Source organism: Saccoglossus kowalevskii, chromosome 15 (genome assembly GCF_978046115.1).
Source record: "Saccoglossus kowalevskii chromosome 15, keSacKowa6.1, whole genome shotgun sequence".
Classification (NCBI taxonomy): domain Eukaryota; kingdom Metazoa; phylum Hemichordata; class Enteropneusta; family Harrimaniidae; genus Saccoglossus; species Saccoglossus kowalevskii.
The window spans coordinates 26,844,108-27,094,996 of record NC_140655.1 but is presented as its reverse complement, the minus strand read 5'-3'; the positions used below and the strand labels follow the sequence as shown (position 1 = coordinate 27,094,996).

At 37.0% G+C, this 250,889-nt stretch overlaps 10 protein-coding genes and 1 non-coding gene across 17 annotated transcripts in view; 5 read left to right on the top strand and 6 right to left on the bottom strand.

Moving 5' to 3' along the window:
• The window catches only part of LOC102801853 (transcription factor A, mitochondrial-like), an 8,827-nt gene extending 5,549 nt beyond the window's left edge, over positions 1-3,278 (top strand). Inside the window, exons 4-7 of the mRNA XM_078007270.2 lie at positions 302-433; positions 1,212-1,307; positions 1,835-2,021; positions 3,180-3,278. Coding sequence (XP_077863396.1) covers positions 302-433; positions 1,212-1,307; positions 1,835-2,021; positions 3,180-3,193 — 429 coding nt within the window. The 3' untranslated portion in view covers positions 3,194-3,278. The remainder of the gene's footprint in view (positions 1-301; positions 434-1,211; positions 1,308-1,834; positions 2,022-3,179) is intronic.
• A 6,596-nt stretch (positions 3,279-9,874) lies between these two features.
• LOC100369506 (splicing factor 3B subunit 4-like) lies at positions 9,875-39,553 on the top strand. Its single transcript, XM_002732384.4, has 9 exons — positions 9,875-10,138; positions 19,285-19,368; positions 24,688-24,833; positions 25,805-25,933; positions 29,949-30,129; positions 30,761-30,904; positions 31,817-32,062; positions 37,224-37,328; positions 38,533-39,553. The coding sequence occupies exons 1-9, from the start codon at positions 10,105-10,107 to the stop codon at positions 38,628-38,630; spliced, it is 1,167 nt and encodes a 388-aa protein (XP_002732430.1). The 5' UTR covers positions 9,875-10,104; the 3' UTR covers positions 38,631-39,553.
• A 3,312-nt stretch (positions 39,554-42,865) lies between these two features.
• LOC100370096 (uncharacterized) lies at positions 42,866-81,919 on the bottom strand. 3 transcript variants are annotated; one of them, XM_006813577.3, is made up of 13 exons: positions 80,734-80,983; positions 79,522-79,809; positions 75,840-76,364; positions 74,177-74,274; positions 66,129-66,329; positions 61,344-61,498; positions 60,504-60,629; positions 60,018-60,245; positions 58,406-58,521; positions 57,710-57,985; positions 47,564-55,409; positions 46,583-46,792; positions 42,866-46,143 (listed from the first exon to the last, which is right to left on the bottom strand). In XM_006813577.3, the coding sequence occupies exons 1-13, from the start codon at positions 80,814-80,816 to the stop codon at positions 45,850-45,852; spliced, it is 10,446 nt and encodes a 3,481-aa protein (XP_006813640.2). In that variant the 5' UTR covers positions 80,817-80,983; the 3' UTR covers positions 42,866-45,849. The 3 variants fall into 3 exon arrangements, with proteins under 3 accessions (XP_006813640.2, XP_085346770.1, XP_085346772.1); XM_085490644.1 differs by lacking the exons at positions 79,522-79,809; positions 80,734-80,983 and adding an exon at positions 81,392-81,919; XM_085490646.1 differs by lacking the exons at positions 79,522-79,809; positions 80,734-80,983 and adding an exon at positions 78,141-78,781.
• A 1,919-nt stretch (positions 81,920-83,838) lies between these two features.
• On the bottom strand, positions 83,839-129,385 carry LOC102801963 (lisH domain-containing protein ARMC9-like). 4 transcript variants are annotated; one of them, XM_085490647.1, is made up of 29 exons: positions 129,256-129,385; positions 127,631-127,766; positions 125,458-125,580; positions 124,307-124,483; positions 123,928-124,179; positions 119,396-119,411; positions 118,645-118,736; positions 118,226-118,300; positions 117,140-117,226; positions 116,634-116,671; positions 114,935-114,955; positions 114,431-114,545; positions 113,951-114,049; positions 110,066-110,156; positions 106,777-106,900; positions 106,094-106,233; positions 105,139-105,215; positions 104,712-104,786; positions 104,095-104,185; positions 102,765-102,820; positions 100,667-100,771; positions 99,447-99,482; positions 97,917-98,011; positions 97,771-97,798; positions 95,447-95,582; positions 94,420-94,454; positions 92,598-92,668; positions 88,924-89,078; positions 83,839-88,206 (listed from the first exon to the last, which is right to left on the bottom strand). In XM_085490647.1, exons 2-29 carry the CDS (start codon positions 127,703-127,705, stop codon positions 88,007-88,009), a joined length of 2,685 nt encoding a protein of 894 aa, XP_085346773.1. In that variant the 5' UTR covers positions 127,706-127,766; positions 129,256-129,385; the 3' UTR covers positions 83,839-88,006. The 4 variants fall into 4 exon arrangements, with proteins under 4 accessions (XP_085346773.1, XP_077863397.1, XP_085346775.1 ...); XM_078007271.2 differs by having other exon boundaries at positions 129,297-129,385; XM_085490649.1 differs by lacking the exon at positions 99,447-99,482.
• On the bottom strand, positions 117,805-118,118 carry LOC146734289 (Nuclear RNase P). Its single transcript, XR_014926600.1, has one exon.
• Positions 129,386-129,657: 272 nt separating the features above from the next.
• Positions 129,658-141,847, top strand: LOC102802090 (peptidyl-prolyl cis-trans isomerase H-like). The gene is made up of 6 exons (XM_085490650.1): positions 129,658-129,742; positions 131,609-131,697; positions 134,340-134,427; positions 136,660-136,752; positions 138,197-138,325; positions 141,192-141,847. The coding sequence occupies exons 1-6, from the start codon at positions 129,674-129,676 to the stop codon at positions 141,258-141,260; spliced, it is 537 nt and encodes a 178-aa protein (XP_085346776.1). The 5' UTR covers positions 129,658-129,673; the 3' UTR covers positions 141,261-141,847.
• A 6,592-nt stretch (positions 141,848-148,439) lies between these two features.
• Positions 148,440-151,863, bottom strand: LOC100370246 (uncharacterized). The gene is made up of 7 exons (XM_002732389.4): positions 151,694-151,863; positions 151,356-151,419; positions 151,002-151,035; positions 149,912-150,346; positions 149,668-149,762; positions 149,347-149,428; positions 148,440-148,865 (listed from the first exon to the last, which is right to left on the bottom strand). The coding sequence occupies exons 1-7, from the start codon at positions 151,752-151,754 to the stop codon at positions 148,785-148,787; spliced, it is 852 nt and encodes a 283-aa protein (XP_002732435.1). The 5' UTR covers positions 151,755-151,863; the 3' UTR covers positions 148,440-148,784.
• A 3,921-nt stretch (positions 151,864-155,784) lies between these two features.
• On the top strand, positions 155,785-173,352 carry LOC102801393 (eukaryotic translation initiation factor 5A-1-like). Of its 2 annotated transcripts, none has more exons than XM_006813578.2 (5): positions 155,785-155,872; positions 162,181-162,365; positions 166,673-166,777; positions 169,609-169,740; positions 172,701-173,352. In XM_006813578.2, exons 2-5 carry the CDS (start codon positions 162,201-162,203, stop codon positions 172,761-172,763), a joined length of 465 nt encoding a protein of 154 aa, XP_006813641.1. In that variant the 5' UTR covers positions 155,785-155,872; positions 162,181-162,200; the 3' UTR covers positions 172,764-173,352. The 2 variants fall into 2 exon arrangements, with proteins under 2 accessions (XP_006813641.1, XP_077863398.1); XM_078007272.1 differs by lacking the exon at positions 155,785-155,872 and adding an exon at positions 155,881-155,909.
• Positions 173,353-199,457: 26,105 nt separating this feature from the next.
• LOC144361817 (EF-hand domain-containing protein D2-like) lies at positions 199,458-202,301 on the top strand. The gene is made up of 4 exons (XM_085508370.1): positions 199,458-200,719; positions 200,953-201,100; positions 201,613-201,765; positions 202,072-202,301. Exons 1-4 carry the CDS (start codon positions 200,544-200,546, stop codon positions 202,222-202,224), a joined length of 630 nt encoding a protein of 209 aa, XP_085364496.1. The 5' UTR covers positions 199,458-200,543; the 3' UTR covers positions 202,225-202,301.
• Positions 202,302-215,206: 12,905 nt separating this feature from the next.
• Positions 215,207-216,865, bottom strand: LOC146734288 (EF-hand domain-containing protein D2-like). Its single transcript, XM_085508555.1, has 4 exons — positions 216,690-216,865; positions 216,309-216,456; positions 215,646-215,798; positions 215,207-215,359 (listed from the first exon to the last, which is right to left on the bottom strand). The coding sequence occupies exons 1-4, from the start codon at positions 216,863-216,865 to the stop codon at positions 215,207-215,209; spliced, it is 630 nt and encodes a 209-aa protein (XP_085364681.1).
• A 4,079-nt stretch (positions 216,866-220,944) lies between these two features.
• Positions 220,945-231,714, bottom strand: LOC144361816 (uncharacterized). Its single transcript, XM_078013629.2, has 2 exons — positions 231,238-231,714; positions 220,945-223,179 (listed from the first exon to the last, which is right to left on the bottom strand). The coding sequence occupies exons 1-2, from the start codon at positions 231,502-231,504 to the stop codon at positions 223,096-223,098; spliced, it is 351 nt and encodes a 116-aa protein (XP_077869755.1). The 5' UTR covers positions 231,505-231,714; the 3' UTR covers positions 220,945-223,095.
• Between the last annotated feature and the right edge of the window lie 19,175 nt (positions 231,715-250,889).

The following is a 250,889-nucleotide window of genomic DNA, read 5'->3' as shown; positions in this document are numbered from 1 at the left end:
CATGCATTGTGACACCAAAATGAAGTGACACTACAGCAAAGTGACACTACAGCAAAGTCACACCATGCATTGTGACACCAAAATGAAGTGACACTACAGCAAAGTCACACCAAGCATTGTGACACCAAAATGAAGTGACATCACAGCAAAGTGACTCTGCTGGGGGTTAATGATCTTCATCGTCAGCGCATGTTGTCTATATTTGATCTATCACATGCACTGAACAATGCACTGTGGTTATGTCAGTTCTATTTATAATAAGGTCATGACGTTATAATATTACATTTTGTTTTTATTATAGCAATATTATGATACATATAAAGAAAGGTTTGCAAAATACAAAGAAGAAATGAAAACCTATCAACCAACAGAAGAGGAGACTGAGGCTCAAAGGAAAAAGAAAGCAAGAGAACAGCGACGATTAACATTAAAGGTAAGCGCATCAACATTGGTTACCTGTGACATAGTTATGCTATACCCACAATCACTGTTCACTAGATTCATTCACTATAAAATATAAGTGGTTCATATGCAAGTGTAATTATATCTAGATCCTTAGAATATATTTGTCCTGACATATTGAATATCATTGTCATCTCTCCTGACTCCTGACTGTGCATTTTATTACTTCAGAAAATCATGTTTGATTCTATGTAACAGTGCTGTATGACCATCTTCCCATCATAATTGCAATGGAATACATTATCTGCGGTCCACTAGCCCCAATTGAATGAATCTTTGCTAGTAGTGTTGGCCTCCCCATTGAGTCTGTAGCACACTCACCCAGGGTACAGTGGCATTGAACTCCCCATTGAGTCAGTGACACACTCACCCAGGGTACAGTGGCATTGAACTCCCCATTGAGTTTGTGGCACACTCACCCAGGGTACAGAGACATTGACCTCCCCCACTGAGTCTGTGGCACACTCACCCAGGGTACAGTGAAAGTCTGTTACATATTCATTCTGGGTAAAGTGGCTGTGGCTTCTCCATTGAATCTGTAGCACATTCACACAGGACCCAGGATATAGTGGAGTTGACCTTCCTATTGTGCTTGTAGCATGGCTGTGATCAATATCTTTTCAACCAAAAGTGAGATTTGATCACAGTCTGGCAGATAATTGGTCACCATAGTGCATTGCACATATACTCAGTTGGTGCCAAAATTACTTTTGACTGAATCTTAAGACAGTGATTTGTTTTGATTGCAGAAGCTTGCTAAGCTTGGTAAGCCCAAGCTACCTGGATCATCCTACAGTATGTATGTAAGAGAAAAGATGAAAAGTGCAGATTCCAAAGGGAGGCAGGTGAGTGTAATGTTCTTAAAAAATCATTATGGGATGGTTTATCTGAGGGAAAGAACTTGTTTGTTTATTTAACCAAAATGATGACTGAACTCCTGGTTGCTAGGCGCTACTGAGCATGCCTGCATAATTAATTACAAGACAAGACTAGACGCATGGAGGGGGAACAGCCACTGGTGGCGCTGTATACAATCAAGAGCTATTTCGCCCTCTGCAGCTCATTCAGATTGTATTGTAAAACGAGAAAGCAGTTGTTAAATTTGGTGACCAGTTTAGTATGAAAGAAAGAATTTACAGTTTCAAATAACCACAATAGACATAGTTGGGGTCAAGACCGAGTATACGTGATTCCGGCGTTTCATACTAAATGCTTTCTATTAATAATTTCACTTTCAAATAATATTCATGAGATATGTCTACGTCATAACTTCAGTAAAATTTATTAGCATATTGTGTACGCAGTGTACGTATTGTGTACTAGTTTAGCATACCGGGGGATTATATATAATTATATATTCAAATATTTTCAGAAAGAGGTTATGATTGAAGCTAGTACAGACTGGAAATTTCTAACTGAAGAAGAAAAGCAACCGTACAAAGACATCTTCCTCCAAGAGAAGAAAAGATATATGAACGAGATGGAAGTATGGGAAAAAAAGATGATAAAACTTGGCAACAATGACTTGGTTAGACGGAAAACAAAGCAGCCTGTCCAAGGTATCGATGTAATTAATGTAAATGTTTTCACCATGAAGAGTAAATAAAATTTGTATCTGTGTCCGTAGTCTGGAATTTTCCGAAACATTGCTAACTTATTTTTTATGATTTTCTGTTGTAACGCTGAAACAGCTATCAATATTTTTTTTTCACATTTTCTGTGTCATTAGCGTCAAGTTGTGCCAGTTGTGTCATTTTCCATAATAGTATTTATCATGCATCCTATCTTTCTACAGTGACTATCATGTGACTGATTCCAACGAAATTACGACTACTTGACCCTTGATTTTTACATCACATTTTGCTTTGTGTAGGGTCACTTTTTCCATACTATTGTGTGTAAAACAAAAAAAAATTGGCCATCTTTATGTGGTTATATTTGAAGTGAGGGAGTCGTCACCTGTGCATGCGTCAGATGGCCATAGCGTTTCAATGTTTACAAAGAATCGTCCACCCATGAGCCTTTGCATTTTCAGCGTGTATTGTTATCGTCGCTTGGGACTCGATTCCCACACGTGTGCAGGTGACAACCCTCCTGTTTTAAACCCAAATATGTTCAAAGTCACAGCTATTGTCATTTTGTATTCTGAGAAATTATGCAGTTATATTTTGTGAAAGGTGTTAGGAGTTGACTTTGGCATGCATGTTAAGGGACGACGTCAAAAGATCGATGTCGGATAAAAAACTTATTTCCTTTAGTTTGGGGGTAGGGGGTTTTGACCTCAAAAAGTTTCCATCCTTCAAAAGCAATTTTATTTTTCAATAAAGTCAAAAAAATCTTGGAGTATTTGTAGTTTGTTTTTTTTTCTATCCAATCATGGACAGAAATATCCGAAAAGGAAAAAAACATCCAAGACGAGAAAATACTTTGGTTCGAGTGTAAATCTGTGCGTCAAATGAGGTGCATTTGTAAAATCTTTTTACACCCACCCGACAACCAACTGCTACGCAATACTACTGTCCGATTATCAATTTGTATTTAATGGTGAATGTAGTCTGACGCCATGACCAATATTTATCAATTAAAGTTTCAGTGGGGGTAGGGAGGTTTGGAAAAAAAATAAAGGAATTAAGTTTTTTATCCGACATCGATCTTTTGACGTCGTCCCTAAGTAGGTGTTGTTAATCTATATCCGTTCTGTTTTTGTTTTTTTTCAGTGCTGGGAAATTGAAATTAACAAACAAGAAAGACTGAAGATGGGTCAACCAATTTGATTTAATTAGTAACAATAAAAAATTCTACGTTCATACTCATAATTGTAGATGACATATTTTTTTTACATTCTGTGAACTATTTTAATTTTAAGAGAGACAGATTTTTGAAAATTTGAAAGTCAAAGAAATTTTATGACAGTAAACTTTTCATTTGGGATCTTTAAGACAGCAAGGTGCAGTGACTTTCACTGTTGTCCCAGGGAGTCAGTGACTTTCACTGTTGTCCCAGGGAGTCAGTGACTTTCACTGTTGTCCCAGGGAGTCAGTGACTTTCACTGTTGTCCCAGGGTGTCAGTGACTTTCACTGTTGTCCCAGGGAGTCTGTGACTTTCACTGTTGTCCCAGAGAGTCAGTGATTTTCACTGGTGTCCCAGGGAGTCAGTGACTTTCACTGGTGTCCCAGGGAGTCAGTGACTTTCACTTGTGTCCCAGGGTGTCAGTGATATTCACTGGTGTCCCAGGGAGTCAGTGACTTTCACTGGTGTCCCAGTGAGTCAGTGACTTTCACTGTTATCCCAGGGAGTCAGTGACTATTACTGTTATCCCAGGGAGTTGGTGACTTTCACTGGTGTCCCTCCAGGAAGCCACCTTAATTTTTTTGTGGAGTCTTGGGAGTTACTTTGACTTTCACATGAGCTCTAGAGAGTCACAGTGATGTTCAACCATGGTCATGGATAGTCACAGTGACTCACTGTGACTTTAACTTCACAGAATCACAGTTAATCAAAATAAAACGGTTAACTGTAAGTAACAAGAACGGGATAGTGTAATCAAATTATAAAATCATGGTACTGAGCGAAAATTTAAGCAGAATATCAATTGAGAAGTGTGGGTTTCAGGTCATTTTTATATTGCCATCGTTACCTATGATCAGGTAACATCTCAAAATAGTTCTCAGTTACATTAGGTAACAAAATTATATATATCAGTAGTCTTCATATATTACTTTACAAGGTATTTGTTGATATCAAGCAGTATTTAAACATTATTTTTAAAGATAAAGTGTGTTTTCATGGTCTTCAGAAACTGCCGTTAAATTCTAATATAACGATTTACCATGAACGAAAAAAAAGAAACTTCATACTGTGCTCACATAATTAACTATACTCACACTTTGACATTAAAGATTGACACTTACTGCTATATAATGCTGTAATATGTGTACATGTCAAAAACATACAGGGTACCTCTTTGTGTGCATTCTAAATTTATGTAAACCATCAATGCATTCTACATGTGTTGTATACATCGCATGGGACTCATATCAAACCATAATATTTTACAGTGTTTGACTCAACAGTGTATTTACCCATCATATTGCTATGTGTATGAAATAGTGGTACTTTACCGGTATAACTTGTGATACTTTAAAATACTTGATTTTCGCTTGGAATTAATTTTTGCTATTTTCGCTGAAGGAATAATTCAGTGAAAATAAAATCCAGCAAATATACTGTTTTTCCTATATTTTACATTCAACTTGTTAAAAAACAGTGAAAACAAAATGTTTATTTAGCAAAAATTAATTCCAGCTAAAATAAAGTATTTTACAGTATAAGGTTTGAACATGTTGATTCTATGATATCATTTCTTGTAACTTTCTTGTATTTTCAGTGAATCATTCCTTCAGCAAAAATAGCGAAAATTAATTCCACGCGAAAATAAAGTGTTTGACAGTAGTTCATACAAGGAACCTTCACAGGTTTGCATCCACAGATCTCAACACATGTGACCATTACATTATTTGTATCGTATACCATTGATCTATGAAATTCAAGTGCACCTGAGAATGGAACACACATGTAACTAAAATTACCACATTCCTCTCACTACATCAGATTGATACTGGTCACATGTGATCTATACAATGTGTGTAACATCCATTGTGTGTTTACTTAAAATTACGACGCACACTGCTTGATAACTGATGCTTTAACTTATATAGCTCATATTGTTGTGTAGATGTTTCATGCAGTACAAATGTACACAGCATATCATGGGGCAAGTTACTTTGGTACTAGCCTGGTTACCTTCCTGTTTGGTGGACCCACAAATAAAACTTCTTAGATACATATCTAACAGTTGTATAAGAAACCAAGAGGTATTATTGAAATAAAGTTATTTTTTTGATATATTAGCTTGTGTTTTCAGTCTGTTTTTAACATGGAACTTCTTTGAATTGATTCCTTCTCCCCCCTAAGTTGTGTCCCGGGGGGTACATAGAACTTACCTAATTGGGACGTGCCCCTAAAACGGATGTGTTTTTTTGATTTAAGGTATAAGTATCTGTCTTATTCCTGGTCAAGATTTGGTATACTTGTTCAACCCCCAGTTTCTGATAGCGGACCCCTAAGGAGATCAAAGAGAAAGCGAACTGTTGTTTCTCATTTAACAACCTAAATAACCTGAACATTGTGTTAATAGTATGCTCATATGTAAGTGACAGAGGTGTTTCTATGGTCAAAATGTATATTTTAATAAATAAATATACAATGCAATTGTTGGTTTACATGTGCTTCTATTGGAGATGCTCTTCTAATAGAGCAAATACGGTAACGGTTTTATTTGGAATAAACAGTGATGACAGAAATGGTACTTCGGTATAAACACAGGGAGCCCAGGAACTACCGGTATAATCAACTGTAGTACGCAGACTCACAAGACTGGTTACGAACCACATCGAGGTCACGACTCGGTTAGCTTTGCTCAACTGGTTAGTAACCAGTCTTGTGATTGGTTGTTGACAAAATGCTGAACAGGCCACGCCTCCAACTGTGCCGTGCGTTCGGGCAAACCGTAAGGAATTCCTAAATGGAGTCAATTTGTGTAGTTTTCTTGATTTATTCTGCAGATATTGGTAAAATGTAGGTAAGGCTTTGGCGAAATTTGAAGGAGCAACTAATATTCTTCAACCTGGTATTTTTTTTAGATTTTATTTTTCATTCTTTTCGTCTGTTTTTTCAAGTTTAAAAAATGTGAGCTGGCTGGAGCCTTCATCCCTTGTCTATTTCTTACACAAGGTACCGGCCGATACCCACCCCCCACCCCCCCGCTCATAAGGAGTACGTACAGTTGATCATAGTTCCTGGGCTCCCTGTGGTATAAATATGGGTATAGATTTTGCCACTATCCAGGTATAAAAATTGTCACACTTTTGAGCACTCATTGGTTGAATCAGAGTCACATGACTACATCACAGTCCATGGCAACATGTAACAACTTTGACCTAATGATTGTCTTGAACAGCAGCAAAGCATTCAGTGCAAGAGAACCTGTTCAAAAACTAGTGTTTCTCCGATATCTTAAAGAGTGGTTGTGCTTGTTCTGTTCGATATATCGATGTATACAACTTGCGTAAAATACATTGTTTGTTTACATGAAACCTGAACAGGCACTGCGTGACGACCACCGCCCTTTAAAATAAAATGTCTGCTAAGCATGGGAGTTCTCACATGGTTTTCTAAACCAAACACAGATAAAATTTGTAAAGAACTGGACAATATCTATGAAATATTGAGTATAAAACTGAGATAAATATTTAAAAAGTAGTCTCAAACCATTGGTGAAAATTGAGTTGGGAAGGCAAGTAACCAATGCACAGGAAGCTGAACAATATATTTTTCAAGTTCTATTATTTTTAGCAGATTTTGGATTTCAAGAACATGCAAAAGATTGGTTATGCACCTTTTATGAAGGTGAACATAGTTGTATTGTCGGGAACATGCATCAAAAATCAAATTTATTGGATTTATTTCTTTACAGTGAAGATTTTAGTGTGTTGGACAGCTGATTGTAAGTCCCATAAATGTCCATATGTGGGGGTGCACTGGGGACCATATGTTTTAGTATTGATCACTGGAACCAATCTTCCACTGGCCTCTGAAGTCTGTTTCTGGAGAGGACAGATCATGATGACATAACCTGACTGCTTCAAACTAATTGGTGTGAACTGATATTAAAAGTTGTAATAGTAGGTTTTACATGGGTCAGGAAGTTCAACAATTATGACACCAGCTGTTCTACACCTGATGCAAAATACATACAGTTGCTATTTAGTAAACTCAGTTTCTGTTGAAAACTGAAGTCAGTGACACAAGGAAAAAACTGATTATTTAGAATTTAGTTTTAATGAGGGGCTTATAATTTACCCGTACATCAGGGTCATAGTATTTGCTGACAATAAACACTTTTCATATGACTGGCGCCCTCACAGTTTCCTGAACGAGAGCCTTTGAGTAGCCCAGCCTGTAGAGACATAGAATTGCTTTTAGAAGGTGGACATACTTTATTTTTATATTTTTTTTAAAATTAAACCTGTGTGTTCAATTATGATGTTGTCAGTTCGACTTGTACTTGTAGCTAATTTTCAGAAATGGAAACCACTTTAATAACAACTGATGAGTTACTTCACATTTATTGTTTAATTATTTCAAATTGAATTTAAACTATGCATGTTTTTATTGCGATTGACCAAGATGTCACTCTAGTTAACTATAATAGTAACTATATGGGTAATATTTGCAATGTCATGATTAAGTTATAATTGTCCCTTACATCCATCACTGCATAATTTCAGACTAGTGTTTCAATAACAGTTTTTACCACTATAAACTATGGGGTATAGATTATAAAAAAAATGAAAGGAGAAAATTTAAAAAGAAAATCATCTCCCCTCCCAGGGTTTATATTGGCCAATATTGATCTAAAAAACAATATTGTCCACCTATTCCCACAATCACATATGCTTGTACCAAACTGTCCTATCCTTTTCATTCACACTGACTTCGGGGTTGCAGTCACAAGTTTGGATGATTGATGATTTTTAGGGTCTATGTTTGGATACATGGTTTGGATATGCGTGTTTGTGATTGCGCCCTCGCCGACGGGTTCACTGCGCAATACGTCTAATTGTTGGTGAGGGCGTAACTCACATCGATCTTCTCTTGTCATCATGATTGATCGAATGTAGTTTCGAAGTTGCTAATTTAGTGGTTTGAGATACAAACTATCAGCAAGATAACAAATACTTTATGCTAATTAGCCATTCTTTTTGACTAATTCTGAACAACTTCAAAGGTTTTGCAAGGAATACAACGTCCTCTGGGAACGTACTATGCGCCCGTCTTAACCGTGATTTATCGCTGGTCTTCACTATACTCTCATTCCATTAAATAAATTCTATTACACTTCATTCATTCAATAATAATAATGATGTATGAAATGAGTCAGCTTTTTTTACAGACGTGGACAGAAAAAAAATGTTACATTGCACGTTCTACCAGGGTGGGCTGTTACTATTTGCGATATCCTTGTTATCCTATGTCCGCCACCCAGGACAAACCAGAGGTACAAACCCAAACCCTATACTTTTGCTGTTGTTGCTGACTAGACTGACTAACTTCCTACTGCTTCCCGCTATTCCATATCTGAATGCCCCACCCATCTCATCAATTACTGTCACCGTAACATTGAAGACCGTGATTTCCCTCTATACAATCGAACCGCGGGAACAGATATTTCTGTAGTTGCCCTATTGCAAAAAACATTACATGTGTCATAAGACTAATAGTGTTTTTAGATCTGTCACAGAGAAAGGCAAGATCTCTTAATATTATAAAATACATTTGTACATGTAAACTATTGTTCAGAACTTGTCGGATCCAATGTATTGGCCCATATATTGTTTGGTGTTTTTTGAGACTTGTGCAAATTAAACATTGCGGAGAAAACAGGCGGAGGCCGTGTGATATTGCAAATTCAAGAATGCTATTTGAAGGGAACATAAAGCGATGTAAAGTTTTGCAATAAATCTAATCTACAATGTCGTCCCTCTTTAATAAATTAATTACAACATTACTAGTATACGACAGTGATATTTGGGGAGACGACGGTTCTTGCAAGTCTGACGTGTTCAACTACACTTTTTACGATTCATCCAAGTGTGAGAAAAACATTCCTATAATTGGAATATACGGAGAATTGACTCAATTTTCAATAGATGTATTTATCAAACGACAAATGTCTTGATTAAATATTATACCCGAGCAACGAACACATCTTATGAACTTGTGAAATAACATATGACAATAAAAACTTTGCAATGAACATTGTCGTGACAAAATGTATAAACGAAAAAAACTTCTTTTTCTTACCACAGACAGATGTGTAAGCTCGCATTCTGTTATGATGTAGAATAGTACTTTATTGACACCGTAAAGAAAATATTACAATTTTTTATGAACATCAATGAAGTTGAAATATTGAAAACATTAGTAATGTATTAAGTAAAAATGTATAATAAAAATAGCAACATTAGACTAAACTACTAGTATTTTGATTGTGAAATTAGTCCTTTCACACGTACTTTGATAATACATTTTGACATTGTTAGTCAGTGTTTGACTCTTTACATTGAAACATATAGTTAGTTGTCTTTGTTTCTTAAAGGGCGGCAGACGTCGTGTCGCGTCCTGTTCGATATGGGACTCATAGTGACGTATACGTATACAACGCGTGTAAAATACTAGTACGCAGCTCATTCACATTTAATTCAAAACTCATTAGGTTAGGAGGTCTCAAATAAAAAACGTACACCACGCGTATTAGGTCCCTCTAGGTTAGTGCTTTTGTGTTCCAGTTCGGTATAGATTCACAGTGATTCGATTTCCCCCCCACAATAACGTATTTACATGTATAATTCTACCAACGGCGAATACCGATGTGATGGCATATTTGTACTATTCTTTTTACATATACTAGCAAAGGAAAGCCGATAAACATAGAATTTCATTCAGTCACACGAACGTACAAACGAATCCGAATCCACATTCGAAAGCGAGACTAACATCGGCGTCAGCGTTGTTTGAAAATGGCGGCTGGTCCGATATCCGAAAGAAACCAAGGTAAATATCCACTCACATTTTAACGAAGTCGTCCACATCTTTGAATTTTCCAGTGTTGAATGTTTGATCGTTAACCATGTGTAATTCGTCTAATTATCAGAAGTGTGTACACCGGGTCGAACGCTCCCGAACTCTCGACCCGGTCTTCAATGCTTTGCGATTTGCACATGTGTACACGACGAAAACCAACCATATCCCTTATGTATGAACTTTATAGAAATCGTATCCTCGTTTGCAACTGCTATAAACTGTATTTGTATTACTGGAATGTGAATTGGGATTAGGTGTGAATCTTGTAGCGACCCTTCCCAAGCTCACTGATGATGTGGTGGGCTTTGGGTTATTTTTAAACGTGTTTAAATACGAAATGTTATTGTCACTAGACTAATAATAAGGCACAGATCTAGAAGCAGTACCTACACACGAATTGGTGACGTCATAAAATACATGACCTTCAATCGGGGTCGTTTCCTCGGTATATACGAATTGGTATATACAAATTACAATAAAGATACTTAAGACATTACACATAAGGTAAAACAAATCACGTGACAATATAATGATAATAACGGTAATAAATCCTAGCTTAACAGTTGAACAGAACGCTCATATAGTCAGTCGGGTGACGCCGAGGGTCACGAACTGTGTTGCAAAATGGCCGTGTGGTTGAAACTGGGTCATGGCGTGACGGGTGAGGAAGACATCATTAAACACTCAAAATCACAATAAAACGGGGAACTGGTTGCATATTACGGCGTAGCCAACATGGGAAATAAAAAAACGCCCAATACAAACGACATGGGTTCGAATCACACTAGATACACACTCACCAGAACCGAAGCAATCAGAAACCAGCAATCGTTTTGGCTTTTCCGTTCAACTCATCGGAACACTGGAGTAGTTAGAAAAATGAACACCACTTAACGACCAACGTCGTGGCGTGGTACACAAGCGTGCCATCAAAATAAAACAAAATTAGCTTGAAAAGACAGTGGGTTCGAGTCCCGCTCAGAGCTACCGTAAAAACGTAAATCAAATAAACTGAAATCTCTCAAACCGTAAACAAGTAAACAAAGAACGTCGCAAAAAAATAATAAACCTCACAAAGCTCCACCATACAAAACTGAATGAATAAATAATAAAATAACTAACGTCTTAAACTGGACGACGCGCAATTTGTTCAACAGTTTCCAGATTGTGACAAGAGATAAACAAGACCCAAGTCAAGGTAAGTTTTGTTAAAGTGTCGATGGCGTTCCCTATATTACGAAAACAATTCAGGCAACAGACGAATATCTTCTGTGGTGTTGTGGAATTTATACCGTGTCTGCGGAATTGTTGATTGAGGGTTCGAAGCCAGCAGTTAACATTTTGTTAGAAAGTTTCACAATTAAATCAAATATCCAATGATACCAGTATATTTATTTCATTATTTTAACAACTTGCAATGGTGGAAGTTGGTCAAACACGAGTTCTTACACCTAAATAAGTATCAAATATTTGTCGACACATTTATTCTCTCAACCTTGTAGAGGTGGAAATTAATTAAACAACAGGTATTTACTCACAAATATAATGGTCAATATTTGTCCATACATTCATTCTGTCAATTTAAGAACTTGTAATTGTTGGAATTAATCAAATGAGAGTTGTCTACACCAAAATAAGTTTCAAATACTTGTCCATACATTTATTCTCTCAATTTAACAACTTGTAATGGTGTAAAATTATTAAACGAGAGTTGTCTACACCAAAATAAGTCTAAAATATTTGTCCGCACATTTATTCTCTCAATTTAACAACTTGTAATGGTGTAAAATAATTAAACGAGAGCTGTAGACACCAAAATAAGTCTAAAATATTTGTCCATACATTTATTCTCTCACGTTAACAACTTGTAATGGTGTAAAATAATTAAACGAGAGTTGTCTACACCAAAATAAGTCTAAAATATTTGTCCGCACATTTATTCTCTCATTTTAACAACTTGTAATGGTGTAAAATAATTAAACGATAGCTGTCTACACCAAAATAAGTCTAAAATATTTGTCCATACATTTATTCTCTCAATTTAACAACTTGGAATTGTGTAAAATAATTAAACGAGAGCTGTCTACACCAAAATAAGTCTAAAATATTTGTCCGCACATTTATTCTTTCAATTTAACAACCTGAAATTGTGGGAATTAATCAAACGTGAGTTGTTTACATCAAACTAAGTATTTAATATTTGTTGAGACATTTATTCTCTCAATTTAACAACTTGTAATGGTGTAAAATAATTAAACGAGAGTTGTCTACACCAAAATTAATCTCAAATATTTGTCCACACATTTATTGTCACAATTTAACCACTTGTTAATAGTGGAAATTACTTAAATGCGACTTGTTTAATCAGTTGACATCAATGCAACTTACTGTAAATGGGGTAATTATTCACTGGGTTTTAATTTAGCTTATTTCGCTGACTGGAAAATGCGCTAAATTAAAACACAGTGAATATGTACAATTTAGCATAGAACACATTATCTAAATGACGAAACCGTGAATTTAAAACCCACTTAATATGCCTGAAATGGTAAATCAGTGAAAATTAAACCCAATGAAAATTAGTCATTTTACAGTACCCGCAGACAGTGCACAACAGAGTATCATTATTGAGCAATTATAAACAGGAACGTGTCTTGGCATTAGGGTTAGGGTCGGGTCAGGTATGGGCAACGGAATTATTAACAGGAACGTGTCTTGACATTAGGGTTAGGGTCGGGTCAGGTATGGGCAACGCAAATGGCAAACACCCAATTGGCAAGATGTACACTAACGGGTTATGGCATGCATATAGTTTACACAAGTAAAAACACAAAATTGGCAATTTTTTTGGACAATTGTAACTCAATAATAGAAATATGTTGTATTTCTATATATATACACACTATATAGTCTTATCAAATGCAAACACATCCAGTTAATCCATTGTGGTCTTGTGGGTCAGTTCTTTACATAGTGATCAGGAGGACCTGGGTTCAATTCCCTTGCCTGCCCATCTTTTTCTCGCAAACACCATTTGGCAATAAAGCTAAATATGACAACAAATTATTTAATTTGCATGACTACCCACATAGCTCAGTTGATTTGTACTATGTCAGCAATGTGAGCGATCGCTGGTTCGAATCCAGTATGTTTAGTTAGATTTTTGAATGCTAGTGAAGACAGTGCTCCTATGAGTAGGACTTAAATCCAAACTCCTGTGTGAAGACACTCGTGGTACAGTGGACAAGACAGTGCGCTGGGAACTCAAAGATCGCAAGTTCGAATCACGGATTGGACGCTCCTACAAAAGACATGAAAGACGTTAAAAACATAAACAGCGGTTTCAAAAACTCAAGTCAGGAAAACAGAACACAAGAATACTACCCCACATGGAAGCCAGTCGAAGTCGTCGAAGAACGAACACAGTCGAAGAACGAACACTGTTGACAGCTGTAGGTCACGTGCAACAACAGACACGAGGAGCATGGCTGCTCTCCAAATGGGTCCCTTCTTTTGTATTGACCCCCTAAGGATTGCTAATCCCTCTTTCTAACTCTTCCCCCCAAAATAATATATCGCCCCTTTTAAAATGTATTGAGCCACAAATTAATGAATATTCATGAGCACAGAAACTGCTACGTCATGAATAAATTAGCATAATTTTAAAAAATTTGCATAAAGTGTAGGTACTCCTTCTGGAGCTCTGCCAATAATAATAATAATACAGGGCACAGATCTAGAAGCAGTACCTACACACGAATTGGTGACGTCATAAAATACATGACCTTCAATCGGGGTCGTTTCCTCGGTATATACGAATTGGTATATACAAATTACAATAAAGATACTTAAGACATTACACATAAGGTAAAACAAATCACGTGACAATATAATGATAATAACGGTAATAAATCCTAGCTTAACAGTTGAACAGAACGCTCATATAGTCAGTCGGGTGACGCCGAGGGTCACGAACTGTGTTGCAAAATGGCCGTGTGGTTGAAACTGGGTCATGGCGTGACGGGTGAGGAAGACATCATTAAACACTCAAAATCACAATAAAACGGGGAAGTGGTTGCATATTACGGCGTAGCTAACATGGGAAATAAAAAAACGCCCAATACAAACGACATGGGTTCGAATCACACTAGATACACACTCACCAGAACCGAAGCAATCAGAAACCAGCAATCGTTTTGGCTTTTCCGTTCAACTCATCGGAACACTGGAGTAGTTAGAAAAATGAACACCACTTAACGACCAACGTCGTGGCGTGGTACACAAGCGTGCCATCAAAATAAAACAAAATTAGCTTGAAAAGACAGTGGGTTCGAGTCCCGCTCAGAGCTACCGTAAAAACGTAAATCAAATAAACTGAAATCTCTCAAACCGTAAACAAGTAAACAAAGAACGTCGCAAAAAAATAATAAACCTCACAAAACTCCATCATACAAAACTGAATGAATAAATAATAAAATAACTAACGTCTTAAACTGGACGACGCGCAATTTGTTCAACAGTTTCCAGATTGTGACAAGAGATAAACAAGACCCAAGTCAAGGTAAGTTTTGTTAAAGTGTCGATGGCGTTCCCTATATTACGAAAACAATTCAGTCAACAGACGAATATCTTCTGTGGTGTTGTTGAATTTATACCGTGTCTGCGGAATTGTTGATTGAGAGTTCGAAGCCAGCAGTTAACATTTTGTTAGAAAGTTTCACAATTAAATCAAATATCCAATGATACCAGTATATTTATTTCATTATTTTAACAACTTGCAATGGTGGAAGTTGGTCAAACACGAGTTCTTACACCTAAATAAGTATCAAATATTTGTCGACACATTTATTCTCTCAACCTTGTAGAGGTGGAAATTAATTAAACAACAGGTATTTACTCACAAATATAATGGTCAATATTTGTCCATACATTCATTCTGTCAATTTAAGAACTTGTAATTGTTGGAATTAATCAAATGAGAGTTGTCTACACCAAAATAAGTTTCAAATACTTGTCCATACATTTATTCTCTCAATTTAACAACTTGTAATGGTGTAAAATTATTAAATGAGAGTTGTCTACACCAAAATAAGTCTAAAATATTTGTCCGCACATTTATTCTCTCAATTTAACAACTTGTAATTGTGTAAAATAATTAAACGAGAGCTGTCTACACCAAAATAAGTCTCAAATATTTGTCTATACATTTATTCTCTCAATTTAACAACTTGTAATGGTGTAAAATAATTAAACGAGAGCTGTCTACACCAAAATAAGTCTCAAATATTTGTCCGCACATTTATTCTCTCAATTTAACAACTTGTAATGGTGTAAAATAATTAAACGAGAGCTGTCTACACCAAAATAAGTCTAAAATATTTGTCCGCACATTTATTCTCTCAATTTAACAACTTGTAATGGTGTAAAATAATTAAACGAGAGCTGTCTACACCAAAATAAGTCTAAAATATTTGTCCGCACATTTATTCTCTCAATTTAACAACTTGTAATTGTGGGAATTAATCAAACGAGAGCTGTCTACACCAAAATAAGTCTAAAATATTTGTCCGCACACTTATTCTCTCAATTTAACAACTTGTAATGGTGTAAAATAATTAAACGAGAGCTGTCTACACCAAAATAAGTCTAAAATATTTGTCCATACATTTATTCTCTCAATTTAACAACATGGAATGGTGTAAAATAATTAAACGAGAGCTGTCTACACCAAAATAAGTCTAAAATATTTGTCCGCACATTTATTCTTTCAATTTAACAACTTGTAATGGTGTAAAATAATTAAACGAGAGTTGTCTACACCAAAATTAATCTCAAATATTTGTCCACACATTTATTGTCACAATTTAACCACTTGTTAATAGTGGAAATTACTTACCAGTAAATGCGACTTGTTTAATCAGTTGACATCAATGCAACTTACCCGCAGACAGTGCACAACAGAGTATCATTATTGAGCAATTATAAACAGGAACGTGTCTTGGCATTAGGTTTAGGGTCGGGTCAGGTATGGGCAACGGAATTATTAACAGGAACGTGTCTTGGCATTAGGGTTAGGGTCGGGTCAGGTATGGGCAACGCAAATGGCAAACACCCAATTGGCAAGATGTACACTAACGGGCTATGGCATGCATATAGTTTACACAAGTAAAAACACAAAATTGGCAATTTTTTGGACAATTGTAACTCAATAATAGAAATATGTTGTATTTCTATATATATACACACTATATAGTCTTATCAAATGCAAACACATCCAATCAATCCATTGTGGTCTTGTGGGTCAGTTCTCTACATAGTGATCCGGAGGACCTGGGTTCAATTCCCTTGCCTGCCCATCTTTTTCTCGCAAACACCATTTGACAATAAAGCTAAATATGACAACAAAATATTTAATTTGCATGACTATCCACATAGCTCAGTTGATTTGTACTATGTCAGCAATGTGAGCGATCGCTGGTTCGAATCCAGTATGTTTAGTTAGATTTTTGAATGCTAGTGAAGACAGTGCTCCTATGAATAGGACTTAAATCCTAACTCCTGTGTGAAGACACTCGTGGTACAGTGGACAAGACAGTGCGCTGGGAACTCAAAGATCGCAAGTTCAAATCACGGATTGGACACTCCTACAAAAGACATGAAAGACGTTAAAAACATAAACAGCGGATTCAAAAACTCAAGTCAGGAAAACAGAACGCAAAAATACTACCCCACATGGAAGCCAGTCGAAGGCGTTCGAAGAACAAACACAGTTGACAGCTGTAGGTCACGTGCAACAACAGACACGAGGAGCATGGCTGCTCTCCAAATGGGTCCCTTCTTTTGTATTGACCCCCTAAGAATTGCTAATCCCCCTTTCTAACTCTTCCCCCCAAAATAATATATCGCCCCTTTTAAAATGTATTGACCCACAAATTAATGAATATTCATGAGCACAGAAACTGCTACGTCATGAATAAATTAGCATAATTTTAAAAAAATTTGCATAGAGTGTAGGTACTCCTTCTGGAGCTCTGCCTAATACAGTGGCCCCTCGCTAAGTCGCGGGTGTTGGGATCCAAGCAAAAACCGCGACTTATCGGGGGCCGCGACTTACCGAGGGACGTCGTGAAAGAGGGAGGTCGTGCATTTAAAAACATATAAAAAGCACATATAAACCCTCGGTTTAGTTAATTGATGTATCATCACATGTGTCAGGCAGTATTCGAATAAAATCATGATTATGTTTGCTGTAAACATTGCGTTGATTATTTTGTTTGGGTCTGATATTATGTGGGCCGCTTGCTGTTGCTTGCGACTTCGACGGTAACAGCTTCCAAAATAAACCAGTTTCATCGCAATTATAAACATGTTCGTCAAAATAACCACCTTCATAGATAATTTCTCTCAGTTTTTCGGGAAAAGTTCCGACAGCGTCAATGTTCCCAGATCGAGCTTCGTCTTGGATTGAGACTGCGTGCGTCGATAGCGTGTCTTCTTTGCCATCGCAAGAACCACCCTGAACTGGCCTTAAATTCAAAGTCGTCATATCTGAGTTGTATGCTTTGCATTGGGTGATGGGACCAGATAGTGGAGTTCCGGCAGACCGTTCTTAAAGAAACGTAAACAGCTTTATCGGTGTCATCATTGTCGGACACTTTCGCTTGTTTTTCTGTTCAGTCCCGCCTCTTGGTCAACTTTGAAAACAAATTTACTTTTCATTTTTTACCCACCCACGAATAGTGGGCTCAACCACGTGCAACCCTTAACTTGGTTTGACACGGTCGATCGCCGTGAGTTTATGGCGTACGAACAGGCTGTATACATGTAGCTTTCGCTTTGACATGCTGCTCAATTGAGAAATAGAGATCAGAATTCTATGAATTCAACTCATTGTAGCGAGTTTTTGTAAAGGTATACCAAAATGGGACCGGCCAAGAAGTACGTACGGTCACTACTCGACACCCCTGTTGACACCTTGAGTAAGGCTGCCGTCACCCATTGCGTCTCAGCAATTGACGGACAGTAGGTGTTAAGTTGTCTCTTTAACGGTTAGTTAAAAATACTATGCCACGAAACATTAGTCTTTGTACTTCAAAACTGCTGTCAAAACACAATAGAAATTTTGGGAGCCATCCAAGTACCCGCGACTTAGCCGAATCGCGACTTACCGAGGCGCGACTTAGCGAGGGGCCACTGTAACTTTATTACACTACTATGCCATCAGAGGGCGCAGTATGGTAAATAAAATACAAATCTTAAGAAAAAATACAGAAGCTAGACTATAAGATAAAATTAAAAATAAAAGATGTTAAAAGCTTAATAGGAAAAACAAATTAAGGATAGTTACAGGATTCTACAGACTGTTATTTATTGTCAATCAATGACGAAACTCTTGGTTCTAATTAAATTTCATAAAAAGCAGAAAGAACAGTAGTCTCAATTAGTGACAGCCATCAAAGATTTTATTTCTGCCCAGTGCATGAAGGCGTGAACTTTGCGAATTCGCAAATCTTGCCGACGAGACATACTAGTACACTATTCTGTCAGGCATTAGTGAGGTCTGATGCCGTTTGGCCGGCGAGGGCCTACTCACACCTACATGTCAGACTATAATCTCAATGCGTATTATGAATGGCTAGAATGATTTTTTCTGATGAGTTGACAAACTAAAGCCATAAAGCAAACATACTGGACTGTCACAACACTGGCTACATCTGAACAGTGTTTTCCCCATGGAAAATGGGAGAGCATAATTTTGGAATATTTGGGCAGATTTGGCCACTTTTCGTGTTACCTGTGTACCTTGCATAAATAGTGAGGCGTTTTTGCTTGTGATCAATCAGTGAACAACTTTAAAAGACATGCGACATCACTGGTTGCCTTGAGAAGCTTCATTATTCCAGTAATTACTTTATAGGCAGAGCACTGATTGTTCCGAGTTGAAATACACCCCAAATTTCTGTGAGTTGTTATAGTTGTTGATCAGTGAGCTTGTGTTATTACTTTTAAATTTTGTGTCGAAATTTTTTCTCATCAGGCAATCATATATCGTATATGTCATATATTCATATAAATTTTCATCAATAACAAACTTCTTGATTTCTTTATTTTCTCAGATGCTACCGTTTATGTTGGTGGTTTAGATGAAAAAGTCTCTGAAGCACTATTATGGGAGCTGTTTTTACAGTCAGGTCCCGTCGGTGAGTCCACTTATCAATAGAAATATATTCACGTAAAACAAGGCACAAAATTTTAAAAAGTTTGCTGGGCTATCAATTTTAAAATCTGGTAGTGCCATAATAATATTGGTTGGTTCACTAAAATTAGTAGTCACTTTGAGCCATACAGAGAAGTGTTAATGAAAATAAATACTGTAAAATATTTTATTTTTGCTTGGAATGAATTTTCACTGAAGGAAAGATTCTGTGAAAATAAAATCCAGTGAATATACCTTTTTCTTTATATTTTACATTCAACTCGCCAAAAATCAGTGAAAATAAATTCCATACAAAACATCCAAAAAGCCTTTTCAGTGAAAATTAAATCCAGCTAAAATAAAGTATTTTACAGTACATTTAATTTGTGTACACCCATATTTTTGAAGATAAATTGGTTAATTTAAAAATTGAATTTCTAGTAGTTTGGTTGGGCTACCGATTTTGGAAAATAGTTGCTCTAGGACAAGATTTAGTAGTGTAGGGCTACTGCATTCTCCTTCCCAGAGTTCCTTGCAGCTAGAACACCAAACACATACTGCCATTTTGTGGTGAAATGCTACAAGACTTGGAGTGATTTCGTTGTTAGAGGACTCCCTTGTTGATTTATTCCAACCGGAAAACAAGTTTTAAAATATTTTATCAATAATTGATAATGATTTTTGTATAAACACACGTTAAAGAGTGAAATAGTTATAATTTACAAAAGAAAGTAATTTCATTGTATAATAGCGGTTACTAAGGTGTTACTTGGTTCATATAGCTGCTCATCCTGTCGATTGCCAGGTGATGAAATATAAACAAATAAAAGCTCTTTGTGGTATTGACAACTACATAATCCTACTGCCACACTGTTTGTGCTAAGGTAAAAAACGAGCTTCAAGCTTTGAAAACAGACAGATTCTACAAACAGCACGCACCCTTTCATCAGGTTCGAAAATCGAACGCCTACAGTGCAAAGTTTTGGTTGGCGTCTTTGAAAGTAGTACCACTGTGACAAATCGATCAATCAACGATGAGCATACGATCTCGTGGTGGCAGAGATATATTCGTAGAAATAGAACTCTGCCTGGGAGATTGAGGCTACTGTTAATATAGAGCACTATCCAGCACACTGAAAATGGGTAAATGTTTATTATTAGAACTTTTTGAGGTCACAGAGGTCACAGCTTAGCCTTGCTGATAACTTATCCTATGAAGCTTGTAATCCATATTGTTTTATCAGATGTGAACTTGAACCAAAATGCCCTCGTTTTGTCACCATGAGGCCACAATTGTATCATGACTCTGAACTGTCAAAAATAATGGGATTTGAAAATATAATTATTATAAACATGCTATATGTTGTTGTAATATAATTGTAAAACATGTGATTTTGGCTAATCTGTGAAATGTATCTACCGGTAATTTGAAAGAAAGTATATTCTCACTCTAAGACTTTAGCTAAATCAAGATTCTGTATTTCATGCATGGAATAAAATTCACTAAAATAACGTGTAGCTATTTCAAAGTTTTTAACATTATATCTACCCGTGCCTTTTTTTCTAAAATACAAAACATTTTGGTATCTTGTTTTTTTACCATTTGGTCCCAAAAGTAGGAATTTATTAGTTGTTATCTGGGTTAGTCAACTAATTTGAGATAATTATGTATGTATATTTCTTGTACATGAATGCATGTCATTAAGTTACTGCATTAATGTCATCCTGTGTGCGAGTTTTTTTATAATGGAAGTACTGTAGAATAGTTTATTTTTGCTTGGAATTTATTTTCGCTATTTTCAATGAAAAAAAATTCCATACAAAACGCCCAAAAAGCCTTTTCAGCAAAAATAAAGTATTCCACAGTACATAATTCAAATAATTGTTGAATCGTGGAAATATATTGTTGCATTAAAAGAGTTGCTGGCTGCCATAAATGCTGCGATATCCAATATAGAAAGTGTTTTACATGTAACTAAATTTTTAGTCCTTTGGACCAACGGTCCAACGGACTAATGCTATCACAATCTGTAAGCGTAGTCCGTGTGCTGTAGACAAAGATATCTCAAAAACCCTTCAGTCTATTTTTCTGAAACTTGGCATCATGATAGCTTGTGTGAATATCTCCAGGGCATTTTTTTTTTTATTTGGCTTGAATCATTTTAAAATTACTTTTTGGCCCAAAACCCCCCTAAAATCAGGCTTTTCTAGTGTAGGTAATCTCTGTCCAATTACCATACATGGTGAGTGGCACAATTTGCATAGTAAACATTTTGTGTTATTTTTCCTGATACACACTTCTCTTATCAAATTGTAGTTTCATAATAAAGAATGTATATTATTTGATGTGTTCATGTATGTTGTGATAGTTTATCACATAAATTATTCGTTTAATGATTAAATTAGATTAAATAGTACTAATTTGAATTTATCACGCATGCGCAGTTACGCATAAAACGACCATTCGACGATATGGCAGTGTGATTCGATGTTTCAAATTTCGCACTGAAAATTACAGTATAACAATTGTTTTGATAGAATACAATGCCTGATGTGTATTTGTGATTACATGGGCGCTGTCTTAATAAAGTAGTGTGTGTTATTGGACGAATTGAACACTTGCTGCGCTGTTTTATTGCACGAACTAGGCACTGACAGGCAACAACCAGTGGCTATATTCATAGCTGCGGTTCCATAGCTCTTTTGTACGACTGACAACTGATTTTTACATTTTTATTTATATTCGTAGTATGGTTTTGTATCTTGTCAGTCGCCTCTGCGGCCGACTAATACCGTCGAGCAATAAAAAAAGTCGGGCGGGGACAAGAGAGCTATGAATCACATACGGCTATTCATCGAATCATGATGGAATAAATACACGAGGTACAGGAACGTGTGTTCAAGGTTAACCTCGATACAATGCTAGTAATAACTCCTAGCGTATCCCGGGTGTCTTGCATCATGGAGTGCATTTAGAAGATAAGTATGTTTTACGGCGTGTCACTGAGAAAATATTAAACCGGTGCTGATAGTGCGACATTGCACTGATTACCGTCGCATCGCTTGAGCGTGGATGGTCTGTGCGAATGCACATGAAATCGTGTGAAATCGCGGTCAATCATGTTAGTCGTGTCTGAACGCAAACCTATTATTCAACATCATCGGAAGGTACTGACATGTTTTACGGAGTTTCACTGAGAGAATATTAAACCTGTACTAACAGTATGACATTTCACAGCCCTGTGTAAATGTTCCGGCCGCTAAAAACTGTAGGGTAGCGTACACATGGCTAGGCATATATTTCAACGAGTACCGTTCGCTTCACCTGAGCGTGGGTGGTCTGTGCCTGGAGTTTTTTTTTAGCTTCATGGTCTGTGCGAAGCACACGAAATCCTAATGCGGTCAATCATGTCAGTGGGTAAACACAACAATATTATTCAACATCATCGGTAGGTACTGACATTGTTTCCTTGGCCCTGTGAATCCTAAAAACCGGTCGAAACGCGACTCGATGTTGTCAACTTGTCGTTTTCAAATTAAACATTTTGAAGAAAAAAATGAACTCGAGCGTCGACGATAGCATTATGTTGATATATATCCAAAAGTTGTAAAGACTAATGTACTTTATTAAATACAGCCAAATCAAAGTCAGCTTGGACATTCAGTTGTGAGACATCACAAAATAAACGGTGCCAGCGATAGATTTCGCGAACGAAAGAACAAAATAAACGCAATCAAAGGCGCCGACCACGCGCGTTGGAAATAAATAGTACGCGTTGCGACGAGAAATCTCACCTGCATCTTTCACTCACGCAAACGCACACACATGCTATTTCCGTATATTGAATACGTTGACAACGGAAAGGACAAGTTTAAATCATCTTTGCATTAACACAACTTGAAAGCAACAGTCTCACACTGAATATATGTTTATCAATTATCAAACTAAACATTCAATGAAGCGGACTACGACGTTTAAGAGGAAAAGACAAGGCTAAGACAAAAAATGAATTGAATATCCATCTTTTGAAAAATCAGCTAAACAGTTTACCACCACGATTATGGTGAATTGGCGAATTATCAACGAAGACGACCGGACGTCTCTGGCCATGAGCTGGCTGGTTTGAATTTATCCACTTTTACAGTGATGACTATTGCGTTCGAGTTGAGTTACTAGTAATTACAAGCCTGATTTACATTTTTTTGGTGGTGTTTTTCGTCAATATAAATGCGTTGGGAAATAGCATAAGTATATTGCGTGAGTGAAAGAGGCTGGGGAGACTTTGTCACAACGCGTTCTATTTATTTGCAACGCGCGTGGTCGGCCCCTCTGATTGCGTTTATTTTGTATTTTTATTTTCGAAATGTATCACTGGCTGCGTTTTTGTATACGTCTCGCAACTGAACGTCCAAGCTGACCTTGTTTTGGCTGTAATGCCAGGGAGGGGGAAATTTCATTTCTTTTCGGAAAAACAGCTCCATCCAGCCACCTTTCATCGCATGTGATGTCATGACAGACTACTCACTGAACTCTTGAAGTACACGAAACGTGATTGTCGACAAGTTAAAATAGTCTATTTTGTGTGTAGCCGTCTTACCACCTACTTTATCAAAAAAAAGTTAGTTGAATAAATGTTAGCAGCCTTGCCTTCTATTTTGTTAAAAAAGTTGGTTGAATAAATGTTAGCTGCATTGCCTTCTACTTTGTTAAAAAAGTTTAGTTGAATAAATGTTTTAAGAGAAAAATAAAGCATTGCTATAAAAAAGGTTAAGTCAACTGTTATTTAAAAAAAAAACAGACTTTTGTTAAAATACCTGTAGCCATCCTGCCTTGTACTTTGTTAAAAAAGTTGAGTTGAATAAATGTATTGTAATTCTGACAAAAGAAAGGTTAATAAATATTTTAATGTTTAAATCAGTTGTCATTTTTGGCTCCAGTTGTGCTCTGCACAAAGGGGAGCTTATGTCAGCAATGTGCACAAAATGAGCGCTCGGTCTGTCTGTGTGGGAAACTTGTTCAAATGATATCTCAAGAAGCGATCATTATATTCAGATGAAACAAGTCTGATAATATGGAACATGCAAATTCTGGTAAGATTTTGGTCAAACCATGCATAACTAATTTGTATCAATTACCAGACCAAAGTTCTACTTAATTCCAAAGGACTCCGGTGCCCCTGGGCCCCATGTTAATAAATTTGCAGAGAATTCGGCAGTAAACAGGCAGGGGAGAGCCTTTTTGCGAAATCAAATTTGCAATCAAATCACTATCGACACATAAGCTTTCTCTTTTAATATTATATTTGTGTTTTCTTTCATATAGTTAATACCCATATGCCTAAAGACAGGGTAACACAACAGCACCAAGGCTATGGTTTTGTGGAGTTTTTAGGTGAAGAAGATGCCGACTATGCAATCAAAATTATGAATATGATAAAAATATATGGTAAACCGATACGAGTGAATAAGGTAGGAATAGCTTTTTATAATAATGAATTTCTTTTGTTGGTCATGGCAATGCACTGTGTTCAAGGGTGGTAGTCGTCGCGCCACACATGCGCGAGATATATGGGTCTCATATAAACAGAGATGACGACTTTGACTGTTGCGCAGACCAACGAGTACAAACTGAGACGTTACCAAGCTTCAATTGGCGAATTTTTACGTGATTGGAAGGTGTTGAAGGAGTCACCGGTGGTAATTAGTGAAAGTCACGTCCAGATCAAACCTCATACTTGTGATTTCCATTTGAAGAGTGCATTGGATTGTGGAAATGTTTTTCAACATAAATGTCGAACATGCAGCGCAACAACTACCGTGCTTTAAGATTGAAATTGTTGATGTCCACATAGGGTTATAATGCACATGGCTGGTTTTGTGACGCCGCAGTTTTGATCGTCAGTATATGCACTTTTGAAAATTAGTAAAACATTTACAAAAAATCTGACACCTGTTTTACCTAGATTAATGAAAATTTTGCTTTGACTATCGGTGGGAAATTCTCAATTATTTACTCCTAAATAAATGTGCAAGCAGTTATTGAAGTTCAAAACTATAAGAACATGTCAAAAATGGAAATAAATATTTATTTGATAATATTTGATAGAACGCAATAAAAAACTTGTTGTCATCAAAGTAAACTTTTGTCACCTTCCATGAGAGTTATAGACAAAAGTATGACATGAAAAATTATGATGCAAAATTTTACTTCAAAGGAACAATACACTGTTGAATTTGAGCTTTTCTTTTCTTTAACAGTAATCACTTTAATTAAGTAAAGTAAAAATTGTAATTGTAAAAATAAGTAATTCATTGTTTCCTTGCTATGTCTGTTAAGTTAAAACAAGTTAACTAGTGCAATTCCTCAACGCATTAAAATAACAAAATTAAATTGTATTACAGTAGATTGCTTACAAATATTGTTGATTCTTATTTTACAGGCATCAGCACATCAAAAGAATTTAGATGTTGGAGCGAATATATTTATTGGAAATTTAGACCCAGAAATAGACGAGAAGTTGTTGTACGATACATTTAGTGCATTTGGTGTAATATTACAGACGCCTAAGGTAGGTCAATTTGTATGGGCAGAAGTAAATGAAGAGATTAATAAGACCCCAAAAAAGTGCTGCTTTTCATCCTAGGGTATATTAAAAAAAAGTTATGCAATGACATAGTCCTTGTTCAGATGTAGTCCTAGTCCACAACAGGGACTTGCGTTTTGACCACTGTGTTGTTCGTCAACAATTGCATTTTTGACTTGACACCAGTCCATTGCTTTGATACTTGGTTGTGTAGGTATTTTGAATTTTTCTTGAACATTACCAGCCCGATTGTTTGATATTTGAGGTGTACATAATTTTTGACTCCCGTGTGCGAAGCACAAAAAGGAGTCTTTGCAGTTACCCTGTCTGTATGTCTGTATGTATGTATGTATGTCACTTTTTTTGTTCCACCATTATCTCAAGAACCACTAATCAAATTTTAGTGAAACTTGGTACATAGATGCTCTGGGATAATGCGCAGAGTTGATTAGGTTTTGGTAAAAATCCATGAATATTAATTACCTAATTTGCATGATAATTAGCTGATTTGTAGCTGTACCATGACTGTTCCACTGATATCTGAAGAACCACTCATTGGATTTTGATGAAACTTGGCACATGGATGCTCTAAACTAGTGCGCAGATTTGATAAGTTTGGGGTAAAAATTTATGAATAATAATTACCTAATTTGCATGATAATTAACTGATTTTAAGCTGTTCTATGACTTTTCCACTGATATTTGAAGAATCACTCATTGGATTTTGATGAAACTTGGCACATGGATGCTCTGAACTAATGCGCAGATTTGATTAATTTGGGGTAAAAATCTGTTTATATTAATTACCTAATTTGCATAATGATTAATCAATTTTCGGCTTTTCTCGAGTACTAATCATAACATTTCATTAAAAACTTGGTACATAGATGTCATATGACACTGCACAGACCTGATAGTTTTTAGGGTAATATCGGTACATATTAATTACCTAATTTGCATAATTAATTAATTGTCAGCTTTTGATCACGTTTCAATGAAACTTGGTATATAGTTACTTGAGGACTGTGCAGAGACTTAATTAGTTTTTGGGTAAATATTTGTGCATATTAATCACCTTATTAGCATAATTAGTTAATTTTCAGCTTTTCACCTGATATCTCAAGTACTAATCATCACATTTCAAAGAGACTTGCGACATAGATTTTCTAGGACTATGTAGAAACCTGATTAATTTTGGGATAAATAATTGTGCATATTAATTACCTAATTTGCACAATTAGGTATTTTTTTGCTGTTCTATGGCTGTTTGCACTGATTTCTAAAGAACCACTCACTGTATTTTAATGACACTTTTAAAGAGTACCCATCACATTTCAATGAACCTAGGACTATACACCATATTAGTTTTTGGTAAATATTTATGCTTCTTAATCACCTAATTAACATAATTAATTAATACTGATATCTCAAGTATTGATCATCACATTTGAATAAAACTTGGTACATAAATGCTCTAGGACAATAGACTGTCTTAATATTAAGGGACAACATGAAAAGTTCAATGTAGGATAAAAACATAATTCCTTTAGTTTTTTTCCAAACCCCCCACAGAAACGTAATTGATAATTATTTACCATGGCGTCAGACTACATTTACCATTAAATACAATCTGACAGTAGTATGGCATAGCAGTTGGTTGTCTGGTGGGTGTAAAAAGACTTTACACTCGGACCAAACCATTTTCTCGTCTTGGATGTGTTTTTTTTTCATTTTTGTCCATGATTGGATAGAGAAAAAAACGAATTACAAAATTAAAAAATAATAAAATCGTTTTTGTAGGATAGAAACTTTTTGAGGTCAAAACCCCCCACCCCTAAACTAAAGCAAATAAGTTTCGATCTTTTGACGTCGTCCCTAATTTTGGGTTAAAATCTGTTCATATTAATTTTCTAATTAGCATAATAATTAATATTTTTTTGGTTCTAATCATATTTCAATGAAACTTGGTACATTGTGCAGACCTTATTATTTTTACACTTAAATCTGTTCATATTAGTTACCTTATTTGCATAATTAGTTTTCTGCGTTTTCATCAATATCTCAAGTTCAAGTAATTTTGTGTCTCCAATACTCTCAGCACACGGAAGTTCTTTCTAAGCTATCTTTGATTTTGAACAATATGTTTGATGAAGTTAAGTTGACTTGTTCTCAACACCCAGAACCAAATAACTCTTTTTGGATTTAACAGCGTTTTGTTTTATAGGTGTTCATTTTTTTACTTGGCTACCGCAATGTTCTTGAGGGCAGTGGAGCTATTTCAACTGTCAGGTCACTTGTATTAAATAATGTTTCCATATACATGCATTAGAGAGAAAGAGGAAAGATAATATTCCCTCATTCTACCATATATGGTGCACTTTATAGGTACACAGAATTGAAAAAAAAAAAACGTATAAAGCACTGCTTTCGAACGTATGAGAAACAAAACGCATTGGGGGGGGGGGGGTGTACCATTTCATTCACAGATTTGCTTATCATTGCTTTAGTATTGTTAGATTTGTCTTGTGGTCAGTATGCTACCCAGCATATATTTAGTCCTCGTTCAGACGCGGTCCAAAAACGAGGACTTATGTTTTGACCTCCGTGTGTCCGTCCGTCCGTGCGTGCGTGTGTGTGTGTGTGTGTGTGTGTGTGCGTGCATCTGTGTGTGCGTTCGGACCTGTATCTTAGAAATGCCTTGACCAATCACAATCAAACTTCACACATACATCATACATGATATTATACATATGCACATCATTTTGTTTTACGATCTGATTCAAGATTGCCGAATGGCCGCCATTTTTGTGCTAAAAAATCCTAAAAATCAACCATTTCTCGGCTGTTTACAGATGGATTTTGTTCAAACTTGGTATATACATTAGACATTATGGGACCTTGATGCAAATAATTTTGTTTTTCAGATAAGAATCAAAATGGCCGACTGGCGGCCATTTTGTATTAATGAATGTGGTTCTTGTGCCATATCTCTGACTTGCTTTCACTGATTATGTTCAAATTTTAAATATTCATTATACATCATGTCATAGATAGACAGATATATTGGTTTGACGATCCTATTCAAAATGGCCAAATGGTGGCCTTTTTTGTGCTAAACAATCATCAAATATCAAGCATTTCTGGCATTTATGAATGGATTTCGTTCAAACTTGGTACATATCTTAGACATTACAGGTTCCTGATGCACATCTTTTATTTTTCAGATCAGATTCAAAATGGCTGTCTGGCGGCCATTTTGTTTTAATGATTGGGCTTCTAGAGCCATATCTCTTAAATGCTTTGACTTATTATATTTAAATTTTATATATTCATTATACATCATGTTATATATATACATGTATTCAAAATGGCTGATTTTGAATGCTGTTCCAGAGCAATTTCTCTCAATATGGACAAGTACTTGTTTGACGATCAGATACAAATGTCAATCATTTTAATGTTAAAAATATCATGTTCCTGACATGGTTATATTCCAGCTATATTACTATAAACAAAACTATATATCTTAAATTTGATTACTAATGGGGACTGTGCCATGCATGGCTTGTTTGCATATAACTTATCAGCAAATTACAATTACTGTAAAAACTTAACTAATTAATTAATTTAGTTTGCAGTTTCTATTAATTTGTGCACCCAATTCATTTTTATGTGCTCATTATTAGTTCCTGCTTGGACATAGTCCAAAAACAAGGACTTGTATTTTCATTCCTGTGTCCATCCCTGTATCTCAGACATGCCTGCACATGTGCACCTTAACCAAGCTTCCCCCGAAGACTCTGCTCTGGCCTAACCTTTGAGTATGAGGCCCCCTAACTCAATTAAATTAATCCCAGAGTGGAACTTACCGGTACTGTTCCAGTGCACCAACCATTATCAATGATAGGTACAGCCAAGCGTGCTTCGATTGACAACAAAGTGTCATGTCACTTGTTACAAAGTACACTGAATACATTTGTTTTACATGTATGTTTCTTAGATTATGAGAGACCCTGAGTCCGGTAACTCAAAGGGATATGCCTTTATTAATTTTGCAAGTTTTGATGCGTCTGACGCCGCCATTGAAGCCATGAATGGACAGTACTTGTGTAATCGACCAATCACAATCTCTTATGCTTTTAAAAAAGATTCCAAAGGAGAAAGACATGGCTCTGCTGCTGGTATGTATTAAATACGATATGGTTTTATTATGTTTATGTACTCAGTGATGGATTTAATGTTAAGATTAAAATGGGAATGCTATCTTTGATTATAGACCTTACAGTCTACTGGAGGGTCTAGGGTTTGATTAAACTGCTTTGTAGACAAGGTTACATAGGAATGGACACTGAGGGCGCTATACAACATATCCATATTGCTATTACCTTTTTGCATACTAGTTTGTATATGCATTGTCTATATGCTACAAACAACTTTCCAATTTGCATACTAACACGCCTCTCACTAAGCGTTCTAATCTTGCATGGATGATATGTAAATGTATTCATTTAGCAATGCGCCTATATTTAGGCCAAAATATTAATCTCAGCTGAACTAAGTAATGTTCCCTGTATAATGCAGGATCAGCTTTTAGAACAAACTTCACATTTTAGAATTTTTTTCATGATGTCACTCTCAATATGATTAAAATGAATAAATATTGGTGATATCAAATGGTATATGATTATCCCTACCCAATAATTCAGTCATAAAGCTGTCAAAATCAGTTCTCTAGAAACATTGAATGCAGTCTGCTCAGTAATGTCTTGATTTGTGATTGTTGAATTGATAATTATTTTTTTTTTTTGTCAGAGAGACTCCTGGCTGCACAGAATCCACTTTCACAAATGGATCGTCCTCATCAACTTTTTGCCGATGCACCACCATCGTCTCAACCAGACTCAGACTCTGTGCCGAGTACAACAACATCAATGCTGTCGCAACCCCCTCCTCCAGGTACTGGGCAATGTGAGATAGATGCCAAATAGTTGGCTAAAATCCACCATTTTTTTTTCTTAATGCTTTGTTGAATATCACCTATCTTTTCATCACCAGACGCACAAATTATTCTGTACTTTTTTCTTGTATTCTTCAACATTTCTGGAAATGAACCATTATTTTGGAGCCAACAGACAAAATTTAAGTCAACTCTCCATTTTTCTCAAAAAAATTTGCTATTTTGTGAAAAGGTTAATTGAGGCAAAAGTGTTAGTTTCATGTATCCTCAGTATACACCTACAATCCATACATTTTTTTGTGGTCATTAGCAATGAACTTTACACACTGACTCACAAAATGCAGCACAATTTCAGGCAAAATCAAAGATGGCCGCCATCAAAATATAACAAAGTGAATTGCATGCATGTCATATCACAAACAACAGTTTGAATAAGTTTGACAATTTATTGGCTTGAACACATTCAAAAAATCACATTAATTTAATCTGAGTGCATTTCACTCATCCAAAGGGACATATAAAAACTATCCCCAATTTCCCAGAACTATTTTTGAGGGTGATGAAATCCAAAATTTGATCTTCCATGTCATTCTGTCATTCTCTCTCTATATATATATATATATAGGTACAATATACTACATGTGGACCTCACTCATTTTTATTTTGTGATTATATCTTCAATATTTTTCAATGCTAACAGCGGAGCTATCTCAGCCGACAGGCTGCTTGTGTTCCTATATTTTACATTCAACTCATCAAAAATCAGTGAAAATATATTCCATACAAAACACCCAAGTCTTTTCAGCGAAAATTAATTATTTTACAGTAATTTATATGTAAATAAGGCACTACACAAAGGTGTGATATTGCTGCTTTGAACTGTATTGTAATTTTTTTATTTCTCCAAATAGGAATGCCTCATCGTCCAAGTGGACCACCAACCTCTATGCCACCAATGGGGATGCCCCCTCCACCTCCAGGTCATGGTGGTTTACCACCTCCTCCAGTACCCCCACCAGGTATGCCTCCTCCGGGTATGCCTCCACCACCCATGGGTCTTCCTCCTCTACCTCCGGCATTGATGCCGCCGGGCACCACCTCAGGATCAGACTTACAGACATCACAGGAACAAAGGATGATGTTTCCACCTCCAATGGGTAGGTACACTTTATTAGTGATAACGCCACATTTGGTCAGTCTTTGTGACGACAAACGTCGCGTGGGATTCCACAATCACAAAATTATTTTGGGGGATATTTCCATGCTTAATGATGATGGTCAATTTCAATGAAGTAAGAGTATTCAAATGTAATATTCCCCTGTCAAAGATCGGCCTTTCAAGTTCAAAATCAAATCGTTTCATCTTGCGACAGATGTTCGATGCAATAACATGTATTGATCGAAAGGTAATCCCGCCTTTGTACATGATTAGCCTTACAAAAACAGCGATAAAAACGGAAGTCTACAAGAAGTTACCAAGACTATCAAGGGTGCGGAGCTGACAAACCCAAAATACTAGGGTAGTAATAATTTGCCCATTGCGTCGAGACGGTCTATCCCGAGTTGCTGCACTGCGGTTAATTGCGTTTTTTACTACTCTATCGCCAGTGACACTAATTACCAAGAATTAAAAAAACAAGTGAAATTATGTCGCATTAGAAAGAAAACTGTAAATAAATCGAAGCAAAAATTATTCAACTGCAGACGAGACGGTCAAGGAAAAAACCCTGAGCTCTAGAAATACCTCTTTCATAGAGTGCCTCATTATCGAGGAATGCCACTGAAGCGACGTAATGCATGGTGTGACATCACAACCGATGCATGCTGGGTTACAATGGGAATTTTGATTGAGGTAACAAAGATGGCGGCGCAGAGTGCATGTTTTTCTGCGATGTTTAAAAACAACGATTCGTTGGCGATTTTGATATAATTTCTAAGATAATCGTCAATGAATCGTTTTAATTAACCAAACATCCTAAGTTTGTGTATTTTTAAACAAAAAAGTCAGGGACCGATGATCGCAACAGCAGCAGTGAATACCCGTTCAACGCAATGCCGTCAGCTGACAATGTTACGGTGATCGTAGCATTATGCATAGATCAATGAAAAATCGCTGATTTTAGTTTTGAAATGCTGTTGTAGAAAAAAAATGTCATTATTGATTTATTAATTTCTTCACATTTTGATAACCCGCAATCTTGCAGACTTTACATATTTAACAAAAAAATGTCTTTCCCCCAATATGAACTGACAGTAACATTAGCACTAAAACTGACTGTACTTGTTGTACACAAAATAATGATGAACCAGTTACCTCCATGGATAACATTATATTCACTGACTGGCTATAAGTATTTCCATTTCTTTCCTGTTCTATTTCAAAATTTATTTGACTTAATGCATGCATAAAATACAATGAATTTAAATGATATAATATACAAGATATGTATAAAACTATCTCTTCTTTATTGCAGTTATGTTTGTTGGGGAATTATTATGCAAATAAAATTATGCAAATAAAATTATGCAAATAAGATGTATTGTTATGTAAACTAGCTGTGATGCTTGGCTTGAAGTCTGGGGAGAACACTGGCCGATAACAATAATGTGAACAGTGCTACTTAAAAACAGTACACCACATTTGCTCTATTTGAAGTTCATACATGTATAAACCAAAAATGTTATTCATTGACTCCCATGTGCGAAGCACAAAATGGGAGTCTTTGCAGTTAGTGTGTCTGTATGTGTGTATGTGTGTATGTGTGTATGTGTGTGTGTATGTGTGTCCGACTGTTCCACTGCTATCTCAAGAATCATACATCGGTTTTTGATGAAACTTAGTGCATAGATGCTCTGGGCCAATGCGCAGATTTGATTAGGTTTTGGTAAAAATCCATGCTCGTTAATTACCTAATTTGCATGATAATTAGCTAATTTTTAGCTGTTCTATGACTGTTCCACTGATATCTAAAGAACCACTCATTGGATTTTGATGAAACTTGGTACATAGATGCTCTGAACATATGCGCAGATTTGATTAATTTTTGGTAAAAATCCGTGCATATTAATTACCTAATTTGCATGATAATTAGCTGTTTTTTAGTGGTTCCATGACTGTTCCACTGATATCTAAACAACCACTCATTGGATTTTGATGAAACTTGGTACATAGATGCTCTGAACTAATGCTAGGTTTTGATTAGTTTTTGGTAATAATCTGTGGATACTAATTACCTAATTTGCATAATGATTAGTCAATTTTCGGTTTTTCCACTGATATCTCAAGTACTAATCATCACATTTCAATGAAACTTGGTACATAGATGTCATACGACACTGCACAGACCTGATAGTTTTTATGGTAATATCAGTACATATTAATTACCTAATTTGCATAATTTTCAGCATTTGATATAAGTAGTTAGCATTACATTTCAATGAAACTTGGTACTTACATACTCGAAGGACTATGCAGAGATTGATTGTTTTCGATAAATATTTGTGCATATTAATCACCTAATTTGCATAATTAGTTAATTTTCAGCTTTTCCACGGGTATCTCAAGTACTAATCATCGCATTTCAATGAAACTTGGTACATAGATCCTTTAGGACTATGCAGAGAGACCTGATTAGTTTTAGGGTAAATAATTGTGCATATTAATTACCTAATTTGCATAATTATTTTTCAGCTTTTCTACTGATATCTAAAGTACTAACCATCACATATCAATGAATCTAGAATTATGCAGACCCAATTAGTTTCCGGTAAATATTTGTGCATATTAATCACCTAATTTGCATAATTAACCAACTTTCACACTGATATCTCAGGGTACTATACATCACATATCAATGAATGAACGTGGATGCTGTAGGACAATAGACAGACCTGAATAATTGTGGGTTAAAATCTGTACATATTAATTACCTAATTAGCATAATTAACCAATTTCAAGCTTTCACACTGATATCTAAAGTACCGTAAAAACTCCAAAATTTCGACCGGTTTTAAATAATTGGTGTTAGAAATGTGACGTGTTTTTAGAGTCAAAATTAAGGTGCATTTTCGGACGGTCGAATTTTTCAGAATAGAAATCAGCAAATGAAAAAATGGGGATGATAGACAGTGTGCTTCATTAGTTTTTAAAAAATGCAATGTCCGTCAATTGACGTAAACTTCCTCATGTTTCACGGTAAAAGCAAAGGTCGTGGCCGAGTTGTAACTCAAAATCTAAACAAAGTCATCAATCAGTGAGTATTATGACAAGCAAAACAAAACATCAAGACGCGGAGAAGAGGTCAGCACAAAACTAATAGGTCAAAAGACAAAGCTGTCTCGCACTACCTAGGAAAACTTGCGAATGTTCGAAGTACAGGTACCCATTGGACAAAAGATACATGGAAGTTTAGCAAACTATCTCCCCGACCCGGTGCAATGTATCCGGCTAGAATCAAAGCTCATGTGTCCCTTATTTGAGGGACCAAATTCTGCCGTAAATTCGCCCTTGGATTAAAAAATAAAATGGGATTTAAGAAAATAAAATGGGACTTTTAAGGTGTATTTTGGCGTCATTTTTCGGACATTTCAATCAATCCTGTCGGCTAAAATAGAGTAAGTTTTACCGTAGTCATTGACGTCTGTCTATTCAAGAGTACACGTGTATGATTTTTATCGTGACTAGCGTGAGCGGGTAAGCTTCCTTTCGAGAATGAGCTGTTATCACTGTGAACAATGTTAAATTATTCTTCAGATGACCAGTTTATTTTTTAAAAACAACTAATTTTTTTATTTAAAAAAAATCATGCCGTTTTCGCATCAAAATCCAAGCCAAAATATCGTACTACAACATCAATCTCTTCCGCATTGCGTTCAATAACATTAACATATTTAAATAAGCTATGGTAATTTGAACACGTTGGCATCATCCAGCTTTTTGATTGGTTAATTAGCGATTTGACCTATTTGACCTAAGAGAACATGGCGGATATCCTACAGCATCAAACGTTTATACGAGACCGGAATCATTCGCTTACGATGAAACTAAGTTGACTTTTATTTGTATTTCATAACCATTCAACAAATTTATTTTGTGTACATTATTATAATCACTACTGAGTACAGTAATAATCAACAATTCAGAAACGCAGCATGCCGAGATTTTTGTGTTCGTTTTTATTTGAAACTTCGTTTATTTAGAATATATTTTCGTTACCAATAAAATAAAAATCTCTCGGTCAATCAGAAACCCGGATTCATGCCTTCGAGGAAGGTCCCGTTTGAACGCTCACATCGTTTTTTTTTTCGTTTGGGGGAAAACTAAAACTGGTCGCAATTTTCGAATAAGAATGAGTCGGCAATTTTTAGTGGAGTCGAAAATTTGGAGGTAAATAAAACACCGAAACCCGGCAAATAAATAGGCGTACGAATTTTTAGAGGGGTCGAAATTTTGGAGTTTTCACGGTAGTAATTATTCCATTTCAATGAAACTTAGTACAAAGATGCTCTAGGACAATGTACAAACCTAATTAGTTTGGGGTAAAAATCTGTTCATATTAATTCCCTAATAAGCATAATAATTCATAATTTTTTGGTTCTAATCACATTTCAATTAAACTTGGAGACATAGATTTTCTGTTACATTACGCAGACCTCATTAGTTTTACACTCAAATCTGGTCATATTAATTTTCTGATTTGCATAATTAGTTTTCAGCTAAGTAATTTCGAATTATATTTAATGTGTCTCCAATACTCTCAGCACATGGGAGTTCTTTCTAAGCTTTCTTTGATTTTAAACTGTGTAATTAAAATATTGGTCATTTTGATACCTGTAATATACGCAAGTACCCCGGTATATATACGTTAATATACTAATAGAGCAAATACGGAAAAATGAAAGAAATTATTGTAATCATGTTCTACAGCTTTGTTAATTCATATCATGACATGATATGACATATAAATCAACTTGTTTTTGAGCAACAACAAACCCAGGCTAGGAGAATGACTCAATAGTTATAGATATATCGGCACAGATAGCACACTCAAGATTGTTACAGTGTTTTAAAATTCCTCAATATTTTGTACATGTACCGGTACCGTGGCAGGTAACTTTCAATTTTTCACCAGCACTTTAGTAGAAAGTGTTATTAGCCACTATTGCTATTGTATCTCAAGTGCATTCCTAGCTGTATCATTTAGAGAAAAAATGAATCTCCCACTTTCAGATCAGGTGACAATTTGTTTGTGGATGAAATAAGGAAAACTGGTGTTGTTGAATATCTCTTAAAAATAACCTTGACACTTGTTATTTCAGGACCACCACCTCCAGGTATGCCACCCCCGGGCATGTTTCCCCCTCCTCCTCACATGAGAGGACCGTTTGATGGATCAATGCCACCAAGACCTCCTCAATTCAATGGTGAGTATGTAAACATTGTCTTAGCACTTTACTGTATTGATACCATTATTAACCTGGCCAACAAGCGAGAATTGTTAGTGGTAGTCGCTGTCCCTACCACATTGTGTTTGATGCATGTAACGCATGTAAAACTGTTTATTTACACAAAAATCGAACACTCTGCATGATGAACACCACCCATTAGGTGTATTTATAAAGTATCCGCGATACCTTTTGATATTGTTGTGCTACAGAAGTATAGTTTATGATGTGATAGTTATGCAATAGCGTACAATGCGCAGGACAGTATTTTTAGTGAAACCGGTTGCCACACAGTGTGCGTTAGAATTTTGTGTAAACAATGTATTTTGTACCTTGTGACATGGGACTTGCATCCAACATGATACACAGCATGCTGACCGGCATACAGCTTTGGTGAGGAAAAAACACAAAAATCGGGGTATAATCACAGGTGCCATTGCCCTGAATGATAAAAGGCACTGTTTCTTTATACTTTCGTCAGAACAGTATTTGATTTATTTGTCGTTAATTCACTGGTGACGGATCACGTTTTATTTAAAAACTGACAGTACACAGTACCTTCGTAGGTACTTCTCAATTCGATGGAAAACTTTTGTTCAGTTTATCTGTGTAGTAGATCTTGGAATTCAAATGTGACCGTTGCAGAGAAACCCAATGTAGTGTAGTGTCCTTCATTGACGTTATTTACAAAACTTCAACAGACACGCAAAACCCTTCTGTAATTTGGTTTTATTGTGATTTTACAATTCTATTTGTGTTTTTGTATTTATACCCATCAAATGATTAGTTAAGCAGTATATATAGTAACATATAGGATGATTTTATATTGTTCAAGAAGCTCGGAAAGCGTAATTTCTTTATTTGGTAGGAGAGGGTCTTAGCTGATTTAATTTACTGAAATTCATGCTTGGTCGAAAATGTTCGAAAAGAAATTACAAAGCAACATGGATGAACATCAAAGAAAATACACAGCACGAACATTTCAGTTGAACACACATTAGTTACAATTAACAATGTTGTAATATCCATCAAGTCGCATATCAAATATGCAACATTGTGAGATTGTCCCCTGTCACTGGTCGAATGGAATACAATATTAAAAATTGTCGTACATGATGCACATTAAATGTATGATGTAATGTTTATGCTATGTACAACTTTTTTACCTTATTGCATTTTGCAGGACCTCCGCGTGGTGGAATGCGTCCAGGAATGAGACCCCCACCTCCACCTAGATCATTCCGACCAGCAGCGCCACCACCACCACCGCCAAGACAATGAAGATGACCATCAAGACAGGAGCCTTTCGCCACAAGAAAATCTGGATCCATGATATTTTACTGCCACCTACGTAAATCATATTTGGATGCGCTGACCTGTCACATGTAAACAATACCTAGACAGACACATGGAAATCATTTCTGGCAATATCAATATCCTTAAGCACTGTATCTATACTAATTCAAGCATTGGACTAAAGTGAAAGGCCAACATTTAGTTTTACTGTGGCTGTAAGAAAGAATGGATTGGCAATATTGCAGTATGAGACACTGTTTTTGGTAATGGTGTAGCTGTATTGCTTACAATGTAGCCATTGCGTCCTGGGGCGATACTTTGTGTAACCCAGCTATTTTGTTAGGAAAACAATTTCTCACACTGCGATGTTGGCGATCTTTCTTGCGGTCACAGTAAAATTGACGTCTCTAGCAGTTTAGCGATATTTCACCATGGTAACAAAAAATATACTTGGTAATGTGCTTTAGTTTTAATTTTGTAGAATTTTAAAGTTTATATATTAAACAGACTGGGAAATTCCATTTTTTTTGTTCTCACAACCAGGAAATTAATAATTTTGAAAAGTATGAAATACTTTTCATGGTGATAACAGGTTTTTCCCATTCACGCTTGTCACTATATGAACATAGTATTTTTATCAGCGCCAGCAACTAAAAAAAAATGTTTTAAAAATGACGCCTAAATACCAATCTTCACTGTATGCCATGTGATCTCACTTATTATTCCATGTTTACTTGGGTTGGTTTGTTTACTCGATATTCATTTTTGTCAGAAAATAATATGGCTTATGGCCCTTTAACTTTGAGTGAACTTTGGAAACGAAAACAGATTTCATTACTATTAAGAATATGTCAAGTTATTTAGTTTAAGTACAAATGTATTTAATAAATTTCACAATAAAAGAGTAACTTTGTTTATTCTGTGTTATTTCATGGCACTGCATACAACAATTGACCAAACTTCATGAAAACATGTGATATCTCACTGATATAATTGTGATTCCAGTTTTTCAATTCAATCGCTATAAATATACAAAGATATCACAGATTTTCCAGTCTTGATGTTGATTACCTCTCAACAGCGTGCCATCATTTTTACTGTATCTGCTTCCAACGATGTAAGGAAATGTGAATTTTTTTTTTAACCTCGCAACCCAGTGCACCATGTTGGGTTGCAAAATACTGTAAAATTACAAATTTTCACTGGGTTTAAATTTCACTGATTTCGCATTTCAGGCATATTCAGTGGGTTTTAAATTCACAAAATTCATTTAGATAATGCGTTCTATGCTCAGTTTTACATATTCACTAGGTTTTAATTTAGCGTTTTCCAAGTCAGCGAAATAAGCAAAATTAAAACCCAGTGAATGATAACCTTTTTACAGTAATATTACAGTGCCAGCAAGAAACCTTCGCTTTACCTTTAGAAAAACATTTATAAATAATTGCCCTCAGTTTTTATTAGCTCTCGTGAAACGGAGCTTATGTGTTACCGGTGTCTATGATGCTGTGATGCTGTGACTAAAATTTGTACCACTGATAACTCAAGATCTACAATTTCAATACAAATGAAATTTAGCACGCAGCTAATATATGATGAGTAGATATGCTGATTAGATTTTGGTGCAATTCCCATGCATATTAATTAGTTAATTATTGCATTAATTAACTTATAACTTAGTGGTCTTTGAAATTTCTGAACAAATATGGGTGAGTAGCCTAATTTGCACCCTGCTATAACATATTCTGTTGCAAAAATACTGGTAATATTTCATTGGAAGGTCTGAAAATTTGTGAGTTTTAGTATATAATGATTTAATATGTCATGATGGATGTTATTTGAGCAGATACAGCGACTAAAAACATCAAATGTATGCGAGTATGGGAGTACACATGCGCAGTTACAAGAATGACGCAGCCATTTCTTTAGTTTGAAGAAAAAGCAGGACCCTTTCTGATTTTCATAAACGCAAGTTTAATTTCACTTTGTGCGTCATATTCAACACCGGGACGAATGGTCTGGGGTATCATTAAACAAAATCAAAGTCAGAATCCCGTACAACTTTCTGCCTATGTTGATTTCGCAAATGTGCTCACTGTTAGCAAAAGCTAACACATACGTGACAACTGCTGCGATAAAAAACAACCAGGTGGTGTCACAAATATCACAAAATACTAGATGTAGCCCAAACCTCTGGAAAAATTAACTTGAAATGAATAAATTGTATGTTTTTCCGTAAAGAAAATGAGAGTATGGTATCTCTATACAAGCAGCTGTTTTTACAGTGATAGTGCCCTCACATGTTTATTTCAGATTTTGTCTATTACAGTTAACTTTCAGTGTCCTTTGTTTACAAGTATAGTGTCCTCACATGTTTTTCAAAATGCCCATATCAAAATCTAGTGTTTTCATATATGTCATAGTTTCTCTGACATCTTGATCAATTTTATTGATATTTGGTAAAAGTATCGACCTACATGCAATTCCATTCACTTATTATGCAAAGCCTATACTACCTATACTTGTTCTGATCACACAGAAGCTATTTACAGTTCAACTTTGATTAAAATATGTAATTATTCAAATTAAAGTGTTAGCTGATTGGATGATGTTTAAATTGCTCATTAATATTAATATTATGGTTCACCGAAACCTGAAATGTTTTGTCGTTCAATGACCCATGCATTGATGAAATTAGTCAATGCATGGTTTCACATTCTGCTTTGGGTACACGACCAAGTTACAATGTATGTTAGACTAAAAATAAATGTTTCAGCCTTCGCACCACCCTCAACAAATTGTAGGTTAATCTATTTTTCTACTTATTTCGCCACGGAACAGTGCCCTCTGTTAACGAATTGATGAAAACTGCAAAATTTATGTTCTATAAAATATTGTAGCAAAAAAAAAAAAAAAAAAATCCCCTCAACAACCAGAAACACCCCCCTATGCAGGAAACAAAAAAGAAACTGGTGTATTGTCAACTTCAAATCGCCATGTGTTTGAAGGATACCCAGATGCTGAAAACTCAATCTTTATATAGGTTTCTTAAATGCTGCATTTCAAATGCTAGAATTCAAATGGTATTGTGCCATCATTGGTTCTAATTATTTTTTTTTTTTGGTACCAGGTGACAGTTCCGGACATTGAATGTCACTGTTGTCTCTCCTGACTTTTATTTTTGTATGTGCAAATTTCAAGTGCTAGTGCTGACACATTCATGTTTGGGACTACATGACAGGGCTGCGTGGCCATCTTTCGATCAAATGGCAATTTTAATGCGCTATCCTGACATCAACCAGGCTTAGTTGAACACAAGCACCTGCAGACCTTAACCAAGGTTCCCCCAATGTCGTTAGTGAATGATGTTCAGCCCAAGGTAGGAATTGAACTTAGATCTACTGATCACAAGTTTTATGCAACAACCACTATGCTACCAAGTGACCAGTAGTTCTGATTATTCTACATTATTCAATCAACTCATTTTGAATTAATGGGCACATTATGGGTGTAGACGGTGTTTATCACTTTTGAGGCCAATGTTGAATTTTTCAAGAACGTGTTCAAGCTGTGCAATTCACTGTATGAAAAATCTTTCTTTCTGTGCAGTCTGTCTCTGATCATTAGCAACCCATTAAGACACATCAGTGGTCTGTTATGACCCTTGGCTATTGGATAATCAGATGGTGCTGCCTCAATTCGATCCCAATCAACATGTTGTGTACTTCACACAGGGGAGTCAAAAACTGAACTGTTGTATTCATACATATCAAATGAATAGTTAGTATGGCAGGCAGTCCTCTGTCAAACAGAAATCCTCAAGTCAATTTTTGATAAGACGCGTGTGAAACATGTAGATATCACTCTGTTAAAGCTGTCTAATCCTAGTAAAACATTAATAAATTTTATATTTAAATGCAGAGCGAGTGTTTTGGTCTTTATATTTGTTCTCATTAAATTCATAACTGAATGTTTATTAGAATCTGAAAAGCTCCACATGCAATATTTAAATTATCCATATTATACCTGCATTTCGAAGGAGTCATCCACATTCAAATAGATTTCCGCATTAACAGATAACAATGATAGTCCGAGAATTGTGCAACTAATCATAATCCCCAGATGAACAGATGTCATCTTGGAGAGTATTGAATAGTCTTGGGTTGGGTTGGGTTGGCGTGGCGTGGCGTGGTGTGGTGTGGCTGAAAGGAAAATCACTCTTTTTCTTTTTACAATTCACTTCATGTTTTATTTCCTATCAAAATATCAAGGTATTTTTTGTTGACAGAATGAAACCAAGTATCAGATTTTGTCTATTAAAGTATTTACAATCCCAGTTGACAAAAAAAAAAGATGTACAAAAAATCTGTTGTAAACATACACATTATTATTAACACATTGAGGGGGGAGTGAAATGTGAAAACTCTGTATTTTACAAGTTAAAAATAAAGACTATGTACTCAACATATAGTGTCTCATAAATATTTCCAATTTTGAGTCTGGCCATTTATGTTTCGGAAAAAGATGAGGGCATATAAACGTAACATTCAAAAAATACAGTGTTATCTTTCCACTGTTGTTGGTCAATGTGAATAAATATTGTCACAAACTGATGCCACGTTTCAGCAATGATTTATATACTATTTACACAACATTATACAAGCTCAAAAACACCACACTATGTCACACTGTTTGGCCAGACGTTTCATCACAAAAAAGAAAATACACCTTTTGTTTTCCCCCCTACCCTATATTCCTGTAACAAACTGCATCACAACTGTTTCTAGGAATGAGTTCACTTTTTAAAAAAAAAAGTTCTCAAAATGAAATCGCTTTTGATTTCATTGTTAACGTCATACACTGCATTAGCAGAATAAAAAGTCTACAATCAGTAGTTACATAACTGATGTGGCTGGTTAAAACCAAAACAAAGATGGCAGCCTTTTTTTAAAGCTGCATTTCCACTCTCTGTGGCAGCCACAATGCATGTAGGGTTTAAACCAACCAAGAAAATTGTATTTTTTTTTCAATATAGCAGTGTTTAAATCACTAGTGCTACATAGCAAAGTACACTCTCTCCAAAATTTGAAAATTTGTCTTCGAGAAAACGATACCTTGAAATTATTATTACACACGTTATATACGTCATTAGGGGCCCCATATGGACCATGACGTGGTGAGACAGATGCTATACACAATGATGTTACCTTTATAAAAGTTTTTGAAGCTTTTGACGAGCAGGTTAATTTGCGTCTAGAATATTGACAGCCGTAACACAACAATTCAACAAGACAGCAGACATGGCAGGTTTTGAACGACCAAATAACAGAAAATTAGAAGAGCTTTCAACCAATTGTTGTCGACAATACAACTTCAAAATGTGCTTCATTTCAGTATCACATGACCAGTTGTGATATCGCAGTTGATATAGCATGTTGAATATCACTTGATATAGGGTTCAGAACTGTAAACACATCATCCAACAGTGCTTTTTATTATTTAAATTTATCTCATTAACCAGATTTTGCCAAGATTGGGCAATAATTATGCCAATGATCAAAAAACAACGGCGGCAACTGCATGAATATATACAAGTATCGCAAATAAAGCACAATTTCAAATTGAATCGTTTTTGCAATTGGCCATGTGATTAAAAGCAGACATTCGGATATCACTTAATCATATTTATGACAGCTATATAAATAAGGCGAAAGCTTCGGCGGTGGTACCATCATTGACTCGCGTTGCTATTATCTGGGTATCTGCCCACAAATTTCCCCCACCCATAACATTGATTGCAGAGACAGAGAAATGCGTGGTTTTGCACCCATCCCAATTTTCCAGATATTTGAGGCAATCGTAAATATTAATTGTCTCCATGTGTGTAAAAAAGTGTGACTTACTTCAGAATGGTTTCAAAATTGTTATGAACAGAATATGGATAATGAATTCCTAAAATACACAGCACAGAGACATAAAAGCTAGAAATGCGTGCATTGGCATGTGATGTTCTGGCAAGTGTAATACCATATTTGCTCTATTAGAAGCGCATTTTCAATAAAAGCGAATTAGCCTGTACTGGATTTTTGAAATACGACTTTTTATGACAATAGACACACCTCTGTCATTTATGTAAGCACATGCACTATTAAAAAAACAAATATGATATTTCAGAAAAGAAGTTCATGTTCATTCCCCTGGATAGTTACCCAGATAAATATGGGTGAAAACAAAGTAATGCAAGTACAATGGATACTTGGGATTGACCACAATAAATATGTTATTCTTTGCAAGGTACAATTCTTAATAATAAACAATATGAACAGTAGAGACTGGCAAATAATACCAGAGATACTTTCACTTCAATAAGGTCACTTATTTTCAAATGTAAATTAAGTAGTGTCAGTGTACAGTTACAGTCGAGTTGTATCCCTCAGTAAGTGCAGCAAATTATATTCTATTTTAGACAGTGGACATGTGGATTTGCTGCCAAGGCTAACATCCTGAATATCCACTGCTTCCTTGTCTCTCTACATTGGATTATTCTATAGATTTTCCCAACAGAAGGTATTCCCAGGTTCATAGTGTCGGTATTCCCTGGTGTGTCAGGGTTATCCATAGTGGCGGCATTCCCAGGTATTCCAGGGATAACCAGTGTTGGTATTCCCAGGCATTCCAGGGTTATCCACAGCGTTGGCATTTCCAGGTATTCCAGGGTTTATCCACAGTGTTGATATTCCCTGGTATTCCAGGGTTTCCCATAGTGTAGCTACTCCCTAGTATTCCATATTTGTGATATTCCCTGGTATACAATTTTGGCAATACTCTTGGGTTATACACAATGTCAGTATTTCCTGCAATTCCAAAGTGGTGGTACTTCACGTTGGTGACATTCCCATTAGTCCATACAGGCATATTCCAAGGTCATCCCTAACTTCAATATTTCATGGCATTCCACGTCCGTGATATTCTCCCAAAGTCATACTGGCAGTATTCCAGAACCATCCATAACATCGCTATTTTGTGGTATTCCAAGTTGGCGATATTCTCCAATTGCCATACATACAGATATTCCTGAGTATTCAATATTCCTGAGTCACCATTATTCCCCGATGCCAGCGATATTCCTGATATCTACATGCGATACATGCATATCCAGGACGCACGTCTCCAAATAATCCTCACTTTCATATCTTTTTATTACTCATACAGTTGCTATGACAATCATAAGATGTGCTATGTCCTGTACACTTTCCAGCAGATCAGGGGCAACTCTTCTCAACTTATCTTGGGTAAAATCACACGGTGGAAATATATGTAGAACGTAGGCAGCCTGATTTGATCCTGGACCTGGACCAGGAATATTTATGATGCCAGCAGCATGCTTCTCTTGAAGATATTGTATTAATCCAGTCTGGAGTGTTTTTGTCTGTGCCATAACATCATACTGATCCCGACCACATGGAAGTGCAAGTAACAAACAATAAGTACCGTCAACCTGAAATACATAAACAATATATTCAATTCATTTTTAATTCAAGGTTTAGCAAGTTGTTTAAACACTGATAATAATTTTTTTTGTGCAGAGTTGCTGCACATTTTCACATTCTGTGAACAAGGTATTTATTTAAGAGTTGTACATGTCTGCATGGGGGACCCCCACCCCCAATATAAATCAGCACATCTAGTGTTGCTTTAACCTCAACCGAGTAAAAATAGCAGTGGCCAAAACTATGTTAAAGAGCAGTAGTCATGTAAACAAATGATGTATTTTACACATGCTGTGTACGTCGCTATGAGGACCACATCGAACAGGATGCAGCGTGATGACCACTGCGCTTAAATTATCTATTGCATGATTCAGCATTGGCAAGCTAAGACATGTTTAGCTCAACTCACAAATTGTAATCGATTTACATAGTTTGCATAATACTGACCTGCATATGTCTGGATACTCCATCTAACTGTGACGGTTCTAATCGCATTCTTTGTGCTATTCGTAGCAATGGTAATGGCAGTGTCCCTCCTGGCAGTAGTGATGGCAATGACTGCTGTGCTAAGTCCTTATTGCCAGATACATAATGCATCTCAACGGAACTGAATTCATTCTTCAATACTAACTGGCCCCACCACATAACTGGATACCGCTGTTGTGAATGAAATTGACAATTGGTAAATAAACATTATGCAAAATATTTCTGTGCATATTCACACTAATAAATGGTGCACAGTAACAGTACCAAAAACTTATATGACATCAGAGGGGAACTTTTTTTCACCTAGTTTTTTTACTATAACCCCAAAAATTGCATGTTGCCAAACCTTAACATGTAACTCAGGGAACAATACCTCAAATTTGCTTATAATGGCCATCCAGTGAATAGGTAGTTTGTCTATAAAGATCACACATGGTACAGTGAACTTGCATATAACGGTCACTCCAGAGACTGGGATCTTCCCTATAATGGTCACACCACCCCAACCACCAAAACGAAGATCTTGCGTATTACGGTCACCCATAATATGGCCACTCAAGTGAACAGCTTCTATCTCGTCTGAAACTTAAAGGCAAAGCTATCCAAACAAGCCACTATCTTAGAACTCAACCACATATAATTATGAGAAAGTTGTGTTCCCACTAAGGAGTTTGGATGTCATATGATTTACAAGAAATCTTATCCAAAAGAATACTGAAATCAAATTTAGAAGCCTCTCCTAAAATAAAGTAGCCTTGAGTGATTACAACTAAGAAAATTAAGTTTGATTTGTTGGGTAAAAGCAATGTTCTTGCAGGCTAGCTTCAGTGCTACAATATTTCAAGATTTGTTGCCATACCAACTGATTTAATAATTTGTCATGGTGATCACAATAATCAGTGGGGAGGTAAAACAATATCAAAAGCAATAATTGACACTGACCTGAAGTAATCTAGTTAAACTATCTGGTGTTTTAGATGCTGCTTGTTGATGTGTGCTTGGCTGCTGTACTGAAGACATTGTAGATATTGTACCCTGTATTGGACTTGTATGTTGCTGTGGCTGTGTCCCCATAGCTGCTACACCATGCACTGCAGCTACTGTGAGTGACTGGGATGACGACGTTGGCATCAACCCTTGAATACCAGACACTGAAATTGCCTGTGGAGCAGGAGTTACCACACGAATATCTCTCCCGTGGGCCTGCATCTGATGCATTGCGGGATCCATATTGACACTACGGAATGACTGCATAATTTCCCCTCCTGCATTTCTCTCTGCTGCATATCCCTGAAGATGTTGCATAGGGGTCTGCTTTCTAGCTGCATGTTTACTAAGTGCATCACCAGTACTGGGATCTTCTTGGTGAATTACAGCATGAGGTAAGGCATACGCAACACCAGTTATAGGAGTAACCTTGCTGCCAGCAGGTAAGTTGAGGCTGGTTGCAACTGACGCTTCCTTCAGTCGACTTTGATCAGTCAGGGCAGCATGTGAATATTCATTTAGTGTGAGCATAGGATATGCACCAACAGGCTGTTGTGAAACTACCGGATGAACTACATCTCGTAGATGGGCCTGAGGTGTTGGTGCCTGCATAAATGGAAAAGGTTGTATTATATCTTGTCTTCCAACAGATTGGTTCAGTATATATGCAGCTGGAACAGTTTCGGCAACAGATGTTGTGAATACATGTTGAGCCATACTAGATTGTGTGGATACAGTTGGTTGCGCCACTGACACGCCTTCTTTGCCTAGCTGAACTTCTTGTTTTTGTTGAGAATATAGCCAGGGTTGTTGCTGTTGATGAGGTGACAACAATCGCTGTGGATTTTGATACATTCGAGGACCCATGTTCCAAGAACCCTGCGGTGACTGCACTGAGAACATGCGTTCACTGTGAGAAGATTGAAGTTGGGGACTCCGACTTGGGGGTTGGAGTTGAGGACTTCGACTCGGGGGTTGGAGTTGGGGACTTTTACTTGGAGGTTGGAGTTGGGGACTTTTACTTGGAGGTTGTAGTTGAGGACTTCTACTTGGAGGCTGTAGTTGAGGACTCCTACTTGGTTGGTCAGATATGGTTGCTGGTGTCCTATGCTCTGTTGCAGCTACATGAGATGGTGAAGTAATTATTGGATGTCTTGGACTACTTCCTGGGAAATTGCCTGTTTGTGACGTGAGCGGATGTGGCAACACACGTTCCATTAATGGTGAAGTAATGGCTCTTGGCAATGGTACAACAGTAGCAGTTGATGTATGTGTTACAGATTCTGTTGCAGAAACGCTGATAGATGGTTTGGTAGTAACCTCGCTTTCCTTTGGCTGTTCTTGTGGATGATGTGCTTTTGAATATGGACGAGATACATGACTTTGCGTTTGGTGAGGTGGATTTGAAGACAATTGAGCTTGCTGTTGCTGGTGATGATGATGTTGTTGTTGTTGTTGTTGCATCTTCTGTAGCTGAAACTGTTGTTGAATTTCCTGTTGATGTTGAATTTGTTGCTGGTGAAGCTGCTGTTGCTGTTGCTGCTGTTGATGAAGTTGATGTAGTTTTTGTTGCTGTTGAAGCTGATGCTGTTGAATGTGCTGCTGTCGTTGTTGATGTGATTGCACTTGTGCTTGCTGTTGGAATTGTTTCAGAAGATGTTGCTGCTGTGGCGGTGGCGGCGGCTGCTGCTGCTGCTGTTGCTGCTTATGTTGTTGGAGAACAGGAGAAGGTAGCTGCTGTTGAAGTAGTAATGATGGAATTATTGGGGAGAGCTGCTGATTTTTTTGTTGTTGTTGTTGTTGTTGTGAGGGTGAATGTTCCTGTTGATGCTGTTGCTCCTGTTGTTGAGGGGTCAAAAGCCTCTGTTGGACCCGAGATGGTTGAACTTGAGAATTCTTCAGCACTATACTTGTATCAACATTCAATGGTGCAAGATGTACCTCTGGTTGTTGAATTTTAGCAGGAGTTTTATGCTGATCAGGTTGCACTGCAATTTCTTTTTCAACATCCCTTTGTGCAGATGCATGTAGTGCAGCTATTGTTGGTGTTCGTTTTGTGGGAGAAAGATGACTTCTAGCAACTGGTGAAGTATCTTGTCGGCTTGGGGAAGTTCGATTATGTTGTCTGCCCATTCTTCCACTGCCACTTACATTTCTGGTTCTACGCCCTCGCCTGGAAGGAGAAGGTTTTTGCAAAGATATCTCAGTTTCTGGAGAGTCTTCGAAATCATAGACATCTTTTGCAGGTGACTTTTGCGAGTCTTTATTTTCTGATGTCTCAGACTGTGTTTGTGAAAGCAGAGAAGTTGGAGAGATTTCAACAGCTGCTTGTTCTTGTTTATCAACACTAACTCTTCTATCACTAAATCTTCTACCAGATGACCGGGGCCGTCCACGGCCACGCCGTCCACGCTTGGATTTATCAGTATCTTTTGTTTCTGTTGGGACATGTCCACCTGGGAAGTTTGTTTCATGCTCTGTTTTGATTGTATCTTGAGTACAATTACTAACATCTTCAACTGGTTTGATTTCAACTGGTATAATAGGATAGGTAATACAAATCTTCTCTGCTTTCTCAACTTTCACAATGTCAACTTTTTGCTCTGTTTCATTTTTCTCACTTTTGGGCATTTCTGCTAATTTCTTCTCTTCAATTTCTGTTGCAGCATTTTGAGCAGATGCAACTGGTGGAGGAGACAATACGACTGGTGGTGCTGCATCCTCAGCTGGGGGAGTATCAAAATCTTCAGATAGCTCCTGAATTTTTTCAAGCTCCATTGCTGCCTCTCTTGCCTCCTCAACATTTTTTGCTTCTTCTGCCAACCTTTTTTCTTCAAGTACTAGTCTCTCTTCAGCTAGACGTCTTTCTTCAAGAGCCTCTGCAATCTTGAGTGCCTTTGGTTTTCTACCTCGTCTTTTTCCTTTAGTTACTGCACTGGGTGATTCAGGAGTTTCTGCAGGGGGTGTTGAAGGAACAGAAGGGATTACCTTCTCTGGACTGTCTTTCACTTTTTGTACATCTGTTTTGGGGTCTTTTCGCTTTCTGCCTCTTCGTTTTGGGGACTTCAGTGGTTCTGATATTTCTGGATTGGCAGGAGTTGCTGTTAATGCTAAAAGAAGTTGAGCATTTTCATTGTCTTCTGTTGTATCTTCTAACTTCTGTGCTGGTCCCTGATCACTGCCTGCACATTCCTTTTTAGCTGCAGAAGATTCATCCTCCTTTGGTACATCAGTTTCTAAACTGACTTCTTTGACAGCTCCAATACACTTGTTGGATTCTAAAGGCTTTTCAGGAATCTCTTCCAACTTTGTATGCTTTTCGTTTTGACTTTCCAAATCAAATGTAGAAGACTCATTGGCTTTTTCAGGTTCTCTTTTTTCCTTGTCAACATCCAGACTTTCACCCAACTCAATAACGAGTGGTCGACTCAGATCATCCATATCATTATCAATATGAATTTCCTCAGGTTTACGAGGGACAGGTGGCACTAACTGTTCCTCCTCATCATCGTCATCATCAGAATCATAAATCACAGCATATTTAGATCTAACCTTCCGACCTCTCTTGGGTGATTTTCTTTGACTTCTAACAAAACTCTCTAGTGTATCTCCTTTTTCAGTTTCATCTTCCTGGCTTTGCTTCTTTTTGGATTTCGATTGTTTGCGTTCAGGTTTGGATTTTGATTTGTCTTGTTTTTTGGACACTTTGACAGGTTCTTCAATAGGTACGTCCACACTTACTGTAGTTTCAGGGTTTTCATTTTCCTCCAGGGCTGATTTCTCTTCTAAAAATTCAACCAGTTCTCGTTCTTCTTTTTCTTTCTTTGTCTCTTTTTTAGTCTTCTCTTTTCCCTTCTTTGCTTTCTTCACTTTTTCTTCCGTTTTAGGAGGAAGCTTTTCCTCGAGTGAAGACTTGTCTAATTTCAAAGGGTTTTCTTTCTCAATTTTCTGAACGCTTTCAGACTCGGTAGTTTCAGAATTCTTGTTCTTTGTTTCTTTCTTGCTAGCCTTCTGTTTCATATTTTTTTCTTTTTTCAGTTGCTCCTTGCCAGCAGATTTACCCTTTTTAACCTTTTCCTGTTCTTTACCACCTGGTAATTCTTCTTCTGTGCTTTTCCTGGCACTAACTTCTTTTTTCACTGCTTTCTTTTTATCCTCTTCTTGTTTCTGACTAATATTTTTTGCATCTTTTCCTTCTTTGTCACTATCAGAAACATCTACACTTGGTAATTTTGATTTCCTTTTCCCGTCTTTATCATCTTTAACTTTTTTAACCTTCCCAGTGTCTTTTAACTTCTTACTTTTTGTTTCTTTTCCTTTCCCAGCATCCTCATTCTGAAAATTAGATGAAATACTCCCGTCTTGACTAGGTTCCCTTGACTTGGTCTTCCTTGCTTTTTTGTTATCAGTTTCCGCAAGATGGGCTCCAGTTTTAAGTTCTTCTGATTTGGGACTAGGTTTGTCAGTTGGTTCTACTACTTCTGCAGCTGTGTTTTTCTTATCAGATTCTGATTTTGCTGTACTGTTAAAATTTGGAGCAGAGACTATGACAGGATCTTTCGGTAAGTTAAGTTCAAGTGTAGGCTTTAACCCATTTTCAGATGCATTAACACATTCAGAATCCTTCTGCGACACATTTACATTGATATTTGAAACATTGTCCTCAACTGGTTTTGATTTTTCTTCTGATTTTTCAGTTTTGTCATCAGTGGAATGACTTTCATTTTTCCTCCTAACCTTATACATTGTCTTATAATATTCTCTCCTAGAAGCTAAAGATGTTCCTAGAGGCTGAATTTCTGTAACAGCCTCTGACTTTGATTTGTTTTCAGGTTTTTCCTTTTCCATTGTATGAGGATTAGATAGAGCTTTACTAATTGCTAGAATCCTACCAGAAGGTTCCTCAGTTTGACCAGGAGACTCCACTTTTTGAGGAGACAATTCTGGTGGGCTTGGTGAACGTTTTCGCTGGCTTGATGTGTCATTATCAGCCCCAGTATTTTCATTATCTAATGACATTGAAGTTCCACCTTGACTGACAAGAGCATAAGTGTCACAAGTGCTACTCAGTGATTCTCTCAATACAGACGAATTAAGTGGGATATGTGTACTGTTATTTGGAGACAATGAAGGTGGTTTAGTAGTGTCATCAGATTTTTCTGAAGGGGACACATCAACACTCAGAGAGTCTAACAACCTTGTTTGAGGATGTAATGAAGGCATTGTCCTTGCCACTAGTGAAGGATAATCCTTCGCTGCAGCTTTAGTCCTTATTTTTGAATCTGCTAATTTAGATTGTGAATCAAGTTCTGCACTAAAATGAAAATTGGCTTCATGATCTGGTTCAAATATTTTTGCAGTTTTTTCCAGTCTAGCAAGGTCTTGGTCAAAGATACTGCTCCGTATAACTCTAGGTTTAGGAATATCTTTCACTTCCTCTTCAGATTCACTTGGTTGTGTCTCTGAAGCACTTGATATCTGTTCAGTTTCAACACTGGATTTCTTTTTGATACGCCCAATTTTCTTTCTTTCCACAATCTCAATAGTTCTTGGTAAAAGAGCAATAGATGAGAGCCCAGATGTTGTTCCAACACCAGTTACTGAAACACATGTCCTATCAAAATCTGGACCCTCAGCACTACTATCTAAGGGTGTTGAGAGTTGTCGGAGCGAAGGCATCGGTGTTTCCTGAGCATGTTTTACTGGCTGTACTGGAGTGGTTACTTGCAAATGACATTTCTTTATTTCACTATTTTCCACCTTTTCTTCATCTTGACTATTGTGTACTTGCTGTAATCCAGCTTTTACACACGAGATTAGTTCCCAGTCGTCCATAGTTTCATATTTTTGTACAAAAGAAAGCAGTTTGCGTTCTTTAGGTCTTTCCGATGGTTTCTGTGGAATGCTTTTTGAATGTTCAGTAGACTCAGACATCCTATTATGGCTTTTAGAGTCTGATAAAGAAATGCGATCCACCTTTGTTTTCAGATCTGTAGTTTCTGAACTAAGCGGCTGTAGCTTCCAAGTTTTATCAGGGCTTCTCTCTACTTTCTTTGTTGAATTGGTCAATGAATGTGACACCTTCTCCTGTATCACTTGCTTTGGACTGTTTGATGAATTCTCTGGCGTAACCCTGAATTTTTCTTTTGTGACTTTTTCATCTTTAGGACTAGCAAGTTCATCACTAACTTGCCTTGTTCTATAACTTCTCTTCATAAATTCTTTTTCATTCCCTTGTGACATGTCTATTGTTCTGTATTTTCGCTTATGCGGAAAATTCTGTGGAAATTCAGGCCGGGTGTTGCCTTCCGGTGATTCAAATTCTGAAAACTTGGGTGTTTCTGAAGGTGTTTCATTTTCTGCCACTTTTTCCTTCTGCTGCTGCTTTTGTTGTTGCTGCTGCTGTTGCTGCTGTTGTTGTTGTTGTTGTTGTTGTTGTTGTTGCTGCTGTTGTTGTTGTTGCAGCTTTCTTCTTTGCTCCATCTGCTTTCTAAAACTCAAGCTTGTATCAATAAATCCAGCTCCCAACTTATCCTCAGGTTTCATGCTAATCTTTTTTCCGGTGCTTTCATCAGAACGTTTGTCAGCCGGACTGGCCAGACAGTTACCCGTTTCAAATAAATGTCCTATTCTCACTTTCTCCTGATGACTCACTGCTGTTTTACTATTGTTTTTTGTTTTAGTTTCCACTTCTGTTTTTTCACCTACATGAGTTGTTTCCACTGGTTCTACTTTAACATCATTATTAGTTTCTAAAATTCTTTTGTTAGACAATTCACCAGATATTTTAGACTCAGGTGGACTGGGTTCTCGCACATTTTCTTTTGACGTTGTTACCTCTCTTTTTCGTAGATGTTCAGGATCCATTTTAATAGGCTTTACTTGTATCAGTGTTCTTTCTGCCTTTTCTTTTTTAATTACTGACTCAATTAAACTGTATTTTCTTTCTGGTTTCTTCACAGGCTTGAAATCAGACGTTTCCAATGCCTGCCCAAGTTCATCATCTAATTTCCTCCTCTTGATGTGCTTGTCAACATCCTCCCCTTTATCCTTATCAGGGTCATGCCTGACTTTCAGTTTCTTATGTTCAGATTCAAATTCATGCCTGTCTATTGGCAAAACCCTTTCCCGTGGCGACATTTCATCATGTTTTTTCAACCGCGAGGGTCCTTGTCCTTTAACAGAAAACTCTTTCTGTTTTTTTATTTTTCCACCAAGTTTTTGGTCTCCTTTCTTTTTAGCATTAATGTCATTATCCATCCTTGTAGCAGGATCAATATCTACACATTTTGTGGGACTCACAGCCTCTTTCACTCTGGCTGGACTAACAGTTTGTTCTGGAGTAAGCCTGTGTAAGGGAAGCTCATTTTGGACACTATACAGAGGACTTGGAGGTTCTTTCTTTATACTGCGTGCAGGACTTCTAGTTGGGCTTATAAGCTCATTTTTTGCTGACACTTTCAAATCTTCTTCAATGACACTTTTCACTTTACTTCCATGTTTCTTAGACTTCTTTCTGACTTCATCCTTCCCGAGCAATTTCAACTTCTTCCTTTCTTTCTTTTTTTTACTTTTTGATACTGGTTCTTCAGGCTCTGACAACAAGCATGGAGTTACAGATCTACTACGTGAACAAATCTGCCGTGATGGACTATGTGCTTTTTCGGCTTTCAGCTTTTTGTGTGCCTTTGACTTTCGTTTGATATGCGGGCTAACACTTCTGCTTTGACACATCGGACTGGGACTTCGCCTTTTCATCTCTTGACTTTCAATACTATTCCGCCTACTCAGAGTAATTCCCCTGCAAAAAAACAAAAACAAAGCGTAACTATTACAACAAATAACAAATGAGAATTTGATTCTGAATGAATACAAACTAACTTGAAGGGTAAAAGTTAAAATAGAAGTCTTAAAACAATACAATAATACTTTATTAATTTTTTTCCTCAGAAAAATAATGGCTAAAATTTAGGTGGGAAATAATCCTGATGAAAAATTGACAAAAACGATGAGGTCATCATTATAACATGTAATATTCATTGTCGTCAATTAATACCACTGCAACAGTAAAAACTCTTTCACAACTAAAATTCTAACTTATTGGACACTAAATTCTGCATTGTGCTTTTTGGGGGGTTTCTCCAAAATTTCATCCATCTATAAACTATAAACATCAAATGAAACAAGTCATTGAAAATGACACAGTCCCTGTTAAATGTTTGAAAGTTCTCTTTGTGCTCATCATATTAAAGCGGAGGGGTTGTCGTGAGCGTGTTCTTGAAACTTGAGTTCCAAGTGGCGTATACAACAGATTGTTTATTTTCATCAAAACACGTGTTCTGTGTAGTAGTAATATGGCAAAAAATTAAAACAGCCGTAATTCGGCCATCTTTGATCTGATTATGAAACAAACTGATATGTATGATGTATGTGCCAAATATGAATGAAAATGGTACATAAATTGTGGAAATATAGTAGTAAGGCCAAAAAGTCAGATGGCTGTCAATCAGCCAGCTTTGACCAGATTTTGAAACAAATTGTCATGGACATGCATCCTAACATGTATAAACATGCATGTGCCAAATTTGAATGAAAACTGACAGAGCACGTCCAAGATACCGCATAAAAAAAAAAAAGATGCCTGCCAGTCAACTATCTTTGATCCAATTGCAAAATAAATCATCATGAACATGTATCCTAACATGTATAATCTATGTACCAAGTTTGAATGAAAACTGACAAAGCATGTCCAAAATACAACATTTTCAAAAAACAAGATGGCTGCCAGTCGGCCATTTTGAATCGAATCGCTCAACCACTGCATATGCATATGTCCCACATAAGGTGCTCGACACATGCAAAGAATGAAGGGAATTGGTCAACAGGATTCTGAAATATGACTCTGGACAGACAGACTGACGCATGGACATACGGACACACGGATGGACGGACAGACAGACTCAGGAACTCAGGGACGGTCAGGACATGTATGCTGACATGTATGATCTATGTACTAAATTTGAATGAAAACTGACAAAGCATGTCCAAAATATGAAATTTTCAAAAAACAAGATGGCTGCTAGTCGGCCATCTTTGATCCAATTGTGAAATAAATCGTCATGGACATGTATCCTAACATGTATAATCTATGTACCAAGTTTGAATGAAAATGGACAAAGCATGTCCAAAATACAACATTTTCAAAAAACAAGATGGCTGCCAGTCGGCCATTTTGAATCGAATCGCTGAACCATTGCATGTGCATATGTCCCACATAAAGTACTAGGCACATGCAAAGAATGAACAGAATCGGTCCAAGGGATTCTGAGATATGACTCCGGACGGACGCACGGACGCACAGACAGACGCACGGACACACGGACGGAGACCGAATTATAAGTCCCCGTTTTCGGACTTCGTCCGAACGGGGACTAATAATTAACACTCAGTTAAAACAGACAGTGAAAGAAACTTCTTATATTTGATAACTTTCTTCACACACACTATGGCTACATTACAAGTAAATTCAAGTGATTTTTTGCCAGCAGTACTAACTACATTTTTAACATAAAGTAGAAATTAACTATATCATAGATGCACATTGGCAGGGAAAACCTCCATTTTGCAATATATAACAAATTAAAGTAATTTGTGTATCAGTATGACTTCTCTGAGTACCAACTTTGAATAAAAAAAAAAATAATTTATTCAGACAAAATCTAAATCCTTGTCAAATAAAATTTACCAGTCTAAGAACACAAAACAAACAACCACCAACAGGGACAAAAACTGACAAATACATCACAATCTTAGTAAGAGAATCATATCTGAATGTCATGCTATACATAAAATGATGTCTGATAACATTCAGAGTCGTGATCAAATGGTTTTGGGTGAAAAGCTACGGTTCAACACCAGACACCAAGAAAAACAAAACAAGTTCTGAATGAATAAGACATGCACCAGTAACCTACTGGTACTATGCAAGTATGATCTTTATGTACAAATTGAAATTAGCCCAATCATGTACCAGAATGGTTTGATTTATTTTCGCTACCAGCGAAATAGGAAGACATTCTAAATATCAAAATACGGTCATACCTTTCTCGTGATGATACTGGACTTTGTTCTCGATGTAACTGCTCCCGCCTTTCCCTCTGCCGATATCCATATTCTCTAAGTTCTTGTTCATATGAATCTTCTACATCACGATAACTTGCGGCACTTCCTGTACTATATTCGTCTTCATAGTTCCTCCTCTGATTCCAATCATCGTAGTCGTAATCCTCAGGATATGGTGGTCTACTACTTGTCTGGTATTGATGGTAGTTTACATCTCTATTATAGTAATTATTATACTGTGCTGGAGGTGGATCTCTGTTAAACGAGCAAAAAATTGATTACTTTCACAAATATACTTGGTAAAACTGTGGAATTTTAATTGCTGTTGGACAACATCATTAACCAAAGTCAGAAAATACTGTAAACTATTTAATTTTCATTTTTAGAAATTGTTCATGAATTTAGGATTTCATGGAATTTGTGAAAACAAAATTTCGCAAAAGTCATCAACATTCACTGCTGCAGGATTTTCCAATTTTCAGTGACTTGTGAAATTTACGAAAAAGACAGCAGAAATTGAATCATAATGTTAGACAGAAACAAAGAAAGTTGGCATATGGTAAACAATTTCAATTTTTCTTTCAGTTTTCTCAAGTATTTAGAACAGATTTATCCTTCAATACGCTTAAACTAAACAGCAGTAACTTCATTTAATATTTGAATTTTTTTTCTTACCGAACTTCTCTGTACTTTGGATATGGTGTGACATCTCTTCTATCGACGAAAGTTTGACCAGTTTTTTTAAGATTTTCATAAAAGTTATTCTGTAATTCAACACTGGCAAAGTCGACCTGAAAAGAAGTAAACCTAGAATGAAGCATCTATTTGTAAAAGTGAAAAAAATATGACAATTTGCCTTTTTATACCATGGTACGGGAACTGGAGGGGATAAGGGGATAATGTTATAGTTATCTACAATGACCACCACAAAAATATCATTTCACATCTGATTCAATAGAAACTGTATGTTACTATTTTCAAATGTATGTGAATTTCCCATCCTGTGACATTCTAGTATTACGGGGTGTTCTAAAATTGTCAGAGATTGGCAGAAAATGAAATGTATTGGGGGTGGTGGTGTACCGTCTTGAAGTGAATAATAATTTTCAATTTTGGTGGTTTGGGGGGGAGGGGACTATTTTGTCTCGGTGTTAAACATTAAATTTGTATTTGAAAAAGATGTACTTATATACCACTTTCATGTACGGGAGAGGATGAAAACATGTAATTCCACATTATTTGCCTTTTGTTTTTTGGCAAACTGCCAAATTGCAAGCCTTCCCCCCTTAGTTAAAGGTTAGTTAGTTATTTTTAAGTCATTACTGCCAAAACCACAGAGAAGCGAGTTTTATTTGAAATAACATCACCTGTTACTGTATATTCATGTAAAACAGTTTTAAAAAACACAAAGTCATTGCAACTACCCCGGTAACCTAGTTCTGTACAGACACGACATAAATGAATGAACTTTGATAAACATGTGTAATTTGCCTTATTTATGCAAAAATATGTCTAATCTGCCAGGTTTATTCGTGTTCATACATGATTATCATATCAATAAAAACGTACTAGCAGGTCAACCAATGCATTTATTTGTCCGAGTTCACAGCGTTATAATTCTCTATGTGACACACACCATTAACCTTTACAACAACAGTTTCCTTTTTTCATCACAAATTCACAAAATAGTCCTGTTTATAGTTTCCTTCAGAAGATTGTGATAAAAATAGCCAAATTTTTTGAGTAAAAATTGAAAATTTACTTAAATTTTGTCTGTTGGCTCCAAAATAAGGGTTCATTTCCAGTAATATTGTTGAATATGCAGAAAAAAATGCTGAAAAATTTTGGCGAGAAAATCTGGTGGTGAAAAGGTTGATCGTATTGGTATCTAGTCCTAGGCCCTTTACTTCTGTGGAATACTTTATTTTCGCTGGAATTAATTTTCGCTGAATAGGCTTCTTGGGCGTTTTGTATGGAATTTATTTTCACTAGATTTTATTTTCACGGAATCATCCCATCAGCAAAAATAAATTCCAAGCAAAAATAAAGTATTCTACAGTATTTTAGTTCTACATTACTCATGTGATTCTTGGATTTATGAAACCTACAAACATATATTCTGATAACTAATGTGTGTGTGAAGTTTACCACTATTATTGCATGACTTACATCAGGTTTTAATAAAGACTTATTATTATTATTATTATTATTATTATTAAAACAATGTTGCCCTCAAGAACAAATAAGTGGCACATTCTATATGGAGAAATTAAAAGTAGACGATTACCTGCAACCTTTTCTTCGATAGTTTTCTTCCTTTTGTTTCATTCAAGGCAAACTGTGCACTTTCCACCTTATCAAAATATGCCAAAGCTAGTTCACTTTTCCTGTCAATATCGCAGTGCGTCACAGCGCCGTATCGACTAAAGAATCTACCCAGTGTACTTTCTGTTACAGTTGCCGCTATGCCTTCAATCCAAAGACAATTGTTTGCCATACTCTTTCCAAACCCAAGCTGAAATTAGAAAACACTGTAGCTATTACACATTTCCACAACGTTGAAAGATACTGGAGAAATAAATGTTACACCAATTGATGATAACTTTTTTTTTAACCAACAAGAAAGAAATTTACGACAGAGACGAAGGCAGACATTTTGCCTTTTACTATATCTTTGATGCAGACATAAACCCTTGAGTCATCGAAAAAATAATATTTCTCCCGAAACAGTTTATGCTGCAATAAAATCAGAATAACAGCGCATCCTTCTAACCTTAAATCTATTCTTGCCGATCGGTTCACCGTCCATCTTCTTCAGAGACTTGACGACACTCTTAATATTTGCGAACTGCATAAATGCATACGCTGGAACACCACCCTGCTTCTTGATGTCAATATCCTGCAGGAGATGATAAAAATCAAATTAGCATTTTCAAACCTGGAAAGGAAATTACACTTCTAGGATATTTTCTGAAAACTAAGCCGTGTTTATCACAGCGTGAGATGACAAAGGTCATTCTGTCAGTTTCAGATAAAAGACAATGCGTTATTTTGTTGGGCTGTCAGTGCGTATATAAAGTATTTTAAGCAATATATTTGTGTTTTGTAACAGATGCTCTGACAGAGGCAACAATGGACATTATTGATTTTACAGTAGATTGCATTGAACAGCAGATGCTAAATGATACCATTATTCATTCCACATAAACTACACATACAACCTTCAGATCATATTAGTTTTGCAATGATGAATCGAGAAAAGGTCACAAATCATGCAGCAGTGAATATTTCACATAGTTCATACAGCAGGAGCAAACAAGCTTCGTACGGCTAACTTGCAACTTCCCTGAGATAGTTAGTCTTCGCAAATAAGATTCGCACAGATAATTTATAACTTCCTTTGTATAATCACGCAATGTTGCAATATGAAAACAGACAATAACATAGTCACAGTATGTACCTAGAAAAAAATTAATTTGTGCCCGCTGTAAGACAGGGATTAAAAGTGAGCACAGCGAACATCCAAAATAACACAAATATCCCAGCAACATCAAGACTGCTACAATAAAATTAAATATTTTCTCCTACTACATAACATTTCAGTGCAACTTACCACAATTTCACCAAAAGCTTTAAATTTTTCTCTTAAGTCGCTGTACGTTGTATTTTTCTCCAGGTTTCCAATAAATAATGTCCTAGATGCTTTGGAATGGTATTCACTGATTGGTTCTTCATGTAATCGCAGATCGCCATCTACCTCCGTATCAACTATAAGAAGAAAAGAAGGTTCTAGTAATTCATTTTCATAAATAGATTTCCTTAGATATTCACATATACCGGTAAACTAAAAATGACTCTAAAAACACTGTAATTTATGTGGTGAGCGCATGCGCTACTACCACAATTGACCAAATATGGTATTTTTTTGTTGCCAATTTTTGTATTAGATATATCAGATCATTGGCAGCACAAACTAAAATTTAATAGAAAGATTTTTCCTGTTTGGATTCATTTCAAAGATTCAATATTAAAAATTTATATTTTCTGATAATATACACTAATAAAACAATAATTAAACTCATTAGATTATTTCCAAACGTAATATTAACACAGAAATAAAATTGACTCAACCCTTAGAATGTTCTAATTTTTTCCGCCAAATTTTAGTAAACATTTTACACATTATTTAAAAATTGTTTTGTTAATTTTGCACAGAGTAAACATAATTTTTTACTGTCAACAAGTCTTGATTAAAATTTTTGAACTTTTATGGAAAAAAATATGTGGGATATTTTGTAAAAGGTTGCAAGAGTTGAAAACGATATCTGAAATTTGGAACTACACGTCTTTAAATTATCAGATAGTGAAAACGACCTCTGAACTGGCAATATGGTGATGTCTGTAGTCTTTACACAATTTTTTTTGTTTTTCAACGTGAGGCCAAGCTTTTCAAGGTCTGGAAATCTGATTTTTGGAATTCCAGTACATTTTAGGAAGCATAGGAACCCAGCTTTTTCGTTGTGTGTACTAAGAACATGACTTGTCTACATAGTAGATGTTGAATATTACCATTTGAAAGACATCTGGCAAAGCCTTCTCCAGAACTACATTGACTTTCACCATATTGAATAGGTAAAGGTCAGCCTCAGTGTGGTCTTAATACAGTACAAAAGAATCAATACTGTACTAGTAAATCACTTTATTTTGACTTATTTTCACAATTTTAGCTTGAGTGATGAATCAGTGAAAATATCTTTTTTTCCCAATATTTTACATTCAACTCAAAAAACAGTGTAAACCTCATACCAAAATGTCTTTTAAGCAAAAATTGATTCCAACTAAAATGAAGTATTTTACAGTAATTGGACAGCTGTAGTTTCTCACTGAACATAGGTGTTCACACAGAAACACGTACAGGTATTCTAAAACATAGTAGTAGTGGCAATGAAAGCATCTTTCAGCTGTATTGTGTCTGTCAGGTTAGAAAAAAACACAAAGATCTAATTTCAACTGAATAAAAGAACCAACAGAACTGTCAAATTTGAATATCAATGCTGTCTCAAGTTAAAAGAAAATCAAGAGGTCTTTTTGAGATAGAAATGGTATTGAAACAGAATTATAGAAGACTACTGCGACCCATAACCTCGGCATACTTCAATACTCCCCTTAGAGGCCCCTACTGTACTAGAATAACCTTGAGACGAAAATCATAATCTGACATTTGACATCACACTCAGTTTTTATCATAGACTACCCCCCCCCTCGTACATACAAATTTATTACCCTTTTTAACATAACATTAGATTCTAGAAAGTTCTTCTGAATCACTGATTACAATAGTTTGTTGATTTTTACTACCAATACATTTAAAGTGATACCAATTGCATACTAAATTTAAATGTCATTTGGTACACAGTGCACAGTACAAGGGGGGGGGGGGGTTCATAGAAATATAATAATGTCGGAAGGACGTTTTTTTGAATAGAAAACGAGACAGATTGACAGTTACTCGATATTTTTAGATTAGATTTGAAATGTCATTGGCATTGGTGTTGTCATTGTAACTCTAGGGTAATGAAAATTGCACAAGACACAAGTGATGATCAGTTTTGAGAAAGAACTTATGGTTAGGGTGGGAGGTAGGTTAGGTGCAAAGCTTTCAGTTTCGACTTGGTTTGGGAATTGAAAATTGTTAAAATAATAATTATTTACGAGTCAAATAGTGACATATACCATAGTCCACACCCCTGTTGTACATCGATGCCCATGAACAACATTTGTTAAGACCATTTAAGTATCAGGAAGGTTATTTTTTCTTGCAGTTTATCTTATTCCATACAATGCGTTTTCAAATTAATGATAGCTGTATATACCGTACTCAACCGCGTTAGCGCCCAGGGGCCTCAACTCAGAAAATCATGATTTTTTTAGGGGTGGGCGCTTACCCGAGCACCCCCCTCGAAAAAGAGTGCAAATGAAAAATTTGATTCATCAAGTGACAGATTACGTCTTTGAGGGAAATCAAATTACGAAATTAGTTGAGTCGTCATTGATTTTCACAATGAAGAAACAGAAATGATCACAACAAATATGCACATTTTATTAAAATATTAATTACGTACCACCAGAATTTACGAAATTAAAAACATTTGAGTCTGTTGGAACACAGTCGAAGTCAAAATTGTCATATTATCTCCACTGACGAAGGTGTTGGATCGTACGCAAACTCTCGATGAAAATCACTTTCCGCCATGATGCATTTGCAGATTTCACCTGCAGCGGCGTCCTTTGACCTAATGGGTCAAAGTGGTTATTAACCAATCACAATGCTGTGTTGTACTGACGCAATTCTTCGGAAATTCTCGAAGACGTTCCGGTAACGCAATGCGGAAGTGAATTATCGATGTCGAAGTATGATCTGTTGGAATTGATTTCAGCGAATAAACGACATAGTTTTTCCAAAAAACTAGTAACTAGCCATTTTTGAGAGGTAAACTGTATATGGCATGAAATATTTACCGCATTTTACTTGTATTAACAGGTCATTGTCGAAGCGTAGTTTACGCTCGGTTACCGTGTTCTACGCATTCACAACATGTTCACAACGGTCGATATCCACGCTGTATCATATAAAAAACGATTACCAAGATTCGTTACGCAAGACCAAGTTTTAAATTAGTTGCATTTTGAAGGGGTGGGCGTTTTGCCGAATGTGACCCCAAATATAAAAATTGCGCAAAAGTGGGGGGTGGGCGCTTGCCCGGGCATGGGCGCTAACGCGGTCGAGTACGGTACATATATTTGCTCACCCTAATTTTGCTATATTACAAACAATGTTTAATTATCGACAAGCCCCCCCCCCTCCCTCTGACTGTTTTACCAGGAATTTTACCTACCTTCAGTGACTTTTTTCCTACATTCTGGTAAAAAGCAACAGAATCCCAAAGATTGTTTTCCGAGCTTACACTTTTAATACATGTTTGTTTTCTTTCCATTGTAATTTTAAATGGTTGAGTTCTCGTAAAATCTGTATCAAAAGTTGCACCACACCCATTTTTTTTTATCAATTGAGAAATAAAAACTAGATGCTATAAAAGCTGAATTCCCTCTGTTGCATTGTACAATTTAAACCGCAGCTTCTAATACAAATTTTACTGTATACATAGACTATCATTGGTATTCCCAATATTCATTGACTTCCCACCTAATTTAGATTTTTAAATTATAAAGCCACCTAAACATATTAAATTCTCATTTACACATCCCCTCCACAGAATACCAAAATCAATGGCAAGAAGGGGCAGGCGATGTGTAAATGATTTTAGGTGAAAAAACTTAGCGTAACTCAGTTCAATATTACATAGGATGGGGTCAGCATCAGTGTAAACTCAAATGTACATGCGTATCTTTTTATATGCTAGAGCTGAACCCAGTGTGCAAAGTACAAGGTACGCCATTTGTGTACAACCCCACTCAGTCATGTATTAACTGCCACCTGCCTCACTGTCTGCAAATATTGTAATTAATTATTGTTCATAGGTTATAAACTATATACATTGACTGTCAATAGAATATAAAACATACCATAAATTTAACCTTGACCTTGTTATGCAGAATATACATGTACTAATACTAATAGTACTAATAGGTTTCTTGATTAATAAATATTGATTTTACAAAAAGATATCAAAAGCAGGCTTTGTTTTATTGCTACAAACTAGATAATTAATTATAGTAATTGATTATTAAATTTGAAACATAAATTGACAACACAAATACAACTACTATTGAATCTGCATCAAGGATAAGTACCAATTTGCGGGAATAAAAAAATACTATTGGCATAACTACTTATGGAAATATTAATAAATGCCGCCCAATGTGATGTCATACATAGCTTTGACACCACTGATACATTGAATACAAGTCGGCAAGTTTGCCTTAAGGTAGAAGCCTGTTCATGAATTCAAAATTTATTTATTTTCCAATAAATTGTACTTATTGGCAGTATAAGGATATCAACATAAAAAAATGGGGGTCACCAGCTTAATTTTTACGAGAAAATGATGGTTGTATTTTAGTAGATAGTGGCCATTTTGGCAGTATTACAGTGCTTTTAACATAGGTTTGTATGGCACAGATATGCCACGTCTGAAATTGTAGGATATTGACATTTGCTGAAAAAATCTTATATTGTGAATGTCAAAAAAACTCAATTTTTCTTAACCATTGTATATAGCGATTTTAAAAAATATTAGGACAATTTTACAAAATCTGTCTCAAGCTCTGATAATGCCATTTTCGGTGTCTATCATGTTATAATATTACTACAAAAATATTACAGTACATATTTGTTCATGTTAACGATCCAACCACATCAGTGCATACGCAAACTTACCAGGACCAGTCCATATTGATACATCAATCTCTGATCCAAAGAACAATTTTCCTTTGGATTTATCAATCGCTTTATCAACATCCTCTGCTCGCTTGAAAAATATTAATCCAAATCGGTCAGCTGCAGCTCCTTGTACACGAACAGCAAGGATAGTACCGTGTTTTTTAAATTCATGAAATAAACCATCTTTGAGGCTGGTATCTGTGAGGGAAAAATTGGACTTTATTATTACATTTATATTATCCATACTACATTTATATTAAAAGCACATGTCTAATAGAATTACATTTATTGTACCATTCAAACATGACTTATGACCATGGACAAACTTCCATTATTTACCTAAGCACATATTCTATTAATAGAACAAATACAGTAGCTTTTTATTTAATGTATACGTACAAACACAAATTACTGGTAGCTTTCAAAAATTTATAATTAATAAGGGAATGCTATACAGTCAAACCTGCATACAATGACTACCCAGGGTGGTCTTAATTTTGAGGTAAGTTTATAATGAAAGAACATTTTATAATCATGTTTTCGGCTACGTAAGATTTCTTTATTTTATAATAGATTGTGATTCTGTATTATCATGTCACCTTTACTATTATTGATTGCTAAAAATCAAAACAATACCATCAAACCAAGTTTCAAAATATGATCATATTGTGTCTTCAAACTGTTTTTTTAAAATTAACAGTAAGTTTATATTCAGAGCTACAACTAAATTCAACACACAATGGACACACTTTAAAGCCTTGCGGTTTTTTATTTAAAAAAAAAGATAATAAAACCTTCAAGCTTATTGAACACTAACTAGTTGTCAGAGTATGGTTTTATAAGCACACAATTTAATTGGCAGAGAATGTCATTTTATTTTAAACTTGGCATTCAGCCATCTCATTAACATACATATTACCTGGCACTCATCCAATCTACAACCTATTGGTCATACCATTTTCTCTCACGCAATTGAATCTAAATTAGATCAACTACAGGAAAGTACTGTAACACAATTTTAAGATACAAGAAACCAATCGTGATATTTTTCAAGATGACAAGTTAGGCAAGGTGACAGTGAATTAATAAAAATTATTGAATCATAAAATCAAAATTGAAGCTTTTACAGCATAAAAACAAACATAGGAAAGGATGTATTATATCGAACAATATGGCTGCAAACATAACAATATAATCGAATAATGATGATGACAGATTGCAGCCAGCCAACTAAAATGAGTCGCGTACTATTAATAGTTACTACATAGAAGCCTGCCATTATTGAGTTGGAAGCTTCCAGAACCATTCAGTAACCAGCAGTGACGCCCTCTCAAATTACCAAATATTAATTTTTGTTTGTACTGCACAAATTTTTGTTGACTGTTATAATTTTTTTATTCATATAATCTTTAAAAAAATTACACTACTCCAACATAATCTTACATGACACAAACTTTACCAATGGTCGAAGCCAGCTTCTTTTTTCCTTCCAAAAAAAAAAAATTAACCAAGATCAGGCCACCAATGGAGAATTAAGTCCATTTGATATAAACAATATAAATATATAAAAATGAGTAAAATGTTATAACCAAATATTTACCATCATAAATTATGGTATTCAAATGAGTAACACTAACCTCTATAGCTATCCTTTACCCAACCCCATTTATTTGTTTAATAGTCTCTTATTTCACACTACTGACCTAGACAACTTGGCACCCATCCAACACCGATTTATAAATCCCTCTTTCACATTTCCCTGTGTGCTTAGACCAGTCTACTTGTACAGTGTTTACAGCCGGCTGGAACTGGTTCATTATATTATAATGTAACAGTTGTATTTGCAAGGTCGCCAGTGTTATGAATGTGAAAACAAACAAGTACTGCATCACATGCTCATTTGACAAAATATACACAAATTGACAACTATCGGGTAACCAAGAAGAAATGTTCTGTTTCTGTTTGACTGTCATTACAGTTTACTTTCCTAAAGATGGAGCTAAAAAAAGATCTTTTTTTTTCAGTGCCATGGCCTCCAAATGAACCTCAAAGGGCGGGGCGTAGGTTTTCAAATTTGAAGGCATACAATTTTGATGTAGCTAAAATTTCTCAAAATGCCTGATTTTAATTGTGAAGAAAATATTTAATTATTTTCAAAGGTGGGTATATCAACAATTGCTTCTCTTGCGAATTTTGAGCCTTGCCTTTGCTGTATTGTGCTGACGGTTTTAAAGGGTGTGGTTGCCACATAGCGCATGTTCAAATTTTGGTAACAAACAACGTAATATGCTCATATTGTGTATGTCACTATGGGTCCCATATGACCACCGTCCTTTACAGATCTACCAATGGTGAAAATACATACTGATTTTTCAATCAAAAATGAATTGGCTTCACACATCAATGTCTGGTAATATACAAAAAAACAATAGCTAACTACTAAGGATAGATTCACCCAAGAAAAACACAGCAATTTGGAGAACAGTGAACTGCATTAATTTCGAGAATTTTTGTAAATTTCACAGGACTTCAGAAAATGATAATATACTGTAGAAGGATTAATTATTCAATGGGTTTTAAATTTGCTTATTTTGCTGACTGGAAAATGCGCTAAATTAAAACCCAGTGAATATGTAAAATTTAGCATAGAACACATTATCTAAATGATAAAACCGTGACTTTAAAACCCACTGAATATGTCTGAAATGGTAAATCAGTGAAATATAAACCCAGTGAAAATTAGTCATTTTACAGTAGCAAACATTTTTAGTTGCAACAAATTTAACATTTCATAGTTAGACATGTTTCTACATGTAGACTTATTAATGCATTTATACAAGATGAGTACTGTAAAATGACTAATTTTCACGGGGTTTAAATTTCACTGATTTACCATTTCAGGCATATTCAGTGGGTTTTAAATTCACGGTTTCGTCATTTAGATAATGTGTTCTATGCTAAATTTTACATATTCACTGTGTTTTAATTTAGCGCATTTTTCCAGTCAGCGAAATAAGCTAAATTAAAACCCAGTGAATAATTACCCCCTTTACAGTATATTGCATTGAAATTCAATCCTTTCTATGACTCCTGAATAAATGCAGCTGCCAACAACCTTTACCAACCACAAGAAATTTGATTCGTTGATAGTTTTTTTTTTAACCAAGGTGCGAGAAGACAAAGTACATACTGAAAACATTTACGCGATAATTTGTATTGAAGCCCATGCTTGCAGTCTGTTATTCACTAATACATATTGCATAAACTGACATGATGTATGCCTTATCGCTTTAACAGATATTTAAGATACAGAAATTTTCATTTAAATTGAGTTATGAAGTGAAAAAGACATGAATGTTACATAACAAGAGCATAACCTTTGTGACAATTGATTGTGAATTTTCTTGACAGCCAGCATAATAAATATCAGAAATAGAAATTGCAGAAAATGCAGTGTAAGTCTTGTTAACTATGGTACACCCCCATAGATGGTCAACATCTAAGTTGACCTCTTAAATCTTGAAGTAAACAACTAGTGGACAGACCATGATAACAAATTGAGCACAAGAGGTTTTGTATTGTTATTGGATATAATTTTTAATTTCAAATCTGAAATCTAATCTCAAAATACTTCCCAAATTTTATATTTTTTAAAAAGGTCTGACTTTGATAAGACCTTTCGACATTCAAGACATTGCACAGAGCCAGAAATTATTTGTAAATGGAAGTGTTAAGTCTCTTTCATAGAACACATAAGTGGCTGTAAGTTAAAAGGCAGCCCTCCTTGCATGCAAGTTTGATTTTAACTAATGGATGTGATGTATGGGACCTGTAGTGAACATAGCATGTCACTTTGACCTCGCCCTTTGAAAAACATGAACTATGAGCTCAGGATTGTTTAATCCATGTCGTAACATTGTTGCAAAAAAACAAGCAAACTCCTCCACATACACCAGATCACCTCCAAGTCTTATGGCATCAACACCGAATTATAGCTGGTACAAATTCCAAAACAATGGCAAAATTTACAAGGTGACCATGAACATTGCCAGGATGCCCAATCTGATGCCTTGTTGAAAATCAAAATAGTCAAATATTATTTTCTTTCACACTTTTAGAAGTTTTAGCGTTACATTTATGTGTCCTCAGAAATCCAATCCTTATCTAGACTATGCATAGAGATAAATATACTAAAAAACAATGACAAACAAATGACTTATGTACATGTAACTATGTACATAACAGAAACAATAAGGTATCAGGTGTTATGGGTTGGAACTAATCAATTGTCTGAATAGTAATAAAACCTTTATTTGCACTCCGATTGAGCTTGAACAATAGAGAAACATTTGCAAACACATCAGTGGGATCATAAGGAGAACAATGGAATTACATTTGCATACACATCAGTAGGGTTAAGAGGACAAAGGGAAAAAAGACTTTCTGTGCTACGGAATACTGGAATTTATTTTTTCAGCATTAATAAAAGCCTGCTACATACATAATTAAGGGCAAATTAGCATGTGCTTACGTAAATAGACAACTTTCAGTACCTTGTAAGATCTGGTGTAATCCGAGTGAGTCATAGATCCTATTCTACAATCTAAACCAGGGTCATGTATCGCAGAGTGACCGTCTATTTACCTATATTAATATGCTTTCAGATGCAGGTCTCTAATAGAAGTATTTAGTGTGTGCTGACTGAATTAAATTATGACTTATTTTGATCCCAGATGCACCTCTACCATAAACAGAGCACACACTTCTAGCATAGTCAATACTTATGATTGAAACACAAAGCCAGGCACCACAGGCATCGTTTTACGTTTTCAGGCTTCAAGTAAAGCTTACTGAGAAAACAAATCTAGCTTGTATTGTATTACATTTATATACTCAGTTTTATCACAATAGCCCTCCATCCTCCTCCCTCCCATGCATTTCTACTAATCAAGTGCAACAATTCAATAGGGTACGCTGTTTGATCATGCTTGGGTCGATTTAGTGAAAACAGAAACAGTAACCACAGAACATTGCTCATCAAATGTGAAAAACATTAACAATAAAAGGATATTTTTAACAATACTACCATTATAAAAAAAATTGATTGCTTTTCTAGTTTTAACAAGAAATTACCTCATGAATATTTAATGATGTGCTAAATGACACAACTGAAATTAACTACTACCGCATTATTAATTCATAATTAATTAAGTTGTATTCCCACTTTGTATGATCTGCCAAACATATCTTAATGACCCTATTAAGCATCATAAGGGCATTGGCTTTTGTCCAATTTGTGAGAAATCTTATTCCAATTGGAACCTGAACTTGAATTTAGAACTCCCTGCTCGAATAAAGTATGAATGTATGCAAATGGCCAAGAGTAATTACAACAATGAAAATTATGTCAGACTTAATAATTGGACACTATGACCTATAATACAGGCTAGCTTCAGCACTCCTAAATTCAGGATTTGTTGCTGTGTCAACTGATTTTATCATTTCTCATGGTGACCACAATAGTCAATAGGAGGTGATCTACATTTAAGGTAGCGGGACTATTATTTGCATACTTGTTTTCATCTTCTAATTGTGACTAAATGACTACAAATAGACCCGGGAAAGTACATATTTTTAGAATCGCCAGACTTCAAGCTTTTCACAAGTGTATTTTGCATGCCCGTATCTGCAATCTACGACGCGTTACTCAATCAAAGGTGAAAAATTACTTTTTCTGTAAAAAGAATAATTACACATTTATGCTGGCGATAAGAAGTATTTTTTTCACTTTTCCTAGTTGTTCAATAGTCTGGTAAATTGAATGTGTCTGGTCAGTTTTATTCAAACAAGCGTTTTAAAAAATAGTGTCCTGAATTTCAATTACTGTTTTAGTCGCATTGCCCCCAACTCAAACCACAACTCGTTGGTAAATAATCGATGAAATAGTTTGTCTGGACACATTCAAGTTCCTCTCATTGTCACCTTAAAGCTGTAAAAATTTGGTGTTAATCCGACGACAATAAATATACGTTATTTTTTGTTAAAGACCTTGTATTTTGAAAAACATAAACTCCTAGAAAACGTCCATAAAGTAACAGCAAAGATTTTCAAGCTTGTTTATCGGCACAATCAATTTGTTTTCCCATCAAGGTCTGTTTTACCATGTGTAGGGACATCCAAATGTGTAAGGCTATTGGAAACCAAAAAATAAAGGAATGGGATAGCTATAATTGGATAAATTCGGCATATGAAAAGACCAAAATCAATGATTTTTTTTCAGTGGCTGTGTGACCTTATGTCTGACACATTCATATGCAAATGACTAATCTGTGAAACAAACAGGGGCGGAGACAAACCACTCAAATGTTTGGAAACACTCATTGTGTGTCAGATAGCTACTGATAACACATCCTAACATTGCTTTGTCTTGAGTTTATCTTTGAAACTTATAGGCACACAGATTAAACCTGTGTTGTTGATTTTGGAAAACACTACTGAGGCTGCCTTGCTTCCCTTCAGAAAATCTATATTTTAACCAACTTACATGACATTCTATGTTATATTGACTTTATCATATGAAAGTTTATGGTGCATTTCATCAATTAATAAATAAATGTGAAAATCGTAATTTTCAACACAAATAATACCTTAATACAGGCAGGAATGCAACTTAAAAAGAACAAAAAACAGATCATGTTACATTCGGGATTAATTACAGTGTGTTTGGATAAAAAGCTTGAAACTGCACATTGCTAGGAGGGGAGTTAGCAAACTAGAACAGTTCTTTTGTTACAATGAATGTCTGGGCAAACATCGAAGTAAACAAAAGGGGAACAAACGAACAGGGTGACTCCAATGATCATCCAGGTGTGGTGTGGTGTGAAGTATGAACAGCACTAGTAATTTATTACCACACACAAGTAGCACTAAATTCAATACTAGTAACCTACAAAAACAACTGCAGGAAGTACATGTGCAAACATGTTTCCATTTTTATTTTTGGACAAGCATCAAATTGGCTGGCTACACATTGACACAATCAAACAATGGAGTTTCCTAACAATCCTAGCAACTGTGACACAACCACCTACAATTTTAAAAAGTTCAATGCAAGCAATACAATATACAAGGTCATACTTAAATCACAACAAAGGATATTGCATTTATATAGTCAGTATAGTTTACATACAGACTGCCATGTGAGGTTTCAAAGAAAAAAACTTTGGCCACCAATATTAGCCACAGACCCACTTTTTTTATTTCTATAGTTACCATATTTGCTTTATTAGAGCCAAATCTCCAATGGAAATGCATATTAAAAAAAACACAATTATTTATTTTGACCATAGAGATACCTTTAATTTATGCAAGCATTACTAATAGAGAAAATATGGTACACCTAATTTAATTTCTTTATTAAATTCATTCAGTAATTATAGTAATTACTGTAAAAGAGAGATCACTTTGATCAAACAAAATAAAGAAAATTATCAACGTTGTAAGCGATTTAAAAAGTGAAGGCAATTCAGCAGAAAGGTAAAATTTTAAAATATTAGCTACAAAAAAACCAGGTTCTACTTTTAAAACTGGATTGACTGACAGCATTTTCACAGACCTTGAGGCAAAATTAGCTCTACAACTTTGGTAGCCATGGGAACTAGATTTTATATTTAAATGGCCATTGATAGATTGTATAGCTTGGTGTGTGTAATTCAGCTTCCAGTAGAATTGTATGCAAGTGTTTAATTGCGTCGACGGCTGCAATGCTATTGCGGTTGGTTAACATATTCAAGTCGGCTACCAAAGGGCTCTGGCTATGAAAGGAAGCTCCTTTCAATTCCAGAGACTGAAGAATTTAAGCAAAAGGCATAAAAAATGAGCCCATTTTAATTGTTTGTGACACGACGAAATTAGCCAGAATCGATGAGCGATAACATAACTACTGTCGACTTTATTCAGTTTGAGAGAGATGAAAATAAAAAGAACCTCTAGCCTGAATACCAGAGTTGTAGGACCAGTTAACTGGCTCATGATAAACAACTCACCTGTTGACCTGCTCGGCAAGTTTTTAACACACAGTGCCGTAGACCGCTTACATCCAGAATCAGTGTTTCTACTATCCCTGCTACTCCGACTACTGCCACTGTAACATATAAAATAAACATTTGCATTACCAACCCTGCAAGGAATAGAGACTACTAGAGGGTATTCGGTCTTTTGAAAAAGTGGAGGAGATTCATTTGACCAAGTATGCAACTATATCAGTAAATAAATCAAAAGCTAATTCCTATTTGGAAACTAAATATTGATTGATATGATAACTGTGGACATTGCTATGACTACCAACCAAAAAGACGATAAAAATGAGTCATTATTACACATAATTTTGAAATCTTAAGTTCAGTTGAATTCTGTTGGTAGTTACCAACTTGATCTTTTGTTGCACAATATGAATTAGTAACAGCCATAGTTTTAGTTGTCGTCTCTCACTTTGAATATGCAGATTAATAAATAGCTGAACTAGTTGTGGTATAAGCTGTGGTGTTTACAGTGCAACATCAATATGATGATTACCATCTTGAAAACTACACCATTGGTGTCATTTACAAGAAGGGTGTTACATTGAAACACCATGGCTACTGGCATGACTAAATATACCTTCCTGGCTCTATTGGTAATGCACACACAGCTTACGCAAGGTAAAACTCCCATGCAGGTAGGGTAGAGTCAGATTTACAATTCGTCTTCTTCATTTGACATAATTTTTCACACACACACTAGCTTGCTGATTACTGGTAGTTTGAAAAACACATGTTTGATGAAGATTACAGTAACTTATTTCAAATTATTTAAGTCTCATTGAAATATTGCGTGTTTATGCACTATTTTTTCGTAGTTGGGGAAAAAAAGTTAAGGGTAGGCATTAAATTTGAGGTATTGTAGAGTTATCGGAATCACATATTTTTTTTCATTATGCCTAATAGACATGTACTTCTCATAGAATAAATATGATACTAACTAATACAAAATCTAGCCAGGCAATCAGACATCTCAAAGACTATCAACTCTAGCCTTAAGCTACAGTAAACTCTTATTTTCTCTTAGTATTTATTTTCGCTCAAGGATGAATCAGTGAAAATAAAATCCAGTGAAAATTTCTCCCTATAATATACATTCAACTCGCCAAAAAAAGTGAAAATAAACTTCATGAAATATCATCAGCAAAAATTAGTTCCAGTTAAAAATTAAAATATTTGACAGTACATAATGTATATACAAACTATTTCTGTGAGTGCTTGTAATTTTTACACTAATGTGAAGAGCTATATGCAAATAAAAAATAGCGATGTAAAAACTTTAGGCGAGAAATACTGTAGAATACTTTATTTTCGCTTGGAATTTATTTTCGCTGAAGGGATGATTCCGTGAAAATAAAATCCAGCGAATATACTTTTTTTCCTATATTTCACATTAATCTCATCAAAAACTTAGTGAAAATAAATTCCAAGCAAAACGCCCAAAAAGCCTTTTCAGCGAAAATTAATTCCAGCGAAAATAAAGTATTCCACAGTAGTAGGTTTTTTTGTTTATTTTTTAATTTTCAGTTAATTAGCCAAATAAAGGAATCATGATAATAATGTATGCCTCAATCAAACTGCAGACAACTAGACAGTTATTAATTAATTAATTAATGATGGGAGTTCTCACCTGGGTGACTGACGTGAGGCACTGTCTCTGCTCGAACAACTGCTACTCCTAGAAACACTGCTATCAGAGCTCCGCGAACGGCTTCGTGACTCACTGCAACTCCGAGATCTTGACTGGGAATGTGATTTAGACGGCGATCGAGATCTCGACGCTGATGGTGACTGAGAACGCGAACCAGACCCTGAAAGTCCTTTACAATGCGACTGTTTATGCATTTTTTTATGCTTACGTCGTCCCCTAGTTTCCACATTTTGATCTAACTCTCCTGTCCGTCGTCGGTTCTCATATTTATTAAATTTAGAATATCCTTGCACGTTATAAGCACTGGGAGTCCTTTTCTGTTGCTGTGCATACGCTGTACGTCCGTAAGATTTTCGGCGACTATGAACAGGATAGTACATAGCGGCTGCAATGTCTTCATTTTCATAATATGATGCAGCTGGGTGTTGTTCATAGTGTCTGTCGTATAGACTCCTATCATAGGCAGCATATGCAGAGTGTTCGTAATTCCTATCATCAGCATACCTATCAAAGGAAAATAAAATTATTTTACAAAAAATAACCTATCTGTAAAGGTGAAGAGAGCATTAATAACAAATATGCATAGTCCTTGATGGGTGAGGATAAATTAATTTATTACAAAAAATAAAATAAAACTCCTGCACTAATTCATGTAGTTTCATTTAGAGACTGGAAAAGTAGCATATTATGGGATTGGGAAAAGGTCAACTCACTAATGCTAGGTGATTTCCATCTAGTGACATTTTACTGCACTGCAAGGCAGGGCCTCATTACAGGGAATTCAATGCCCACTCCACAATGAGGCCCAGGTAACCATTAATTTTATTAAAACTCCCCATTTACAGACAAACGTTATTAACAAAAAAATCATATTTCAGTTGTTTATTGACCAAGTATTTATTTGCTAATTTTCAGATTAAAAAAAAACAGTTATTTTAAAATTTTTATTTAATTTGAAAAAGTCTTGAGAAAATCACAGCTATCAAAAAGCCACTAATAAATTATACTCAACCCTGGGAAACTGTTTGGATCAATACTGAGAAATCAACCAATTAATGAGTACAGATTATTTCAAACTACATTTTGAATATAAACTATCCCAATTGTAGATTTTTAAAAGTAAGATTCGGTTTAATATAATGTTGCTAATTGGAGGAGTATTTGATCAGAAGAGGTCAAAGCACATCCTATTGGCCAAGAATTTAATTAATGGTTGCCAGAGATTAAATAAAACCAAGATAAAATTGATCAATATTACTTTAAAAAGAAATTCTATGAACAAGATAAATAAAAGAAAATCAAAATTCTGACAACCACAAATAAATTAGGTTTTTAAGATAATGTTTATTCATCACGTTTTTCTTTACAATAACACAGACGTTTCAATTATGATTTAAATACAAGGCAACAAAAGGACTGGCTACAAATTTTAAATTCGTTAATTACTATCATCTTCCAATGAATCAATTATAAAAATTAATTAGTAATATACATTTTCGAGCAGCTGAATACACTATATTACCATGAAGGTGGGGGGGGGGGGGGGGTACACATTAAAGCCATTATACGGTAATACCCAATATGCAAATTAGTAGAAGAATTATTCCCTATTCTTGGTGTCCACGGAGACCGGTCACTTGTTGTATTCACTACTAGCTATCACTACTTATTATCTATTAAGACACTTGCCATACACGTCAGTCAGTATCCATTATTATGAAAAATAACAATCCCCAGGGTTATTTTCTATGACAACTCTTCATTTGATGGGGCAGACGAGTTCCACTGTACCTACTTTATGCGCCAATGAATGTGTGTGAGGGTAGTGTTTTTGCTTTATTAGTCATCTTGATTTTATATATCTTTATTTTATTATTTGTCTTCAGAATAGTGTAACAGCAGCGAGCGGATGGAATGAGAAGCAAGATATACTCAGGGCTGCGACCAATATGATGCACATACGTGATACATTAAAATAATCAATTGTTTTCTCTACTGGAAATGGAACAAATTCAGCTTCCGTACTTGCCCCAGTATATGTGTGATCCAATAATAGCACATTGTGGGGACTAACGTACAACTCGCAGAATAACCAGATTGATTTTACACAATACAATGTTACATGGCAAATACTGTAGAAAAAACATGGCACAATGACAATTGCATGCTGTTAGTGAAAAAAATGCATGGTTTAGTTAACTGTAATGAAATGGAACTGGACGGAGAGAGAGAGAGAGCTAAAGTTCTTGACACACAACACAAAATTAATGAAATACCAACCTTTTCAAGGCTTTGAATCTAATAGTAATACTCCTGGCTGTTAAATATCCAGGGGTATGCATAAATAAGCCAAGGTCTGACATTCACCCAATATTCACAATTATTTTTATTTCAACAGAACCAAAACGCATGGAAAAATAGGAGTGCATATTAGATCCAGGGAATATAAGAAAGAGATACCCCAAGATAGAACTCGGCAATTACAAAATCCTACAATAGGTATTGCATAGATAAATTAAGTTATCCAGGAGGCGCGACTGTATCCATCAGGGTGTGAATTGTCTATATGTGTCCGTGTCCGAAAAATAGCTAGAAATAAAATCCAACCTCTCAGTAATAAAGTTCCAACGATTTGAACTGCCGGCAGTTCCTTCAGAGCAGCAAGTACCATATATTTCTTTGTCCGATTGTGATATAATAGCTAAGAATATTACTGTTAATCACACAGCAAGTGAGTCTACGATAGTGTGACCTGCAACTCCAGCTAAATTTATTCCAACATTGGATTAACATAGTTCGCCAAGTCTCAAATAATCTGCTAAAAGTAGTTCAGTCCTGGATGATAAACGGCTGCTGTGTAATACTCCTATAACACTGCTATGTACATCCAAAATGGCTTCTCTGCTGGGAATACATTGGAACAGCTAGCTGGTATGTTAAGTCAATTTCCTGGCATCAGAGCCTCCAATATGCTGCATACATTCATCATGTTACTACATCCAAGTTGGACCTGGATTTATATCGTATATAGACTCCATAGAAATAAAAGTAAATCCAGTTTAACGAGACTGTAGACAGCTGGAGAAGGGAGTTGTAATTGATGAAGCTTGACAAGTCGTTAATCCACCATAGGTACCATGGTAGGTCAGCCTTAGGACATTAAATATTTCCAAGTGCTTATCCAAGTGTCAACTAAAAGTCAGATACTGCCAAATAGTTCCCAGCGTCTGGCACCAACAGTGTTGTATTGGTACAACATATTGAGTATTCCAAATTCAGGGTAGCGCAAAGTCACGGACGGCCACAGATATTACCATACTGAAAATAACTAACTGTTTCTTAAGTCCATTATTAAATCCTAGATAGTTTCCAGCTCCATTACGGCATATCTGATAAATTCAACCTTTATATTATATCCCAATGGTTGAATTGACAGGCGCGGATAAGCTTCCTTTTTTTTGGCGATGACAACAGGAAAATAAACATTTGTACGGGGATCTTTACCCTGCATTAATTCCATATGGGGCTACCACGGATATGAATGGGCTACAAACACGAGACAAACGGAGCACATCATGCATCCCAGTGTGCAGGCAGACAATGTGTAGCACATTTTTACTAAGACAGACATAACCTACCCTTGTTTTGTAATAGAACTTACCCTTCCCTGACATATCGCGACTGGCGAGCATATGTACCACCAAAGTCCCTGGCAGACATCATAGACATGTGTTGTGTTGGAGAATCCTCACATTCGTGTATATGCACAACCGTGCCTGGTGGCCGATCCGGTTCGTTGTAGTCGGTCCTCAGTTCATGATCTCCGAGTTTATTCACAGATTCGTGAGCTTTTGTTGCACATTTTATATCAACAAAATCCACAAATGCTGAGAGTGTACCATCCGATGATCTTTTGGATAAAATTTTAACGTTTTCAACACGCCCAAATCTGTGGAAGAGAATAGAAATGAGGTTGAGTCAGACAATTTCACAAGCACAAATTAATAATAAATAGCAATAAAGCCAAGCTGTATAAATTTCAGGTTTGCTAAACCATCCCCACTCATGATGGAATAGTTTTCTTCAAGTGTCATTGGAATAAGCTTGATACTGCACAAGAACTGTATTTAATGATTACTCTAGTATTAGGTTACTGGTATGGGAACTCGTTTATCAAACGACGTCACGTCATGAATTGTTTCTAATTTCAGTCAGTTTTTATGTATATTTTTAACTAAGCAAAAAATTTATCTCATATCGATTAATGGCCGTAATTTGATGGAAATCAATAAAGATACGGCCGATGCCGGCGATCAATTCATCGGGCCTACTGACATGGTAAAAATCAGCTTCAAAGCTAGCGTGGCCCATCTTCAACCACGCGAATTCCCACGAAAAACTGTCGATTGTCATTCTCAAAAAAAACAAAAAAAAAAAACATGTTCAGCTGGATCCTGGTTTCTGTTTTCCACGAGGTGTTCATGTGATAACGAGGACTAAAGGTCTATTTTACCAGAAATTTCTTTTTACTAAGGATCCAGATGTAGAGGTACGCGTACAAAACCTCCAGATATAGCATAAAGCAGTCATGTTTTGTTGACCGTTTTGTTTAACAGTGCGACTGGGACATGTTTAATTCAAATCAGGACACACACCGTACTATTAATAAATTGTATTTTAACAAAATACAGCAACCTTTACGGGCCAAGTGCGTGCTTTCATATGCTATTCTACTTGAGGTTCCAGGCACCTATTAACGTACCAATAACAACACGTGCAGTAAGACGTTTTTTTACTACATACTTTTTAGCGTTGTCAGAAATGGCGGAGTAGACTCGCTCAAACCTCTCCTGCCAAAACTACGCATACTCACCGCTTAAAATGCTCCACCAGTTTTTCCTCGCGTATATTTTCCGGAAGATTTCCCACCCACAGATGTCTAGTTTCCCGCGCCATGGCAATGCGTGGTAACTGTCCGAAGGAGATTCAAAATTGTTAGTATTTTCCGTTTTAAAAAAATCCCAGGGTCAACACTGCAACATGATTATTGTCCACCAGCAGCTCGTAATAGCTTCCCTCTCTCTCATGACGTCATCAGTTACAAAGCACACTGGGATATAATCATGTGATACTTATCACGTGACTACAATCCACAAACAACACCGTGACGAGCTGCTGAAAAAAAAGCTGATTTACTCTTGTCTTCAGGAAAGAATGGAACGGCAGTATGTGACAATGTTTTCCTAACAAAATAGCTACATTATACAAAGGGTTGCCACGGGAAGCAATATAGCTTATCATTAGCAAAACAGTGGACTATACTGCAATATTTCCGTTCCCTTATTTCTTGCGGTCACAGTAAAACTGCCACGTCACTTGATGTTTTTTTTAGCAAGGAAGTAAACAACCGAGTTATATTTATAATCTAAAATGACTGAGCTCAACGAATGTATTGGATGGCGAAATTTTGCTACAAGCTAACAATGTTAGTATATCATGCAACTGTGGTATAATCATAAACGGTCCCGTACAGACTAGCCCTGAGTACAGTCCTGTAGGTTGGCCTCCTTCCGTTGATCATTCGGCCCTCACAGTCCTGAGAAGTCGCATAGACCGGGGATTCGACACTATTGTGAAAGAGTGTATCGGGCGATTTAAGAGGCATTCAGCTTTGCAGTTAAAAAATAAGCAGGTCGATACGTCTAACTATTCTAAATACCTTAACTGGAAGCGAAATTACATAAGATTTCCCACTAGGGTCGATAGAATCGACATTTTCCAACGTCAACCGAAAATATACGCCGCCATCTTGTTCTTGACGCATTCATAAACAAAACGTTGTTTCGTTGCGTAAAACTTGCTTTCGCCAACGTTCCAGTGCTGTAGGTTCATTTTTCGGCCACAAAAAAGGTATTTGTAATCGCTAGATTAGTCGATAGATGTTTTAGCTGGTTACAATCATGAAAACTGCAGAACGGTTCTCCGCCATAAATTTGTAGGCGGGTGTCGAATCCCCGGTCTATGCGACTTCTCAGGACTGTGGGGGCCGAATGATCAACGGAAGGAGGCCAACCTACAGGACTGTACTCAGGGCTACGTACAGACCAAAGAGGTTCACGTGCAAACCACGGAGCAAAAAAAAAATCCCACCAGCGATTGTTTTCAGTGATTGTTAGGAAACCATTTAGTATACGTTATATTATATATAAGGGTAATGACGTAGACTTTATTTCATTTCTTTCCTCCATTTCTGACGTAATACGCGTTTGGTCACAGACCATATGGTACAAATCGCTTCACTTTTATTACGTGGGCGTATAGCCTGCAAGACATTGCACATGTATCTGTTCAGTCTAATTGAAATCGTAATTTGGGCGTGTTCTTTTATTTATTCGTTATTTATATATTAGTCGCTTGTACTAATATTCTTACTGCATATTTGTTAAATATTAAAACTAATTAATGTAACAAAATAATTATTTAATTAATATTTGAATAATTATATTTTTTGATTATTTGTACAATATTTTGGCAGAATTCAGAAAATAAGTTGCGAGTTTTTATTTGAACTAATGATTACGCTGACAAAACCAATTGCTTTTGTTTTATATTAAAATGTGTGTTGGTGCAATACCATGCTATTTTGTATTACGTATTGTAAAAATTAAAGAATTGATTTTTTTTTAGATACCCATACATTGTTAGTATAATATATTGTGAAATGTCTATTAAGCCTGTGGTACAAAGGTAGGATTTGTATGATGGAAATATCTAATCAGGGTGTTACTATCATTGTATAAGCTAATATAAAATTTTATCTATTGGACCATTCAACATTGTTTATACAGGCAGTTTCCGGGGGGGGGGGGGGGCAGTTGATACATAGCTGGGTAGGGAGGTGCCCCTGAGTGTTCAAAACTGTAACCATTTTTATACCTGGATAGTGGCAAAATCTATACTCATATTTATACCATTTCTGTCATCACTGTTTGTTCCAAATATAACAAATCGGAAAAATATTACTGATATTTATACCTAACCTAAAATCCAAAAAACACGACCCATTTCAGGACACGTCCCCATTAGGGCAGTTGTCATCTCTCAAAACGAATGATTAAGTTTCCTTGAAGTTCTTATCAACCTATCACTGGGGTTGGTAGGGGGTGTAGTATGCAGCAACGAGAAAATGACTACAAAATGCTACAAATAGTCACACAGTGGGAATTTAGATAGAGGTTGTGTCGCTGTATACAAGAAAAATTTGATGGCAGGGATTGCTATAATGTCGTCAGTTTATCCCCCAAACTGTGATTATTGGCATTTTGTCATGTCCCTTGAATGAGTGAGGAGTTTGATAAGCTAAGCCAAAAAAAAATATCTCAAATTCACCTATTCAGCCCACACACCTCCCTACTAATGGAAAACATTGATAGGAGCGTTATGCTGTTGTTCATAGAAGGTAAATGAAAAAAATAATGATCATCAAACTTCCTTACGCACAAGACTCAAGTAAATACCCATTAAAATGAAGATTTTGAGCCAATGAGTTCAGGTATAAAATTCTCACAATATCTTAAAACATGGGGGGGGGGGGGGGGGCGCTTGTATTGCATATTTCAGTGTCATTACATTACTTTTATGTATATCATGTTTTGGACAGAGCTCTGCGACAATTTTCTTTGCATTAACAGCTATTTGATGTGATACATCTCAGCACAACCACTCCCGGTTGAACATGCGCAGATGTGAATCTTAATTAATCAATTTTCTCCCACAATCACATCCGTTAGTGAATGAATCTCTACATGTGGCTTTGGCTTCCCCAGTAGGATTTGACTCTGGTCTATCGATATGAGGATGCAACAATCACTTATACCTACCGTTGATCATTCCACACACAAACCCTTTGATGAATGAAAACAGATTACATTGCATGTGTTAACCCTTACACTCGCCACAAATAATTTTAGAGAAAGCCTTATTTTTCTTTTAAATGTATACCAATATTTTTAATTCATATTTTAATAAAAAGGAAGATTCTCGACAAACAGTACTGTACATTACACCATATACATATCACTGGAAATTAATCAAATTAATAAAATGTATGATAGAAAAACTGTGAGTGAGACAATATGGTCATGTTCATTATTTGTTTATGAAATACAGACAGACTGAGGCATTCTAAAATAATTCCATATACCGACCTCTCATGACTCATACTCTCGTCATTTGTCGTTAGTGAACAACAAATCTGATGCAACAATGTCATTAAAAATCACAAATATTATAAAACCACTTTAATTTCGCAAGTGACATATTTTCGCAGATTTGCAACATACATCCATTGTTTGGATTGATTTTCGCGAACTAGGATCTCATGAACACCCTCATACTGTAATAATTTCAGGCATTGAAAACGCAGCAGTTTACATTATTAACATAAATGCTAGTGTATATTTCACTCAATAGAATACAGAGTCTATGATTTCCATGAATTCATGTTGCTGGAGTCACTCATTTGCATACAATAAATGCAAAACCCACGTACAATATTCTTGAATTTACTTATTTTCACGTAATTGACACTCAGTCAGGAATTCAAAAACAGATCAAATATTTCTTACACACTCCATATCTTGCTGATTATCAGTGAACGTCATCAAAGGTCAAAGTGCACCAAGGGCGGAATAACATATGCAAATCATTTTATTCAGTTGATCAAGCTATTCCAAATTTAATATTATGATAAAAAATGTTTGTTTTTTTTCCCCTACAAATTTTCTATTGCAAAATAATTTAAACATAAATAATTCTGAGACTAACAACAACTGTGTTCACAGATTCAAATATAAGTATGACACATGTAAATGAGAAAGGAAAATTATAATACGTATGTTTTACAGACTGCGTTATTTACAAATATTAATGACACATTACATATAATATACATCTCTGTAAATAAAACCAAATATGAAGTTGACTTTCAGTTTGTATGTTTGTGATGATGGAAATTAAGTACACAATAACAACTGAATCTAATCAGTGGAAATACCCCGAGTACTCGTACTTGTTCAATCCTTTGAACACCATTAATTTCGAGCCAGAATTTGGGTACACTGTTTTGCAAATTATTATGTGTTTTTCTACTATTTCTTTGTTGATTTGGAACCAAATAAATATACCATATTTTCTTCAATAGAAGCGCATCTCCAAAAAAGTGCACATAATATCAAAATTGCATTCATTGTATACTGGATTTTTAAAAAGTGACTTTTTTTTTTTAACCATGGATATCTCTGTCACATATGTGCACTGCTATTAACAGAGAAAATACGATAATAATTTCCCATCATTTCTTTACATCTTGATCAATATATTTGAAATAATATTGAAAAAAATAATGCTGGCATAATTTGTCAAAAGCTGAGTTTGGCGACAAAGGTTATTATTAAATTGTGACAAAAATGTGTGAGCCTTTTAGAAAATCAATATTAAGTTAAAAATTATCCCACATATGGAAATGTATATCTTCTTAACCAGCATGCAACTACCACAGATCAATTTAAAATATATCAATATATTCCAGAGATTGTATTAAAACTAATTTATATACATATGTGTATTTACATCACTGCCATGGAGAAAATCGGCTAAGGTGCATCAGAAAAATGTCCGACCAAATAAACATTTTTCTAAGTATTATTGTCTCATAGTTGTATCAGGTCTGACCAAAATACATAGATACCTTTTGTGCATTGCTATCTTTTAATGAAATTAATAACAATAATAATAATGCATAATCATTATTTTTCCCGCAATGTAATTTTTTTTATAATTTCTTTGTTAATTTCCCAATGGCTACAAACAGTCTTGATAACCTTTGTTGAGAAAATTTGAATATTTTTTTGATTTCTCAGATTTATTCAGAATTATTCTATAAAAGGTAATAAGATTTAAAGTTGGCATTCAAAGGGTTTAATATTACTACATGCTATCACTTTCACAACATCAGAAAAGCAACATCAGTGGTTTTTAGCTCCAGTAAAGATAGTACTGACCATTGCTACCTGTACAGGCCATGCTACACAGAGTACAAGATGGCGGCATTCACAAAAGTTTGAGTGGATTTTGTTAACCGGTGATGTATGTGATTGTTCTAGAAATTAAAATGTATGTTTATCTTCCGAGAGACATGTATTACAAAATATTACAGCCCTAATATGGGTGTTTGTGTCCTTGCGTTGTATCAATTTTTAACAGAGATATGATCCAAATGATTTTAGAAAGATGAACAAGGACGGAAATCAAATTAATATTCGCTGAATGAAATTATAAGTATGAATATATAAAAAAACAATTTGTAACAAAAAGAAGCATTCATAAAAAAAAATAAAATAATTTTTGAATTACTCCACTACACCTGTTGTATGTGATATCTGTAGCTTACACTGACTCCAGTGTGCTTGCTATTCAATTGACCTTCTACCCACAATAGATTCAATGTACTAAGAATGATACCCGAATGTCATGTTTTATGTTTTCATGAAGGACGCTCCCATATCTACAGACACAGCGAACTATCTTTTCTTTGGAATTCACTTTTCAATTCACTTTTTTTTTTTAACCATGGATATCTCTGTCACATATGTGCACTGCTATTAACAGAGAAAATACGATAATAATTTCCCATCATTTCTTTACATCTTGATCAATATATTTGAAATAATATGGAAAAAAATAATGCTGGCATAATTTGTCAAAAGCTGAGTTTGGCGACAAAGGTTATTATTAAATTGTGACAAAAATGTGTGAGCCTTTTAGAAAATCAATATTAAGTTAAAAATTATCCCACATATGGAAATGTATATCTTCTTAGCCAGCATGCAACTACCACAGATCAATTTAAAATATATCAATATATTCCAAAGATTGTATTAAAACTAATTTATATACATATGTGTATTTACATCACTGCCATGGAGAAAATCGGCTAAGGTGCATCAGAAAAATGTCCGACCAAATAAACATTTTTCTAAGTATTATTGTCTCATAGTTGTATCAGGTCTGACCAAAATACATAGATACCTTTTGTGCATTGCTATCTTTTAATGAAATTAATAACAATAATAATAATGCATAATCATTATTTTTCCCGCAATGTAATTTTTTTTATAATTTCTTTGTTAATTTCCCAATGGCTACAAACAGTCTTGATAACCTTTGTTGAGAAAATTTGAATATTTTTTTGATTTCTCAGATTTATTCAGAATTATTCTATAAAAGGTAATAAGATTTAAAGTTGGCATTCAAAGGGTTTAATATTACTACATGCTATCACTTTCACAACATCAGAAAAGCAACATCAGTGGTTTTTAGCTCCAGTAAAGATAGTACTGACCATTGCTACCTGTACAGGCCATGCTACACAGAGTACAAGATGCGGCATTCACAAAAGTTTGAGTGGATTTTGTTAACCGGTGATGTATGTGATTGTTCTAGAAATTAAAATGTATGTTTATCTTCCGAGAGACATGTATTACAAAATATTACAGCCCTAATATGGGTGTTTGTGTCCTTGCGTTGTATCAATTTTTAACAGAGATATGATCCAAATGATTTTAGAAAGATGAACAGAACGGAAATCAAATTAATATTCGCTGAATGAAATTATAAGTATGAATATATAAAAAAACAATTTGTAACAAAAAGAAGCATTCATAAAAAAAAAAAAAATAATTTTTGAATTACTCCACTACACCTGTTGTATGTGATATCTGTAGCTTACACTGACTCCAGTGTGCTTGCTATTCAATTGACCTTCTACCCACAATAGATTCAATGTACTAAGAATGATACCTGAATGTCATGTTTTATGTTTTCATGAAGGACGCTCCCATATCTACAGACACAGCGAACTATCTTTTCTTTGGAATTCACTTTTCAATTAAGTTACAAGGCAAGAGGCTTAACAAATTTAAGTAGTTTACATCATATGGCCAAAAATCAGGGAAGCATCGTCCATGTCAAAATCTCAAGATGGCGCAGATTTGAAAACTACCCCCATCCGAATTGCTCACGTCAGAGCGTCAGCTAAGTAAATACATAAGAAAACATCCTATTATTAAAAACTGCAAGTATAAAACTTATTTTGTTTTAGATGAGCCTCTTCTAGATGGTGGTTGAGAAGAAGATGATTTTTTACTCGTTGCTGAGGAAGGTGGCTTCATTCCGGGTTGACTGACTGGACGACTTCCAACTTGACCTCGACTTGAAGGTCTATTACTGCCTTGACTTGAAGGACGAATACTACCATGACTGGTTGGCCTACCATCACCATTACCACCTGAATAAAGACATTACATTTATTTAGATTTGGATTGTAAAGAAATTAATCAGGACACAGTTGTTTAGTTGAACAAATTAATCACTAGCATTCTTTCTAAGCAATTTCAGCACTTAGAAATGTTGTGACTTCATATCAAAAACACCTCGCAGCAGACGTATTTGAATACAAACGCACAAACATAAAAGAAATTGTTTCTCAGATTGCCTCATTCACCGAAAACTGGGCCTTCTCACTGAGAATATTTCATGAAAGTATCTTGGCTTCATCACTGGAAATGTTCTGATGCATTTCATCGAACAAACAAATATAAAACGTTTTTACAATTACGCTTTTCTAACCTTGTTCTTAGAACCTCGCTTTTGATTCTAAATTGATTCTATGTTGAGTTGCATTTATACCGAATAAAGTAGCCATCTTTTAGCTCTCAAGAATCCTGTACCCCACACTTCTCCTCCCCAAATAATAAAAATAACAATCGACGTGTTTGTAAGTGATCATGTATCCCTACATGCACCTCTGACGAAATGAAGCGAATGAATAAACCAAAGGTCACAACTATATTCATTATCATCAATATTAGACCAATAAATCAGTAGAGAACATGGACTAAAACAATACAAAAAAATAAGTAATACAATATCTTTTCACTTTTATTCAGTACTAACATAAGTCAAGATCAAAGACACTGGTGTGTGAAGAATGACAAATACATACTTTGCCTGCCAGCACTGGTGGGTCTCGATAGTGGTGGAGAGGCTGATACTCTCGGTTGGGGTGGTGGGGTTTTTAGGCCACCTCTGCTAGTTGGTCGACTGCTCACATCTGGAGTACGAGGTAGTTTAGGTTTCGATACGAATGCCTCGGCCGCGCTATATGGAAGAAAGAATATGTCGATATTGAGTGCAACACATCTGATTATGTCATCACTTTTTCACCACTGTGCATGCTACTGTAATTTATTAATTTTGGAGCAATAACAAATAATTCACCAGATTTGTACAGTTATTTTGTCATCACATGTAGTATACAATTATTTAGTGTCTATGTAACATGTTATTTATTTACGTGTTATCTGTGATTCTCATTATCTGAAGTCAGCTTGTCATCTGCAATTCATATTACTAAACCAGTCAGTCTCCACAGGGTTAACTGTGGCAACCAAGCAAATATTTCAAACATGTTTCCCACAATTTGTGCACATTCAGAGTATTTGAAAACATGTCACATAATTGGACCTAAACAACAACAACTCTAAGAGTATCATCTCAAAGTGATGTGCAGCAGCATTGTGTTCTAAATATTTTTCTGCCAGGTGACAGTTCTGGACATTCATCCTTTTTTTTTGAGAGCAAATATATTTTGCCACAGGAACTACATCCCTTTATTGAGAGTTAATACTCTATCCCAGCATCAACCATGTAATACAAACCAGTACACCACACTTTTAGTGAATGGAATCAAGTAGACTTTGGTCTCCCCATTGAGCATGTGAAACACCCACGCAAGATATGTATGTGGCTTTTACCTCCCCGCAAAGTCTGTGATACACAGTGGCTTTGGCCTCCCAACCGAGTCTGTGACACACTAATCTAGGGTACAGTGTATTGGCCTTCCCATTGAGTCTGTGACACAGTTATCCAGGGTATAGTGGTATTAGCCTCCCCACTGAGTCTGTGACACAGTCATCCAGGGTACAGTCACTCTGGCCTCTCCTCCAAGTCCGTGATACATTTACAGTGATGTTGGCCTCCCCATTGAGTCTGTGACACACTCATCCAGGGTACAGTGATGTTGGTTTTCCCACTGAGTTTGTGATATGCTCATCTAGGGTACAGTGGTATTGACCTCTCCATTGAGTCTGCAACACAGTCATCCAGGGTAAAGTCGCTTTGGCCTCTCCACCAAGTCTGTGATACACTTACAGTGGCTTGGCCTTCCCACTGAGTCTGTGACACGCTCATCCTGGGTTCAGTAGTATTGGCCTCCCCATTGAGTCTGTGACATGCTCATCCTGGATATAATGGCTTTCTCGATGAGTTTTTGGCACACCCATCCAGTGTCCAGTGGCTTTGACCTCTCCATTGATTCTGTGACACACTCACCCAGGGTACAGTGGCAATAACATCCCCATTGAGTTTGTGGCACACACAAACGGGATATAGTGACTTTGGCCTTCCCATTGAGTCTGTGGCACACTAACCAAGGGTACAGTGGCCTTGGCCTTCTCATTTAGTCTGTTGCACACTCACCCAGTGTATAAGGGCTTTGACCTCCCCATTGCGTCTGTTGCACACTCACCCAAGAGACAGTGGCTTTGGCCTCCCCATTGAGTCAGGGAAACACTCACCCAGGGTACAGTGGCTTTGGCCTCCCCATTGAGTCAGTGGCACACTCACCCAAGAGACAGTGGCTTTGGCCTCCCCATTGAGTCAGTGACACACTCACCCAGGGTACAGTAGCTTTGGCCTCCCCATTGAGTCAGTGACACACTCACCCAGGGTACAGTGGCTTTGGCCTCCCCATTGAGTCTGTGACACACTCACCCAGGGTACAGTGGCTTTGGCCTCCCCATTGAGTCAGTGACACACTCACCCAGGGTACAGTGGCTTTGGCCTCCCCATTGAGTCAGTGACACACTCACCCAGGGTACAGTGGCTTTGGCCTCCCCATTGAGTCAGTGACACACTCACCCAGGGTACAGTGGCTTTGGCCTCCCCATTGAGTCAGTGACACACTCACCCAGGGTACAGTGGCTTTGGCCTCCCCATTGAGTCTGTGAAACACTCACCCAGGGTACAGTGGCTTTGGCCTCCCCATTGAGTCAGTGACACACTCACCCAGGGTACAGTGGCTTTGGCCTCCCCATTGAGTCTGTGACACACTCACCCAGGGTACAGTGGCTTTGGCCTCCCCATTGAGTCAGTGACACACTCACCCAGGGTACAGTGGCTTTGACCTCCCCATTGAGTCTGTTGCACACTCACCCAAGAGACAGTGGCTTTGGCCTCCCCATTGAGTCAGTGACACACTCACCCAGGGTACAGTGGCTTTGGCCTCCCCACTGAGTCAGTGACACACTCACCCAGGGTACAGTGGCTTTGGCCTCCCCATTGAGTCAGTGACACACTCACCCAGGGTACAGTGGCTTTGGCCTCCCCATTGAGTCTGTGACACACTCACCCAGGGTACAGTGGCTTTGGCCTCCCCATTGAGTCAGTGACACACTCACCCAGGGTACAGTGGCTTTGACCTCCCCATTGAGTCTGTTGCACACTCACCCAAGAGACAGTGGCTTTGGCCTCCCCATTGAGTCAGTGACACACTCACCCAGGGTACAGTGGCTTTGGCCTCCCCATTGAGTCAGTGACACACTCACCCAGGGTACAGTGGCTTTGGCCTCCCCATTGAGTCTGTGACACACTCACCCAGGGTACAGTGGCTTTGGCCTCCCCATTGAGTCAGTGACACACTCACCCAGGGTACAGTGGCTTTGGCCTCCCCATTGAGTCAGTGACACACTCACCCAGGGTACAGTGGCTTTGGCCTCCCCATTGAGTCAGTGACACACTCACCCAGGGTACAGTGGCTTTGGCCTCCCCATTGAGTCAGTGACACACTCACCCAGGGTACAGTGGCTTTGGCCTCCCCATTGAGTCAGTGACACACTCACCCAGGGTACAGTGGCTTTGGCCTCCCCATTGAGTCTGTGACACACTCACCCAGGGTACAGTGGCTTTGGCCTCCCCATTGAGTCAGTGACACACTCACCCAGGGTACAGTGGCTTTGGCCTCCCCATTGAGTCAGTGACACACTCACCCAGGGTACAGTGGCTTTGACCTCCCCATTGAGTCTGTTGCACACTCACCCAAGAGACAGTGGCTTTGGCCTCCCCATTGAGTCAGTGACACACTCACCCAGGGTACAGTGGCTTTGGCCTCCCCATTGAGTCAGTGACACACTCACCCAGGGTACAGTGGCTTTGGCCTCCCCATTGAGTCTGTGACACACTCACCCAGGGTACAGTGGCTTTGGCCTCCCCATTGAGTCAGTGACACACTCACCCAGGGTACAGTGGCTTTGGCCTCCCCATTGAGTCTGTGACACACTCACCCAGGGTACAGTGGCTTTGGCCTCCCCATTGAGTCAGTGACACACTCACCCAGGGTACAGTGGCTTTGGCCTCCCCATTGAGTCAGTGACACACTCACCCAGGGTACAGTGGCTTTGGCCTCCCCATTGAGTCAGTGACACACTCACCCAGGGTACAGTGGCTTTGGCCTCCCCATTGAGTCTGTGACACACTCACCCAGGGTACAGTGGCTTTGGCCTCCCCATTGAGTCAGTGACACACTCACCCAAGGTATAATGGCATTGAGTAGTAACTTACCTCACAGGTCGACTACCATTCACATTTGATAACGATTTGTTAGAAGCTCTCATTTTACCCTCCTCAGATTGCTGTGAAATGAAATCACAATATTTGTATTAGGTTGCTTAACCAATTAGACTTCTAGACATATAAGGTAACAGTAGACAACTTTACTTCACTTCATTTCTCTATTCTGTTGTAATCAGTGCCTTGTTCATAGTAAAATACTCATCCTTCATATATCAATCTATCAAACAACTGCATGACAAGTGATTTAAGTCTCAGAAGTCGTGGAGCAGCAGCAAACTCACCAAATCTCTGACAACTTTGATTTTGACTAAAGCAGTTTTGGCCAACATAAACTTATATTTAAAATACTGTTTCTTTAGATATTACTAGCATTTGATGGTGACCGAATGAAGGGTAATATTGACTATTTTTAGTCAAAACCAAAGTAGTTGGTGGATTAGTGAACATATTAGCTAACTTGCTGCCTAAAGAATTGCTGCAAACACCACAAAATTTACCATTGTCCATTCACTGCGAGAATCACGCGTTATGCGTGAAACCGAATGTAAAAACAGGACAAACAAAGGTCATAGCGTTGTAGTGGCGTCAAACGTCGCGTGGGATTCGACAAACGCGAAAATATTTTGGGGGCATTCCCATGCTTAATAATGTGCTGTACAAATTTGATGATAAGCAATTTTGATTAAGTAAGGGTATTCGGAAGCAATATTCCTCTGTCGAAGATCGGCCGGTCGATGTGTGCTACAAAATTAAGAAATTCGAGTTCAAAATCAAATCGTTCGTTTTTTGCGGCAGATGTTCGACGCACGTCTTTCATGCTTCTCACGAGATCTCACAATTGTACGGAAAATCACCTATTATAAAGAATTTGTTTAGCTCATTCTATATGTATGTATATTGAGACGTTGTCCGTGCACGTCATGAAGCAACTTCGAATGAGTCTACATGTTGCTGACGTACACAATCATACACAATATCTAACACACCAGAAACCCATAAAATTATACAATATCATGTGTTATCACAAATAATCAATGTCTAGCCATACTTCATGTATGTTCAGAAAGTAAAAAGAGAAAAATTGTAGAGGAGGTGCTTATCATATCAATACATTTTAGACCAAGTAACAACATCATGTAATGACACTATATTAAAATTATTGTATCAAACCAGCTCTGATATCTGGCAATAACATCATAGTATTTTTTATGACCAATACTATGACAAAAACATAAACTGTCATAACACCTGTCAATTGAAAAAGCTCCACTATCTTTGAGGCTGATACATTCACACATAAGAAATGGATGTACTAATACAACTAACAATTGACTAGTTTTAGAAAAGAAATGGTTACAAAACGCAACCACCTTGCTTTGTGTTTTGAAACATGCCACTCTTTATAACAAATATATTTCTTCAATTCGGTTAGAATGTTAGTAAAAATGATGTCATTATGGTGATAAAATAAATGCCTTTTCTGTTCATATTTAAGTCCAGTAGATGTGAAGATCAATGTGCATGGATCACAGAATCTGGATATTGATACTAAAATGTACGTAAAAGCATCCCACGAGAAGACCACACCAGGTGTTCTACAGGTTACAATCTGAGCGATGGTTTTAGAGAAGATGTTGAAAACTTGTTTGAATGGAGCTGTGCATTAACTGTCATAGGATTAGTGCAACAATTATAGGCCTATCGCGAAACATCCAATTGTTTGTGTCATACGTTTGGTAAAAATGAAAACAGTGTCACAATAGGTGAATACATTGAGGTATATAGTAAACAATTGATATTATCAACTTACCACTGCAGACATTTTGTCAGCTTCAGAGTCACCTCCTAAAATAGAAATAACAAGTCATTTTTATACCCGTTTGTGACACCTTGTATGAATGTGTTCGAAAGTGTCACTGACACACTGGAATGTGTTTGGGATGTCTTCCTTATTTGAAAAATGTGCGTCATATTTCATCACATTTGGACGATTTCTTTTGTTCACATCGGACACAAAGTAATGCGTGACAGAAAGAGTCACATTCTTACTGCAAAGTATGAACTCAAGCGCAGTATGGAATCGAATCAACCTCTGCTACACGACGGTCGATACAATATGAAAACATTTCTATTTAAAAAATGAGCATATAAACCTTAAAATGTGTTTGGTGGGATATACACATCAAACACTAAATAAATTGTTCACACTGATTTACGTTTGCACATAAATGTGCTGTAATAGAGAAAATATGATACTGTAACCCATGAACATGTCAGAGCCAGAAATATATTTCTATATATGTATATTGGTATATATCTCCTGTTTTATAATCACAGAGCCAATTCATATGGCATTACAAAGTGCCATGCATAAATCATAAATGAGCATAACAATTTGTTCAACTATATTGTATGCGAGTTGAGACGAAAGCAAATTGCATTAAAATGATATTTTCAAGATCAATAATGGCTAACAGTTTATCTCAACCTTTTCACCACCAGTTCCATCTTTTCATCACAAATTCACAAAATAGTCCTGTTTATAGTTTCCACTATCCTTCAGAAGATTGAGACAAAAAATAGCCACATTTTTTGTGTAAAAACTGAAAATTTACTAAATTTTCAAATATAATTTACATAATATAAATATAATTTACAAATTTGAGCGAGAAAGTCTAGCGGTGAAGAAGTTAAATTAGATTATAAAACAAAATGCACACTGGCAATACTAATTGGTAACGATGATTTTTTATGACAGCAGAGCCAACAAATATTGTCACAAATAAATTACAAAAACTTGAAGTACCGGTACAGTGAGGACTCTATAGTTCACTTACTAATAGGTGGAGGAAGAGGTTGCTGTGAAGATGGCCGACTTCGAATTGATGGTGAATATCGCTGACTGTCCCTTGACCTTGGCCGTGATTCTTGTGTGACAGGGCGACTACCAGTACTAGTAGCAGGTCTTGATAACTAATATAATTCAGGATAGATTATATTATTTTGGCGATAGACACAATCAACTATAACATCAAATGATTAACTTCATGTACAAAACAGAACTTTGAAAGACAGTATGTTGATAGAAAACTCCAGACATATGAATGTGAGCAATGATACAAACAAACTGTCTTTGTTGAGGTGCCATGTTTTTATTGGTCTTTCTTTACCACCAGTTCCTCTTTTCATCACAAAATCACAAATCTTCAGAAGATTGGGACAAAAGTAGCCATTTTTTTTAACAATAAACTGAAAATTTACTCAAATTTCGTCTGTTGGCTCCAAAATTAGGGTTTATTTCCAGAAATATTCAAGAATATAAGAAAAAAGTGCAGATAAATTTGGGCGAGTAATTCTGGTGGTGAAAAAGCTAAACCATGTGTAATTCATTTCCGACGTACCGACGTAATTCATTTCCGACGTAACTTTACAAAAATGATTCATACTTGTTCATTTATAACACAATAAAGATGATTCTCAGAAATTTGATCATTTTTAATTTGATCTGAAAAACATTATGGTCCCATTATGTACCAAGATCCAAGTCTGGAATGGCAGAATGGTTGATTTTTATGGATTCTTAAGTCCCAGTTATGACGTTGTTCAAACTTGAAGTAATAATATCTGAGTGATCAAAGCCCTGGCATGTCACCCTAACAAGGAGATCAGCCATGTATAAACTTGAAGCCTGCTATTGGATTTTTACTGAAGGCGATCCAATTTATTGGGACCAGGCAGTGTGTGGAAAGTGATGATTTGACACCGGTCGGCAATTTAGAATCAGATCGTCAACCAATACATCTGTATATCTATGACATGACGTATAATGAATATATAAAATTTGAACATCAGTCAAAGCATGTCAGAGATATGGCTCTTAAACCTCATTCATTAAAACAAAGTCGCAACCAGTCAGCCCTTTAGAATCCGACCTTGAAAACAAAATGACGTGCATCAGAAACTCATGATGTCTTATGTATGTACCAAATCGAAATCCATCCATAGAAAAACAAGATCCAGTTTCGAAATGCCAGAAATGCTTGATTTTTAATGTTTTTTTTAGCATAAAAATTACCACCATTCAGCCATTTTGAATCTGATCACCAAACCAATATATCTGTATATCTATGAGATCATGTACATTTAATATTTGAACATAATCAGTCAAAGCATGTCGGAGATATGGTTCTAGAAATGCATTCATTTTGAATTTGATCTGAAAAACAAAATGATGTGCATCAAAGTCCTATAATATCCAATGTATGTACCAAGTTTGAAAAAAAATTCATCTGTGAACAGCTAAGAAATGCTTGATTTCAATGGTTTTTCAGCACAAAAATGGCCACCATTCGGCCATCTTGACTGAGAACGTGAAACAAATTGATTTGCATATGTATAATATTTTGTATGAAGTTTGAATGTAATCGTGTAAAATGTAATGTAAAATGTGAATGTAACACAGGCCTGCCTCAGATCTTCATAGGTCCAGATGCACACACACATACACAGAGGTGTTCGAATGGGAACTAATTACAATGTACTACAATTAGAAATATGATAACAAGACACAGATAATTTGTATCAATGTTTACATCAACATGTCTGAAGTTGTCAAAAAAAAGTTCGCCAATGTGTTTCTTGCTTGTATCGCATGAAATTAATCATTTTATGCTACAGTGGATTGATTGAAATCAGCATAGAAGTTAACTTCTGTCGCATTGATCATTGTTGCTAAGATATATAGCGACCATCATGAAATCTAACGCAGAATTTATGTGTGTTACGCCTCGTGCCAGAGGCAATGTAAATTAACATTTTACACCTCTATTAAAATTACACCTCTATTGTATTGAAGTTAATCTGAGCCTTCCTTTTGTCACTGCCAGCGTAACACTGGCTATCCATCTCACAGTTATTACTACTACAGGTAGAAGTCAAATTGTCATTCCCAAACTATCAAATATTATCTGGTAAAGATGTTTTTCTGGTCCAAATATGTTTTATTGATTTCCCTTTTACAATATTTTGGCAGAATACGCCCTCAAAAAAACCTGCACTTTTCAAACTGACATGCTGAACAGAAACGATCTTTTTGGCTCAATCAATCATGTATGAAAAACTCTTTCTTGTACAGCGCCCTCTGTTGGTCTTATTTACTCACCATTCCATTAACATGGCTGTGAGGCGTACTGCAATGAAAACATAGTATACAGAAATTATTTTATTTGAAACATACCAAAGCATGAACATTAATTCTGAATTTCACTGCACACATTATTATCAGTTCTACGGAGGTGAAAAACTGACCTTATTCTTGATGTGTTATCGACTACAGCTATCTTTCTTACTCCAGGTGTAACAGGCCTCTGCAATGGTTCATCTAATAGGGCAGCATCTAACTGCTACAATCAGAAAAAAAAAATATCGATTTCAATGTCAAAGCTACAATTCTAGACATGAAAACAATTCTCAATCTTTCTTATCCAAATGTAGTCTGTATTCGTGACTTTGGAACGTTCTGACTTCCTTTCGTGTACTGCATCGAAGAAGAAGATCGAACAGATATAACTTTGATAATGTATAATTTTAGAATGGTAGAAAAAACTCCACTTGTATTATGGTCTATGATTATCTTTTCTGCATTTTCTCTTACACAACACCTTGAATCTGTTGAATTCAGAAGTTTGATCACACCGAACAGAACAGACGAGCTGTATTCAAGGTGCTGAGATTTCAAATAGTCCTAATATGTTGTTGACTTTAAATCACAGCAAGATATAAAACTTCTACTTGCTCATTCCAGTATATGGATGTGTTTTATCACAGTATACCGGAAAATACACAGTGCCTTCCTTAGCCTTCACATGCCATGCATTTTACTAACATTATAAGGTCATGGCAGCACTGGATGATTCAATGTCAGTGAGGACTGTCTCAACTTGTTCACAAGTGGACAATACACTTCAACACAAGAAATATAATTCTTAATTTAATAATTTTACACAAAACTTTGAATCAGATCAGACTGTTCATAATATAATGTTCATAAGTTCATAAATATTGATCAACATAAATTCAGGAATGGTGCTAGACCATGATTTTTATCATAATAAACAAATTTCATAATTGGTTTATCATTTAAGTATGTGCATGTCAAACTTTATAACTTCAATGCTTAGATTTTTAGGGCCAAAACCTTCCCCACACCCAAACTAAAGAAATTAAGTTTTTTATGAGACATCATTCAACGTTGTTCCTACGTATGAGTGAAATGAATGGTGACAATCTATTTGATTGGCTGCTGTGATCAGGTGAGAGAAATAAATAAATAAATAAATACAGCACTCAAACACACAGAGAGATGAACTACAAACAGTGTGGAACAGAAGACTTGATATAGTCAATGAATCTTACTGAGGTGAAACAAACATCACACCACTTAAAGTAATGAAATGAACACAGAGGCAACATGCACACGTGGATCAAACAATAATTTCATTAGTGGTTAGTGTATAATGACTAAGTGAGAGGAAGTCTATATGTGGAACAACTCACAAAAATGAAATATTACAATTTTGCAGATATATTCATAGATTCAAAAGATCAAATTATAAACAATTTTAATATACAAATGAAATTTAAATAAGTGAGTGAGTGGATGGATGGATGGATAAATGGATAAATGGATAAATAAATAAATAAATAAATAAATAAATAAATAAATAAATAAATAAATAAATAAATAAATAAATAAATAAATAAACTTTGAGTTTTTTCATAGACTATTAGCTATTAGCTATTGCTAAAACATAGGTGTGTACTTTTCAAGCCATGTACCTTGTTTTTCTTTGGCTTTCCATTGTGTGTCAGTATCTGTAACATAAATAAGCCAAAATAACATACATGCAAGTATCATGCATTATACATCATAGACACTGGATATGGGAGGAAAAGAACACAATCACTGAAAAACGATTACTGGTACATCATTGTTTGTAGACATTTTATGAGGAGCTAATTTATTGTCACTGTCACATAAAACATCCCCAGTACAATTTTTTTTCAAATTTCCATGAATGAAATTAGAAAAAATTACAGTTGTATTGTTTCTAAAATTTCCACAAGTTTTCCATTGGTGAAGTTAGAACAATTCACAGTTGTTGTGTTCCTATATATAAAGCATACAATTAGAAATGATGGTATAATAAGAAACAATAACAATGTGCTGTCCTTGGTACTGACATTTCATGCTTGACACACAATGTTAACATAAAAATAAATACAATGACAATGTTGGGAAGAGGACATTTCACGCTAACACATAATACAATGACAAAATTGGGAAACTGACATTTCACGCGAACACATAATCTAGTATGTTTTGAGTGAGTCATTGCTAACATAATACAATGACAATGTTGGGGAGCTGACATTTAACGCTAACACATAATCTAGTATGTTTTGAGTAAGTCATTGCTAACATAAATACATTGACGAAGTTGGAAAGTTGACATTTCATGCTACCGGTAACACATAATCTAGTACGTTTTAAGTGAGTCATTGCTAACATAATACAATGACAATGTTGAAGAACTGACATTTCAGGCATTGCTAACAAAAATACAATGACAAAGTTGGGGAGCTGACATTTAACGCTAACACATAATCCAGTATGTTTTGAGTAAGTCATTGCTAACATAAATACATTGACGAAGTTGGAAAGTTGACATTTCATGCTACCGGTAACACATAATCTAGTACGTTTTAAGTGAGTCATTGCTAACATAATACAATGACAATGTTGAAGAACTGACATTTCAGGCATTGCTAACAAAAATACAATGACAAAGTTGGGGAGCTGATATTTCACGCTAACACATAATCTAGTATGTTTTGAGGGATATTCAATGCTAAATTAATACAATGACAAAGTTGGGGAGCTGACAATTCATGCTAAAACATAATCTAGCATGTTTTGAGTGAGTCATTGCTAACATAAATACAATTGAGGAACTGACATTTAACCTGAAATTCAAGCTATTGCAGCGTAAACTTACCCCCAGATACTCTGTTTGCAACAACTGTTCACCAACAATTTCTCCGCGTTCAGGTTTTACAACTTCAGCCTTATCAAGATCAGCTTCCATGGCATCTTGTTCTTCCTGAAAAACAACAAATAATAACACTTTCATTACAACCTCCCGTAAAATCTGTATTAGAAACCAAGTGTCGGAAAATGTGTTATTCCTTTGACGGCATAGATGAGAAGAACAGATGCCTTCATAGAGAGAAATACTCAGCAGAGATCGATACCTGAAGCAAGCTCAACGCATGATACCTCCATGACATCGTCTACAACAAGACAGACGGTCAAACTCCCTAAATCGCAGTTGCCGTAACATTCTAAAAAGGACTACGTTCATGGACACTTTCACATCGTCAGTAGATAAGGACCTTAAGCTGGAAGAGGTCCAGAAATTCTAATACTTGACTGCTCAACTAGGCGGTGAAGCAACGCGAACGATCGAGGGCCTCCAGTTAACCAATGCAACTATCCAGAAGCGATAGCCACCTTGAAACAATGGTATGATCAGCCCCACGAAATTATTTCAAGCTACACGAAGGCACCGCCACCAGTTAATTTGTTATCCAGCATGACAAACTCGTACGACAATCTCAAAACGCACATCGGTAAAAGTAAGGATTCGTATGGTGATTTACTTGCGCCAATCATTTTTGATAAATTTCCGGCAAACGTCAAAACCAAGATTTCCCGCGAGCACGGCAACACAGCGTGGTCACTACACGAGTTAAAGGAAGCGGTCCATAAGGAAATTCAAGCCAGACAAGCAGGTACCTCCATAGAGTACTTCAATGATAATTTCTCCAGTGAAAGGTGTCTACCCTCTATAACATCCTTTCATGTTGGACACAAATCTTCTCGATCTACGGTCGCTAAACCCACAAGATCCTTCAAGTGCACCTACTGCAAAGGGCCACACTCTACACACGTCTGTGAAACCGTTGTCGGACATAATGCACGTAATGCATTTGTGAAAAGATACAGATTGTGTTTCAACTGCTTAGGACATCATACGTTATATGACCGCAAATCCAAATTTCATTGTAGAATAACCTGATATGTAATCATAGACTTATATCATGTTCATGTTTTATAGTATTGTGTTTATAATATTCGTAATTGTATGTAATATTCAAATTGCAATTCGTTCAAGTTGTGCTATTCGTTTAATTAGAGTGTTCACGCCGCGTCACAGTTTTCGTTAATTCATATTGTATCAATATATTTTTATATTTCTGTTTATAACCTTATTTGTTAAACTATTATTTTCGATTATCTATCTGCTCAACCGGCCGGCCGGCCCGGAGTGTCGGAAAATGTGTTATTTCTTTGACGGCATAGATGAGAAGAACAGATGCCTAACCATATGTAGTCTCTACGACTTAAGTATTATGCAACATCTTGCTACCCTACAATTTCTGTTTACACAAATATTGACATGTAACAGTATATAGATGCTTAGTTTTAACGATTAAATCAGTTGTTACTTTGTGTTCTAACTAGACACACACCTCGTCTTAGTCTCCCCTACTCCACGACCCGAACCTTTCCCTACACCAAGACCAAGGTACAATGCAGCAAAGGAGATGCAGCTTCTGTTAGAGCATCTATACATAAGACAATTGGTGAATTTTTGGTTCTCAGTTTTTCAAAGAGAATGGGTAAGGCTTTTATTAAGGACGAGGCTTCTAAGGTACTCCACTTTACTTTACCATATTTCCAATGTTAGAATAGCATTCAAATGCCAAAAAGCTCATTAAAAGTATATCAACTTGAAACCCATTTTTATTTTGTTCAAACTCTCTTGCTCAAAAACTCATTACAACAAATGAAGCTGATCAAACCTGTGAATAATTATTCCTGCACATGTTTATGAATATTTCTATTTCTTGTGTTGAACCAAATTTAATTACCCATTGTGTAAAGTGAAAGAATAGGACCTAAGCTCACACATGTGAAGTATTGTCAGAAAATACAAAATATTTTTATAAAACATTTTAATAAAACAACAAAACCTCTTCATTTCTATGTAATTAGTGCTAATCAAATGTGATTGATTGCCTCTATGTTACCTCATCATCATCTTCATCCTCATCATCGGATTCTGCATCTTCATCTGGAATATCAGCTATGAAGATAACGACAAAGGTGTCAAGGTTAAAATAGACCCTAATTATTCGAATATATCGTCTTTGCTCTATTAGTAGCACATGTGCTACAGATGTGTTAAAAAAAGTCACATTTCAACGATTCAGTAAACAGCATATGTTTTTTTGGTTTATTTTATTGCTTTTAAAAGAGACAATATGGTAGAGAGATAATCGAGATTAAATAGATAATTGGTACCCTAATTAGAAATACAAAATACAAAAGTCAGTCAGTCGCCCTCCCTCCATGCACCAATTTGCAGATGAAGTGGATGGCAGGACAATTTGAAAAAGAATTACTTTTTCAACATAAAATATATCTGATATATGTATACAATGGCTAATTTCTGGTCAGTTGTCTGTTAAAACACAATGTATGTTTTGTCTTTTTAGACAGGATGTTTAGGGACAATAACCAATCCCCATCTTCAATAATAACTTTACCAAGATGTTTAGGTTTGGAACTATTTCAATAGATACATGGCCTCTAGTCAGCCATACTGAATGTAAATATATAGACAAAACATTACAGACAATGGAGTTTAAAAGTTACCATCAAGGCCTGCACACACATACACACAGTTAGACTGGGCATCAAAGTCATCCCCAATTCCAGTCTACATGTGTAACAATATATACAAAGACAGAGGAGAATGTGTTCAGTTCTCTAAACTAAATTAAGTGCTTATGTGTCCCATTAGTATACTGTCAAGGAGTTTATGTGCACCTGCACACAGTGCAATTCTTGATTCCCTGAATTACTGAGAGATGCAATGTAATTATTTTTGCACATATGTAACCTATTTAGCAACAGGCAAGGGTAGGATAGAAATATAAAAAGTCAAAAAAGAACAATGTACAGACAACCCTGGAAGAAGACAGCAGCATATTTGAAACATTTTTTAAAAGACCATGGAGTGGGCGGGTTTAAAAATGGTCAGCTAGGACTATATAAGACAGATGAAGAAACTAATTTTTGTTATTTAGACTGAAACGAGTTAGTTAAAATATGATGGCACCTTTATTTTATTATTGTCTATTATAGTTTTTTTGAGCTGTGAGTTGGAAACACGGACGAACTATGTACCTTTGACTCTGCACATTTAGAATGTTGGTGAAATCTATCCTACTTCAGGTTCGATGATCCTAGGTCACACACTATACTCAAGTACACAAATACACAAATGCTATCAATTCAAGAAGCAGGAATTTAACATGAACTTGAGCCCTCCTAATAAAATCTCCTAAGACTTACTTGAGTTGAGTTGTTTGATAATGAATTGGATTTGGCGACTCATATCAGGATTATCATCTTTCAAGAAACATCTTAAAATTTCTTCTAAGCCCTAGAAATTATAAAGTAAACAAATAAGTAAGTAAATATGTTTTTAAATGAATAAATAAATAAATAAATTAATTAATTTTAAAATATGAAATGACATGGTAGTCTAGAGTGAACTACTTGGTTACATTCAACAGTTAGGCCAGACTTTTTTATTTCTTGTTTCTTGAGTTTTTATAAGGCAATTTGTTTGAGGAGGGCAGAAAATAAATAAAATTAATACTTTTTTTCCATTAGATTTGTGTGATTCTCAAAGAATTGTAAGTGAGATCATTGATCAGAGAGAAGAAATGAAATCAAATTTTATTCCATGTATAACCTTGTTTCTCATCTGCGCGAGACATTGGTACTTTGATCATGCTACTCCCACGAAAATGCAACTTGGATTTGTTATGCGGCGGGCTTTAAAAAAATGAAGATAAAAATAATATTTTTTTAGCAATTTTTGTGCTACAATTTAATTTTTATTTCATTTTCGGGTTCGCGAAACAAGGGATAATAAAAGTCTGGCCTTACAAAGTACAACATACCATTGCTTTTGCTTCCTCTCTGATTACTGGAATAGATAATATACTGTACAGTGCTCCATTCACGTAAGGTCGAATCTGTTAAACAAATAAGTTACTACTACATGTATTCACAATCTCTTTTTAATTGATACATATAAAAATTTACAAAGACTCCAGTAGCATTCATCAACAGCTCCTTAGCGTGACATAAAACGTTAAAAACGTTAGCCCATACTAAGAAAGACTTGCAAAAATGCTTAGTACGAGTCAGTAATTACGAGCTACATCTGACCTGTTTTTAAAACCAGATACAGTAAATTAGTATGGGCTGTCGAATACGAAGCTTAGGGCATGTTGGCTAGCAACTAAATACCATTGTAATTGTTGCACTTTGTGTATGGTAGAACTCACACAACACTCTGTACAATACTGCTGTTACACAACTCACCTCCTGGTTTTCATGTCCTAGTAAATCACTTAATACTTTCAATATGTGAGCAGCATCTTCACAGCATTTATGCTTACCTGGTATAATATATAAAGGAAATATTTTTTGAGGAAAAAAAAATCATGAAACAGTTTTTTAACAGGATGAACTACTTCTGGTCTGCACCAAATTCTGTGTTTGCTTTCTTACATTCACTTGAGCAACTTAAGACATGAAATATGATTAGTGTTGTATCCTCTTATGTTGCTATAGTCACACGATAAATTGCATTAACTACATGGAAATTATTTATGAATTATAGATTTTTAATTTTCATGAATTGTAACTGAGATCTCATTGAGAACGAGAAAGCCACGGGAATGTTTTTTGTCCTTCAAATAGAGCTTTACTCGCTTCTGTCATCAAGTGACCATACGCGACTATGATCTATTCTCGATTTGATAATGATCACATAATTTTATAACTTTGAGGTTCAAATGATTTGGTGTTCTGCAAAACGCACAAAGGGTACAAAACAAATGGTATTCTCTGGCGCTTACATCCAGGCATTTTCATCCCCTGGCAACCGCCACAGTGGAAACAAAGGCCGAAAACTCATAGGAAACTCACAGACTAGTTGTTGAGACTCTCCTGAAAAGACTGTCCCTACACATGTGCAACATATGTAAATTTGGTTGGTCAGGATTACTTCAAACTTGAATATGTTTTCATCGGCTCTTTGAGGTGTTCCACAGCAGCTTGTGCATAGAAATACAATGTACAGTGGTGCACATGTCAGCAACATAGAATGTTATGTGGCGTAGCCCTGCCCCCTGAGAATTTTTTTTTTTTTTAGCAAATCGAAAATGAACCCGAGATATTTTTCAAGTTTGCTGTCAAATGTGTCATCCATATGTTCAACCTTCTCCCAGGATGCAATGCAATGTGTTTGTATCAGAGTGTCACTAGATATTACCTGTTGTTCTAAGACATAAATTCATAAGTAGTGCTACTGAATACTCCAATGTGTAATCTGACAAGGCATCGCTGTCCACAAGCACCGATACCAACCATGATATCATACCACCTTCTATCATCTGAGATTGGAGTGGTCGCCTAGATAAAATAAAAATAAAGACTCACAATTATAATAAGCTGCTTTAATTTCGCGACATAAACTAAGAAAAAAAGCCTAATTTTGTAGCAGTGAATATTTTAATAAATACATGTACATAAAACATAACTCTCAGAACAAGCTGTAAATATAAAATGTGTTCAAATGATGTTGTTATTCCTCAGCCATATATATCTACAAGCTAACTGACCTTCAGACAAAACAAAGTATCCTAACTCGGTGAGTGACACTGTCTATTGTTTCAAAATCTAACTTAATTTAAGAGGGCAGCTTAAATTCCTATTCAGCAGTTATTTTTAAATTACAAATACACAATCTCTAGGTATGGTATCTCATAAATTTGCCAAGTGGGAATGCAACCCTGAGGCAGTTCACAGCAAATTAAAATTTCACAATTCTGAATATGTTACTGTGCATAATATGCCAAACAACTTCAAATTGTGTGTAATGAAAATCTGTTATGACACTGGAAACACACACAATGTTAGGATGCATAATATCAATAATAATATAAGTGTAGTTACTTTAAACTCAGTTTTTGTAGAGCTCCTAGAATATTTTCTCTTGTAATGGAATCTTTGTCTTCTGACTGTAAAGTTTCTTGTAATACAGGTAACAACTGTGAGTTTTTTGCAAGGTATGTACGACCTAAAATATTATCAGAATGAGAAAAAATCACAATTATATCACAAATATGTCTAAGATATTTATTTGGATGACTCAGTTCAATTGTGAGACTAATGTTTTAAACAGTATTACTAAGATCCAACTACATGCATATTTGAGAGCTACAATGCTATAAGAGTCCTTTTAGTATTTGACATAACACCAAGGGTTTGCAGGTGAACGTTTGACTCTTGGGAATGTGTAGTTGCTGTGTACAAATTCAGTTAAACACAAGTCGTTGACAGTGCCGGGCACGCACGAACTTCGAATAAGGCTGGAGCATTACTGATGCAATCAAACAACATATCACATGTACTTGAAACTTAAAATCAAAGAAAGCTTAGAAAGAACTCCCATGTGCTGAGAGTATTGGAGACACATTAAATATAATTTGAAATTACTTAGCTGAAAACTAATTATGCAAATCAGAAAATTAACATGAACAGATTTGATTGTAAAACTAATAAGGTCTGCGCAATGTAACAAAAACTCTATGTACCAAGTTTAATTGAAATGTGACTAGAACCAAAAAATCATGAATTATTATGCTAATTGGGGAAATAATATGAACAGAGTTTTACCCCAAACTAATTAGGTTTGTACATTGTCCTAGAGCATCTTTGTACTAAGTTTCATTAAAATGGAAATTAGTACTTCAGATATCAGTGTGAAAGCTTAAAATTGGTTAATTATGCAAATTGGGTAATTAATATGTACAGATTTTAACCCACAATTATCCAGGTCTGTCTCTTGTCCTACAGCATCCATGTATGAACATTCATTGATATGTGATGATTACCGTAGTACCTGAGATATCAGTGTGAAAGTTGGAAATTGGTTAATTATGCAAATTAGGTGATTAATATGCACAAATATTTACCAAAAACTAATTGGGTCTCTGCATAATTTTAGATTCATTGAAATGTGATGATTAGTACTTTAGATATCAGTAGAAAAGCTGAAAAATAATTATGCAAATTAGGTAATTAATATGCACAATTATTTACCCTGAAACTAATCAGGTCTCTGCATAGTCCTAAAGGATCTATGTACCAAGTTTCATTGGAATGCGATGATTAGTACTTGAGATACCCGTGGAAAAGCTGAAAATTAACTAATTATGCAAATTAGGTGATTAATATGCACAAATATTTATCCGAAACAATCAATCTCTGCATAGTCCTTGAGTATGTAAGTACCAAGTTTCATTGAAATGTAATGCTCACTACTTATATCAAAAGCTGAAAATTAATTAATTATGCATGTACTGATATTACCATAAAAACTATCAGGTCTGTGCAGTGTCATATGACATCTATGTACCAAGTTTCATTGAAATGTGATGATTAGTACTTGAGATATCAGTGGAAAAACCGAAAATTGACTAATCATTATGCAAATTAGGTAATTAGTGTCCACGGATTATTACCAAAAACTAATCAAAACCTAGCATTAGTTCAGAAAATCTATGTACCAAGTTTCATCAAAATCCAATGAGTGGTTGTTTAGATATCAGTGGAACAGTCATGGAACCACTAAAAAATAGCTAATTATCATGCAAATTAGGTAATTAATATGCACGGATTTTTACCAAAAACTAATCAAATCTGCGCCTATGTTCAGAGCATCTATGTACCAAGTTTCATCAAAATCCAATGAGTGATTCTTTAGATATCAGTGGAACAGTCATAGAACAGCTAAAAATTAGCTAATTATCATGCAAATTAGGTAATTAACGAGCATGGATTTTAACCAAAACCTAATCAAAACCTAGCATTAGTTCAGAGCATCTATGTACCAAGTTTCATCAAAATCCAATGAGTGGTTCTTTAGATATCAGTGGAACAGTCATAGAACAGCTAAAAATTAGCTAATTATCATGCAAATTAGGTAATTAACGAGCATGGATTTTTACCAAAACCTAATCAAATCTGCGCATTGGCCCAGAGCATCTATGCACCAAGTTTCATCAAAAACCGATGTATGGTTCTTGAGATAGCAGTGGAACAGTCGGACACACATACACACATACACACACACACACACACACACACACACACACACACACACACACACACACACACACACACACATACAGACACACTAACAGCAAAGACTCCCATTTTGTGCTTCCCACATGGGAGTCAAAAATCATCTATTATTACAGTTAAACTTGAGCTTGGTAAGAAAATAACTTGACACATTTACCATTTTATATTTAACCAAAATTTTAAATATTAACATATTGCCTACTGATGTCATTTTATACCATTCATATCGACTATCTGTGGAGGATTCCAGCAGGTGATGTAACTGTTATCGCCATGTTGTAACCGCCATATTGTCCCGAACACCAAAACAGCAAATAGGTGATTTTCCGAACAATTGCGAGATCTCGCGAGATGCATGAAAGACGCGCGTTGAACGACTGCCGCAAAAATCGAACGATTTGATTTTGAACTAGAATTTCTTTATTTCGCAGCTTACATTGACCGGCCGATCTTCGACAGAGGAATATTGCTTCCGAATACCCTTACTTAATCGAAATTGCCTATCATCAAATGTGGACAGCACATTATTAAGCATGGAAATGTCCCCGAAATACTTTCGCGTTTGTCGAATCCCACGCGATGTTTGACGCGACTACGAAGCTATGACCTTTGTTTGTCCTGTTTTTATGTTCGATTTCACGCATAACGCGCGATTCTCGCAGTGAACGGAAAATGGTCTATTGATAGCTAAGTTTCTGTATGTGCATGCCTGGAAATCGGTACGTGACTAGAACCAACCTCAACAGGATATGTCAAACTAATAGTGGGGGACTCGGACATGTTGAATATAAATGGACGATCACAATTCGATTGCGTTTCTATTTATTTCATTCAATCGTATAAATTCCTATATAATAAATGGCAAAGTTATCCAAACAAAATGTATGTACTGACACAGTATGAAACGTCAGGACACAGTCGCTGGAGTGTCTGGTGCGTGTCACAACACTCATGAATGAGTGCATGTAGCCAAACGTCACACCCTTCGTAAACGTGGTTTGAATAACCAGTTCTAATCATTTTGAGACATGCTTAACAAACCATTCAGCAACTTAACAGAACAATATAGCAATGACAGTGATATTAACTACTGTACCTTCAGCTAGAGATGCAAATGCATTAAACAATCTTGCAGTATACTGTCTTACCACTTCTACATCTGAACCCAACAATCCTAAAACATTCGTCTGTAATAGCAAAACAAGTAGAAAGTATGTGAATAATATTTAAATATTTGATGAGATTAACAAGAACGGCACATAATTACAATTCTGGAAGCCACAACTCTCATGAGGAATGACATGAAGATAGAAGCCTATCAAACAGCAAAAATCTTTGTTACGCAGATGCCTGAAATACATTCCCACTTCCCACACCGACCCTTGTAAGCATCTTAAGGACTTGGGATTTTGTACAGTTTAGGAGAACTCTTATGCAACAGAAACCTGAAACCAAATTTAGAAGTACCTACTAAAAAAGGAAACCACGCAAACATCAAAATGCACAAATACAAATGGCCTTTAGTGATTAGAGGAAAGGGATGTTTGATTTGGAGGTGAGACACAACAACCTTGTTCAAATATAGGCCAGCCCCAGTGCTCCAATATGACAGGAATTGTCATCAAACCAACTCATTTTATTTTTTCAAATGGATCACGATAATCAATGAGAGGTGTCTGTTCTGCATATAGTATCAATACAAAGATGGAATGCAACTTTAAGGTATAGATCGTATCGTTCCCACACACTAACCACAACTTATCTAAACCAAAGTGAACAAACTAACCACAACTTATCTAAACCAAAGTGAACACACTAACCACAACTTATCTAAACCAAAGTGAACACACTAACCACAACTTATCTAAACCAAAGTGAACACACTAACCACAACTTATCTAAACCAAAGTGAACACACTAACCACAACTTATCTAAACCAAAGTGAACACACTAACCACAACTTATCTAAACCAAAGTGAACACACTAACCACAACTTATCTAAACCGAAGTGAACACACTAACCACAACTTATCTAAACCAAAGTGAACACACTAACCACAACTTATCTAAATCGAAGTGAACACACTAACCACAACTTATCTAAACCAAAGTGAACACACTAACCACAACTTATCTAAACAAAAGTGAACACACGAACCACAACTTATCTAAAGCAAAGTGAACACACTAACCACAACTTATCTAAACCAAAGTGAACACACTAACCACAACTTATCTAAATCGAAGTGAACACACTAACCACAACTTATCTAAACCAAAGTGAACACACTAACCACAACTTATCTAAACAAAAGTGAACACACGAACCACAACTTATCTAAAGCAAAGTGAACACACTAACCACAACTTATCTAAACAAAAGTGAACACACTAACCACAACTTATCTAAACAAAAGTGAACACACTAACCACAACTTATCTAAACAAAAGGGAACACACTAACCACAACTTATCTAAACCGAAGTGAACACACTAACCACAACTTATATAAACCGAAGTGAACACACTAACCACAACTTATATAAACCGAAGTGAACACACTAACCACAACTTATCTAAACCGAAGTGAACACACTAACCACAACTTATATAAACCGAAGTGAACACACTAACCACAACTTATCTAAACCAAAGTGAACAAACTAACCACAACTTATTTAAACCGAAATGAACACACTAACCACAACTTATCTAAACCAAAGTGAACACACTAACCACAACTTATATAAACCAAAGTGAACACACTAACCACAACTTATCCAAACCGAAGTGAACACACTAACTACAACTTATCTAAACCGAAGTGAACACACTAACCACAACTTATCCAAACTGAAGTGAACACACTAACTACAACTTATCTAAACCGAAGTGAACACACTAACCACAACTTATATAAACCGAAGTGAACACACTAACCACAACTTATCTAAACCAAAGTGAACACACTAACCACAACTTATATAAACCGAAGTGAACACACTAACCACAACTTATCTAAACCAAAGTGAACACACTAACCACAACTTATATAAACTGAAGTGAACACACTAACTACAACTTATCTAAACCGAAGTGGACACACTAACCACAACTTATCTAAACCGAAGTGAACACACTAACCACAACTTATCTAAAGCAAAGTGAACACACTAACCACAACTTATCTAAACCGAAGTGAACACACTAACCACAACTTATATAAGCCGAAGTGAACACACTAACCACAACGTATCTAAACCGAAGTGAACACACTAACCACAACTTATCTAAAGCAAAGTGAACAAACTAACCACAACTTATCTAAACCAAAGTGAACAAACTAACCACAACTTATCTAAACCGAAGTGGACACACTAACCACAACTTATCTAAACCAAAGTGAACACACTAACCACAACTTATCTAAACAAAAGTGAACACACTAACCACAACTTATCTAAACAAAAGTGAACACACTAACCACAACTTATCTAAACCAAAGTGAACAAACTAACCACAACTTATCTAAATCGAAATGAACACACTAACCACAACTTATCTAAACCAAAGTGAACACACTAACCACAACTTATATAAACTAAAGTGAACACACTAACCACAACTTATCCAAACCGAAGTGAACACACTAACTACAACTTATCTAAACCGAAGTGAACACACTAACCACAACTTATCCAAACCGAAGTGAACACACTAACTACAACTTATCTAAACCGAAGTGAACACACTAACCACAACTTATATAAACCGAAGTGAACACACTAACCACAACTTATCTAAACCAAAGTGAACACACTAACCACAACTTATATAAACCGAAGTGAACACACTAACCACAACTTATCTAAACCAAAGTGAACACACTAACCACAACTTATATAAACTGAAGTGAACACACTAACTACAACTTATCTAAACCGAAGTGGACACACTAACCACAACTTATCTAAACCGAAGTGGACACACTAACCACAACTTATCTAAACCAAAGTGAACACACTAACCACAACTTATATAAACTGAAGTGAACACACTAACTACAACTTATCTAAACCGAAGTGGACACACTAACCACAACTTATCTAAACCGAAGTGAACACACTAACCACAACTTATCTAAAGCAAAGTGAACACACTAACCACAACTTATCTAAACCGAAGTGAACACACTAACCACAACTTATATAAACCGAAGTGAACACACTAACCACAACTTATCTAAACCGAAGTGAACACACTAACCACAACTTATCTAAAGCAAAGTGAACAAACTAACCACAACTTATCTAAACCAAAGTGAACAAACTAACCACAACTTATCTAAACCGAAGTGAACACACTAACCACAACTTATCTAAACCAAAGTGAACAAACCACTGTACTGTGTGTCCAGGTAAACAAATCACAGTGAAAATCATGATAAGAGTTATTATTATACATCTGTCACCATAACAGCGTAAGTTACAGTGTACCATAATTTTGCGGTATTTTCATGCTACCATATGGAAATGCGAATTCCAAAGAAGGAATGATTATGTGCATAAACATACACTAATAATAAAAACAAACATGGCTGCCACCAGGGTTTGACCGGACTCCACACAAAGAAGTTCGCTGATACGGTTCTAAACTTTTTGGATTTCAGCATTCTCATGATGTATACATGGAAGGAAAAGATGTATAATAATAAGGTTATTACGAGGATACTTCAAAGTGTGCACTCAGACAGTATGCTGTCGCATCGACCTCAGCTGCACGTCGGTCAATACACCCGCTGTACTGTCTTCGTGCATACTTTGAGATATCCTCGTAATAATCTCATAGTATCATATCAAGTATAGGAATGGAAGGTGAAAAAACACTTGGGTGTATGATCCGGTATATGCGAGACATGCGGACGTACGAGGCAGGATAGATGGACTGCCCCACCACACTTGTCACCATACAGTTCTTACCTGATACTCTCCAGAACGATTACAACCCAGTAAATCATTAGAACAATAGGATGACAGTATTGCAGTGCGTTGTTCACCAGCTTGACACCGTGTTAGTCGCTGCAAAGAAAAAACACTGTCTTAAATACATGTATGTATATATATATATATATATATATATATATATATAAATAATGTAATATGAATCAATTACTTATATTATATTTACACATGTACTATAGATAATCAGGTGTGTATCTTTTTCTCTCACTTTGCCATAACTCCCGGCTATAAGGTATATTGATGACTTGAACAATTATGCAACACACTTGATGCTCGCTGCCTTTTTGGGATACAAAATACGAAGCAATGTTAAATTTTGTTTCTTTGGTCCAAAATCGAAATTAAATTAAGTGAAAATTATAGAATATGTGAAAAAATTTACTCAAATTTAAGCAGGAAAGAATAAGCACTCAAAGGGTTGAGTAATGCGTTACTTACCCATCTTAATGCTTGTAAGAGAAATATTTGTCTTCTATCATCAGCATGTATCAAATCATTTTTAACTTTGATATAGTCTAATGGTGGCAATGCATTACTTGCCTCACTGGGTTCCCTGACAACATAATACAACAGCAGGGTGAGATCATATGTGAATACTTTTTCAACAAACAGTATTTCTAGCCAATGAATTGTTGCCTCATGCAAAACACATAGAACTTTTTTCCAAATAGAAAATGTCAGCCTATGGGGTAAAAGTCGGCAATGCATTATGGGTTTATGGGTGTCAGATGTTGGCGGCAAATAGTGTTTTTTTGGAAGGTTTATCTCTCATTACACAAGAATTTGGTATTGCAATGCATAACATTTTTTAACTAATGCATTTGAAAGCTGATTATTTTATTTCCAACAAAGATTAATAAGAGAAACTTAGATTTATTCATATTATCTGTTATATTGGCAATGTTTAGCTAATTTCAAAATGGAGAAAAAAGCACACGCTACCTTGATTCCTCCACTATTGGGCTGAAAATGGAAATGGATTATTTATGTTAGTAGAAAAATAAAGCACTACAATGGATGAGGCACCACAACAAAGCGTTAATTTATAATACAGAGTTGATAGAGTAATAGTACTGAAAGAAAGTTATAGCTCTACAACCACACTGTGATAAGATTCCTAATCCCAGGGCAGAATTATTTGATATACATGTAATAAGAACGTATATTTTAACCTGCTTTACATTTTATGAGTAAAAGAAAATCATAAAAAATTGTGGCGATAAACAACTACTTTTGACAAATTTTATTAACTTAAAACTGGTGAATCCTACTTGTATGTTTTTGGCATATACGAGTATTTCATAAACCATGACACATTTCATCATTAAAATCCCACTAAAAATAACAAAAGTTTAACAATACTTTTAGACATGAACAAGTACATTCTGAACATTTATTTAAATTATGTAAATAACATGTTAAATTTACCAAAAAACAGAGTATTTTAGCCTTGGGTGTGCTTCTATTGGAGAGCAAACAAAGCAAATATATCTATAATATCCATCGTTTTTTTTTAACATATGTCATTGACTCAAATTTTGAGATATTCAAATATATTCATGCCATAGGAAATAATGGTAAATATACCCTAAAACAGAAAAAAATTACAATTTTACTCCATTTTGGAAATCAATATTCTGCGAACTAATTACGATGACCCCTTAATTTTTTTTTTGTAACATGAATTAAAAAAAATAATAAATCTAAGGTTTACATTCATAGAAATGAAAATGACTAAGGTTTCAGAAACAGAAAAGGCAGAAAATACGGAGAAAAAAACAACCATCCACACTTTTAACTAATTAACATAATAACTAAAAGAGAGCTAATTAGTGTCAATTCCTAATTATCACAGAGGTTCTACCTGAGTTCTACTGGTGATGGTGAGAGACTGTGAAAAAATCATTGTAGTTGTGTTAATTGCAGTATACCATGTAAATGATGACATTTTCAAACTCAACCGACTGAATGCTATAATTTTTCTCACCAAAATGCGTTCCTTAATAATAACCTTAATAAAATTTGAAGAAAAAAAATTTACAAGATACTGCTTCTTACAAAACAGCAAAATAATCCTCAACTTTCCCAGCAAAATTAAATTCCGAGTTGAATAAATTCAGCCAAAAAACAAGTTATTCTCCAATAAACATAAAAAAATTTCGGATGTATTTGGAATTAAAATCAACATCCAACTGCAGAGGAATCACCAACAGAACCTATACATGTTTTTTATCAAGATATTTTCCACATAAATAAAAAAAATGGCTGATATTTTCTGAACATTACTACCAGAGTTTATTTTCCATAAACAAACTATAAATTATTCATACAAATAAGGAACAGTAAAGTCACACAATAAACAGGTCAGATGGATATCAAACTGTCTCAATAAGGACCAGATTTTGAAAAAGAAGCCAAAAAGATAATACTTGTTACTGAAGGCAGTCAATATGAATAGAAGCAGAGCTAACAACATGGTTAGAGAAAATACACTGTAAGGCAAATTAAGGTAGGGTAGGAATTAGTGGTTAGTTCAGAGTAATCCCTCATTTGGATTACACACCCTTCAATCTCACAAGGGTAGATTTGTACAATAAAGCAAATATGTGAGTGTTTTCAAAACATGTTAAATATATCATACCTGTGTGGAAGAACTGATGCTCGGAGTAACGAACCAGCCTGCAAGATGTTAGGAAATGGAATTATGTGAATAATTAAAATGAAACAGGTTTACCATAACAACACAAATATCAGACGTACCAGTCAGTGTACCATGATTGACTCTCTAGTGCAACCCCAGTGGTTGAGAGGACCAGACACTCTTCGTAAGTCTGGTGCCCTCACAGTTTCCTGGGGGAGAGGTCTGTCAGAAAGAGGCTCCTGGGGGGAAGCCATGTTTTTGCTGCATGTACAGACATAGGAGGCCACTATTCCAAACACTATAAATTTCTTGTTTCTTTTTAATTTAACCCATCAATATTTCATAATACTTTTCAATAAGATATTTAATTGCAATTTACCAATTTGCTGCATGATAGGCATGGTGTTTTAACAGGCCACTCACAATAAATGTTTAATACAGCCATGGGACAATTAATAAAACATTACAGCAAATTGAGAAGAACTTAGATGAAGAATTTGACTCACAGTTCCTGGTCTGCTGATGTCCATTGATTCCCGTACTTGACTACTGAATAATTTTATACACACAGTTTGGAGATATTCTGGAGTAACCTGAAAATTCAGAGATGAGTTGTTAGTTAATAATTATTAATTTTTCTATAATTTTATTATTACTTGTGAACCCATTATGTTCAATGTATATACAAAGCTTTAATGAAATATGATCTGGTTCCAGAACAACCAAAATTTTTGTTTTTGATGCATTTTTAATGTTAAATTGGACACCAATCGGCCATTTTGAATTTGGATCATGAAACAAATGCATGTGCACATGTATGACATGATGTGTGATTTGTGTATGAAGTTTGAAGGTACTCAGACCAGGCATGTCTGAGATACAGGGATTGACGCACTGACGCACAGCAATGAAAATACAAGTTCTTGTTTTTGGACTATGTCCAAGCAGGAACTAATAATGAGCGCATAAAAATGAATCAGGTGCACAAATTAATAGAAACTGCAAACTAAATTAATTAATTAGTTAAGTTTTTACAGTAATTGTAATTTAATAGTAAGTATACCAGTAAATATAAATATAAAAATAGAAACCATTTTTTTTTTAGTTTTACAGAATTTAATATATTTTACAATATATTGCAAAGCAAATTTTTCCCTGATTCCAAAAGATGGTTGTTGAGAGAGTAGTCTGAATTGAGTTATAGCATATCTGCTACCTCACAAATCGGACTCAAAGTTGCTAGCAATGGGACTACTTTCAACTATAGCACAATTACATGATGTCCACCTCCAGCCAGTAATGACTGAGGGTTTCTTGCATCGAATCTGCAATTTGCCAAGACCAGTTGCTGGGGTCCCACCTATCCAAGCTAGGACAGTTTCCATCTCAGAAATTTGCTGCTTGTGTCTCAGACCTTCCCAAGGGTAGGTTTTAAAGGCAACTGCATGCCTGTGTGTAACCCCTAGAGTGAGCATTCTCAACAACACATGCTTAAAAGAAACACTGAGTGGTAGATATACACAAGAAGACATGACAAAAAATTAACCCTGGTGAGAGATATTCAAATTTTTACAAGATTTGGTATAAATTACCATGTTTCCATTAATACAGCTTTCAAGGGAGTCAACAAGTTCAGCAGTAATTCCAATCAAATTATGGTAGTCACCCTGAAACAAAAAAAAACATGCAACACATAGATAAGCTCAAGAAAACTAGTTTTTGAATATATAATTACCAAAACGTGATGCATTCTGGGTATTTTCAAAAAACAAATTTCTTAGACGTATGCAAATTTTATTACATCATATTGCACAGTCACTATACCAATAAACGCATTTATTTTTTATTTCCACTATGTAATTGTGCAATAAAAACAATGTACTGTAAAATACTTGCCATTTTTGCTGAAGGGATGATTTAGTGAAAATATAATCCATCGAGTATACATTTTTGTCATTATATTTTACAATGTCCTTCTGAACATGTAGATGAAATGAGGATTGTGATTTACCTGTAATTTATTATATCTTTTCATATATGTCATGGTCCTCTTTTCTGCGTCTACTATACTTTGCTGAAATCCCTGGATTTGTTGTGCACTCACTACAAATAAAGAAAAACAATTGTTACCTCACATGATAGTAGATATACATATAAATGATATATATATTAATAAATTTTAATAGATACGCTGACAATGGTTGTCAGCCACGTGACACAGGTCATGCTTTGGTTCAAAATGGCGTCCTAGTTTAACGTTGCGAGTTGTTTGTTGCCCCAATTTCCACTCTTGCGTTTCGTTTGTTTTATCGTCCTTTTTACTTTTATATGATGGATGATGTCGACAAACACACGACTCAACAGCCTTTTACATGAATTTGGTGTTTCAACATCAAATTCTACACCCTAACAGGTAAACCACAGCAACTGTATTTAAAGTAGGTCACTGAGGTTTAATCTTTGCACAGATCTATGACTGACAGAGAGCATGATATGAACGCTCCCAAAGGAAGCTATTGAGAATGTTTGGAAGGTTTTTAGCATTGGTGAAGACTCCTATCACAAATACAATAAATATAAAAACTTTGTTGCCTTAAATTATTCTTAATATTTGTTTTTATCATTGTCTTCAAAATATGAAATTTTGTAAAATATTTGGCCCATTTTGGCCCAAAATCTTGTTTAGTCATACACTAATCTATCCACAAATCAGATTATCTAAACGACTGTACAGGATAATTAAAAAAACAGGTAGATCTTACCTGAATTCATGTCTTGCTGTAAGTTTAAATACCATCTTAAAGAAAATAACTGCATTTATTAAACATTACTATTCATAGTAAACAGAATTTTTTTTTGCACTGTGAAATACTTTATTTTTGCTTGGAATTAACTTTCGCTATTTTCGCTGAAAGAGTGATTCCGTGAAAATAAAATCCAGCGAATATATTCTTTTTCCCATATTTTATATTTAACTCATCAAAAATTAGTGAAAATAAATTCCATACAAAACACCCAAAAAGTCATTTTCAGCGAAAATTAATTCCAGCTAAAATAAAGTTTGGTTTGGCTGATTTTATTGGTAATGAATTAAAAATAGTCCCAGTATGGTAGTCAGATTTATGATATGAATCATACTACAGATTGTTACATGTATAAAATGAATGACTCAGCAGTGATGAATGAAACAGTAGATGATTTCCAATCAATGCAATCCAGATCAACATACAAACCAAACTTTTGTCAATGTATAGGGCCTGAGCATCAAAACTCTTAGACAAGCCACTCGTTTCTGCTGATGTCAAATTAAGAGAAGCCAGTGATACAAATAATGAAATTAGGCGAGGGTTCTCCGAACCCGCCTATTCACATAGTTCATACCCACCATAGACTCCGGTCAGTCAAAATGACTATTTTGAACTGTAGGCATTAATCAGCGATTCTGCCAGTGACGGAGAGATAGAATCTAGGTCAGGGGAAGCCCCATGACCTCAAGATTCTTTTACCTCTTACGTCACGAACCCACGTGACCGAGGCCACATGGCAACGCCATAGGTAGCCGTCCATCACTCTGGTTCCTTTCTCTCCGCCTTGAGGACTTAGACCAACGTGACGGAAAGAGTGGGGAGGTTGGGGGGGACCCGGAGTCTATGGTGGGTATGAACTATGTGAATAGGTGGGTTCGGAGAACCCTCGCCTAAATTCACTACGTTCAATTACCCACCATAGACTCCGGTCAGTCAAAATGACTATTTTGAACTGTAGGCAGAGTCAGACACCGATAGGTGGCGGGTTTTTCCGAGCAAACAGAAAAAAAAGGATGATGAAAGTCTTTTCCCAGTACGGGATGAAAACAAACTCAAAAACCTAAGTTAAGACCCAAGAAGGGTGGTGTCTTACCTTGCCTGTGCTGTCCCCGAAGCAAGAAAACCAATGCTGCTGTGGTGACAGGGTTCGCCCGAGAAAGCTAGACCCAAGCCGAATTCGGGGGTGATAAGCTTGAAGTAGGACCGAAACAGTTCGCATGAGGGCGTAGGTCGAAAGAAGCAAAACCTGGGAGCTTCCAGGAAGTGCTAGTGGAACCGACAATCTGCCTGCAAAAATGCGGAGACTGACTTATCGCCTATGCGCAGAGGCCCCTGCAGTCGTTCGGGCTAGGTCAGCAAAGAAGGCCTGACCCGCTACGACGGGGCCTAACCTGAAGAGACCCTGCTCAATACCCCGGCTCAGCTTGTCGGCGAAAACACGTGCGTCTAAGGCCGCGTCTAGTAGCACGGTAGTGGCCCTGGCCAAGAGAGCCAGGCGACACTAGGGGGTGTCGCATGTAGATGTGTGGTGGCCCACCAGTAAAAATGTCGCCTGGTCTAGGAGGCTGGTGCGTTCTGCCTCCAAGGTCTCCAGAGCATAATAATGTGCTCAAGCAACTCTGCCCTCAGGGCTGGATGGGTCGTCTTCAATTGGCAAAGACACCCATGGAACGCGGCTATCCCCCTTTGCCCGGTTTGCCAAATTCGTGGTACTGGGGTCTGGGGAAGGAGCCTTGGAATCCGGTTGGGGGTGTTTTGGTCTCATCCCACGCTATGGGGTCTGATCCCGAAACCACACCGACCGGGTAGCGTTTGGTCCAGTGGGAAGCGTTGCCTAATGTTATCCCCACCCGGGGGCCTTAAGCATTACATCCTCCACGGCTGACCAATGCCGCCCATCAACACCATTTGCGTGCTCTGCGCCCCACTCCGCACTTAGGCGGACAGGGAGAGACTTGCCGACGGGGTTGCTTTGGATCCCGACGCCTGTGATCCCACAAGCGTTGAAGCAACCTTGGGTGGTCGCTTTAGGATCAAGAGTGGGGGTATATACATCGTACCACTGGGATCGATGATACTCCGCCTCACCCCAAAAGCGTGGCTCACCGAGTCATACAGATGGAAGACTCTGAGGGACCGCCCGGTGTACCGGCTGTATCCGACGCGAGCGAACTGCATCTCCTTTCACTTTAAATATGTGAGAGGGAGCGTGTTTGACTGTGCGTCTCATGACAGGGTCGGTTCCCTCTGGGAACGCCCGTGGGTCGGTAAGGAAGGAGTCAAAACCCACAGCGGAGACCGGACACAAGGAAAAATTCGTTACCATTGTACCGTTACTGCGTGACGAACCCTAGCTGGCTGAAAGTAGGGGGGGTCAACGTGTGCCCTGCCCTGAAAGCCCTGCCCCGAGATCGGAGACTTGGCTGCCAGCACCCCGTTGGCATTCAGTGCCCGAGGATCCAGAGAAGGACCGGTGCAATTAGCCTGAGCCTCGGCCACCCCCCAAAATAGTGGGAGAGCCGTGCCTGGGAACGGGAGTTCCCCCGGAAGGGACGTGTTTGAATGCAAACATGCTTTCGTGTCTCTTCCTGCTTGCCCACCGAGGGACACAGTGGAGACAGCTCGCTCCGACTGCGTCTGATCTACCCGGCCTGCCAGGGACGCAATTGCCCCGACAGTCCTTCGACCAAAGCCCTCAACTCATAGGCAAACCCGGCGCCGTGCGAGGAAGGGTCCACAAAGAGACCCGCAACGAGCCCCATAGGAGGAAAGCCTCCAGGGGCACAGCCTCGCTGCAGCCGGTGAAATCGGGTAAAAACACCGCCTGAAAAAACAGACTGTGAGGATGCCCTCCAATCAGCGGGGGAGACCGAGAAAAATATCGGTACCTCTGCCGTCGGGCCCTTTACTCGACGTCCCGGTACATGAAGTACCGGTAGCCGAGCGTGAGGACTTTCCACTCATGCAAAACACGCAACTCACTTTAACCGATTTGTTTACTGGACGCGCGACCTTGCTGTGACACGGTCAGTCTCAGCGATCTTGATGGCTCTGAAAGAAAATCTCAGGCCTCAGAACTCCAGTGAAACAACACGCTTTCACGCAAAAACCACGAAACCCGCACGTAGCTACGACAAAGTATCTCGGATGCGGGTTCTATGCTGGTAAATTCTGAATATAACCACTGCATGGTCGACTTGAAACACGAGGAGACCGGAAAGAAAACTGCAGCGAGCCCTGGTGCTGTCATTACATCTATATACTGCTAAATACATTGAAAATAAAAGACGACATGCATGAGGGAAACGAATTACAGTTGTAAAAGGTGCCGCCATGAAAACCAACTGGTTACGTAGTGGCGCCGGATTTTGATTTCTTTGCTGTGAAAAATACTACACACAAAGGGGAAAACGACACGAGGGTAAAAAAGACAAGGAAAACTTATCCTACCAGCTACAATGTCGGATGCCGAGCAGCGGCAACAACCTAAGCTATAAATCCGGACAGGAAAAAAAGCAGGCGATCCAGCAGAGCTCGCTAAATTTCATCTCCACTCAGGGCGGAGAGAAGTTAAGAGTGATGGACGGCTACCTATGGCGTTGCCATGTGGCCTCAGTCACGTGGGTTCGTGACGTAAGGGGTAAAAGAATCTTGAGGTCATGGGGCTTTCCCTGACCTAGATTCTATCTCTCCGTCACCGGCAGAATCGCTGATTAATGCCTACAGTTCAAAATAGTCATTTTGACTGACCGGAGTCTATGGTGGGTAATTGAACGTAGTGAATTGACATAGTCCCTGTACGTTGTCACTGTAAGATGATTGCTATAGAAATATGTACACTTTAAAAGTTGCATTCCTACTTTGTATAACATGTAGACCACCTACTTTTATACCAATGAGGAACATGGGAAATGATATAATGAATTTGTTTGGCAACAAATCCTGAAATATTGGAACACTGGGGATAGATTTAGATTCACAGAAACATCACGTTTAATTGGTAACAGTGTCTAGGTATTCCTTAAAGGGCGGTAGTCGTCGCACCACGCATGGGCCAGATATGGGTCTGATATAAACGAAGATGGCGACTTTGACTGTTGCGCAGACCAACGAGTACAAACTAAGAGGTTACCAAGCTTTAATTTGATTTTATAGGAATCAAAGGAGTCGTCAGTGGTAATTAGTGCAAGTGGCGCCCATGGCAAAGTGTGGGAAAATCAATGTTTATCAACACAAATGTCGCACATGCACGATGACTATCGCCCTTTAAATTAAACATACGTTTTATTATTGTAATCACTCTAGATTATTTGCATGTAGACATTTTGATGTATTCAGAACTTACTCTATTGTAGGAGTGCAACCCAAATTAATCTGTTGGATATGATTTCTCAAGAATTGTACAAAACCAAAAACACAGAGGTATTCTGCAGATCATACAAAGTGGGAGCGCAACTTTGAAATACAATGTTTTTTTCAAAGGATACATAAATTTCAAATAACTTTGGCTGTGGATGAGATTTCAATGCCAAGGTGAGAAATTTCTCCAATCTCATCTGTAAATCTGGCACCCAGCTGTCTTGAAATAGCTCTTTGAATGACGGATGATGAGCAGGATTTGGTACAAACGGTAATGCATAAAAAGGAAGAAATTCTGTAGTTTGGCTCAAAGACGCTCCTCTTGTTTCTAAAAATGTCTTGAATTCCTGCATGGCCTCTTCTGTCTTTGTTTTATTTGGCTGTAACACAACGAAGACATCGAAAAACAATGATTCAGAAACAATAACAAATAGTTCAGATGTCAGGAATTGGGGTTTCACAGCAATTTTTACATAATATTATCCTTTTTTTAACTTGTACACTCACCTCATTTCCAGTAATTAATGAATATTTGATGGGATATATAGCAAAGTATATACTAATATAAAACTCTAGTTTCTTGCAAACAGGGTCATTATTCCGGATCTTCTCAGGCACATTGTCATCCCAAAGTTTGAAGAATTCCCTCCTCGCACCAAGTTGAAACATATTGAGGATATCAGACTAGAAAATAAAATTAATCAAAGTTAAACATACAATATTTAGGTCACCAATGTAATGAGTATTAAAAGTAATCACCCTCTAGACGTTATTGTATCCAGTGAAAATGACACAAAAGGGAAAAAGGACATCAGCACACCAACAAACCACTGATTTTCACATTAAGATAGAAGCCTAGTCAAAATTTTTGATAAAATTGGTCATAAATCGCATGACAATGTTCATTAGTTTATTATGTACAATCATGAAAGTAATATCCCATGGTACAATAAAATAGCATTATTTTGTGTGTTACAGTTAAGCTTTTTGAGAAATGTGTCCTATATCTTGAAAATTGCTATATTTAGAACAATTCCATAGAACACAATGTTGAAGAAAAATTGCATTTTTTGACACTTTTTAAAACCCAGATTTTTTAAATAATTCAGAATAACAAAACATACTCCATCATTAACAATATATGATTTTTTTCAGCCTATGTCACCAGGCTAGATTTTGAGATATTTCTCTGCCATAGAAACATGTGGTAAAAGTGTTATAATAGTGTCAAAATGGAGACTTTCTACTAAAATACAACCATCAATTTCTCGAAAAAAAGGCTCGTGACCCCAAACTTTTTTTAGGTCAATATTCTTATATTGCCTTGGAGTACAGTTTATTGAAAAATGAATAAATTCTGGGTATTATAATTCATGAGTGGGCTTCTACCTTAACAAACTGTCTAAGGTTGACTTCTTTTCCCATTTATTTTGTTTATCTACAGAATTTTTCAGCAGGCATAAAAGATGAAGCATTAATACCATGAATTCTCTTATTTTAACTGAAAATCATTATGCTAAAAACAGCAATTCGGGTAGACTAAAGTAATTTATTTTCATAAAATGACCTGGAAACAAGTGGGGAATATGTATTTTTCGCTGACTTTCCCCTTCAGCAAAAATAAATTCCATCAAAAAGTAATTCTAAATCTATTATACCTGAATGTCAAGTTTCTGTTTGTTCCATTGTGGTCTTGGGCGACTTTTCACTATCTTTCCTCTTTCCTTGGTTTCAGTATCAAATGAGTTAACAGTTCTACCATAATTACAAAATTCAAGATACTGCAAGAAAACATTATTAGTATTGTTAACTATAAACATGTAAATGTTGTGATGAAATGAGTCAAATGTTGTTTCAGTTCTTGAATCAATTTTTCACTTTATCATCATTACGCCATTCATACAAATGTTGAATAATAGTCATACAGTCTGCTGCATTGTAGGAGTTCCTTCTAAAAAGAGAATCGTTTAAAAAAAATTAAAAATTTGAAACAAAACAACTTAATGACTATGTAATTGCACCAAACCTTGATCAAATATTCAGTTGACTGAAAAGATTCTCCATGCCAAGTTTCATCAACATTGGTCAAAGGATTTTTAAGATGTAACCAAAAGAAATAAGTACAATGCACATAGGAGCAAGAACCATTTCTCAATGGATCGCTGTGATGCCCCAAAAACCTGCGAAATATAATTTTCTTCACTGTGATGCTTCGAGAAGCAAACCAACAAACCAACGTGAGAGCAATAGCTATCTTGGTGTGCTAGAAATCTAAATGATTAAAGTGGAGAAATTCTCATTATGACATATCTTTATTGTTTGAGCATTTAATCATGATTCATGCACAGAGCATTTTTCTATGTCAGTTCTATATTTAAACAAGCAGCCTGTCGGCTGAAATAGCTCCGCTGTTAGCAATGCACATTTCAATTAGAACTGAAGATATCATTAAAAAATGAACAATAGGTATAGGTAGTACCGAAGCAATCAGACTTGCTGTTTTAAACAAGAATTCGAAAATATCTCTTTTTACCAAAAATGACAAAAGTATTCATCAAAATTAGAGAATTGAAGATATCATCACAAAATGAACAGATCAGAGAGAGGTCCATCTGAGGTACCTATATGTATAGTATCAAAGCAATCAGACTTGCAGATTTTTACATCAAATAGAAAATATCACTTTTTACCAAAAATGACAAAAATATTCATGAAATTAGAGAATTGAAAATATCACAAAATGAACAAATCTGAGAGAGGTCTACCTGAGGTACTTATATATGTAATATCAAAGCAATTGGACAATCTACCCAAGGTACAAATATACATTTGTACCAAGTTTTCAAGAAGAAGTCAAAGGAGTAAAAAGTTGACAACAATTTTTTTCAACCCTGATACATGTATTATGATTGTTGACATATAAATCATAAGCTTTGACTCAATTCCAGATACCTTTGGTGTCCAGTGAGCCACTTGCAGTGAGGGACAAGACAAACTTGGGCAAGAAGTGAAGATCAACGATATTACTGCAAATAACTTTTAGCAGTGTTTTGTTGGCTACACAGATGCATCAACTATTTATATATTATTTGACACTGGAAGTTCAAATTTCTCCAGCACATGTCCAGTGTATATTTCAAACAAATACCATTGAGGGCAATATTCATAAACTGGACAATGAACAGTACAGCAAAAGTGAAAACACAGACTGGAAACCAAGCCTATCATAACATGCATGTATGGACACATTTCTTAAATTTGCATTCCTACTGTAGAAAATCTCTCACTAACCCCTGTAATTATCATAAGGACTTTGGATTTTGAACGATTGGTGATAAATCTTATCAAACAGAACTTAGAATGCCATGTACCGGTAATTGTTAAACACCACAACTTTCAGTGCAGACCAGCTTTAGTGCTCCATAATTTTAGGATTCAGTGGGAGGTGTTCTGTATATAACACAAAGGGGAAATGCAAGTTTAAGTTTAATATCGTTGTGTATTAAGGAAGATCAAAATTTGGTTAATGATTATTTTTCCTGCCTAATTGTTATATATCTACAGCATAACAAGTTTGGACACATTTCTTTTAATTACGTTTATCGGATGGGATGAAATTAGATTTGTGGCTATTAACTAGATTCACACTAGGAAAAGAGTCGTGATTCAAATTCTGCCCCTCCCATTCAAAATGACTAAATGTAACTTAAAAAAGTGTGAAACTCCGATTCAACAACTTTTGAGTCAAACAAAACATGTGCATTCAACTGACTTAGACGACACATTGGTGTAAATAAAATGATAGTGTTTTCACAAACTGAAACTACTTACTTCTTTAACAATGCTATTCAATTCATCTTCAAATGCAACAACAGAATCCGTCACTCCTGTCTTTTTAGAAGCCATATTCAGATTCCTCAACAACAACAACAACAGCACAGCATTATATGGACAATTAGATACAAAACTGAAATATAAATGAAAGACAAATACAATAGAACTAAAAACAAAGATAGACAATGTCACAAATCATTCGTCTATTACATGCACTGAAATGAGACATCCATGTGTATAAAGTGTGTTGAAATACTAATGTTATATGAAACCCCAAAATACTGTGTGATTCATTAATAACAAGTTTAGCTTTCACTCAAAGATTATACTTTAAGAGTGATTGGCATTTTAGAACAGAAAAGTACATGTAATGTTATATTCAGGGCTTGAAATAAACTTTAAATTCACTTGTCCAAAATACATGTAGATTTTATATTTACTATAGTCTGTTAAGGCAAGTGAGTTACTATTTGTCAGAATGGCTATTTTTTCACGTCCCGGGCTATTGGACTACCCTTACCGGTAGTGTCAAGCCTTGAATATTATGACGTTATTACAAGGATACTGCAAATAATGCACAAAGACAGTACAGCGAGAGTATTGACTGAAACATAGCGAAAGTTGAGGCAATCACTTCTTGAAAGAAAGCTCTGAATTGACTGACCAAAATAGTGAAAACTTTCTCGATATGAACTTTATGTTTTTCATATGGAAATACTGCATAAACTTTCATTATTTAGGGTTAGTATTTCCTAATTAAGTAGGATCAAGATACCCTGTGCTATACTCAAAAAAAATTATGACATTTTGTAATTAATGGAGATACAGCAACAGATGTGTAATAATAGATGATATAAAAAGGTGTGATAATATTTAAAGAATCACACTGACTTGACTTTTGATTCAATTTACGAGTACGCTGAAACAAACAATTCACAAGCGTAGGAAAGACAGCTGATCTAACAAAAATACTCATCTCTACTGACAAAATCTTTACTTCAACTGCAAGATTGAGAAAGTAGTGACAGTTGTTGTTACCGGTATATATATATTCGTATTCAGGACCCCAGCCCATATACTAAATATTAACATTTACACAGTATACTATGTATTCAAAGTCATTGGTCCAATAACGAAGAATACCATATAAGATATGACCTATCTTTGATTTTGAATGTAATAAAACAAAATAAAACTATACTTTCAATATCTATTTTTATATGTTTATATTTTATTTGATGACATGACTCTATGGAAATCATCTTTGATGTGTTTTTATTTTCGTTTTTTTTTAAGCGATTGTAAATGAAACTTAAGTGCTGTTGTGAATTCAAATATATAATATTAATTTTTTTCACTCGAAACTTGCGCTCAATAGGAAAATCAGACATCTAGCTAGAAGGTAAAATTGTGGTGAAACAGTAACTTTACAGTTAAGAACAAGTATATGATTCGTGTTTATCCGTGATTCGCCTGTCTATTTCGCCTGTACGACAGGGTCCCGGTATGTTGTATGGAACTTACGAAAACAACAAAAATATTTAAAGTACATGTACATTATTCACTCGATCGTCCTTCAATTAGAAATTATTAATCAAAAATATAAATTCTTGGCTACTCACACAGCTATTAATTTCCGGTGGATCTAAGATTATGAACTTACTGGGCTACTTTTAACGACCACCTTCCCTCTCAGGAGTAAACAGTTTCCGCTACCAAAAACAACGTCGACCTTTCGGCAAATAAAATATGTTGTTATGGTCAATGAAAGCTTGATGCTGAATGGCCAATGGCTGTAGCCGTTATGTGAGCTTACTGTTAAGTTAGTATATGTTTAAGCAAGTTTTGCTACTTAAAAATACAATTGTCATCTGTTATAAGCAATGCATCGATATGTGTCTGTGTTCATACTGCTATTTTGAGAGATATGTACAACGGGTAAGACAAACTCTCTGAACACTATCAATTCGTAATCATCCAATCAAATTACTCGTTTTTTAGCTACAGTGAGTACCGACTGCGCATGTCACGACATTTAAAATGGCAGCGCCCGGTCATACGAATCCTGATAACCCAGTCATATTTTTTGACGTGTCTGTTGGTGGTCAGGTATGTATACCGTAACTCTGATAACTTCCGTGAATTGGTCACTATTCGTGACATCAATTGCGACCTCTGAGTACGTATCGCTGTTTCGAAAGCTTATAATAACAAGCACGTGTGTGTGTCGATCGACTCGACGAGTGGCTTGGCTTTGTGATAGTTACCGCCAGCTATAGACTTATTTGGGAAAACGGATTTGATGCCTTGGTACAGTGTTAGAGGCTCCCAATAGCTGACAAAGGTTATTATACTGCAGCAATTTTGATGGCGTATATAAGAGAAAGCGTGACCATGCCGAAGTATTTAACCACTACAAGTTGTCATTTCAAGGCATCTCAATCCAAAATCATCGGTCCACGTTCTGTGTACACTCCCCGGCCCGGTTATCAGACGCTTATGTGAAATTCACAAATTATGGGTAAATAGCGACGGGCATTATGGCAAATACGGTATCAAACAAAAGCAAAAACACTCTTCTTTCGAATTTTTACTAAGTGTCTAACGGTGGGAGGTCGGGTGAGCTATGACCATGACGTTATACTTGCCTAGTATTCCGACAGCTTGCCTAAAATTCGAAGTTGATTTTATTCGCCAGTAATTGCTACATTTCTGCCATTTTGAACAAGTGCACGCTCAAATATAATTCTGAGACCCAAAATCTCACAAAGTCGCACGCAATTTGCATCTACCGTCATTACAACCTCGTTCTAGGGCTCTAGTTTTTAGGACGAAAATACCACTTTTAAATACATCGTTCAGCTAACAAAAAAAATTATTTATTTCTCCCAGTGTTAAGTGTCGGACTACATTTATATAATATGTACATATTCACATGTACATCAGCTCATGGTACAGAAAAAAGATTTTTGCAACCTTGTTCAAGAACAGTTATTTCAGACTGACTCTTTAGCACCCATTGACACCTGGCAAACATTTATCATTTCGGTTGTTATTCAAATTTATCAATATTATTTTGGGCAAGGATGAAGTCAGATATTCACCAGTTCGAAAAAAAAAACCTTTCTATCAACAGTTTTATCAACTACAGACAATCCACAACAAGATAAGAATGCATTTTTTATTAGCAATGGAATTTGAGATACAGATTTTTCATCCAATTGTTGCTCATTTATATCATTTTAGGAAGTGTCCTTGTGTATGTATTTGATAATTCAATGTGTTTAGTACTTGCCATTTAAAACCAATCTGACCAAAATGTAATGCCTTTGTTTCAAGTTATGACAAACATTTAAATGGGCATACACATTGTTTTTTGACTGGGCAGGAGTAAATAATAGTGAAAAGGTTGATGTTCCATACTGGGTTGCACTCACAAACTTTCACTTGCACATGCTAAAACACTTTATTTATTTGTATTTTCAATGAACATTAATTGACACAATACTACATCAGGTTGAAGAATAGTCACTGACAGATTCTTTAACCTCCTGTAGTAGTGTGTCAATTGATGGTCAATGTCTATGGATATTCTATACCGGAGTAATTTTTCTTCTATCATTTGAAATGGGCACACAGGCATTGTTTTTGAACAGGGAAGAAGTCCATAATAGTGGGAGGGTTATGTTCCATACTGGGGTGACTCACACACTTTCACTTACACATACAAGACTCGTACCTCGACCGGCGCCAATGATGACCCTGATCTGACATCCTGATCTCACTGACCTGGTTATCAGTGTGCCATCGAACAGCATTGATTTATGTAGTCACAATGGAATTCCAAAAATCAAACTGGTTCACCTTGGTGAGACTTCTCCCAAAGAGAAACTGAAATTAAGGTGTTGGTTCACAATTCCTTGTCGCACTTGCTTTTTATATAATGATTGCACTGACAATATTTTTTATTCACAGGAAATAGGAAGAATAAAAATTGAACTGTTTGCTGATTTAGTGCCGAGAACAGCTGAAAATTTTAGACAGTTCTGCACAGGAGAGTATAGGTCAGTATTTGCTCATACATTCAATGATCACTAACATGATGGTTGAGTGAACTGAGGGTTGGGGATCAGAAAGCAATAAACCTCTTGTCAGAAGATTTAAGTATCACTGCCAGTCAGTGCAAGTCTTCGAGGATGAAATACCGTACTCGACCGCGTTAGCGCCCAGGGGCCTCAACTCAGAAAATCACGATTTTGTAGGGGTGGGCGCTTACCCGAGCACCCCCCTCGAAAAAGAGTGCAAATGAAAATTTTGATTCATCAAGTGACAGATTGCGTCTTTGAGGGAAAATCAAATTCCTAAATTAGTTGCGTCGTCATTGATTTTCACAATAAAGAAACAGAAATGATCACAAAAAATACGCACATTTTGTTACAATATTAATTACGTACCACCATAATTTCCGGAATTAAAAACATTTGAGTCTGTTGGAACACAGTCGAAGTCAAAATTGTCATATTATTTCCACTGACGAAGTTGTTGGATCGTACGCAAACTCTCGATGAAAATCACTTTCCGGCATGATGCAATTGCAGATTTGACCTACAGCAGCGTCCTTTGACCTAATGGGTCAAGTTGGTTATTAACTAATCAGAATGATTCCCGAAGACTTTCCGGTAACGCAATGCGGAAGTGAATTATCGATGTCGAAGTACGATCTGTTGAAATTGATTTCAGCGAATAAACGACATGGTTTTTCCAAAAAACTAGTAACTAGCCATTTTTGAGAGGTAAACTGAATATGGCATGAAATATTTATCGCATTTTACTTGTATTAACTGGTCATTGTCGAAGCGTAGTTTACGCACGGTTACTGTGTTCTACGCATTCATAACATGTTCACAGCGATCGATATCCATGCTGTATCATATAAAAACGATTACCAAGATTCGTTATGCAAGACCAAGTTTTAAATTAGTTTCATTTTGCCGAATGTGACCCCCAAATATAAAAATTGCGCAAAAGTGGGGGGTGGGCGCTTGCCCGGGCATGGGCGCTAACGCGGTCGAGTACGGTATGTAGGTATAAAATTAAAAGTGTTCTGCGATCTATTGCGATCTTGAACAAAGTCCAAGAAACTGGCATACACACACACACAAAATATGTTTTGTCTGGTTGCCAACGTCTATGAAAAGAATCTGTCGATGTCTGTATCTCTTTTTGCTACAGTCTATCAACTGTTTTTAGTCCCCGTACAGATGTAGTCCGAAAACGGGGACTTATGTTTTGCCCTGTGTGCGTCCGTGATCACCTGTATCTCGAACATGTATGGACCGATTAAGTTCAAACTTTACTCATACATCACACATTATATGGGACATATGCACATGCATTTTTTTCATGATCCGATTAACGATAGCCGAATAGCGGCCATTTTAAGGCCGAAAATGCATCAAAATTGCACATTTTCACCATTCCGGACCCGGATTTCAGTTATGCATGAACGGATTTTGTTCAAATTTGGTACATACATTAAACATAATAGGACCTTGATGCACGTCTTTTTTTGGGGGGGGGGCATCGGGTTTGAAATGGCCGACTGGCGGCCATTTTGTTTTAAAAAATTCAGTTCTGGATCCATATCTCGAGTTCAAACTTCACACACACAAGGTACATCATGTCACAAATTTGTATGTGCATTTGTTTCATGATCTCATTAACGATAGCCAAATGGCGGTCACTTTAAAGCCGAAAATGCATTGAAATCGCACATTTTCACCATTCCGGACCCGGATCTCAGTTATGCATGGACGGATTTTGTTCAAATTTGGTACATACATTAAACATAATAGGACCTTGATGCACGTCATTTTTTTATTCGGATCAAGTTCGAAATGGCCGACTGGCGTTCATTTTGTTTTAAAAATTTCAATTCTGGATCCGTATCTGAGACATGCCTGGATTGATCGAGTTCAAACTTCACACACACAAGGTACATCATGTCACAAATTTGTATGTGCATTTGTTTCATGATCTCATTAACGATGGCCAAATGGCGGTCGCTTTAAGGCCGAAAATGCATTGAAATCGCACATTTTCACCATTCCAGACCCGGATCTCAGTTATGCATGGACGGATTTTGTTGAAATTTGGTACATACATTAAACATAATAAGACCTTGATGCACGTCATTTTTTTTGGGCATCTAGTTCGAAATGGTCAACTGGCGGCCATTTTGTTTTAAAGAATTCAGTTCTGGATCTGTATCCGAGACATGTCTGGATTGATCAAGTTCAAACTTCACACACACATGGTACATCATGTCACAAATAGATATGTGCATTTGTTTCATGATCTGCTTAACAATAGCTGAATGATGGCCATTTTAAGGCCGAAAATGCATCAAAATCGCGTATTTTCACAATTCCGGAACCGGATCTCAGTCATGAATGGATGGATTTTGTTCAGATTTAGTACAATGTGTTGTACATATGCAGGTGCATTTCGGATCAGACCACTGAAAGTGGTTTCAGATTTCGGTCATGATCTGCTTTGAATGTATATGTCACTCAAATATGAACTGAATGGGGACGTGTCATTGACAATGACTTGTTTTCTTCAAACTTGCTCATGAAATGTAGTTTTTAATAACATACTTAATGTTCTGATCTGATTGTCTGTTGTGTTATATAATTTTTTACAGGAAAGATGGAGTTCCTATAGGGTATAAAAAATCGTTTTTTCATCGTGTTATAAAAGATTTTATGATTCAAGGTGGTGATTTTGTTAACGTGAGTACGAGAACTTTATACAAAGTAATTCTCACACTATATCGTTAATATTTATTGGGTACAATAGGGTTGACTTCACTGTCCATATAAACTATAACTCTTTTACATGATATACTTTGAATGATTCATTCAAACCTATTGTAAACGAATAACATGGTTTACATACACACACTACTTTGGTAAGTCAATAAAATCCCACTATATACAGCAAGTCTCGGAAGTATTGGGGCAGCCAATTTGCAAACTCGCTAGCGAATTGACTAACTGCTTGGGTTTTGACTAAACGGTTGGCTTTCGAATCTCGCTGGCGTTGTCTTGTGGTCACGCCCACTTAAAGTGAATCTATATAACAGTAGGGGACGATTTTGCTTTCAAATATACCAGGGAAATTGTTCTATGTTCTTCATGTCCACACAAAAACGACGAATGAGGTCGATTTTTCAGTGGTTGGCTTAGTGTTACCCCAACAGATCGTTTGGATGTGAAAGTTTGTTATTTTTCCCTGGTTTGTAGGAAACTGTTTCTCAACAACTTGTCTATTTAGTTTCAAGCAGTGTTCAAGACGGTTACCCTCATATAGTAAATATCGGTGGATTAATCGCATTTATCATAATATCACTTGTACGCCAGCTGACTGTGGCCATTTTCGAGCTCAAATCATTCAGGGGAATCCAGACATATACCAGGCTACGTAAAAACAGTCTGAGTGGACGTGATCCATGCCGGCGCCAGCGAGATTCAAAAGCCAATTGTTTAGTCAAAACCAAAGCAGTTGGCCAAATTCGCAAGCCAGTTTGCAAATTGGCTGCCCCAATACTTCAAAGACTTGCTGTAAATCTTTCGATGTACGTTTCAAACTTTATTGCATAGTTATTAATGGCTATCGGTGTCTTGCCAAAAGTTCCTCTATTATATACTACATCTCATTATCATAACATTCCATACAAAGAATATATTTCTGTAGTTCTAGAACTGAGTCCTCATGAATCAATTTCATTCTAACTTGTCAAATTGACAAGACTTGCTGAGTACCACACTGTTGACTTAGTACTAAGTAGTTGTGTCGGCTCATAATAATTTTTTTTCAGTTCGGTCTGAATTGCCTCATTCATTATGACTTAATTAATCTTTTTACCACCGGACTTTCTCTCCAAAGTTTTCTGTACTTTTTTTCTTAATAATTTCTTCAATATTTCCAAAAATGAACCCTAATTTTGGAGCCAACAGTAAAAATTTGAGTCAATTATCAGTTTTTACTCAAAAAATTTGGCTATTTTTGTCTCAATCTTCTGAAAAATAGTGCAGACTACAAGTCTTGACTATTTTGTGAATTTGTGATGAAAGAGGGAACTGGTGGTGAAAAAGATAAAAACATTCTCCAAGGCTTCACTGATGATGCATCCTGAATCAGTCATGGTCACATTTCAAACCCAAATCCAAAGGATTGTGCATTTTATGACCAAATATGCTATATTCATAATTTAGTATTTTTTGAACATATATTGATATAGAAAAAATAATATGAAGTAAAAAGTCAGCAAATGTCATAAATAGCCACAGAAATTTTGCCAAATACTAAAAATTAGGTCCACTTGAGTACAATGGCGTACTGGTGCCATAGCAACTCTTTTTGTGGAATGTTCAGTGTGAAAAATGTGATTAGAAATGCAATTTTCGTTAACAAAGTACAGAAAATAAAGCCAAATAAACATTTTCTGGATCAGTGAGGTCATAAATGATTTGTTAGTCTTTCTAGTGTTTTGAGTAGCACTGTAGATGTTCACACATACACTGTATGCATGCATGCATAAAAAATATTTGAATATTCACCTGTGGCAGAAACTGATTAGGTACTCTCAGCTGCTTGAACAATGGACTTGAAAAGTCCCCTTACTCTAGGAATGTGGAACTTGCTGATTACCATGGGATGAGTAGAATGAAATAAGAACATGTTTGAAACATGTTATTTATGGTTAATTCCCATAGGCGTGTCTGGGCATCTGTTTTGAGCTGCATCTCAGAATTTACCTTGACTGATTCTCTTCAAACTTAGTAATGCATATTCGCATGCGATGATCAAGTCAATGCCTACTAGCATGTGATGAGTAGAATCAAACAAAAATATGGAGACTTGAAACACCTTGACAATAATATGAATACTGTACATATCATGTGCTGTGGCTTCATTTGATTTGATTTTCAGTTCAAACTTTCATTTCTATTTTATACTAGGGTGATGGTACGGGGTTGATGAGTATATATGGAGGAGCGTACGGTGATGAGAACTTTCAAATGAAACACATAGGTCCTGGTATGATGTCAATGGTAAGTACATCAAAGTTTGTAACTTCAGTTTGGTCTATGATTATAATGCACCAGTAATTTTCAACCCTGGTTCCCCCAAGCAACTGCTTTGTTCAACCGTCATTTAATACCTGCTCCCCAGGGATAGGAAATATGTATTTGGATGTAACATGGGTGCCAGGGATGAAGAAATTTATCAAGATGAGGTACTTTGCAAAAGAAGCAAAATTTCTTGGAAATCCCCCAGTGTTATGAACGTTCAGAACTAAAGTTTTAATAGTGTGCATAGAGTATCCACGACACTACATAATTTTATAACTTAATAATGCATGCATGGTATCTTGATACATTTTCAAATCAGATGAATAAATAAAGCCCTGGTAACAAAATAGCTAACTATAAACAAAGACGACATGTTCTCATGCTATGCATATGTATACACTGGGCTAGGTAAATATTGCATTGACAAATATCATAGTAGTGAAGCAAAGTCATGAATACCATAGTGGTGGAATGGAGACACCAAGCATTGTCTTCGAAGAACTCCAAGATGGAATTATTCTTATTCTCGTGTGAAAAGTATGCTGTATTTGCTGTAAGGGGCGTCAATTCTTCCCCACAGCCACCCTCTGAGTCAAAACTGCACCAATAAGTGCTACCACACACACTCAGTTCTACCAGTCCTAGAATTATCCACCATGTAGTTAGAAGGTAAAAATATGTTGCCACGCCTACTTCTAATTATTAGGGTAGGCAAGTACAAAAATACACTTTGTGACAAATCTCCCATTGAACAAAGATGGTTGAATGGCAACCATTGTAATATTATAATTCATTAAAATCAAGCATTTCTGCCATTTTTGGACCCAGATCTTGGTTATACAGGATATATATTGTTTATCTTAATACATACATTAAACATATATATATATATATATATATACATATACATATACAACGTTTTTTTCAGATTGCATTGAAATTGTTGAATGCAAATGCTGTTCTGTTCTGGAAATGCCTTGTCTCTGAAATACATTGACTGATTGTTATAAAACTTTACATTCATTTCATTTTTGTTTACTATTGAACCAACAGGATGTTATGACACACATTGTTTTTTGTCAATTTCTAAACGAAACGAAAATGGGCAGTCTTGCGCCTTTGGCTACTATTAATTTTGAGCCATGATTTGCAATGTTTATATCCCATGATCTGACCCAAGACAATTGAGAAACCCAATTTTGCTCCTTCTGTATTTATGCAGGATCAACTCAACGTTGTCATGCCTGCTATGCTGGACAACATTTCTTATTACATCCACAAAACACCTTGCCATATTTAGGTCAGTGCAAAATTATGTGTTTGGGTGCCAAGTTTCAAATGCTTGAAACATTTGACCAATACACACTTTGACATTGGACGTATGACAAATACATAGCATTGACAGTAACATGTTGTCTTGCAGGCTAACAGTGGTCCAAATACAAATGGTTGCCAGTTTTTTATCACATGTGCCAAATGTGATTTTTTAGATGGAAAACATGTTGTTTTTGGTAGAGTTGTAGATGGTATGCTGGTTGTAAGGAAAATAGAGGCAAGTAAATGTGTTCATGCCATTGTCTTTTATTTTCTTTTGTTATTCACACAGTCTGTACCAATATCTACACACAGACTGTACCAAGATCTACACACAGACTGTACCAATATCTACACACAGACTGTAGCAATATCTACTCACACAGATTGTACCAATATCTACTCACACAGACTGTAGCAATATCTACTCGCACAGACTGTAGCAATATCTACTCGCACAGACTGTACCAATATCTACTCACACAGACTGTAGCAATATCTACTTACACAGACTGTACCAATATCTACTCACACAGACTGTGCCAATATCTACTCACACAGACTGTAGCAATATCTACTCACACAGACTGTAGCAATATCTACTCACACAGACTGTAGCAATATCTACTCACACAGACTGTTGCAATATCTACTCACACAGACTGTAGCAATATCTACACACACAGACTGTACCAATATCTACACTCACAGACTGTACCAATATCTACACTCACACAGACTGTACCAATATCTACACTCACACAGACTGTACCAATATCTACACTCACACAGACTGTACCAATATCTACACTCACACAGACTGTACCAATATCTACACTCACACAGACTGTACCAATATCTACACTCACAGACTGTACCAATATCTACTCACACAGACTGTACCAATATCTACACACACAGACTGTACTAATATCTACACACACACAGACTGTACCAATATCTACACACACACAGACTGTACCAATATCTACACACACAGTCTGTACCAATATCTACACTCACACAGACTGTACCAATATCTACACTCACACAGACTGTACCAATATCTACACTCACACAGACTGTACCAATATCTACACTCACACAGACTGTACCAATATCTACACTCACACAGACTGTACCAATATCTACACTCACACAGACTGTACCAATATCTACACTCACACAGACTGTACCAATATCTACATGCACAGACTGTACCAATATCTACACACAGACTGTACCAATATCTACATGCACAGACTGTACCAATATCTACACACACACACACACACACAGACTGTACCAATATCTACACACACAGACTGTACCAATATCTACACACACAGACTGTACCAATATCTACATGCACAGACTGTACCAATATCTACTCACACAGACTGTACCAATATCTACACACACAGACTGTACCAATATCTACACACACAGACTGTACCAATATCTACTCACACAGACTGTACCAATATCTACACACACAGACTGTACCAATATCTACACACACAGACTGTACCAATATCTACACACACAGACTGTACCAATATCTACACACACAGACTGTACCAATATCTACACACACAGACTGTACCAATATCTACACACACAGACTGTACCAATATCTACATGCACAGACTGTACCAATATCTACTCACACAGACTGTACCAATATCTACACACACAGACTGTACCAATATCTACTCACACAGACTGTACCAATATCTACACACACAGACTGTACCAATATCTACACACACAGACTGTACCAATATCTACTCACACAGACTGTACCAATATCTGCACACACAGACTGTACCAATATCTACTCACACAGACTGTACCAATATCTACACACACAGACTGTACCAATATCTACATGCACAGACTGTACCAATATCTACTCACACAGACTGTACCAATATCTACACACACAGACTGTACCAATATCTACTCACACAGACTGTACCAATATCTACACACACAGACTGTACCAATATCTACACACACAGACTGTACCAATATCTACACACACAGACTGTACCAATATCTACACACACAGACTGTACCAATATCTACACACACAGACTGTACCAATATCTACATGCACAGACTGTACCAATATCTACTCACACAGACTGTACCAATATCTACTCACACAGACTGTACCAATATCTACTCAGACTGTACCAATATCTACATGCAGACTGTACCAATATCTACACACACACACACACACACACACAGACTGTACCAATATCTACTCACACAGACTGTACCAATATCTACACACACAGACTGTACCAATATCTACACACACAGACTGTACCAATATCTACACACACAGACTGTACCAATATCTACACACACAGACTGTACCAATATCTACACACACAGACTGTACCAATATCTACTCACACAGACTGTACCAATATCTACTCACACAGACTGTACCAATATCTACTCACACAGACTGTACCAATATCTACACACACAGACTGTACCAATATCTACTCACACAGACTGTACCAATATCTACTCACACAGACTGTACCAATATCTACTCACACAGACTGTACCAATATCTACACACACAGACTGTACCAATATCTACTCACACAGACTGTACCAATATCTACTCACACAGACTGTACCAATATCTGCACACACAGACTGTACCAATATCTACTCACACAGACTGTACCAATATCTACTCACACAGACTGTACCAATATCTACACACACAGACTGTACCAATATCTACACACACAGACTGTACCAATATCTACTCACACAGACTGTACCAATATCTGCACACACAGACTGTACCAATATCTGCACACACAGACTGTACCAATATCTACTCACACAGACTGTACCAATATCTACTCACACAGACTGTACCAATATCTACACACACAGACTGTACCAATATCTACTCACACAGACTGTACCAATATCTACTCACACAGACTGTACCAATATCTACTCACACAGACTGTACCAATATCTACTCACACAGACTATACCTGATTGGTTTGGTCATTCACCTGATTATTCACCTCATATTCTTCTTTGATTTGTCTTTATAGAACGTTCCAACAGGACCCAATAATAAACCAAAGATACCTGTGGTGATATCTCAATGTGGAGAAATGTGATAGACATGCAAACAAAACTGTATTACCTGTAGCATACAAGTCTTAAGTCAGAGAAAATAAACATGGAGAAAATGACATATTTTAAATACATGATACGACACAAATGTGGATGGCCTTGCCTGAACCTTTGAATTTGAACCTGCTATCCTGGATTACCCTGGAAGACTATGTATTCAAGAGGAAAAAGCTGTTTTTGAGATAAACACACTACAACAGGCAATTGTGGTCTTACAATGTATGAAACACAGTCCCTCCGTTGATGTGGTGGGACGGTACTAAGACCAGTACTCACCAAAGTGGAAATTGTCTGTGGGTCAGTTTTCTGTAGTGGCTGAGACAGAACATCAATCACTGACAATGAATGAATTCAAAATTGGTGGTGAATGTGACATTCACTGCTTTATGGGTAAAAATGTTTCCACCTAAATTTCTTAGATTACTTGACCATGCATTTTCTGTCAACAGTGAATGTGAAACGAGGATGGCAGCAGTGGTCATTCTCACTGCTTCGTTGGGTATGTGTCGCAAATTAAATTTATTTTGTTTATAATAAATAAATAACAGGAAAAAAATATTATCTAAATCTATATTAAGTTGAAGAGAAAGTCATTGATGCAATGGATTAGCGCGTGTGTGTGCGTGTGCACATACGCATACGTGCGTGCGTGGTGATTACACCCTGGAGTCAGTACTGCAATTGCATGCAGAGATTGTTTTAAAAAGGGAACAGGGACGCAGCGCACTCTTGGGAGCAGATCCTCTGGCAACCATCAAATTTGGATTGACCAGGAATCATATGTGGAGACAGTCTTCAACTGTGACCTGTCTGATAGTAATTTTGGTCCCAGGGAAGCCATAGAATGCTCAATTTTAATTATCAAAAACTCCACACCCTGGTAGGGAGAACCCTATCTCCCCCACTTGGTGGCGCCGCTGAATTGCAGTGCTCCCTCTTGCAGTTTTTTTTTCTAGAAAAACCCCTGGTATGTGTAAGTAATTAACACTGAATTCAGTGCCTAATTGTGTGTGCAGGTGATTGCACCTATAACTGCATGTGTAAAATAATAAAAAAAAAACAATATTTCAATAAATTCTCAGATGCATTGTTTACTTCCATGGTGCATCTCACTTGGAAGGTGTATAACATTCGCTGTGGTCTATAATCTCATGTCCGAATTTTCTGTGTTGGTGGTTCATCCCACTACAACTTGCAACAACATTACAAAATCGGGTACACATAATTGATCTAGTTCTTGAATAGTTACAGGATTGGGGGGGGAGATAAATGTAAATGAGATTATGTAGATTATGTAGATTTTGTTCGAGCGCCTGCAAGTAATATAAATTGCAGTCTAAATATATGCAAGTTTACTAACCCCCAACCGTTTTCATTTTAAATCAATGTCTTTCAAATTTTGTTCATTTTTTAGCTCCGTTGTCGACAAAGTCGAGCGGAGCTTATAGTATTACTGATTGTCCGTCGCTGGCGTCGTCAACTTTACATTTTCGACTTCTTCTTAAAAACAACAAACTGTATAGCTGTGAAACTTTCTAGGAAGGTACCTTGGGTGCTTCTCTCTCAGATTTGTTCATTTCGTGATAACTTTAATTCTCTAATTTTGGTGAATATTTTTGGTAAAAAGTGATATTTTCGACTTCTTGTTAAAAACCGCAAGTCCGATTGCTTAGATATTACATACCGTTGTAAGTACTACATGTGGACCGGTCTCAGATTTGTTCATTTCGTGATGATACCTTTAATTCTCTAATTTTCATGAATATTTTTGTCATTTTTGGTAAAAAGTGATATTTTCGTCTTTTTGTTAAAAACCGCAAGTCTGATTGCTTTGATATTACATATATAGGTACTACATGTGGACCTCTCTCAGATTTGTTCATTTTGTGATGATTTTGTTCTTCAATTATCTAATTTTAAGTCTGATTGCTTTAATACTATACATACTGTTCATTTTCTATCATGTTCTTTAATTGCAATGTGCATTGATAACAGCGGAGCTATCTCAGCCGACAGGCTGCTAGTTTTTTAAAATCGCTCATGCATAAATTAAAGCATGTTAGAAAAACCTGACTTGGGAACCTACATCACTGCACGCACTCGTACAGTGTGAATAGTTTATAATGAACCCGCCTTAATTGACTCCACTGTTTTTAGTAGTCACTCAACAGAATATTCAATACAAATACTGTACACATGTACTTTTAAATTGTCTGCGGCATTTTTACTCGTTATTCGCCATGGCAACTGTGTGCAGGAGAGACAAATGCAGCTGTTTTCTACAAGTGGTGAACGAAGACGTTGACCAGAATATTTGACTTTGTAAACAACACAACTGAATCAACAGTTTACATCCCAATGTTGGGAACTCTGTATTGAATCGAGCAAATAATCTATGAATCCTAGAAATTCTAATTGGTGCAAAATCAGACCAACTATGAATCGTGTTCTCAAAATATAAACCATAGAATAATATGTGAACCACATAAAACTGTAGGTTAAATTAAAAATTTAAAAAGTTTGCCCATTTGAAAACTGGGAAGTTGTTTACAAATGTTTTATTCATTCCTCTGTGGCAACAATTACCCCCCCCCCCCCCGAGTTTGTGCACTCTTTTTACTCTTCACCCCAGTCAATTTTATCTCGCAAAATAAACCCTGCACTTCCTACTCTCTTTTTAAGCTGGGAACCTTTAATCGACAATTTTCAAAGGCCAAGGAATGTCTAGAAATTAAAAAATATGTCTGAACAAATATCCAGTTTAATTTGTATTCAAATGAGATGTCATGACCCATTTTATTATTTCCTGAGATATATACCCACTCACAGATTTTTAATTAAGTACACTCCACCAGGTTGTAACTGTAATTGGGCAATAGCTAGTTTCTTCAAGAAATAAATAAAATATGGAAATGTCTCATTTTTGTCAATTTACCATGCAGGTTGGTAACCTTCTTAAATGCAGACCAACTATTTGTTATCGAACATGTATTTTTAATTCGTGTGTTTAAATGTAAGACCTGCATACAACTCTTCTTATAAAATCACTTGTGATGTCGCACTTTTGTCCCTCGCAGTGTGCATTTCCCATAACTCCCTCCACTGCAGTTCTTCCATGAGAACCAACAGGTGATTTTAACAGCCCCTCTCTATTACAACTATTTTCATGGTTCATCAGGTGCTCTCGTAATCAAAACGTGCAATTTCCTCTTCAATTGTGCAAGAGCTGGTTTTCTCCAGTGGCAAGACTTGGAAATGTGAGCCTGATTCTTCCAATCAGCCAATAGTGGTTACTCTACTGGCTGCGCGAAGCAGGTGATTGGTGAAGGAATTCAATCCAAAAAGTTACTCGGGGTTATACACATGTATCCGATGTAATGTACATTTTATCAGTTACATAATAGGTATATCGCAATGACCACTTTGGGCAATATGTAGAATAGTTTTAAACAAAGAGCTTACAGTTGTGACAATCATTGTCTGTTTGACAGGTGAATTGGCAATGATGGTCGATTGAGAGTCATGGTTGAAGTCGGGTGTTCCCCCTTAGTGATTCTAAGATAGAAACGCTGTTTATTACATAACCTCAGAATTAAAATTTGCATACACTCTGTGAAAATTCTTTGAAAATGTAACTGCAAAATAGTGCATCACATTGGAAATTTTTTTCATAATTATGTACCCATGTTTATCCCGCCATTCCATTTTCTGTATACACCATGAATAGGGCTCAAGGTTGTTTTTTTAGCCTATTCTAATGACACCTGAATGCACTAAATTAAAACTGCAAATATGTAAATTCAACAGTGGAATGTATTTTTTCCTTCACAATAATCTGGCGAGTTTTCCTACATCAAATTCTTTAAATTATCGAAGGGAATATTTTCCCATTCTTCAGTATCAAACGGGTATAAATATCCAAACTATAATGGTGACCATTGTTCAGACCAGTTACCTATTTTATCATTGAATTTAAATTGAAGTTGTACAGTATTACAAAAGGTTCCAAAATAAATTGATCACGTAAACTATCTTTCTGTTGGATATTTCTTTGAAGATTCTTAGCAACATTTGGTACTTCTAATCCTAAAAGCAGGCATCCCTGGAAACAAACATTTGTAGTGAAAATCCTGTACAGAACACACTGGGCTTTTTTTTTAACGTTACCCATGTGGGTAACTCGAGTGGTGAGGATGAAAATTAAAATTGTGGTTGTAAATATGGCTGAATATCATTGGATGTTGTCATCCGTATCTAAATTACAACTGTTGACTAGCACTGTTTTTGAATCGCATTACAGATGGTGCTTGTGGACGATTGATTTTGCGGGGGATATTTTTTGTGAAAACCATTTTCAATCAGATTTCGAACAAAGGATTTGGGTATTTGAAATATTACTAAAATGAAAAACATATTTGCAGAAGAGTTTTACACTTTCATAACCAATTATTATGGGATATCAATTGGAGAATTTATTTTCTAATTCAAACACACCAATCAAATACTACCGGTAGTATAGTTTGTACTTTCAATATGCAAGTTTCCAACAGTTGAATGCTAAAGTCAAGATTTTTACAAGGGATATTTCAATCTTCCAAGAGAGATTGACAGAGAGGTGAAAAATTTCATTATCAATTTATTGGGGCACCCACTGTATTAGAGTTGCAAACCTCAGAGACTGTGTGTGAGAATTATTTATAATGTGCAGTCATAATTTCCCACACTAGATACTGTAAAATATTTTATTTTCACTGAAAAGACTTGTTGGGTGTTTTGTATGGAATTTTATTTTCACTAGTTGTTGAATATAAAATAACTGTATAGGAAGAAAAAGGTAAATTTACTGGATTGTATTTTCACTGAATCAGCCCTTCAGTGAAAATAGCGAAAAATAAAATCCAAGTGAAAATAACGTATTTTACAATAGGGGATTTGTGCAAATTATTAAAAGTAAACCATGTGGTCTTGATCTTTTCACTAAGATGCAACATTTATATGAATGTTGAGGCAAGTATTTGGTAGCACACCATATGAAAGTTTGATTGGATTTGGAGTATGAATTATTCGGAACTATAAGCAGGGTTTTTACCAGGATTAATCATACGTACCATGAAATGGATTGTGGCAGTATTCACAATGGATTAGCATTTATATCACATGCAATAAAATTACATTTCCCAGCATGTGTATTTGTTTCTTTAATCTATAATCATTATGGGTGATAATTTCTAATTTAATTTATTGGGTTTGATATTTCAGGAATATTCACTAGGTTTTAATTTGAGCACATTTATCGGCAAGATAAACCCAAGCAAATAATCAAGTCCTATTCTCGGGGGGGGGGGGGGGGGTCGCTGACATCCGGGCATTTTCACTACCTGGCAACCATCATGGTGAAAACAAAGGCCAAAAACTCCTACATGTACACAACACATATAAATTTGGTTGATCAAGGTTACTTCAAAGTTGAGTTTGTGCTGTTTTCACCTGCATTCCACAGCAGCTTGTGCAGTGTTCATTGAAATGCATGGTACAGTGGTGCGCGTCTTAGCAACATAAAACATTTTGTAACGAAGCTCCATTCCCGCAATTACAGTAGCTAGGCACACAACAAAACGGAATGTTACTAAGGTTTTGATACATGTGCAAAGCCTGTTTTAGCTAAATTAAGAATCTGCTAACTTGTGCATTGAGCCAAATTTGCTTTAATGGCTGGAATGCAATCTATTAACCAAAATGAACCAGTTACTGCATGCGACAAAATATATTGATTAAAAACATTATATACATGCAATGCAGGAAATTGAATATTTCCCCCCATCGATTCATAAACATTATGAATGGTATTTGGGCATCTGTACAACCACAGCAAGATTTCATACTTTTCGCGTTGCACACTTTTCCAATTTTTTTACAATAACATATTAAAACCAAACTGAAAGCAACTCAGAACTGTGGTGCATGAAAATATCACATCACTATAAATTACCCAGAACTCTCAAACATTTGTACTATCTGACATCGATTTCTTTAAAACTTGTTGCCTTAATATTTATTATAGGCTCAATGGTATGTTTCACAATGTGACCAGAATGTCAAATTCACCAACTTTAATGAAAAACATTTACAACAGTGATGATTCTGATCTTCGGAAAATACAAAATGTACAATTACCGACACAAGTACTTGTCTCACAACCACATGGCACTAATATGCATATTTGTTTTCTCTATTGAAAGATTCTGCTGGAGATTCCTTCGTCATCTAAGTGTTGTATAGTACGGTTTATCAAGTTTGGTTTACCGTTGACAAAATTAACCCTTCTGTATACACGTTTTCAGTATGCTAAATCACATCCACAGCTGGCCTTGTACTGCCGATATTCACAAAACTTCTCAATATCTTAGTACAACTCACAAAGGATTGTGGGTAATCACAGGCACTGTACAGCAACAGATGGATCATCAGAAGCAGGTGTTGCATAGACCTATTTACATGCACCTATTAATTCCAGCTTAAGGCTAACACTAGTCAGGAACTGCCATTTTTTGCCCATTTATAAAATGTGGATACCTTAATTTTTAATTAATTTTGGACAATCAACAAGTAGGGTATAACGCCAAGGAAATCTGTTTCTATGAAAAAGTTTGGTTCACCTTTCAATTGATTAAAATAGTTTAAATTCCCTTGAACTGTTGTCTGTAAACTTGGTTTCATGACCTTCCAAATTCTGCTTAGAGTACATGCTTAACACAGCCGTGAGTAGTTAAAAACTGTCCTATAAAAGAAACATGGCATGCATCTCCGACTCTACATCAATTGAAAAATTTTCACGTGAAATTGATTTCTTTTAATTAGTTCATTAGTAACTGGATGCAATCACAACTGAATTCGTTGACTGATCAGCTGCTGGCAAAACAGTTAATTTGTGAATACTATAGCTGCTGTACATTGTGTCAAAGGTTCAACAAAAATGTTGGCAAAACTTTAAAATACTCGCCCATGGAAAGAATTCCTGCACAAGGCATGCACTAAGAGCAAATAAGGTATATGCGTGACCATCTTTTCGAGACTTGCACCCACATCATATTATGAACATAAATAGGGGCAGGGTCATGACAAGGACACTGAGGGGGGATGGGAAGAAAAAAATCAGAAACATCTTGTGCTGCTCAACCCTTTATTCATGCTTTATTATGCACATGTTGCATGTTTTTTTCACACAAGGTTTTACACAAGAGGATGTATTCCAACTCTCTTATTAGTAAGGTATTAAACAAGTAGGAAATAATATTTTCTAGAAAATAGGTTTTTAAGTAATGACATGTCTGCATTTTTTTTCGCTGTCTACAACTACCAATTTTAAGAGCACTTCCATGTCATTTTTTTTCATGGTGCCGTTTTTTCAAAAGCTGGTAAAAATTCTTAGCAAGCTCAACAGACATGTCATGACTGTATCCCCCTTTAAAATGCGCAACATGTGCCTGTCCCAAGTTACTACAGTTTGTTTATGCTTGGGTTTCTTCAGGTTTTTGAGTCTCTGTTTGTGTTGGTGTCTGCGTTGGTTGTGATGGTGGGCTGTTCTCATTCTGTAAACAAAAAATGAAAACAATCAATATGGTTTCAAGAGTAAGTTTTGAATATAAATGCATAAATATTAACTATCAGGTTAAATTCATTTCCAAATTGGCAGACAATCAGATTGAATGGCAGCTGCTATTCACGAAATTGTGTCTTCACCTCTAATCTCCGGGATCAAAATTGAGGCCTGTCCACCTGCCCAAGACTGGCATATTTCAGCTAAGATGGGTAAATATACAAACTACTTGTTCCTGTGTACAAGGGAAAAATGATATCGCGTTTTACTAACTGTCCAAATCAGGTTGTTTGAAGTTGCCATGTCCAGAAAATTGCACACATTTTTAAACTTTACTCTCCGACCGGCCCAATTGACAGGAAGCTTTAATTTTAAATTTCAACCACCAAATGTAAAAAATTCTAAACGGTGAAAGTGTTATCAAAGACACAGTATGAATTACCATAACAAATTGTTACATTATAGATGCCTACCTCTCCAGCTGAATCACTTTTTTGCTGGTCATCTTTATCTTTGCCCCTTCTGGTCCCATCTCTATCTCCTTGATAACGACGCCTGAAAAAAAAAATGCATAAACAGCTATTTAATACAATCTTTGCACAGCTTCATTGAAATCACGATGAAATTCTAGTATAGAATATAGGTTTTTTGGTGTTTTTCTTTTGTCAGTACAGGCTGTTTTTTATTCAACTATGACATTGATTTAGAATTTTCAAATTTGGGATATCTTTTATTAGTACTTATAAAAGTTGTATCAATCCAGCCATTCACAACAAGTAAAATCTTCAAGTTACCTCCTATATCCTCTGTATCCTCCTCTGAATCTGCGATATGGGCGGCGACGATTTTGATCCTGGCCGTGATCTTGGCCATCATTTTCCTTTTCACCCTGAAAATTATATAAATACAGAGTTTCTTTATTAACAATGCTTGAAATAAAACCATGATCAAATTCTGAAAAAGTTCAGTGTTTTAAATGACAACTATCATCACACACAAAATGCAATGATTAGTGTAATCTGGTAAATTTAGACTTACCTCTCCACCACTGTCGTCAGATCTTAGTTGGTCTCTGTCACGATTACGCCCTGGGCCGCCTCCTCTCCCTCCTCCCCTGTAGCGTGGATTATACCGGCGATAGAAGTACGGACGACGGCGCCTCTGTCTATCTTTTTGTAGGTTTTGGCCACCTTCGCCACTATCTGAACCTTCATTTTCGTTTCCATCACCATCCTGATCTTCATTGTCTTGTCGTCTGCCTTGTGGGGCACCGTCACGACGTCTGGGATAGTATCGGCGCCTGAATCGGCGTCTATCTGCAGCATATTTACTACCCTGTACTGGTGCCCCCTCTGGCCCTGTCACATTGGCAGCCTCATTACCCTTTTCACCTTCGACCACATCAAACTCTACCGTTTCGCCATCTCCCACACTTCTCAAATACTTCCTTGGATTGTTCTTTTTGATGGCTGTCTGAAATATCGAAAGAACATGGCACATCAATTTATGGTCATCCAAAAAAAAATTTAACATGTAGGAGTTTTTACAGCAAGTCTTCGAAGTTAACTCTTAATTCAATGACAACTTCGGTTTTGGCAAACCTACAACTTTAATATAATCATTCTGTCACAATCAAAAGCCAGTAATATCTTAAAAACAGTACTTTATACAAGATTACAGGGATTTAACAAGAATAAAAAGTATGTAAAATGGTTTGTGATGGTCGAATCTGCTTTGTAGACCCAAGTTGTTAATGAATTAGTGAGCAAGTTTGATACTTCGCTGCCTCAATACTTCTGAGACATGCAGCCAAACATGACTACAATATGAATGTACTTCATTACAAATGCCTCATGTTATTTCCTGTTGTATGGTATAAAAGGTAATCTGAAAACTGCCCCTAGCTTTTTTAGAAAATGTGCCAAAAAACACTCTTCCTTCCATTTCATTACAAAGCATAAAGGTTTGTAAATTTGAGATGCATGGTTTCATTTAGCAAAAGTCCTACGGAATTACTTCAAACTCAATTGAAATGCAACTACACCAATATTTAAATAGATCTGCAAAGTTCACAACACGAATGGTAAGGCAAACTAGTTTCTACATTAAGAAATAAAAACATACTTACTTGGTGCACAAACACATCTTCATTTGTATCATTCCTAAGTGAAGCAAAAAAAGAAAAAACCTTAACTCAAGAAAATGCTTCAGACACAAAAAAACCAAAAGATAACAGAACGACATTATCAAAGACAATTCAGCAACATACAACGTTCAAGTTTAAATAATAAACACAAACTTGGCTGGGTCAAAGAGCACCCGAAACATAAACTTGCACTTGTGTCCAAGTCAAGAATAAACAAAAGAAATCAGTACGGTAGTTCGGTTACAATGAAAATTAGTCACTTATCTTTTTTTACACGAACCGAGTTAAAATGGCAAAACTATTCTAGCAAAGTATTACTGTGGAAGGGTTTCTTACCTATTGATGAAGCCATAACCATTTTTCACGTTAAACCATTTCACAGTACCAGATACTTTCTCGGCTGCAAATTAAAAACAAAGCTTAAGTGAAAAGTGCACTTTATTTCCACAAAACCGTACACATTAAACTTGTTCTACACATGACTCATATTTTTGCAATTACTCATCGTTTAACTGTGCGGGCTTATTCAATTACATTGAATATGTAGTAAAATGCCAAGCATGGCAGCTACGACCAGGCGCGCTGGTGACTGCAATGTGAATTTTCAACAACTTTCATTGTCGAATATCTCAGCCGGTTTTACATATACAGACATAATTTTTTGACCAACTTACCTAAGATCTTTTTTTCCAAGGCTACACTTTTCTCGGGTTGTTGTTCCGAGCTGTCGGACATGGTGTTTTCCGCTGTTTCTGGGTGGTGCCAAACTCGTGATGTTCCCTCACAGCTTTGTTCTATCTGCTGCAAAGATGGCCGCGTGATGCGCGGGGTATTATGGGACCACGCCACGCTATTTAGGAACAGTACCATTTTGAAAATGGGGTACTCATAACCACAGTATGTTTAATAAAACTAGTACTTCGAGAATCAAACTATTTGAAATAAATCAACTTCAATATATAACAATAATTTGTATATGTTTCTATAAAAATTGAATTATTGATGGTGCAACTTGCGTTCTAAATGTCAATAACGTGAAATGGTTCCTATTAATTAATGGTGAAGTCGAGAGGACTGTCGACCAATGAAAACAAACACTTCATACGTGCAAAAGCCTAACCCAATTCACAACTTCATGCACATGCACAATGGTCACATTAGCACTCAAACAATGAACCACGATGACTAAACGTATTATGGTAGCAATAGTACAATTACTAGAAATGCGGAAACTCTGTGTGATATTTAACGTTCAAGGTCGTACTTTAAAAAATAGCAGCATTCTGGGCCATAAAGGGAATATCAGTGACGAAAATGATGACGCTGTAAAGAATATTTGATTGCAGGCCAAAGAATGCAATGAATTACGTACTATAAATACTTAACGCTTGTGTTGGCGAAATGCCAAGATTGCGACGATCTGTGATTTAGACACAGTACGTAAGTGTTATGTTATAAAGCAGGCTTATATTCAGTTTATATTTATATATTGATTTTATTACTCGTTTTTTTTATTATTATTTCTCACAGTGAAAAACAAATACATACATTGTTTTTTTGTTCCCCTTTATTAAACTAAACGTGTACCCGAAGATACCTAAATCGCGTCTTTTTCACTGCAGTCTCAGACACCGTCCCTCAACGGACGGTGTCTCAGACAAGCTGCAGTTTATAATATAACCACAGTCCCGGTAGAGGGACTATGGTATATAACCAGATATTTCTAACTGAACACTTTGTAAACGGTGACGCGTGGCAGATTCGTGGTATCGACAAGGTCAGTTTATAAAGATGATAATACTCCCTAGATTATGAAGATGTTCAAAGTTTACACCAACTCAATGCCCGTCCTATCACACACTGCTGGTGTATCGCAAATAAGGAATGCAAGAATTATACAGTGAAGACAGCCTGGTGCTATTCTGCACTATTTAACTTGAAGTGTCAATAAAATTCTCACTAACTATGATAATACTTTGGGGCCTCATTTAAACTGCACTCGGGTTTTGGCAGGCATCATTTGACCTACATTTAATGCATCGCTAAATGCATATAGATTTGATAAATTGAACACTACCTTTACATGTATTAGTATTAGTATTTATGATATACATTTTATTTTTATGAAATTTGTGGAGGGACTGTGGTTGATCTACGTAAAGCCGAGCTCATTCTGAATTGTTGAAGCAAAAAACGAAGAAAAAATTGACAATTCACTGACAATAATTAAACGTTATGTTTCTCTTTTGTTAGAAATAGCGTTGGAACCAGTTAGCAAGTTTAATTGTAAATCCATTATCTCACAATTTTTTTTTGGTCCCGTTGCCTGCAATTATTTATTTGTTATATATTATTTGTTTTTTCTGGTTTCGCTTTGCTTTGTAAGTGTTTATAAGATTATCATTACTTAAAAATGCATGTAAAATACAACCACACATGGAGCATATTTTGTCTGTGGTGTAGTTTTATCGATCTACCAATCAGTAAAGGTATGTGTAACCATAGCAGCTGCATAATTAACGTAAGCGCGAATGAGCAATTGCCATGGGAAACGAAGGGTAGGCTAAATTGCCGAGTTTTGAAAATAGTATGTGATCTATGATATCTGTACGATAATTCAGAATGTATAACTGATTTTCAAATTTGTTTTTATCAAATTAAATTGTGTGGGGAAACAATTCTATGATATGAACACAATTAATTACTAGTAATCAAACAACTTACACCAAACACGCAAACAGGGTCGACAAAACGACATCAAAACAAGGATGTGAAGAATAGAAAATATGCAATAAGAAAATAACAGGTTTGAAAATGTCAACAAAATGGACTCGTGTATGTGATGAGTAATCTTCACCATCTGAACAATAGCCTGATTATTTTTATCAGCATAAAACCATATTGAAGAACTCAACAACTTTGAATCTGATAATTTTTTTAAAAGATTGCCAATTAATTTTTACTTGAAAAAACAATGTAGAAACCCCCAAAACGCCGAACAATATAAACACCACTTCCCAACTGCTCAGTCACCTTATTTTGATCACGGAGGTGATCGAATTATGAATCATCAAACAAGCAACCATACCACTGTTACCACGTTTGTATACATATTGGTCGCACAGGGTCCCGTGTTGCACGACTGTCATTTGATATCTGTGTCGCTGTCCTTTCTAATTTAAGTACTTATTCGAAACAAGTACACCAACAGTTTCAACCAACTTGACGATTTGACACCATTGGCCCTGGAACACACACACATTTCTATAAATTCACAGTCTTAATACTAGTACCCTGATAGGGCGCACAACACCAAAATGATTTAATGAAAATGCTAGATATTTCCTAAAAACTAGAAAAGTTTTTACGTGAAAATTATCTGCGGACTTTTCGCTACATCAGAGAATTTATAAATTACGGCTTAACATATGTTTCTACTTGTAAGTTACATGTAAATGTAACACATATAGTAACCTATAGCGGGCGCCCGGGTCAGATATGCGTTAACTGCCCGTCCTGCGCCAAGCAGGAATGTTGCTAACTACTCGGGTACTCGTCTTATGATTAGAGGGCGATGTAGACACGTATAGTGAGACATAGTATCACTTGAAAACAGCGCATAATAATAATCCAACATACCACGTGTCACTTACATGATGTAAATTACTTCTGAAAATTTGTTATAAAAAAAAATTACAATATTTGGATTCACATGAATAATAATATTGCAGTAAATCCTAATATTGTCATTTTTCAAAATTAACATTTAATTTATTGAGCTCAATACTGTTTTCTATTATATTGAATGAATAGTGCTTTCCCACAATGCATTTAAATTGCATCTAAGTATGTCCAGTACCGTGCAAGGTGATGGCACATTGTAATAAAAGTTTTAAAAAAATACAGTATTCTTTTATATTGCGAGTTGCATTTTCATTTGAGTGGGGTCGTTAGGTTTTTGGTATTTCCTCAGGACCCGATTTTGCAAAAACAATTTTGTTAGCGGCAGCTTCCCCAATCCCGATAACTCCCGAAGTTTTATGTTTGGTATAGACACACTAAGTTTTCAGAAACAAATTTGTTTATAGAATTTGTTTTCATAGTTTAGAAATAATTCAAATAATTTTGTCTTGTACGTTTACGTTTACTCAATTGTTCTATATTTTATTCCATTTTGTTTAAAATATATAATCTCTATTCTATTCGATTGTTCTCTCATTGTTCTATTTATTTATTTTTTTTATTTTCCGATTTTTTTTCTCATTTATATTATGCCTTGTCCGATCCATACGGACTATTTTTGATGTTCGGTCTGACCATATCTACGTCAAGTTTTGATTATTATTTTGATCTCACGTGTGTTTGTCAGTACCCCCGCGCAAATGACCGTCGCACTTTGAGCAGACTTGGAGATATCAGTGTTTGCACGATAACAATAGTGGGAATCAGCATTGTTACAGGTGAAAATATATGTACTAGTACGTGGGATAATTCTCTTATTATATTAAGCGAACGAACAATCATGAGTTTCGCTTTCATTCTGCGATACTCAGTTTTGTGAACGGAAGAATGAACACCAAAACTTCAATGTCAATAGAGTAATTATTATGCATAATAAGTATAATATTATGTTAAACTAATGTTGATGTTTTTTTATTTGAGTTACTAATCTCTGTTACCACACGGGTGTGTCCTGCTCAATGCGAGACGGGTGGTAACTTCATTGCGTATTGGAGGGGTCTTTGCTAATGGTGCAATTACACTATCCCTCTAGAAACCAATAACCATTGGTCGGTTAACGTGGTGCGCATGCCCAGTCGTCCATTCTTTTTCCTAGCGAAGGCAAGGCACATGTAAGTTCTAATTTTGTTCATTTTCGGCGACACATTGGTAACTATCAGTCGAATTAACACCTTTCTCGACACTTTTTTTTGAATATTTTTTCACACACCTTGTTTTATTTGCTATCGATTCGATAACAATTACAGTAATGTCCATGGAATAGTTGGTTTTCAAATAACTCGTGCAGCCAGTCTCAAAGCTGGTGGCCGCCATGTTGTTTCACCGAAATAGTCAAATCGATGGTTGCGCTACTTAAGACAATATCCTTGGTTCTTAGACAGTAATCGTGTTTCGGTTATCACCATTTCGTAGTAGACTTAGTTTTCAATATCTCGTTAACGTCAAATCCCACGTTTTCTTCCGGAACGTCTTCAAATAAGCCCACGTGTGTAAGTTTAAAAAAAATATTGAACTTCGATAAATTGAAGTTTAGCAACGTTTTTGCTTGTTATGTTCTTCAGTCTGCCACATCGTTTAGTATATAACGTCATTACTTTGTAGAGTTAGCCCTCTTTCAGAATAACTGGGTTGAAAATTAGTCGTAACATTCTCATTTGGTATCTGTCATTTGATCCAAAGTTAAGTAATTAATGCCTGTTGAAATATAAATTAGGAAATATAATGTTCAAAAATTCTGTGTAAAATGTTGGCTTTACCACTGAAAATACTTGTTAATGACATTGTTCTCCACATTGTAATTCTTTCAATGGTCAACATATGGCTTAATTTGATTACCAACAATTGTCTTACTGACGTACCATTTTTACTTGATTCTTGGGTTTTCAACATGGTCGTAGGGGAGTTCTTAAAGTTTATTGTAGGTTAAATTTAGTTTGAAGTCTTAGTTATTCCAAGTAATATGTACTGTATTGAACGCAACTGCTATAGTATTTGCAAGATCTGCATCAACAGTTTCTTGTGAATAGCTACGTCACTGAGGAGTTGCACAGAAACTATTACGTGTGTATTTTCCTAGTATTACAAGAGTCCTTATGTACTACCTCGTTGTGTTGGCGTGCATACAAAACAGTATTTGAACACTATATCGATATTTATTGTAGCAAAGATGGACAGACTTGAATGGTTGATAAAATTGCCTGGACTATCACTAACTTTTTAGTTATTGTACAATACCCAGATGTCCTAAAGTCTTTAGGTACCTGACTATTAAAATTTTTTTCAAGTAACTTCTTCTACCAAGGGTCGAATATAGATAAGAATGTGTAACATTCATGAATTAAACCATGCTAGAAATCATGCCATTGAAAAACTTGTACTGGGACGGGATTTATATTTCTGTGCCAGTTGCAAACTTGTCTTCATTGCTGATATCATGATATGCAATTCTATTCAACGCAGAAACTACTAAACTGAGTTTTCAGCTGCCACAACTGCCAGGCCCCAACTAATCACTAGCTGTCCTCAAACTTTGAAAATGAAAAATCAATTTGCCAAAAAAATGTGAGCAAACTACGTCTACACATGTCACTAAAAAACGCTCACTGATTTGACATGACCTGGAAACCCCAACCAATCAATACTTAAGTGTGCATATCCGACAATTGAGGTTTAAAAGTGGCTTTGATGCTTGAACACCCATTTAAAATATTTATTGGTGCTGAGGATGCCTATGATACTAATGTTCGGGCATTAGCAATTTTAACTGAGGATTGTGGTATTTATGATTTCTGATTTAAATGTACTACTGGGACACGGACGTTTAATTTTGCAGGACTTTCCTGACATTCTCATTGATGTTGGCGATCAATGTGCAAAGTTAATAATTTCCAAAAAATTGTATTCCTAAGCAAAGCACATGGTTACTCGTAGTAATGTTACAAGAAACAACAATACTATACTGAACAAGATAAATTTCTCTAACTACAGAAACAGAAATTGCATACTTAAATTTACTTCATAGGGAGGTGGTATGCAGGGTTGTTGCTTATGGGGTGTAGTTAAGCAAGCTTGTGAGGAACGCACATCACATCAGACATTACATTACACAATTCAAGATTAAAATTAAAAAATGGCTGTAATTACAACCCCCCCCCCCCCAAGAATGTGGTTCTAATAAACCTAATCCTCCATAAAATTGATTGCCCATCCTTTATACTTTTTTGGAAAAAAATAAAAAGTTGAAAACGCACAAGATTGGAAAAAAGACATGAATAAAACCAGTGTTGCGGGCCGCGACGCTATCAGATTTGCCCGCATCGCTACGAGATTCTTCTGTGATGCTATTATTTATCCCGTGATCTGATTTCTTCAGTCCCTCACGGACTGTAAAGTTTCCTGGTTAACTAGTTAAATCTACAAATGCATGGTATTAATGCCAATTTCCTGGGATAATCCCCTGTTTTTTCTTATTGGTTAGATATCGTTTTAAGGTAGAGATGCAGGTTTGTGGGCATTTTTCATGATTTTTTTTTTTTTGCTTTTTCTCACCCAGACAGTCTTGGCTAGATAGTGTTAAAATTTCGGAGCATTGTCATTGTTGGAACATACTCAAAAATCAATTTTAAAATATAGGAAACCGAGGCACGCGTATGTGATTAAAAGTCCTGAAAGTTTGTTTGCGTTGCTCTTTGACAAGTCACTGTTGATGTTATATGCAAATGATTGCTGGCCCCAGTTACGGAGCAGGCGGTGTGCGACTTCCTGTTCTGGCTCTCTGTTTACTTACCTCAAGCGCAATCAACTAGCAAACTACAAAAACAGACAAGACGTAGACGCTTCCAGCATGCAAGCGGAATGAAACAAAACATACACTTGTAACTGATAAGTAAACGGTTTCACCCTTAAATAAATTGTTTTTTCATTTATTTTCATGTAGGAGGTAGCGTCGATAGGGCGATTTAATTTTTGCGCAAAACAAGGCCACAATTTGTTTTGTTTTCTTGGTGCATAGATTTCAAGCTTTTTAGCATTGTGGGCGAAACTAAAAAATGTTTAAACAAATTTTTACTCCAACGGCATTTTAAAACTGAAGTAAACATTTTTCGTTTCGATGTAATGATTATCGTGCTGAAAGAATTGTGATGCAATTGACAAACAACACTGCTGTTGCTGTCATCGATAACTAACTTTTCAGTGCCAAAATACACAAACATAAAATGCTTGGTTAATTAAAAATAAAAAAAAATACCCTGGAAATTACCGAAAAATCGGCAATGAGATGCTGTTTTTAAACACCGCAGAAAAATCATGCACTCTGCGATGCCATCTTGGTTACCTTAATCGGAAACCCCCTTGTCAGCTAGCATGCACCGGTAGCGATGTCGCAAACTACGTTGTATGGTCGTGATCGGCGACCTCTGGTACTAAGGAACTCTATGAATGAGGTATTTCCAGAGGTCAGAGTTCGCTTAATTTGCATCGACCTGTCTCGTCTGTAGTTGAATGAAACCTGCATCGATTTACAATAGTTCCCTTTCCAATGTGACTTTATTTCGAATTTGTTTCACCGGCGTTTGCGAATAGTCGTTGTGTAGTAAAATATTAGGGCCCTTTTCAACCTGGTCGTCTAACTTCGCACGGTCCACGGAAACTGCGTCATACAAAGTATTTTTTAAAGGTTTGAGCGAAGGTAAATTTAGACTCAACCCACCCAATGGCGATCGCTATGTTTATATAACTGTATGAATAAGTCATCAGTTTTACGTAATCCATTGTGTCCCTCCCTCAGTGGAATTGATAACACGACGCCATGACAGTTTTCATGCTAGGTTGAGACTTCGCGGATGATTTTTTGTCCGTTTCCCTCGAATTGTAAATGTTTTTATTTTATTTTTTTTACCTGACGATTTAACATCGGCAAATTACGCTGTATGGTGTATTTCTAGGAGTTTGTTACACAAATGAAGCGAATGATTCGTTTTAAAACTTTTTTTTTACAAAATGGCGATTATCTCAGTTTCATTTTTTACTCCAAATTTCAACTTTAAAACTATTTAACTTCTAGAAGGTTCATTTGTTTTTGATGAAATTTTCAGGGGTCATTATTCAGGTCTATCCTAAGTAAATGGCTTCGTATGGTTTCACTGTCTTTACTGGAACAGAAACAATAGAGCTGCCAATTAGCGGCTCTGTTAACTGTGGACGATTTATAAAATGTGAATGTTTCAAAGAGCACTGTGTAAAAACTTTTCAATGGAAGCACTAATAAATAAGCCATTATGTTCCTAGTAAACATAACTTTTAAATAAGTGTTCTTAAATTAAAATCAGGGTATGCATTCAAAAGTTAAATAGTTTTAAGTGCACTTTCACCTAAAATGCATGATTTTAACCTAAAATCAACACCACTGAATATGGTATCATAGTACATTATTGTAAACCATAAAACTCAACAGTTTAAATAAAATTCTTTCAAATGATATATAACTTGATTGGTAAAAAGGATATTTTACTCATGTAATTACAGTAATTAAAGGCAATTAGAAATATAGTCTCCCAACCTGCATCTCTACCTTAAAAAAACAAAGCAGTTCCATAAAGACAAAGCTGCAAGCCCCGGTGTCGAACGCTCCTTGCCAAACGTATATTCACATGCAAATGATATGGTCACAATTTGGGGTCAAAAGCCACATGTTTCAATCGTGTACGAAACGTATTTTCATTATTATTTTTAGAAATGTAGGTGTACTATTCTAGATTTAGATTTTTATCAGTATTTGTTTTTTGAGATCAAATTGTGAAAACGTGTATTTATGAAGTAAACAATTTTGACCTCATGATCGTGAATCCAAGATGGCGTCACCCACGGAAGATCCAGCGAGCACTCGGATTGCATATCATGGTTAGATCTGGATGAATTAAGTGAAGCATAATGGAAAATAATTATCAAGAAATCAGGAATTCTAATCAAAAAACGTGTGGAAATTGGAGTGACACTTTTTTCTTGGAGGAAAAGCCTCAATTTTTATGTGGTATAACAATAGCGACGATTCGTAATTCAGACCTCCGTTGTCTCGACTTGTTCACAATTGTGTTGAACTAACAACATCGATGATTTAAAAAAATACATAAAGATGGATAATTTCATCCAAAACTATTATTATTGCTCGAACATACAAGTAGTAGCACAAGTATCGTGACTCGTAACAGTTGTTGTACTTAACTGGAAAACAACAAAAGCGGAAGATAAGCACGGAGAATCATCAACCCAATGTTTAAATTTACCTGGACCAAACAGGGTTTTATGTAGTTGTGGATTGCTGGGCCAAGCAAAGAAACAGAAAACTCAGTATTTCTGCAGGACATTTGCTATACTAAACACGCAGTGCACTTTTATTGTGTACGATAATTGTCTACAGATTGTACATACAATAAATAAAAGGAAAAAACTGGTCTTGTTTTATTTCCCCATCTTCTTTTTATGACAATGTTAATTTATGCTAATTATTATGCAAATTAGCCGCGACTCTATGGAAAATTTCTGGAGAGAACACTGATAAAACTGAATCTATTCAAGAATCCTGTTTTTGAAGTGAATGTTCACAGAATTGGGCAATTAATTTTAGCCTGATGAATGTGAATTGTAAGCTGCCAACCAATAAGAAAAGCTGCTTTTGATCTGACCTGTTCTGTGCAACTATAACGCACACAAGACCAAGGCATGTAGAATTCTTTGCACAAGAATACACCTACTTTATCGTTTTTGGAAGTGTTGTACTCCCAGGTTTTATAACATAACTTCATTTTGTGAATTAAAACTAGTAAATGTGCTTAAAATAGACCAGTCAATGTGTTGGCCAAATAGATTACAATTTAAAAAAAAAAGAATTGTAGTGCCAGGCCACAAGTGTTGTGGATTTTTTACAGTGCATGAGAAATCTTATCCAACAGAATCCTGAAATGAAACTTAAAAGAACATGCAAATGTCTTTGAGTGATTACTACAATAAAAATGGGCACCTTTAGTGCAGGCTAGCTTCTGTGCTTCACTATTTCAGGATTTGTGTAAAAAAGAATTTTGTCATTTCTGCATACAATAAAGTGGAAGCCAACTTTGTCATCAAATTACAGGTAGTATCTCCTGTTGTCATGGGAATGCCGAAATCCAAAAAATTTAGAACAGAATCAGCTAACTTCTTTGTGTGGAGTCTGGTCAAACCCTGGTGGCAGCCAGGTTTGTTTTTATTAATAGATGACGCTTACCTGTGTAATAATTGGAATTCGCATTTCCTAATATGGTAGGATGAAAATGCCCTGTGAAATGACGTAAAATTACGGCACGTTATGGTGACAGATGTATGATACGTATTCTTCAAGTTATAATGAACCATATTTTTATATTGTTTATTTGTTTTGTTACAGCTGATTATTTTTTTAAAAATATGGCTGATGACCACGATTTCCACAGTGGAGAATCAGGTGCGTCTGAGACCTATCCTGCTCAGTGTTCTTCTCTTCGCAAAAATGGTCACGTTTTATTGAAAGGTCGTCCCTGTAAAATTGTAGAAATGTCAACATCAAAAACAGGCAAGCACGGGCATGCCAAGGTAAGTGTAAATCACTTGAATTTTGTAAGACTAGTCAAGCCAGATATTTTGAAGTGTTGAAAAAGATGTCTTATTGTGACATATTGATCTCACAAATAGTTTGCTTCAGACTAGCGTTGAATCTGGGCCTAATTTCTCTAACGATGCAAATCAATTTTTTGCACATGTTTTTCCCAACTATATTAATGAGACATCAGTGTAACTGATACTGTTATTTTGAATGAAAATGTTATTCATTTAACTGCAAGTGATGGGTATATCCTCCTTGCTCCGTTATCACACAATATTTGGCAGTGCAGCATCCTTTATTCCCCAACGTCGAACGAATGCCCAAAGTGTTTCAGGATAAAACATGAGCAACTGTAAATATAATGCATCATAGGTCTGTCAGTTCATGGAAGAACACTGGTGTTTAAATTAATGAAAAAAAAACAAAATAAATTTTCTGGTTAAGTTCTTAGCATTTGTTTACAATCGTTTTCACTAAACATTGGACAATCAGATTGTGGTAAATGTTGATACATCAGAGCAAGTACCTAATGAAATTGCCACTGATTTTATCACTACTAATCAAAACATTATAACTGTAGCCTAAACATTTTTGATACAATGTATACCTGTCTGAGTCCAAGGCGCCATTCTCTCTTTTATTGTTTGCGCAAGACATTTCGTTTTTTAGCGTGAGCAGTGTGAATTCTGACCAGCATTGCTGATTTACAATGCTCTTTGGACAATGGCTGAATATCTTTTCAAGCTACATTTTACTTATTACACGGAGGACAGAATTGTTCCCACCTATGTTAAAAAAGACGAGTTTATGTGCATGTCATATCAAAATTTTGTTGAATATCCATGCGAACAGATTGCTTTTTTAAGGCGAATGCAGGCTATTCGTCTGCAAATCATCAAGGAAATACAAGTGAATATATATTGTTTTAATACTGGTACAAGTTGACTTCCATTTCAGTTCGTATTGACCAGTTTTTGGCGGAAAGCAAATCACACTTTCTCTATCAAAAATTTGACATGCCCTGGGCGTGATGTGACCAATGGCGTCTGCTATAGCAAACTCAGTAAATCTATAAGAAAATTCCTGGTTTCCCCCCAAATACGATTTTATAGACCGAACACATTGTTCACAGATTATACTGGGGACTGTATGGTGGTTGAAAAATTAGGTGCACTCCTTGCTGTTGTAATAAATGTACCAAATTAGGTTCGACAATCCTGGCGGAATGAAAACCACAATTATCCTTGATTACACAATATCCCGGTGCCAAACAACGATTTCCAACATGGTCTTCTACATTGACTGCTTCAAAGAAAAAGTTCATCATTTCTATAGCATTGGAAGGTCCAACAATGATATCAGATTGTTCGACACCAAATATACTTGTAAGCAGGTTTATTGTGTAATTAATATTAGACGCAAACCGCTGTATTTCTGTCGCCGGTGTACCAATTTCTGCATGCCCGTAACGCCGGTTTCCAGTAGACTAAAAATATATACGAATGACAGACGCCTCGTCAAACCAGTGCAGCTGTTCTGGTCTAAAATCAGAAATGTTATCGATAAAATCAAGCATTCGTTGTTCGTTAATGTCAGTCGTTGACTTTGCAGCAATTACAAGGTCGTAAGAAGCAAAAAATACAAGTATTTGGTCTGGCCATCCATCGAGGGCCGTAGGTCCGAGGCGTATGTTGACGTGGGCCTAAGGACCACGTCTGCTAGGGGGATCCGTGGTGGCACACATTATCTTGGCGTAACTTTGACCGAATTTCACGCCGATAAATACTAGGCTGTAGCCGTTTATAAAATTCAATATGCTGTAAAATATTGCCAGTCAAGCATGTTCTGTTACCACGTTTTCGTCCGTGCTTCCCAGCTGAAACATCACTGCTAGTAATAAGTTTAGTGCATATATTATTCGCAGTACTTTTTGACACCCTAGTTTGTTGTGCAAAACTGCAAATTGACAATTTTCTGTCGTACACTAAATTGTGTGTCGAATTATGAGACTGCATTTTTTCACCAAATTACATGTACTCCCGACTTTCCCGCGTTATATGCTCTGGGTGTCTGGACACACTACTGGCACACACACAAACGTAACATTTTATGTAAATGAGTTGAGTACAGACAGTTATACATTGTATCAAACATGTTTAGGCTACAGTTATGATGTTTTGAATAGTAGTGATAAAATCACTGGCAATTTCATTAGGTACTTGCTCTGATGTATCAACATTTACCACAATCTGATTGTCCAATGTTTAGTGAAAACGATTGTAAATGCTTTTGTGTTGTATAATAGAACATTTTTCTCTGCTGGATAGAGCTTGTAAAAATGCAGAAAAGATCGTATTCTGCGGAGCCAGAATTTGGTTTACCATTTTGTGTATTGTTTCGCAGTGTTCTCAGAAATTTAAGCCACCGTGGTGTTAAAAATTTATGTACTGATTATTGGCATAACTATTCAAAATAGAAATATTGGTGATCAACCTACTGAATTAGAAAATTGACTCCATTTCTATCCATTTGACAGTGTTCTCCCCAGGATGTAAACAGCGTGGCGGTGCCGCCACAGTGCTTCGATTTGCTGCCACACCGGTCTGACACCGCCACGGTGATTAGCAAGACCGCCACAGTGCTTTTTTCATTGGGGATCTCGTCACGACTGGCACTCAAAATTAGCAACCATCACAGAAACGCTTCTGACCAGGACTATTGTCATATTGTTATTATACTTGCGTACCGACCGACAAGCATCCTGCCAGTCGTGAATAATAATTTGTAAACAATAGACATAGTCGTGCGATGTGGTAGCGGCTTTAAACAATACAAGTCAATTTTGTAAAATTAGCACCTTTTGTTTGTAAGTAAGTAAATATTTTCTGACGATAGACGCAGTCTTTAGATTGAAAGCTAAAATTCTTTCAAAATCAATTCCGCTTCGATGTAACATGGGCAAAGCGGAGTTCACGATCAGTTTACGCTGCTCAAGAAAAAACGTGTTTATTGCGTGATTTGGTAAAATACATTTGAACTGTTAACGTGAATCATGTAAAACCTCTTCTTTCAAGACTTCTTTTACATTTTAAAAATTGCTAATCACCTCTTTCGAAAACCATCATGCAGTTTTTATCTGAAATCCATACCAACACATCATGCTACGACATCGCTTTACTTCCGCAGTGTAGTTTTTATGATCACGATCATTTGGAAAACTTCGGGTTCTACCGGCATTACCATGCGGCATTCTGATTGGTTAATGGCGTTTTTGACCCACCGGGTCAAAGGACACATGCGGTCAACTGACGCGTCACAGCTATCATGGCAGGTCTGTGTTTTTCACCGAAGTGATCAAAAATAATTTCTCCCGATAAAATTAGTTCAAATTTTACGTTTTTTTCATATAAAGAAAAGTATTTAATTTTTGCATGGCATGACTGGGTAAGAGGAATTATTGGTATAACTGGTGTATAACATCGCAAAGTAAGTTATGTCACGTCGTAACTTGATGATCGTTCGGAAGTGTTATTTGTTCGTTCATTTACTGTAAATGTAAACGTTGTAGAAGCTGATGGGCGGAATAACCAGCAATCCGCCAAATAATTACGTGGTCGATTTTTTGAAGGAGAATTTTGTAGTAAATAAGATCATGAAAGTCGTGAACATAATCCTGGCTGAAACGTTTCAGATGCGTTTCATTCATTCAACCTGTTTTTTTAGTCTGCAGCATTTGCATTTTGAGAATGTTTCATTTTTAAATTCAAACTCTTCTAAGTTGTGAAACGTAATTTTCTGACTGCAGAAAACTAAATATTTGCACTGTGACGGAGCTCATTAATATTACAAAAGTGTCCCAAAAAGTGTTTATAACACTGAAGCAAATAAATATCTGCCACTTTGTTTTTGTTAATATGTTTATTGTGTGGTTGTAAATGTGCTTTGGTCAATTTCTATTATTATGCAAATGATATGCAAATTATGTCGCCACAGTGGTTTAAATTCCTGGGGAGAACACTGATTTGATTTAAAGGGCAGTGGTCGTTGCGCATCGAGTGTTCAAATTTAATGTAAAAAATGTATTTTACGCGCGTTTTCGTAACTATGAGTCAATATTGATGACTGTCGCCCTTTAAGTCCGCAATGACACAGTGGTGGAAATGGTACTGGCAGTCAAACCAGTGTGGCAGTAAAAAAGGTATATTTGCAGGATTTCATTGAATTATTTTCCCTGTTGAAGATTATGAAGATAGTGAAAATAAAGTAAATTTACATTAACTGGCATGTTTTTTTGTAGGTTCATATGGTTGGAATAGATCTTTTCACTCAGAAGAAATATGAGGATATATGCCCTTCCACTCATAATATGAATGTACCAATTGTCAACAGAAAAGATTTCCAGGTAACTTGCATAGTGAAGTTGTCCAGTCAAATTTTCTCATGACCAATGAAATGAAATGACATTCAGAACTTATTAATGTACTTGTGCTGTTGCTTGTTTGGTGAGGTACTTCCTTAGATCCTGCCAGAGTGCTCTCTGAATGTAGTGTAGCTACGAAATGTCTAGAGTACAGCTGTATCCGATTAACCACTTAACCATTGCACAACTGTATTAGTCCCCGTTCGATATTCAGTTTGGAACTACTATGGTTTGTTGTCCGTTATACATTTTGGCCATTTTTAAACAATTCAATATTGGTGCAAACCTAGTCAATCAAACTAGTACTACTCAATAGGTGCTCATCGGATCTCTTCACTTTTTTCAGTGATTGTCGATGCGGTATTGACTTTAAGTCTGGGCTTTCATAAAATATATAGCACTTTTCTCCCCAAGCCTCTGAAGCGTCACGATACAGTGATGCTTGGACACTCGCCCATAATGCTTGCCCGTTGTTCGCGACACTTGGTCACTCGTTTACAAGTGTCGGTCTCGTCTTGCCCAAATTAAAAAAAAAATAACATGTATTGATCGAACGATCATCCTGCCTTTGTTAGCATAGACGATGATAAAAACAAAAGTCTGCAAGAAGTAACCAAATCATTCACGGGTGCGGCGCCTCTAAATCCAAAAAACAAATACTGGACGGTAGTAATAATTTGCCCATTGCACATAACGGCAACGATGTGACAACTCAAGTCTCACAAACACAGCCTATGTCTGGAAGATGTATACCGATTTTCTGCACTGCTGTTATTTGCAGTTTTTACTACTCAATTTCCGGTGACGCTAATTGGCTAAAAATGTAAAAAAGTGAAACAAATTTAAGTTGCATTGAAAAAAAAAACTGTAAATAAATCAAAGAAAAAATTATTCAACCCTGACCCATGGAAATACTTACTCATAATAAGAGTGCCTTAGTACCGGAATGCTGCCCTAAGACTACATGCACTTTATGACATTGCGGTCGATGCATGTTGGGTTACGAGAGGCATTCCAATTGAGGTAACAAAGATGGCGGTGCAAAGAACGCGTTTTTTCGAATGTTTAAAAGCATCTCATTGGCGACTTTGATGTTAATGTCTAAGATAATCATCAATGAATCATTTTAATTAACAAAACATTCTAAATTTGTATATTTTTAAACCAAAAAGTCCGGGACTGATGGTCGCAACAGCAGTGGTGAATATCCAATGCAGTCAGCTGACAATGTTAGTGATCTAGCATTACGCATAAGGTATAGATGAATCAATGAAAAATCGCTGACTTTAGTTTTGAAATGCCGTCATTGATTTATTAATTTCTTCATATTCTGATAACCCGCAATCTGGTAGACTTTTACAAATTTAACCAAAAAATGTTTTCCCGATGTCATGAATTTATAGTGACATGGGCACTAAAACTGACTGTACACTAAATAATGAACCAGTTACTCCATGGATAACAATATTTTTACTGACTGGCTGGCTATAACATAAATATTTGCATTGTTATATTTCACTTGATATGAACATCAAATACAATGGAGTAAGTGATATAAAAAATATCAGACTATCTCGTCTTTAATTAATTGCAGATAGGTTGACAATTTTTTTTATAACAAGTTATTGTATCGCAATGTTTGTTGGGGTAACTGATTATTATGCAAATACAATTATGCAAATTAGGTGCATTATTATGCAAATTTGCCTTTGCCCTTAACAATGAAGTCTGGGGAAAACACTGTATATGTTGAAATTGTTTAAAGAAACTCTTCTGGGAATATAATTGAAATGCATTTTACTTCCGGGGGAAACTACTACATTCTTGAAATTGTGTTCTTTCGAATTGTTCTAAAAATTCTAATTTTTAAAAAAATATTAGAACAAGTTTCTCAAAATGTCACTAATGCACAGAATTGCAATTGGATGATGCTATGGAACAATAATAAACCAATGAGCAAATGTCGTGCGATTTACAGCAAGTCTCAGAAGTATTGGGGCAGCCAATTTGCAAACTCGCTAGCGAATTGGCTAACTGCTTCGGTTTTGACGAAACAGTTGGCTTTCGCATCTCGCTGGCGCCGTCTTATGATCACGCCCACTTACGGCACTTATATAACACTAGGGGGACGATCGTCATACTTGAGGAGCTAATCAGCGACAGTTTTACAGTTGGGTGGCGATTTCGCTTTCAAATACTAGTATACTAGGGAAAGTGTTCTATTTCTTTTGTATTCACATAAAATGACGAATGACTTTTTAGCGGTCGGCTTAATTTTACCCCAACGGATCTTTTGTATGTGAAAGTTTGTTATTTTCTCCCTGATTTGTAGGAAAATGTTTCTCAACTTGACTATTTCCATTTTGTAGTTTCAAGCAGTGTTCAAGATGGCTACCCCCATATAATATCGATAATAATCGCATTTATCATATCACATGTACGCCAGCTGACTGGTTATTTTCAGGCTCAAACCGAGGGCTCAAATTACTCGGGGGAATCCAGACATGTACCAGGCTGCGTAAAAAAGCATTCATTGTCTCCTACTGCAAAATAGACTCACCCAGAGTGGACGCGATCACAAGTCGGCGCCAGCGAGATGCGAAAGCCAATCGTTTAGTCAAAACCCAAGCAATTAGCCAATTCGCAAGCGAGTTTGCAAATTGGCTGCCTCAATACTTCTGAGACTTGCTGTAGGACCTACTTTCTCAAAATTGAGTGGTCTTCTATCTTGAATAAACATTCATTTCTCTCTGTCTATGTGGTGTGGGTTGTGTCAGTGCATGAACCTTATTAACAGTGATTTGTGTTGTTAGTTGTTGGATATAGTGGACGGATATTTGTCTCTACTGGAAGATGATAGCTCTGTGCGTGATGATATAAAAAATCCTTCTAATGAGCTGGGAAAAGAAATTGCTGACCGTTTTGCAAATGAGGAACAGCTATTGGCAAGTAGTATTTATTAATAATTATCAACCAAATTAATCTTGAATGTTTCCTTTCAATTTATAACTTTTTAGTCCCCGTTCGGACACAGTCCGAAAACGGGGACTTGTGTTTTGACCTCCGTCTGTGTGTGCGTCCGGACCTGTATCTTAAAAATGCCTGGACCAATCACAATCAAACTTCACACATGCATCATATATGATATTATACATATGCACGTCAATTTGTTTCACGTTCTGATTCAAGATGGCCAAATGGCGGCCATTTTGTGCTAAAAATCATCAAAATCAAGCATTTCTCGGGTGCTTACAGATGGATTTTGTTCAAATTTAGTATACATATTAGAAATTATAGTACCTTGATGCACATCATTTTGTTTTATGATCTGATTCAAGATGGCCGAATGGCGGCCATTTTTGTGCTGAATTTCCTAAAAATCAAGCATTTCTCGGCTGTTTACAAATGAATTTTGTTCAAACTCGATATATACATTAGACATTATGGGACCTTGATGCAAATAATTTTGTTTTTCAGAGAAGATTCAAAATGACCAACTGGCGGCCATTTTGTTTCAATGAATGTGGTTCTCGTGCTATATCTCTGACTTGCTTTCACTGATTATGTTCAAATTATAAATATTCATTATACATCATGTCATAGATAAACAGTTACATTGGTTTGACAATCCTATTCAAAATGGCCGAATGGTGGTCATTTTTGTGCAAAAAAATCATCAAATATCAAGCATTTCTGGCATTTATGGATGGATTTCGTTCAAACTTGGTACATTAGACATTACGGGTTCCTGATGCACGGCATTTTTTTTTCCTGATTGGATTGAAAATGGCTGACTGGCGGCCATTCTGTTTTAATGATTGGGCTTATAGAGCCTACTCTTAAATGCTTTGACTGATTATATTCAAATTTTATTTATTCGTTATACATCATGTGATATATATACATGTATTCAAAATGGCTGATTTTGAATGCTGTTCCAGAGCAATTTCTCTCAATTATGGACAAGTACTTGTTTGATGATCAGATACAAATGTCAATCATTTTAATGTTAAAAAACCATATTCCTGACATGGTTATATTCCAGCTATATTACTATAAACAAAACTATATTTCTTAAATTTAATAACTGACGGGGACTGTGCCATGCATGGCTTGTTAATCTATATTTAAAGCAAAAAACAAGTTTAAAACAATGCTTCAATTACAATGGTGGTGTATTTTATGTCGGTGTGGTACCTAACAGTCTGACTAATCAGAGCAGCTTAGCTTAACAAGTTTTTTAGCTCTGCTGTCGACTTTGTCGAGCGGAGCTTATCATATGAGTGATTGTCCGTCGTCCGTGTCAATGTTTTACTTTTTCGACTTCTTCTTGAAAACTACAAGCCTGAATGCTTTGATATTTGGTGTATATGTACCTTGGGTGGACCTCTCTCAGATTTGTTCATTTAATGATCATATCTTCAATTCTCTAATTTTGGTGAATATTATTGTCATTTTTTGTCCAATTGCTTTTATATTACATATATAGGTACTACATGTAGACCTCTCAGATTTGTTCATTTTGTAATGATATCTTTAATTCTCTAATTTTGATGAATATTTTTGGTAAAAAGTGATATTTTCAACTTCTTGTTAAAAACCACAAGTCCAATTGCTTTGATGTTACATATATAGGTACTACATGTGGACCACTCTCAGATTTGTTCATTTCATGATGATATCTTTAATTTTCTATTTTTGGTGAATATTTTTGGTAAAAGTGATATTTTCTTGTTAAAAACCACAATCATTTATGGTGAAAAATAATATTTTTGAATTCTTGTTAAAAACAGCAAGTCCCATTGCATTGATACTATGCATGTTGTTCATTTTTAGCTCCGCTGTCGACTTTGTCGAGCGGAGCTTATCATATGAGTGATCGTCCGTCGTCGTCGTCCGTGTCAATGTTTTACTTTCTCGACTTCTTCTTGAAAACTACAAGCCTAAATGCTTTGATACTTGGTGTATATGTACCTTGGGTAGACCTCTCTTAGGTTTGTTCATTTCATGTTGATATCTTTAATTCTCTAATTTTGGTGAATATTTTTGTCATTTTTGGTAAAAACTGATATTTTCGACTTCTTGTTAAAAACCGCAAGTGCAATTGCTTTGATATTACATCTATAGGTACTACATGTGGACCTCTCTCAGATTTGTTAATTTTGTAATGATATCTTTAATTCTTTAATTTTGGTGAATATTTTTGTCATTTTTGGTAAAAACTGATATTTTCGACTTCCTGTTAAAAACCACAAGTCCAATTGCTTTGATACTACATATATAGGTACTACATGTGGACCTCTCTCAGATTTGTTTATTTCGTGATGATATCTTCAATTCTCTAATTTTGGTGAATATTTTTGTCATTTTTGGTAAAAACTGATATTTTCGACTTCTTGTTAAAAACCGCAAGTCCGATTGCTTTGATATTACATATATAGGTACTACATGTGGACCTCTCTCAGATTTGTTCATTTTGTGATGATATCTTCAATTCTCTAATTAATTTATTTTGGTGAATATTTTTGTAATTTTTGGTAAAAATTGATATTTTCGACTTCTTGTTGAAAACTGTAAGTCCGATTGCTTTGATACTATTCATATTGTTCATTTTCTAATGATGTCTTCAGTTCTTTAATTGAAATGTGCCTTGCTAACAGCGGAGCTATCTCGGCCGATAGGCTGCTTGTCTAATGATATCTTCTGTTCTTTAATTGAAATGTGCATTGCTAACAGCGGAGCTATCTCAGCCGAGAGGCTGCTTGTTAAATTTTCAAATTGTGCCGTGTGTGTATATATATATATATATATATATATATATTGAATGGAATTTGCATGCTATGCATGTAAATAACTTGAGGGCAAGTTGCATTCTCTATCATTCATAATCTTTTTTTTTTTACAGGTTACAGTTCTCTCTGCAATGGGCCACGAGTGTGCTATTTCAGTCAAGAACTGTCCAAAATAAGGCCAGTGTTGTATTCCTGATATTGAAGATTTGAAACATCCATGCATTAGTCAACACCAACATGACTTGACAGCGGCATTTACATTTTGTTTCTTTTAAAAATTAAAATTGTAATTGTTAAACATGGTTATTATCAAATGTTTTGACTTCCAAAAACAATAGCATCTCACAGGTGGTTGTTGTACCATTATTGGTGGGGGATCTCGTTGCAATACTCATTCATGTGGGATTATCTTTGTCTTGTTCTCAATGCTCGTTTGTTTGGAATATCATGACTATTTAATTTACACTGGTTGGTGCTGATTGTCAAGTCATTGGATCAGTCTTATTAACAAAATAGAAATCTAGACTTTATTTTTTGTCGTTAAGTTTGTGTTCAATCAGGAAACAAATTTTGGTTTCTTAATTTTCGCTATTGAAAAAACAAAATGTCCTATTGTCAATGTTTAAATTTCAAAAAACTTGAATTTATAGCGCTGCAAAGTGCATGGATGTTATTGGTATGCAATAATACTTCAACCAGGAAAGATAACGTGCATCTCCTGATTGTGACTTGGTTATTTCTCAGTAAACTAAAACTTTTATTCAACACAGTTATTGTCACGGTAGTTTTACCCCATCAAAAAATATCCAGTCCACTTTATTCTTATCTCTTGACATTTCTTAATAATACCATCTTCAATTATGAATTGCTTGATAGCAAGTTACTTGTATGTATCTACTTCTAATGGCGACAAATATACAGTCTTCAAACCAATGCAATTATCCTTGTCATTATTATCAAATTAGTCATTTGAATAGGTGATTTTCCATACAATTGCGAGAAGCATGAAAGACGCACGTCGAACGTCTGCCGCAAAAATCGAACGATTTGATTTTGAACTCTAATTTCTTTATTTCGTAGCTCACACCGATCTTCGACAGAGGAATATTGCTTCCGAATACCCTTACTTAATCGAAATTGCCTATCATCAAATGTGTACAGCACATTATTAAGCATGGAAATGCCCCCAAAATATTTTCGCGTTTGTTGAATCCCACGCGACGTTTGACGCCACTATGACGCTATGACCTTTGTTTGTCCTGTTTTTACGTTCGATTTCACGCATAACACAGGATTCTCGCAGTGAACGGAAAATGGTCAATTGCTTGATGTGCTATGTTATGAGGGGGGAGAGGTAGAATAAATTAATAGTGAAGGATCAAGACTGTCGACAGTCCTTGGGCATATTTTGTTAGTACACTGTCTGTGAACATCAAAGGTGTCGGTAAGAAATGCCGTAGACATTTCAACGGAGGACTGTAAACGCCCTCGCACGAAATTGGGAGAGTTTTGTCGTAATGTCATGTGTTTACAAGCAATAACAGGCCTCAGTCTTCGCTGAAATGTCTTGGGAGTTTGCCGATTCAGTATAATAACAAATTAGGGCTGAGGACTGTTGAGTCTATGGAGGATTTTAATTTAAAGCGCAGTGGTCATCGAGTTGTGTATGTGCGACGTTTGTGTTGATAAACATTGATTTTCCCACAATCCAATATGGTTTGACCTGGGCATGTTTTGCTGATTACCGTCGAGGACTCCTTAGATACCTTACAATCACTTGAAAAATGCCTAATTAAGTCAAAGTCGCAATCTTTGTTTATACGAGACCTGGTTATCTCGCACATGCGTGGCATGACTACTGCCCTTTAAAGCGCTTGTTGCTTAGCAATGGTAGTAGTGAATGCTGGACATTCTCGGTGATTTTTTTTTTTTTAAATAATTGCTAATTTGCATATATTCAAAATGGCCGCAAAATTAGGCAAATTTACACCAGAACAAGTAGATAGCTTTGCATTCTAAATTTAATTTTGACATGTGTACAGTCGCGTGGATGTGGTGATGCATTTTTTACACAATTGTAGGATGAGTGCCTTGATAAATGATGTCAATTTACTAAAATAGCCGCCATTTTGAATAGAACATACCGGAAACGGAACAGTGCCACCATTAAGTATTCACTCACTCGTATACATCAAATTACATTTTAGCATAACACGTAATAACGTAAACATGGTGGTGTTTTAAATAAATGTAATCATATATTCATGAACTAAACTTGTCTTACACATAAAAGAAATATGAGAATGACAATGAATTAATTTCCACCAATCATCAATGATAGCAATTGTGCTCAACAAATATTAGGTAAAACAGTCGTATTATCTCTAATCGTGCAAGTGTTATCACAGCGTATTTACATCAATACATGCTCACAACCAGTTCTTTAGGATTATATTTCTTCTACAGCTAACACCCTTACATTCGCCACATGCTAAGGAACATTCTAGACCATGGTTCTTGCAAGTGCATCTTCTGGTATGACAATCTGATTTGCAGTTACATTAATCATCTTTAGAAGATATTCTGGAGCAGCTGCCAATTCAGTTGTTTTCGCTTCATAATGACCTTCGACTTTAACCCATCCAGTCTTGAGGATTTAAGTTGTCAGTTTCCTATCGATTGCTGAATTTGAAAATAAACACTAGCACTGTGATAGCAAGCAGCAGCAGCTGTTGGTGGAATATTCTGAACCTGTACTGTATTGATACGAGTATATACTTTTGCACAAAATCGCATGTATCGCAGTTTATCCAACCCCTCTCCTGGATCACCACCATACAAAGAACATAGAGCTCTCTCACCAGCTACATAGATTTCTTCCATAGATGATTCTCCAGTAAATACATAAGCCTGCTTTTTGTAATTTTCGTAGTGCTACTCCTTTTCCAATGCCAAATAACCGTGACGTTGTATCGCATCCAGAAATAGCATGGACAAATGGCAACAACTGACACATCTCAGGTCCAAGTACATTCTTAAGCCAATTTATATTCCATACTCTTGATTTCTTTGTCTGTCTACCTTCTGTTCTAAAAATAATAGAGAAAGTCTTTACATTAGCATGTACACACAGTAGGACTAACAGATCTGTATCTTCTCCTATGAGAGTTGTGGCACATTTGGTGGCCGAGGATATTGCTGTCTGAGCAATAAGTAAGTCAGCATCCTCTTCTGCATGGATCGTTTTAAAGCCATTTTCCTGCAATTTTTCACTGAGCATGTTGATGAACTTCTTGTTTTGGCAGTTTGATGAGGTTTCCTCCTTAGTCTTAATTGGCATGCTTCCAACAAAGTTCACTTGAGCACCCACAATATGCCCTTTGAACGACGCACATGTGTACTATCTTTAGTAGAATGCCCTGCTCCATATCCATCAAAGACAATAGTGGTGTTGGTATACTTTTGATGCACGTAATCTACATAACTTGTGCAGATGGAATCGAAGGTTTGCTCTCGTTTCCATGGAATGCGTTGGATTAGTGATCCACCATCGAGCACATAATGCATTTCTGCCTCTTCTGGTATAGGCATATCAATTCCCCTACCAATTGTCCAAATAGCATCAGCAAGTTGTGGTTTGTTTGCCTCTTGGAGGAGACCACAATGGTCAAATAAGGATGATGGGTAATTACAGAGCTCATACTTGAATATTTCTTCAACATTATCAGTCACATTTGGTGCAACTGATATCAAACGCTGAAAAAGCAGCTGAGGGTCGATCTCTATGGAATCACCAGCACATTTTTACCTTGCCCGTACCAGCAAAGATGGAAGGGAAAGGTATATTAAGGGAAAAATTTTGTCTGGCGTTGTCGTCGTTAATAATTGTTATTGTGTGCATAATAACTTTACTAATTCTATTCCAAACTTTATCAAACTAGGTCACCTTATTCATCAGTATAAAGTCTTCCCTGAGTTTGAACAACAGATGTCCTGTATGAAAATATCATGCAAAAATTGAGAAAATCTGATAAAATATTTTGACTGTTTCTACTTGACTGATCACTGGTGATACACATCAAAGGTCACTGATCTCAGTGGAAATATGCATTGTTGTATGTGTTCAATGAAGCAAATGATTTATCTTGTAATAATACCCTTGGTAATGTATCTCAGAATCCCATACTGAGTTTCAAAACCAACTCGTGGAGAGATTGCACAGTCTGATACACATTTGCAAACCTACCAATAAAATCTTTACAGAAAACAAGTAACCTGTAGAATGCTGTGTGGGTTATATTTTTATATTGATTTTTGTTGCATTTGCAGCAAATAGTTACCAATGAGAAATCTATAGGATTGAATACCTCTCGGCTGGCTTCACATGCATAGTTCAAGCCTGCCTAACCGGTGCTTATTCAAGGATTTAATTACATCACCTGGACGATCTGTGGTTGCAGCTTCATGGTCGGAGTAATCGCAAAATTGATATTACAATAGAAAATCATGAAAGACTGGCAGTCCCATGCAATTAATAGCAAGTGTAATTCCTGGGATTGAAACATGTATTTTGAAGTCACTGAAGTAGGCAATGAATGATAACTTCAAGTTGGCATGAAGATGGGGTAGTTTATTTAATCAGTGCTGAACTAGAGGCTGAAATTATAATTAAGTGCGTTGTCATATAATTTGTTTATTTCAATTTCTTCTGAAGTCAAATAGAATGCACTGGTGAAACTGTGAGTGAAAGGATGTCTTGGTGGGGGTATAGTCTACATTGTGTATGAAGTGGTAGGGTCTGGCGTCACATAATTTGTTAATTTCCAACTCTTATGTAGTCACATAGAATTTCACTTAATTTATTTTTGCTGAAACGTTTTCAAGCATTACGTGGGAATCCGATTTTCCCTGTGCTGTGTCTCAATAGAGTATGAGGTAAATGGCATTTTCACTGGAATTTATTTCAGGGGAAAAATGTTTTCAGTGAAAATGAAGTATACCATTACATATGTACTGCAGTTTATTTTTATTCGTCTTATGAAATTGGTATTTCCACACCCCATATAGTAGTCCTTTCAAGAGTAGCGTTTTCCAAACATAGCAGAAATAAACAATATTTAGAAATGCGATATTTTACTTTTGGGGTACATGAATATACTTGCCGAGTGAAATGAAAATGGCAGTCACTTATTTTGACTAAAACTAATTTGCATATCACCCATGCAATAATGTTTTCGGTATTTTCAAGGTCAATATGCTAATGAACATGGTATTGGCGATCCGCTCCTTAAGGATTGCCCCTCAAATCATTTGTGAGTGATTTCCAGTGTTTTCACGTATTAGTTCTGTGATTTTTTTTGCTTGGTCGATTTTGCTAAAACGTGGAAGGTGGGTCACACCTTCACCCTAGTTATTAGGAAAAGTCTGCAAAAAAATGTTCGTCCATCGTTGCCATAGCAACAGTAAAAAAATGATTTTTGGATAGCTTCGAGCTAAATGTATCTCCTACAAATTTAGGATACAACACCTCAGACATAGCTCATTGTACTCGGCTTGAGTGGGGGCACAATGATACTATTTGAATTTTTGATATCTTTTTTCATCACTGAGAAAGTTGACCCCAAATTTAGAGTAACTGTTCACCAGGTATGGCTTTTTAACTAACTCTTCTGTGATTTTTTTTGTGTGGCTTGGCTGATTTTGTTCATACTTGACAGGTAGGTCGTACCATCACTAATTGGAAAAACAATCCTGACCCACCACTACCATGGCAACAGCTAAAATCTGTTTTTTTTTCAATACTTTCGTCCCAAATTTATTACTTCCTACCAGTCTTGTAATAGCAGTGTTCAAATGATCAAAATAACCAATGAATCATCTCAATTCTACAGCTGTGAATGCTCTAACATGTACAATTCGTTTTACTTTGCATTTACTCTGCATTTTCGACATGTTAAAAACAAAATAAACGTATTTTGCCGTATATAAAGTGAAGGAGTGAAACATTCTCTTAGTACATGAAAATGGAGTCCATGTAAACAAAGTATCGGGTTGGAGATGTCACTTTTGAAATGGGCTTGTCGCAATCTCTAAATTGATGTCACACTCACAAAACCTAGATTTTTGTCCATTAAAATATATATTTTTTCAAATTATGAGTGACAGATATGCCAGAAAGTTCTAAGTCGATACGAAAATTGCCGTTTAACTTTTGTTTTTATTGCAGTTTTGTAAATTTTCGGCCGATTCTCGCCTATCACCTCTCATTCTATAGCTGTCATCCCCTACTTGATTTGAGTGGCATTTTCAAAATTCAGATGCGGGGGAAATGCAGCAAACTTCTCGCGTTCACTGCGCTTGCCAGGATTTTCAAATGTTTCAATTTTTATTCTACCGTGTTGTCAAAACAGCTACTCGCAATGGGTTGCAATTTTCAGAAAATGACCATAAGATGTATAGCTAGAATTCATGGTAATTTTTATTTTTTTTTTGCTTTTAGTTTTGCTCACGTATTTTATAGTTTTTGAAAGGGTAGCTGCCCACACCCACTTCTTCCGAGGCGGAGTTAATTACCCATGAGCACTTGGTGCAATCCAAGGGATTGAGCGGTTCCCCTTTAACCAAGTGACTGAAATCTCTAATATTAGCTGTACACCACATGGTATACTATGATTTGATGTATGTTGAATGAGCTTTATCATAGACCATCAACATCAAAGTACCAGGAGGTTTCTGCTGGCGAAGTTGCGGCGTTACCCAGTTCCAAATAAAGATACCAACGCCAAATGAGCGACATTTTTACCGGAAATCAAGATTCATTCAATCCACAGCTAGCAAGCAACATCACAAGCGAAGTTGTAGCGTGCAGCTCATCAACGACCGCTGTCGACGAAAGTCATCCGTCAGTAGAGTACCGCAGTTGTGACGGCATGTTTGCCAATGCACAATTCTGTGGAGGAACTTTTAACTCAATTTAAACTACATATGACTGATTCGAAACATTCCATCGAGATCGGACGGTGCCCTATCGTGCCAACCCTTCACCATTGTATTCAAACGAACCACGTGGTGTGCTGTTACATTCTCCTTCAAACCCGGGATTCAACCATTGGGGTCGTTTTAATAAAAAAAAAACATTGCAAATCATGCAAATATAGCATTTTTAAACAAGTATACTAAAAAAGAAATGCTCAGTGATGCAAAAGAAGGATAGAGATTACTTTTCAGTATACACATCTCTGTTTATACAATCCTCCACATATTCTACTCCCAATTATTCCTGTGTAAAATGGAATAGCCTCTTTCCATGTTGACATTCTGAGTAAAATCACGTGATAGGCTGTTACAATTGGCTGTTACATGCTCTTTCGCTGGTCTGGAAAATGTGTTTAATTAGCTCTCATTCAAGCGACAATGTACATTTCCCAGTGGGAGTGAACCTTGTTCGAATCTGCCATTAAAAAATAGGGGTCTTTTCAGCAAAAAAAGAATAACCCTTGAGTGCACACAATACACTGAATTTCAGAACAAATCTTGCATTAGTTACAGCAGCAGAATACCACAGAAATATCAGACGAAACATGAAAACACTATATATTGTATTTTGGCCTGAACCCTCTCTATTGCAATTCCAGGAATTACCCCCATATGTGCAACCATTTTCCACCTTGGTATCACCCAACCCTGAAAACAAATTCTTAATACCACGCTGAAGCGTTTGGTAACAAGATGTCAGAAAATCAATATAAGCACTCCTATGAACTGGGTGCCTAACTTTGATTAAGATCTGAAGCTAATAGAAAATCTGTTTAGTTCAAAGTTATCAAATCAAAAACAATACATAAAAAATACATTAAAAGCAAAACATTTCATCCACATTTTAAAAAGAAAATTATTCTAAAATATATTTATTCTGTATTTGACAAACAGTTCATTCGACAAATGAAAACTCACAGGAATATGTTTCAGCTATTAGAACAGAATGATAGTTTTTATAATACTAGTTTAAAAACGCACTTCAAAGATTGCAGTGTTTGAAGATGTAGATTCTCAGGAGGCAACAGTACTGTTGACTTCTCCCGCCACTGGACACCAACTAACTATTTAAGTTGATTTGCATACAAAGCTCTCAGAGCTTGCAACATGATAGCTATTCATAAAGGGTGTTTTTTTAATTTTCATATAATACAGTAGTCACACAATGAGGCAGTTCATATTTGTCTCAGTAAATCATTAATTTTTGACAGACACCTGTACAAAATACTTGGACTAAAGCCAGCTAAAATTTTCTGTTATCTTGCATGTTTTATGAATCTATTCACATCTAAATGCAGCACTTTTTTTTTGCAATGAGACATTTGTTTTTATACTAAAATATCTGAATTACTTTGAATAAAGCTTGAAATTATGTCCCTTAAAATAATTACACAAATAAGGCACCAATGCTTTTGTAAGATATTTACATCTTTAAAGGACATTCGGTAGACTGATTCCCCACTGTTAGTTCAACCCCAAAACTTGTTTGTATTCAAAATTAATTATGACAATGCATATTTATATTGAAACTATGATAAAGGGAATTATATTATATAACAAAGGGCAAGGTCACCAGAGTTCAACTATGTTATAGAATTTTTCTGAGCCATTGTAACTAGTTGCTGCTTCTTTTTGAACGTATAATCTTGGACGTCATTTCCCACCATTGACTGCAAAATGTTGTATCCAACTTCCTTTGCATTATTTGCATTCATAGTAGTATCAGCTGTTACACCATTAGCAATGCTTCGCAGAGATGCATCTGGACAAAATGGGTTGCGTTCTTGAAGAAATTCGAGTATGTTACGTGTGTCCTTGTCGTCTTTGTTTTGTCGAGCTGCAGTTGTGTCTTTATGTTGTTCACTGGTCAAATAATTAACATCTGTGAGGTCTTGCATAGCAGAATTAATGTCCGAGCATGCTGGCATAGACAGTAACCATTGTGTACGCTGGGAGTCAGCCATTCCACGACCCCTGGTCAATCCACCTGTTGTTTTCATGCTTCTCATGAGCACCTGCTCAATTACAAGTTCAGATGACAATCCAGCCCAATACCTATCACTCCGCCGAATGACATGGTAACCATTTCTGAACAAATTCACGACATCTGGATGTTTAGATTCAAACTGAAGCATTTGCTGTAAATAAATGTGGACAGATTTGGCATATAAATTATGCCCAGTAGCAGCATAATATGGCAGCATGTCTTTGAGTGACTGTAGGGGAAGGCTCCAGTTTCCTGTCCGCTCTGCTTTAATAAATTGGCGTAGAAGATCAACCATATCCATATACTGTAACCATAGGCGTGCTGTTGGTTGAATGGACAGTTCTTTCTTTTTGTCATCTATCCTTTGCTTAATTTCATCAAGTAGACTTTCTGAGCAGACATTATCCACTGTTATCTCTCCACTCATAAGCTTATCATAGAGTTCCACTGTGTTTTGGAGTTCTCTCTGTTGTTCATTCCCTATTGGAGCAGCATCACCTGGTTGGAGACTGTACCTTTCAATTGGTTCATTTTGTGCCTGATTCACGACCAATGTAGCTTCATCTCCAGTGACTTCCTGCTCTATATCTTCAGTATTATGTTTATTAGGTAGACATACTCCAAATGTGTCTGCTGTAACTATTGCATTCAGCGCAGTATCAACAAGCATATGTCCTCTCACTGCTCTTGCTACAGCTTTGCCACTCAGCATGTGCCCAATAGTGTTTGGAGCATACACAACTTCTAGCACTTCCTCAAGACCTGATCCAGACATCACATTGCCAATGCATCCCAGAAAACTCATTTCTGCATGGAATCCACCTAGTCGCCAATATCAGTGAATGAAGTCCACTACTTCGTGGTTCTTTGTCAATGATTATCTGGGCTTTCCACCACAATGGCTGATCAAATGTGAGAATTGGCTTCACTTGTTGACGTCTACATTCTGATTCCACAAACTTGAGTGTTGAGTAGACGCAACTCATATCGTTAGGATCCATATCTATCATTGGTAATAATGTGATTGATGACTTTCCTGGATACATCCCCTGATGAACAGTGTGCATCATCCCTGACCAGTTCGGCCTTGGTGAACGGATTGGCCACACCACTTTCCAAAGAAGGTCTACCTTCCATGTTTTGGCGTTTTCCCTAAGTTCTTGTAATTCTTCATACATCAAGGTAATCCTACTGTTACTGGCCTTGTAATAGTGTATGTCCACCATTCCTAAATTAGCTACTTCTGCTGCGGTTGTAGACAGTCTTGGTACAGGTTTGTGTACGTTGCTTCCAGGTGTGGCAGTAGCAATAATACCCATCCCATGGAATGTGTTCTGACCATCAAGTGTTCTCACATTATGGTCCGCATTGTCTGCAATATATTGCACAAAGTGTCCAGGTGTAACACAAGAAATATCTGTTCCTTGTGATTCTGCTGCACTCATCTCAAACCTCTTCACTTCGAAATAAGACGAGCAAAACCCATGGTTATGCAGTGAATCAATGGCGAACTTGGATCCAAAATGGTGATGCATTTGAACTGCTAGACCAATAAGATTTGCAATAAGACTAATAGCTTGACCAATTGAAGCAATCTTTAATTCAGCATTCTTCTCACTAAATATTGTCTCCAGAAAAATGCGTAGTGTATCAGGTATAAAATCAATGTTCTTTTCCAAAGACGCGATATCATCAGGAGTGGGGTATATCATTTTGGATGCATTCCTATTTTTTTATATATGGGCGGCAACCTTAACTGTTCTAATTTTCTCAGATTCAGCATCTGAACATTTAGGCATTTCATAAAAATCATGTAGGATAGTTGATGCAGTTGTCTTGAATGTAACTATATCAGACTTTCCACTGACATTAGCAATGACGATGTTTTCACCAAAGTGCTCTTCTAATTTTGCTTTCATGTATTTAACTGTGTAAGGATCTCGGATGCAGCAACTCTTCATTTTATTCACAAGATCATGAATAGTTATCTGCTCATCATCATTTTCCTTCAAATAATTTGCCACCTCAAGAAACGCTTCTTCCCTTGTCTTGTCAATTGGTCTGCCTGCGGTGTGCTCTTTACTTCGACCTGACTGGTACATCAGTGGTATTTCCTTTCTTGTTCTGAAGTTTGTACTGCAAATCTGATGATAAACTGCATCTGCAGCCATGAGGTCATGAACAAAGGCAATTCTCCCATGAACCTTCTTAGCCCAACTATCACCACGCTTATTACATATGCGTACTATTGTGGTTTGAAAGTCTAAAGTTCGAACAGGGAAAACATCACGCCCTCGTTTCTTCCCAGAGTGCTTTGCAGGCTGGCTACAAAATAAACAGTGTTCTCTAAAATTGAAAACTTGCTCAGATGAACACAGAGTACAGCTAGTCGCAGCTAATTCTGTAGTTTGTTTCTTCAGGTCACGACTAATACAATTCTTATTACAGTATTGTGATCTGCATACTTGGTGGACAACCTGTCCCGCAGAGATGTGAAGAGTGTCACCTCTCAAAGCACTTGCTCTATTAATACCACTACTCCCCTTCTCTCCAAGAACCACAGTCTGTAGTCCATCGTTAAGAGTGTCTCGACAGATAACGCAGTTTTCCATTGCCTGAAACACAAAAACAAAGTAAAGGTGTAATCGCTGAAAATAGCGTTTATGTATTATATGGATTATAATGCAATAAATTTCATTATCTTACCTGTGATCTGTTTTAAGTTTTAAGTATAAATGCAGGTTCCACGTAAAAACTATGACTTGATAGGCTCTCATTAATTTCTGAAAGAAAATACCAAATATATTGAACTTGAAAGACTCCAAATTCAGATCAACGGACATAAGTTTTCTAGAATCTACAATCGTCTTTTTGATCACTTTAGGCAATATTCACCATTATTTACCAGTGTATCTTGCGTGTGTGTTATTGCAATTAATCAATGAGTAGTTTTCATAAACAATTTTAGAAAACATGTCGCAAATCTACACATACACTAATATTTCTAAAATAAGGAGCCTCCAATAATTAATACTTGCTTTGAAATACGGCGGCCATCTTGGAAAAAGGCCTCAGTTAAAAATGATCACCTACTAATTGTACAATTTAATTACTGTATTGTTTACTATACATCAAAATGTAATTTTTCGAAGTCAACTGAACGCTCAAAACAATTTGCATGAATTATTTTAGGTATAAAATAGGAGAAAATAAATGCATATCGGCGCCATTTTGAATTTATGCAAATTAACTATTTTCCCCATCTTACATTTTTCTACATTTTTGATATGTTGTTCTATACTTGTTTTTGTTCAAATTGCCACAAACAGACCTTCTGTTGCAATTTGTTCTAGGTTTGCCCATTTTTTTTGCTAGATTGACTGGACTACAGCGCTATACCCTCTTGGCAATACAACAGATTTGCTGGGCAAATAAAAATGCCTATGTTTGTTTCTCCTTGTAACAAAGTGACACGGGCAGAATAATTTTATCTTGCCCGTATCATCAAAGATGGAAGGAAAAAGTTATACCGGTATTGAGGGAAAAATTTCTGTCCGGCGTTGTCATCAATAATTGTTGTGTGCACAATAACTTTACTAATTCTATTCTAAACTTTATCAAACTTGGTCACCTTATTCATTATTATAAAGGCTTTCCTTAGTATGAATGACAGATGTCCTGTTTGAAAATATAATGCAGAAATTGAGAAACTGATAAAATATTTTGACTGTTTCTACTTTGGCGATACACATTCAAAGGTCGCTGATCTCAGTGAGAATATGCATTGTACGTGTTCAATAAAGCAAATCAGTTATCTTGTAATATCTTAGTAATGCATCTCCTAAATCCCATGGGAATACTAGACTGGGTTTTAAAACCAAATCATGGAGAAAGTTGTTGCACAGTCTGATGCACATTTGCAAACCTACTAATAACATTTTTACAGAAAACAAGATGTCAGAAAACCAAAGCAAAACATTGCATCCACATTTTGAAAAGAAAATTGTACTCAAAAATATGTATTCTGTGAAAATACAATACAAATGAAAATTTAAATTCACCTGTACTTGGGTAAAAGCCAGCTAAGATTTTCTGTTATCTTGCATGTTTTATGATCTTATTCACGTCTAAATGCAGCACTTTTTTTCAGAGATGAGGCATTTGTTTTTATACTAAAATATCTGAATTACTTTGAATAAAGCTGCAAATAATTGTCCCTTAAAATCATTAAACAAATTAGGCACCAATGTTTTTGTAAGATATTTACATCGATCAAGGACATTCAGTAGACTGCTTCCCCACTGTTTCAATCCCCAAAACATCTTTGTATTCAAAATTATGACAATGCATATTCATATTGAAACAAATTATAATAAAGGGAATGTTATATAACAAAGGGCAAGGTCACCAGGGTTCAACTATGTTCTTTATTATAAAATTTAATAATGTCAATCATTGTTTTCATGTTGTGCATCTCAAACAGCACACAAATATTAGTTGCCAAGCTTCTTGTTTGAAAGGCAAATCTTGATTTTGATTAAATGCTGTACATGCTGTAATAGAAGCACTTATGCTAACTTCATGCCTGCAATACAGCACACAGGAGTTCTTTCTAAGCTTTCTTTGATTATTTGTGATTCAATTCAAAATAGCTGACTGGTGGTCATTTTGTTTTCTTATGAGTGTACTGTAAATCCTAATTAACCAATCAGTGAAAGTAATGGGAATTTGATGGCACCACAGTGTGCATGTTGATGGTTGATCAAGCATTGTGTTCTATGAATCCTAATTAACCAATCAGTAAAAGTAAAGTAAACTTGATGGCACCACAGTGTGCATGTTGATTATTGATCAAGCATTGTTTTATGAATTCTAATTCGCCAATCAGTGAAAGTAATGTGAACTTGATGGCACCACAGTGTCCATGATCAGTGAAAGTAATGGAAACTTGTGGCACCACAGTGTCCATGATCAGTGAAAGTAATGTGATCTTGATGGCACCACAATGTGCGCGTTGATGATTGATCAAGCATCATGTTCTATGAATCCTAATTAACCAATCAGTGAAAGTAAAGTAAACTTGATGGCACCACAGTGTGCATGTTGATTATTGATCAAGCATTGTGTTTTATGAATTCTAATTAGCCAATCAGTGAAAGTAATGTGAACTTGATGGCACCAGTGTCCATGATCAGTGAAAGTAATGGAAACTTGTGGCACCACAGTGTCCATGATCAGTGAAAGTAATGTGAACTTGATGGCACCAGTGTCCATGATCAGTGAAAGTAATGTGAACTTGATGGCACCACAGTGTCCATGATCAGTGAAAGTAATGTGAACTTGATGGCATCAGTGTGCATGATCAGTGAAAGTAATGTGAACTTGATGGCACCAGTGTGCATAATCAGTGAAAGTAATGTGAACTTGATGGCACCAGTGTGCATGATCAGTGAAAGTAATGTGAACTTGATGGCACCAGTGTGCATGATCAGTGAAAGTAATGTTGACTTGATGGCACCAGTGTGCATAATCAGTGAAAGTAATGTAAACTTGATGGCACCAGTGTGCATAATCAGTGAAAGTAATGTGAACTTGATGGCACCAGTGTGCATAATCAGTGAAAGTAATGTGAACTTGATGGCACCAGTGTGCATAATCAGTGAAAGTAATGTGAACTTGATGGCACCAGTGTGCATAATCAGTGAAAGTAATGTGAACTTGATGGCACCAGTGTGCATAATCAGTGAAAGTAATGTGAACTTGATGGCACCAGTGTGCATAATCAGTGAAAGTAATGTGAACTTGATGGCACCAGTGTGCATAATCAGTGAAAGTAATGTGAACTTGATGGCACCAGTGTGCATAATCAGTGAAAGTAATGTGAACTTGATGGCACCAGTGTGCATGATCAGTGAAAGTAATGTGAACTTGATGGCACCAGTGTGCATGATCAGTGAAAGTAATGTTGACTTGATGGCACCAGTGTGCATAATCAGTGAAAGTAATGTGAACTTGATGGCACCAGTGTGCATGATCAGTGAAAGTAATGTTGACTTGATGGCACCAGTGTGCATAATCAGTGAAAGTAATGTGAACTTGATGGCACCAGTGTGCATAATCAGTGAAAGTAATGTGAACTTGATGGCACCAGTGTGCATAATCAGTGAAAGTAATGTGAACTTGATGGCACCAGTGTGCATGATCAGTGAAAGTAATGTTGACTTGATGGCACCAGTGTGCATAATCAGTGAAAGTAATGTAAACTTGATGGCACCAGTGTGCATAATCAGTGAAAGTAATGTGAACTTGATGGCACCAGTGTGCATAATCAGTGAAAGTAATGTGAACTTGATGGCACCAGTGTGCATAATCAGTGAAAGTAATGTGAACTTGATGGCACCAGTGTGCATAATCAGTGAAAGTAATGTGAACTTGATGGCACCAGTGTGCATGATCAGTGAAAGTAATGTTGACTTGATGGCACCAGTGTGCATAATCAGTGAAAGTAATGTGAACTTGATGGCACCAGTGTGCATGATCAGTGAAAGTAATGTTGACTTGATGGCACCAGTGTGCATAATCAGTGAAAGTAATGTGAACTTGATGGCACCAGTGTGCATAATCAGTGAAAGTAATGTGAACTTGATGGCACCAGTGTGCATAATCAGTGAAAGTAATGTGAACTTGATGGCACCAGTGTGCATAATCAGTGAAAGTAATGTTGACTTGATGGCATCAGTGTGCATAATCAGTGAAAGTAATGTTGACTTGATGGCACCAGTGTGCATAATCAGTGAAAGTAATGTGAATTTGATGGCACCAGTGTGCATAATCAGTGAAAGTAATGTTGACTTGATGGCATCAGTGTGCATAATCAGTGAAAGTAATGTGAACTTGATGGCACCAGTGTGCATAATCAGTGAAAGTAGTGTGAACTTGATGGCACCAGTGTGCATAATCAGTGAAAGTAATGTTGACTTGATGGCACCAGTGTGCATAATCAGTGAAAGTAATGTGAACTTGATGGCACCAGTGTGCATGATCAGTGAAAGTAATGTTGACTTGATGGCACCAGTGTGCATAATCAGTGAAAGTAATGTTGACTTGATGGCACCAGTGTGCATAATCAGTGAAAGTAATGTTGACTTGATGGCATCAGTGTGCATAATCAGTGAAAGTAATGTGAACTTGATGGCATCAGTGTGCATGATCAGTGAAAGTAATGTGAACTTGATGGCACCAGTGTGCATGATCAGTGAAAGTAATGTTGACATGATGGCACCAGTGTGCATAATCAGTGAAAGTAATGTGAACTTGATGGCACCAGTGTGCATAATCAGTGAAAGTAATGTTGACTTGATGGCACCAGTGTGCATAATCAGTGAAAGTAATGTAAACTTGATGGCATCAGTGTGCATGATCAGTTAAAGTAATGTGAACTTGATGGCATCAGTGTGCATAATCAGTGAAAGTAATGTGAACTTGATGGCTCCACAGTGTGCATGATCAGTGAAAGTAATGTGAACTTGATGGCACCAGTGTGCATGATCAGTGAACGTAATGTGAACTTGATGGCACCAGTGTGCATGATCAGTGAAAGTAATGTGAACTTGATGGCACCAGTGTGCATAATCAGTGAAAGTAATGTGAACTTGATGGCACCAGTGTGCATGATCAGTTAAAGTAATGTGAACTTGATGGCACCAGTGTGCATGATCAGTGAAAGTAATGTGAACTTGATGGCACCAGTGTGCATGATCGGTGAAAGTAATGTGAACTTGATGGCACCAGTGTGCATGATCAGTTAAAGTAATGTGAACTTGATGGCACCAGTGTGCATGATCAGTGAAAGTAATGTGAACTTGATGGCACCAGTGTGCATGATCAGTGAAAGTAATGTGAACTTGATGGCACCAGTGTGCATGATCAGTGAAAGTAATGTGAACTTGATGGCACCAGTGTGCATAATCAGTGAAAGTAATGTGAACTTGATGGCACCAGTGTGCATAATCAGTGAAAGTAATGTGAACTTGATGGCACCAGTGTGCATAATCAGTGAAAGTAATGTGAACTTGATGGCACCAGTGTGCATAATCAGTGAAAGTAATGTGAACTTGATGGCACCAGTGTGCATGATCAGTGAAAGTAATGTGAACTTGATGGCACCAGTGTGCATGATCAGTGAAAGTAATGTTGACTTGATGGCACCAGTGTGCATAATCAGTGAAAGTAATGTGAACTTGATGGCACCAGTGTGCATGATCAGTGAAAGTAATGTTGACTTGATGGCACCAGTGTGCATAATCAGTGAAAGTAATGTGAACTTGATGGCACCAGTGTGCATAATCAGTGAAAGTAATGTGAACTTGATGGCACCAGTGTGCATAATCAGTGAAAGTAATGTGAACTTGATGGCACCAGTGTGCATGATCAGTGAAAGTAATGTTGACTTGATGGCACCAGTGTGCATAATCAGTGAAAGTAATGTAAACTTGATGGCACCAGTGTGCATAATCAGTGAAAGTAATGTGAACTTGATGGCACCAGTGTGCATAATCAGTGAAAGTAATGTGAACTTGATGGCACCAGTGTGCATAATCAGTGAAAGTAATGTGAACTTGATGGCACCAGTGTGCATAATCAGTGAAAGTAATGTGAACTTGATGGCACCAGTGTGCATGATCAGTGAAAGTAATGTTGACTTGATGGCACCAGTGTGCATAATCAGTGAAAGTAATGTGAACTTGATGGCACCAGTGTGCATGATCAGTGAAAGTAATGTTGACTTGATGGCACCAGTGTGCATAATCAGTGAAAGTAATGTGAACTTGATGGCACCAGTGTGCATAATCAGTGAAAGTAATGTGAACTTGATGGCACCAGTGTGCATAATCAGTGAAAGTAATGTGAACTTGATGGCACCAGTGTGCATAATCAGTGAAAGTAATGTTGACTTGATGGCATCAGTGTGCATAATCAGTGAAAGTAATGTTGACTTGATGGCACCAGTGTGCATAATCAGTGAAAGTAATGTGAATTTGATGGCACCAGTGTGCATAATCAGTGAAAGTAATGTTGACTTGATGGCATCAGTGTGCATAATCAGTGAAAGTAATGTGAACTTGATGGCACCAGTGTGCATAATCAGTGAAAGTAGTGTGAACTTGATGGCACCAGTGTGCATAATCAGTGAAAGTAATGTTGACTTGATGGCACCAGTGTGCATAATCAGTGAAAGTAATGTGAACTTGATGGCACCAGTGTGCATAATCAGTGAAAGTAATGTTGACTTGATGGCACCAGTGTGCATAATCAGTGAAAGTAATGTTGACTTGATGGCACCAGTGTGCATAATCAGTGAAAGTAATGTTGACTTGATGGCACCAGTGTGCATAATCAGTGAAAGTAATGTGAACTTGATGGCATCAGTGTGCATGATCAGTGAAAGTAATGTGAACTTGATGGCACCAGTGTGCATGATCAGTGAAAGTAATGTTGACATGATGGCACCAGTGTGCATAATCAGTGAAAGTAATGTGAACTTGATGGCACCAGTGTGCATAATCAGTGAAAGTAATGTTGACTTGATGGCACCAGTGTGCATAATCAGTGAAAGTAATGTAAACTTGATGGCATCAGTGTGCATGATCAGTTAAAGTAATGTGAACTTGATGGCATCAGTGTGCATAATCAGTGAAAGTAATGTGAACTTGATGGCTCCACAGTGTGCATGATCAGTGAAAGTAATGTGAACTTGATGGCACCAGTGTGCATGATCAGTGAACGTAATGTGAACTTGATGGCACCAGTGTGCATGATCAGTGAAAGTAATGTGAACTTGATGGCACCAGTGTGCATAATCAGTGAAAGTAATGTGAACTTGATGGCACCAGTGTGCATGATCAGTTAAAGTAATGTGAACTTGATGGCACCAGTGTGCATGATCAGTGAAAGTAATGTGAACTTGATGGCACCAGTGTGCATGATCGGTGAAAGTAATGTGAACTTGATGGCACCAGTGTGCATGATCAGTTAAAGTAATGTGAACTTGATGGCACCAGTGTGCATGATCAGTGAAAGTAATGTGAACTTGATGGCACCAGTGTGCATGATCAGTGAAAGTAATGTGAACTTGATGGCACCAGTGTGCATGATCAGTGAAAGTAATGTGAACTTGATGGCACCAGTGTGCATGATCAGTGAAAGTAATGTGAACTTGGTGGCACCAGTGTGCATAATCAGTGAAAGTAATGTGAACTTGATGGCACCAGTGTGCATAATCAGTGAAAGTAATGTGAACTTGATGGCACCAGTGTGCATAATCAGTGAAAGTAATGTGAACTTGATGGCACCAGTGTGCAAAATCAGTGAAAGTAATGTGAACTTGATGGCACCAGTGTGCATGATCAGTGAAAGTAATGTGAACTTGATGGCACCAGTGTGCATGATCAGTGAAAGTAATGTTGACTTGATGGCACCAGTGTGCATAATCAGTGAAAGTAATGTGAACTTGATGGCACCAGTGTGCATGATCAGTGAAAGTAATGTTGACTTGATGGCACCAGTGTGCATAATCAGTGAAAGTAATGTGAACTTGATGGCACCAGTGTGCATAATCAGTGAAAGTAATGTGAACTTGATGGCACCAGTGTGCATAATCAGTGAAAGTAATGTGAACTTGATGGCACCAGTGTGCATGATCAGTGAAAGTAATGTTGACTTGATGGCACCAGTGTGCATAATCAGTGAAAGTAATGTAAACTTGATGGCACCAGTGTGCATAATCAGTGAAAGTAATGTGAACTTGATGGCACCAGTGTGCATAATCAGTGAAAGTAATGTGAACTTGATGGCACCAGTGTGCATAATCAGTGAAAGTAATGTGAACTTGATGGCACCAGTGTGCATAATCAGTGAAAGTAATGTGAACTTGATGGCACCAGTGTGCATGATCAGTGAAAGTAATGTTGACTTGATGGCACCAGTGTGCATAATCAGTGAAAGTAATGTGAACTTGATGGCACCAGTGTGCATGATCAGTGAAAGTAATGTTGACTTGATGGCACCAGTGTGCATAATCAGTGAAAGTAATGTGAACTTGATGGCACCAGTGTGCATAATCAGTGAAAGTAATGTGAACTTGATGGCACCAGTGTGCATAATCAGTGAAAGTAATGTTGACTTGATGGCATCAGTGTGCATAATCAGTGAAAGTAATGTTGACTTGATGGCACCAGTGTGCATAATCAGTGAAAGTAATGTGAATTTGATGGCACCAGTGTGCATAATCAGTGAAAGTAATGTTGACTTGATGGCATCAGTGTGCATAATCAGTGAAAGTAATGTGAACTTGATGGCACCAGTGTGCATAATCAGTGAAAGTAGTGTGAACTTGATGGCACCAGTGTGCATAATCAGTGAAAGTAATGTTGACTTGATGGCACCAGTGTGCATAATCAGTGAAAGTAATGTGAACTTGATGGCACCAGTGTGCATAATCAGTGAAAGTAATGTTGACTTGATGGCACCAGTGTGCATAATCAGTGAAAGTAATGTTGACTTGATGGCACCAGTGTGCATAATCAGTGAAAGTAATGTTGACTTGATGGCACCAGTGTGCATAATCAGTAAAAGTAATGTTGACTTGATGGCACCAGTGTGCATAATCAGTGAAAGTAATGTGAACTTGATGGCATCAGTGTGCATGATCAGTGAAAGTAATGTGAACTTGATGGCACCAGTGTGCATGATCAGTGAAAGTAATGTTGACATGATGGCACCAGTGTGCATAATCAGTGAAAGTAATGTGAACTTGATGGCACCAGTGTGCATAATCAGTGAAAGTAATGTTGACTTGATGGCACCAGTGTGCATAATCAGTGAAAGTAATGTAAACTTGATGGCATCAGTGTGCATGATCAGTTAAAGTAATGTGAACTTGATGGCATCAGTGTGCATAATCAGTGAAAGTAATGTGAACTTGATGGCTCCACAGTGTGCATGATCAGTGAAAGTAATGTGAACTTGATGGCACCAGTGTGCATGATCAGTGAACGTAATGTGAACTTGATGGCACCAGTGTGCATGATCAGTGAAAGTAATGTGAACTTGATGGCACCAGTGTGCATAATCAGTGAAAGTAATGTGAACTTGATGGCACCAGTGTGCATGATCAGTTAAAGTAATGTGAACTTGATGGCACCAGTGTGCATGATCAGTGAAAGTAATGTGAACTTGATGGCACCAGTGTGCATGATCGGTGAAAGTAATGTGAACTTGATGGCACCAGTGTGCATGATCAGTTAAAGTAATGTGAACTTGATGGCACCAGTGTGCATGATCAGTGAAAGTAATGTGAACTTGATGGCACCAGTGTGCATGATCAGTGAAAGTAATGTGAACTTGATGGCACCAGTGTGCATGATCAGTGAAAGTAATGTGAACTTGATGGCACCAGTGTGCATGATCAGTGAAAGTAATGTGAACTTGATGGCACCAGTGTGCATGATCAGTTAAAGTAATGTAAACTTGATGGCACCAGTGTGCATGATCAGTGAAAGTAATGTGAACTTGATGGCACCAGTGTGCATGATCAGTTAAAGTAATGTAAACTTGATGGCACCAGTGTGCATGATCAGTGAAAGTAATGTGAACTTGATGGCACCAGTGTGCATGATCAGTTAAAGTAATGTAAACTTGATGGCACCAGTGTGCATGATCAGTGAAAGTAATGTTGACTTGATGGCACCAGTGTGCATAATCAGTGAAAGTAATGTGAACTTGATGGCACCAGTGTGCATGATCAGTGAAAGTAATGTTGACTTGATGGCACCAGTGTGCATAATCAGTGAAAGTAATGTGAACTTGATGGCACCAGTGTGCATAATCAGTGAAAGTAATGTGAACTTGATGGCACCAGTGTGCATAATCAGTGAAAGTAATGTGAACTTGATGGCACCAGTGTGCATGATCAGTGAAAGTAATGTTGACTTGATGGCACCAGTGTGCATAATCAGTGAAAGTAATGTAAACTTGATGGCACCAGTGTGCATAATCAGTGAAAGTAATGTGAACTTGATGGCACCAGTGTGCATAATCAGTGAAAGTAATGTGAACTTGATGGCACCAGTGTGCATAATCAGTGAAAGTAATGTGAACTTGATGGCACCAGTGTGCATAATCAGTGAAAGTAATGTGAACTTGATGGCACCAGTGTGCATGATCAGTGAAAGTAATGTTGACTTGATGGCACCAGTGTGCATAATCAGTGAAAGTAATGTGAACTTGATGGCACCAGTGTGCATGATCAGTGAAAGTAATGTTGACTTGATGGCACCAGTGTGCATAATCAGTGAAAGTAATGTGAACTTGATGGCACCAGTGTGCATAATCAGTGAAAGTAATGTGAACTTGATGGCACCAGTGTGCATAATCAGTGAAAGTAATGTTGACTTGATGGCATCAGTGTGCATAATCAGTGAAAGTAATGTTGACTTGATGGCACCAGTGTGCATAATCAGTGAAAGTAATGTGAATTTGATGGCACCAGTGTGCATAATCAGTGAAAGTAATGTTGACTTGATGGCATCAGTGTGCATAATCAGTGAAAGTAATGTGAACTTGATGGCACCAGTGTGCATAATCAGTGAAAGTAGTGTGAACTTGATGGCACCAGTGTGCATAATCAGTGAAAGTAATGTTGACTTGATGGCACCAGTGTGCATAATCAGTGAAAGTAATGTGAACTTGATGGCACCAGTGTGCATAATCAGTGAAAGTAATGTTGACTTGATGGCACCAGTGTGCATAATCAGTGAAAGTAATGTTGACTTGATGGCACCAGTGTGCATAATCAGTGAAAGTAATGTTGACTTGATGGCACCAGTGTGCATAATCAGTAAAAGTAATGTTGACTTGATGGCACCAGTGTGCATAATCAGTGAAAGTAATGTGAACTTGATGGCATCAGTGTGCATGATCAGTGAAAGTAATGTGAACTTGATGGCACCAGTGTGCATGATCAGTGAAAGTAATGTTGACATGATGGCACCAGTGTGCATAATCAGTGAAAGTAATGTGAACTTGATGGCACCAGTGTGCATAATCAGTGAAAGTAATGTTGACTTGATGGCACCAGTGTGCATAATCAGTGAAAGTAATGTAAACTTGATGGCATCAGTGTGCATGATCAGTTAAAGTAATGTGAACTTGATGGCATCAGTGTGCATAATCAGTGAAAGTAATGTGAACTTGATGGCTCCACAGTGTGCATGATCAGTGAAAGTAATGTGAACTTGATGGCACCAGTGTGCATGATCAGTGAACGTAATGTGAACTTGATGGCACCAGTGTGCATGATCAGTGAAAGTAATGTGAACTTGATGGCACCAGTGTGCATAATCAGTGAAAGTAATGTGAACTTGATGGCACCAGTGTGCATGATCAGTTAAAGTAATGTGAACTTGATGGCACCAGTGTGCATGATCAGTGAAAGTAATGTGAACTTGATGGCACCAGTGTGCATGATCGGTGAAAGTAATGTGAACTTGATGGCACCAGTGTGCATGATCAGTTAAAGTAATGTGAACTTGATGGCACCAGTGTGCATGATCAGTGAAAGTAATGTGAACTTGATGGCACCAGTGTGCATGATCAGTGAAAGTAATGTGAACTTGATGGCACCAGTGTGCATGATCAGTGAAAGTAATGTGAACTTGATGGCACCAGTGTGCATGATCAGTGAAAGTAATGTGAACTTGATGGCACCAGTGTGCATGATCAGTTAAAGTAATGTAAACTTGATGGCACCAGTGTGCATGATCAGTGAAAGTAATGTGAACTTGATGGCACCAGTGTGCATGATCAGTTAAAGTAATGTAAACTTGATGGCACCAGTGTGCATGATCAGTGAAAGTAATGTGAACTTGATGGCACCAGTGTGCATGATCAGTTAAAGTAATGTAAACTTGATGGCACCAGTGTGCATGATCAGTTAAAGTAGTGTGAACTTGATGGCACCAGTGTGCATGATCAGTGAAAGTAATGTTGACTTTATTTCAGCCATGCTTTATGAATCCCAATACTGTGGAATACTTTATTTTCGCTGGAATTAATTTTCGCTGAAAAGGCATTTTGGGCGTTTTGTATGGAATTTATTTTCACTGATTTTTGATGAGTTTGATGTGAAATATAGGAAAAAAAGTATATTCGCTGGATTTTATTTTCACGGAATCATCCCTTCAGCGAAAATAGCGAAAATTAATTCCGAGCGAAAATAAAGTATTCTACAGTAATCTGTATAACTGAAGTTGGTATGGATTTGTTGATATGTAATGGTATTACTAAGAAACACTTTCAATTGTACTCTGGTTTGTTTTCATTTTTTTTTAAATATAAAAGTACAGTTCATCAATTCCTATAAAAAGCAGTTGTAAATAATTTGCCAACAAATTTCAGTTAAACTTACAACATGCTCTTCATATTGGCAAACATGGTCGAAATTTTCCCTTAGTTGATCTCTGCATGCCTCCCTAAATGAACCTTGTAAAGGTTCATTAGTAAATAGAAAAAGTTGTGCCGGCTCATTTTTTAAGTTTTCTGTAAAATGTATGCAGTAGATGCAATGCATTGTGAATGCAAGTACATGAATGAAGCCTTTATACTCTATGGAATGAACAATGGAATGAGAACTTGTGTTCAGGGTCTTGTCTGTCAATATCATTTCTTGATATGCCAAGACAAAGTGTCAGACCTTGTGCTAAAATGAGCCATAAAACTGCTGTGCATATTCACATCCATTTGTTTTCAACGGCTTTTGTTTTAATCAATTTTGTCTTCCAAACAGTTGTTGTTTGTCTGTATTATTTCTCGAGCACGTTTACCGAGCATATAAACATCACATCTGATGCGCGACTGCTGCAAATCAGTTTTGCAAATTGATAAAAAATTGCCGACTTTTGACTGTCATGTGCATCCTTCTGTCCGTCATTTCTTTTGCATGCCTTGATCAATTTTTTTTTCAAAGTTGTTACATCACAAGTCATGATACATGTGAATATGGGCTTTGTTTTATTTTGTTGACCTTCAACTGACAGCCATTAATTGCCCCAAAAATCACCATTTGAACATGTCATTAACAGTTTCTGGAGCATGCCTCGACCAATTTCATTCAAACTTAGTCTTTATACCTGTTTCATGCACATTTGTAGTTAATTTGCTAAATACTATCCCAATATTTAAACATAATCTTACTGTGCTTTTCATTGTTTGACAAAGTCACTAAAAACATGACGGGGACTATGTCCATTGACAATGTCATGTAATTATCTTATTTGCATAATAATTAGTCAGTGCCCAGCTTTTCCATCAATATCAAAAATTCAGATTCAATTGAATTTGTACCAGAGGAATTAATTAAACTGAAAACCACAAATGTAAAATCAAATGTATTTTCTGTGAGTACTATACATTTTGATAATGTGGATCACTTTGTTTTCATGTTGTGCATCTCAAATAGCAGACAAATATTAGTTGCCAAACTTCTTGTTTGAAAGGCAAATCTAATTAATTGTAATGTGTTTCTAATACTCGCAGACAGGAGTTCTTTGTAAGCTTTCTTTGATCGATAAATGCTTTTACCAATTCACTTGAAATTGTGTATGTGAATCTATGGCCTAACTTACTCACGAAAAAATAGAAACAAATAAAATAATTCTCATGGTTGTCACATAGATTTACTGCAAATTGGCGCGGCAAATTTTAAGTCAGAAACTAATGTCCCCATTATATATTAAAGCAGAGGGGTTGTCACCTGCGCATGCCCAGGAATTGAGTCCTAATCGATGATAAAAACGCAAAGGCTAATGGGTAAATGCTTGTTTGTAAACAACAACAAGCTATGACCGTTTGCCGCATACGTAGGTGGCGACTCTCCTGGCTTTAATTTACACAAAATTGGGGACAAAATTTATATAAATTGAACTGTTTTAGATGAGACAATCGCCACCAACGGCAAAGTGTTGCAGTTCTTGCATAGAACATATGCAATTTTATTTATTGTTGAAAGAATATACATGAAACGAAATGGTGCAGTATGATGTTGGCAACACACTGAATGCTATTTGGGGAATAAAGGGTTGCTCATTGCACATCATTGCGCTATAGCAGGACAAGGATGGAGACGTGCGCAACAGTTGGAGAGACAGAGAGTAAAACTGTTATATAAGTATGCAGATTAGAATAAAAGGCGCACTAGTATTATATACATAATTAGATAGAGATGATCAGTAAATTCTTTTAATCACCAGATTAAACAGTTGGTCCCAAATAATATGTATGTGGTCTTTCGAAACCCAAGATAGATATACTAGTAGTCGCCGCGCTTGTCTATCGTTGTTATGCGGCTATACTTAGAGGGCGGTGGTCGTCACGCTGCGCATGTGCGAAATTTGTGTTAATAAACATAGCTTTTCCCACAATCCAATGCGCTCTTTCAATGGAAATCACGAGTACGAGTTTTAATCTGGGCGCGACGTGCATTAATTACCGTCGATGACTGCTTCGATACCTTCCAATCACCAAACAAATTATCTGGTTAAAGCTTGGTAACGTCTCAATTTGTACTCGTTGGTCTGCGCAACAGTCAAAGTCGCCATCTTTGTTCATATGAGACCCATTATTAATAAACGCAATCATACCCGATACTTCGTGTTATGCTAAGACATATACTAGTATTCCCCACGTAACAACTCCCTGCAAACTCCCTAGTTTGTAAGATTTTGTAAAAGGAGAGAAGGAGGCAGCGTGGCGTTACCTCAGCTATCTGTTTGTATCTATCAGCCAAGCGAGCCAAAGTTCCCTGAACACAACGTCCTGTTAACAACACATGTTTGGCTTTCAATATTACAGACTAAGTTGAAAAAACATGCAGTAAGAGTATTGCATTATCAAATCATTTTTGGAATATAATTGCGAGATATACTTTTGCGAGAGGCTTATTTTTGAAATTTATTTTCTTGATTTTTTTTTATATAATTTTCCGACTGCAAACAACTTCCACAGATCTCGTTTGAGCAATCCGAGGAAGCCTTGTCAAATACAGTGATCATGATATTCTTTTGCAAGCGTCGAAGTCCAATCATGGCTATAAGAAATTCACACACTGTTACTTTGTTTGTATTGCTAATGCGGTTATTTCGTCGGCTGTAGGGCGAGCAACTTTCTCGGACGGACAATAATCATCAAATATAACATAAAACTAAGAAACTTTGATTAGACAGCAACATCTAACTAGTGCGTAGTGGGTATTTTATCTGTGCCTTTTTGTTCCAACCAACAACAACATTCCACATTTCGCCTTTCAACAATCGGATCATAAAAACAGAAACAAATATTTCTTATAATATCAGACTAAACTTCATTTTCAATATTTCCAGTCCACAACACTACCTACATCCCCACACGGAGCGCTCAGTCGGGAACAAACTAGAATATTCCATTTTAATATTGGGGGTTGTTATAATCCTCTGATACGAGAATGCTTCATGAAACAACTACAGATAGATGTACAATATTGTGTTTTGGAGTTGAGAGGTGAATTTCATGCGGGGGGGGTAAACAAATCATTTTTAGGCCAATATTCCTTTATCGTTTTAGCACTTTTCAGATGAAACGCCCCTGCAAATAAATGAGCGCGTGTCTGAAAACAACACGCGTCTATGTCCATTGGTGACGTCATAACCGCGCGTCATTTGTAGAACGTAACAAAGCGCGCGATTGTACGAACGAGCCATTATGATACAACAGTAATTGTATTAACTGTTTATATAACTTCACCAACAGTATACATTGTTTATTTAGTGAAGTGCATAGACACGTTCAACACATATTTTTTCAGTTCTCCTGTGATTAGTTTAACATTTTAGTGACTTTTACCATGGCTGGCAACGAATTGGCCGACAGACTTCAGCGTCGAATGAACATTGATGATGGCGCTGAGGAGAAATATATGAGAGAATACGTCGATCCGATGCAAGAGTTTGCTCATCCATATCCCGAATTTAGTGAGTTTAGTAGAGAACAATGTAAGAAATTTGAAGAAGATTTTGCCGAGTGAGTATCAATTTGGCAATTATTCGTACTTAGTCTGTGTAGTTTGCGTAAGACCTATTTCCTGAATAAAACAAATCAGAAAGTTAAATTTCCCATCCTGATTGTCTCGTTTTATACTAGATTATAATAAATAAAATAACTATAAGTATAAGCACTATCTTTATGTTTACCGTTATCGTTCTTCAAGTATAAACAAATCAATAATATTAATATTAACAATGTATTGTCCACAGATACGATTTGAATAAAGACGAATTTCTTTGTTATGACGACATTAAAGCAATGATGGAAACACGTGGTCAGCCATTAACCCATCTGGAAATTAAAAAAACGATTGAGTTATGCGACGAGGACAAGGACGATAAACTTAACTTCAGAGAGGTGAGTTAGATCATCATGTAGTGGATATGACAATTAAAGACAACTTAATAAAAAAAATGCTTTGTCAGAAAACATGCTTTAGCAGTATTCATCTGAAAAAATGATGACAATTGTGGAATGAGTGCACATGCGCTTTAAAATACATGTACGTATAAATAATTCATGGAAACATACATAGTTTTCTTTTAGAACACTTAACAATTCTTAGGTTAAATAGACAAATGTTTCTGGTTTGCTGTTTTTTATTTATTATTTTATTTTATTTTTTGATCTAAGATTGTCATTGATGCAATTTTGCTTTAATTTAGATTTCTCGTGAATATTAAATATTTCCTTGATGTTTTCTAAAATGCTCTTGATACGCACATTTTCAACTGACACAAAAACATTAATATTTTATCTATTGTGACTTGTGAACAGTCTTTCACCTTTTTTAAATTTTCTAATATTCTAAACTGTTGTTTTAATATCCTGATTCATTGTCATGTATTTCATTTTTTTAATTATTTCAGTTCATGTTGATTTGGAAGAAATGTTTGAATGATGTCATTCCCGAGGGTTCTTCATTGGCTAAGTTTGTTAAGATCAATGCTGAAGTGCTGGCTGAAGCTAGGCCTGTGGAAAAGAGTGGACTTAGTGGAGCCGCTCGTTTCTTTGAAGCACAGGTACATTTTTTTAGTTTTTATTTAGAATTGCCTTACATTAGATATTATAATAGGGGTTGCTGATACAGTCAATATATTTGAATGAAGAAAGTAAATGTGTGTCGCCCATGTCCGGTGAGGGGATTATCTAATGTCTGTACTATTGATTTAACATTAGTTGTTGTCATTACGCGATTTACACTTGTCAATAGAAGTGGGCTTTACACGAGTTTCATTCATTTATTTGATTTATTCATTTATTTATTTATTATCAAATGGATAAAGTCGTTTGTATCCTAATTTCTATATTTTTTTTTTGTTTAACAGAAAGACGTGCACAAGAACAGTGAGGATCATGCCGCAGAAATCCAAGCGGAACAACGTAGGAAGTACCAGGCAAAGCGTGATGCGCAGGCTAAGAAGGAAGCAGAAGAGAAGAAGAAAGCTGCGTTCGCTGCCCGGGCTTCACAATTCAGCTAATTTCACTTTCGGTTCACTTCCAAGTATTGTCTATCGACGTTTAACAGTGGAATAAAAAAGAGAAACTTGTTTCCAAATACTTTAGTCACGTGTTTTTGGGTTATGTATCTTAAGCTCAGTTTTTTTGGAGTCCCTGTTTGACGAGCAGAAAAAGTTTTCCTAAGTGCGTAGTGCAACGTTGGTGTGTGGCCCAGTTGCAAGTCCCTAATCCCCAATAATAAATACGACGATTCGTGTTGTAGTCTATAATACGTATATAAAGGGAATAATTTACGATCAAATGTGTTCTAATACATTGGAAAAGTTTCAGTGGTTTTCATAATTCCAACATGTGTATTATGTAACTGTCGCACCCATAGTTTTCTCTTGTAAACTTTGGGGCAACAGTCGCTTCCTGTCCCTTGTTGTGAGATTGTGTAAGTTGTTGCCACATTGTTTGTAAGTTTGTATGCTGTGCTCAACCTTGTGTGATAGTGACATCCCCCGTTTTCATGAATGGTCTCGCCCATCATCGGTTGTTTACTTCTAGAACACTGTCATGTGATCATGGCGAACCTCGTAGGAAACAGTGGAATCTGTACAAAGTTGTTATGAATGATGTGACTCGCGCATAGCAATGGGCTGAGTACGCTTCAACGCTAGATCAGAACTTAGCGAGAGGGACGAACAGCGCGAGAATGAAGGAACGAACATCGCGAGGAGGAGGAAACAGGAGAAACAGCGCGAGGACGGGGGGAACGGGTACAAAAACAGTGGAAGGACGGGTAGCAACGGAAAGGCTGTGGGGAAGAGTGAGTGTTGGACAGGCTTATCGTGACACGAACACTGCGCAGTACATGATTTGTATTGTTTGCGACAAGTGCTTGTAGGAAATTGAGTCGGACTTGGTTGTAATACAGCGCAACGTATGTACAGTACGTGTGTATGAAGTCTAGTGTGTGAAATCTTGCTGTTCCTGTGGTGCCGTATATTGTTGTTTTGCCTCGCTGTGACAGAAATCCCCCAGGAAATCGCCGTTTATGTGTTCTGACGTGGAAAAGCAGCTAAAGACCGAATAGTGAACATTGACTTGTGAGTTATTTATCAGTGCACTTATTTCTGTTTATTCAGACTTTTCTTGGGTTATTTCCCCTTTTTTATTTGTCACTGTGTGTATCTGTGTATGCGCGTGAGAGACGTCAGTGTCTTGTTAGCTCAAATGTCAGTTTGTTGTTTCTTATTGCTTGCATTTAGACGTTGTACTAATATTTGGGGTCACTTGTGTTAGGTGGTGACAGTATTTGAGGAAATTTTACCCATTTGTGTTTAGTTGGGTTTCTCTTAATATATTTCTGTGCCGCGCGAATTTCCTTTTGCGTTTATCGATTCCACTTTTAGCCAGCTGACATTATACGTAGCAAGACTACCCGTATGTGTGAGTGAGTGGCAACAGGTTGCACGCTATTCTAAATAGTGTGATTTCCTTTATTTATTGACACAAAAGTAATTGTATTTCATTCGAGTGTGGCAAGTTTACTAGTCTGAACATAGCCTATTTATGTGTACCTTGCCTACATTGATATTATTGAATATAGCCAATTTATTGTGTACCTTTAGTGTGTATTTCTCATTATATTGTCACCTGTGTTATGTACTTATAGCAGTGCAAGGCTTGTTGAAGTGCATTTACGGTGATATTGAACTTGGATAGTTGTTATATTGTTATATTATATTGCCAACATAGTTATTATTGACTGCTGCATAGTATCTAGCTATGAGCTGAGTTTTGCTGTGCATTTTTATACAATGTTTGTGTACTATTGTGTATGAAATTTAACATATTTTGTTGATATTTTGCCTTATTTATTAAATGCTCATGTTGACTTGTAACTGAGATTTTGTTGTCAGCCTATTGCTTCCTGTGCTGTCCTGTATCTGTTTTGAGTCATCACCTCAACCCATCAAAGCATTTTTGAATACCGACTCGTGACACCACGAATCGCCCCTGAAGATAAAATTCTATCGTATACTCTCACCAGTGGGGTCCCAGAGCTAGCTGGCCCTACACCAACAGCAGAGGAAAGAAACGAGAGGTGCGACAGTGGCGCCCAACGTGGGGCGGCGTGTTACGATTACGAAGTACGTGTCGGTGACGCTTTGATTTGTGATATACTTTGTACAGTGGAGGTTTCAATTGTGGTCCCTTGCGGCTTGTTTTTTTGGCTCAGTAACCAGTGGTTCAGCAATCAGTAGACATGGCTTCTAGTGGCAGTGATGACGAAGTTCCTAAACTTGATGGAACTCCTGCTTCAGGAGTGTCTGAGTTGCATACTGTGGCTCATCAACGTGAGTTAGAAGAAGAGATTGAGCGGTCACGTAAGTTGGTACAGGAGCTGAGAGAGAGTAATGAGCGACTGCGTCAGCGAGAGTCAGAGAACCTGTTCCTGTCTGAACGTGGTGTCCAGATGGACAATGCAGGCAAGATCAGGAGTAGAGGGTTTGGTGATAGCCTTCCTGTGAGAGCACCAGAAGTTCAACCTGAGCACTATGGTAAGCGTGAGTGGACTAGGCCGACATATGTGCAGCAGAGGCCTAGGTTGTCTTCATTCTCAGGTGACCCTGGTCGAAAAGGAGATGTAGTCTTTGAGGTATGGAAGTATGAAGCTCAACTACTGCGGGAAACAAACTGGCAGGTTCCAGAGATAGTGCTACAAGCTATTCGAGCCTCTCTACATGGTAGTGCAGCTCGATTGGTGATGTATATGGACATGGGTGTAACCGCTGATGAGATCATAGCGAAGTTAGAAGGCAGGTTTGGCGAAGTTGAGACTGGAGAGACCCTGCTGGCCCAGTTCTACAGTAACAGTCAGCAGAAGGAGAGTGAATCCATAGTTGAGTATGGGAACCGATTGGAACTTGCATTGGAGACTGTTAGGAAGCGGGGTGGCATTGACTCTAGTCAGTTAGACAAGACATTGAGAACAGTGTTCTGGCGCAACATTTCTGATGCAAAAGTGAAGTCCATAGCTCGCCATGGCTACCATGGGGCCAGCACTTACGATGAGTTGTTGCGTGTGACCCGAGAAGCTGAGCAAGAAGTGAGAGAACAGGTTCAGGCTTTGGCCAAGCCAAAGCGTTTGATTGGTGCCAAATCGCAACAATTGTCTGGTGAGGATGTGTGCGATGAGGATAGTCCAGCTGGTTCTGCACATGTCAAAGCATTACAGAAAGTGCTGACACCACTTGAGTCATTGGTGGCTCGCATTGAGGCAGTTGAAACCCGACTGAAGCAGTGTGAGGTTGCAGACAAAGAGCAACCAATCAGAGGCGCTGACACCAAGCCTCGAGGCAATGCATGCTACTCGTGTGGAGAGGTTGGACACTACTCAAGAGATTGTCCACGCAAGATAAAGTGTGATAAACGGAACATACAGTGCCGTGAGTGTGATAAATTTGGCCACATAGCCAGAAACTGCCCTGAAAGAAAGGACAAAGAGAAGGATGGGTCTGGTGGGAGATCAGGTTCTCGCTGTGCAACAAGTAGAATATCTAGAGGACACAGGAGGTCTGGGAAGCCCAATGCAAAACCTTGTTCTTCAGAAGATGCACACATGGCTCAAGATGGAGGCAAGCCAATGATGCTGCAGTCTGTGGTGTGGAGCAGAATGGTTGGATCTGCCCGTGAGGAGACTGTCTTTATTGAGGGCAAACAAAGCAAATGTTTGATGGACACTGGTTCACAAGTGACAACAGTTGGGCAACGTTTTTATAAGGAGCACCTTAAGTCTTGCCCAATGCTGAGAATGGAGGAGGATTTTATTGTTACTGGTGCTGGTGGCCAAGAAGTACCTTTTCTGGGGCACATTGAGGTGACTGTCAAGTTTCCAGCTAGGGTGTTTGGTAGAACAGAGAATCATGATGCAGTAGCTCTCGTTGTGCCAGACAATGACTACACTCTAAAGACTCCTGTGACCATTGGCACAAATGTCTTAGATCAATGTCACCGCTCATATGAAAACAGTGGCAGTGGTCATGGATACAGTGGTGCTGCTAGATACATGAGGTCAACAGCGGCTAGACTGGTGCAGCGTGACTTGGATGCACGAGACAAGTTCCTAGGGCCGAAAGGTCAAGTAGGAGAAGTGAGGGCTGATATAAACAAGCCAGTGATGATTCGTCCTGATGACTGCCAAATCATATGGGGCAAGGTTAAAGGTGGCACTAGAAGGGACAGATATGTGGTGGCTGTAGAGCCAACTGGAAACTCATGGGCGCCCATAGAAGCAGAGCCTGCAGTAGCTGTGTTGGAATGTGAGGGAAAGAAGTCAAGGGTTCCAGTGAGAATATCTAACACTTCACTGAAAAGTATCACTGTCAAGCCAGGATGTGTGATTGGGAGAGCAACCGCAGTGATTGAAGTGAGTAGTACTGGGGAGAAGTCACATTTTTCTGGGACAGATTTTGCTGACAATGAACCACATTGTTTAGAAATAGATGGAGTCCAGTTTGATCTGCATGGTGCACCTATTGATGAGCACGAGTTGAAGATGGCTGAGAACTTTTTCAGAGATCATGTTGATTCCTTCTCTAAGCATGAAAATGATCTAGGCAAGTGTGATTTAGTGAAACATCGGATACGTCTTACTGATGATATTCCAGTTAGAGAGAGACACAGGAGGGTGCCACCTTCAATGTACAGTGAGCTAAAGAGAATCCTCCAGGGGATGCTAGATGGTGGAATCATCAGAGAATCAAACAGCCCTTATGCTGCTCCCATTGTGTTGGTTGCGAAGAAGGATGGGAGTAAGCGACTCTGCATCGACTATCGCAAATTGAACTCGAAAACCATCCGAGATGCCTATGCACTGCCCAGAATAGAGGAAAGCATGGACGCATTGAAGGGAGCAGAGTGGTTCTCAACCATAGACTTGAAGAGTGGGTACTGGCAAATGAGCATGGATGAACGTGACATAGAGAAGACTGCTTTTGTGACACCAGTTGGTCACTATGAGTGCAATAGGCTTCCTATGGGGCTCTCTGGTAGTGCCAGCTCATTTCAGAGAGTTATGGAGAGATGTCTAGGCGACTTAGCCATTAAGACCTGTTTGGTTTATCAGGATGATGTGATTGTCTACTCTGTTTCATTTCGTGAAAACCTTGAGAGGCTAGGAGAAGTGCTGAAGAAGCTGCGTGACAATGGGTTGAAGGTCACTGCCAAAAAGTGCCAGTTCTTCAGACAGGAAGTGAGATACTTAGGACACATTGTTTCTAAAGATGGAGTACGCACAGACCCTGCCAAAACAGAAGCCCTGCGTATGTGGCCAGTTCCACGAAGTGCCAAGGAAGTGAAGACTTTCTTGGGAGTTGCTGGGTATTATCGTCGCTATGTAAAGGATTTTGCAAAGATAGCAAAACCACTGAATGAACTGACCGTGGGTTTGTATGTAAGAAAGAACAATAAGAAGAAATATTGTGGCAGAAAAGAACTTCCTGAGTTCAAATGGACTGCGGAATGTCAAGCTGCTTTTGAAATATTGATTGATCGTCTAACAACACCGCCAGTGTTGGCCTATATTGACTACGAGAAACCATTTGAGTTGCACACAGATGCTAGTCAAATAGGACTGGGTGCGGCCCTGTATCAAGACCATGACGGAGTGAAGAGAGTAGTGGCATATGCCAGCAGGGGGCTTTCCAAGAGTGAAAAGAATTATCCAGCTCACAAGCTGGAGTTTTTAGCACTGAAATGGGCAGTCAGTGATAAATTTAGGGATGTGTTGTATGGAAACAAATTCAAAGTGGTCACAGACAACAATCCTCTGACCTACATCCTGACATCAGCACGTTTGGATGCCACGGGGCATCGGTGGTTGGCGCGTCTTGCAGAGCATGATTTCACACTTGAGTACAGACCAGGAAAATTGAATGGTGATGCTGATGCCTTGTCACGTCGACCGCAGCAGGGGTACTCAACAGACAGGAAGGAGAAACCTCATTGGTTAGACTGGTGCCCACCTACAAAACGTGATAGTGAAGTCATGACATCTGAAGAAGTATCAGCTGTTTGTCGAGCTCAAATGGCTGACACAATTCCCTGTGTAGAGGTGATTGGTGCTGCATCAACGGCTGTGCCTTTGGCACTAGGTGAACCAAGTGTTGACGTATGTCAAGGGACACTTCCAGAAATGACACCTGAGATGTGGCGAGAAGAGCAATTAAAGGATCCAGTCGTTGGAAGAGTGCATGAGCTTTTTCTGAGAGGACATAAACCCAACAAGAGGGAACGCGAAACTGAGTCTGTTGAGGTGCTAGATGCCCTCAAGGAGTGGAGTCGACTGTGTGTGAGGAAGGGCGTTCTGTACAGACAGAGGAAAGATGCTGACGGCCATATGATGTATCAGTTGTTCTTGCCAAAAAGGTTTCGCGGCACTGCCCTTGAAGCACTGCATGATGATGTTGGGCATCTGGGACAAGACAGGACACTTGAGTTGATGAGAGCCAGGTTTTATTGGCCAAAGATGGCAGGTGATGTAGTAAAGAAAGTACAGTCCTGTGACAACTGTATCAGACGCAAGGTGACTGCTGAGGGGAGAACCAAGGTTCCATTGGTTAGTATCAAAACTACACGGCCACTGGAGTTGTTGTGCATTGACTATCTTACACTTGAAGCATCTAAAGGGGGATATAAAGATATATTGGTTGCAACTGACCACTTCACTAGATATGCATTAGCTATCCCCACAAGAAATCAGACAGCAAAGGTCACTGCAGAAGCCCTTGTAGATCATTTTATGAATCACTATGGTTTCCCGGCTAGGCTTCATTCAGATCAAGGTCGCAACTTTGAAAGTGGAGTGATACGCCATCTGTGTGAAATGACAGGTGTTATCAAGTCTCGGACAACACCTTATCATCCGCAAGGGAATGGACAGTGTGAGCGATTCAATCAGACATTGCTTGGAATGTTAGGCTCACTTACTGAGGAACAGAAACAGAATTGGAGGCAACATGTTGGACCAGTTGTGCATGCCTACAATTGCACGAGAAGTGATGCTACGGGGTACTCTCCATATTTTTTGATGTATGGGAGGCACCCCAAATTGCCTGTTGATGTGTACCTGGGGCTTGAGACTAAGGAGGATGCTGTAGAGAGCGCTGCAGAGTATGCTGTCCATCTACGCAAGCGTCTGGCAGAGGCATACAAGTTAGCATCTGAGCATGCAGACAAGAAAGCAGCTCAACATAAGAAGCGATATGATAAACACACAAGAACAGCTGATTTGGAACCAGGAGATAGGGTCTTGGTCAGGAATTTGTCGGTGCGAGGAAAACATAAGATTGCAGACCGATGGGAGAAAGAACCCTACATAGTCATTAGACAGACAAGTCCAAACATTCCTGTGTATGAACTGCGACCCGAGGGTAGTGGTAACCATAGAACTCTACATCGTAATATGTTGCTCCCGTGTCACTCCTTGCCAGTTCAGTATCCTGATAGACCCATGCGTCAGTCAAAACAGAAGTTACCCAGGCAAAGAGTAGTGAGAACCCGCTCAAGGCAGAAAGACAGCAGTTCTAGTGATGGAGATGAAACTGATTCTGACTCAGTCGAGTGGGTGGTGGTTCCAAATAGAGTGCATGCCCGGGAGAACTATCCCAATAAAGCAGCAGAAGGACAAATCCAGCTGGCAGAATCTGAAGCTTGTAGAGGTATGGCCGAGTCTGAACCATTGTCATGTGAAACTGAGGAGATTGGTCTGATCCAGTCAAGTGGTAGTAGGGAGGAGCCCACTGCTGAAGAACCTGCACCTGATGGAGATTTAGCCAGTGATGTACCATTTGTGGGTCAGAGTGTGAGGAGATCAAAGAGAGCACCTAGACCACCTGTGAGATATGGGTATGATGAGTTTATAGCCAGTACACAGCGGTGTGATGGTGCGCCGAAGCCATCTGAGACAGAGAAATATGCGGTTATTAAAGGTGAACTTGAGGACTGTAAGAAGCAAGTTTGTAAGCTGATGTCTGAATTGGAGGCATGTCGTAAGACCAAAGTTGGAGATGTAGTTCCAAGCGCAACTGAATCCATCATGCATGTGCCAGTGTTGGAATCTAGTCATAGGAATGTATTGTCGCAAGTGAGTCAGTGGTTTGGTGTCACTACTCAGTGAGTCAAAGGCTAAGGCTCTCATCATGCTTCTAGTTGAGACACCATAGTTGTCGTTTGGCATCTGCTCTTTATGTGAGAGAAGAGGATAAAGGATGTTCTGGAAGTAGATGGGATAAAGGATGTTCTGGAAGTAGATGGAAGTGGAACTTCGGAGAAGCAAGATGAAGAAGGGGGTCCCAGTTCCTTTTACTTTAAAATACCAAATTTAGCACACTTGGAAGTATATGGTGTTGATATTTGCATTTTTGTTGTATGTAAATTAGCTTCTGTTGGGGAGATATTGTTAGTTTTTTTTATATAATTAAGTCAAAAGGTCTAGCCGTCAGTGTGAAGATGAAGTTGACATGAAGATAACTAGTCAATGGCAAAATGAGAAGATAGTGGTGATGAAGAACAAAGTTGTTTTCTCTGTGAGAGTTGTCGATCGATGGTCTTTGACTTTTTTTGTCAAAGATTAATGCGGTCGGGGACGACCTTGGGTTTGGAGGAGGAGAGTGTCGCACCCATAGTTTTCTCTTGTAAACTTTGGGGCAACAGTCGCTTCCTGTCCCTTGTTGTGAGATTGTGTAAGTTGTTGCCACATTGTTTGTAAGTTTGTATGCTGTGCTCAACCTTGTGTGATAGTGACATCCCCCGTTTTCATGAATGGTCTCGCCCATCATCGGTTGTTTACTTCTAGAACACTGTCATGTGATCATGGCGAACCTCGTAGGAAACAGTGGAATCTGTACAAAGTTGTTATGAATGATGTGACTCGCGCATAGCAATGGGCTGAGTACGCTTCAACGCTAGATCAGAACTTAGCGAGAGGGACGAACAGCGCGAGAATGAAGGAACGAACATCGCGAGGAGGAGGAAACAGGAGAAACAGCGCGAGGACGGGGGGAACGGGTACAAAAACAGTGGAAGGACGGGTAGCAACGGAAAGGCTGTGGGGAAGAGTGAGTGTTGGACAGGCTTATCGTGACACGAACACTGCGCAGTACATGATTTGTATTGTTTGCGACAAGTGCTTGTAGGAAATTGAGTCGGACTTGGTTGTAATACAGCGCAACGTATGTACAGTACGTGTGTATGAAGTCTAGTGTGTGAAATCTTGCTGTTCCTGTGGTGCCGTATATTGTTGTTTTGCCTCGCTGTGACAGAAATCCCCCAGGAAATCGCCGTTTATGTGTTCTGACGTGGAAAAGCAGCTAAAGACCGAATAGTGAACATTGACTTGTGAGTTATTTATCAGTGCACTTATTTCTGTTTATTCAGACTTTTCTTGGGTTATTTCCCCTTTTTTATTTGTCACTGTGTGTATCTGTGTATGCGCGTGAGAGACGTCAGTGTCTTGTTAGCTCAAATGTCAGTTTGTTGTTTCTTATTGCTTGCATTTAGACGTTGTACTAATATTTGGGGTCACTTGTGTTAGGTGGTGACAGTATTTGAGGAAATTTTACCCATTTGTGTTTAGTTGGGTTTCTCTTAATATATTTCTGTGCCGCGCGAATTTCCTTTTGCGTTTATCGATTCCACTTTTAGCCAGCTGACATTATACGTAGCAAGACTACCCGTATGTGTGAGTGAGTGGCAACAGGTTGCACGCTATTCTAAATAGTGTGATTTCCTTTATTTATTGACACAAAAGTAATTGTATTTCATTCGAGTGTGGCAAGTTTACTAGTCTGAACATAGCCTATTTATGTGTACCTTGCCTACATTGATATTATTGAATATAGCCAATTTATTGTGTACCTTTAGTGTGTATTTCTCATTATATTGTCACCTGTGTTATGTACTTATAGCAGTGCAAGGCTTGTTGAAGTGCATTTACGGTGATATTGAACTTGGATAGTTGTTATATTGTTATATTATATTGCCAACATAGTTATTATTGACTGCTGCATAGTATCTAGCTATGAGCTGAGTTTTGCTGTGCATTTTTATACAATGTTTGTGTACTATTGTGTATGAAATTTAACATATTTTGTTGATATTTTGCCTTATTTATTAAATGCTCATGTTGACTTGTAACTGAGATTTTGTTGTCAGCCTATTGCTTCCTGTGCTGTCCTGTATCTGTTTTGAGTCATCACCTCAACCCATCAAAGCATTTTTGAATACCGACTCGTGACACCACGAATCGCCCCTGAAGATAAAATTCTATCGTATACTCTCACCAGTGGGGTCCCAGAGCTAGCTGGCCCTACACCAACAGCAGAGGAAAGAAACGAGAGGTGCGACATAACCATGATATTGTTGTTATAATTTACTGTTTCAATAGTAGCGTTCATGCACAGCTCCTTAGCACGGGCTCTTAGCCGAGATCAAGAGATCAATAAATAGACTAAGGCCCCCATGTTAATAAAACGTGCGTGAACGGGCTAAGAAACGCTAAGACGGATTTTAATCATGATCTGCACAGTTTTTAAGACCCGGTCCCAGATCTATATAGCACGGGATAGCGAAGTGTGCAGAACGCTTAGCGCCCAAACATCAATCATTGTATTCAACCAATGTTCATTTGGAAGATTTACTATTTATATTTATAACTATTCGTTTCGGTATGTCATTTTCGACATTTCGATTTTTTTTTTTTAATTTGCTTTGACATTGTTTTATGACCGTATAGAACTAACATGTATATGTTAGTTAGTTAGTTAGTTAATGTACTAGTACGTATTGAGTAATCATAGTTGAAATGGCTGAAAATTTGTGTATATTTTGGCGATCCTTAGCTAACCACTGTTTCCTCTCGTGCGTGAACATAATTTGGTCTATCTGATATACAGACATAAGCTAATCAGCTTAAATCTTAAATCTAAGGCCCATTAAAATTAAAATCTGGAAGGATGATGTCTCCAACAGATTAAAGGTATAGGCAGGCATTGGCGGCGGCACAGGGAAGACAGAGGGGGCGATTGCCCGCTCGAAAAAATGTTGGGGGTGTCGCCCCTTCAAAATCAAGCTGAAACCCTTTGTGTCAGCAAAATTTGCCCCTCAAAATGCAGGAAATGGCGTTTCACAGAGGGTCTAGATTTCCAAATTTTTAAGGGGAAGTATGTCTACGGGGTCCGCCCCGTAGTAAGATCGCGCCTTCGGCGCAAGATTGGTGAGCAAATCTTTGCCCCAGGCAAAATTTCGTGCCGGCGCCTCTGATATAGGTAGGTCAAGATTTGTTTGTAGTAAACTAAGTTTACGTTTAAACTCATAGTTGCTGTCGACATAGGAAGTAAAGTAAGCAAATAACACCGAATAAAACGGCAAGGTAAAGACTATGTCTAATTATAGTAAATACGTACTGCGTATCGTGTGGACGGGTTTCATGTTCTCTGCACTTAATAAGCTCGGTTATTAAGCATCCTTTTTTGGGGATGCCCGGTGGCCGAGGGGAAGACGTGTAGTGGCGTGAAGCTAGGCGATTAGGTGCCGTACGCGAGCGCCGGTTCGAGTCACGCACGCAGTACGTGTTTACTATAATTAGACATAGTCTTTACCTTGCCGTTAATGCGGTGTTATTTGCTAAGTTTACGTTTATGCTTGTTCTGGTGGCATGCCATGCATACGATGTATGGGAAAGATGTATATAATAAGATTACCGGCAGTTCAAAATGAATGAATCTATAGATAAAATATGATAATGTCGAAAAGTGGAAAGAAATCATAAGTGCGAAAAAAGAAGTTCGCATGTTCGCAGACCAGAAAGCAGTTCAATTTGTTTCAATGTACCTTTTTAGGATTCATGCATTATTCGAGTATAAACAGTCGGAAATTTGTTGTATTTGTTAATCTTACTTATTCCGTACTGTTTTGCTTTATGTGTGTGTATATAATATATACATATGTATCATATAATGTATATCAAGATATCCGGGATGTACAAACAAAACACGCAGTGTTTGACTTCACTTGAAAAGCAATGAAAGCAAACACCGTTCATTCTGAAAGTGAGAACCATAAAAAGAAAAAAGAGGGGTGTGGCTTATCTATCTTGTTTGAAAAATAACTCGAGTACAAGCAAACACATAACACAAATAATGTTTTTTGGTGTAAAATTGACAAAACTCAGTTTGCTACAAAATATGCACTGGACGTACTTATAAATTCCCCATTCTATTATTTCACAACATATCTCGACTTATTTCAATTCTTTAAAAATATGTTACAAAACCTTTTATCTGACGCAGTAAATGATAACTCCAACACACGCCACACAGTTACTTTGATTATATAATCGGTTTTCCTAATACTAAAATTATAATTTTAGTATTAGGAAAACCGATTATAGTACAGACTGTAAAATACTTTATTTTTGCTTAGATTTTTTTCCGCTATTTTCGCTTAAGAATCATTATTCAGTAAAAATAAAATCCACCGAGTATACCCTTTTTCATATATTTAACATTCAACTGGTCAAAAATTAGTGAAAATAAATTCCATACAAAATACCCAACATGTATTTTCAGTGAAAATTAATTCCAGCTACAATAAAATATTCTACAGTATATTTTTGTTCTGGAACTTCAATATCAATAAATTTTGACGAAAATTATTCCATTTATGTCAAGACTGTAGTCAACAACCTAATACAACCTAACCAATCCCGAATGGCCGAATGGGTGTGGTCTTACCCACAATGCTTCATTCACTGTGTGTGTTTGTGAAACCATTTTCTGTTCGTCAAACAGTGACGCCAACAACTGAACTTTAGCAACATATATATATACATGTATATTTATATATATTTAGGAATAAAACACACGTCACTAAAGTGTTTGATAACAAGTTTCTCTGTTTTATTCCACTGTTAAACGTCGACAGACAATACTTGGAAGTGAACCGAAAGTGAAATTAGCTGAATTGTGAAGCCCGGGCAGCGAACGCAGCTTTCTTCTTCTCTTCTGCTTCCTTCTTAGCCTGCGCATCACGCTTTGCCTGGTACTTCTTACGTTGTTCCGCTTGGATTTCTGCGGCATGATCCTCACTGTTCTTGTGTACGTCTTTCTGTTAACAAAAAAAATATAGAAATTATGATACAAACGACTTTGTCCATTTGATAATAAATAAATAAATGAATGAAACTCGTGTAAAGCCCACTTCTATTGACAAGTGTAAATCGCGTAATGACAACAACTAATGTTAAATCAATAGTACAGACATTAGATAATCCCCTCACCGGACATGGGCGACACACATTTACTTTCTTCATTCAAATATATTGACTGTATCAGCAACCCCTATTATAATATCTAATGTAAGGCAATTCTAAATAAAAACTAAAAAAATGTACCTGTGCTTCAAAGAAACGAGCGGTTCCACTAAGGCCACTCTTTTCCACAGGCCTAGCTTCAGCCAGCACTTCAGTATTGATCTTAACAAACTTAGCCAATGAAGAACCCTCGGGAATGACATCATTCAAACATTTCTTCCAAATCAACATGAACTGAAATAATTAAAAAAGGAAATACATGACAATGAATAAGGATATTAAAACAACAGTTTAGAATATTAGAAAATTTAAAAAAGGTGAAAGACTGTTCACAAGTCACAATAGATAAAATATTAATGTTTTTGTGTCAGTTGAAAATGTGCGTATCAAGAGAGAGTATTTTAGAAAACATCAAGGAAATATTTAATATTCACGAGAAATCTGAATTAAAGCAAAATTGCATCAATGACAATTTTAGATCAAAAAAATAAAATAATAAATAAAAACAGCAAACCAGAAACATTTGTCTATTTAACCTAAGAGTTGTTAAGTGTTCTAAAAGAAAACTGTGTATGTTTCCATGAATTATTTATACGTACATGTATTTTAAAGCGCATGTGCACTCATTCCACAGTTGTCATCATTTTTTCAGATGAATACTGCTAAAGCATGTTTTCTGACAAAGCATTTTTTTTATTAAGTTGTCTTTAATTGTCATATCCACTACATGATGATCTAACTCACCTCTCTGAAGTTAAGTTTATCGTCCTTGTCCTCGTCGCATAACTCAATCGTTTTTTTAATTTCCAGATGGGTTAATGGCTGACCACGTGTTTCCATCATTGCTTTAATGTCGTCATAACAAAGAAATTCGTCTTTATTCAAATCGTATCTGTGGACAATACATTGTTAATATTAATATTATTGATTTGTTTATACTTGAAGAACGATAACGGTAAACATAAAGATAGTGCTTATACTTATAGTTATTTTATTTATTATAATCTAGTATAAAACGAGACAATCAGGATGGGAAATTTAACTTTCTGATTTGTTTTATTCAGGAAATAGGTCTTACGCAAACTACACAGACTAAGTACGAATAATTGCCAAATTGATACTCACTCGGCAAAATCTTCTTCAAATTTCTTACATTGTTCTCTACTAAACTCACTAAATTCGGGATATGGATGAGCAAACTCTTGCATCGGATCGACGTATTCTCTCATATATTTCTCCTCAGCGCCATCATCAATGTTCATTCGACGCTGAAGTCTGTCGGCCAATTCGTTGCCAGCCATGGTAAAAGTCACTAAAATGTTAAACTAATCACAGGAGAACTGAAAAAAAAATGTGTTGATCGTGTCTATGCTAAATAAACAATGTATACTGTTGGTGAAGTTATATAAACAGTTAATACAATTACTGTTGTATCATAATGGCTATTTCGTACAATCGCGCGGTCCACATGTGATGTTCTACAAATGACGCGCGGTTATGACGTCACCAATGGAAGACGTCGACGCGTCCACTACTGCTCTGAAAACAGCACGCGCTTCAATAGACCACTTTCCGGGAGGTTGAATTTACGGCGTTCCGCGTATATCGTTTTGGGGATGTGCCGTAAACATGTACGTTTGATATTGTGCTTCTGGGTGTACCAAACGACGTCACAAACATGAAATTCCCTTTTATCGACTCTCAGCACACTGACATGTTTGAATTTATAATCATTTCGTTGTCACGTTGTTTCAATTAAGAATGTATCTCAGATGATAACAGCCCCTATATCAAAATGGACTATTCTAGTATTACGAATTAGCATTCGCTGTACTTGTAATATTATGGGTTGGATGAGAAATATTTACGATGAAGTAGAGTCTGGTATTATGTGCAATATTTTATCTGTTTGTGTGACACTATTGCTGTGGTATATCAGTAAAATAAAACGCTCCTCGTATGTTAAACACTTCTAGTGACAACATTCTCGTATGTTAAATACTTCTAGTGACAACATTCTCGTATGTTAAATACTTCTAGTGACAACGGTCTCGTATGTTAAACACTTCTAGTGATAACGGTCTCGTATGTTAAACACTTCTAGTGACAACATTCTCGTATGTTAAATACTTCTAGTGACAACGGTCTCGTATGTTAAACACTTCTAGTGACAGCGGTCTCGTATGTTAAACACTTCTAGTGATAACGGTCTCGTATGTTAAACACTTCTAGTGACAACGGTCTCGTATGTTAAACACTTCTCGTGATAACGGTCTCGTATGTTAAACACGTTTAGTGATAACGGTCTCGTAGGTTAAACACTTCTAGTGACAACGGTATCGTATGTTAAACACTTCTAGTGACAACGGTCTCGTATGTTAAACACTTCTAGTGACAACGGTATCGTATGTTAAACACTCCTAGTATAAACAACGGTCTCGTATGTTAAACACTCCTAGTGACAACTGTCTCGTATGTTAAACACTTCTAGTGACAACGGTCTCATATGTTAAACACTCCTAGTGACAACAGTCTCGTATGTTAAACACTCCTAGTGACAACGGTCTCATATGTTAAACACTCCAAGTGACAACAGTCTCATATGTTAAACACTCCTAGTGACAACAGTTTCGTATGTTAAACACTCCTATTGACAACAGTCTTGTATGTTAAACACTCCTAGTGACAACAGTCTCGTATGTTAAACACTCCTAGTGACAACAGTCTTGTATGTTAAACACTCCTAGTGACAACAGTCTCATATGTTAAACACTCCTAGTGACAACAGTCTCATATGTTAAACATTTATAGTGATAGACATTGCATTTGGTCATTGATTGACAACAGTCTTGTATGTTAAACACTCCTAGTGACAAAAGTCTTGTATGTTAAACACTCCTAGTGACAACAGTCTCATATGTTAAACACTCCTAGTGACAACGGTCTCATATGTTAAACATTTATAGTGATAGACATTGCATTTGGTCATTGATTGCACGGTTACGATAACCGTGTTGATTGTGAATCTTGTTGATAGATACTCTGGTAAAGATAGGTCTAAATATCGATAATATTTTTCTGATATGAGCGAATATCTCCACTTCAGATTCCCGCCTCAGATCCATATAGACAATAAACATTTAAACGGAGATTTAACATGGAATAGAAGAGGGCGCACATTCCTCAGTGAATTCACTGGCTTACATTGGCTTTTATTGGAGATGCTTTTCTAATAGAGCAAATACGGTAACTGTTTTATTTAGAATAAACAGTGATGACAGAAATGGTACTTTGGTATAAATATGGGTATAGATTTTGCCACTATCCAAGTATAAAAATGGTAACATTTTTTAGGAATTCATGGGGCACCTTCCGACCCAGCTATGTATCAACTGGGGGGGGGGGGGTGATGGCACATTTTCTAATGTCACCATGAATGCTACGCTGTACTTCATTCTGTGAAGTTCCTCCCTGCTTGATCAATAGCCGTGCCATCAGCGTACGATATACATGAATGCCAATCAAACATACAGGTGCAGATCAAGGATGGTCTCATATCTACATATGGGGTGAGTAATAGAAAACAAAACACGGACAAAGAGTTCTCCAATTGTATTGTTCGTTGCGGTGGGGTTAATGAACACCGTATTATATTTAATTTCAGCGGGAAAGAAACTTTTTTTGTCGAATGTCACATGCATATGATCTTCAATTGTATATTTCTGTATCTCAGAATAAAAATAACAAATCGTATTTTAATTAGATTGGGCACTTTCCAAACATGTCGTGTTTCAATAATTGTTCATAAAATCAGTAATTTCAGTACGTATCTCGACGCCACGTGAAATTATGTTCGATTAGCAACGAGGTCAATTATTAATGATATAAAATGTTAGCCCGGCGTCAAAGCAGTCAACCACAGTAAATCAATAATCACAGACTGTTCTCTCTCATTTTAATTCCTCGCTTCAACTGCTAGCTGAATTCATCGCTTTCATCCCGAGGATGCAAAGTGGCACGGAATTACTATTTATGTTGACTATTTATTGCACACACAGTAATATTTGACACAGCGCGCATGCCCATTGAATTATTGATACGTACTGTTAATTCAACAAGCATGCGCATATAAGTAGTTCTCATGGAATCATTCCTTTATAAAACAAAAAGAAAAGAAAAAAGAAGTGATATATGGTATGTAGTTGTTGATATTAAGATGTCTTCAATATATGGTTGAAACCAAAAAAAAAACACTAAATTTTAAAATAGTAAAAAAATTGTGGCAGCTCGAAATATTAAAATACGTCTTTTTAGTGTTTAACATTTTCTAAATGATGTCGTTGCTATAACGACGGAATCAAGAGAGAGTTGATCACGATACTAATAATGGAAATGACATAACCATACCACATGACGTGGTTCAACGTCTGAAACAGATTAAACAACGTGCTCCAGACATTAATCATCATGCCGCTTTTGAGGAGTTTGAGTCAAACCCTTGCAAAATGTTTCGACGCCAAGACAGTAATAATAATGTTTCAGACATGGTTTGTGTATGACTTGAGTCCACGCATTCGTAAAATTAATTCTTAATTTAATCTCAAGTGAACCCCCTAAGTAAGTTGTGCAAATGAGATACTGGTAAACAATACCATCATATGCTGTTCCATTAAATTTCTTAATAAAGGCCCGTTCACACTCCAAGTCATTTTTAAGTAAGGAATAATATTGTTATCACATCGAAGTTGTCGGGTATTGTTTTTGGTTTCTGCAAAAGAATTAGGAATTTTTTCATGTGTTTTCTCATTACTTTTGGGAATTTGTTTCAAAGACATATTCACGCACACATTCATGCGTCTGATCGGTGTCACGAAATTTGTGGTATCCAACCGCACAAAAATGATTTAGAATTCGAAGTACACATAATAACTTAGTATAGATATCGTTTTTAGGAATATTCTATATGGCGTGGGTATTTTACAGTGATTTTCGTTCGTCTATTTGACGATCTAACGATAATATCTAACAACTGGGACTCAGTTAAAATAGTTCCGTCTTTGCAGAAATAATATCGAAATGGGCGGGTTCAATGACTTTGAAGAACTTTGATCTAGGCATACGTGTTCACGTAAATTATTTTTATTTTCTCAACGCTGTGGGACTGAGCATAGATAAGACCCGGACAGCGCCAATATAAAATCGCTTCCTCTGACGAACAGAGGATCGCATATCGTATAAAGAAATGGTTTTGTCGGCGTTGTTAGAAAGGTTTCTTAAGTTATTTCTGTTATCATAGCTTACTTCAATAGCTCAATGTTCCCACTGTTCGAACATAGGTGGTTATGGGACTGTTAAATAAAACAAAAAACAACATTGAAAATGATTCTGTAAATCACTTTATATTATACAAAATTGTGTGTTAGAACATTGTGTAATAACGTACATTTTAGGCCATTGATTAAAACACAAACTTTGAACGGAACTTAATAGACCTTTAGCGAATAATGGCCGCCGAGATCTCATGGAGAGCAAGATAGTTACGAGACTTATTTTTTGCTCATTATATAGTGTTCCATTATCTTCCGTCACCACGTCTACAGTTACACTGAACACGCAAGTCTCGTGGTTCTCTCGGCTTCAGTGAGATCTCAGCGGCCATTTTCCTCTAAGGTCTGTTCTGAAAAGAATTTTATGGTACAAATGGGCCACTGATCTTTGAATTTGGTGGTCCTCAATATGTCACCTAGTGGTCTGTGGACGCAAGTTAAGATCACCATTAATTTCGAATCGTGGACGTGACGTCGGGAAGAGAGTTGGAAGACGACCTAAGACATGACATTTGTGGCTGGAGAACACGGGTACTGGGAGTTTTGTAATCTAACAACAACAGCATTTCTTCATTGGAAGCCAATATAAATTCTGTTGTCATGACTGTCACATTTTTACATATTTAACAAATATCTGTATACAATATAATTTAATGTTTGTCTAATACTAGAATGACATACAAAAACATATATCAGAAATATGTAGTAATACTAAATAAGTAACAAATATGTTCGGATTTTGAAAGTTACATGGAGATCAAAGACTGGTAAAACAAATTTATGTAAAAATACTGTATCATACACAATCAAGTAATACTGTTTTAATACTGGTAATACTGTAAAATGACTAATTTTCACTGGGTTTAAATTTCACCGATTTACCATTTCAGGCATATTCGTGGGTTTTAAATTCACGGGTTCGTCATTTAGATAATGTGTTCTATGCTAAATTTTACATATTCACTGGGTTTTAATTTAGCGTATTTTCCAGTCAGCGAAATAAGCTAAATTAAAACCCAGTGAATAATTACCGCCTTTACAGTAGTCTACAGTGCTCATAGAGGGCGCTGTCCATTGGGTGTTGCTTTATACCTGGAAGACTCCATGACGAGCAATTGTGTTCTCGCAACAAAATACGTAAGTGAAGGAGCGCCCTCTTTCAGTAAATTATTAAATAATACCAATGTCATAAATTGATCAACCAGACAGAGAAAGTTGGAATAGTTCAGTAATTTAAAAAATGAATACAGGTATTGGATAATACTGATTATTCTCTTCTCAAATTGAGAAGAGAACCGTTTACTATGATGAGAGGAGGACAAAGTATCGAAGCATAAATCCTTTCAAGTTAATACTTTGAAATTCTAAGATGGCAAGTATTATTCTACCATCGAAACCGTCGAAGTACTGAGTCATCAGCGTTTTTTTTTTCAATCTAGTATTAGATATCAGTAGCTTAGATTTTTGGGAATGTTTGGAGACATCGTCATCTTGTCTGCACAGTTTCAATGACAGCTGGCGCACAAGTGATAATAAAATAAATACGATACTAGTATTTACTATATGGGGCCGCCATCATGAATACGGCATGAAACTAAACTCTCTTTCTTTAGTTTCATGCCGTATTCAATCTGGCGGCCACATATAGTAAATATCGTATTTATTGTATTATCACTTGTACGCCAGCTGACTGTGGTTATTAGATTAGATTAGATTAGATTTGAAAACTTTTTCGACGAATGACATGGAAAATATTACCGTACATGGTATGAATGGATGGGCTTGAATAATGAATGATAAGTTTTCTATGGCAAGACGAATCAATGCATTATGATTGGTCAGCTACCCGAATTCAAATGAGGCTGAATTCTAAAATAAGGGGCGTATTGTAGGTATTGCTGGCGCCGGAAAAAAAACTCATACAGACATATCACTACTGCTCCAGGACTTCTTAGGTGTAATTAATTTGACCCCCTAGGGTATAGGTTGTATTTCACCACATCAATCAATCACGTTGCCATTTCAGTGAAAGCTCATATCACATTTTATCGTTTGAGTTAATTAGGGCAAAATTTGTACGAAAATAATCGATCCAACAAAAAATAACGAACGCATTATTTTGTGACTATTGCTATGACAACCACGTAATTCCATACCAAACACATCTGTTCGGTGTGTATCACAACACACAGTACATGTCTTCTCTACTTTACAGTTTCGTTGGATTCTCTAGTCTTCTCTACTTCCGTTGATTTTGTTAGATCTTCTGTTTCCTGGTCACTTGTCGTCTGCGAACAAGAATAACGATAATTAATTTTTATTACCCGAGGTCTCGTGAAAGATCTGATGACGATACTCTGACGCAATGACGTCATTATCACAGTACTGTAACGTATACGGTTTTATCCACTGACATGATACTTCATAGGCAGGTCGATGCGAGTGATGGTCGTGAATTATCAAAGAATCGAACTTGAAGGTGAATGGATAATACAGTCTATGACGTCACGGGCATACAGACATCACTTAGTTACATGAGAACCATAATGTAATTGTAACAGTTAATGTAGATTTACTGCCCACCACCGCCGGATGCAAACACCTCCACGAGAACAAACAAAACAATTGCGTGTTAAATATGGATGGTCACGTTAATTACAAGTTTACGATTACAGGATAGTTTAACATATATGATAAATTTACTTAAAATATTTAAAAAATGGAACGTTTTTTATAGCAATCTATGTTAAAATATTATTTCTTTTTAAAAAATAGTATTTATCAAAATTTTACCCATCGTATGACACTAAATGTACCCGAATGGGATTTCTAAATGGGGTGAAACTTTATTTTCCTTTTTTTTTTACTTTTTTGCGCAAAAGGTAGTCCAATTACCGTATATTTTTATCATTACCGTATATTTTTATCTGGGTTTGGTGAACAACAACATCAAATAATACTATGTTTGTGCATATGTGTTATTTTGAAGATTTGGGTGTGTACGACTAATTTGCGTTACATCGATCACTGTTATATACAACCAATTTGCTAAAAGCTAAGTGTCACTTGCTGCCAGGTGCCGCGAAGCATTGAAGTATTGACACACGGAACAGTATTTCCGGAGATAGCAGCCGTGGAGAAGACTGTTTGAGGTGTGCAAACACAAAACAACCGATAGACATTCAATTTTAAAGATGGGCGCGGCCAACTAGTAAAAATTAGAGAAAAAAAACTCTATAAATTCTCGAGTGAAAGGTTCCATCAAATAAAATGAAAAAGAGAAATTAACAAGCCATGTATGGCACAGTCCCCTTTAGTTATCAAATTTAAGATATATAGTCGTGTCGCTTGATTATGATTTTTTAACATTAAAATGAATGACATTCAGTCATATTGTATCTGATTGTCAAACGAGATATTGCTTTGGAACAGTATTGATTAAAACAGAATGGCCATCGGTCGGCCATTTTGAATCGGTTAGTCAAACCTGAATCTGTATATCTATGACATGATGTATAATAAACATATAAAATTTGAACATGATGAGTCAAAGCATGTAAGAACCACATTCATTAAATCAAAATGGCCGCTAATCAACTATTTTGACACCCGTCTGAAAAACAAAATGACGTGCATCAAGGTCCCATAATGTCCTACGTATGTACCAAGTTTCAAAAAATCCATCTGTAAAAATCCAAGATCCGGTTTCGGATGCCAGAAATGTTTTATTTTGATTTTACAGCACAGAAATGGCCACCATTCGGCCATCAACACATTGATGTACATATGTATATTATTATGTATGATGTATGTTTGAAGTTTGAATGTAATCAGTCTAGGCATGTCAGCACAAAACACCACAACACAAATCAGCACAACACAAAACAGCACAGTACTGTACAGTACAACACAACACAGCACATGGTGACGTAAGGGGCGCGCTCCTGTTGACGTGGCTCCGCGCACCTCCGGTCATTTTTTTTGCGGGTTGACGAGGGAGGCGCACGCGCGTGCGCCTCCATCTGAATCCGCGCGTGAACACAACACAGCATAACACAGGTATTCATTGCACGCACACTCAGGTCGTGATGTTGTTTGTAGACGGACGTTGACGAACATGACAGGCGTACAAATTATAATAAATTAATTGGACACATGATAAGAATTATGATGGTTGGCGAATAAATATAAGATATATAATCGTTAGTGGGATCAACAGAGAGAGACAGAGAAACAAATTACAATTCTGGAAGCCTCGGGGCTGACATGAAAGAAAGAGAAAAATAATCACACGATAATCCTCTGCTATGTGTCGAACCCTTAGCGTCGAACACTGCATATAAAGTGAGACAATATTGACATACTTGAAAATCATCTAGAATTATCTCCAGTCACGAAACTCGTCAAGACTTGCCACTATTTGGCAAAACATATTCAGCTGTAATATGCTACAAATACATCCATGGTATGTCTACGCAGATAATTAAATTCGATACATAACACATCAGCGTAAATGGTTGTTCAAGTAATTCGGGAGTCATTTTTTTATGAAAAAATAAACAACAATGAAAACACGCACACACAGTATTACTAGGTACTATACTCACTCGGGCTTTGAATTGAAATTTAATTTTTAGAATATTTGCAGAGAATGAAAATGAGATTGAAATTGACGTGAAATAAAACGTGCATCCGCAATTAGACAATATATGATTCTAAACGTGAAAAACGAAAGAATGGAAAAGAATACAAAAAAAAAACACTAAACAGAATTAAGTCTGTGTGCTTTGAATAATTACGGAGATGTTTTACATCAATTCATTCTGACATCGATGAGCAAGACAGTCACTGGAACTGACCTATTTGACGGATTGCTGATATCCCCGACTTTATTACAAAAAGTGCAAAGTCGATTCGGTGTCAAGCAACATTTATCTTACATATATTCGAATCGATCATGTAAACACACGTTATTTGAGCTACACGTCATTTCCGGCAGCTTGAAGCAGTCCTGAATCTGTCTGTTTAATTAAAATCTGACTCAGATATTGGCTCCAATAATGACGCAAAGCAGAAAAATGGCAAGTAAATCCAAAATTTAGACATATATCAACATTAGATTTTAGTCTAATCATTTAGTATATAAACATTCGCGGACTGTTTTTACTGCTACAGCTAAAAGTTGAGTTACGCGCTTGTCCCGAACGCCAATTTGATTTTATGTTTTCTAATAAATATTGTTTATAGCGTTTATCAATTATTCACGACACGGCACATTATCTGTATGCTGCGCAACTAGTTTCATGTACTGTATTACTAGTAGTATGTACTGGCGTGGAAGCGGGGTTTTAGCAACTCTGGGAAGGGGGATGCGAGAAATACTATGCAAATATTTTCTTTTTCAGCTAGATTTCTTTGCCGGATGCTGCTGTACACCTTTTATATTGTTGCTTTCCTTAAGGAAATATGTGTTTTTTATATTTAGTTTCATTTTGATTAGTCTCTGTATTTTTTTCAGTTTTCCCGTGGTGCCTGTACAGAATGTTTATCTCAAAATACACCATCAGTGGAACCCCTAAGTTAGTGATCTAATGATCACGCTGTAAATGGATTTGAACAAAAAAGATTTTCTACTATCTCTCGTCACCAGAAGCAGGTAGGCCAGAATTAAGTACACAATCGAGATAAAGTGCTGATTGTTCATATCCACTACCTGAGTATAACAGATAATATCAAATTATTAATTAATTTATAAAAAAGGAATTTCATGACGTATTAATTACTCATAAATATCCCAATTCTTTGTGAAGTGTTCTTATCTGAAGGTATTCCTTCGGATTACAATGATCACATTAATCCGTTTACCAGATTCGTTTCTGAGAAAGGGAAAAAAAACAAATTAATTTTCATGCAAGAAATCGCATTTGACTTTTATATTAAACATGCAATTAAAAAATTAATAACCGGGTAGAACATTATCACAACTATTACGAGACACGACCTATTCCACGGATCCAGAAGTGAGGTACAGTACGGGGCACAGTTCATGTTAATTCTTGTCATGTGATACCGCTTGTCATCACGCAATGCCCGTTCGAATTTCGTATAAACGAACAATGCAATTTACACGACTTGTATACGTCGGATGGGACCGACCGGCGTGGCGCGACAACTGTAGCATTTTAAAATGCGAGTGTACGAGATAGCATTCACCAGACGATGGAATTAGAGAATGGGAGATAAGAAATTGAGAATTAAGAAAATACCAGCCACCGAACCTGACTGCTAAATAAAATTTCGTAATTTCTCAAAAGCTGGCCGTTCTTTTAAAAACACATCTTTCCAATTAGTCATGCCCTCCAGCGACAAAGCGCACCTATGACGTTAAAATGACGTAGACACGTCAAAGCAATGCTGATCAAAGCGGTAACAGTGTCGCGTAGTCCGCCATTCAGAATACAGAAATTCTCTCCAAGACATTAGTGGCGTTCAAGTTAAAGATCTCGGCACGTGCTGAAACTCGGGACCGAGTCGTCACGTGCCAAAAACATATCGATCTCGGTCCCGATAGATGCTTGGGACCGAAACTCGGCACATGCTGAGATTTGCTGCTTGAACGCTTGGCACGAGCCGAAATCACGCCCTCGGTGGTAAATTTAAGAGAACATATGTTGATTCATATTAGTATAAAATGACGATATTGCAGATATACTAGTATATGGTTGGATGCTGTAGTAATGAATGAAATGAATGCAAACCATCGTCAACGACGCATATTCATGTGCTGCTGCAACTGCTATTTTCTTGCAATGTTACATTGACGTGAAAAAGAAATGCACGATGACTCATAATAAATATCACAACAAGAAATGGATATAATTTCAATATAGCAATTATTATTATCATCGTATGGTATCGTTTTCCATGTTTGAGCCAAATAACAGATCGACGAATGAGAGCGTGATTTCGGCACGAGCCGAGTCGGTCTAAGTGGGTCCTGAATAATGTAAACGCAACTGTTGTAATCCCTCTGCAAACACAAAGGATTAAAAATTTCGTCACGTGCCGAGATCCCGAAATGTGAACGTAGTAATTATTTTTTTTTTGTTCACAAGACGACAACAGACAAAAACATTATGGACGCTTCCAACGACTTTTATTTCATCACGCATTTTCATCACTTTCTCGGGAAATTGCAAAGTGAATTTCCAAACGAGCGCGAAACTCATCGCCTATTTTCATTTCCTGAAGCAGGAAGGTTTCACCATATTGATACTTATGATTCATCTATATTTGTTGATTATTTAGGTAACAAGGGACTCCATGTCTAGTTTTCCAACATCTCACCAAAATACCATCCTGTCACAAGCCGACATAATTGTGTATAGGATCTTTCCGCATCGCCCAGTCCAGGTTTTCACGTCTAACCTAATTACCAAGTAACGTCTTTTTTTTCTATGTAGTATATCCGTTTCAGACATTGGTGATAATGGTCTTACATACATTTCAGTATTTGTCTTCCATGCTTTTTCGATGCTAATGCCTTCTTTTAGCTGGTTAGTCTTAGAGATTTCGCGACAGGTCCCTGCTATCCCACTGTAATACTCGATGCGACACGAGCAAACATGAATACATAAGTCTTCTATTATGAGAACACTGGTAATATTTATACAGTTTAGGGAAAGATTTCTGCGTAAAACGGCTGTGTATGTTCTGTCACATGAAAAACAGGACACCAAGTATTTTGCGTATAGAGCTATTCAGCGTTATGTCACAATGCGGACATCCCGTTATGTTCATGTTTCGTGCATCAGTGTTCACCCCAGAAATGTGTAGCATTTGTTTATCACTTATCACACACCAACGTGCTAAATAAAACACTCAGGCCAAATGCACGCACAATTTTAAAAGCATAATTATTTACAAATAAATCACTGCTATTTAATCTGTGTACAATGTTGCATCACAGTCACTCTACTCCTAGTAAAGTGGCGGCTGTGGTTGCATACTAATTTTCAGCGGACGTTTGTCAAATGACAGATTACGAGGTTCTAACTGACGTACTACGACGTACAAAATGACGCATTACGACGTTCTAAATGGCGTACAGGAACGTTCAAAATGACGTATTACGACATTCTAACTGACGTACAGCAACGTTCAAATTGACGTATTACGACATTCTAACTAGCGTACTACGACGTTCAAAATTACTGATTTCGACGTTCAAAATGACGTATTAGGACGTTCAAAATGACGTATTACGACGTTCAAAATGACGTACTGCGACTTTCAAAATGACATACAACGACGTTCAAAATGATGTATTACGACGTTTAAAAATGACGTACTACGACGTTCTAACTGACATACTACGACGTTCAAACGACGGATTTCGACGTTCAAAATGACGTATTACGACGTTCTAACTGACGTGCTACGACGTTTAAAATGACGTATTACGACGTTCTAACTGACGGACTACGACGTTCAAAATGACGGATTTCGACGTTCGAAATGACGTACTTGATATTGGCTGGTCACAGTTAACGTTTTTGCGTGATTTGAAATTTGACAGGACACCGCTACAGCAAATCCTACAAAGGCTAATTTTGGCGAGTGTTTAATAATATGTTGTAATATTAGAATATATAATAATATTAGAATAGAGTAAATTTCTTTAACACATTTAGTAACGAAAATATGGCAATACCTTTTCAATTGAAATGTAATAAGGCTAAAGAAATTCTAAAATGTGTCTAAATACTAAGATTACTTCAACTTCCAGTATCTAAGCAACGACGTTCGAATTACCGAAAGCGCAAAGGGCACGCGAATACGAGTCACATCCGGGGTATATTACCTGTGTATAAAGATTAGCAATTTGGTGGAATATGAGTGTATGTGTTTACGAAGATTATTTCACAATTCGTTATTAATCGTTACAACAATGAATTGAATATTTATTTATTATTCAAACCATATTCACGTGAGTATTATAATATTATAGTAGAACAATTTATTCTAGTAAAGGTGAGAAAACTAAACACAATGTAAACAACAGTATCGTATTATGCACCGGAGGCTAATGTTCGGATTATATGGCTTGATTAGTTTAAGTAACCATTACAGTGAAAAAAACAACGATTAGCCCATTTGCGTCTACACTAAGATCGTATCAATATTTCATAAAACGAATATCACGACTCAGGACATTCTTGTTACAAAAACACAGCATATTAATGTAAAATATAAACAGCTTCAGTGCCACAGCGGGAAAAAACCCATGTAACCCAAGATGGCGCCGTACCTAGTCATATGTTAAGAAAATACATTTTCACATCATTTCAAAGAAAAACTATATTAGAAGTTACAAAACTAGTGAGGAGAAAACATCATATTTTAGTACAAAAAAAAACGATAATATGCTAGAAAAACACAATTTTAGTGACATATTGGGTTTTGAAGTTGTCTTGATACCAAATCGAACGTAAAACCTCAGACTAGTAATACAAGTATTACTAGTAATACAAGTATTACTAGTCTGAGGTAAAACCGAACCTAACTTTATTTTGAAAACACCGTGGATTACACGTTGTATTTTTTTTCATTGGATCCACGAATTGGAGTGGCGCGTAATAATTAATTTTAACAATTTATCATTAATTAAAAACAAGTAAGAGATAATTAGTTTGACTGGATGTTATTTTTTCAGTGTTACCCTATGAGCTCGTCAAAACTTAGACAATGATTATTCATGAATAATGATGACATGTCTAAGTTCAGCTCGCTAGGTTCGTACATGGAATACAACCATGGTTCGTATGCATGATTGCACTAACCACAAAGCTTTATAACACAACACGCTGACATCAAAAATACAACATACAGAGATATAGAACATGGAAAACGAAATTTCATATACTAGTATTCCCCGATCATTTCTCCAAAGAAAACACTTCTGTTCTATGACCTGTCTTCCACTCTTACATGTAATAATCAATTTGGGTACAATTTACTTAAATTTCTCTAATGGTAGCTAGTAACCATGGAAACTACCCCAGAGAATCGTTTGCGCTGATGGCAAGATAGGAAATGCATGCAAGTCTATTTAACCGCGATCACCCTTCGTATCTATTTTGCATAGTAATGGCTGTATGCGTACGCTAACAATATCACTTCCACCGAAACTGTTCCATGGCGTTGTTCGGCCTACAGTATAGGTGTTCGGATATTGGATTAAAATTGAATCATAAAATGTTGACAGTCGAATGACGTTAATTAGCCTTCTGTCACGCACTGTTTATCACGTCTTCATACGGTATATAATGTGTATTAACACTCACCGCGTTTTCGAGATACCTTTCGCCGATCAATACATATCTCGTTCGTGGGCTTTCATCTCCTTTTGTGGTGACTTCCGCAGTGCCTTCCGCGCTGTTCTGTTGCGATCGACACCAGTATCCTTTCTTACGAGGTGATGGCGATCTGGACGAGATTTTCTTGTCTTTTCCATTAAAAGGACCGATAGTCGGCGTTATGGTGGTTTTCCATGACGATTTACGATAGAACTTATTAACCGAAGTGGCTACCGATGGCAACATGCCACTCATCTGTAGTGTGAGCGTTGGAGACAGTCGCCGATATATAGATAGATGTAACACTAAAGACGCTAGTGAAGAAAAGAGAAGACAACACTTTTAAATGCGTAGATATTAACATAATCACCTTCCCCGTCTACGCATGCTCCAAATTTGACGTCAGATTGACGAAATAGCACGAGTCTAATCAATGACGTTAAATAGTTCTCCACAAAACGCGTAATTCCCAGGACAAGGGGGGGGGGATTGAAAACTAACACCCGCCGTGATTCTACCCTTACTATAAGGCACACCCGTTAAATAAATGTTTCTCACAATTAAACTGAGAGCTTTTGATTTGCTCTATCATCCGCTCGCTTTCATATACAATACTTGTCATATATGCTTCCTGTATCATTGACGTTGTCTGAATGAAGGTTAATGACCCATTCATTGAGCGAATATCAAACACGTGTATCAGATTTGCATATTACACAGTATTCCCGATACTCAACGTTGAGTGACAGAGATAATGACAATGTCATCGTATACACTTAGTGTGGACTGTTCAGTAGCAAATATATCTCATTACACCACGGAAACGATTACGACTTGAGAAAAGTTTACTTACAGTAATGGGCTAAAAAGTGGAATTTAATATTCACGTAGCTGACACTTCCTGTTCTACTATACTTATGTCTATATCACAGAAACGCATTTAAATTGCACACCAAACTCATCAACTTAATGGAGTTGTTATTGAAAACACATCCTCATTTCCCAATCTATTCATTCCGAAATCAGTCGGGTTTATTTTATTTTCGTTTTAACATCCATCAATGACTGCTTATTCTGAAACGAGTCATTATGATTTTATGTTTCAGATTACATATGAGCAAATATGGTTCAAAAGTGTACGAGTCTTTAAACTTTATATACGTTCTCAGTTTTCTATTGTCATTTGTTACACTCAACTTACAGAACTCTACATACCTTTGTCGGATGTTTTTTCGCATGTTTGTTTTTTTACGGTGTGGTAATTTTCGAGGTAAGACAGACGAGGTATGAAGGACTGCGATATGAGGTATGTGTCATCACAGTGGAGTACTGTGATATGAGGTATGTGTCAACACAGTGGAGTACTGTGATATGAGGTATATGTCAACACAGTGGAGTACTGTGATATGAGGTATATGTCAACACAGTGGAGTACTGTGATATGAGGTATATGTCAACACAGTGGAGTACTGTGATATGAGGTATGTGTCAACACAGTGGAGTACTGTGATATGAGGTATATGTCAACACAGTGGAGTACTGTGATATGAGGTATGTGTCAACACAGTGGAGTACTGTGATATGAGGAATATGTCAACACAGTGGAATACGGTCATATGAAGTATGTGTCAACACAGTGGAGTACTGTGATATGAGGTATGTGTCAACACAGTGGAGTACTGTGATATGAGGTATGTGTCAATACAGTGGAGTACTGTGATAGGAGGAATATGTCAACACAGTGGAATACGGTCATATGAGGTATATGTCAACACAGTGGAGTACTGTGATATGAGGTATGTGTCAACACAGTGGAGTACTGTGATATGAGGAATATGTCAACACAGTGGAATACGGTCATATGAGGTATGTGTCAACAAAGTGGAGTACTGTGATATGAGGTATGTGTCAACACAGTGGAGTACTGTGATATGAGGTATGTGTCAATACAGTGGAGTACTGTGATAGGAGGAATATGTCAACACAGTGGAATACGGTCATATGAGGTATGTGTCAACACAGTGGAGTACTGTGATATGAGGTATGTGTCAACACAGTGGAGTACTGTGATATGAGGTATGTGTCAATACAGTGGAGTACTGTGATATAAGGTATGTGTCACCACAGTGGAATACTGTGATATGAGGTATGTGTCAACACAGTGGAATACTGTGATATGAGGTATGTGTCAACACAGTGGAATACTGTGATAGGAGGTATGTGTCAATACAGTGGAGTACTGTGATAGGAGGTATGTGTCAACACAGTGGAGTACTGTGATATAAGGTATGTGTCACCACAGTTGAGTACTGTGATATAAGGTATGTGTCAACACAGTTGAGTACTGTGATATGAGGTATGTGTCAACACAGTTGAGTACTGTGATATAAGGTATGTGTCACCACAGTGGAATACTGTGATAGGAGGTATGTGTCAACACAGTGGAATACTGTGATAGGAGGTATGTGTCATCACAGTGGAGTACTGTGATATAAGGTATGTGTCAACACAATTGAGTACTGTGATATAAGGTATGTGTCAACACAGTTGAGTACTGTGATATGAGGTATGTGTCAACACAGTTGAGTACTGTAATATAAGGTATGTGTCAACACAGTTGAGTACTGTGATATACGGTATGTGTCAACACAGTTGAGTACTGTGATATAAGGTATGTGTCAACACAGTTGAGTACTGTGATATAAGATATGTGTCAACACAGTGGAATACTTTGATATGAGGTATGTGTCATCACAGTGGAGTACTGTGATATGAGGTATGTGTCAACACAGTGGAGTACTGTGATATGAGGTATATGTCAACACAGTGGAGTACTGTGATATGAGGTATATGTCAACACAGTGGAGTACTGTGATATGAGGTATATATCAACACAGTGGAGTACTGTGATATGAGGTATGTGTCAACACAGTGGAGTACTGTGATATGAGGTATATGTCAACACAGTGGAGTACTGTGATATGAGGTATGTGTCAACACAGTGGAGTACTGTGATATGAGGAATATGTCAACACAGTGGAATACGGTCATATGAAGTATGTGTCAACACAGTGGAGTACTGTGATATGAGGTATGTGTCAACACAGTGGAGTACTGTGATATGAGGTATGTGTCAATACAGTGGAGTACTGTGATAGGAGGAATATGTCAACACAGTGGAATACGGTCATATGAGGTATATGTCAACACAGTGGAGTACTGTGATATGAGGTATGTGTCAACACAGTGGAGTACTGTGATATGAGGAATATGTCAACACAGTGGAATACGGTCATATGAGGTATGTGTCAACAAAGTGGAGTACTGTGATATGAGGTATGTGTCAACACAGTGGAGTACTGTGATATGAGGTATGTGTCAATAAAGTGGAGTACTGTGATAGGAGGAATATGTCAACACAGTGGAATACGGTCATATGAGGTATGTGTCAACACAGTGGAGTACTGTGATATGAGGTATGTGTCAACACAGTGGAGTACTGAGATATGAGGTATGTGTCAATATAGTGGAGTTCTGTGATATAAGGTATGTGTCACCACAGTGGAATACTGTGATATGAGGTATGTGTCAACACAGTGGAATACTGTGATATGAGGTATGTGTCAACACAGTGGAATACTGTGATAGGAGGTATGTGTCAATACAGTGGAGTACTGTGATAGGAGGTATGTGTCAACACAGTGGAGTACTGTGATATAAGGTATGTGTCACCACAGTTGAGTACTGTGATATAAGGTATGTGTCAACACAGTTGAGTACTGTGATATGAGGTATGTGTCAACACAGTTGAGTACTGTGATATAAGGTATGTGTCACCACAGTGGAATACTGTGATAGGAGGTATGTGTCAACACAGTGGAATACTGTGATAGGAGGTATGTGTCATCACAGTGGAGTACTGTGATATAAGGTATGTGTCAACACAATTGAGTACTGTGATATAAGGTATGTGTCAACACAGTTGAGTACTGTGATATGAGGTATGTGTCAACACAGTTGAGTACTGTAATATAAGGTATGTGTCAACACAGTTGAGTACTGTGATATACGGTATGTGTCAACACAGTTGAGTACTGTGATATAAGGTATGTGTCAACACAGTTGAGTACTGTGATATAAGATATGTGTCAACACAGTGGAATACTTTGATATGAGGTATGTGTCATCACAGTGGAGTACTGTGATATGAGGTATGTGTCAACACAGTGGAGTACTGTGATATTAGGTATATGTCAACACAGTGGAGTACTGTGATATGAGGTATATGTCAACACAGTGGAGTACTGTGATATGAGGTATATATCAACACAGTGGAGTACTGTGATATGAGGTATGTGTCAACACAGTGGAGTACTGTGATATGAGGTATATGTCAACACAGTGGAGTACTGTGATATGAGGTATGTGTCAACACAGTGGAGTATTGTGATATGAGGAATATGTCAACACAGTGGAATACGGTCATATGAAGTATGTGTCAACACAGTGGAGTACTGTGATATGAGGTATGTGTCAACACAGTGGAGTACTGTGATATGAGGTATGTGTCAATACAGTGGAGTACTGTGATAGGAGGAATATGTCAACACAGTGGAATACGGTCATATGAGGTATATGTCAACACAGTGGAGTACTGTGATATGAGGTATGTGTCAACACAGTGGAGTACTGTGATATGAGGAATATGTCAACACAGTGGAATACGGTCATATGAGGTATGTGTCAACAAAGTGGAGTACTGTGATATGAGGTATGTGTCAACACAGTGGAGTACTGTGATATGAGGTATGTGTCAATAAAGTGGAGTACTGTGATAGGAGGAATATGTCAACACAGTGGAATACGGTCATATGAGGTATGTGTCAACACAGTGGAGTACTGTGATATGAGGTATGTGTCAACACAGTGGAGTACTGTGATATGAGGTATGTGTCAATACAGTGGAGTACTGTGATATAAGGTATGTGTCACCACAGTGGAATACTGTGATATGAGGTATGTGTCAACACAGTGGAATACTGTGATATGAGGTATGTGTCAACACAGTGGAATACTGTGATAGGAGGTATGTGTCAATACAGTGGAGTACTGTGATAGGAGGTATGTGTCAACACAGTGGAGTACTGTGATATAAGGTATGTGTCACCACAGTTGAGTACTGTGATATAAGGTATGTGTCAACACAGTTGAGTACTGTGATATGAGGTATGTGTCAACACAGTTGAGTACTGTGATATAAGGTATGTGTCACCACAGTGGAATGCTGTGATAGGAGGTATGTGTCAACACAGTGGAATACTGTGATAGGAGGTATGTGTCATCACAGTGGAGTACTGTGATATAAGGTATGTGTCAACACAATTGAGTACTGTGATATAAGGTATGTGTCAACACAGTTGAGTACTGTGATATGAGGTATGTGTCAACACAGTTGAGTACTGTAATATAAGGTATGTGTCAACACAGTTGAGTACTGTGATATACGGTATGTGTCAAAACAGTTGAGTACTGTGATATAAGGTATGTGTCAACACAGTTGAGTACTGTGATATAAGATATGTGTCAACACAGTGGAATACTTTGATATGAGGTATGTGTCAACACAGTGGAGGACTGTGATATGAGGTATGTGTCAACACAGTGGAGTACTGTTATGTGAGGTATGTGTCAACACAATTGAGTACTGTGATATGAGGTATGTGTCATCACAGTGGAGTACTTTGATATGAGGTATGTGTCAACGCAGTGGAGTACTATAATATAAGGTATGTGTCAACACAGTTGAGTACTGTGATATGAGGTATGTGTCAACACAGTTGAGTACTGTGATATGAGGTATGTGTCAACACAGTGGAATACTGTGATATGAGGCATGTGTCAACACAGTGGAGTACTGTGATATGAGGTATTTGTCAACACAGTGGAGTACTGCGATATAAGGTATGTGTCAACATAGTCGAGTACTGTGATATGAGGTACGTGTCAACCCAGTGAAGTACTGTGATATGAGGTATATGTCAACACAGTGGAGTACTGTGATATAAGATATGTGTCAACACAGTTGAGTACTGTGATATAAGGTATGTGTCAACACAGTTGAGTACTGTGATAGGAGGTATGTGTCAACACAGTCGAGTACTGTGATATGAGGTATGTGTCAACACAGTGGAATACTGTGATATGAGGTATGTGTCAACACAGTCGAGTACTGTGATATAAGGTATGTGTCAACACAGTTGAGTACTGTGATATAAGGTATGTGTCAACACAGTGGAATACTGTGATATGAGGTATGTGTCAACACAGCCGAGTACTGTGATATGAGGTATGTGTCAACACAGTGGAGTACTGTGATATAAGGTATGTGTCAACACAGTTGAGTAATGCGATATGAGGTATGTGTCAACACAGTGGAGTACTGCGATATAAGGTATGTGTCAACATAGTTGAGTACTGTGATATGAGGTACGTGTCAACCCAGTGAAGTACTGTGATATGAGGTATATGTCAACACAGTGGAGTACTGTGATATAAGGTATGTGTCAACACAGTTGAGTACTGTGATATAAGGTATGTGTCAACACAGTTGAGTACTGTGATAGGAGGTATGTGTCAACACAGTCGAGTACTGTGATATGAGGTATGTGTCAACACAGTGGAATACTGTGATATGACGTATGTGTCAACACAGTCGAGTACTGTGATATAAGGTATGTGTCAACACAGTTGAGTACTGTGATATAAGGCATGTGTCAACACAGTGGAATACTGTGATATGAGGTATGTGTCAACACAGTCGAGTACTGTGATATGAGGTATGTGTCAACACAGTGGAGTACTGTGATATAAGGTATGTGTCAACACAGTTGAGTAATGCGATATGAGGTACGTGTCAACACAGTGGAATACTGTGATATGAGGTATGTGTCAACACAGTCGAGTACTGTGATATAAGGTATGTGTTAACACAGAGGAGTACTGTCATATGAGGTATGTGTAAACACAGTGGAGTATTGTGATATGAGGTATGTGTCATCTCAGTGGAGTACTGTGATATGAGGTATGTGTCTACACAGTGAAGTACTGTGATATGAGGTATGTGTCAACACAGTCGAGAACTGTGATATAAGGTATGTGTCAACACAGTGGAATACTGTCATATGAGGTATGTGTCAACACAGTCGAGTACTGTGATATAAGGCATGTGTCAACACAGTTGAGTACTGTGATATAAGGTATGTGTCAACACAGTGGAATACTGTGATATGAGGTATGTGTCAACACAGCCGAGTACTGTGATATAAGGTATGTGTCAACACAGTGGAATACTGTGATATGAGGTATGTGTCAACACAGTCGAGTACTGTGATATGAGGTATGTGTCAACACAATGGAGTACTGTGATATAAGGTATGTGTCAACATAGTCGAGTACTGTGATATGAGGTACGTGTCAACCCAGTGAAGTACTGTGATATGAGGTATATGTCAACACAGTGGAGTACTGTGATATAAGATATGTGTCAACACAGTTGAGTACTGTGATATAAGGTATGTGTCAACACAGTTGAGTACTGTGATAGGAGGTATGTGTCAACACAGTCGAGTACTGTGATATGAGGTATGTGTCAACACAGTGGAATACTGTGATATGAGGTATGTGTCAACACAGTCGAGTACTGTGATATAAGGTATGTGTCAACACAGTTGAGTACTGTGATATAAGGTATGTGTCAACACAGTGGAATACTGTGATATGAGGTATGTGTCAACACAGCCGAGTACTGTGATATGAGGTATGTGTCAACACAGTGGAGTACTGTGATATAAGGTATGTGTCAACACAGTTAAGTAATGCGATATGAGGTATGTGTCAACACAGTGGAGTACTGCGATATAAGGTATGTGTCAACATAGTTGAGTACTGTGATATGAGGTACGTGTCAACCCAGTGAAGTACTGTGATATGAGGTATATGTCAACACAGTGGAGTACTGTGATATAAGGTATGTGTCAACACAGTTGAGTACTGTGATATAAGGTATGTGTCAACACAGTTGAGTACTGTGATAGGAGGTATGTGTCAACACAGTCGAGTACTGTGATATGAGGTATGTGTCAACACAGTGGAATACTGTGATATGAGGTATGTGTCAACACAGTCGAGTACTGTGATATAAGGTATGTGTCAACACAGTTGAGTACTGTGATATAAGGTATGTGTCAACACAGTGGAATACTGTGATATGAGGTATGTGTCAACACAGTCGAGTACTGTGATATGAGGTATGTGTCAACACAGTGGAGTACTGTGATATAAGGTATGTGTCAACACAGTTGAGTAATGCGATATGAGGTACGTGTCAACACAGTGGAATACTGTGATATGAGGTATGTGTCAACACAGTCGAGTACTGTGATATAAGGTATGTGTTAACACAGAGGAGTACTGTCATATGAGGTATGTGTAAACACAGTGGAGTATTGTGATATGAGGTATGTGTCATCTCAGTGGAGTACTGTGATATGAGGTATGTGTCTACACAGTGAAGTACTGTGATATGAGGTATGTGTCAACACAGTCGAGAACTGTGATATAAGGTATGTGTCAACACAGTGGAATACTGTCATATGAGGTATGTCTCAACACAGCGAAGTACTGTGATATAAGGTATGTGTCAACACAGTGGAATACTGTGATATGAGGTATGTGTCAACACAGTCGAGTACTGTGATATAAGGTATGTGTCAACACAGAGGAGTACTGTCATATGAGGTATGTGTAAACACAGTGTAGTACTGTGATATAAGGTATGTGTCATCACAGTGGAGTACTGTGATATAAGGTATGTGTCAACACAGTGAAGTACTGTGATATAAGGTATGTGTCAACACAGTGGAGTACTGTGATATAAGGTATGTGTCAACACAGTGAAGTACTGTGATATAAGGTATGTGTAGTCACAGTGGAGCACTGTGATATGAGGCATGTGTCATCACAGTGGAGTACTGTGATATGTGGTATGTGTCAACACAGTGGAATACTGTGACATGAGGTATGTGTAAACACAGTGGAGTACTGCGATATAAGGTATGTGTCAACACAGTTGAGTACTGTGATATGAGGTATGTGTCAACACAGTTGAGTACTGTGATATGAGGTATGTGTCAACACAGTGGAATACTGTGATATGAGGTATATGTCAACACAGTGGAGTACTGTGATATGAGGTATGTGTCAATACAGTGGAGTACTGTGATAGGAGGAATATGTCAACACAGTGGAATACGGTCATATGAGGTATATGTCAACACAGTGGAGTACTGTGATATGAGGTATGTGTCAACACAGTGGAGTACTGTGATATGAGGAATATGTCAACACAGTGGAATACGGTCATATGAGGTATGTGTCAACAAAGTGGAGTACTGTGATATGAGGTATGTGTCAACACAGTGGAGTACTGTGATATGAGGTATGTGTCAATAAAGTGGAGTACTGTGATAGGAGGAATATGTCAACACAGTGGAATACGGTCATATGAGGTATGTGTCAACACAGTGGAGTACTGTGATGTGAGGTATGTGTCAACACAGTGGAGTACTGTGATATGAGGTATGTGTCAATATAGTGGAGTACTGTGATATAAGGTATGTGTCACCACAGTGGAATACTGTGATATGAGGTATGTGTCAACACAGTGGAATACTGTGATATGAGGTATGTGTCAACACAGTGGAATACTGTGATAGGAGGTATGTGTCAATACAGTGGAGTACTGTGATAGGAGGTATGTGTCAACACAGTGGAGTACTGTGATATAAGGTATGTGTCACCACAGTTGAGTACTGTGATATAAGGTATGTGTCAACACAGTTGAGTACTGTGATATGAGGTATGTGTCAACACAGTTGAGTACTGTGATATAAGGTATGTGTCACCACAGTGGAATACTGTGATAGGAGGTATGTGTCAACACAGTGGAATACTGTGATAGGAGGTATGTGTCATCACAGTGGAGTACTGTGATATAAGGTATGTGTCAACACAATTGAGTACTGTGATATAAGGTATGTGTCAACACAGTTGAGTACTGTGATATGAGGTATGTGTCAACACAGTTGAGTACTGTAATATAAGGTATGTGTCAACACAGTTGAGTACTGTGATATACGGTATGTGTCAACACAGTTGAGTACTGTGATATAAGGTATGTGTCAACACAGTTGAGTACTGTGATATAAGATATGTGTCAACACAGTGGAATACTTTGATATGAGGTATGTGTCAACACAGTGGAGTACTGTGATATGAGGTATGTGTCAACACAGTGGAGTACTGTTATGTGAGGTATGTGTCAACACAGTTGAGTACTGTAATATAAGGTATGTGTCAACACAGTTGAGTACTGTGATATACGGTATGTGTCAACACAGTTGAGTACTGTGTTATAAGGTATGTGTCAACACAGTTGAGTACTGTGATATAAGATATGTGTCAACACAGTGGAATACTTTGATATGAGGTATGTGTCAACACAGTGGAGGACTGTGATATGAGGTATGTGTCAACACAGTGGAGTACTGTTATGTGAGGTATGTGTCAACACAATTGAGTACTGTGATATGAGGTATGTGTCATCACAGTGGAGTACTTTGATATGAGGTATGTGTCAACGCAGTGGAGTACTATAATATAAGGTATGTGTCAACACAGTTGAGTACTGTGATATGAGGTATGTGTCAACACAGTTGAGTACTGTGATATGAGGTATGTGTCAACACAGTGGAATACTGTGATATGAGGCATGTGTCAACACAGTGGAGTACTGTAATATAAGGTATGTGTCAACACAGTTGAGTACTGTGATATACGGTATGTGTCAACACAGTTGAGTACTGTGATATAAGGTATGTGTCAACACAGTTGAGTACTGTGATATAAGATATGTGTCAACACAGTGGAATACTTTGATATGAGGTATGTGTCAACACAGTGGAGTACTGTGATATGAGGTATGTGTCAACACAGTGGAGTACTGTTATGTGAGGTATGTGTCAACACAGTTGAGTACTGTAATATAAGGTATGTGTCAACACAGTTGAGTACTGTGATATACGGTATGTGTCAACACAGTTGAGTACTGTGATATAAGGTATGTGTCAACACAGTTGAGTACTGTGATATAAGATATGTGTCAACACAGTGGAATACTTTGATATGAGGTATGTGTCAACACAGTGGAGGACTGTGATATGAGGTATGTGTCAACACAGTGGAGTACTGTTATGTGAGGTATGTGTCAACACAATTGAGTACTGTGATATGAGTTATGTGTCATCACAGTGGAGTACTTTGATATGAGGTATGTGTCAACGCAGTGGAGTACTATAATATAAGGTATGTGTCAACACAGTTGAGTACTGTGATATGAGGTATGTGTCAACAAAGTTGAGTACTGTGATATGAGGTATGTGTCAACACAGTGGAATACTGTGATATGAGGCATGTGTCAACACAGTGGAGTACTGTGATATGAGGTATGTGTCAACACAGTGGAGTACTGCGATATAAGGTATGTGTCAACATAGTCGAGTACTGTGATATGAGGTACGTGTCAACCCAGTGAAGTACTGTGATATGAGGTATATGTCAACACAGTGGAGTACTGTGATATAAGATATGTGTCAACACAGTTGAGTACTGTGATATAAGGTATGTGTCAACACAGTTGAGTACTGTGATAGGAGGTATGTGTCAACACAGTCGAGTACTGTGATATGAGGTATGTGTCAACACAGTGGAATACTGTGATATGAGGTATGTGTCAACACAGTCGAGTACTGTGATATAAGGTATGTGTCAACACAGTTGAGTACTGTGATATAAGGTATGTGTCAACACAGTGGAATACTATGATATGAGGTATGTGTCAACACAGTCGAGTACTGTGATATGAGGTATGTGTCAACACAGTGGAGTACTGTGATGTAAGGTATGTGTCAACACAGTTGAGTAATGCGATATGAGGTATGTGTCAACACAGTGGAGTACTGCGATATAAGGTATGTGTCAACATAGTTGAGTACTGTGATATGAGGTACGTGTCAACCCAGTGAAGTACTGTGATATGAGGTATATGTCAACACAGTGGAGTACTGTGATATAAGGTATGTGTCAACACAGTTGAGTACTGTGATATAAGGTATGTGTCAACACAGTTGAGTACTGTGATAGGAGGTATGTGTCAACACAGTCGAGTACTGTGATATGAGGTATGTGTCAACACAGTGGAATACTGTGATATGAGGTATGTGTCAACACAGTCGAGTACTGTGATATAAGGTATGTGTCAACACAGTTGAGTACTGTGATATAAGGTATGTGTCAACACAGTGGAATACTGTGATATGAGGTATGTGTCAACACAGTCGAGTACTGTGATATGAGGTATGTGTCAACACAGTGGAGTACTGTGATATAAGGTATGTGTCAACACAGTTGAGTAATGCGATATGAGGTACGTGTCAACACAGTGGAATACTGTGATATGAGGTATGTGTCAACACAGTCGAGTACTGTGATATAAGGTATATGTTAACACAGAGGAGTACTGTCATATGAGGTATGTGTAAACACAGTGGAGTATTGTGATATGAGGTATGTGTCATCTCAGTGGAGTACTGTGATATGAGGTATGTGTCTACACAGTGAAGTACTGTGATATGAGGTATGTGTCAACACAGTCGAGAACTGTGATATAAGGTATGTGTCAACACAGTGGAATACTGTCATATGAGGTATGTGTCAACACAGCGAAGTACTGTGATATAAGGTATGTGTCATCACAGTGGAGTACTGTCATATGAGGTATGTGTCATCTCAGTGGAGTACTGCGATATGAAGTATGTGTAAACACAGTGGAGTATTGTGATATGAGGTATGTGTCATCTCAGTGGAGTACTGTGATATGAGGTATGTGTCAACACAGTGAAGTACTGTGATATGAGGTATGTGTCAACACAGTCGAGAACTGTGATATAAGGTATGTGTGAACACAGTGGAATACTGTCATATGAGGTATGTGTCAACACAGTGAAGTACTGTGATGTAAGGTATGTGTCATCACAGTGGAGTACTGTGATATGAGGTATGTGTCAACACAGTGAAGTACTGTGATATAAGGTATGTGTCATCACAGTGGAGTACTGTGATATGAGGTATGTGTCAACACAGTGAAGTACTGTGATATAAGGTATGTGTAGTCACAGTGGAGCACTGTGATATGAGGTATGTGTCATCACAGTGGAGTACTGTGATATGTGGTATGTGTCAACACAGTGGAATACTGTGATATGAGGTATGTGTAAACACAGTGGAGTACTGCGATATAAGGTATGTGTCAACACAGTTGAGTACTGTGATAGGAGGTATATGTCAACACAGTGGAATACTGTGATATGAGGTATGTGTCAACACCGTCGAGTACTGTGATATGAGGTATGTGTCAACACAGTGGAGTACTGTGATATAAGGTATGTGTCAACACAGTTGAGTAATGCGATATGAGGTATGTGTCAACACAGTGGAATACTGTGATATGAGGTATGTGTCAACACAGTCGAGTACTGTGATATAAGGTATGTGTCAACACAGAGGAGTACTGTCATATGAGGTATGTGTAAACACAGTGTAGTATTGTGATATGAGGTATGTGTCATCTCAGTGGAGTACTGTGATATGAGGTATGTGTCAACACAGTGAAGTACTGTGATATGAAGTATGTGTCAACACAGTCGAGAACTGTGATATAAGGTTCGTGTCAACACAGTAGAATACTGTCATATGAGGTATGTGTCAACACAGCGAAGTACTGTGATATGAGGTATGTGTCATCACAGTGGAGTACTGTGATATAAGGTATGTGTCATCACAGTGGAGTACTGTGATATAAGGTATGTGTCAACACAGTGAAGTACTGTGATATAAGGTATGTGTCATCACAGTGGAGTACTGTGATATAAGGTATGTGTCAACACAGTGAAGTACTGTGATATAAGGTATGTGTAGTCACAGTGGAGCACTGTGATATGAGGCATGTGTCATCAAAGTGGAGTACTGTGATATGTGGCATGTGTCAACACAGTGGAATACTGTGACATGAGGTATGTGTAAACACAGTGGAGTACTGCGATATAAGGTATGTGTCAACACAGTTGAGTACTGTGATATGTGGTATGTGTCAACACAGTTGAGTACTGTGATATGAGGTATGTGTCAACACAGTGGAATACTGTGATATGAGGTATATGTCAACACAGTGGAGTACTGTGATATGAGGTATGTGTCAACACAGTGGGGTACTGTGATATGAGGTATGTGTCATCACAGTGGAATACGGTCATATGAGGTATGTGTCAACACAGTGAAGTACTGTGATATGAGGTATATGTCAACACAGTGGAGTACTGTGATATGAGGTATGTTTCAACACAGTGGAGTACTGTGATATGAGGTATATGTCAACACAGTGGAGTACTGTGATATGAGGTATGTGTCAACACAGTGGAGTACTGTCATATGAGGTATGTGTCAACACAGTGAAGTACTGTGATATGAGGTATGTGTCAACACAGTGGAATACGGTCATATGAGGTATGTGTCAACACAGTGGAGTACTGTGATATGAGGTATGTTTCAACACAGTGGAGTACTGTGATATGAGGTATGTATCAACACAGTGACGTACTGTGATATGAGGTATGTGTCAACACAGTGGAGTACTGTGATATGAGATATGTGTCATAACAGTAGAGTACTGTGATATGAGGTATGTGTCATCACAGTAGAGTACTGCGATAAGAGGTATGTGTCAACACAATGGAGTACTGTGATATGATGTATGTGTCAGCTCAGTGGAGTACTGCGATATGAAGTATGTGTCAACACAGTGACGTACTGTGATATGAGGTATGTGTCAACACAGTGGAGTACTGTGATATGAGGTATGTGTCATCACAGTGGAATACTGTGATATGAAGTATATGTCAGCACAGTGAAGTACTGTGATAGGAGGAATGTGTCAACACAGTGGAGTACTGTGATATAAGGTATGTGTCAACACAGTGGAGTACTGTTATCTGAGGTATGTGTCAACACAGTCGAGTACTGTGATATGAGGTATGTGTCAACACAGTCGAGTACTGTGATATGACGTATGTGTCATCACAGTGGAGTACTGTGGTGTGAGGTATGTGTCAACACAATGAAGTACTGTGATATAAGGTATGTGTCATCACAGTGGAGTACTGTGATTTGAGGTATGTGTCAACACAGTGGAATACTTTGATATGAGGTATGTGTCATCACGGTGGAATACTGTGATATGGGGAATATGTCAACACAATGGAGTGCTGTAATACGAGGTATGTGTCAACACAATGGAGTACTGTGATATGGGGTATGTGTCAACACAGTGGCGTACTGTGATATTAGGTATATGTCAACACAGTGGAATACGGTCATATGAGGTATGTGTTAACACAGTGGAGCACTGTGATATGAGATATGTGTCAACACAGTGAAGTACTATGATATGAGGTATGTGTCAACACAGCGGAATACTGTGATATGAGGTATGTGTCACCACAGTGGAGTACTGTGATATGAGGTATGTGTCAACACAGTGGAGTACTGTGATATGAGGTATGTGTCATAACAGTGAAGTACTGTGATATGAGGTATGTGTCAACACAGCGGAATACTGTGATATGAGGTATGTGTCACCACAGTGGAGTACTGTGATATGAGGTATGTGTCAACACAGTGGAGTACTGTGATATGAGATATGTGTCATAACAGTGGAGTACTGTGATATGAGGTATGTGTCATCACAGTAGAGTACTGCGATAAGAGGTATGTGTCAACACAATGGAGTACTGTGATATGATGTATGTGTCATCTCAGTGGAGTACTGTGATATGAGGTATGTGTCAACACAGTGAAGTACTGTGATATGAGGTATGTGTCAACACTGTCGAGAACTGTGATATAAGGTATGTGTCAACACAGTGGAATACTGTCATATGAGGTATGTGTCGACACAGTGGAGTACTGTGGTGTGAGATATGTGTCAACACTGTGAAGTACTGTGATATAAGGTATGTGTCATCACAGTGGAGTACTGTGATATGAGGTATGTGTCAACACAGTGAAGTACTGTGATATAAGGTATGTGTAGTCACAGTGGAGCACTGTGATATGAGGTATGTGTCATCACAGTGGAGTACTGTGATATGTGGTATGTGTCAACACAGTGGAATACTGTGATATGAGGTATGTGTCAACACAGTGGAATACTGTGATATGAGGTATGTGTCAACACAGTGGAGTACTGTGATATGAGGTATATGTCAACACAGTGGAGCACTGTGATAGGAGGTATGTGTCAACACAGTGGAGTACAGTGATGTGAAGTATATGTCAACACAGTGGAGTACTGTGATATGAGGTATATGTCAACACAGTGGAGTTCTGTGATAGGAGGTATGTGTCAACACAGTGGATTACTGTGATATGAGGTATGTGTAAACACAGTGGAGTACTGTGATATAAAGTATGTGTCAACACAGTGGAGTACCGTGATAGGAGGTATGTGTCAACACAGCGGAGTACTGTGATATGAGGTATATGTCAACACAGTGGAATACGGTCATATGAGGTATGTGTCAACACATTGGAGTACTGTGATATGAGGTGTATGTCAACACAGCGGAGTACTGTGATAGGAGGTATGTGTCAACACAGTGGAGTACTGTGGTGTGAGGTATGTGTCAATACAGTGAAGTACTGTGATATAAGGTATGTGTCATCAAAGTGGAGTACTGTGATATGTGGCATGTGTCAACACAGTGAAGTACTGTGATATAAGGTATGTATAGTCACAGTGGAGTACTGTGATATGAGGTATGTGTCATCACAGTGGAGTACTGTGATATGAGGTATGTGTCAACACAGTGGAGTACTGTGATATGATGTATGTGTCATCACAGTGGAATACTGTGATATGAGCTATATGTCAACACAGTGGAATACTGTGATATGAGGTATATGTCAACACAGTGAAGTACTGTGATAGGAGGTATGTGTCAACACAGTGGAGAACTGTGATATAAGGTATGTGTCAACACAGTGGAGTACTGTGATATGAGGTATGTGTCAACACAGTGGAGTACTGTGATATGTGGTATATGTCAACACAGTGGAGCACTGTGATAGGAGGTATATGTCAACACAGTGGGGTACTGTGATATGAGGTAGGTGTCAACACAGTGAAGTACTGTGATATGAGGAATATGTCAACACAGTGGAATACGGTCATATGAGGTATGTGTCAACACAGTGGAGTACTGTGATTTAATGTATGTGTCAACACAGTGAAGTACTGTGATATGAGGTATGTGTCAACACAGTGGAGTACTGTGATATGATGTATGTGTCATCACAGTGGAATACTGTGATATGAGCTATATGTCAACACAGTGGAATACTGTGATATGAGGTATATGTCAACACAGTGAAGTACTGTGATAGGAGGTATGTGTCAACACAGTGGAGAACTGTGATATAAGGTATGAGTCAACACAGTGGAGTACTGTGATATGAGGTATGTGTCAACACAGTGGAGTACTGTGATATGAGGTATATGTCAACACAGTGGAGCACTGTAATAGGAGGTATATGTCAACACAGTGGGGTACTGTGATATGAGGTATGTGTCATCACAGTGGAATACTGTGATATTAGGTATGTGTCAACACAGTGGAGTACTGTGATATAAAGTGTGTGTCAACACAGTGGAGTACTGTGATAGGAGGTATGTGTCAACACAGTGAAGTACTGTGATATGAGGAATATGTCAACACAGTGGAATACGGTCATATGAGGAATGTGTCAACACAGTGGAGTACTGTGATATGAGGTATGTGTCAACACAGTGAAGTACTGTGATATGAGGTATGTGTCAACACAGTGGAATACGGTCATGTGAGGTATGTGTCAACACTGGAGTACTGTGACATGAGGTATATGTCAACACAGCGGAGTACTGTGATATGAGGTATGTGTCAACACAGTGGAATACTGTGATATGAGGTATGTGTCATCACAGTGGAATACTGTGATATGAGGTATGTGTCAACACAGTGGAGTACTGTGATTTGAGGTATGTGTCATCGCAGTGGAATAGTGTGATATGAAGTATATGTCATCACAGTGAAGTACTGTGATATAAGGTATGTGTCATCACAGTGGAGTACTGTGATATGAGGTATGTGTCAACACAGTGAAGTACTGTGATATGAGGTATGTGTCAACACAGTGGAGTACTGTGATATGAGGTATGTATCAACACAGTGACGTACTGTGATATGAGGTATGTGTCAACACAGTGGAGTACTGTGATATGAGATATGTGTCATAACAGTAGAGTACTGTGATATGAGGTATGTGTCATCACAGTAGAGTACTGCGATAAGAGGTATGTGTCAACACAATGGAATACTGTGATATGATGTATGTGTCATCTCAGTGGAGTACTGCGATATGAAGTATGTGTCAACACAGTGGAGTACTGCGATATGAAGTATGTGTCAACACAGTGACGTACTGTGACATGAGGTATGTGTCAACACAGTGGAGTACTGTGATATGAGGTATGTGTCATCACAGTGGAATACTGTGATATGAAGTATATGTCAGCACAGTGAAGTACTGTGATAGGAGGTATGTGTCAACACAGTGGAGTACTGTGATATGAGGTATGTGTCAACACAGTGAAGTACTGTGATATAAGGTATGTGTAGTCACAGTGGAGCACTGTGATATGAGGTATATGTTATCACAGTGGAGTACTGTGATATGTGGTATGTGTCAACATAGTGGAATACTGTGATATGAGGTATGTGTAAACACAGTGGAATACTGTGATATGAGGTATGTGTCAACACAGTGGAGTACTGTGATATGAGGTATATGACAACACAGTGAAGTACTGTGATAGGAGGTACGTGTCAACACAGTGGAGTACTGTGATATAAGGTATGTGTCAACACAGTGGAGTACTGTGATATGAGGTATATGTCAACACAGTGGAGCACTGCGATAGGAGGTATATGTCAACACAGTGGGGTACTGTGATATGAGGTATGATATTTTGATATTTGATATTTTTTTTATTAGACGCATAAAATCCTTAGGAAAGGATAAAAAGGGTCTTACAGAAAGAAATAAAAACAAACAAACTACAATCTAAAAAATAAAACAAAAAATAAAAACTTTTCTAAAAAATAAATAAAACAAGTCAAAAACAAAAAAAGACAATTTGCAGCCAATGGTGAATACAGAATATAGAATGAACACAGAATGTGGCCTAATACACTGATAGTTGTTGCTGTTTTGTTCCATAGCTGTTTTTTAAGAAGACAGCTAAGGCTGGTGCTAGAGTATGGTTTGCCATAATCAAAATGAATTTATTCTGACTATTTTCTTTATCAAAATTTGGAATTTTATTTTGTGCAGTCAGGAATAATTTGTCCCTATGGTGACTGTAAGCTGGACAT

Excerpts from the sequence above, each read along its gene's own strand:
- LOC102802090 (XM_085490650.1), top strand. The coding sequence starts at position 129,674 with ATGGCAGCGCCCGGTCATACGAATCCTGATAACCCAGTCATATTTTTT. Across the intron at positions 129,743-131,608 it reads ACGTGTCTGTTGGTGGTCAG|GAAATAGGAAGAATAAAAAT; the intron begins GTATGTATACCG and ends TTTTATTCACAG. Across the intron at positions 138,326-141,191 it reads TGGTTGTAAGGAAAATAGAG|AACGTTCCAACAGGACCCAA; the intron begins GCAAGTAAATGT and ends TTGTCTTTATAG.
- LOC146734288 (XM_085508555.1), bottom strand. The coding sequence starts at position 216,865 with ATGGCTGGCAACGAATTGGCCGACAGACTTCAGCGTCGAATGAACATT. Across the intron at positions 216,457-216,689 it reads TTTGAAGAAGATTTTGCCGA|ATACGATTTGAATAAAGACG; the intron begins GTGAGTATCAAT and ends TATTGTCCACAG. Across the intron at positions 215,360-215,645 it reads CTCGTTTCTTTGAAGCACAG|AAAGACGTACACAAGAACAG; the intron begins GTACATTTTTTT and ends TTTTGTTAACAG.
- LOC100370096 (XM_006813577.3), bottom strand. The coding sequence starts at position 80,816 with ATGGCGCGGGAAACTAGACATCTGTGGGTGGGAAATCTTCCGGAAAAT. Across the intron at positions 76,365-79,521 it reads TCGCGATATGTCAGGGAAGG|GTATGCTGATGATAGGAATT; the intron begins GTAAGTTCTATT and ends TTCCTTTGATAG. Across the intron at positions 74,275-75,839 it reads GCCTCACGTCAGTCACCCAG|TGGCAGTAGTCGGAGTAGCA; the intron begins GTGAGAACTCCC and ends TATATGTTACAG.
- LOC144361817 (XM_085508370.1), top strand. The coding sequence starts at position 200,544 with ATGGCTGGCAACGAATTGGCCGACAGACTTCAGCGTCGAATGAACATT. Across the intron at positions 200,720-200,952 it reads TTTGAAGAAGATTTTGCCGA|ATACGATTTGAATAAAGACG; the intron begins GTGAGTATCAAT and ends TATTGTCCACAG. Across the intron at positions 201,766-202,071 it reads CTCGTTTCTTTGAAGCACAG|AAAGACGTGCACAAGAACAG; the intron begins GTACATTTTTTT and ends TTTGTTTAACAG.
- LOC144361816 (XM_078013629.2), bottom strand. The coding sequence starts at position 231,504 with ATGAGTGGCATGTTGCCATCGGTAGCCACTTCGGTTAATAAGTTCTAT. Across the intron at positions 223,180-231,237 it reads AAAGGTATCTCGAAAACGCG|ACGACAAGTGACCAGGAAAC; the intron begins GTGAGTGTTAAT and ends TCTTGTTCGCAG.
- LOC102801393 (XM_006813578.2), top strand. The coding sequence starts at position 162,201 with ATGGCTGATGACCACGATTTCCACAGTGGAGAATCAGGTGCGTCTGAG. Across the intron at positions 162,366-166,672 it reads GCAAGCACGGGCATGCCAAG|GTTCATATGGTTGGAATAGA; the intron begins GTAAGTGTAAAT and ends GTTTTTTTGTAG. Across the intron at positions 169,741-172,700 it reads CAAATGAGGAACAGCTATTG|GTTACAGTTCTCTCTGCAAT; the intron begins GCAAGTAGTATT and ends TTTTTTTTACAG.
- LOC100370246 (XM_002732389.4), bottom strand. The coding sequence starts at position 151,754 with ATGTCCGACAGCTCGGAACAACAACCCGAGAAAAGTGTAGCCTTGGAA. Across the intron at positions 150,347-151,001 it reads AAGATGTGTTTGTGCACCAA|ACAGCCATCAAAAAGAACAA; the intron begins GTAAGTATGTTT and ends TCGATATTTCAG. Across the intron at positions 149,429-149,667 it reads GGATACAGAGGATATAGGAG|GCGTCGTTATCAAGGAGATA; the intron begins GTAACTTGAAGA and ends TTTTTTTTTCAG.
- LOC100369506 (XM_002732384.4), top strand. The coding sequence starts at position 10,105 with ATGGCGGCTGGTCCGATATCCGAAAGAAACCAAG. Across the intron at positions 10,139-19,284 it reads GATATCCGAAAGAAACCAAG|ATGCTACCGTTTATGTTGGT; the intron begins GTAAATATCCAC and ends TTATTTTCTCAG. Across the intron at positions 37,329-38,532 it reads AAGACCTCCTCAATTCAATG|GACCTCCGCGTGGTGGAATG; the intron begins GTGAGTATGTAA and ends TGCATTTTGCAG.
- LOC102801963 (XM_085490647.1), bottom strand. The coding sequence starts at position 127,705 with ATGGCTTCTAAAAAGACAGGAGTGACGGATTCTGTTGTTGCATTTGAA. Across the intron at positions 92,669-94,419 it reads CTGACAAAATGTCTGCAGTG|CAATCTGAGGAGGGTAAAAT; the intron begins GTAAGTTGATAA and ends TTCATTTCACAG. Across the intron at positions 88,207-88,923 it reads CACCAGTGCTGGCAGGCAAA|GTGGTAATGGTGATGGTAGG; the intron begins GTATGTATTTGT and ends GTCTTTATTCAG.